This window comes from Pezoporus occidentalis, unplaced genomic scaffold, assembly GCF_034315485.1.
Source record: "Pezoporus occidentalis ecotype Australia unplaced genomic scaffold, CSIRO_AGI_Poc_V1 ctg19, whole genome shotgun sequence".
NCBI lineage: Eukaryota > Metazoa > Chordata > Aves > Psittaciformes > Psittacidae > Pezoporus > Pezoporus occidentalis.
Window position 1 is genome coordinate 3764520 of NW_026913748.1, and position 288358 is coordinate 4052877.

Genomic DNA, 288358 nt, shown 5'->3' on the forward strand with positions numbered 1-288358 from the left:
GTTCATTGTGTGTTAATTTTTCTTTTTGTTCTTCAATTAACCTTTTTTTCTAAATCTACTTTCTGTTCCAAATACTTTTCTTCTTTTGTTTCTGTGTTCAACTGTTAAAATGTTAGAATAATTAATTACTGTGTACAAGCCATTCTATCACTCACTGCCAAAAGAGGGAGATGCTTCACTGTTTACAAGTCCAGGAGATTTATACAGGTTTCCGAAATTGTTTGGAAGAAAGTGAAGTAAAGTATGAAAACCGACAGTGCATTTTTCAAAACACTAATGGACTCCACAACTGAAATCCCATCCTTGGAAAGGATAGCCAAGCACTCATTACTATTGAATTACAAAACAAAAAATTAAATTTCTTTTTAATATGCTACCTAGCAGTTAAGTTGCATTTTCAGATTACTGAGTAATCATAGAATAGTTAGGGTTGGAAAGGACCTTAAGATCATCTATTTCCAACCCCCCTGCCATGGGCAGGGGCACCTCGCACTAAACCATGTCACCCAAGGCTCTGTCCAGCCTGGCCTTGAACAGTGCCAGGGATGGAGGGAGTTTTAAGATGCTCTAGTTCTTCCATGGGAGATATCTGATCTCAGTAAGCCTGAGCTGCTGGAGTCATGCTTAGCTTCCCAAATCTCCATCATGGAGGGTACACAGTCTGATTTCTCTTGTCCTTCCCATCTCTATCCCCAAATACTGTCTAAGCTATAAACAGGACTGGCAAAGAGCTCCATCCCTGGCAGTGTTCAGGGCTAGGTTGGACAGAGCCTTGGGTGACATGGTTTAGTGTGAGGTATTCCTGCCCATGGCAGGGGGGTTGGAACTAGATGATCTTAAGGTCCTTTCCAACCCTAACTATTCTATGATTCTATTCTATTAGGTTGGCTCTTCCCTGGTGGGTTGCCTTCATGGAACAGTTTGTTAGAAGGCCATCTCTGTTTGCATAGCCTCTTTTTGTTATATATGGAGTACATGAATGAAGAGGATTTCATGCGGAAGAGGCCCAAATTCTGCTACCACTCTGTGCTCCAAATTTCTGGGATTAGTGGTTCATTAAGTGGGTCTGTGGATGCAAGGAGGTTGACCAGTGATGAGTGGGACAAGATGTCCATGCAAAAGTAACCAGTAGCAGTGTGAAGGCCACTTTGAGAACTGTAAACTCAATCTATGCATTTCTACAGCTGAAGTTAAAAACCTGTTTGTACTTCCTTATCCCTCTGGGATGCACAGGGTAGAATTATAATTAATACTCAAATACATGATAGTCACACATGCTCACACACAAACACATTCACTTCATCCCTTGCCTTGTAAATGACAGAGCAACGTAATTTTCACTGAGAATAGAGAATTTGCCCAATGAACTGTTCATGTTCAAGATTAAGCATTCCCACAAGGTAATAATACAATTCTTTGCCCATTGTCATCTAATGTGGTGATTTGGGAAGCCACCTACACAGAGATCCCCTCTTGGCTCATCTTACTTAGTCTGTACTGATTGACTGGAGAAAACCATAAGAAAGAAGAAAACCTGTAATCTTATAGTGAAACATAAGTGTTGTAAAATCTTCACTACTTACTGAAAGCATTTCTTAAGAAAGACCATTGACTCATGGTCAAATTAGATTTAAAATTAAAAAGAAATACACATGCACACACACACATGCAAACACATGTGCACACACACAGAGTGTCTGTTAGAGAAAAATACCTCCATTCTTTCATTACCCTGAGTTATAGAAAGCTCCTTTGCTACACAGCCACTGTTGAAAATATTTTCTTCATTGGCAAAGAACTTTTTTTTTTTTTATTTGTATTTATTCAGTCTCTGCTTTCCTAGTTACATTCTAATTCTTTTAATTTGCTGCTTTGCTCCATTTCTGTCCCAGGAACAAAAGATGAAAAGGTTAGTAACTATTTTTAGTCTGTTCAGCAGACGAAACCTCTAAAGACCAGAACACAGGAAAGAATCCTTCTTAAAAAAATAAATTAATAAAAAATATATATAATGCTAAAAGTTTTCATTTGATTGATAGCTATTTAGCAGTTGTTAACTGTTACTGGAGGTTCTGAAGGCAAAGTAAAGAAAAATGTAGTATGTTGGGGATGGAGGAAAGCAAAAGCGCTTTCTATAACACTCATAATTAACTTGCATACTATTGCATTTTGAAATACAAGCTGTTATTTTGTTTTGGTTTTTTATCCCAATACATATCTTCAGAAACCTATTGTTCATAACAAAAGAGTTCTGCACCCAAGGAAGTTTTTTTTTCTGAGATACCTTAGCTTTTTTATTTTTATTAATTATTTTATACATTAATTCTTGTATTTCTACTGTTCATTACATAGTGCTACAGATGCTCATGGGATCTAGATACTCAACCGCTGTCAAATGCAGTTGGTGTCACTGCAGGATGCACAGGGTTCCTCAGTCTGACAAGGTGGCCTCCTGGGGATGTGCTTGATGCAAGTGGAATCTCCAGCTGCAAGAATGGACCAACTTCCACTTTATCCTCAAAGCATTTGTGGTGGAGGTAGTGATCAGAAATGTAACAGAGGGCAGTACTATCCCTGTTGGCCTTTCTCCCTCTCTTTCTTCCTTACTGTCTTTCTTTATTCCTTTCTTCTACTCTATTTGGGCTTAGGCCACATATTGTTGAACCAAAACTTGGGGAGTAAGTGATTGCCTGGGAAGGGATGTGTCCGTGATGTCTGCAATTGCATGGAGTCCCTGTTGTATAGACTCTTCAAACTTCAGTGGAACTGGCAGTTTTGGGAATGAAATGTTGAAGATGAGAGGTGATTTTGGAAGGTGAGAATAGGATCGCTGGTGTAAAGATCAACACAACACAACAAGAAAATAGGTATGCGTGTCACAGAAAGATACAAAAAAGGGCCCAGTCTGAGGTGCTGAAGAGTCCCATCCCCAAAATAGGATTACCTGGGCAGTAGATGGAACTGGCTGCAGAGAAAGCCATTCTTTTGTCTTCTGACAAGATACACTAGAAAAGATTTATGTTCAATTCAGGACCTGTTTTTGAATATATTCTGAATGTGAAGTGGCCTGTTTTCAGCCTGGAGAAACATCTTGAGACTCATCATATAATGTATAAAGATCCTAAAATATATAATATCTCACTCCTGTAACAATTTGCATGAGTGCTGTGCTTTATGCAGTGCAGATAGTCCTACTGATTTAACAGGACAATTCCCAGTGCAAAAACCAGGTTGTGGCAGGACCCGGTCTCCATTTACCCTTATCTGGGAGTAGAGTACAGCATCTGTTCTGTTTGCTGTTGTCCTCTGATGACAGGAGTCCATCCAGCCACCTGCACATCTGAGTGTTGCAAAGACAAAACAGAAATTCCCTGTGATAAAGACTGTTTTGTAAGCAGTTGAATTTGAACTGGGCCTGTGTATCATCACTGCTACTTGCTGTCTTATCTGGAAAGCTCTCTAAATAAGCCACTGCTCTATCTACCAGTATGGGAAGAAAAAGACCAGTGAATTTTCTTTCAGTGCAGTGTGTACCCAAAAAAAGTAAGTGCTCTGCAACCTTAACGTAAGGTCACAGTAAAGTGGCACAATAAAAGAACAACAAGCTTTTGGAGGAAGAAAAAACAATGCAAAAGGCCTCAACCTTCCTACTTCACAGCATTTATGCTACCAGGCCCTGGAGTAGATGGATTTCATCAAGGGAGATGAAAACCGCTCTAATCTTAAACCCAGAAATATGCTTCTTTATTTGCTGTTGTTATTAGTAGCAATGACAACAATTTAACAGCCATTATTGTGCCTTGTACTGTAGTTTAGTAATACACTCTCAGTTAACACCTTTGATTCAAAAACTTTTATGCGGTTTGCCAGTGCTAAGTACCCACCATCCCTGTGGGTGAGGTGGAAGGTTAATCTCAGAGGCTGTCCATAGGCTCCTGCTGTAGTCAATGGAGCATGACAAGTTTATTCAGAAGGTGATTCAGAGAAGAAGGCTAATTTAGCAGATCTGTGCGATGTCATGAAGGGTCTCTCTCCTCACAAGCTGCGTAGGGAGCTTAGGCAAATTAAGTGTATTAGGCTGACCTGAGTTTCACCTGGTAGTTTGCCCTCCCGTTAAGATAGCAACACTGGAGGCCAGAACTTCAAAGGTATTTAGGAATTTGACATATAAGGGGTCTTAATATCTTAGATGACAGTGGCCAAAAAAAGTAAAAGGTAAGTGGACTAAGGCCATGGATTACGGCAGTGAGGGATCAGATCTGAAGTCCCAGTGCAAATCTTTCTTGTCAGAGAGGAGGGAGGAATGCACACATAGCACAGCCCAAATGGGAGAGTGGGAGAGAGGTGAAAGAGGAGAGCTCAGTAGCCTCCTCCTTGGCCCTGACACGGGTATTGAAGCAGAGGGGAGAGAAAGTCCCTGCTTTTGTTCCCTTGTTTGCCTCAGTTGAGGGAGGGAGGAAGGGAGGGAGGCCGGGAGAGGGGCTGTGCCCCCTGCCAGGCTCCAGGGCCTTTGTGCCACACAGCAGGTGTGAGGGGAAGCTCCTCTCCCCGAATGAATGTGCATGTGGATGTGGATGCCCCCACTTCTTTCATGGCCATGCTGGGAACCAGAGCAAAGCCGCATTTCTCAACAGCAGGCCAGTAATTCCTGGAAACAAGCGAGCGCAGGAAGGGGCCGTGCAGTGAGAATGGGGAGGGTTTGGGAATAGCTCTGCAGGACCACTCCTTATCTAGCACTGCCTGTTGACAGATTTAGGGCTTCATTCACAAGGCATTCAGCATCTCCTGAGAGACCTAAAACTGGTATCTGAACTACTTCTCTCTGTGAAAAGCTGATCTGGCCAAAAAATCTCTCTAAATTCTTCAGCTGACAGGGGCTACATAAACTTAAAAAAAAATCACAGTACCACAGTACCCCTCTTATTCACATCCCAGTTCTTTGCTTGCTCTCTGGCACAGGCAAGCTCTAGTCAGCCCAGCGCTCTCCCCCCTCCATCCATATCAGTGGCTGCAATGACAAGAGCTCCAAGCCAAGTGCCTGGCATGCAGGAGCCTCTGCCAGGACAAAACCACATATTTAGATCTGTGCTTTCAGTGCCAGGTGGGAGGTGTGACCGTCAAAGGAAGGAGGCCCGAGGCTGTGGCTGGCAGGCTGTGCTGTTGATCCAGGGGGCCAGCCGCTGTCAGGGACCTTCCAAAAAACAATTAAGCACATGAGTTAGAGCTGATGGGCTGGGGTTCTGGATTTACCACATGCTTCCTGACATGGTGCTGGCTTTGCCTTAAAGCCAAATCATGTCATCTTTGAAAAGAAAGGCTAAACTTGCTTTCAAATTTAAGTTTCTGAGTATGGTTTTAGCAATCTAGGAAAATAAAAAAAACAATTGTCTTTTCTGTAGCAGATACAGTAGGCTGGGCTGTGAAAATTACTGCCTCCAGGGACTGAACCTCCAGCCACTGGAGTTAAAGCATAGCTAAAGCATGTACTGAATTAAGGGACACATCCCCCAGGTGTGTTGTATCACCCAGGACTATTTCCAGATAGCCTTAGCTCTCCCTATGTGCCCAGGAACAGCACTGCTTACTGGCTAAAAATACCTTTGAGGATCTATGCTGAAATTTGGCGAACAATCTGATAGTATGTCCTTCTTTTTTTTTCTGTTATACCTTTAAAGGCAGCTTACTTTGGAATGGGCAATGGTAAAAAGGTTTTAGTTCTCCAGTGTGAATTACTAGTCCTGCTATCATTAATTCTCATGCACTCCTGTAATTTCTGCACGTGAAGCTTTTGCGTTTCTGATACAGCACTTTTACCTGAGGAGAGATCTGAGTGAAATCAGATGAGACCTTCCAGAAATGGTGAAAGTATTCTGCAGGCAAGTGTCTGATTGAAATGTATGCCACGAGAGGTGAGATGGAGAGGTTAAGCCAAAAGGAAATCATAAAGCAAACACACACTGTGTCTTTCACCACAGTAACATGTTTTGGAAACAGCAGCCAATTTCCAGCATATATAAGCTGATCTGGTTCCATCAGTGACGGAAGAAGTTTGTTGGTAAGCGTGGCTGAAGCCTTAAAACTATGATGGAGAGAACCGAGGAAAACAAGATAAACATGTTTCATCCTTAAAGGCGGTAGCAAGAGTGATAGGCATAGAGATTAGTTTGTGAGCAGGAAAGTAGAAATCAAATTGCATACACCAATTTATTCTAGCAATTTTGTCATCACAGTCCAAAGTGTAGAGAATGCACCTGGAACACCGTAGTAACATGGTCATTGGCTTTCAGAACTGCTTTCTTTAAAGATGCCTGAAGATTAGCACACTAAATAAAAGTACTTCTGCAGGGTAACTGCTCCCTTAGTGAGGGACTTCCATCTGTAAAGTAACAACAACAAAAAAGGCTGTTATTAAATTTCCTGTGCTTTATGCCCTGTATAACATTCCTGCAGTCTCTTGTATCCCTGCCACAATTGTCTTGGTGTCATTATTTTTGTTCACAATGCAAGAAAAATGTCATCCACTTTGTTTTTGGCTTACATTCCTCTCAGATATCTGAATCCGAGCCACCTTCTTCTCAGCTGTGCAAAACTGGCCTGGTCTCTGACCTGGGAAATCAACAGGTCCTGTGGCTCTCTTAACAAGACTAGATAGTCCAGATTTTCAGGGAGACAGGGGATGGAGATAGGAAAAAGACAAGACACACAAATTCCTGCCAGAAATGGATACAGCAGAAGATAAAGCTGCCTTTAGGCCTGAAGAGACACTTTGTACATATCCATGGAAAAAAAAAAACAATTGTTTGTCTAAGAATACAAAGTTTTACATTGCCAACCGGCATATAATTTCAGAAGTACTAAACTGACATTACTGGAAGTCACAGCTTTTTATTTGCAAAAAAGACATTGAACCTCAGACGTGTTGTGGTAACAGAGTTAGGCTATTTGTAGTCACCCCAATGACCTCTGTTTGCACCAGAAAGTCAATTTGAATTAGGTGAGGAAAGGACAAAGTGAGAAATTCTGAATACACACTGGATGAGAAAGGTGGCAGATTCACAGTGAAGTGCACAAAGAGCTAAAAGAAAACTGAGCTTTCAGTTTCAAGCTTTTTTAAGCTTTCAGTTTTGAGGACATTTCGCCTAAGAAGCTGCAGAGCTGACAGAATAAGTTTTCTTCCTACATGTGTCTAGTGTTTGCAGTGCACACCCTGGCCTCCTGCCAGACAAAGTGTCTTTTCCTAAGAAGTTTGTTTTCATAGTCTGCCAGGTAGACTCGTGAAACACCACTCCTAAAATTAGACAGACTGCTGCTCAAAACGGTTAAAAGCTCTGCAACAAGATATTTTAATGGGGAAGAGAATGGATTACAGGTACCTTTTTGCTTGGAACAAAAAGGTGAAATAAACTTTGCTTCCTTAGCAGCATTTATCTCTGTAAACGTCCAGCAGGATTTGAGCATGCTAGGCTCATACCATGTCAAGAGCTTAGGGAGTTTAAATCACTTTTCTTTGGTGAGAGACATCTGCTCAGATACTCTGCTCTCTGTATAGCATGTTATGCCTCTTCAAGCTACTTGCTTTCTAGTATTCACCTCATCAGAAGAGGCTGCTACATGATACATATTCAACAGTGATGGAATAGAACGAAAGTAAACTGTTAGGTCTGGGCTGACTTCTAAACTATTTGACTTCTAAAGCTACTTCACAGTACCATCCCAGGCAAGAAAAGACAAAAAATAACAGATAAAAAAGGCGTTCAGGGGCAGTAATCAAAAAGGGAGAAGAGACCGCAGAACATTCTGGCCATGTGGAGGCAGCACACATTGCTTGCAGGACTTGAGCTCCTTCCTGATTATCAGTCCTCATGTTTTCTGTAATGTCGCCAATGTTTACCTGTTAAGCCGCTTACTGCAGCCTTTCTGAAACAAGCTTTCCTTCTGTTTCCCTGCAACAGGAATCTGGTGTCATTGAGTACAGTGAGACAGAGTGCAAGGAGAGCAAAGAGCAGGCAACCCAGAGGGATCTGTGCCCAGATATGCCCAGGGAGCCTGGCAGTGTGTCTTGCTGCTGCAGAGCACAAAGGTGAAGCTCCTGCCACCCTTTCGCATCTTCTGCCTTGCTTTCCTCTGGGTGTGAGGGAGAACCTGAGATGTTGTGCATGAGCCTTGTGTCAGTGTTTTTAAGACATGGTATTTATCCCACATTCACTAATATTTTTAAATGAGCAAATAATTCTCATTTTTTCTTTTGGTTCCACTCTTTTGTACCTCTGTTGTGCCTGAACACCTCTTACATGCTGCTCTGCACAAGAGGGATTAATTGTTGGAAGTTAATTGCAAGCATGTTCCTGCAAGGTTTTGCTCTGTGATATCTTGTCTGTGTTGGTTGATTTTTAGCTGGAAACATGCAGTGTGGCATGGGCTGTGTCTCTATCCGTAAGTGAGCCTGTGAAACTATTAAAATTGCCTTACTGGCAGGAATTATAATATTTTCAGATTCAAAAGTTGTCAAAAAGTAGCTATTTATACCAATATTTTTACCAGCAAACCACACTGCCAGATTCTTTCCAGGAAGCAAACAGGAAAAAAGCATCTGTGCATTCATTTATAATCTGAACTAGTATTAGTTGAAGACATTTTACACTTGATATTGGGAGATTTTTGTTTTATCTGGGAGTTTCCTGACTTTTTGCTTTTGGCTATATTTCTACTGAGATATGTGGGAGCCTAACAGTCAGAAGAATTAAACCATCATGCCCTCATTTTCCTCAGTTATGAAATGCCTTATTTGAATTCTAGTAAGCTGGGAAGTTTCAGTACCAGTTGAGCACCCCTGTACAGTTAATTATTTTGGCAGTGTGAAATTTAAAGTGGAAAGTTGTCCCTCTGCCTAGGGAATGTGCTTTTATTTTCAGTTCCTATAGTGTAGTTAAATTTGAACTTGTGCTGATTTTATAAAGTCGTGTGGCATACACTCTGAATACAAACCAGCCACTGCTGACAGTCGCTGGCATGTACTGTGACCCCATGAGCAAACAATAAAATTTTACTGCTATGTTCATATATTGCTGAAGAGAACATGAGCTTTCTGGATTAAAAGTGGAAAAAGTGCAGGTGGTTCAGTAGGACTAGTAATACCTTAAAGCATTTCTCTTCAGTCATAGCTAAAAAAATATAGTTGGCCTATCATGACATTGAATTTGATTAAAAGACACATTGAATTTGATTAAAAGACACATTCCATCTATTTCTGCCTTGAGTACATCATTGCCGATTTTTTATCCATTGCTCCCATCCTTTACATTGTCATGTAATTTTCAAGACAGAGTGCACTCCATGAATTTATTCCCTCTCATCATAGCTGTGAAAACACTTTTTCAGCATTTAGCCATCTCTGCCGTTGAGATGGTCTCCTCCTACAAGCACACTGACACCAAATCAGTCTGCTGGGATTTGCCAGGCTCCCAGCAGGGAGCCAAGGGGTGACAGGCTCTCCCAGCAAAAAACATTACCACCTCCCCACGAGGAACAATCTAGGAAAACATTATTTGCTTGGTGGATGAGAGAAGATGTTCTGGTGGCAGCCAGGCTGTGCCTGTACTGCAGGCACAAGTCCTTTAATTTTATTTTCCAAAGGGGTCCTGACACATGGTGCAGGGCTTTGCAGGGTCACTCCTCAGAGCAATCTCTGTCTGGAACATCTTCATGCTTGCTTTTCTCCCTTCTGGTCCTCACTGATTAAGCAGGACCAGAACTCTCTCTTGCATTTGCCATCAGGTGATGTTGTCCCTCCCATCCCATTTTTGCAGCTGACACAGTCTTATCACTTCCCATCTTTACTAGGTTGAGACAGTGTTGGGGGAAAACAGTGACTGTAAGTCATTGTATTGTGTTTATACAACCTTAGGTAAGTGAGGGCAAATCTATCTGATGATCTAAGGGAAAAAAAGGCCTTTTTTTTAGTTCAACATACTTTTCACATCCCAGTGTCAATTAATTGTGACGTTTATACCAGACGAATAACAAAAAAAACTTTCTCTGTATGTATTCCTCCATAAGCTAACATCCTGTATGGGCAGTTAAGTTGGAGACCAGACAGGTTGCCCTGGAACACTTAGTAATGTAGAGCATTTACTGACATCAGAACACATTAAAATCAATTACACTTCCATTACACTCATCTACGTTACCCCTTCCTGCATATATGCCTGTTGGATCCATATTTAATTTAGGAGTGGATTAGCTAATGAGGTGGTAAGATCAGTTACTAGGCTGGCAGCAAGGCAATGAAAACCATCCAGCAAACACTTTCCGATTTGTAAGTTTTCTCTGAAAGATAGTAAAGAAAAAATAAGCTAGAGCAGGCCCTCTTTGATAGTCCATCTTCCCTTAGGAATGGTCTGACCACAATTCCCATGTGCTGTGAATTTTTTTCTCTTTGTTCTATCTTATAGTAGTCTGGGGTGATTGAAAGAATAGCTATTGAGCAAAAAACGTTTGTGCAATAACTATTCCAGAACAGAGAAGAGGTTTATACCCACACAAACCAACTCCAAAAAAAGCCCCTCTGGTTAAACAGTAAATATTCTGGGATCAAAGCAATACTCCAGAAATACTCCCAGTGGAATTATTCTGGAATAATTCGAATGCAGTATCTCTGTTTTCAGTTCCGTTCATGTAATTTTTACATGGGGGTAGAAACAGAGCTTGCAGCATTCATAGCCAAACAAGTATGAGTGGCATCAAGCAGATCTGTGTCCCACTTGCTAGAAAAGAGCATGCAATGGCAATTAAAAGTGAAGCTCAGAGGTCCCATGAGTGAGAGGAATGGGGAATTCGTTTGAGAGGAAAGAATACATATTTACGTAATGAGACTCGCCCTTAGAAAGGAAGCAGAGGGTCCTGAGTCATTGTTGGGTGTATTTTATTTTGAGGCAGAGGGCTTATTTTACTGGATTGAAGGATTACTCTGCTACAAGCAGGCCAATGAGATTTAAAGGCAGTGCTACCAGGGAGGGGACAGAAATGAGCCTGGGTCTATCTGGAACAAACAGAGTGGAAGGAGTGGTGGCTTCCATCACAGCAGATGAGCTCTGAAGGCTGTGAGGTGCCTCAGGTATGTGAATGAATGTGGTTTGAAGAGGAGCTCTGTCTGCAGGACCAGCTGTTCCAGAGCTTGCTGCACCACGTTCAGCTTGAGAAGGATAGCAGGGATGTGGAAAGCTGCAGCATGGGCCAGTTCTGTGGTGGTTTATTGTGGCACCACTTCATGAGAGTCAAGAAAACTGAGCAGGCTTGCTGGAGCTGAGCATAGTTGGGTCAGCAAGTACTGTTATAAAGTTCCTATTATAAAGCTGTATGTCATTAAGAAGTGAATTTTGAAAATACATTAAAAGTAACAAAAGTAGGAAATCTGAGTTTTGACAGTAAAGATATGAATTCCATGGACTGAGAGAAGGGAAGAAAGAGGGTGATGTGGGTCCTCTTACCTCAGTAATATTTCATTTGCTGCTTAGTGTTACTCTTAGACACTTCTTTTGCCAGGGTGATGTTGGTGCCTGGCTTTTTGAACAGTGACAACTGTTAGGTAGAGCTGTATCTAAAATGCACACTCAAGAGATTAGTTGATACTCTGTCTATTTAAAAATGACAGCTAATGTTAATAGCTTGTAGATTTCAATCATGAAGGGAAAAGCAAACAAAGCCTTTTCTGCTAATAATGTTTACACAAGTCCTAAGGCAGTCTATTTTATCCCAAGATAAAATAAACCAAAGTAGTCTGTCCAAAGAAGGGAAGAATGAAAGAGGTTTTTCATACAGACTCTTCCCTCCTGTTCTCCACCCCCTATTCTCTACAAGAGAAGAAAAAAAGATTGAATAGTGAAAGACGGCAGACGCAGCATCACAGATTACAAGGAAATGCAGCATGTCTGCTTGCTTTATCAGGAGACAGAACTGCCTCTAGTCACAGCTCCTGCTAGCCCTTTCAAAGACCTGTTAGCAGCAGCCTGGCTGAGCATGGCAGTTTGACAGGGCTAGGTTGATCCTCATTGTTTTGCTATTGCTTTTCGTTCAAGATAACATCATTCTGCTGTTTGGCTGCTTTGAGTAGCAGTGTGCCAGGGACGCATTTTCAACTTGAGGACCTTTTTGTGGTAAAGTTGCAGCTTCATCAGCTTCACAGATGAGGATTTAAATGAGCGGAAGTCACAAAATTAAGAGATTGCAATTACAATCCCAGACCTGTGTGAAGTCGGCCACAAATTCAAAACATGGAAAGAAATGGTGAGAAGAGGAAAAAGAGTCAACTCAGCACAGTTTAGTCCCGTGTATTTTTCATAACATGAGAGCTATATCTTGTTTTATAGATGAATACAACTTACTGAGGGATGAGTATCTTCTGTTTCTGATCTAATGCTGTTAGCTCTTCAACTCTAACATAATACCAAATTTTTGTTTCATTTAAAAGTAAGGAGTATAGGAAAGAATGAATTTATGTGTGTGTGGTGTTCCTTGGTAAACAATGGTATTATTCACTTTGTGCTTTGCAAATATCATATGGATATCAGAAGCAGTTTTAATTATGGTGTCTCATGGACTAGCCACAGAATCATGCAGTTCTTCAGCTCCACTACTGCGTGGATTAATTTACTGTGTGTCTCAGTTTTATAATAACTAGAGTGCTGCCAGTATCTGAGCTAGGGGGCTTAGAGGTCATCTGAGATATGTTATAGCCCATACCAGCAGAGGCAAGCACTAAATGCTGGATGAGTGAATACAATGCAGTATTAGCCAACAAAAGCAATAATAAAATGGTTTGGCAATAGGAATAGAAAACACAATGTGAGTTTGGGATACTGCAAAGATTTGAAAGATGCTGGAGAAACAGCAGATACAGCTATTAGCAACAATCTAAATAGAAGACTGTAAGAGTGAGAAAAGAGAAGACAGCACAGAAGCTTCCACTGTCATTAATCATCATAGAAACAGAGCAGAGAAGACAGGAAATTTGGGTTCGGGTTTTTTAGATTTGAGTGTATGGAGGAACGTGGAGATGTGACAGTCTGGGAGGGCACCTCACACCCAGTGTTCCTTACACTTTGCCCTTCCAAGGTCATATTTAAAACTCTAGTGGATGGATGTACTTGCTGGTAAGCCAATGACATATAAAGGCAGTCTAAAAACATTCAATTTACCCTCAGCCCTGCCTCAGAATGGCTGCTATGCCCAACCCATCACCAAGCAGCTCAGGGGGTACACAGGTCTTTTTAATGCATGACATTTTAGCACAGTCCAAAGATGCTGTCATGACACATGCCAGCAGTGATTCACTGCCTCCCAGCTACCACATGATTGCCCCCACTTCATTCCCTAATTATTATTTTTTTTTGTTTTAAATCATTGTGTTCTCATCTTTTCCCATATAAAACCGTCAAGTTGTCAAAAAGAGAGGAGCTGGAAAAAAATTCCTCTCCTTTTCACCTTGTCTGGCTTCTTTCAAACTGAGCTATGCAAAGCTCTAGTGTAGCCTGACAAGTCCTAACTGCTGAGATTTCACAGATGCTGGGGGAATGGTGGTGGGAGGGGACAAGGGAATTGTTCCTGTAAGGGCGTTGCTGCAAGCTACTGCGTCCTGGAGGGGCTCTCACAGACATCTTACCATTGAAGGAGAGCAAGCAGCTAAAATGAAGCAGAGGGAGTCACATTCAACAGGAAAGCAATGGATGTAGGAGTAGAAAAATATGATTATAAATCTTCTGTTTCAGGGTAAGAAAAGCTGCTGATTTAAACAGCCAGGAAAAGTGGAAACTTATTTCTGTAATGAGACTTACCCTTGGAAAGGAAGCAGAGGGTCTCGAGTCATTATTTGGTATATTTTATTTTGAAGCAGAGGACTTTTTTTGCAGACTGAAACTGGATTGAAGGATTACTGTGCTACAAGTAGGCCATTTGTCCATAACTGCATTAGACATGATAATGTCCTTTTCTTCACAGCTATTAATACCATGGCTCCAGTTGAACTGCTCCTCTGCATTGTCTGCCTGGATCTGCCTGGTGAACAGGCGGTGGAAGCGACTGCTATGTTCCTAAGACAAAAATACTGTTTTGAGTCTAAAAACTCACATTCTAAAGTTAGTGAAGTGAAGGGAGCTTCTTTCTTTTGCCATGCAATATGCAAAGTCCTGGTGGCTGTAAAGTTTGGTAGGTCCATGTTCAGTGGCAGATCTGGACCTCTTTTACGCTAGTAGTGCAATTCTGACATTCACCACATGACAATGGCACTATACCAGGACAGTGCTGTCTTCTTACTTTACGCTTTCATACCATTTAGACAATTCTTAGTGATGAATTTGAAGAGACATTCCTAATTTGTTAATTTCTTGTGCAGTTCTCTAGTTTCCAGCCAGGTGCAATTACAACTGCTGGCATATTTAGGAAGAAAGATGATATTTTACAGGTTAAGTGAGCAGGGAGGGGAGCAGAGATATGGCGAAAAGTGAGATCTGCAGAAAGCAATCTGCTTTTGTAATAGCAAAGTTTCATCTTGTTTGCCTCTTCGGTTATTACACCTTTTGTTTTTTTTACAGAAGGAAGCAAGTTACAAATAGCATTTAATCATCAGAATACACAGGGATGCAAATACTCTGTGATTGTATTGTGACTTTCTTCTGCCACCATCTGGAGCAGTAATTCAGTTTACAGCTGGAAAAACCTCTCTCTGTCTTTTTTCTCAGTTGTTACATTTCCAGATGGCAGATAGGAGCTCAATTTCTCTTCAGTAGTCATCAAGCCCTACTTCTTGAAGCTGTTGCAGAAGCTCCTTTTTCTCCTAAGTTATACCAGATTCACTGTCTTTTAGGAGGCAAGAATTTATTCAGGAACCATCTTGGTCTAGACATCTTTTGCAGTTTTCTGACGAACAGGTACCCAACCTTTACATCACTGGATGAACAGCCGTCAGGGGCATTGGTTACGACTCTTCATCAACTACAGCTCTTCTCTGCTAGATTTGGCTTCTCAGACGGACACCACCTTCCTTTTCATTCAATATCCTTGTCCTCAGGTCCTGAGCTCTTGTTTTAATTTTCCAGAGTTCAGAGCTTCTGAAGCTGCTGGTGGCAGAGCAGGACTTGTGGAAGAAACACTTCCTTCATTAGCTTCCCAGAGCAAAGGACATTTCTCCTGGAATCCACGCAGCTCCTGCAAACTGAAGCTGGAAGCTTCAGAAAGGTCGCAGTTTTAGGTTCTTCAGAAAGCCTTTCCTCTCTTTCCATTTGAACCATTCACCTTTGAATAACAGACCTCTGAGCTGGAAGAGCAACTTGTCATATAGTGATCTGCAGCAGCATTCACCCTTGGTCCCCTTTGCAGACTGTGAGGAGCAGTGGAAGTCTTTGAATACGCTGTACCTCATCCAAAAGGAGGCACTGAAAAGGTTCAAAGGGCTGCTACTCTGGAAGTGCCTATGTTTTCTCTACTGCCTGCAGAGTGAGCCTGACGTGCCTAGCTCATCTCCAGATGTCCACTTTGTGGACAGTTGCAATCAGGTGAGAGAAAATCAGTCTTTCTACTAGTCTAGACACTGGTTTGTCTTGCAAAGGATTGAATATATTATGTCTATAGTATACTCTTCAGTGCTAGCCCTACATTTCATACACCCTTGCTAATCTTTATTCAAGGTCATAATCATAACCTCCTGTGTTAACCTCATAGGTCTGGAGAAATGTAAGCCTATGTTCAGGGAAGATTACCCTAGCTGCTTCTTCATGCTGAGCTGCAGAAAAGTGGATCCCTGATCCTGGTGGCTACCTGGAGGAGCACTGAGCCAAGGCAAAGAGAGCTGAGCGTGGCTGACCAGGGCTGCTGTTTTTCAGGGAAGGAGCCATGTCTTGTTGCGAGGAATGTTTAAAAGAAGCTATCTGGAAGCAACTGCAGGGGTAGGGAGACCAGCTGGTCTTCTGGGGAGTCATTTGGGGCCAGGCACACAGGACTGTGAAGATAGAAGCACCGAGGAAGAGCACAGATGAAATAACTCTAAGTGCCCTTTGTCATCTTGCCCCCCGCTGCCTGGCCATTGTCTTCAATTGATACAGCGTCAGGACTTTAGTTCTTAAACTGTGGGAAGCCCCACAATGCAGGTTGTCTCAATCCAGAGGAAGTGCAGTTACACAATTACAGTGGGTGCAGTGTCATTATAAAAAATTTGAAAGAACATTCCTTGGGCATAATAGCATCATTTTGCCAATATTCTGTAACTCAATAAGCAAGCAGTAGAGCACTGATTCATAGCTAGTGGAAAAAAGAATCGCAATTCTCACTAACAACATTTCTCATTTCTGATTTGACAATAGCTGATGGCAGCTTTTATAGACCCACCTTTGCTGAGCACACACCTGCAAGGAAATGAACCTGTGATTTAATGTATTGTATAGACTTAGGAATAATTTGTACAAATTGATGATGAAAACCAAATCAAATGAAAAAAGCCTGACAACAGCTAGTGAGGGAAGGGCCTGGGGGGGTAGGTGACTTCCCCATGCATTTCAGTCAGAGTCCACAAGATGCCCTGCTCTTCCAGCTGAGCCTAAATTCAAACCAAATGTAAGCCAGCCCTTTGCAACAGCTGCTTTGGTATTGAGTCCTCCCTTGCACATGTAATTCGCAGCTGAGTAAATGTTCTTCACTGAGAGGAAGAATTGAGCATGTTAGCCCCAGGTTGAGGGGGAAGATGAATCAAAATGAAGATACCATAGGTGGGAAAAGCAAGTGGCAGTGTGTTCCTGGGGCCAGAGGAGAGCTTATCAGGGCAGAACATCATCTTGAGGAGAGCTAATTCTTGCTAGGGTTGCTCTGGGTAAAATGCTTTTGCAATTCTCTTTCTGATGGAGGATGTGTAGGCTTTAGGATAGTCAATGCTTTTTACTGAGTTCAGATTTTAATGTAAAAGGCTAAGTTACTGTCATGCCTCAGTTTGCATAAAGCTTCAAATAAAAAGCAGTCCTGATTAATTCATGCTTCTTGTGTCTCCAAAATGTGTCTCAGGTTGGTTTCCACTAATCAACCAAAACCAGTTGTAACAGAAAAAAAGTGCCTTTCTCTGCAAATCTTTGTCAGGCGATTTATAACACTGGTATGTGTGAGCCTAAATCAGCTTTGTTGAGAGCAGAGATTGAATTGTTTTCCTGCATGTGTAAGATCATTTGAATAGAGAAACAGTTTCAAAAAACCTATCTGTAGCTGTTCAACTGTTGTGGATTAACTGTTTATTACTGAAAGGAGGGCTGACTATGCCACTGCTTTGGGCATGCAAATTCAGCATGGATGTTGGTGGCCCCATGCAAACAGTAAAACATGGGAAAAGGTGCAGTGTCGTGTCACCAGAGGAACAGACAGTCCTTCCCCAGCAGACACAGGGGCTAACATATAGTGTGAAGCAAACTGCTTTTCAAGTTGTAAGAGTTTTTAAAGGATGCATGGGAGACTCTGGTAAAACCGTGTAAGAGTACCTTCTGACAGAGTTACTCTGGCTCAGAATAGGCATAGTATAGTCCATAATGGAATGAGGATCATCATGTTCCCTGGAAAAAACTGGTCACTTCACCTAGTTCTCATTCAGGTTTGAGGAATCTGTTTCATAAGGGTTTTGGCTTTTTCTTTTTTTTTCCTCTTTCAGGAGAAAAAAAATGCATGAGTTTCTTTTTGGTGAAGTGTAAATTCTCAATTCCACCAAAAGTGTGTCTTAGGAGGGCAGTTGCCATGGCCAATCAGGACCAAAGATATGGTTGTGATATTGAACACTGAAGCTTTCTTGTCCTGAGGAAAGATGATACGTGAAAGGTAGGGTCAAGCAAAATGGAGATCTCTTCCAACCTAATGAAATTCAATGCCTTGTGCTAAGTGAAAATAGCCTGCTTGATATCTTTTGCAGAGAAGAAAAAGAGTGAATCAGGAAAGTTGCTCTAAGAAAATACTAGTCAGTGCACATCACAAGAGGTGGTTTGCTTTTTTTTTTTCTTCTCTGTGGAGATTGGGCCTGGCTCCTACACTTTTTCCCATATGAATATCATCAGCTCTCACTCACTCTGGAAATATTCTACTGATAAAACAGTAGAGACTGACTGCAAAGTTAGTTTTCAGTTTCTACTTCTGAGGTACCTCAAAGGTGTGTTGTACACTGGGGAGGAAAAATTCACAGTGAAGAGCTCAGCTAGAAAGCAAAAGCTAAGGATAAAATAAAAATGGCAAATTCTGTCCCCTGACAGTTGTCCTCCACATTTTATTAGCCAGTGTACCTACTCTGCTCCTGTTAATTCTTTCTGAGCATGTCTTTTCCTCTCTTCATTTTGCACTCATCCTGAGCACACTGTGCTGCAACAAGCAAGAACTATTCAGCAGATGTTTCTGGTTTGCGGACTCTGGCATTCCATACTTGGTTGTTTCTTGACAACTAGAAATACTGACTGGGACGTTTCATTTTTCTCACACGAGCTTTGGGAGCACCACAGAATAACATCTAATCAGTACTAATTCCTGTAGCTTGTATTAACATTAATTACTCAACTCTGGGGACAGAACGTACCTTAACAAATTTGCAGATGATGCTAAACTGGGGGAATGCTTAACATGCTGAACAGAGCATATTCAGCAGATACATTCCAAAGAAACTGGAATGTTGGGCCAACTGGAACTTCATGAATCTGCACCTGGGGAGGAATAACAGCAGGCATCAGTGCAGGCTGGGAACAGACTGGTTGCAAAGGACCTTGGAGTTACAGTGGATGCCAAGCTGTGAGTTAGCAGTGCACTCTCATTGCAAATTACACAAGCTTCATATGGATTATGTTGGGGACAATGTGGTCAGCAGTCCAAGGCGGGGGCCATAAGTTGACATAGGTCAAATTGTTTGACATAAGTCAAAGCTCTAGTTCAAATATTTTCAATTTCACAGACTCTGCAGCCCAAGAGAGAAGGGGATAGAATAGAGAGGGTTGAGTAGAGGACTAATAGGATGACGAGGGGCCTAGAGCACAGACCTACAGGGAAAGATTGGGTAACTGGGCTAGCTTAGCCTGGTGAAGAGACTTGGTCAAACTAACAGCATCATACAGCTACTTTGTTGGGTGCTACAGAGATGCCTGATACAAGCTTTTCCCAGCAGTGTCAGTCACATGTTGCAGCTTTGAAGGATCAGGTTAGTCATTAGGAAAAACTTCTTCTCTGGAAGAGTGATGCAGCACTAGAACAGGTTACCCAGTCAGGGACTGTCTATACTTCAAAGTTCTCTGGACTCAACTAGGTAAAGCAACAGCTGACCTGATCTAGTCTTGGCAATAGCCCTGCTTTTTTGTGGGGGGCAGGACCAGAGGCATCCTGAGATCCCTCTCAACCAGCACTCCAGTGATTGTATGAATTTGAGGGATGTAGTAAGCCAATCTAAAAGAATCCTAATACAACCAAAATTTAACAGCCTATGGTTATGAAGTGTTGCTGAGAAGTGAACTGTATCTTCATGTACAATGAGGAAACTGGTCTCCCAGATGGTGCTTCGTCTGTTATAATGCTGCAATAGAGTACATAATTCCAAGATGAGTTCAATATAGGGCAACTTTTCTTGCTGGCTTGTGCCTCAGTTCTGGAAGACCAGTAGTACATGCCAATGACTAAATATCAACATTGTTTTAAGCCTTTACATCTATCTGTTGTTTGGTTGAAGTCCAAGAGTATGTGCATAATTCTTTGATGAATCAAAGCATTTGCAAGTCCTTAACTTGCTCCTGGTGGTTCTTCTGTTACTGAGGTACCTCAGCTGTTTCTAACTCTGAAGAATTAAGTCAGACTAACTGAATGTACATTTTACATTGTGCACATCTGTGTTTCATATTTAGGTTACCAGTTCACAAAATAGCATATCTCTCTTCCAAGTGAAACTTCTATAAAACCACAAGCTGCTTCTATGTCCTCATCAGTGCAACTCTTCCCAGAAGGAAAACCCCTCAACATCTGCAGAAGAAATTATCATTGCAGCAAGAGTGTTTGCTGTCCCTTGCAAAGTCCACCTAAACCAGCTGATAGTCACTTTTAAAAGTAAAGTAGAACTTGCAAGAAGTCCTTTAAAACCTTAACATTGTTTAGTACATCATCAGATTCTTGCCTTGTTGCACAAAAGTCAAGAATGTTATCACACTGGTTGACTCATTATTCATAGAACTGATTAATTTGCTGTCACACAGCCACTATCTCATGTCAGTATGAGTGAAAACTGTAGAGCTTGAATTCAAAGTGTGTTTCAGGCCCATGAAAACCTTTGCAAAAGCTCTTTTTTGAGTAACCCTGACAAAGCTCTGGGGAAGGGCATTATATATTGACTCATTCTCATTTGACTGAAGCATTTGGATGACAGGCATATTTATAAGAGTTTATGGCTGTGTGAGTTTAAAACTTGTAAAATCTGAATGCCCACTGAGAAGTTAAATTTAATTTTTCAGAATTGTTTTGTGTTTTTACTTCTTTTTTCACTTTTTTTTTTCATGTAGTTTTCTGGAACTCTTACTCCATGGAGATAGTGGTTATATCTAGTGTAGGATATTCAAGCCCTGTTATACGTCCAGTGCTTTCTGACAGGCTTGAAAGGGTTGCAAGATGTCATCTACAGCGAAGAACAGGTAAGCTAGTGGATTTCCCATTTGGTAAAAGCTTCCTAGCAGTAGAAAGGTAGAACTATAATAAACATTATGTGCATGTAGCATGAAAGGAAGTTATGGGGTCCTGCTGACAGCTCTTGTCTTTCGTCTCCTTTCAAAACTGGTACTTTAAGGTTAAAAGGCTTCCTGATTTGAATTCTAACTTCAGAAATATGTAAAGCTGTATATTTTATTAACCCCAAAACATCCTTCAAATCCATCAGCCAGCATCTTGTTGTCCAGTAATCTGTCTTTGGTTTCAGACATTGATATTTGCTTAGTGTAATTGAGTTTGCATTACTGTAATACAAATTACTTTGTCCAGGAAAGGAAGAATAACAAAGTTCAAGTACTGTGACTTTTTGTTTGATCTTCGCTCATGCTTTAATTTCCATATCAATTATGTATTATAGGAAGCCAGAGAGAGAATTAGTGTCAGGAAAAAAACAGCAAAAGAAAAATTGCTCGAACATGAAAGATTCTCCAGAGTCAGCTTATTCAGCCATTATACTAAATGCATTTGTACAGGGTTCTTTTTGTCTCATCATTTTATCCTGAAGTTGTGATTTAGTCAAACGAATGAATGGAAAAGTACCATATGCTGTAATGGACGTGTGTGCAAAACACTAATTTGTGCCTTTTCTGAAGCTGTTACATTGTCTTGTTTTCAGCCTATTGGACAATGTATAGGCTTGGAGACTGTTCTATACCTCTGCCATCTGCCCTCTGTTCAGTAACACTCATTCCCGCCTCCTCTACTGCTATGACACAAGTGGCCCATCTGTGACAGAAGTAGTATGAAAAGAAATAACATCTGCAACAGTTGTGTGTCTCGGTAGCTACCCTTCAGAAGGACTTATGGCTAGACCCTTCAGAGAGGTTTAGATCAACATTTAAAATAGATGCAGAAACAGCTCCTTTAAGAGAGACATAATATGTGTTTTGAAAAGGAATAATTCATGAAACAGTAAGTAAGCATTTAAAAATACACGTTTGGGCCTATGCTTCCATTGAGTATTGCTGTTAATCTCTGTTGGAGCTGCCAGTTCTTATAAAAGGGTATAATTGAATTAATATAAAGCCATCTGTATGTATAATTAAGAGACTGCTATGTGAAATAGAGTTTTTTGTAAACAATCACTTATTTTTGACATGAATATGTGATGCTAGAGATACCATATTGTGTGTGGCTAAATATAAAACCCATAAGCAAGTACCCACTGTTTGGAAAGGGGCTAACAGCTGTGGAGGTGTAGCACTTCTGGACAACGACCGAGCTCAGAGAATCTATTCATGAAAGTCCTCAGCTTTTGTTCAACGGCTGTTAACTGACCTCTCATATTTGGTGACTTACTAGGTTGTTCTGGCATGTACAGGTCTAAGTGCAAGTACTTATAAGTTTTCTTTGGTCTGGGTAAGTTACAGTGTTCTCTGACATCTCTTGTAAATTCCCTGGGTGTAGACTCCCTTCAGAGAAGCAAGCTCCTGGAATGCAATTATGTTCTACACAGATGTGGACACACAAAGTTCACCAGTTTGCTGTTTCCCAGAGCACAATACCTGTCAGCAGTCTGTTTCAAAGCTGGTTTTCCAGAAACACTGAGTATTAGAAGATCCTTATGTACTGACAAATTTTTCACCTCCAACTATGTGAGAGACTCATGGACCTAGACAAAACAAAGAAACATCTGAGTTTCTACCCTCGCACTGTGTTCTTTGGAATTAGGCCAGGTGTTTCAGGATTTCTGTAATTCCTCCTATGCTTGTCTTCCATACAGTCCATTTTTCTCTTCCCTGAATATTCTCCAGTGTATAAAACCAAATTCCTTGTCAGCTGAAACTGGTGAATTGACTTCTGTGAGATTTTGTTCACATAACACTAGCATTTTATAAGTGGCCTCTGAGAAGACTCTTTATCTGCTGGATACCAAAGTAAATAAGTCTTCAGTCCGGAGCAGTTATGGTAGTCATATTCCTATACAGTTTTTCAGAAGTCTAAGCCTCCTTGTTATTACCTCCTGAACTTTTCAATCTCCTTCTCTCCTGGCATGACCGTGGCATTCCGATATTTGCATAGCTTATTCAAATATCAAATTTGCTTATTCAAACATCAAATTATCAAATATCAGTCAAACTCAAACAGTTAATGAAGAAGACAGCATAGTTACACTGGTGATGAGGCACCAGGTACAATTCAGACTGTCCCTTGTTCCTAATCTATATCTTCCCATTGAAGAATACTGTGTTAAACCTCCAGTTTAGAGAAGCTTTCAGTATTAAACTGATTTCATCAAAGCAGTGGCAATTCACACTAGCTAAAGGCCTGGTTATATTTGGATTTTTAAAAATAGCCCAGTAGACAAGTGGAGTGAATGTAAAGGATTATCAAATAAGCCCTCTTTGTGGTTCATCCTCTTACATATCTCACTGGTGTCTGAAATGCTTGTGTGGCTCTCTGAGAACTCTGCCATTTCAGTTTTGTTTTTTCCATCCTACCTGCTTTGTAATAAGTTTTTTACAGAAAATTACCTTGCTGCTGAAGACCATAGTATCTTGGGTGAAACAGTCAAAGGGCAGAAACTGCAATCTGGACGTTTTCAAGGGGAGATCAAATTACGCAGCTTGTTGTAGAAAGTGCAAAAAAATTTTAGTCTGGTTGGCGCTTATCTATTTTTGCAAGTACATCACTTTGGAAAGATACTTGCTCAGCTAATCTATAGCTGTCATGGAAATGTAATTTTTTCTTCCTCCAAACCAATAACAGGCACCTGGCAAGCTTGCTTGTGCACCCATGCATTCAAGTCTAGCAGTTTCCATGGAAACCCATCAAACTGTCGCACCAGTTTTCTAACATGCTGCCACTTCACAAGCACAGCACAAGCTGTTTTGCACAAAATTCCTGTATAATGCTTTTTTGTTTTCCCTCTGAAGACAATTCAGCAAGACTAAACATTTGCAGACTTCAAGAATTGCTTCTTACTCTGACTAAAATAGCTCATCTGTATTAAAGCATGCAGGCTGAGGCTTTCAATAGCTCACTGAAAAATCCATTTTAGGCTATTGAACTCCCCAGATGAGAAAAATGAAAAGTTCATTTTAAATTATATTTATACTGTGATTCATTAATATACTACCTGTGTCTTTGATTCCCTTCTGGGATGATATATTTCAGTTCCACACTCAAGATATCAGACATAGCTGCCTGTTTTGAGAGACTCCCCTGCTAAGTTTTAAGGTAGTTCAATAAATTTGTTCAAGGAGCTTAAGAACATGGTCTTTGTGAAAACAGGAGATGGGACTCAGAGACCTAAGAGGTCTTGTCCACTTTATCGCTTAAGGACCGTCTAGTGTTTAAAACCCTCACGGGTTTTGTGATTATGAGTAATTCAGATTTCAAGCTGTATCCTAACGTACCCAAGAAGCAAGGTTTCAGAGGAGCTTCAGAGGTACAGAGGGGTCTGATACACTTTTATCAAGACTGTCCAAACACATCAGTTTCAGATATGATCCAACACAGAGTCCTATTAGGTTTTCCATTTGAGTAAAACTCATGGCATGTACTGTGTCCCACCCCATGCAATTCAATTGTAATTTATTATTCACCCAGTGGCAATGTTTTTCCATAAGAAAATATCCTTATCCACTTTCTTATTCACATAGTGCTCACTTTTAAAAACGATTCCTGAATCATAGAAGTTGCCAGATCCTGTAAGTAAGGAGTATGTTACGGGACTGGTTATCTTTAAAAAATACCAAGCCTTTTTCTTAATTTGTTTCTTCCTTATTCAGTACTATTTTATTGATATAAGCAGTTGACCCTCATTTAAATTGGAGAAGAATCAAATGCTCTGAATTCATCCCATGGAATGGCAAAAAATAGTTAATGGTATGTGTGAGATGAAGCTCAAAGAAAAGGTTCAAAGGACAATTAGTTGGCAGGAGCTGTAGAATTAATGGACATCAAAATTTACAAGAATGACTTATCCAGGGAATATTTATAATGGAGATTAGATAGAGCTGGTAGCTAAAGAGGCATAAATGGGATAAATGCTCATTTATCAAAAAACATCTTTCAGCTGAGGAAACCTGAGATTGACTATTGCCTACTGTAAAAGAATGAATATACTTCATGGAAAAAGTTTGTCTATAACATTTAGCATTAATTTAATGCTAATGTGCCCATTAATTAAAATTGATATTAAACAGTTTCTTATTTAATGTTAATTGAAAATCACTGGTATTCCATTCCAGATAGTATTTAATGTCACTTATTTCAACTAGTGACAAAAAAAAAGCATTTTTATTTTTTTTATTTTGACCTGAAAATTTTAAAGGCAACCTAAAATAGATGAAGCACTGATCAATCAGTACAATCAGCAGAACTATAAAATTTAATTTAATTGTATTATCACAAATTGTATTATGTATAGATCCATCCATGGATCCTGAAGGAGCTGGCAGATGAAGTTGATAAGCCACTGTTGATTGTATTTAAAAAATTGTGGCAGTCAGCAAAAGTTCCTGGTGACTGGAAAAAGGGAAATATAACCCTCATTTTCAAGAAAGGGAAAATGGAAGGCCTGGGAAACTACAGTCGCGTCTCACCTCTGTGCCTGGCAGGATCGTGGAGCAGATTCTCTTGGAAACATGCTAAGGCACATGAAAAATGAGATGGTTGGTGACAGCCAGCATGGCTTCACTAAGGGCAAATCATGTCTGACCAATTTGGTGGCCTTCTATGATGGGGCTACAGAACTGATGGATAGGGGCAAAGAAGTTGGTGTTGTCTACATGGACTTTGCAAAGCTTTCGACACTGACCTGCATGGCATCCTTGTCTCTAAACTGGAGAGACATCAGTTTGGTGGATGGACCAGCCAGTGGATAAAGAATTGGCTGGATGGCCGTGTGAAGAGACTTGCAGTCAACAACTTAATATCCAACTGGAGACTGGTAATGAGTGGCTGGAGCACTTCCAGTATGAAGACAGGCTGAGAAATTTGGGAGCATTTAGCCTGGAGAAGAGAAGGCTGCATAGGGACCTCATAGCAGCCTTCCAGTATCTGAAGGGGGCCTACAGGAGTGCTGGAGAGGGACTCTTCATCAGGGACTGTAGTGACAGGACAAGGGCGAATGGGTTTAAACAGGGGAAGTTCAGGTTAGATATAAGGAAAATGTTCTTTACTGTGAGGGTGGTGAGGCACTGGAACAGGTTGACCAGAGAAGTGGTGAATGCTCCATCCCTTGCAGTGCTCAAGGCCAGGCTGGACAGAGCCTTGGGTGACATGGTTTAGTGTGAGGAGTCCCTGCCCATGGCAAGGGAGTTGCAACTGAGTGATCTTATGGTCCTCTCCAACCCTTTCAATGATCCTATGATTCTATGATCATTGAAAAAATATGACCATCAAAGTCATAGGAACATAAATGCCACAAACCACAATGGATTTGCTGATGACACTGTAGTGGCTGTAACCTGAGAATTTGAGTCTTTTTTTTTTTTTAACATTTCTGGTTAGGCGTAGGCTGAAAATGGTTGTAAGGAAAGGGATTCTGGTTTGACCACCTCATTTCCTAGATTAAAGCCTGTACTCTCCTCTTGACTTTCCAGGGCATATGCCACTGGCCTGCCAACAAAAACTTATGGCATAACCCCTTAATCTGAATGCCCTACTTGGCTAGCTCATGAATATACACTCAAAATATGACTTGGATTTTCTAGACTGTCTGTGAACCGTACAAATATCCTCAGCACTTGACAGTGTCTCCATAAGTATCTATGATGCTCAGTGCTCTAGTATCTAAGCTTCTATTTAGATCTAGAGCCTAACTTTTTGGAAATTATATTCTATTTCCACTGCAGGTGTGTTGCTTATATCACATTGACTGTGTATACAGCCTGTTCATAAATTATCTTTGTCCCTTTCCTCATGTACATGGATAGAGTAAAAAGGATATGTAATACCTGAGAGTAGGTTCATAAAGTGAAATATTTTCCTATGCTATGCTAAATACAGTTGCACCATTATTTACAAGTGGCCTGCCAGTCTAGCTGTGTAATCTGCTACTGATGTCAGGGTCTTCTTACTGCCCTCAGTCTTGCTATATTTCTTTGCTACTGTTTTATTCTGCAGGAGTTGTAGCTCCAGTTTGATAGAAGGTATCATGGTTATGTTTTCTGTGCATTGTCTGAAGGGTTTATTTAAAAAGTACAATGAGTCAATTATACTATTGCCTGTTTTCTATGGGCTGAAGGTAAGCTTTAATTGCTCTCTGTCAGCTGACTCAGGCATGGCTATTTCCTAAGTCATTTCTCTTCACACCAGCAGAATAGCCTCCCACTGAGAATACTCCCTCCTTATTGTGTATTTTGATGGGTCATAATTAATAACACTGATGTTATTAATCTTCACTGCATTTTCTAACCCTTAAAGCATAGAAAAGCATAATTTATAATGTTAAGGAATAAAATTATGGGCCACTCCTTCCCTGAGGTGAAATAGGTTTCCTGCACAATTTGCGATTCTTTCCCACAGTGAATATAGCCTGTAGCAACCTTTTAAAAGGAAAGCTAATTGTAGAGGAGGGGAGGCAATATGAATGGCATTGCTTTTCTGTTTGCCTGATTGCTCTTGCACATAGAAAGTGAAGAATGAATTCATGCTTCTGGTAATGTGTATATTTTGGACAGGAGCTAGACACATCTATTGTGAGCACCACTGACAGAGCATCCTGTTTCTGATTCTTCTGACACACAGAAGTATGTGTATCTGAATCAATCTGAGGCAGTGTATGTGCCAAACTGTTGCTCTCCCAGAGCTTGCATTGATAATTCATCCTCTGCACTAAAATTTGACAAGCATAAAATTTTGAAAAGGTCAAGTTTGGGGTCTCTTGAGATTATTTTTTACCTCAGCTTTGACAGCAAATGAAGGAAATCAGTGGCTGAATGCATTTTGTGAGTCCATTAAGCAACTAAGGCCTGGCAAGCTGCTGTTACTTAGCAGGATTAGTGATAGCAACCTTTCCATAGCTAATGGAAACCACTGTTGACATTAGAATCTTGGCAAATGCAGAAAGGCTTGTGTCACTGCTGCATCAGAATAAATACTTGCAGCAATCTGTGGAGGTATTGTGTGAACAAATATGAGCTTTCCAAACTGGAAAGCCTATTGTTTTGAAACCAGGAGACAATATCCTGGTGGGGTTCTTTATCTCTGAAGTATCAGTATTTCAGAAGGAGATACTAAGTTTTTAATGGAGTTTTTTATATGCTGTTCTTCTTCATGGTGACCTAAAATCTCTGAAATCTGAATTGCTGGTCTGATAACTTTGGTATCGTATCCAGATGGAACAAGGAAATAACCCCACCTGAACACGACTTTTCAGGATCAAATTAGAAGGTTCAGGGAAATATTCCAGACTAACTTTCAACTGAGGAACACTACCTCCAAAGAGAACAGTAGGGAAAGAGATGCTCCTCCAGAGGAGAAATCTGCAGGTTCACCCTCCTTACGTTTGCTATTTGCAGAGTGCTGTAATAGCACATCTTTCTTACACCAGCTTTTCTCTGCACAAAATAACCTTTCCCCTCTTTCCAATGTGGTGTCTCTGTCACTCTACCTTCATTAAAAAAAAAATATCTTAACCAAAGGTCTACATTTTACCATTTCTGCCAGCAATAAGTTATACGTGTGGTACTCTTACTCACACTAGCAGGTAATTATTCTGAGAAGAGCCAGTGTCAGTGATGGAGTTACTTATACAGTAAAGGTGTCAGGATCTATTTTTTCACATGCACCAGAATAAGAAAGCCCAATTAATTGAAGCTCAGGAAAAAATTTAAGAGCTGTATGTTAGGAAATGATCATGCCTCGGAGAGTAACCACTCAGAAATTAACCATATAGATGTAGATTGGAGTCCCCTTCCCTAATTTTACCTTTTTGATGTTAACCTTTATGTGATAGTTACAGAAAGAAAAGGAGGAATGACTCTAATAGTAATACCATGAACTTGGTATTAATAAAGAAGGAGCTTCGTCCCCTCAATTCTTCTCAGGGCAAGAGGCAGCAAAGACCACAAAACCAAGGGAGACTGCTTTTTATTAGATAGACGTATTCTAGATTAGCACAAGAGAACAGGTGAAGCTGAGGTGAAAGCTGACTGAGATATTGAAGAAGCATATATATCACAAAATAACATTGCAAAAGATTGCTTTGTTGTTTCATATACGTGTTAACTTTTCCATTTTATTACAACTATGCATTAAGAGACATAATCTTAATGTCATTCAAGTGAAGAGATAAAACAGCAGGAGCTAAAAGTGGTGCAGTCTCACAGGCTGGCCCACTTCTTTTGCCAGAGAGTGAGAGATCTTCCAGCCACATTATCATGACGCCAAAAGTGCTGTGTGTATTTCCCAGCTGTGCTCATTCACCATTCAGCAATGCTGACTCCTCCTGCCTGTGTATCTGGCTCCAGCATAACACTTCCAATACAGAGAAATACCTCACCTGCCTTTTGGCACGTGCTCTTCAGTACAGTTTGGACAGCATTTCCATGCTGTTGCAAGACTAGGGAAAAGTAAGGAGGGAATTCAGTCAGAGAGAACTGAATTCACTTCCAAAAGCGAAAAAATGTGAACTGGTGTCTGTTAGAAAAAGGTAATCTTAAGGCAATTTAGAAATTTGCTGGAATTGCAGATGGTGTGGTCTTATTTTGTTCCCTACTCAATTTCTGTTTTGACTGTATGTATGTCAGTTTATTTTTTATTTATAATTATTTTTAGACTCACAGCCTGCTGAGCTAAATGAGTTCATCCTTAGAAATAAGCTATAATGAATTGTCTGGTGTGCTGTGTAAACTGTTATAGTCTTAGGCATTTATACCTTTCAATATCTTATGGCACACACAGTATAGTGGTAAAACTTTCATGCATTCAAAGTCATATCCTTTTTCTTTATTGTCCTAAAATCCTCTAGATTTAATCAACACTGAAGGTGGCCTATGGTATGAAGGAAGAAAGACAGGAAAGGGCAGAGGTTAACTTTCACAGTAGAAACAGACACGATGCAAAGAAAATACCACATTTAGGGAAGAAAAAGAGGGAATTATATTTACTGATAAAAAAACGATGAAAGAAGCAAACTCCTAGGTGGTGAAATAAAAGTTTAGTCCAGTGTTGAGTTCTACTGTGATTATGTTTACCCTTTGGAGAACTCCTTTAGGTAAGGGTAATCTGATGACATTCAACTGTGCAAGGAGCTTCCACAGTTTACCTAAAGACTATGGAAGAGTATAAGAGTATGGATCAGAAAATGAAGCATGATTTGGGCAACACTGGGCTTCAGCACAGTTAGCATCTGAAGATTTTTATTAGGCCCATTTGGAAACTATCTCAAGAGTATGCTCTATGTTCTCTTAGCATCATGACTTTAACATGATCCTTGGTGAAGCCTTCTAGTGCGTAAGTTTTGTTTTGATCTAAGGCTATTTGTAGTGATTTGCAGTCAACACTCCACCATTTGCTAACATTTTACACTCACTTTACATAAAGGATAACAACAGGAAAATACACCTGTGAGCTTCCTGTTTGACTTAATGGGGATGTGGAGAAATGCCCTGTGCTGTGGCGTTAAGGGTGATATAAATCATGTCAGTGTTATAAAACCATTGTAAGTATATGATGCACCATTGTAGCTCTGAGGGTTTAAAGCGATACAGCATCTGTGATGGACGAGTTCATTGTCATTAACAACTGTCAATGACAGTGGGAGGTGGCAGAGGGAAAGCGTCTATGTGGTATGTGCTGAATTTGCATTACTTGCAAAAACGTCCTACCTATCTGAAGGGTTTCCAGACAATTACTGTATTTTTCATTGGAGAGAACAATTTTTCCTCTTCTGTATAGAAGAGCACAGTGACTGTAACTTGTCTGTGGGCCTTGCACTGAGAGGGGGAAAGTTTCAGAAAGCCATCAGTTGTCATTTTGCTCAAAGGAAGTGAATTGCTCTGGATCATGAATGACACTGACCTGCCCAGCCCAGGCAAAAATCTCAGCACCCTGTTACATTTGAGTTAGAGACACTTTCTCACAGGCTCCTCTGCTGAACCAGACCTCAGCAACAACAACTTAGTTCTCTTATCTTTTTGAAGGTACATGGTGTAAATGTTCTGGAGTTTGTATCACTGGCATAGGACAATTTTCTTAGATGGTGTTGGGAAAGATAAGTCCATTTGGTGCAATTGCCTTGTAAAAGCTAAAGCTATTTAGCATTGTCACAGCCGAAGCTATTTCTTTTGTATTTAAAATACTTACAGAAACTTTATTTTCCACATTTTTTTCATTCTGAAAAAAAACCCAATTTTTTTGTAGCTGGTGAGGAAACATGCCAAAACTTTCCCTTAAATGGACTTCTGAAGACATAAGTCTTAAATTGGAAGAAAAACAACTTGCAATGGAAAAAAAGTATGGTGTTTTCTTCTTAGTTTGGAAAGTAAAATATGAAAATAATATTTTTTTCCTTTGAATTTTATCTGAAGCACATAAAAAGTGTAGTATTTGATTCACATTTTTCAATGAATAAAAAATACTTGTTACAGAATATGTGAATGCAATATATGTAAATATGCTAGTTCCTTCTAAAATAAATGGATAGGTCTGGTGTTGTGTTGTTACATTATCATCTTATCACGTACATAAGGACTGCCAAAGTGTACATCTGTACCAGACAGTAGGATGAAGGACCACACTAAAAATTGAAATCTTAGTTCTTTTTTATTCATAAAGCATAAACCAATTTATCTCTCACTAATTTTGTAGATATTTGCAATTAAATTGAATCTTGCCTCCTCTGAACCCATCTCCTCCTTTGACTGTATTTTCTCTTCTAGTGAGGGAAAATTATGCTGAGCTTGTGACATCCTGAGCAACATATTATCTTGACATCAAATGCAGGGTCAAACAAGGGTAGGTGCCTTATTGCAAGAAGAAGGTTTTACAGGAAGCCTGCCTGGTGAGGTAAATATTTCCATCCCTCCAGGTTCCTTCAGGGGAGTGTTAGCCAGCATACATATGTCATTACTAGTTCAAAGTAAGGCAAAGACAAAAGGAAAATCTAAGGCTCTATATGCTTCTACAATGCACCTCAAAGCGATAGACTGAAGGTCAGGCAGGTGTGTCACTTTGAGAGCTATATTTTTCAAGCATTTTAAAAACAAAACAATAAATAAAGTGTATTCTAGGAAAACAATATGTTCTGTACTGCAGAAAGCTTATTTGCTGTTTTTTTTTTCTGAATTTGAAACCATCTGGTAACCTGAACAATTTTGAATGACATTCCTGAGAGACAATTCCTTAAATTGTGAAACACATTTTAAATTGTGTTTGTAGCTAAGCTTAGAAGAATTTCTACTGAGTTGTGATGGAGTCTCCATTCTTGAAAACTGTGACATTAAAAATGATCATTCCTCTACAGAAGACACACTTGTCCAAGCAGAAATAATTCACTCCTGAAAGTCTCATGACCTACGTTGTGCTGTTGGCCAGACCAGACTGTCACAGTGGTACCCTGGGATTACTTATGGGTGTATCTGTTAGGTACTTTCTGAAGAATCGGTCACTTATATTTGTTCAAGAATTTTTCACTGATTACTGGCTTTAACTCTTGTTTGTTTGTTTTTCTTAGTAGCTGAGCACTAAAAAGAAATTATAATTACCAATTTGTGGGGAAAAAAATGGAAAAATATTTGTCTTCATTTCCTCATGCAGCTGCAAGCCAGAAGAGTGAATAAGAGAGCCAGAAAGCTGTAGGTAGGGGCAGTCAAATCCTGTTAGAAATACTGGACAACAGATGCCTATTGATGCTTACCATGCTGGAAGCCTTGGCAGCTCCCAGCTCCCCTGATAAAATCACAGGCACAGATAACAGAAACATATGTCTTATTTAAAGGATGAGGGAATGCTTGCTACTATTTCAGCTTTAGGGAAGTGCTTCATTCTTCTGGTCACCAGGTAAAGCAACTGTTGAGGGAAGTGATGGCTAGACTGTAAGATGAGCAAGGGCTAGAAAGAAAAATGCAATGTGAAGTAGTTTCAGATTTTCTTCTTGAGACCAGCAACAAACTGAAATGGTGCAAAATCCATAGCATTGGTCCTGCTCCATCACCTGCTGCAGTTTCAAGAGAAAAGCTATTACCATGCAACCAGCTTTTCTTTGCTCTCACTGTGAGGCACACAGTTCTTTTACTGATATATGAATGCTTGTGTAGACCACAGAGAGATTTCTTGCTGTTAAATGACTTCAAAGAGCATCTAGGATGGTCTAAAATTTGGCTTTTTGTGTTTGACAGTTCGGATGGATCCATTAAATCCTTCTGTTCTTTTCTATACCCCGAAGTTTTGCCTGGGCCAGTAATCTTGAATGCTTGGAGTATCTTTCTTTGAGGAATGTTTGCAATGAAAGCATAACTTCTTTGTTAATGGTAATTTATAGGCACTTATGACCAAAGCAAATAAGCTGTTGCTGTTAAAAGCGAATACATACGACAGGAATTTATTTATGCATATTCAGAAAGAGCTTGAGGATGAGCCCAATGAAAAAATAAATACTGGTAGTGTTCTGAAATCTCAAAGTGAAAAATGCTATGATTAAACCAATGATGATGTTCTATACAATGTCTCCTTTAGTGGAAAGAAAGCAAGAGACATATTCGCATAACATTATTTTTGCCTCCCCAGATGGCTTTTCTCAGAGAGCTGGAAAATCTGTTTTTTTTTTCTAGAAACTGTTGCTGTGTTTGTGTTTTGTTTGTTTTTTAAATTTTAAATTTTGTGTAGAAAAACAAAAATACACTGTGAATATTTCCATCTTTGATGTGTTGCATTGGTAAATTAGTGGCCACATATATTCATTCTTTTTTCTCACCTACCTACAAATTTTCCTCCCTCAACAAAGGTGAAAAATTTAAGCTATCAGGAAACTTAAGAGAATATTTTGAGGATTCTATTGAGCAAACTTCTTTTTCAGTGACTGGAACTAGGCTTCAACTAAGGCACAGGAGCAAGAAAGAGCAAGAAGCTTTAAGAGAGAAAGAGAACAAAAACTAGCTATCCATCATCTGTATCAGTCTAGATTTTCTAGACTCTTAATTTAAATTAATCTCTGCATTGACCTCAAGTGTCTGATTTTATGAATTCTCTTAATTAGTTGGTAACAGTTGTTGATTGGGATCTTTTACAAAGCGTTATAGCATATAACTGCAGGGAGTGCACTTAACAGAGTTAGAGGGATGTGTCACAGCGTCTTAGAAGATGCCTGTCTGTCTCTTGTCTTTGGAAATCTACTTTGTGAAACAGCTATATTGCAGCATTGGTGAGGAAATACCGTAACAAATCACAGATGATTCTCAAATGTCATCCTCTTTATGTCCTGATGGAGCGGTACCTGTTGATCCCTAGGTTCCACATTGAAAAAATTCTTCTCTAAATTGATGGGGAGTTGGAGTAATTCAGAGATGATGCAGGGAGTCTCTGAAGGTGAAGATGAATTTTGGGCACATTGTATGATTTTACCTGATGATATTCAAATACTTCTACCCTGTTATTTCTGCTTCTCTCAAGGAAGTCGAAGTTCCCTGCAGCTCTAACAGTAGTAATAATGAATACAGTTCATTTGTCAGCATGTCCATGACCTATTTCAGAATAAACCATAGAGTAGCTACAAGTTCCAGATTTATTTCTCTGGTGAGGCAGTGAAAGTGGGTTTACTGCAGATAAACTGACACTGGAAACAATCTCTCACTTTCTTTTGCAGCATCCTTGTGGGCAGCAAAAATTTACCTTCAAAACAAAACCTCAAACAGGGCCCTGGGAGCCTCTGAAGGACTGTGTGTTAATTAAAGTTTTAGTGCACAGCAAATAAACATATAAACTTTCAGATACCAGCAGATATTCTGTTGGAAAAATAAGCCACAAAGAGAGATGCACACTCACACACACACAGACATTAGCCTGTGTCCAAATATACGCAGGTATACGGAACACATATGGGCATATGTGCATGTACCCCTGGACCAATGTAGGATGAAGCGAAGTTTTTTCTGTTCCATTGTAACCTCAAATGTACAAAAGCCTATTACTTTCTCACCTTCAGAACTTAATACCCACACAGGGAAGAGCAATTAGGCAAGTGTTAGGCTCATATATCTGTCATGTCAGTACTAGGGGGAGCTTACTAACCTTGGAAAAGGATTAAAAAGGGGGTTATTGCATCATATAGCTTGGAAATTCTCTAAAGAGAGAGGAAAAGTAAGGAAAGACTTATATCGTGGTTTAACTCCCAGCCAGCAACTAAGTATCATGCAGCAACATGTTCATTGCCCGCTGCCCCTCAGTGGAATGGGGAGGCTAATCAGAAAAAAGGTTAAAACCCACAAGCCGAGATAAGGACAGTTTAATAATTGAAATAAAGTTAATAGAAATAATAACAGTTTGGGTCAGCTTTCCTGGCTGCTCCCTCTCAGTTTCTTGTGCCCCTTGTCACGGGCAGAACATGGGAAACTGAAAAGTCCTTGATTAGCTTTTGATTAGGGTAAGCACTACTTAGCAACAACTAAAACATCAGTGTGTTATCAACATTATTCTCACTAAATCCAAAACACAGCACTGTACCAGCTATTAGGAAGAAAATTAACTCTATCCCAGTCAAAACCAGGACAATTTAGCAAGCCTCTTCACAGTAGGTTCCTGTAATTTATGATCTCCATAAATGTAGAAGAGAGGTGGGAATGAGCTGGGAATTTTGGATCTCTTTCCTTTCCCCTGTGGCACATATCATCCCCAAGACAAGCGCAGCTGTAGTTATCTCACTTTAGGACCAGGGCTGTTTATCAGGAAAAATCTGTTTCCCATCCTTCCTGCATTTGGTGGGAATAATATACTCCTTCCAGCTTCATGACATGTAACATTCAAAAAAGATCTTTTATTTTCTTTTCAAGTGCCTACTCTTTAGACCCATATAGTCTCTGAGACTATCCACAGAGTAACAGCATGGTGATTTTTTTTTCTGAAATCCTCTTGAAGTTCCGTTATATTTTGTTGGATCCTGTAATGTGCTATGACCAATTCTTTGAGATCAGTGTGAGTATAAATGCATTAATTTTGCTAAACTTTATGTTTCTTTCCTCTGTTGCCTGAGGCTAATATTTTTTGTGTGTGATACCTTTTAAAAGTATTAGAAGACTGTGGGCATACATAGAGGGAGGTGTCTTCACTTAATTAGTGACTCTCTGCATGTAAAGAACAATATTCAATTTCTCCCTGATATCACCTGTAAAGGGAAAAAGAAAGAAAGAAGGTGGTGGTGGCTTCATTTTCCTCATTAAAAACGCAAAGGAATTACGTTGACATCAGTGCAGACAAAATAGATGAGTTAAAGTGTAAGCAGCCAGCCCAGCCTCTCTAACAGTCTCTGGCTTGTACTAGGGCAGCTGAAAATGGAGAGAGCTGAGATGAAGGAATTGTGGAGGGCAGTTTGAGCAACTCACACCTGGATTGGTCTTGGCTCCAGAAAGCCATCTGCTCACAATGCTTTCTTAAGACATCTGTGTGTTTCCAATGGAAAATAGTTCATATTTACAATCTCAATTTTTCAATCTCCATCTCACAGGTTTACAGAGAAAATGCAAGGCAAGGCAAAATCAGGTACCATGCCTGGGATCCAGAACATAAAATTAAACCTTTGAATCCAAGTTTCTATTCCTCCATGTTACAATTAAGCTATTAGACTTGAAAACATAGATATTAGAGACAGTTAATTTTCTTCATAGTAGCTTGTACAATACTATGTTTTGGATTTGTGATGAAGACAGTGTTGAGAACATAGGGACGGCATCAAGGCCTTTTCTGATTCTCATGCTGCTCTGCCAGTGGGTAGGATTCAGGTGCACAAGAAGTTGAGAGGAGACACTGCCAGGAGAGCTCACCCCAACCGACCACAGGGATATTCCATACCATATGATGTTATACTCAACAGTAAGGATCTGGTGGAAGAAGGATGAAGGAGCTGGGGGGGACACGACCCACTCAGAGTTATGGCATTTGTCTTCATGAATAACTTATGCATGATGGAGCCCTGCTTTCCTGGAAGTGGCTAAACAGCTGCCTGCTGATGGGAAGTAGACAATGAATTCCTTTTTTTGTTCTGGTTCTGAACACAACTTTTGCTTTACCTATTAAACTGTTTTATTCTCAACCCATGAGCTTCCTCACTTTTACCCTTCTGATTTTTTCCCCTATCCTGCTCGGGGAGTAAGCAAGCAGCTGTGTGGAGCTGAGCTGCCAACTGGTGTTAGCATAAGCAGTCCTCTTTAATGCCCAAGGTGAGGCATGACACACAGCCCTGGAATTAATCATAGAATCATAATAGTCCCATGCTCTGATGCTAGTAAAATCTGTTTCGTTGGGCTTAATGTTTTCTGTCTTGAAGCATCATCTGTTTACAGCAGTTCAAAAGGGACACAAAAATGACTCTTTTAAGAAATAGCAGTAATTACATAGACTTAAGTGCAAGCTGAGTGTAAAAGAGGTGAACAACTCCTTTTTTTTCAGATAAATGAGTCCTTGTTCTGTGTGATGGAAGCACCTGGAAGTTGGAACCTTCTCTGTCCTTGCACTGAACTAACCGGGGATCTAGCCCATGATAAAGTAAGGGCATGTTCTCTTCAGAGAGGTGACATATGTACTTTGGCAATTCACTATAAGTTCATTAATCAATAAAAAGCTGACTTCTTATGTAAAACTGAGCTTCTGAAATGTTCATGATTCCTTAATGGAAGGGACCAAAGAAAAGCCATCCAAAGCCTGAGGGCTGTTTGGGATTCAAAAGCACATAAATGTCCATTCAGAATTAATGCAGCCATGCACTCTGTATGAAAAACAAATTCACAGGTTGTCCCTGAAATTATTTTTAGATTACTTGGAGGCACCTGATTTTGTTCTTTGATTGTGCACTTAAGTCAATAGAACCCCAGAGGGATCCTAGAAGGGACATATCTTGGATCCTTTGTGCTGACTGATTCCAAGTGAGCTGGCCTAGCTGCTGGACTAGAAGCATTCATGAGGTTAGTAATTTCTTTTAAAGATTTTGTGCTATTTTTTCTGTGTTTTTTTTTCTTTTACTTAAAAATTCAAAGTCTCATAAGCAGAATAAAAAAATGTTCTTTTAACAATTTTCCAATTTCTAGGAATAAATGTTGTTCAAGATAATAATTCCATAACCTTTTTTTTTCCTTTTCTCTCTCTATTTTTTTTTTTTGTAGGTTACTGCACATTTGATGAGGTGACATCAGACTGAATGGACTTCCAGTCAAAGTGCACATGTGCATTAGCAGAGCTATCATTCAATCCTATCTTTTGGTAGATCAAAGTGTAAGAGCTTACATAAGACAATGTAGGAAATAGTACATGGAAACCATTAGGGAGGTAACAAGATAAAAATGGGGATAGAATTTTGCATAAATGGTTAATAATAGAAGCAGCTCATGCCAGTTTAACCTGGGTTAGTATATGAGGAAGTTAGATAACTGGAAATATTTATAGGCACATATCAGGGGAGCTTGGTCTGATCACAAAGCAGCTGATAGACTTATAACTTACTTAGATTAAGGTAAAGCAGTATTGCAATATTTGACCAACTTCTATAAAGTAGGTACTGAGATAACTTAGTGAAAATAATTACAATAAAAGAAAGACCATCATGGAAAAGATGTTCTCCTATTAAGCCTGTGCTCATGTAGAGCTTTCTCTATTGCTATTTTAAAAACACCTCTGTGACCTTAGCTCATGAATTTAGGTAACTTGGGTAAGACTTCTGCCTTAGTAAGTTCTTTTTTAAAAAAAAGTAAACTTTCTGTTTGCTTTGTATGGCAAATATCATATCCTTCATGTCGTACGCACTTTTCAGTATAATTGTTGGCTGCATACACTTAATATCTCTGTGTTATAGGATGTGTATGGAATACTAATTACTTACTTAGTCATTGCTTTTCAGTTTCAAACAAAAATTCTTTTTAGCCCTTAGTTGCTTGGGTTGGGTTACTTGAACTCTCCTGATTCTCAGCTAATGTTAGCATGCGAGGGTGACAGAACTTGTCTAGTTCATGTTCTCTTTTACTCTAAACTTATTTGTTGCACGTGGAGTGAAAGTCCAGCACTGCCAAATGGATAACCCCATGGAGACTGACATTATGTGGGGGGGCTTGTGCTAGGGCTGAAGCAAATTCCAGAGCAACAGGGACCTGAACTTGGGCAGTCTCCATCCTCCACTGATCATAGAGCAAAATCTGATTTCACCTAGTATCTCAGAGAGGTCTGGCCTTTAATCTGGTACAGAAGGAAAACAAGCGGCAAAGCTTCAGGTATTTTCTCAAAATGTAATTCTTGTTTGATATTAATCCAGTCCCGCATATCCTAATGATCAGGAGAGCACTGCTGGAAAAAATGAACTACCGCTAGGCTGGATTCTGCCCCCCTCCTTAGCTCTGTCTGCCCAATAATTTATATAATGCTTGAAAAAAACTGCCACGAGTTGCTTTAAATGGAGGGAGACTTGTTCTCATATTCCTGCTAAAAATCCATCGTATTTCTCCCTAACAGAGAAAAAGCTTTCACAGAAAGAGATTATTTCTGTGAAAGCTTGAAGTAAGCTGTCTGAAATAAACAGGCGTTCTCTGGTTCATCTCAGCTGGAGGTGGAACAAATGCTCTTCCAGAGCTGCTCTCCACAGACATCATAACAATTGCAACATGGTAAGCTAGCAGCTCTATGTGACTGCTTCCGCTGTTCTGTTGCTATCTCGCCTTTAACAGGGTTGCCAGTATTTTACCCATATTTTATGTTTACCCTAACTCATAGACTGTTCTTTTTCTGCACCACCATCAGTACCAGTTTGGGTTTTTTTACATAAAATGTTGCCCAATGGAGTCCAAAAGCAGTACATCAGTAAAAAATAAATTAAAAAAAATCTCAGTTTATATTACCTGATTTAGAAACTGAAAATCAAGGATAAAAGGGACAATAAACTTGAAGGGGACACACACACAATTTGCTTTTACCCAGAATAGTCTTCATGCTATCCTTTGAAGATTTATTTCATTTGGGGATTGTCTCTCTCCCTTCCTCAAGAGCCTAGATCAGAGCTGTTTGCCCTTGAAGGCTGCTTCTGGTTAACAGGAGTTGTCCTCCCACACTCTTGATAACTGCTGCTTGTGAATTAAAAAACCAAAAGCATTGGAAATGTCAGAATTATGCTTTTCCTTGTGTTATTTTAATGAGGTTGCAGCTTATGGTAATCAAGAGATTCCCCACTCTAGAAAAGAAATAGGGTTTATGTTAATCTGCTGTGACACTGATTGTTTTCCTAGTGTGAAATGATGTTGTGCCTGTGTAGCTGTGTGACAGCTGCCGCACTCCGTGCCACCTTGCTGCTAGGCCTGGAGGCTCAGAGGCGGGTGTTTGAAATGTGGGATAGAGAACTGCTCCTGTTTGACACAAGCTGTCTAGGTGTCTTTTACTGGCCCTCCCTTTGACTGCTGCCTCAGAGAAGGTAGAGCCCTCTGTATTTCCATTTTGCACATGCAGTGGCCTGTGAGACCAAGAGCATACTACACCTTTGAAAACATGCAATTACAGTTAATGAGAATCTTCTGTTGAAATATCATTTTACGGGTATGTTAGCTCTCTCACTTAAACACTGCTTTCATAAAAGCTGTCTGCTCTCCCTGGGAATTTTATTGGCTTGTATTTAGAATCTCTAAAACCCAACAGATTGGGCATTCATTATAGTTAAAGTGTGAGAGTGTTGGACTGTTTTGAATAGAATTTTTTTAACTGTGGGATTTTAACAAACTTTTCCCAAAGAAAGACCATCACTTTGAAATCTGGACTGCTCAACTAACCGAGAATGTATTTCAATGAGAAGTGGAACTGATTTACCAGTAGGTACTGGGAGAGCCTGGGTTAACCTGGAGTCATAACACTTCTATATGTTATGTCATGTGAGAGAGAAAATACCTTAAAGTATCATTACAGATTCCTTCACTGCCTCAGCTGCCCACTTAGGGTGTGGATTAATGAGCCTTCACGCTGACAGGTGGCAAGCTGTAACTGAGAAATGCCCCATCCCTGGCAGTGTTCAAGGCCAGAGGAGATGGAGATTTGAGCAACCTGGTCTAGTGGAAGGTGTCCCTGCTCATGGCAGGGGAGTTGGAACTGGATGAGCTTTAAGGTCCCTTCCAACCCAAACCATTCTATGATTCTATGAACACATTGTCTTTTTACTTCCACTGTGCTTTTCCATGCAGGGATATACCCTGCTTATTCAGGCTGTGCTCTGTGGGCCCTCAAAGTCCTTTGGCTTTGGGGAGATGGATGGAAGAAAAACTTTTGGGTGCCTACAAATCAAATAAAAGACACAAAGTTACTGTCTTCTGAAATAGAAGTGTAATTCAGGAGCCTCAACAGCACACTAAAGTCCTCAGGGATCACGTCCTTGAGAACATGGAGTTAGCTGTCCCAGGAAAAATGCTAGGTTGATTGAATCCTTTGCATTCATCCAGAGATAAAGAGGAGAAACAGACACTGATAGGAGGAGTCCATGCAGGCTGATGAATTACAGACAATCTACATTATATGAGTATATTGAAAAGAAAAAGTCCACAAGCAAACTTGCACATATAAGTCATAGTCTTACAAGAGTGCTTGTGCACATCTTTGGAAAGTTACATTTTATAGAGAGAGAGTTGGGAGTAGGGTTTCATAAAGTACAAGGCAAACAGAAGACTCCTTTGTGCGCCCATGTTGCCTGGGACAGTCACTTCACTAGTTCCTACCATTCTTCTGGGAAAGCTGCTCTGTATTAGGAGGCTTGGAACAAGCACTAAAATACACAAGTTGGACAGTCATTAAAAAAACCAATCCACACTCCAAACATTAAAAACCACCCTGCGCTTCAGAAAAAAAACAACCCTGACTCCCATGTGTTCTTGGGCAGGCAACAATTCAGCTGAACAGTACCTTTACTTGGAAGAGCTGTTCAGGACCCAGTTAAATTGCAAAGCTGTGTTCCTTTAAGCACACATTCTTTCTCTCTTTCTCTTTGCTTGAGGCCCAGTAATTATACCTGTATTTTGGGAAAACACAGTCAGACCCTCCCCCCCCCCCCCAATTGGCATATAAAATCTTCCGTCTGGACTGCTTTATATTTCTTACCATAGAGAGAGGGAGAAGGGCATGACTGCCTTTCAAAACTGATTGTCTGTATGAAGGACTGAAGCAGCAGGAGGGAGGGATGGTATTAATGCCAATTTGCAGACTGAGAGGACTCTAGAAGGTGTGGGATGCTCTACATTTTTCAAGGGCCCAGTTTTCCTGGCTGGAAGAGATAGCTGGTATGTGATAAAGAACTTGGTATCTTTTCACTGCAGTTTTTGGAGTTGCCTTTCTATATGCAACTATCTGAAACAAGGGCAAATCTCCCTAGCTTTCCTGTTTTCATCCTTATTGTCTTGATACCTTTCCCTTTGCTCAGTTTTCTCAGTCAGATCTGCCATGGAAATCTTGTCTCCAGCTGGAAGGAGGAGATGTGTGGAAACTTTCCAGAGCTGTATGTTAATGCCAGCAGAGGGATGCTCAGCTGAGAACAATCATATTTTTTTAATACAGCTAAATGCAAGGTTATTCATCTAGGAATGAAAATTGTAGGCCATATTTATATGAGGTGAAGGCTGTGTTTTAAAATGCGTGATTGAGATTAAGGACTGAAGGATCAGAATGAAAAATCACTGCAACATGAGCTCTAAGGATGATGGGGTAGCAAGACAAGACTCTATGCAGTCCTTGATAGTGTAAATAAAGATCAATCAGAAGCAGAGGTACTATTACCACCACATGTAGAGAGACAATATATAGCTTTTGTATTTAAACCAAGATTATCTGAAAAGCAGGAATTCTGTCTTGAAGCGTGTTTCAAGGCATAGCCATTGTTTTCAGGTCTGCAAAATGAAAATGTTTGATTTTTGTTGTGTGAAAACTAGAGAACACTAAAAAAAATCAGATTAGCCCATGACAAGCGGTGGTACTGCTCCCTGGGGCCATTGTGGACTTAAATTCAAGTGGCTGCATTTAGTGCCCCACAGGGTGCCTTGGAGCCTGGGTACATCTTGGCACCTGGAGCATTTAAGCCTCCTTGACAGTCACCTCCTTTCCCTGCCACTGCAGAGCTCCCTGCCTGTGAGACTGCTGCAGCAGGGCCTGGGCATCAGGACTATTTGCCCTTTCGGACAGTCCTTCAGAAGGACATGTGGGATGGTGGTGCTGCCTACCAGGTCATGGCTAAAACTTTGTGGTTGTCTGCTTTGCTGGGTTTGCATCAGGGATTTGAATCCAAGATTTTCATGCCAGCAGTGGTGCCAAGAAAGGTCTTTCTTACTACATTATGAACTACTATCTTCTCAGTTTGGGTCCATCGAATTTCAGTGAGTTACATAAACTGCAGTAACTCCAAGTGGAGACAATCAATGTAGAGCCCTGATGTTTTAGTGAATAGGTCAATCCCTTGTATCAAGGGAGTTAAAGATTCAAGATCCCTGCTTTGAATTGGGATGACATGAACATGTGTCAGCCACATCCCTGGAAAGTATTTTGATTGTTGGTCTAATTCTAAGGAGGTTCAAAAGTCTCCTGTAAATCAATATGTTTCCATGGAAAGCTTCGGTTTTCATTGAGAAAAGGTGTTTCAAATAAAACAGTATTTACAACCAGCTCTATTTCATATTTTATAAAGCATATTAGCAAACAAAGTCTAGAAAAATGCTGCAATAAAAACTGGAGTCCTAGAAAATCTTCTTTGCTACAAAACCTTATGGCATTCAGTCATTTTAGTTTATCTTTAAAGGTAAATGGTGGCTGTTTACAGGGGGTAAATGCCTAAAAGAGGAGCAGATTTACCAGGAGACATTTGAACTTTTTGAAGGCATAAAAAACTACAAAAGGGCTGTCATGACTGGGAGTGGAAGCTACTCAAATTCTGAACAGAAATCAATGGCAAATGTTTAAGGTAAGGATAATCAACCACTGAAGCACCTTTTAGAGAAATGGATTATACCTGCCAGCAACTGCCGTCATTAAACTAAGATAATTTAAAACTGTCTCAAGATTGAGGAGAAAGTTTTCCTACGAAATAAGTTTTAGTTCAAGTGGAATTTCTGAACTTGCTGTAAGAATCATTCAATGGTTTCCCGTGGTCTGTCTTACGCAGGTCACAATAGGTAATCATACTGATTTTTCTAGATAAAGTTTTGCAATTACTTTTTGTGTCATAAGTTACTGTGAACAATAGTAATAAAAAATATTAGGTCAAGGAAAATGAATTCTCACTAGTCATTCTGTCAAAATCTACTTAAATGAAACAAATCTGTTTCCCATGCCTATTACCTATAATTTAGGTGATTTTTTTAAAAAAAATTCTTTCTTTTTACATTTTCATAAAAATATTCAATTATTCATTATAAAACTTTGACTTTCTATTTTCCCCAGAAACTTTAGACAAGTAGCTTTGCTTAACTCAAACATGTATTTTGCATTTCAGAACTGAAAGAGTCTGCATCTTGTCATCTGAGCTCAAATGACAGGATTCAAAGGAAAGATTCTGAACTCACTCTCTCATACTTTTCCCCACACTGAAGAGCACACAGGCCCTGGGATTACACACCAGCTTTCTCCCTTGAAGATCTGCAAAGTAACAGTCTTAGTTCTAGGGAGGTGATAGAAAAAACCTGTAGGTTTTTGTTTATGTAGATGTTCATTAGCTATGTTTAACAAAGAGCAACAAATTGACATGATAAAAGCAGAAAAATAGCTGACAAACACAAATTAATATCAGACCACTTCACTGCTGAATAGGGTTATAGCCGGCTAGAACAGAACACTAATGCTGAATCTCTCCAATATCAGTGATGATACTGATCAGTGATCTGTGATTTGCACAGGAAATAAATTATTCTGATCAATTTCACTCTCTTTTCACTGAGATTCTGTAGGCGACTTCCAAAGGGTATATAGATATGTGCCCGTAAAACTGTCCCTAGAGATGAAAGAGAAAGGTAATGAGAAGATTTTAATCATAAATGTATGATGATTTGTTTTCAAAACATTTCTTCATTTTTTACTAAGCATGCCATGGATAAGGAAAGCTTACAGGAATATGTAGAGATGGTCTACTTAAAACCACAGATGGTGTTCTCAAATGGCATCCCTCATGCTTTCTTACTGTGTGGTGAATCTGTTAAAAATACACTTCTTTTGAACATTCCCCAGGTACTGTAAAATGAGAAGCTTGTAAATGGATTAAGTTTCAAAGAAGGTTCTGTGTATGCTTTGGATTGTCTGAGCCTCTGCCTGAACTGGTTTTTATTTCCAAAATAAGCAGCACCATGTAAAAAAGTCTCATGTGGAAGGCTGTAGTATTCTAGTTATTTTCAAAAATTTGCGTGCTGTGACTTCAGAATCCACTTCCATTTGTTTCAGCATCCCATTTCAAATAGTCCTAAAGATGAACAGGGGTCTCATACCCCCTGAAACTTAGTTTCTCCTAACTTCCTTGAAAAGAGGAAGATTGCTGCCTACAGTAAAGGGAGTTCATGTTCAAATGCAGCCTCTTGCACAGTAAAAGCATTGCCACTGGGATCTCCATGACTCCAGAAGTCTGTGCCCCTCAGCAAAATTGAAGGGTTACCCTAGGTCTTTCCCAGTTGAAAGCTGAGGGATGGGAGAGTACAAAAGAGGAAGGATGGCAGGGCTGTGGAGGGTTGGGTGAGATCAAAAGCTTAGTTTTAGTTCCAAAAATAGTGCTGAGCAATGAAACCTGAATTGATACATTGTCTCATCCACCAGTCCTGTTTCTGTGTGTAATTCCTATTAGCTTACATTGTGTTTGTGGTCACCTGGCATATCAAGCTACAGAGCTGCGTATGAAACATCCCTCTTCTAGGCTGGAGAGAAGAAACCATTCTGGGTCTTGGTTTGAAGAGTCTGAAGCACTGGACAGGTGGTGGAGCATCCTGGGTGGCAGCCTGGGGTCCCCAGCTGTGAGAGCTGCCTGTGAAACTCCTCCATGGGAATGATTTATTATTGCAATGCATTTCCCTCTGATTACACAGCAGGCAGCAATCATCTTCAACTGCAGACGTATCTGTAATGATGAATGTGTCAGGAGGAATACACTGCCTTCTTAGAGCACTGAAAGAAAGTGTTACATTTTTCTAGACTACTGCTGTAGTTATTCTGTTGGGTTTGAGTTGCTGCCAGTATATGTCATGGATAGGAATAGACCTTCAGGGATGTATTCAGATGCAGACCTTCAAAACATTCATCTATCTCATTAATAAACTCAGAGCCACATAAGGAGCTGGGCACTGCAATGTCAGACTTTTTGGCATGCTTCCCTTCAGTGACAGGGCCCTAAAAAGCTTCCTTTGTAAGGAGCTGAGTGCCTTGAAGAGGAAGGTCTGAAAGCTCACTTTCTGGGAAGGAGCTGATTTTTTTGGTTAACTAGAGGCAGGGAGGAAAAAAAAGAGGGCTTAATAAAATGGAACATTTTATTCTACTTTGTATTCCTAGGCACAGCTTTGGCCCAGCTTGCTGCCTTGTGCTTGTCAGACTTGAAGCAATACTTTAGTGGCCCAGGAATACATTGGCCTTGGTTTACATCCCCATCTGTCATGTCCAAGAAGATTCGAGCATCCACCTTCCTTTTGAATCTGTAAGTGCAACTGATCTAGCTAAAACTCTTCTGCTTATCAGGCTAAACAGAGTGACCACTTAACCTTGTGTCTGGAGCACTGACAAAAAATAGGAAAAACTGGTGCTGGTAGTTGGTCCAGCTAACATCTAGGCATGCACAGGTGTCTGCTGCCCCAGCCAGGTATCCAGTAGGGAAGGAGTTGTTTTTTTTTTCCCCAGACTAATTTAAGTAGTTATTGAAAAGTAGGTAAAGTTCAGCCAGTATTTATTAAGAGACACTGCTGACAGCCTGATCTCACTGCCAGTGTGGAGTATGGGTGGGAGACACTGCACTGCATCACTCCAGTGGTATGGTCCGCCATACCATAGCAGACCATACCCCATACTGCCCAAGTGCTGTGGCTGTGGGGGTGGACTGCTAAAGGTGGGTTGTGCTGTCTTGCTGGCAGTGTGGCCAGCAGAGCCCAGATGGAAGGTTTGCTCCAAGAACCCATATACCTTCAGTCCAGACTGGCAGAGGAATATTTGTTTATGAGATTTTGAATCCCATCAGAGCTTGGAGATGAACTGAGAGCCTCCCTGGTCAGCACTCAGCAGGCAGAAGTAGCTCTAGCACTGCAGCTACAAGTATTTGGGCACTAGGGATGTTTCACCAGTCCTATACTTAGTCATCTACATGCAGTCCTGTCACTGCACAGTGAGCCTGTGCCCAATACCTGCAGACTTGAGGTCCCTGATCAGCTACCATGTAAGTTTTTCTTAACTCCTTTAAATAGAATATTTTTCTCTGTCATATTGTATGACTGCTTCTCTGTCCTTATGGCAAAAAGTATGGATATGTTGCATATGTTTTGTTGCCTTACTGTATTATAATTCTTGTTGAAACTTGTGTCACAAGTGTAGACACATGGGAAATGAGACCTATTGGTGCTGCTAACTTCTGCTGAAGATGCTTGCTCACCTTTTCCACTTGCTGTGGACTAGTGACCTGAAGTAAATCACCTTTCCTTTCTGTTTAACCCGTTACAGTCTCTGTATGAGAAATATGATAAAGCCAAGATGGCAGTTGATTTACAATGCAGAAAATAGCTAGAAGTACTTAAAATAACTTGTTTATTACTAAGAAAAACAAGCAGAAAAAGAAACCTTGTCTTGTTTTTTCCTGAACACAAATGTTATCTCTACCTAGCTCCTTTTATTTATTTTTATTTGTTTTTCCCTGGCCTGAAAATCAGATAAATTTGCTGTGTGTTTAGGTACCTTTGTCTTTTTCACATACACCAACAGTAAGCTGCTAAATGAAGCAGTGTAAATGGGATACCACACATTTCCACACAACATTTTTAGGGCTTTCTGGCCAGCAAACAGGGTTTGCTTCTTCCTGGAAGCCAGATGCTTGTACTTTTTTTCTCCCTGTGCTCTGTTCTCCGTGCTCCTTTCAGGCTGTCATAGTTTTTGCTCTTGAAGACCACACAGCCATCAAGGTTGCTAATCAAGGAGGCACCTGGGGAGCCAATGGCTCTGAGCAGGATTGCCGCTCTACACCGACAGTGCCCGCAAGGGGCACTAACCCTGCCGAAAACACCTGATTAAGACACAGCAGCATCTGACATCTAATTGCTTTGTGTGGGAGTTTTCAGTGAAACATCCTGAGAGTTATGACGTGCAATTTATAGCACTTCGTAGAGCCCATCTTGTTATTTAATTGATTCCAGGCTGGTACTTACTAAGAAAAATGCTGTTTGTGGGTGCTTGAGCTGTTTATTAGCCATTAATAACCACGTGGGTGGACAGCTGTGTTGCGCTGATCGATACAGGGAGCTGCGTTCCTGCATCAGAAGGGTGTGGAGAATCTGGCACCCAGGATGTGCAGGGAGGAGAGCCCCCTTCTTGTCTTACAAAGGTCCTTCTTGCCCTTGCTCAGCTGGCATAAACCTTTACAGGAGCTCATAGTTTCCAGCTGTCTGGAGAGGCAGGTTTGCACCAAGCATGAAAGACAGGCTGTGCATTAGTGCTGAGCCACCTCTTGCAACTGAGGAACAGAATAAAACAGGACAGCAAATACCTGTGCTTTAGTCTGGGAAAAGGTGCTGCTTTTCACTGTTTTCCTGAGTTTTAAAATAGCAGATTTCTTTTTCTGTCTGCTCAAACTATGCTTACTACATAGTTACATTGAATGCAAATTTCAGTATAGATCTCAAAATAAATATTTGTACTAAGGAGACAGTAGTCATTTATACTTCAGTTTCAGTGTCTGCATAATTGTATAATGTCTAGCATGTCAACATCTTGGTCTTGAGCTTTTTCAATGAGACTGGAAAACATTTTCACTTGTACCTATGTCTGTGTATATGCATATGGAGAACATACAGATACTAGAGACATTGAAATATTCATGGCAAACTAGGGAATTATTATTTTGTTATGTATAGAAAAAAATTGTTTCTACAGCTTTCTATGAAATGAGAAATCTTGAAAACTGTTTTCAAAATTGCATGTTACGTGGTACATGACATCCATTGATTTCTTATAACACCACATAGAAATATATATAAAAAGCAATGAATAAATGATAGAATTGTGTAAAACAAAATTTTCACTTTTACTGGCTTTTTCATTTCTGGTTTTGAATTGCTTTTCTGATGTGTGTGTCACTACAGGTATGATAGTGAAAAAAATAAAACCAACCTAACCACAGCTTCATCATCATGTAATGTCCTGACAAATATACAGATGGGATGTACTCACAAACTATTACTGGGCTCATATTTGCTCTGAGCTACAGGTTAGTTTTGAATTTGTTTCAGATGAGTTGATGACTTGATGAAAAAACACAGAAGTCAAAGATAAAAATCATAGCCGTCCCTACCTAAGTTCTAGATTTTCATCCAAGTTCTTCCTTTACATGCTTTGCTTTTGGGCAGTAGTAGTCACCATCATTAACATATTTTGTCATCAACAGACTGTGATCAATTTTAGCCACTGAGGAACTAGAGACGATTTGCAGGCATTGACCTAGACATGAGAGATACTTTATCTCATTAGATGATCAGCACTATCTGGGCCCCTGAGGAATTATTGTTTCATGATTAGGCCCATAACCTGTTGGAAAATAAGCCCCTTGGAGGAGGCAGCTTTGAAAAGTCGGCAAAAGGTAATACAGCAGCAGATGAGCTGTGCAATTGAAATGACTTTAATCTAGAGTCTCCTGGCAAACGAACAACCAAGGGTGTATTTTCTTTTTTATTCAGTATATATATTGCTTATCCATCACAGTCACAACCTAAGCGTTCAGCATAACAGAAAGAGCAGTGGCTTAAATGGAATTGAACCCAAATGTGTTATTTTTTTTGTACCTTCTGCATAAAATGTAAAGTAAGAGAGGGAGGGGAAGGATGGAAATGGAAAAAGTGCATGGAAACTACTTCTTTTCCCTTCCTTGCCCTTTGGGGCTTTGTCATTTTAGGCCTTTGCAGACAGATCAGCAGTTTCCTTTGTAAGGCTCTTCTCATTTCAGGTTAGCATTCATATGAAGTAATGTTATTACAAAGTGACTTTCCTGGCACCTGCAGCAAGATGCATGCTAATAGGGAGTGATGGAGAGGAGCTAACATGATGGGGATGTCAGACAAGACTGGCACAGCAGTGTTTTTTCCTGGCCAGCACTGCACCAGGCCAGAGTTCTTTGCCATATTTCCTTGCTCACTTTACATGAAGAGCCTTTGTGGGGAATGAAGAGGGCAGCTCCATGCCAGCCATGACCACCACAATCAAAGCAGGGAAAGAAGACTGTTCTTCTACACCCTCAGGGAACTTATCTCAAAGGTGGCTCTGCTGCATTCAAGGACATGCAAAACTGGACATCACAGCATCAGCAGTAGCTTTTTTAAGAACCAAATGTTCTCCCAGAGGAGACTGGGAGACTAATGACACTCCTGGATGCAGAACAAAGGCATAAGAACCAATTAATTTTGTTTTTTTTTTTTTCTTCCATGCAGTTTGCAACTTTGCATAATGGATTTCTCTCCTCCCATCTCTACTTTTTCTCTCATCCCTAGCACAACCCATATCAAGCGTACATTTGAGATTATGACTCTGACTGTGAGCACAAGCAACTAATTAATAATTAAGCAGCAATTTTTTTTCCAGCATAACACCATTTACAATAATTATTGTTACAGCTGCATCTATAGGATCTCACAAACACCAAAACCCTGGAGCTGTGCACAACTGGGCTGGAAAGAATCTCATTTAACTGTAGCTGCTCAAAAGTCTTCAGAGCTAGTCCTTCTGGCTCTCCCTATCATAAACAGAGGCAGAAATAACTGTATCCAAAGAGGTCTTCAACCCATTTAAATAAGGATCCTGTTCTAGAGAAAATTTTATTTCTATATTGCTCCTAGGAGGGTGCCCTACTTTTGACAGATGAAGCATGACATGCCTCATCTTTTCTTGCTGTGGCTTCAGAGCTCTTTGCAAACATAGAGTCATTTTTCACCTCTTTCTACTCTGAAATGTATCTGCCCAGGGATTAACACATATTTTAACATTCATCTTTTAAAATATATATTCCTCCCTTTCATAAATAGTTCCCATTTTCAGGGTCCAAAGTATTAGACTATCTCTTAATATAAGTGTTCATAAAAATGTAATCATGATGATTGCCTGCTTTGGAGTATGACACAAGCATGACCAGAAAAAAAGCCGTAGTAATTTCTGTTCTCTGTGATGTGCTATGGAAATCTGCTTATGCTTGTTTTAGTATGGTGCATCTCTTTAACATCCTCTGCTCAAGACTGTCCATAAGCCATACATCCTCTCCCTGTCCTGTGCAAATTTACAATGAGGTGTTTGGATAGCAGTGCTCAGCTGGCTTTGTCACCAATATTCATTTGTAGCTCTGTTATATGAAGTTTCTCCAGAGGCTGCCTGAGGAGGACCAATTTCAGTGTACTGCTGTTACGTGTAGCCCTCCCTGACACCCTGTGCTTAGTCACACAAAATATCCACTCAGACAAGCTAGCAACGTGGGAAAACCAAATTTAGGGAGGACTTCAGATCAGTATAGAGACAGATCTGTTGTAAGCATATGCTTTTTGTCTCTTAAGTCATGTTTGATTTTTTCCTAGAACATTTCAAAACCACACAATCCTTTTAAAATCACCCCTTCCCACTCAAAAAAACACAACACAAAAAAAAACCAAAACCAAAACCAAAAACAAAGAGAAAAATCCCCAAAATCCAACAAAACCATCCAAAACCCAAGAGAAAAGTCTAACAAATCAACATTTTATAATGGAAAAATGTTCCCAGTGAACTCCATTATTTTGTAATTGTCTAGCTCATGACTTCTCAGAATGAAGTGAAAACCTCCAAACAGAAGACATTCTCCTCTTTTGTTTTGTTTTTTTTTTCCATACATGTAATGGAAAATATAACAATTAAAACCATGGAAAACTTCTGGTTTCTTTATTTTTTATTTCAGGAAGATAGCATAACAAAATCTGGGATTTGATGTCCATATTTGAATTGTCTCATTTGTATTTTCTCTAGAACATCATTTTAGTAACTAAGCCTGTATACACTTCAGTTCTGCTCTCATCCTTATTTATCTGTTGGCTACAGGCAGAAAAGTTGAAGCTTAATGCTTCTGTTGTAACATATGCAATCACTGGCGGCTGCTTAGCCTTTGTTACCCAAAAAGTCAGCCTGGCCAGATGACCCAGGGGTACCTTCCTTTGTGCCAAAAATTGGGACTTTTATGGAGGGAACTCCTTGCTCCTTTGGGCTACTGGCACTTCTTAGTCTGCCCATTTGTAAGGGGAGCTGAGCTAAATATTCTCTGCTGGAGGGATTTAACTGCTTTGACCTTGCTGCCTATTCTTTTTTACACTGGAGTTTTAGCAGGAGGAATTTTATGATGCCACAGATCCGTTGTGCCCATACTCCCATGAAATGATTAGGTGCAGCTGCCACCAATAATGATTCCATTTGGGAATATTTCTCTTGTGCCTTATGGATCCAATCACCTCTGCTCAGTCCTGCTTCTCAGTGTTTTTCATTTGCAGGCAAAATCATAGTAGTGATTATGGTGGGAGTCAATGAAAGCCTCTGGTCTCTAAACATAAATTAACTCAAGAACTTTTTGAAGCATTCCTCCTTGTCTCCTTTCCTCCTACAATTGCGTCAGATTTTTAAACCAAAGGCTTTGCTTTTGTAGTGATTTATTCAGCACCTTTAGAAAGCTATTAACGAGAGAGTGAAACCTAGAGAGCCAGCTGAGACATTTCAGAGACAGGAGAGGAAGAAAGGGACAGGGGAAGGAGGAAGGAGCAAGAAAGGGAAGGCAGTTGGGGAGATGAAGCAGTGATTGAAGGCAGAAGTAAAGGGGTATTTTTGTCTCTCCATTTCTTTGATACCATTCTTGCTGGCTTTATTATTCTCCCTGGTTCTGTGTGTTGGTAGAAATGAAGTTGGCAAGCTCCATTGAGGAGAGAGCGGCAAAGTCAATTTCCAAGTGCTGCCAACTAGGTTCCCATGTCTAGACTGCATACGATGATTGGCAAAAAGCCAGAAATGGAGTTAATGGATTTGCGAAATAGCAGCATTTTTCTGTATTGATTTTCTCAGGGCATTTCCAGAACTCAGGGAGACGCAGGTAGTTACATTTTAGATTTTTTTTCTGCTAATAAAAGCTCTCACAAGGAGCACTAATAAAGACACTTGTGAGTCTGGGGGACATTGACTAAAGATGTCTCTCCAGAGGGGAGAGGGTGAGTGTTATTAGTTATTACATTAACTGTAGATGTTCTTGGCTGTACGTGGAGGTTGAGGTACAATTTTTGTTGTGTTTGAGCACGATTCTACTCTTTTAAAGAAAAATGTAACGTTTTTCTTATGCCAGTGGTGAAACTATAAATCTAAGAGAATGGCTTAGGCAAGGAGATGGGTAGTCTGGCACATCCATGTCCCTTTCCCTCTGTGTCCCATCAGCTCTGTCAACAAAGTTTTAAAATTATGTGTTGTCAGTGAAGTGTACCTAAACCTCCTTTGGAAAGACGAGCAAAAGTTTAGCTTTAAGTGAACTTACATACATGTACAAGTAAATAAATGTACATGCTAGAAAAAAGGGGTGTTTCGAGCTATGCTTTCCAAAATATGTAGAGCAGGGGATTAGGTCTTGGCCTGCCATGCTGTGTTCCAGATAGGATTGGCACCTCCATGCTTTTGGAAATTAACCCTTATATTTGCAGAAACTTACTTCATCTGTTAAAACTCTCACTGTCAGCATCTTGAGGGCTCCCTGAAGCCATATGTTGTCAATTATAGGATGGTATAGTGTGTGTGAGATAACTACCTGGACTGTAGAAGTATACTGACAGTCTGAGTTACACTATGGTCTGTGACGTGATGACTAGTATAGCACGGCCTGAAACCAGGAACCTGTTCTTTGAAGGGCAGAGACAGGTCAGAAAGAGGTAGACCGTGACTTGGGAAAACAGAACTAAGGTACTGATTTGTATCTCTGTTGTGATCTTGGCAAGTGTCTTTAGAACATCAGGATCTACCTGTAGAAGAGACATTACAGTATTTTCTCACCTTACAGACTGTTTTGAGAAAAAAAGGCATAGTAAAAAAAGTAACTTTTCTTGATTTCATTGTTGAAAGCTGATGGACAGTAAGGCGATGAAATGGTTGAAGGTGGTCTTGGACCAAAGAAACCACGGAGCAAATGGCAGTGGTGGGAAATCTTAGACAGATGGGATAAAGATAGGTGTAAAGTCCTGAAAAGGTGAAGACAATGAAAATCCTTATTAACAAAGGGAAAATTCAGAAAGAAGAATTCAATATAGACTAACTTATTAGAATTATTTCTTTCCATTTTTGAGCTGCTGGGCCGATGTATCCTGATCCTGACAGAGCTGATGCATTGAGATCCACTATCAGTCACGTCAAATTGTTAGACTGACTGTGCACCAGATTTCCATGGGAAAACTGATCCCTAGTCACTCACACTGTCTTCATCTGCTGCATCTGAACCTTGTCTGCTGCTAAAGGGCTAGTGAGACAATATCCTGAGAGCCTGTGGAGCTGAAGATACGCAACCTGTTCCTACTCCCAGATGCTTTCTAGGTATGTCGTACAGCTAGGTTTGCATTCATAAGGCAAAAGGAGCTCAGAATACATTTAGTTGCTAGTGATGTCATCTCCATAATTAACTAAAAATTTCTTTGATATAACAGGATGGCTACAAGAGCCTTACCTATTCCGTGTTAACATTTGAGTGATAGAAAGATATGGAGGAATGTCTTATTGGAGGCCCTCCTCAGCTTGCGAAACAGACCTTACAGTTAAAGTGAAAATCTTCTTAAGGAAGCAGAGCCCCTGGATGAGGTGAACTGAAGGAGGAACAGAGATGGGAACAAGATAAGGATGTCAAGGAAGTGGTATTCCAGACTTCTCTTGAACTTGCCAGGAAGGCTTGGGAACAGAAAGTTAAATTTTTTTTCTTATTTTCTACAGGCATTCTCACAGCCCTGTGGCTGCTGTAGGGCAACTTTTTTTTCTCCTCCTACTATCCCTCTTTCACATTTCACAGGGTAGCTCACTCAGTAAAAATAAATAAAATAAACAGAGATACCACATACAAAAACATTTTTATTATTATCATAATTCACTGTTTAATGCAACGCTTTAACTAGGAATACAACTCAGCAGAAGTACATATACATACACTGCATGTAATTTTAGTTGTGTCTTCAAGATATTTCAAACCCTCATCATCTCAGTCCTTCATCAGTTGTTTTGGTGAAACACATTCTTCCTTCAATCTGCATAACACATTTAAATGTTGCTGAATAACACAGATGTTTTTCTTCCAAATGGATCACATTACATCCATATTCCCAGTTAATATAACTTTATCAAACTTTGCTTTCACTGTATGAATGTTGTGTATAATATGTGCATATCTATACAGCATATATAAATATATATCTATAATGTATATATAATCAAGTGGGTCAGTTTTACACAGCTAACCATAAACTTGTGCTTATCTTATTTATATGTGATCAAATGTATGGCATCAAGAATTTGACTAGTCTCCAACCTGTTAGATCCTCGTTTCCGTTTTGCCATATGATTTTGAATATCACATACAAGTAACGCATTCCCTTCTTTCTTGAAGTATTTTCTTTTCAAGAAAAGAATGCAGTTATTTTTTATATAAATGAATAACAGGTTTTCCATACCCTTAAGATAAAAAAAAGTCTAGGAAGAGATTAAGTTTATCCTCATATACAGAGCTTGAAGAGTAATTGGACATTCATCGTAGATATATTTACATTGTAACCTTATCTGGATAGTATTACACATGATGTATTATTTGTTTATACAGTCAAGTTAATGGTATTGGTCATGTTAAAACACGTTACCTAGAGGTATTTACAAACTGGTAGTCTCTAATTTACCAACCAAGTCTGCAAAGTGGTGCCAGAATTAAGGGATAAGATAGAAGAAGGTATCTTTACCAGCAGCCATGGCACTCTCACCAGTGTCTTTATTATTATTACTACCACTTCTACCCTGATGTGCTTCAGAGGAAGGCTGTCTTTGGGGTAGAGGTGTAGAGACAGATCCTTCAGTGGGGCGAGAAATTCCTCCCTGCTCCCTACAGCCTACCTGAGCTGGAGGAGCAGAAAAGCAATCCAACTGTGAACTGCCTGTCCCTTTGCTAGTTAGGTCATGACAGTCTTGTCCCCCTGTGCTTTCTTCAGTGCTGTCAGGTGAGTCAGTCCAAACACTAAACATCCAGCAAAATCCTTCCTTCCAAAGGCCACTGAAACACAGACTGTAATCATACTGCCTCACTTATCACCCGCAGCCACTTTTCACAGTGTGTCAGAGCTCTTTAGGGAGTCTCAAAGAAAACGTTTTCTGTGTGCTTCTAGACAAATACAGTCAAAAAGAAACAAAAAAGGAAAAAAGAAACTCACTATAGGAAGATGAAAAAAGAGTTGTTACCTAATGGCACTTTTCAGCTTGTGGAGATCTTTGGAAGGCAAAAGGAGACCAGAATTGGTTTCCTTTTATTTTGTTAATACCAGAATGAAGTGTGTATAACAAATCTACACAGTATTCTGAAATATGAGGCCTGGGAGAATTGATAAGCTCGTGTAACCCACTGGTTCCACAGTGTAGCCAAAGAGGCCATAGTAAAAGGAAGGAAGTAAAAATATAGGAGAAATAATTGAACTGGTTGTGGGAAATGTTTCATGTCCAACTCAGCCTTATTATAATTATATTCTTAGGCTTCATTTCTCAGTGAATACTCTGATAGCAAACACAGGAATGAAAAGTGTTCGAGAAAATGGGGGGCTGCGTTATCATTGCACGTGGCATAAAATTAATCCATGCACATTGCAACATGGTATTCCACTACAAGAATATTCAGTCTTTGTCACTATCCACCATTGCTTATTATATGGAAGTCACAACACTGGGAAAGAAGAGAATTGATTTGGCTTTGTTTCACACAAGGGTTGGGGTTTTATTTTACATCCAATTTAAAGCCCATGCAGAAAGGATTTAAGAAACATCTCACTCCACACAGTAGTTTGGGCTTCAGTGAAGAGGGATTTGCATGCTAGGGAGGGCAGAATTATGGTGGGTTAAAGAGTTTGGATACCAGCATTCACAGTGCCTGAAATGGAAGAGAAACTTCACACCATGCAGCTGCATGGCAGACTTCTTAAAGAAGGGCAGGTAGAAAGCTTTTTGTCAATACTGGGACAAAAGAGGAAAGGCAGGCACAGAAAGAAGAAAAGAAACCACAGCAAATTAAGGACCATCCCTCATATTCCTTCAGGGAAAGATTTTTTAAAAATAATAATAAAAAATAAAAAAAATGTAAAAAATGTTTCTTAAAAGTTTGGTGCTTTTCATGATATACAAGAACAATGAAAGCAATAATGCATAGGAATCATACTGCAAGCAGGTGCGTCCAGACATGTTATATGAAACATCTGTAGACCCAGGGTGAAAAAAAGCTTCTTTTTAGCTTCTCAATTTCTACCACCTGCACTACTGCCAACTGAGAGTACAGAGCCATCTAGGAGCGGATCCTTACAAATATCAAAGATACTAGATTCTAAGCCCACTAACTGTCAGCAAACATCCCCCACATGGGACCAGAGTTTCTTTCTCTTCTCTTTGTTTCCTAAAACTGTAGCTTCTCACAAGCAGCACCCTGATTTGTCAAAACCCAAAGATATTTAGGAACCAATGTCAGGAGAGGGAGGGAAAACAAATACTAGCAGCATTCTTCCTTCATCCCCAGCTCCATTATGCCAGTTTTGCAGTATGATGGCTGTGATAATGCTGCGTTTACCTGTGTGGTACTTAAAGGCCAGTACCAGGATGCCTTTTGGTAGCAAAAGTGGCAAGGAGAGGTGCTGCCATTCAAAGTAAAAAATTCTAAGTGGGCCACCTCAACACCACAGGAAAAATCAGGAGCTGCATCTTCAGGCAGCACTGGGGCAATCCATAGGAATGAAGAATGGGGATCAAAAGCAGTCAAACAAAAAATTGCCCATGGCCTCCTGCCTCTTCCCTTCTGGGATATCCAGGGTTTCCTCACCTATGTGTGGGCTGTTCTCACCACGGCCACGTGCACTAAAGGCAACACCTCTTATCAATATGTTTTTCTCCTCCGGAAAAATGTAAAACAAAGAGCTGATAGGTTTAACACTTGCTTTTCTCTTCTTGCTGTGTGGATGCCAAAACCTGTTCCCTGATGTCCATCTGAGCACTCCTGTCCCCATGAGCATTTGTGAGACAAAAAAGAAAGACAAAGCAATCTGACCTATACAGATGTGTTTGTTGCCTTTGGAACATTTTTCATCAGGCAATGTTCAAATACTATGCTATCTCTGAGCAGATCATCATGATTCCTAGTTAATCAAATGAAAATCCCAAGAAGAAAGCGAGGCTGACAATGTTTTCTTAGGTTCTGTCCTTACTGGAAAACAGATTTCTTGACATTAATGCAGCTTTTTCTTTCTTTCATTCTTCCTTTTGTTTTCTGTTTTTTACTGCAGATGTCTTTAATACTCAGAAAAGGTGCCCGTTGGATTGACATATCTTCAGGCTGTTGTTCTCCCCCTGGAGAGTGAAGGTAGGGCTGGCCTGTGACAGCACAAATCACACCCCATGGGCTGCCGACGTGACAGATCCTGCTGCAGCAGGGTTGCTGTCAAGGGCTGGTTGGGCCTTTTCAGTTTTAGCCTGTTTCTGGAAATAATTAAGAGGAAGAAAAGGAGAGGGGCAGAAGTGCTAGCTGCAGTTTGTGGTTTTGTTGTTTTTTTTTTCTCACAAGTCACCTCCAATTTTCTCAATTGCTATGTGAAACAAAAGTGGCAAGGGCAGCACATGGTGTGGACATGCTGCTGCAACCCTCTGGCCAAGCCCAAGGTGAAGAGGTAGCAGCATCAGCAGGGCCACCTGGGGTCTTTGGGGTGTCAGGGCACAGGTGACAGGTGGGGAAGCCAAAGGAGGTATCCAGGGAGTGCTGCTGCTCTTCAAGACCAATATCTAGATCTTGCAGAACTAGCACTCAGAAGGAAAGTGAAACCCAGTGAATGTGGTTTGGGACACAAAGGAGAGACATGAGAATTCAAAAGGCGTTCGGAAGAATAAATTATTTTGTGGCTCTGAAAGATTATTCCACTTTTTGTCTTACTGAGACAAAACTACCTTAGGACCTGATTGATTCCCAGAGACCTCAAGGGAGGCTCTGCCTCCTCTTTGCCTCCTGTAGGAGGTAGACAGTGTCATGAGTTGGCTCTGCACCTCCCACCAGCTGCCAATGAGCACAACACAGACAACATCCCATGGAATATCTTGAATGATAGATGATTATTTTCCGTGTATATAAACCATGCTGGGGTGTGTGTTTTCATGTCAGTGCATACATGTGTAGGTGCATTATGACATCCATTTTTACATCGCTCAACTGTCTGTGAATGTGGATATACCACAGAAACATTCTTTTCCTTGAGCTGGTACAAGGTGGAAACACACAGGATTGTGTGCCCTGCAAACCTTTTAAATATAGCATAACACAAACCAAAACATCTTGTCCTTTAGGATCAAAAGCGGGGTGGTGCTAGGGAAGAGTGTTACGAAGCTTCAAACTGAAGGTTTTTCTCTTTTAATTTTGTTATTGTTGTTTGTTTGTTTGCTTCATGAATGCAGGCCCCAAAATATCTGGTTTTCTGTATAGTATTTTGAATGTCCTCACATCACATGATGAAAAAGTATAATTGTAATCTACATCTTGCACATCTTAACCTATAGAAATGTCTTTAGCTGGTAGAGGAATTAATAATTTATGAACAAGTGACAGCTTCAAATGTCAAAATACAGGATTTTCACGCCTGTTAAAAAACTGAAGTTAAAAGATTAAATAACAATATAAAACCCATTATTTACCAATTTGAGTACCTGTACTATTTATACCCGCAGTACTTGCTGAAAGAAAGAAACAGTTGTGTTTCTTTTATGAGACTTCTCTAAAGGAGTAAGATTTAGAAAATTAACAGATTTCATCGTATCTTTGGTTTTTGTCTGGATTACTTAACACTGTAAGAGAATGAATCATCTAGAAGTGATCATGTAAATTTTTCCCTTGACCTGTCAAGATAAGTCTAGTGAATGTAGTTTTGAAAGATAAGCAACACTCAGTTTTGCAAGGCTTATCACTGAGTTATTCTTTCTTACAAGCAGGAAGATGAAAATAGTGATAGTAAATATGACTCAAGGCAAGTGAGGGTTGTGAAATTAGATCCTTGGCTGCATGGAGACACTTAGATATATTAGGATGAAATCACTAGGGGTATAAAATCAATGAATGCATATTAAGACGCATTAATCCTGAGTTTAATGTAGCCTTAATTTACTGCACTTTAATCCTCCTCATTTTCACTTTCTGCTAGGAACTTGTACTTTGAAACATCAAAATTGTCAGATTGCCAAAGTGCTTTGACACTGTATTCCAATAAGCTTGTCAAATGTAAATTTTAAGTCAGCAAGATTAATTTCCCTGTAATCTTGAAGGCCAGATATTTTGAAGTGCATTTTGGAAGACTCTAATGTGGTAACATGAAACAACAGAATAATTTGTTAGGTGGCTTTCAGTCCAGAAGACAGTCCCTCAGGACACTGTTTGTGCAGCAAGCTACTTTTTGGGATAACAAAATCTGTAGCTGTACCTTCATAGTGTCTTGAAGCTAGGGTTACTAAGAAGGAGTTAACTAGAATATGCGTAACTCAGCCAATTGCTGTTTTCAGCAATCTGATAAACTTTGTCCTGTCCACACAGTGCTCAGTTGTGCTACATTAAATATCAAATATTGAAATAGTAAAATGTTTGCCAGGCAGAAAAAATTGGAATTTGAGCTGAAGTGGAGTAGCAGATAGTATTTGAACTTGATCTTTGCCAGCCCCCCAACCAGACTATTTCAGTATCTGGTTTTGTGTAATCACTGTTTTCCTCTCTGCCTTTTTATTAGCACTATCCCTTGGCTTACAGTCAAAATGTTGCTCCCAGCTGCTGCAAAAGGGGATGTAGCCAAAATCTTTTCCACAAAGTAAACACCTTGTCCAGGATACACCCAGGAAGGACTCTGGGTTCACACTAATGGCTTAGTCAGAGCTTTATCCGTATGGGCACATCAATCCATTTATTCTTTTCCTCAATGAATGAGTGTGAATCCTTTTTTGACTGGTCAAGAGCATGACCATCTAATACTGAGTATTACTTCTGTGGAGCCTCATTACACCTCTCCATCTGCACATCCATCTTTAAAAGGATATAACATCCATTTTTCTAGTAAAGCCCTTGCTTCTCTTCTTCAGCTGAGGCCCTTTGTTTGGCCACTATGGTGGCTGACTGGATGAGATCTTTGAATTTAGGGCTTCTTTTGATATTCGGTTTGTATGCCCTGGACAAGTAAGGTACAAAAAGCAAAAAAAGCTAATGAAAGTAAGAGACAGATCCACTGGTGGATGTTACATGACAAACAAAGTGAACAAAATTGTCTCAAAAGCTTTGGTTTACATAGATGCTGAAATAGTCTTGGGATGTAGCAATCTGGAAAAGACTGACTTTATATTTTTATCTTGAAGGGATGAAGGAATCGAGGAACAAAAACTCCTTAAACTGCGGCAAGAAACAGACTTTGAATAGGTTAAGCAGGTTAAGCAATGATTACACATTGAGCATAAGTACACTTTCAGAACTGATGCAGTTTTGGAAATGGTAGTGCCATAAACAACATAAAATAACTTTCATCAGGATTTACCTAACATAAAAGTTCTTACATGACAATGGCAAAAAAGCTCTAGACAACTTTGAGCTTTAGAAACCTTCTACCATGATTCATTTCAAATACGTAATGATCTTCCAAACTCCCATGCTTCTTCCCCTGTGTCTGTTTAGTATGTTTTCATCTGGGAAAAAAAAAGAAAAAAGAAAAAAGAAAGGAAGAGAAGAACAAGGATTTTGCACAGAAGGACCAAAAATCGTAGACTCTAAAGCCCTTCTGCAGAATAGTTGTAGAAAGCAAGGAACTGTGCCTCCAGTCCATATCCTTGAATAATTCCTCAAACATCTCCATGTCCACAAGATTTGTTTTCAATAATTTAAAAAAATGTTTCTAAATGTAGTTCTCAGGAGTGGAGCTGATGCTCTATGTCAGTATTTCCACTAATATCCTGGATTGCACATTCTGTAGAAGAGCATAAAGTGCTATGGCATTTATCTAGTTGGTTTTTTTTTAATTTAATATGGAACTTTGTCACCCTTTCCATTATTACTTTTATTACTATTTTTACCTTGTAGCTCCTATATTCTTGTAATGACACATAAGAAGGTGCTTAAAGGTCTTCTTGAAGGTAGCATTGCAGAGAGCATAACAAGCAGGGTTGATGGTGCTGTTGATATAACAGAGCCAATAACCTATGGTCCATACAGTACCAGGGATGCAGGATGTGCAGAAGCTGTTGATGAGCACCATCACATTGTATGGGGTCCAGGTGATGATGAAGGCCAGGAGGATGGCCAAAATCGTCCTTGTCACTTTTTTCTCTCTAGAAGGAGGTGGTTTCTTTTTGGCTGGCTGCTTTGTCATCTTGACGATTTTCCGGGCTACACTATTCTGCTTCTCCTCCCCAGTGGTGCCTACAATCTCCACAGTAGTGTTGGTGGGAGCACAGCAATCACCCTTTTGAGACTTGGTGACTATCCTGATGCATGTCAGCTTGGAGTTTCCCACTTTGAGATGGTCTTGGAAGGCAGAAGTCTGGCTGGAATCTTTGGCAGCTTCATCTTCTTTCATGTTGGAAGCGACCACACTGACAGAGGTGGAGTCGTTGGAGCTCTCCTTCTCCTCCCCTTGAACACAGTTCTCCGTCACAGTCTCTCCAGTGGCTTTTCCATTCTGAATTTTGCTGTGTTCCAACCCATCACCACTGGCTGGGATGTTGTTATTGTTTGGTTTCACTGTTTTACTTTGGACAAGGCTGGGGGAAACTGTATCTTGGTTTTGAGCAGTTTCCTTTTTTCCTTTCTTTATTCGACTCTTACTGGCTTGAGAGATTTGCCAGTAAAGGACAGTCATGATGATAACAGGCAAATAGAAGGCTGCAATGGCAGTACCAAAAGTGACAGCAGCATTGGAGAAAAACTGAATGTAACAATCCCCATCTGGGACAGTCCTTCCTCCCACAATGAACTGCCAGAAGAGAATTGCAGGGGCCCACAGGATGAAGGACAGCACCCACGCAGCTGCGATCATCATGCCTGCCATCTTAGTGGTTCGCTTCACAGGGTAGGTCAGAGGCTTGGTGACACAAAAGTATCTGTCAAAGCTGATAATGAGGAGGTTCATTACAGAGGCGTTGCTGACCACATAGTCAAGAGCCAGCCACAGGTCACACACAACAGGCCCCAAAGGCCAGTACCCTATCACAGTGTAGAGGGTGTATAGGTTCATTGAAAAGATGCCGATGATCAAGTCAGCGCAGGCCAAGCTGAACAGGAAATAGTTATTGACAGTCTGTAGGTGCCTGTTGACTTTGATTGACACCATGACCAGGATGTTCCCAATTATGGTGACTAGGCTGAGAGACCCTGCTACCAGGACAATAAAGACCACCTCTACAGTTTTATAGGGGCTCTCCAAAGCCATCACATTTTCAGTGGAAGAGTTTATGTACGTTGAGTTATTCATTTCTGTTCTGCTAACAAGTTACCCAGTTATCACTTAAGCCTGCAGAGGAAAGAAAACAAAACAGATACCATCATGGAATTAGTCCCTCTGCCTTTAGGAAATGGATCCCTGAAAAGCTACCTGGAAAGAGTTTAGAGGTAGAAGATGTGTTCAGAAAGACCAGTCAACTTTGGCTAATGAAAGCAGCTTGCAACATATAATATCCCTTTAGGAACAACATACCAAGAGGGTACCTCTAAATATGTGACAAAGATACAGTATTTGAACACAGGTCTAGATTCTTAAGTTCTCAGCTGCATTTTTCTCTATGTCCTCTTATAAAACTAACATAGACTTGAAAATTTTGGAACCAGACATGTATATTGTTTTCTTTTCTACCTCTTTGACCATTTCAAACCCTATTCCAAGTAAGAAAGTCCAGTCCTGAGGGTGTGCCATGTTTATAACCTGAGGTGAAGATGTGATTTACCAGGAGACATCATGTGAAGGTGACTTACTTTTCCATCTTTCTTTCATGTTCCACCTGAGTATGCTTCTCTGAGGTTGCTAGAACAAGATTGTGTAATGTCTCCCACTCATTTTCTTACAATGTAGTTACTTTTCTTTTTCAACACTTGCAAAGATTTTGGCACTGCATGAAACTAAACTGCCAATGAGCAAGAAAAGGATAGGTCTGTTGAAGTCCATTGAATTAATAAATTCACCTCAGTTGGGCACGTGCCTATTCTTTTTCATGTAAGTGAGATTAAGGTTATTTTTTGCATCTTTTAGACTATTTGTACCTGAAAAAAAGGGTTGTTGTTTGGGTTTTTTTAACATGATGAGTTTGTCTCTTGATGGTTGCTTGCTTGTACTTTTCAATATTTTTTCAAATCACAGTATATTTTAACTGTATCACATAAAGCTACAACAGAAGCTCTGACATAGATAGCATGGTAATGATAAAGAAACAGTTACAAATCAGTTCTGTTTATGCACAGCAATTTTTTTTTGTGCCCTGTATAGCCTACCATCAGGACTCAATGAATAGTGATTAAACTACTAGCAATATATATTTGAAAGAAGACCAAGAAAACAGCACATGCTTTTGCCTTCAGGATACGTGCTATCCTTTTGTGCATCCCCTGGAATTCAATAGAATGTACTGGAATTGTACAGTCAGTCTCTGAGCACTCATTATTTATGAGCTCTGCTCAGGGGATTATTGAGGCATGAAGGCCAGATGTGACAGAGAAGTTAGGTTGTTTCTAATTGGAATGCTCTCTTTTTCCCCCACACATAAGGCATAACTTCTTTGGGACAGAGATTTTTAAAAGTGGTGACACAATCAAAGAAAGAAAAAGTCCATTGTGTTTGGCTCCTCTATATATCAGGGATTAAGGAATCCTCCTCTGGCCCCTGGAACTAACCTGCTGATGCACAGGCATATACAATTCATGTCACTGAAATGGAGCAATGTATTTTCACTGTTATTTCAGCACTGCATATTTTCCTACAGACGAAAAAGGAAGAAGATGATGCAAAATGTCAGCACAACAGCAAATACCCTTCTAACCTCTAAGGAAAAATAAGCAAGTTTGTCTCCACAGGAAACTCAAAATGCTATACCAGGGTAAAGGTTTTCTGTCTGATGCAACTCTGTAATCTTGTATATATATACTTAAATATAAATATACTTAAAGAAATACAACTGGCAGAAAGTGGGGCTCATGCATTTGCCTTTACTTTTAAAACCGGCCAAGATTTGTTTGCTCACAGAAATAAATAAAGGCTAGACTGAATTTTTTTTCCTACTGTCTATTTTCAGGTACATCCTTAAAATCCCTGGGATCACATTCAAAAGAGCAAAACTGCAGGGATGAATGCTTTAATTACATATGTGATTTGTATAGCAAGAAAAGGCTGAATGGTATATAACAGAATTTATACTCCATGAAAAAAAATATACAGGAGAATAGCTCAGGCATCTTTAATATATAGGACTGTCATTTCAGCAATTCATTGCGTGCTTTTGACCTAAAACCTCACAGCTGAGCAGCTGACTACCTGTTTATGTGTAAGATATCAGTTTTTTGGGACAAGTTAAGAACTTTTCCCAAGCACAATTGTTTATGAACACTCCTGACAGAATTCATTCACTGAGATGTACTGATTTCAAAGCAATTTCTTCTGAAAAGTTTGTGATCCAGGGCTCTGCAGCTACCTCTGGTGACAGAGAGTGAGAGGGTAAGCAGGAAAGGAAGAGAGAGGATCAGAGCTGAAAAAATTGCGCTTTATGGTAAGAAGTGTTTCCCTACAATTTTATTTTGACAAAATGTTCAGAGGTTTTGTTTTCATTCCCTTGAAAAACTAAAATGAATTTTAAAACTTTGATACTTGTGAAACCAAATTACTCTCTCCCAGCAAAATTTATTCCTATGTCTTTTCAGCTGATTTTTTTTACCCACTTCCAGTGGAAATATTGGTAATTCAGTATAAATTCCCTTGATTTTATTACCTGAGATGAAAAGAGCTGGATGAAAACTAAAAGTTTATTTTACCTGTTAGGAATAGGTTTTCCCTGTGTGGAACAGTATTTCACTGTCTTCTTTTGAATGGAAGCAAAGCAGAGGAGTCCCTTTCCCAGTGATCTCTCTTTGCACAAAACTTTCCTGCCATGAGAAGGCTGGTAGACTGAGACTGCAAATTACAGTTACAGTTACATCTTTTTTTAAGTATGGAGAAACCTACCTGCTTTCACTTTCTCCATTTGTTTGCATTAATATGATTATAAAGTGAACCATGGTTTGTTGTTTGTTGCTGAGAAGGTATAGGGCTGGAGAAATCTTTGATTTCAGACAACATAGATCATCCCTGCTGACAGTACTACCATTATAGGAGCAGAGACAGGGTTATGATGCTCTCTAACCTAAGATACCCTGAAATCTGCCAGACTCTTTCTTGATGTTTCCAGTAGGGTTTGAATCAGGTCTGTAGTGGGGTCTCTTGTTACTTGCTGTGGCTGCTTGCTCGCTTGATATAGGGCTGTCTGTGGACTACTTTTGCTATTGTCATGCCATGGAGCCCATCTCTCCTACTAGAGAGGCAGTTGTTATTGGAACAGATGGGCAGTTGTCAGATGGGCAATTGTTATGGGAACATCAGGCCGACCTACGGAGTGGAGGCATTTTAAGGTAATATGGCCTCTCGCTATGAGAAGTACCAGATCTTATTCTTGAACAAACAGAACTCTCCTCTGCAAGCCCATGGGTGTTTGCGTGAGTTGCACAATATGGCACTGACTCCTGTGGGCTGCCGTAATTTATCCTTCTATACTAAGTGCTTTTTTGCTAAACAGAGAATACCCAGAAAAGGCAAGAAATTTCTCCTGTGACCTCAAAACCAAACAAGTTCATTTTTTGAAATATATTTTAAAATACACATGACTTTATGGAATGCAAACACAATAATCGCTGTATGAAAAATGGCCAAAGCCAAAAAATCCACATATAACATAATTCATTGTTTGATATTTGATATGTAGTTGGGAAACATTTCCAGTGCTGAAAGTAATTCACCTCCTTTCTCTCAACTAGACATAGGGTTGGGGAAGATGTAAAGTCCTTTTACAGTGAGTGGTAGACAGGTAGAAGCTGGGCATGAGTGGATTAACCTGGACCCCCATTACCACTCATAAGGAGTAACACAGTCCAGGCTGTCACAGGCTGGAATAAACCTTCACAGAGCATGCTGGCAGCCACAGCCTTTTTCCTCATTTACCTCCCTAGCAGTTGCTTGGAACAGCAAAACAGAAGTCTAATGGGTGAAGTCTGTAAGCTGGTTCATTGTAAAAGGGAACCACAGTGAGTATAAAGAAGCAAAATGATGCTGTTGAGTGTATTCCTCTTATTCCATTGCAGACCCTGAGGAGGAGGCCTGCAGAAACAGGAGGGCAAGGAGAAGAGACAGGGGGTACTTAGATATTATATCCTTCTGATTGTGCTTTCCACTTGCCTTGACAAGACTCCATCCCTTTAGTGCAAATGAATCTTGTAACAAGCATTGTAACTTTAAATTTAGGATACACCTCCAACATCTGTCACAAAACAGACTATAAAAATGTTGTGTATATTGAAAAAAATGGCTGATATACTGTGCCTGTCAAAGTTTGTTAGACAAATCCTTCTTCTGTATTGTGCATATTTCCAAGTTAAATATGGTCAGGATTTAATGGCTTCTTTGAATCCTCTGAAACCATATAAAGGTCAGGACATGAAAGAGGTAACAAACGATCTGTACCTGAAAGTAGCATTTGATTTAAATGGAATTACCCAGGAACCTATGTGCATTGCTACTCTGAGCACTTTTCAGCATTCAACTCTCAAAGAAAAGCAAAATATACCTTTTAAACTTCTCCTCTTTGATCCAGTTCCTCTTCAGTCCAAACCTGTGTAAAATGGATTTGATTTTTGCTGTAGCAATAATTTCTCTTCTTTTTTTTTTTTTTTTTTTCTGAACTGATTTTGCTCCTTAACAGCCCTGGCTTTGATTCTAAAATTCCTTCCTGGCACCATTAAGTGGAAAAAAAGAAAACAGAGAGGAACAAAAGCCCTAAGCCCATGACAGATACACAAGGCACATCCGTCAGAATTCATTACAGACTTTAAGAGACATTATAGATCTAGTTCGGGCTTTTGATAAAAAACAAATTTCAGAAAATTCCCTAATGCCACAAGACTAAAATCTTCACCCCAGGAGTTATCTTCTGCATTCCATTTAAAACTGGAAACACCTTTGCAGAGTGTCGCTGCCTTGGTGTTGTCCATTCTTCCTATTTCCATGCATTTTTGTTTTTCTTAATCAACACACGTCCTACAAAGAAAGATATTCTGTGGTCCTGTCTAGATCTACTTTCCTCCATCTCATTGTGAAGGACCTAAAGGCAAAGTAAAAAAACTTCTGCACCTATCTTGACACAGTGGATCAGAGTTGTAGAGCAGTAATAAAAGTTAACTAACACTATGCACTAACAACAATTGAAATCAAGCAAAAATAAAAATATAACCCCAAAAGCAGCAGAGAACTCTACATGAGTAGGTAGCAGCACTGGCATCAGCACTGCTGTCTCAATGCTATTGTTAGGGTCTGAGGATTTGTACAGCTATTAACTACATCTTACTCATGTTCTTGTAGCCTAAAACTGGTAAATATAGTTTCATGAGCCCAACTGGTTTGTATTCAAAGTCACACAAGGAAAAGTATGGGCAGTATAGGAAAAAAACAAAACAAAACAAAACAAAGCAAAACAACCAAACAAACCCTCCTCAGTAATCTCTCTAGTTTTGGGAATAAAAACAAACAAAAAAAAAGAACAATTTTCCCTCAAAGGTATTATGTATTTCTATTATATTGGTACTGTTGTTACTATTATTATTGTTATGCAGATAGTCACCCAGTGGTACTAGGGCGCTTAATTCTCTTTCTGTAAGTGTCGTTTTAGCTGCAGATATGTCTTTGTTTTTCAGGACTTGTGTAATCAAGTAGGAATTTGCATCCTGTCTTTGGGTAGCTGACACTATTTCAAGCTAAATTCTGCATCTTAATGCACTCGGCAAACCTGAAAAATATGCTTACTAGGCATGTTTTTATCTAACTGGTTTTGATCCACCAAAAGGGATTTTTATCTCCTGTATTAGAGGAGATGATAGGTACTTTTGCTCATGTTTCTCCTTACTCTTGCTAGGGTTGCTAGGAATGTATGTGAAGAACCCTTGGTCCCAAAATACCAAGCAAATAGCCAGGTCTTGTGGTGAAGTTATGGCAAGGCTTTTCTCTGCACTCTGGTGGAAGCTTATGATAAGGTCACCCATATGGTAAAAATGACTGAGTGCAATAGTCCATATCATTCCTTCACCTGCAATTATGAGCACCTCAACGCATAGCTGTGTGCGGTGCTTATGTGCTGAAGGGAATTTTCAGAATGGCAATTGAAAAGACAGAGGGTTTTATGACTATGGTTCAGGCAAAGTAAATAGTGCAGGACATTTTTGCTGTGGAAAGCTAGAAAGGAATAGCATTCTTTTTTCCTTTTTTTTTTTTTCCAGGTAAGCTGTGAAGTCAGAGGGGTCTGAGAATCTAGTTACTGAGATCAAAAGAATTTTATAACTGAGAAATCAGAGAACAAACTATTTCTTGGTCTATGAACTATGAAAAGCAAAATGGAGCTCTTATTGAAGCATCACACGGTTGTCTGGAAGGTTGAGTTAAATGTGTAGGATCTCCATCTAGAGGCATAGAAAGGCAGCTACCACAAGCAGTTATTTCCAGCAGTAGTATGGCTTCAATATGTGTTGAAAATTTAGGTACTTTTCTCTCAGGTAGAGGAACCCCACATTTTATTACAATTTACATTTTATTATAATTAAGGAGCAGAGATAAAATTTGATGATATTCTGAAACCATTGCAGTTACAGAATGCATTATTAAACCAATATATTACAGTGTATTTTTAGCAAACAGTCTGAATACTGAGGCATAATTATACTGGGGTAGCCACTGCACAGACACACATGCTCAGGCCTGAGCTTATCTACTGCAACCAGCATTATTTAGTTACCACTTTGGGCATGATACAACTCAAAGTGTTTCTTCAGAGTAGGCTGTAAATGGGTCAGAAGAGTGTCTGGTGCCATTAAAAGGTGGCAAAACTGAGGACTAGCTCCTGCCACATGCACATTCCATCAGCTGACCTATGCCAATTTACATTTGCAGAAGTTATAGGCTAGCTAGAACAGGAAGACCAAAATGATAGATTTCAGTAAGTCACTTCTCCTCTTTGCACTGCACCACCATTGCTGGAAGTTGTCTGAAGCTCCTCACACCAGTCAACCCTAACAAAACAAGTGTTATCTGACTATGTCTTCTTCAGGCACTTTAGATAAAATACTCATATGAGTACTCAGACTAAAATTATACTTATAATCATCCATGAGGAAGGTTGCCTCAGCAGAACCGTTATTTAAGCTTCTCTTACGATTGAATTGAAGATCATTAGGTTCTAGGATATATTCTCTGAAGGAACAGTGCCATGACAGGTAAGCAATCCCTCTGCAGCCAGCACAAGTTGGAGGCACAGTACTTCATTATCCTTGTATCAGATATCATGCCTGTGCTATTAAATAGAAAAATCTCATAAGACCTACTCAAAGTCCCTGGGTGACAAGTGGGAAAGCTAGTGAAAGAGGAGAGGGTTCAGAAGGCTGCCTGAAACCAGTTCACAATTTATTCCGAATACCTGGAGATAATGCATAACAGAAATGCATCTCTTATTTAAAACATGTAGATCTAAAAAAAACCCAGGCAAAACAAACCAAACAAACAAAAAAGTCACTCAACAAAAAAACACATGCTCACTTTTCCTGTTTTTTTTTTTTCTTGGTTTAATTTTTTTCTGTGTTTGCTTTTTCCTTGTGTTTTTTTGGGAGGTTTTGTTTGTTTGTTTTTCGGGGGTTGTTTGTTTTTTTTTGACAAAGCCTGATGGAATATTGGTGATGAAATAATAACAGAGAACTATAATACAGTACAGGTGGGTCTCTCAAAGAACTGCTGATTAAGCCCCTCAACCTGCCAGTATGTCCAGCAAAGATGCTATGACATTTCAGTGAATCTCTGCAAATCCCTCCTAATCATGGAGGTTCTGGATAAACCTCTCACTCTTCATCAGAGATTTTGCAGGCCTCAGTAGTGTCTCTGACAGGAATATTGCCCTGCTGAGGGCTCAAAAGGACTCTTACCAAACTTAAAGAAAATTTTTACTTTTTGCTTGGCTGGAAATAGTGTCTGTACATTGCTTTCATTCTTATTCACTCATGATCTAGCAGACTTACTTGTGATGCCTCCAAACGATCCTTGAACCTGTTTTGGAAAGTACCCAGTTTCTTTACTCAGCAAATGTTTTTAAAATTCTTGTGAAGTCCATCATGGTCACTTTTACATGAGCTTGAATATGTAGTCCATTCTGCTTCTGTGTCCATTAACCTTGGGGTTTTTTACACATCTTCCATCTTACTTAACCACTTACCTAATATGTAGATTAGAAGCACAGAGGAGAAAGCTTAGACATAAAAGGAATGCAAGAATTTAAGCATCTACTGAACTTATTCAAACCTGTTTCTGAGAGGGCAGATAAATCATTTTTTATGTCCGTATTTCTGCAGACTGTATTTAAGGCAGTGATAGTGAAAGATAGTGAAATTACTTCTTTACCTTACTGGAAACAAATGGCAAATTAATTCCCAAAACAGAATTCATATTTCCAAGCCCATTCCACAACTTGAAAGAAGTTTGGGAAAGATGAACAGATGCTAACAATATTTAACAAAATGCTTATAAAATGTTTGAAAATCTCAACTGAAGTACTTGCTAGAGCTAATTATAAGCATGTTGATCACAGCTATGAATGTTTACAGTGAGCCTGTAAGATAATCTTCCCTTTTGTGGACAGAGAACCTTAAATATTACATATTCTTTGCCAAAGGAATGAAATATTTATTTAGCATTTTTTTCTGCAGCATTTATGCTCAGTTACTACATTATTATAGGCTCTCTAAGTCTCCGACTGTGTTATGTTTCACTAAATGACTGCTACCGACTTTAATTATGTAGACTGCAGTTGCAGGCTAATTGCATTTTTAATCCACTGCAGGTTTAAGAAATCCATGGCTAATTCTGGCTCTGATGCATGACTCCAGATATTGGTCTCAGCACACTTAACAAGGTAAAATACCCTACCTTTTACATATGAATAATTTACCATAGCATTAAGAGAAGCCCCTATTCTATGTTAAACAATAATGTAATGTTTAACAAGGTTAACCTAATAGAAACTGGGCAACTTGTCTCTGACCATGTACTTTCTGTTAAAAACACATCCAGCATCACTGGGCCAGGAAGCCAAAATGCATAAGCAAATATTCTCAAGCTCTCTGCTGATTTTGATTTTTAAAGTGACATTGCAAAGGTAGTTCACAGCAAACTTTGACCTCTCTTGCATGCTTGCAAAAGAAAATAATGGGAACATTTGAAATGCAAGATTTCAGAAGTGCTAAATGGGATTATTTGAAGCCAAAACTGTTAAAAGCTTGAAGGGCATTAACCAACACAAGATAGAGAAGAGCAGGCATTTTTTGTATGCATAGATCTGCACTCTGAGGCATGAAAAGGCTACACTGAATGTAGTCCCTGGGTGCAAAGGCTTCAGCTCAGCTTCTTCTTCATGGGAGACAGTTTGCTATGATGACTAAACAAAAAACTTTATGCCCCTGTCACAGCAAATCCTTCTACACTAGTGTGTAAAGAAAATACTGCTATCCCACATAGTGTTTCACAAACTGATCTTGTCACTTTTAGCAATGAAGCCTGTGAGATACAAAACTTTCACAGGACAATGGTGATCAATATACTTGATCTCCCTTGTGTGTTTCATTCTAATTGAAAGATGAGTTTTGTTTTTATTTTGTTTCTTTGTTTTTTTTTGTTTTTTTTTTTTTTTAAAGAGAAGAAAGGCTTTTGAGACAAATAGAGACAGGTAGGCTGACTTTGAAATTCAGGCTTCTGGAGACTATGCTGTTATATTTACTGCATGGGAACCTCTTTCATATCATGGCAGAAGCACCACGTCAGCTTCACCAAGACCATTGCTAGAATTATTTCACTTGCATGAATATACCCATTTCTGGTTTTGAGGGTTTCAAACTGTTTTTTTAATACCCAGAAATTCCATAATCATGTTATAGATTACTCTCTCTCTTCCTTTGCCAGTCTTATCTGTCATTGTCTGTAAGTTTACCATCTCTGTTTCCTCATCTCAGACCACCTTTCCACAGCAAATATATCTGAGGATTAAAAAGACTACTAATGAATTTATTTTGTTTCCTGAGGTTTTACCTTACCCTCATCTTCCGCAGTGCCACTGACATGGTCCAGTTCTCTCCATCTAATCCCATCTTTACTTAGGAGCTTTTTGAATTAGTAAAGAGTTGGTAAAGCAAGGAAGTGAAATACTACCTAGATAAGAACACTGTCTAGTAATGTACCTAGGGAACAATCTCCTCCATTAAACTGCTGAGTCCCTGGGGTGTTCTGTCTGAGATGAAATCTCTCCCACTGTGCCATTCAACAGCAGCAGAATCGCTCAGCAGCGATTGCTGCATTGCGATGTGCCCCCATGCAACACAAACCTACTTAATGGGCACCAGTGCCTGCTGAAGAAAGACATATCAGAGGTGTGGGGCAAGAGAAGAGAGAAAATAATAAATGGGCTGAAGCAAGAGGGACGAAATGGGACAAGGCTGAGAAGTGAATGCAAAGCAAAGTTAATGAGGAGAAAGCAAGAAAGAGTGCAAGAGAAACAGAGTTCTGAAAAAGCATTCACCTGGTGTCTTTGAATTGTCATCCCTTATTACCTGTTTTCAGTAGAAATTCCTCACTGTCCCTAGTTTCAGCACCTGTTTTTATTATCCCACACCAGCCCACAGAGACATTGGTTAGCATTCCTTCATAATTTGCACTTTGAGCAGCATTGTCAAAACACTAAAGTGACTTGCAGATCTGAAATCTCACTTAGAATAGCAATTCAGACATTTCTTAAATCCTGCTGCCATTACTGGGACTTGGCCTCCATACTCTCTTTGGAAATGAGGCTGGAAATTATTTTTTTTCTAAAAGTTACCCTTTTTTCATCTAATTAGGAATTCCAGTGTATTCAGTTTTCCTGTAGAGATTATTTTTTATCCTGGTAGATTGTTTTTGTTGTTTCCTAAGCTATTATCTATGTTGCGGACAGGAACTTATTTCCCCTTGCCTTATTATTCATTTCTTACTCAGTTCTGAAGCAAAACCATGACCTTGGGTCCGAGACCATTAGCAGTCATTCTGTGATGGATCTGTCTCCAAACAGTATGAGATTTAGATAATCAAATGGGATTCATATGTATATCTCTTGGTAAGGCTGGATTTTCTTGAAGGGTTTCTATATTTCTCCCTCTGATCCCTGGGGAAGGTAAAATGGAAAAAAAGTACAAATGGCAAGAAATCGCATAAAGTAAGCAAAACTGTGACTGAACTCTGGGGACTCTAGGTCCTGGTGTCCAGCACACCACGTCCCTGCTGTCTCAGCTCAACTGTCAGAGATGCAGCTCAGGTCTGTGGAACAGTCCCAGCTCTCCGTAAAGTCACGTTGTCATGGTGTCTTTTTTTGCCCCATTCCTGGTTATATTCTTGAGTGCTGCCTCACATCCTTAACAGCGACACTCCTTTCTCAGGTCTTTGCAGAAGCTCTGCTTCAGGGAGAGGCACTATCTGATCTGTAAGAAGTGGGTCTGAGAAGACCCACATCATTTTTCCCATTCATTCCCTTCCCATTTCTCCTTGCTGCCTATTGCAGCACCTTGTTACCCTTCAGCCTCTCTGGTCTTTCTCATCTTGTTCTCCACCTCCCTGTTGTTCAGGTCAGTCTTCTGGCTATCATTTCCACACCTTACACTGTGTTGTTTCTCTCATCTTCTGGTCTAACACTTACTCCTTTTGTTAGCAGTGCTCAGCTCTCTTTCCTCTGAGCACTTTGAACTGCAGAAAGTCAAAAAAGATTCATGCAGTCTCATATAAACCTCCTGGCAGGTCTAGCAGGAAGAAAAGCTATAATGACACGCTGCAGTGCTGCCCTCCCACTTGGATGATTATTGAGTGAGGCTGATCAGTGGCTCTACCAAACAACTTACAGAAATAGTCCTAGCTTTCATCAGATTTTCTTTGACGTCTGTAAAAACCTGATACATCAGTATTGACTGTTCCAAAATCATGAGAACCAGTTTTGCTCCCTGTTTCAGAATTATCAGTGGAGTAGAGTATCCTTTTGTAATACTCTTTATGTAATAGAAGTAATGAAAATGTTTTTGAACTAGAAATGCAGAAGACCCGTGAGTGGATAATCAGCAGCTGTAACCTGAACTTAGATGTTCTGCCAATCTGTGTGTTTGATTAAGAAGTAAATCAGATCCACCTGAACAGGAATTGTTTTAGTAAGCATGAAAAGTGGTGTATTGTGAGGGTAGTTTGAAGGGATGGCCTTACAACAGCAAAGAACTGGCAGTATATGCCTAACAATAGGAAAATGTACAGTGACAAGCAATATCAGGGCTGAACTGAACACAAAATGGAATCTATACCTAATGTATGCATATATAAGAATTATATTATATATAGAATTTATGTGTATGTTCAATTATTTCTTCAGATGCAAATTAAGCTAACACAGTCATTGCATGCGGTAGCAGAGAGCCCCCCCAAAAGTAGGAAGGTGGAATGAGGACAGGAAAATGATTTTTCCTTGCTGAAGTTTTTGGTTCTCTGAAGCTCCCAGAGTTTGAGGCTGAGCAAAGCCTCAATAATGCCATGCTGATTTGCAGATGTCGTGTACCCCAGTCATATATGCCTTGTGATATTCCTTGAGAAGTACGTGGCTCAAAGGTGCATTTCACAGCTCCTTGCTCTCAGTCACTCACACTATAAGCCTGTGACTTCAAAGGGACATCTGAAAGGAAATGTTTGGAGGAAAAAAAGAGAAAAAAAAAAAAAAGAGAAAGATTGTCTGCCTGTCCCTTTTTTTTTTCTGCTTATGATATAACAGGCTTAAGATACTTTGGAATAACTGCTTCTCAGTGGGTTAGTTTTACATCTTACTTTACAAAGACCATAAAAAAAAATTGACAGTAAGAAAACAGCTGCATGATCCCAATCCAGATGGTGTTATCTTAGAGTGGGATTGTCAAACAGCAGGCAAGCAACTTTCCATCTCTAAGCAGGCTCCTTGGGTCAAGCTGGAATGATGTCCAAGATGGTTACTCTCAAACTTTTTCATAACAGGACTTGCAGTTATAGCACAAACAAAAGCAGGCAGTGCTCCTTGCTGCATATCCAGTCATAAAGTAAGAAAAACTCAGGGTTGGCAGTGCCCTTTCGGGCTTTAGGCAACATCACTAAGATAACGATTTCTCTTGTTTTTGAGTGTAAATGAGGTTCAGTTTTAAATTCAGTCCATTTTATGGTTCTAAATGTGTTACCCATAACATCAATGTTCCCACATATGTGAAGTCCTGAATGGCTTTTATGAAGTATCTACAGCGCAACTTTTGGGGGGAAGGGATAAAACACTATGTAAATTAGGATTAAAATTGTTTTTTTTTGTTTTTTTTTTGGGGGGTTACATTTTTAATGAGTTACTATAGATCTTTTTGTTTTAGTATGTGACATGCAATGAACTCACATTCGATGTTTGATATACTGAACGGCACTGAATAGTTAAAGTTCAGACATTCTTGTTTGCAGGAAAACATAATGGAGGGATTTACTGTCAGGTTAATGTTTAACCTCTTAATCTTTCTAATGTTATGCCTGGAAAATGCCCTTTAAATTTAATTATCCACTTCTTTATATTTACAGCTTTGTAAATGAGTATTTAAAAATGTCAGTCATCTCTCTTTGAAGAAATCTGTAACAATTTTATATCAACTCATAGTGATGCTGGTTATCCTAAGCAAATGCCAGCAAACACACCATACCACTGACAGCATCATTTATTCTCTTCTTAACTGTCTGAGATTTGCATATCTCAGACCATGCAATTTAAGGCACAGTGTGCTTTCTCCTTTACTCCACCAGATATTAGAAACATTTCAAATCTGATTAGATTATGGCTCTGCATTTAAATGAAAAGACTTCTGGTAACCCATATAGTAAAAATCTCAGTAACTAATTGGGGATGTGTCACATTCTTCTGAGAAGAGACTAAACTGTGAAGTTTAACCATGCCACGTGACATGTCCTACACCTGGGTCAGAGCAATCCCAGGCGCAACTACAAGTTGGGCAGAGAAGAGATTCAGAGCAGCCCTGCAGAGGAGGACTTGGGGGTGTTGGTCACTGAACATGAGCTGGTTAATGAGAAACTGAACATGAGCCAGCAGCATGCTCTTGCAGCCCAGAAAGCCAACTGTATCCTGGGTGGCATCAAAAGGAGCGTGACCAGCAGGTCGAAGGAGGTGATCCTGCCCCTCTACTCTGCTCCTGTGAGACCTCACCTGGAGTATTGTGTGCAGTTCTGGTGTCCTCAACATAAAAAGGACATGGAACTGCTGGAACAAGTCCAGAGGAGGGCCATGAGGATGATCAGGGGACTGGAGCACCTCCTGTATGAAGACAGGCTGAGAAAGTTGGGGCTGTTCAGCCTGGAGAAGAGAAGGCTGCATGGAGACCTCATAGCAGCCTTCCAGTATCTGAAGGGGGCTATAGGGATGTTGGGGAGGGACTCTTCATTAGGGACTGTAGTGATAGGAAAAGGGGTAACGGGTTCAGACTTAAACAGGGGAAGTTTAGACTGGGTATAAGGAGAAAGTTCTTTACTTTTGAGGGTGGTGAGGCACTGGAATGGGATGCCCAAGGAGGTTGTGAATGCTCCGTCCCTGGCAGTGTTCAAGGTTTGGTGGGACAGAACCTCGGGTGGCATGGTTTAGTATGAGGTGTCCCTGCCCACGACAAGGGGGGTGGAACTAGATGATCTTAAGGTCCTTTCCAACCCTGATTCTTTCAGAACAAGGTCTAAATATTTGTGTTTTGACAAACAGAAAATTAATCTCAGGAATTAATTTAGTATGGATTCTATGTAGGATACAAACTACATCAGTATAGTATCTATACTTCCATATCACTTTCTCAAACATTTGCAAAAGTAGGCACCAAATTTTTTTATTTGTTTCAGGAAGGAACTGTGGGGTTCTGCTGTTTTTAAAAACATTTGCCATTGTGACTGTTACATCGTTATACAGGAGTGAGAGGCTCCATGGGGAGCTGGGAACTCTCTGGTGAGACAGAAAGGAAGGGGAAGAGTGGTACCATCACTGCTTCATTTCCATCAACAATCTTGCTTATGTTTCTAGGACCCAACACAAGGGATGTATCAGTTATCCACACAGGCTGGAAACAGGCAAGGGACAAAAAAATGCAGGACAGCTCCTTACTTACATCTTACACAGAAGTGTATTAATTCTTTCTTCCATTACCTCCAATGTAGGTATTGCAAATTCATCATCCATTTAGATTAAAGATAGCACATTTGAATTGCAAGATTCGTGCAAAATAGATTAAGCATGCAAAAAATTACATTCCCAAATAATACAATTATATCAGATAATAAGACAAATGTCTTTCCTAGCTACTCATGCTACGAGTAGCACCTTCTGATGTACTTAATTCATGCCTCACACTTCAGCACAATCTTTTCGTAATGGAACATAGTTACATAGTTCATGCTTATTTTCAAGTGTCAATTTGATAGAGAAATTGAAAGAACTGAACTCTTACATCTTTTCTGGGACAATGTCTTCTTGCTGCCTTGTAGTCTTTACAGGTGCTTTACATTAACAGACTGGTTTAGAACTCCAGATAGTGAGAAACTTATGCAATTTACCTTGAACTAAGCTGAGCCAATATGCCTTAAACTCCTATGTAAATACACATAGACTTCAAACACAAATAGAAATTTTGAGTTTCAGGCACTCTAGCAAACTTGTCATGAACAAGCTGCACACAGCTTGTGATACCTTCCATTTTTTCAATGCTAGGAAACAGGGTGATGTTAAAGAATTAAGTAAATTGTGATCCAGACTATTCTGATGCAAAGACTTTACTGTATTGGGCTGAGAATAAAAATAATGTAGTAAAAAGAGGGAAAGTTCACAGCTTTCATACTTTCTCTTTTGCAATCTTGCAATGCACATTGTGCTTCTGTAGTCAGAAAATGGTTTGATCTGCCTGTGTTTGCTACAGTCAGTATTAAAATATAGATTGAATCTGGGTAAGTGAGCCAAAAGGTTTTTTTCTGAAAGGCTCTATACAGGAAGGCATGAAAGGTGTTCAATTTTTTCTCTGAGAAGAAAGTTCATTAGAATTTTAATTAGAATTTTATTTTCAAGAGAAAGTTATGTAGAGACTTACAAGCAAACTGACAGTGGTAGTTATTATTAATGGGGAATGCCAAAAAGTTTAATGCTATGGCATTCTTAAGGCTATGAGATCAAGATTGCTCATGAGAATATGACATTTCTTGTTCCTGGAGAACCAAGACACACAGTTTGGAGCTTTCTCTTTAGAGCCCAAGAAAGGGACTGTGGAAAGCCTCTTGGGAAAAAAAGGTAAATGAAAGCTCTCTCTAGCCTCAAAAGAACATCTGAGTAAGAGCTTGCCATGAATAAAGTATGTTTGTCTCTCCTTACACACGCAGGTTGAAACAAGTGTTGAGGCTTACTTAAGAAATGTTTTGAATTCTTGTGATTCTTTTTTTTTTCTAAATACTTCTGTCAGCTAAGAGAGAATCAGCCCACATGATTTTGCCTCACCAACCTGAGTAGTTAATACTGTTCTGACTCTAATGGGATATCTCCTTCAGAGTGAGAAACTGATGACACAAAGCAGCTACTTCTAGCGAAATTTCCAGGGCTGAGCCCTAACAAAGTCTGTCCTTGGCAGGCATGCCGCAGGGGCCTCTGTGACTCAGAAGCCCTCTCCTTGATTTCCATAAAAATCACACTGAAGTGACATCCATCTCCACTACCTCCAGCCCAGGCAGAGCCTCCCATCACCAGCTGAGCTCTGGGGAGAGCTGGGGACTGCAGATACGGAAGTGCTTCACATCTTGTATTTTCTCCTTGTATACTCTAACTCGGAGAGCTGGGAAAGGACCTCACTAACCAAACAGGCTGCTCTGCCCTATCCATTGAGCTTAAAAGCTTGTCTCATCCCCCTTGACATTAGCATGATGGTTGTTTGGGGACATCAGGCATCTTTGTCCATCTTTGGGGACAATGGTCATCTGCTGGCAAACAGCTTCCTTTAGGAACTGTTACCTCTTGATATGCTAATTTGAACTAAGCATAGTATGGTGACCCACCATACAGTTTCACTGGATTTAGGAATGTATTTCAGGTAGGATATTTTCTAGAGCACCTGGGCAGTGTCCAGCACAGAAGATTCCTTAGCCTGTCTGAAGCCTTCAGCTCTAACTAGGGTGTCAATTAGGGAATATTTATGTTCGTAACAGGAAAATCCTAAACACATAGCAAAGGTATATGGAGAGGTATTCTGGTCTCAAGATCAGAACTGAAAACGTACTTCTCCCAAAGTAAGTTTAATTGCAGTTCTTGGAAGCATCCATTACCTGTTTATGCAGTGCTTTTGGCAGAGTAGACCTTTTTGTTTGTACAGTCCTGCTTAGGTTATTACTAACATTGGGCAACAGTTGCTCCCCAAGATTTCCCTCACTTCCTATTTTCACTGTGGCAAATATATTGGCTGGACAGAACAGGCAAATTTAAATAGGCACCTGTGAGGAACTTTCAGTATAATGCAACCAGTACAGCCAGAGAAACAGCACAGCCTTTTTCCTGCTACTTTGAGAACATTCAGAAGATACCTTTGCACTTTTTCTCTCACAGGACACACGTAGAAAGTCTGTGAATATAAAGCTAATGCATGCTAGTGTCAGATATCTCTGACATATGCTCTTTCACACAGCAGGAACGTTGTCTTGCACATTGCATATCCAGTCTTACTCAGCTCAGCTGACACCGTCCTTATTCAGTATTGTTTCCTTCCTTTTAAGGAAGGGACTTGTGTGCTTTCCTTCCTTTCCTCCTTTTACAGCCTGGACCCTAAGGCTTTATCCCTACTGTGTTGTCTCAGTCATCTCCTTTTGCCTTCCTATTTTTATTCAGGGACTTGATATAACACAAACAGTGACAGCAGCTACTCCAGAAAATACAAAATGTGTTAAGGGCTAATCACTATTCATACAATGATTTTTCCCATTTCCTTCAAAAGAATATATCTGCAACAGATAGAAAATCAAAATCCCATAATGCCTGCAGAGCATAATCTCTCTTTCTCTGTGTATGTGTATATGGAATGCATATTTATGTTCTGCTGTAGTTTTATTTCCTGTCATTTTTGTTCTTTATTGATATATTTCTTGATGTAGTTGATCTGCATTGCATTTTCTCCCGTTCATCTGTCTTCTTATCATGGTGTACACAAGGGTTTTGGACAGAACTGTGAGTGTTAGACAAAAGACAGTAAATCCAGAGTAATTCCAATTATATGGGCTAATCAACAATAAGCAGTGTTTCTGTCAGAAAGCACACAACCTTTGAATGTGCAGTATCTCTGATGTCTCTCCCTATATACTGTTTGGTTTTGAGATTCATAGAATTAATCTGAGCTCCCTCCGCAGCTAATAAAGCTACCTACTCATTACAAAAATGCACAGATAATATTTGCTTGTGTAGATTCACTTCATCTGATCTGCAAACTTTCTACTTTTGTGCAGGTTTATATTCTTAAAAATGAATTAAATATCAGGTTGCTCATGAAAACAACCACTGGGAGGATACTGCAGATATTTCATGAAGTGGGTTGTGAATTTTCACACATCGACATTAGCAGTGGAAGCCTGACTTGTAGAACCCTGAAAGCAGAGGTCTACCGTATAAGCCACATTATTCATCCAAACTTGAGCTTCAGAGTCTGAAACCCCATGGTAATTTGCTCTGAAAAAAAAAAAAAGAATAATCAGGAGGTCAAAAGCCCTGTGTGTGGCAAAACTTCTGTTGCTTTTGGTAGGTTCAGGACTTTTCTGCGCAAAAAGGGAAAACCAGGATGGGTGTCTGGGGACTAGTCCAACTTCATTGTTTTATTGGATTTAGAACTATGTTCTTCTGTTCCCTGCTGTAAACTGTCCTGGGATCATGCCTGCTATTCATCACCTGGGAGAAAACTCTTGTCTCCAGTGCACTTTTGTAGTGTTCTGAGTGCCCAGTCGCCCATTTCCTCCTTCTGAAGGACAGCACTTTCCCTTTTGTTAGCACAGGTCATGTGAAACTACCTTTGACTATAGCCAGGCACTTGGCACACATAACTTACTGCAAAACAATTCTGCAAAGTATAACACTGGACTCAGGATTGGTGCCTGGTGTGCTTCTGAGTATCCCAGAGGTGTGGATGCAGTCTTCTTCACATACATTTTTTCCAGATATATTTACTTTGCAATACTTCCCCACTTTTAAGCATCTGCTGCAGTTTGCTCAACACATTGTGTTTATGGCTAAATGGATAAACATTTTAAGTTCATAAAGTAACATTGAATCCTTAACTGATAAAAAACACTTTGTAAATGACAGAGACTAGGAAAAGCACCATACCAAAGATCATCATAATAGTCTCATGACCAGATGCAAGCAGCAAAACAACTAAGGAATAAAATTTCATCTTTGTGATTCACCTGTTCTGTGGAGGAGCTGTGGATAACAGACATTTCATTATAAACTGGAAATTAAAACTGTGGAAATAGCTGCAGTGGGATGGGATGGAGGAGGCCCTGGCAAAGATGAGGTCATCATACTGCAAACAGAAGGAGGGGAAAGAAATAATATGACTGCCATGGGCGAGTGTTTCTCTGAATAAAACAAAAAGGATCCAAATCTTTACCATTTTTATTCGTCTCTTGACACTGAGTGAATAGACAGAAGAATAAATAAATATCAGGAAGCAAATTGAACTCCCCCACATTTGCTCTCCCACCTCCTAAAAAGGAAAAACTGTTCCCTGTAGTAGAAACATGAGCACTAGATTCAGACTTTTCTTTAGCAGCTTTATGCCACTCCTGTGGCGTAAGGTAATGGAAAAGCTTCCAGGCAACTGAGTTTTTCCCCCCTGCTGGAAAAACTCTGGGTGGCTTAGACCCAACATTTAAAAGCACTTAAGAATGTGAATAACTTCAAGATACCACAGGTGGCCACATCTAATGGTTTAACACAAAGGACACTGATTAAAGTCCTCTCCGTGTAAAAGCAAAATGCAACGCTATATATATGTTTCCCCCTCAAGGAAATCAATGGGGGCTACATGAAATTTCTAAGAGAGCTGTTGGATGGAAGATTGGGTCTTTCAGTTCAGTTACTTAAGCCATACAGAGTGGCAGAAATGATGCAGTATTCCCAGGGGCAGCTGGGCTCTGCCTGCAAGACTGGGGATAATGTTTACCATTGGGAATGCTGATTCTCAAATTGTATTCTGCCCTTATTTTCCCAAGTGTTACCACTGTGGTGGCAGTGGCTGTCGTACAATGGACAGGGGCTTTGTATATCTCCTCATTTCACATCAGCCGTGAGACAGAAGGTATGCCCAGGGACGGTTGTGTCTAGCACATCAGAAGCATCTGTAATCTAGCAGAGATTTTGAATTAAAAATGCTTTTGTCCAGTGACTGATCCATCTTGGAAAGTAGTTTGAGAGCAAGCCATATGTTCGATATCAGTCATGGAGGATATATTATTTGATAAACTGAAGTATGTGACCTGTGAGGGAAGTTTGAGGGAAAGGGTCTTTTTTAGCCTGAAGGAGAAATGTCTTTTGGGCTACCTGATAGCAGCCTGCCAATATCTGCCTACAGGGAAGCTACTGAGAAGGTGGAGCCAGTCTCTTTGTAGTGTTGTGTGGTGGGAGGATGAGAGAAACAGACATAAGGTTTTGATGGGATTTAGGGAAAAATTCTTTCACCATGAGGACAGCAAAGCAGTGGACCGGTTGCCCAGAGATAGTGTACAGACCCATCCTTGGAGTTTTTCAAGACACAATGTTTAAAACCATGAGCAACCTGGTCTGAGCTTAATACTGACCCTGCTTTGAGTATGAAGTTTGAGTAGAGACCTCCTGAGGTTCCTTCCATCTGAACTATACCATGCTTCTGTGGTTATATAATTCTAACATATGCCATGAAATTCGCAGGCACTATGGACCAGGGAGGAAGGAACACGTATACCTTTGTTTAATATAGAGTCAGGTGTTATGAAAGCAGCCCACATGATTGTGCAGAAAGCGGTCTGGGAGTCTGCCAAAAGCACACTGGAGAGGAAGAAGAATCACCATAACGCAGACCCTTGGTTTCTTACTCAGAGCTGACACATGCAAGTCAAGGCTCCCACAAGATCTGCATTAGAATTAACTGCCCCAGGGTTTGCCCAGGGGGAGTAACAAGCCTGTACTCTGCAAAGTTGAATATCTGTTGCTTCCCAGGAGCTGAAGCCTAAAGATTCCCTCAGAGAATCTTGCCCCTATTTCCACAGCTTTGACCTGTTGTTTACCACTGCAGCAAACAGTCTGAAAGAAAGGGACACAGGTATGAATGGAAGAGCCCACAGAGAGTAGCTTAAGGAGCACAGATCAGTCTCTTCCAGTTCTGCTCCATTTCTAGACTTTTTCTAGTGCAGGGCACAGTCTGAGCAGGACATTTATGGTGGGAACAAAGCTGTATGCTGGTGAAGATCAGCCCCAAGAGTGACTACTCAAGTACATACCTCAGCTCATATCAAAGTAAAAGGCCTTTAAGCACAGGTGAATCAGGCTCCATGTTTGCCCTTAGCCATTATTTTGTTCCTTTCCCTACCACAGGTTCACATAACCATTGTAATGAAGTGATTGAGAAGATCCCAAGCTCTGTACTGGCTTCCAAGCAAGTGCTAGCTTATGCATAACCTAGAGAAATGACTGTTTTAGCATGCCCTAGCAAACCCATAGAATACTAGTGAACAGGATCACACAGAGGTAAACCTTTCCATCCCTATTACATGGTGTGTATCTTTTCCCTCTCCTCCAAAATGCTTTTACCAGGAACAATGACGGCTGTCCATCTCTGGTCCAAAGCATGCAGGCCTTGAAGGAGCATCTGTTTCTTCTCTGGATTATATTAATTTTCCAGTGTAAAGGCTCATCACAGAAGCATTAAGAAGATTAACCACATACAGTTCAAACAGAAAGTCTTGCTGGAAAGTAGCCAGGCTCACCGTATTATCATTTTGGCTGTTAATATAGTGGTCCTGATATTCATCCAACATTGAAGATGATGAGCGTATACAGGTTGAAGCACAGTCCAAAAGTTATACTGATGTGCAGTGAATAGTTACCTCCATAAATCGTCCAGCTCTAATTAACAATCAGCCAAATCAGCATTCTTATTTTTTGTCTGTCCTGAAAATATCAGAAATATACTTTGCAAAATACTTGAGTATGAAAGAACTGGGAGGATGTGTCAAGGCAGAGCAATTGCACTGTAAGTAATGATGATATTGCACAAGGTGGCACATAGTTTTGAAGAAACAAGAGTTTTGCTATAAAAACAATGACTTAGATTGAACTTCTTTGGAATCATTGTGTGTTCCTGAATAATATGGACACAGCCCATCACCCTAACCTCAAAGGCACCTTAAGTATCCAAATGCTATTCATTATGGCAATCTGTTTCTCCATTTCAGTCTTCTTTCGACCATTTTATCTCTTTCTCATGTTTCAAGTTTATCTTGCAACTCAGAGCTGACAGATCTACAAGGCATGGGTGATCTCACATTTGAGTAATGCCAGGCACAATAGGTCTTCAAGACACTAGAGCTAGTATGTAACTGCAGAGCATGCCATAATTCAAGGTAAAGAAAGGAGCCAGAGTTTTGTTCACCATTTCACTTGTTTGTTTGTTTACAAGAAAGGCATCCAGTAAAATGGGTGAAGACTATCCCTGTGCTTCTGCATTGTTACACAAAGCCTATGCTTGCTTGGAAGTGGTGGGATTTTGAGGCTGATGACAGGCATTTCTACGCACATATACAGAGCTTTTGCTAAGGGAGAGCTAGAAAAACGCACAAAAATAAAGGAGAAGGCAGGGTCAGAGAAAATACTAAGGGAATCTAAAAGGATTCATTTAATGCAATAAAGCTAAAACCTGGATCAAAGCATTGAAATGATACCATGAAGTTGGTGTGAACTTGGCAGAACTGATACAAGTAAGACTGCTAAATAACAAGTGATTCATGCTTATCATTCCCCTTCTTTTTCATCTTTATGTGTGCTGAAAGTAAGCGAGCCCTTATTCCATATTGCTTTATTCAGGGAAAGAGTGAATAAACAAGGGTTGAGCTCCAGCTGTAACTGGAGAGCTGAACTGGCAAGAGCCTGACAGGTTTGCAGTATTTTCCCTAAAAACTGCAAGAAAAAAGCAAGAACCCCATCACCCCCAACCACCATCACTTTCTTTATTTATTAAACTGCTCTGGAAACAGACAATCTCTTCAATTCTCTTATTGCCTCACCTACCTTGAAATGGTAGCCATTGGCACTTCAACAAATAGACTGTAAAGTTGCTGTAGCTTCTCTAACACTCCTTAATCCTCAGCCTATATGTCAGCTTCTTCATGAATCTACAGCAATTTAATTCCCAGTGAATTACTGCAAGGAGATTTCAGCTTCTTGCAAAGAGGGTCACTAGGAGGTGGTGTCTCTTTCCTTCCTTGTCAGGGTGAAATCAGGCCAGTACCACAAAGCATTTGATCAATCTGCTGGAAGATGGAGTCCTAGCAAGTCCTGATTTTGAAGATGAACTTCCATTATGTCCCAGAGCCAGATTCTAGCATCTCTTAGCTTCTCTATGTTTTAGCTGTCTAGCCTGCTTAGGCATTTTGTAAGACTTTTTAAAAGACTACATACATCTTGATGTACATGGACAAATCAGTAATAGCTCTTCCTAAGACTGAAAATAAGCTCAGTGCCATGAAAAGAACAGGACTGCTTGTGAGCAGATCCTTCTTTCAGTTTCCCCTACAGGATTGTATAAGGTACAGTATCTGTACAAACACAAGATGGAAGTGTTCTAGGACACTTTCATTCAGTCAAAAAGTACTGGGGAGTATCAAAAGGAAGATTCTAGAAGGGGTGGGCCCTAAACGAATTTAAAAATACCCTTTCTCTAATCTCATTATAAGTGAGGACTTTACCACAGAGATGTGTTAGTTTAGCTTTCTTTGGATCTTATGTCCAATATTAACATTCAGCTCTTTCTGAATCATGAGAAAAGACTACTTCTGTGTATTTGCAGAAGAAAGGTAGCTAATTATCAAGGTTTCATTTTGAAGAGCTATTTGACTATTACTGTAATGACAAAGGCTCACAAAACCAGAAAAGATTTTTCTCTCTAATGACAGCACATCTCAGGTGCTGTTTTAAGAGGTCAGCTCATGACTCATCCAGAAGATATGTTACCTCATTACTTTGTGCAGGCCCTTCCAATACAGTTTTCATGAGTGCTCCATAAGACAGCTCTTATGAAAATTTGGATTTAAATATTTTTTTCTGGTACTGTATAGTCATAGCTAATTCTGTATGGCATACAAGTGTTCTGAAACACATTTTCTTCTTAGAGCCTTTCCATTGCACTTTCAGCCCTTGTCAAAATTGCTAACACACTTTTAGGTTAATCTTATATTTCACTAAAGAGTTTTGAAATTGTCCAAGATGTTCATATGAAGAGGAAAAAAAAGTACTGAAGCAATGGGTGGATATTGTACAAATGTGACCCATTTGGTTGTTAAAACATTATAACGTGTCACTATTCCAGTACTAAAGAAAGATAAATATCATTTATTCCAGTAAAGCTGCATCCTTCCAAAAGTGGAAAGCAGACCTGAAATGTGGTCTCTTGTCAGCCACAAAGCAAATTAATTGTGTCATACAGTCCCCTGTCCCAGAGGGGACTTACAGGATCCAGACCTCTAAAAATTGCTGTTGTTATTTGCTACAGGGTCTCAGATTTGTCAGATCTCATTTATTATGGAAAGTTCTCTCTCTCTCTCAGGGCACCTACTATGGAAAAAGTAACTTTCTAAAATTTACATTGGTGAATTTCCTTCCTACAGCTCTTTCCTGTTTTGTCTATGTATTTTTTCACTGAATTGTTTGCTCATAAATCATACTTGGTTGTGGTCTGATGTCTACTGGAATCTATTTCTTATCCATCTTTTGGTGAAGTATTTCTGCATTGCTTTCCTGAGGAAATTCTGCTACTATGGATAGTGCATGTGTCAAGCATCAGTTGATGATCAGAGACTGGCATGAAAGATGGACCCAGTTACATGACGGAAGAAATGTGAAGATTGGTTGTGCCTCCACAGGACAGAGAGTATTAGGGATCATTCACTGCCAGATGTGAAACTGCAGTAAGGGGCTTGAATTGTTCAAAGGGGGAAGCATGGGTATGGTTAAGAGGTAAAGAGCAGTAATCTTAGGGTGAAGATGAAAGAAACGTTAAGGAATATGTTAGATAGCAGAAAGACAAAAGTAGGAATATAGTAGAATACAAAGAAATAGAAGAAGAAAAAACTAGGAGGCCAAGGAAAGATACAGTGAACCAGAGCTGAAAGCTGTGTATCTTGTGATAAACAGAAAGAAAGAAGTAGGAAAGAAAATTCAGAGTGAGACAATGTTATAAAGCAGGTTTTTAAACTGTGTTATTTGCTTATAGTTAGTTCATGCAGCATGCAGGGTACATTTCTATTTCTGATTATAGGAAGAGTGGTAGATGGTAGTTGCATAGACTAACAAATTCTTAATTCCCTCCCTTCAAAAAATGAAATTAAAAAACCCTCAAACCTTTACCTTTTCTTATTATTATCAAAATTGCAAACTTAGCTAAATAAATTAAGAATTTCTGGATTCAAGTCTACCTTTGCATCCTTCAGTCAGTCCATATGTAGACAGACACTGGGATATTGTTTTGTGCAGGGTACATATATGTTTATGCTGAGGACCAGAGTAACACTAGGAGATGAATACTTAAGACTGTAAGAACTGGTGCTGGGAAAGCAACCGGCATTCATGCAACAAAACTCTATACCTAGCATGATGCTTGCAAAACATAAATTTTCAACTCTCTTTTCCTTTAAAAAATATCTATTAGTGAATTCAGTTACAGAAAAATTCCCATGAATGTCTATACATTCTGACTCATTAATTCATCCATTTTCATAACTAGTCCTCTGATGCCATTTGAAAGAAAACTGCTGAAAATATTCCAAATACATATGCTTCCCTAAAGATTGTTTGATGCACACCACAGTGTGTTCCATCTTTTGTATCCACTAAGCTGTGCACCGTCTCTCTCTGTTCTGTTGCTTGCTGTCCTCCCTGGAGATTAGCAAAGATAAGTTATTTAGGTTTTGAAGACTCCACAGGGCTGCTTTCAAACTGGCATCTTTTTTTCATAATCATTTTTTCTACTCAGAGGAAATATCTTTCTTTCTGGAACAAGCTTCTAAACCACATTCTGCCTGATATTTGCTTTCCCTGTTAATCTTTGCATCCAATTTTGTAGATATTCAGGAAATAAAAGAGCCAGTTCTGAGACCTGAAGGGCTGTGGTTCTTAGAAGGTGTTTTACAGATCTCTTGTCAAATGATTGGTGTTTTTGGTTTGCAGAGCAAGTCCCCTACATTTGGCTGCTCCTTCTGCAAACATTTGTACAAACCTTCTGAAGACCCTTTGATTTTTTTCACATAAACTGACAGATAAAGGCCAGGATGGACAGAGCCTTGGAGGACATGGTATAGTCTGAGGCGTCCTTGCCCATGGGAGGGGGGTTGGAACTAAGTGATCTTAAGGTCCTTTCCAACCCTAACTATTTTATGCCTAGTAGAAAACTACTCGGTTATTTCCTCCTTCTACCTCTTCTGGCCTTGCAGATACTGTGTGAGCAGCTCTACCATGCCTTGCTCTTCTGCTGTTAACTCAGCAGTCTACCAGCCTCTGCTGAGAGTCTCCCCGCTGCGATCCCTCAACAATTTAATTGTCCAGCATTGTCATTCTCCACTATGTGATATGTCAGAAGCATTTGAAGCAGGTTGCCTCACTGGAGTGCTTTTTACTCTAAACAGTCTATGACTATCACTGATCCTATTATTTCCATGCTTACTCACTTATTTGATGTATTTTCAGGGTCTCAAGAGTTACTCCAGATGACCATCATTTTGAGTTACATAATCTAAAAAAATTGATTGTTGCCTTGAAAACTTGCTGAACTCATGGTCTAAAATCTCCTTTATGACACTTAGATTATATCATTCCTTAAACGCATCATAAATACTTGAAATGTGACTTTAAAGTATACCTTAAATGAAGAAGATCACAGCTTTAAAGAAAGTAACCGTTATGACATTCTTTGCAAGAAATTTTACATTATGGTAACTAATTCAAACCCTGTAAAAGAGATCAAAGTATGGGTGACCAGAGTCTTATAATTTTTTTTAATTATTATTTCCAGGCAGACCTGATAATATTTAATAGGAACATGAGTATCTTTCTGCAATGATGTCACAGTTAATAGTAAGTCTGGTTCTTTCACTACACAAACACTTCTCTGGTTTTCAGAACCTCCTTGTGGGGGGTTCACCAAAGAATGTGAACAAAGATTTGTCTGAAAAGAAGCAGCTGGTCTATCTTCATCCAGGCACTTCTTTAGCAGCCTCATGTCACACAATTTTTTTCAGTGTAGTGGACTTCAGTGTTAATAGGAAAAAAATCATTCTGGGTTGTCCAAGGAAATTGTGATTATCCGTATTCATTACCTGTCTCCAAATAAGCAATTTTTTTCAGCAATGAGGTAATACTTATCTTCAAAAAAATCCAAGGAGTAATAACCCATGTTCATTATCACTGTCAGTGACATGCATTAATTTATGAGACATTTCCAGGATAAAACTGGAAAGAGATTGATAACGGAATAATGTCTAGTAGGTGGGGTGATTTGCATGGCAGCTGACAAGAATCTAAGACTTCTAAACTTTGTTCTAATCTGGTCAGCTCACCTAGTTCTGTTGACTTGCTTTTTTTTTTTTTAATCGGAACTGTGAACAAAGTCTTACAACTTTCAGTTTAAATTATATTCAAATCTCTTTGGAAATATAGAAGAATGTATAAGGCAGGACATTTCAAGTGATACGTGCGGTGTATCTCAGAGGAGATTTAATCTTGTTGGCAAGCAGGAATAACTTCAAGATTTAATGTCACTTCTGCACTGACTGTAACAGTGATGATAACAACCTTTACTGACTTTTTCAATCTTGTGAAGGATGACAAAGGAGCAGTTCCTTCTTCTGATATTTCATGACCCTACTCAGGGTTCTCCACTCCAGAATTATGCAAGTATGTTGTAGGAAGTAAAGAAATAAAGAGTAACAAAATGTGGAATTCAAATGGAATAAAATAAGAAAAAGTCCTTGCCCATGGATAGGAATAAAAGCCATGCAGGTGGAATTGTACTATGACAAAGGTATAAGGGTCTTGTTGCGCTAGTGTACAGTTAGATATCTGACTGCTACGGTTACTGGTTTACTGGTTAATTACTGCTGAACAAAAGGAAGGAGAAGAAAGTTTTCATACCTAGAACAGTTGACGTTTAATTGTCATACCTAAGTTAGCAGCCCATCTTCAGCTCTGCAATGAATGACAATGGAGAGGTTCTTTCACAATAGATTTGGCTCTTCAGAGCTCTGAATTAGCCTCCTGAAGTCTTTCTCTCTACTCTCTCTTAGGCTCCTAACCTAAGCACCTCAGCTGGGTGCCCAGGGATGTGAAGCATGAATCCTCATCATGCCAGAGTGAACTGTGCCATTTAGTCTCTGTCATCCTGTTTAATCTTAGAGACTGTTTCAATCTCTCATCTTTGTCTCATATCCCGTTCATGCTTTACTGTGCAACATCATCTGGAGAAAAATGACAGTTAATCAAGTATGCTATAAATACCTGGAAATGAGTAAACAGCATGGCAATAAAGCTGACCAACCAGCCCCCCTTGTGAGATGATTTTTATTATGTTCAGCTGCAAGTACTGTTTCACTAATGCGTCCATTCATCTTGTGCTGGGTTACAAGTTAAATCTACATGCACTCATGCTCTCTTGGGGATGGAGATATTCATCAGTGGCCATCTTGTGGCAAATAAACTGTGTCATAACACTGCAAGGGTTCCCCCATATTTTTTTCTCCTAGCTTTTTATTTTGTTGCTATGGAGTAGGTGACTGCAACTGGATGTTCCTCAGATGCATAGCCTTGGCATGTCAGGCATCTATGCATTGTTTATTTGAGAGGCCAGAGCAATAGCAGTGGGATTTAGAGTGGCAGAAAAAAGGAAAGCTCTGATGTAGTTAAAGCAGTGCGCAGTGGTACAGTAGTAAAGCAGTGTGCAGTAGCTCAGGGTAGATACAGGATAACAAATATTACCTACTAGTAAACTAATCAGTTCAAATTTGTCAGTGTTCCACTAGCATGATAACATTCACAAAGGAGAGCAAAGGGTATATTTGTGTTTTGTGAAGGGAGGGGAACAAAGAAACGAGAAAAATTCAAGCACATCACTGTAGAAAAAAACAGTGGAAATTTCTATGAAAGCAGTTGCTCAGTTTCTCACCCTGAGTCAAACTGAGGCAAAAGGTCAGTGAATGCAGCAATGGCAACTGTGATGGCAGTTCAGCATTTATTTCAATAAGCATCAAAGTGACTTTGCCCTCTTTAATCTTTTGACATGAAGAAAGAGTGACTTGATTTTTAGCACTTAATGAAACTAAACCATGCCCAGCTCTAGAAAGGTCAATAAACTTTTCTGGTTAATATATTTCAGAAACCCAAATAAAATCATCTATCTAATACCAAATCCTAAAACAGATACTTCTACAAACTCCACAGTATTCATATCTTCTGATACTGGCACTAGAGCGGGCAGAGGTTTTTTTTCCCTTTACTATAGAAAAAGATTTCCCTGCTCTTTGTTTTTTTGTTGAGTCATTAAAAAATTCCCTTCTAGAAAAGATCCAAACATAATTTGCGTGCATCTTTTCATATCCTAGTTCGATTATGTTTCTCATTACCTCAAAAGTCAGCTTAAATGCTCCCTGTTGTCCAACAAGTAAGTATATAAATAAATAAATAAGCAATTAAATTACAGGGGAAAGAAAAGCTTAATTACATCATTTACTACAAAGTACTCTAAGCAACTGTTTCCAAACTGTATAATGGCTACACTGAGTTAAGATAATTCTCTTTGAACATTTCAAATAGAAACATCTTTCACCTCTTCTGTCTCTACGAAGGTTTGTTTAGTTGACCTACTGAGCCATCAGAGATTGTCCCTTGGAGACTTCGACTTGGAGAAAAAAAGGAGGGGATGCAGTGATCACGTGAAACGCACTATAGTTTTTTTTAGTTTTACTAGTAACAACTGCTCATCCTGGTATTTATTTAGGAGCTTCTGATATCTCTGATAAGATTATTTAAAGCACTGTCAAACACTAACAGATGGAGAATTAGAAACTCACTGGTCAAATCCTATGTTGCTACTTTTTGGCTAGCACAGGGCATGCTGAGATCACCCCTGACTATGCGTATCTTTCAGCCTTGGTTAGAACATTAGATATTCCAAAGATGATGCTTTCTTAAGAATGTGTTTTCTTAAAAAACTTTTTCTTAAAACAGGCTCTAGGGAGCTTAGCTTAGTCTTGCTCTGAGGAGGAGGCAGGAAGGCTTGGAGGGGATATCAGTTTTTGTAGTTGAAAGTACTTACAGTAACATAATTGCAATTATTAATAATGGTGAAAGGATGTGCCCAATCTGCAATTTGATGTAATGTTTGGCAACTTGAGCAATATGAATCATGAATCATTCATTAACTGAGCAATGCTTTTAATTAGTTAGAATTAATTTTAAGATTTTCTCTGTTATTTTGTTGTGTAATTTAATGTCACCATCATTATTTTTTTTGTATGTTATAATTACATTTGGGCTTATATGCATTTCCCACCAAATGCAAATGTGTTATTTGCTACAGTTCAAACTCTTTTCATACTTAGAGAAAAACCCTTGAGAATGGTAGTCTTAAAAAATGAAGCTTGTGGTTATCTTTCCTGTTGTATATGAAATGCCATTCCTGTATTACAAGGTCTGAGAGCCATGATGCTGTAAAGAGAAGTTAGTGATATGCCTGCCTGCTTGATGTTTCAGATTCTCTTTGGCAGTAAATAGGCAGAGCTTCATTGAAGCTAGCAAAGTCCTACTAGCTAAAAACCCAAAAGTGATGTTATGGCTTTGAGCAGAGCTCCATTCCCCAGTCACTAGGTTTCCAGACTGCCTACCACTCAGCCAGACATCATTACATTCAAATTAATTAAAATTCTTTTTGGTTGCTCCATCAAAAAATATTAAAGCTTTTGTGACCCCGGGACATGGTACCATTATGTTGTGTCAGGCCAAAATGGAGAGGCTTAGGTGGAAAAGCCCATCTTTCCAGAGATGTAAGGCACCTTTTTTCTGCACTGACTTAGGTTCCATTTTTTTTCCATTGTATGTGAATAAATTAATGAAAATACCCCTTCCCTTCTTCACAGTCTTATAACTCACGTCTTAGTTGAACATGCTTTCTCAGTCTCTGGAGACAGGCATTCCCACACTCCCAGAGGAATGAAGACAAAATTCCATCTTCCCAAGAGAGCACTAAGACATCTTTAACCACATCATAATTGGTGTTTTTATGGAGTTCCAGTTCATTTACTGATATTGAACACTTCAGTGGCTTAATCCTTCCTCACACAATGTGTGGACAAATAATAGCTTGATAGACTTCATCATTCATGAAAGGCACACAGAACAGGCAAGCCAGCATGAAAATATTTTAGTTATACTTTGTCAAAAGTATATCACAGGAGATAAAAGTGCCCTCCCTTCATCAGTTTTATTTGGGGAACTTATCCAAGTCTAAATTTATTTACTATTAAAGAATGCATTTGTGTTCAAAGATTGAATTTCCAGAAGCTAAGAAGAAAGAGAAACAAGATAAAAACCAGTATAAGACTGAAGAGTGGCAGAACACCACAGACCCTGAGGACAGGGTCCTTTCCAGGCTTAGAAAAAAAAAAAAACAAACTTCCTAGAAAACAGTAAGTATTATGGAAAAGAGGATAGGACAGACCTCAGGTTTCACTAACTTTTAGCTTTATGCAAATTTAATATGGGAAAGTACTGCATAGAATCATAGATTCATAGAATCAACTAGATTGGAAAAGACCTTTGGGATCATCAAGTCCAACCATTACCCTAGGACTGACAAGTCACCACCAAACCATGTCACTAAGGGCATCTGCATGATTTTTGAGCACAGGGCATCACTGGACACATATGAACAGGGTCAACTCACTGCAACAAAAATTCCTATTGGTAGGTGTTCTCCAGACTAGTAGATGTTCTCTAGGCATTTGTCCCTAGCTTCCCCAAACTGTATCTATAAAGTATAGGCGTCTAGAAATGCAAATGAGTGGCACCTGGCATTGATAAAGAACACAGAAAAGTGGCTTTCTGATCAAATAAAAAGCTTATGTCAAAAATTAAATTTGTTTCTGGAGATGAATCCAAGCTTACCAATGCCAGAGGGATTTTCTCCACTGTGTTTCAATAGTTTTGGGATTGGTGCCTTTGAAACTATGCAAATTGAAATAGGGCATATTGTAAAATAGGGTTGTTGATCATTATACTGCTCAGCTTCCGCTTCTGTGGGTATTATTTTTACATTCTATAAAACAGCACTTGATAAACGTTGTTTAAATCATTTTGTCTCCAGTGCAAACCTAGTATTGCTTTTATGTATGACTGCTGATCTGTTACTGGTGGCTTATCTTCTAACAGTATGTCATTGTTAGGAGATGTATAAGAATCACAATAACAAAATGGGGTAAACCATATACAATTCTATTTTCTTTCTTGTCAGTTGGTATAACAGACTTCAGAGTCCTCATACTGTTGAGGTGATTGTAGTGTAGGAATAAGGATGAGAATAAACTATTTAGCTGGCCTTTAGAGCATGCTGGTGCATGTTGATGGTTTGTCTGCCAGCTTGGTTGCCATTGAATGTCTCAGGGGGAGAATTAAAGAAGGGATTTCCAAAAAGTAGCTAGAATTTGTATTATTCTGTTACCATTGAAAGTCAATAACAAAGCACTCTTGACACTTACTAGTGGGGTCATAGCAGGACAGGTGCTTGAAATTTTTCTGGTCCTGAAAGCTCTGCACATACTTTGCTAATAATGGGATCAAGCCCCAGGTTTCCAGCCATGTACCTCATTCAGCAGTAATGTATCTTCTGTAATCAACCACTTCTCAAAACATAAGCATGGATCCTCCATGTAATTCATACAGGCACAATCTTTTTAAAAATGTTGCTAAGCTTTTAGCGTCAGTAAAATTTCCCTGCAGTGAGTAGCTTCAATTTAATTAAATGTTGCATGAAACTGTATTCCTTTTCCCTTGTTGTACATTTGCTGCCTATTAATGCATCCTGTATTATTGAACTCAAGGTAAACAGATATCTCCATTTGGCCTTATCTCTGCAATGCATTTATAATTCTATCATGATTGATATAACTCTTTTCAAAGTAGACCATCATGCCTCTTCAATTCCTTCTTTTACTGATACGTCCTCTCAGTGCCTTTAGACCTTAGAATTTCTATCTTTTCTTTCTTAAAGACAACTGTAACTAAAGACAAGAGAGCTGAAACCACTGTGAATGAGACACTTCACGTTCCATTTTACACATTTACTCCCTCTTCAGTGTTTTCTTTCTGATTAACTAGAGGTTCTTAATTGTTTTCTTTCAGTAGAAAGGTTACTTTGATTTCAAAGCTTATCAATGTACATGGACAATTTCAGGTGTGTCTATATTTACCATATTGGTATGTAATGTAATACTTTGGGCGTACTTGGGAAACCTACCTATTCTATTTGTCTAACCTAACTGCCATCAGTCAATTTTTCGAGCTCAACCTTTCCCTTTAGCCTAGTGACTTCTTTAGATTGTTAACAACTGCAACTGCTTAAGAGCAACTAAGTCAGGTAGTAGCCCATTTATCTGTCCGATCTTCTGCTGATGTTTGATGTTACATTATTTCTGTTAGCCTATTACCTCTTTCAGAAAGTTTTTTTCCTTGAGAATGTGGGTTCTGAGGGGAACTGAAGGATGGAGGTGAAGAGTGTTTACACAGAACAGAAACCCAGTCTTAATAGGGTATGAGAGTATTCAGGCACTTCAAAACCTTCATGCTATAAAATACACATTGGTCTGACTAGTTTTTCAGTCACAGAAATGTGGAAAATTAAATTGTCTTCTTGTAGGTAATATTAATAATTTGGTTTTGACCCACACTAATGAAATTTTGACATCTCAACTATTTTCACATAAAAGAAAGTGGAAAACAATCTCAGTTTGGAAATATTGGACTGGAAAATGTCTACATTCTTGATCAAAAGAGAAGGCTATTAATCTCCAAAGGCTGATGTATTTGACACTAAAAATATTTTACAATACTACTGACAATGGAACAGATAAATGTTGGGGGGGGGTTTAGATTTGAAAAAAAAATTTTTTTGAAATGTTCTCCTTGATGTATTCTATAACCTCTATTATAGGGGAAAAAGCTCTGTTTTGTTGAGGGTTTTTTTGTTGTTTTGTTTTTTTTTTTCTTTTTGTTTCTTTGATATTCTAGATTTTTAAGGAAAAGAGTCAAAAAGTTTTAGATTTCTCTCAGCTTTCCTACTCCAGCAGAAAAAAAATAGAAGGAGCATCTTAGAGAGGACTTTCACTTGGTTCACTGAAGATACAGAGAACTTCGATGCTAGCACAACCATGCAAGACCTCTTTATGCAGTGTGCTGGGGAAGAGATGTGCATTTTGAAGAGATATGCATTTTAGAAAGACACCACATCTTTCTGCATGAACTCAGACATTCACTTATTTTTATTTAATATTCTTGGGCCAGGGATTAATGCTGGTCCCCTGGTTTGCACATTTTCTTAACTGTGTCTAGTTTTCATTTTTATTAAAATATTTTTCATAAATTATGATAGTGCCATCTTTATTTGCTGTTGTTAATACTAAAGGAAATAGAGGAGGTGAAATTATTGTTTTGATGTGGAAATGGAGCCTAATAACCTGGCAATAGGAACCAAAATCTTGGGTCTGATTGTAGGCAAACATCTGTAAAACCGGAATATATTTTTTAACAACAACAAAAAGAGTCAGTTGATGAAATTAAGTGCTCCAGTTATGTTGGTTTACTTGGATAAGAGAGTTATGTGGCAACATACACACCACCTCTTGGGTTTCAAGGGCTCTTCATCTCACCTCTGCCACCACAAGCAGGTTGCTCATGGTACACTAACCCTCACTGCAGGCTTGGCTACCTGGGGGCGTGCAGCAGAGGCAAACTGAATCAGTTAATTGTGTGAATTAAAATACATTAAAAATCCTGCAAGTGCTCTCTTTTGACTATTATGAGGCTGTATGTCACTGCAGTTTAATCCTGTGAGGAGGGCTTGTCCCCAGTAAAGTGTTACCATAAGGTATAACTCCAGCACTGGTTCTGGCTCAGCTCCTGCACATACAGTGCAGCCTCTACTTTGAATTAAGCAATGATTTAGACACCTTTGCTGAGTTTCCCATCCATGCTGGTGGATGAACTGAAGTGCCTGGTGTCTTCCTCATCTGGGTGTGGAGGTTTGCTAACAGCTGGCATGCAGTGTGCCATACTGCAACAGGGCTGAATTAGCTGGCTTGTCACACACCCATGCTAAGGGTTGAGTAACTCTTATTTTCAAACCAGCAAGGGGAAATTCAGTCACTTACTGCTAATCCCTGCAAGGAGTGTGTCAACCGGTCTCTCCCCATGGTTTCAATGTTTGCAGTATGACCATGCTTGACAAAGGGAGGCCAGTTCCAGAGGAATCATGATGCCTCTGAGGGTACATGCATATGACTGGAAGCAATTGAATTACTGAGGCTTAACAAGTTACCTCTAATCAGTTGATCAGCTATAACTCAATAAGACACAGAGATTTTATTGCTTTTAATTGCATGTCTCCATCTTTGGTAACCTGAGTTAACCCTGCACTAGAGATGTTTCCTGAGAAACTATAATAACATATGAGCAGAAAGATGTGAATGGGAAGGAGGAGGATTCATTGCTCCCACTTTCAGTGAAATAGCTGGCTTGTTTCTGTAGTCTTCTCTAGAGCCAAAGAAAAGAAGAGCCTCTGTGAGGTGGCTTTGAGTACACAAAATAGATGCTTCCTCAGAGTCTTTCTCTGCAGGAACTTAACTCTCTGCACTGATCACAGAAGTCATTAGGAAGAATAGCTAATTTAGGCACAGATGATCCTTTTGGGTACTGTGCCTACATAAAATGAAAAGTGGGGTTTTGGAAGTCATTACCATATGTGTCTGCTCTGCCAACAAACAATAGATGTTTCCTCTATAAGTCAGTGTCCGATGCCAGCAGAGGCTACCTATGTATGTAGTCACAGGTTTCCCTTCAATTACACCAAATTTTGCATATGACAGAAATTTAATATTTTAATTAAACTTCATTTTATGTCCTCATAATTTTTTTTTTCTCCCTAAATTTGTCCTGCACAAAACTCTGAAGACTTTCATGCTTGTCCTGGAAGTGGCAAGTTTATGCTGATTGTTAGTAGTGGGAATGAATGGCACCAGGTGAGGCACAAAGGTAACCAACAGTGCTACCCTCCAACAGAGCCATCTGAGGCAGTGGAAAGGGATTTTTCTTTTTTTTTGGTGATGAAATATGGGGCCATGAGATCAGGGAAATCAGATCAGATGTGATTGAGGAATTTGGCTACAGAGTAAACTATAATTAGGATATTTTTCTTTCCTCCAGCTGCAGGCTGCAGCTACAGTACTTTCAGACATTGTCAAACTGCACAGTGAAATAACATCAAGAATCTATTTCATTTTCTAAATCAATATTGGCTTTTCATTCACCTTTCTATCCTCTTGAGTTACTCAACTCCATATTAGAAGTTTCATCTGCCTTGCGTCTATTCCTCTTCATTGTTTATATAATTGAAAAGAGTCAGTAAAACTGTTATTTTGTGGCTTAACTTTAGCTGCTCTTACTGACAACTGTGTAGAATATTGTTATATATTATAGTTTAGAAAATCTCTTGTGTACAACAACTTGTCTTAAATACCATTTCTGAACGCTTTTCTACAACTCCATGGGGTAGATGGGTTTAAATTTACACATTTTGCAACCAAGTTAAGGGAGCTAGTGAAGGTCATGGTGACCTAGGGTGGCTTAGAGGAATTTTAACAACAGCAGTGTAAGCACTTTTCTGCAAAGCTCTACCCATGCAAAATGCCTCTGACTTAATGTTTCACAACATGTGCAAAGCCTGATTCCTACTCATCATCTTTCATACCCTGGTTTTGCAAATATGGAGCCCTTTTCAAACAAACTTGACTTCCCAGTGAAAACTGGATGCAATATAAGGTTTCATTTTGATTTTCTGGGATATTTAAATGTTATATTCAAAATTAAATTATTAATAAATAGAGAGAGATCTGTCATAACTTACAATGGAAAACTCATATACCCTCACAGTTGAAGTCCTGGTGCCTCACTTCTTGCTGTTTTTATGTGAAAAGCAAGTTTATCAAGTTTCATAATCATAGATACTTAAGAGAACCGTAATGCCCCTCTGCCCCCAAAATCATATTTGAATTCATAACACTCTCTTATTATGGTTCAAATTCCAACTGAATTCTCCTCTATGGGAATTTGCTTGAGGAAAAACATTGCAAGTTGTCCATCTGCTGGATTAGACAACTGCTTCATTCCCAAACCTCAACCTCCCCCATTGTGTCCTTGTTGCCTGCCTCCTTGCAGTTCCATGCAGCACATTTCAAAGGCTAAAAAAAAAGCAACACTGAAACTTCTTTACCCCAGAAACCCAACAGTATACCCTGAGGAGACAACTTCTTGCTTGAGGGCAAGTCCCTTCAGTTTTAACTACCATGCACTCTTTTTTGTCTTCTCTTCTCCCATAACGGGACTAGATACTGGTGTTCATAGTTTCTCTTCACAGGCTACCCTTGCTCCTTTTAAAACCTCAACTGCTCTTCAGCAGATGTGAAACCCTCAGGCTGTCTTGCCCTCTGAGCCGCAGAGAAGAAATCCTGATTATACAGAACCAGATATGATGTAATTTTAATCAAACTGCTTAGCTCGAATAACTGCTGAAGGAAAACTGCAATAGATGGATAGAGAATAGAATTGATGTCAAGAAACTGAAAAACGGTTTTAAAACCAGAAACACTGGGGGTATCAAAAACAGCTTTGGAGGGAACTGTATTGCATTGACCAACCCTCCCTTGATGGATTTGAGCAATTCAGTTAGAAGTCTTTACAAGTTTAGCGGCTGATTGTTGAAAATATACCTCTATACTGCAATGCTTAATTCTTAATTCTTTTGTCAAGGACCTTACTGGAAATAGCTGTCTGCTGCTCCCACGGTCTGCAGCCTATGATTGCAGTATCACAACATTAGATATGTGGGCTCCTACTTCTACCACTAACTGCTGCTCTGCTACATGTTGTGATACCTGTCAATGCCATGACTGCTGTCATGGGAATCACGGTGCTGAATTCCTTGCAAAAACCAAGGTCTGATATAAGGATATTCAGACTCCAGAGGTCAATACTGCTACTCATGTGACCTTCCTCTCTATCTGCAGCATGCAGCATATAGATGCTTTCTATATTTATCCACTTTTATATTGGCATGCTTACATTAATATATTATATTACAGCAGCATAATGCTGAAACAAAGCAGTGATGAGCCAGGTTTCATACCTTATAACTCAATTTATTCACAGCTGTCCTTCAAGTATGTGTGTGAATACATATGCATCTATACATGTATGTAGTGTGTGTTTGTGTATTTGACTGCACATAAGTATTTATAAAGTTTGAATACTTTATCAGGAAAAAGTTAAAGTTAGGCCAGGCTCATTAAAAAATACACATATTTGTGATTATTCCATGTGTACATTTGTTTGAGCTGGACTCACAGTCCTTCCCCCATTCCGCCACTTCTCCCCATTTCCTCTGTCTTAGGATGAAAGGCATTTTGCTCCTATATGGCAGCTTCAAGGAGCTCTTAAAGTAAGAACTTAGTAAGAGCAGCAGAGGCTGTCAGTAATAATAAAATCCATAGAAAAGAACTCCAGAAAATATTTAACAACACAGTTCAGGTAGGTTTCTTCCAAATTATCCTATGGAATTCACTATTCCTCTGCAAGTGTATGGCAACAATGGGTTCTTGCACACTTGTTACTGGTACTGTCCTTCGTGGAGTTTCATTCAAAGAGACATGACAAGTAGCTTCAGCAATTCCAAGACTTCTCTACTAGCCTGCTGTCCTGCAATCTCAACACTGAATAAGTATCTCACCACTCTGTGTTTTGACAATGACAATTTGAGGTTTTGCACACAAAATTAGAAGCACACAAATGCATATACCAGCTTAATATTGAAAATCATGAAACACGTAAGTGCATTACTAGTGATGGTGCCAGATAGCTAGATTACAGCCTTCCTAATTTTCAGTGCTGCATATCTGAATAAAAGAGGAGAAAATATTCTACTTTTTTTTAAAAGACCAAAGTGATCTTAGGATACTAGCATTAAAAAATACATATAAATTATAGAATCACAGAATGGTTGAGGTTGGAAAGGACCTTTGGAAGTCCTCTGGTCTACCCTCTCATTCAAGTAGGGTCACATAGAGCAGATGACCAGTTTGAACATTTAATCGGCTTCCTTTATTTTGAATATTTGGGGTTGAACTTGCAGTAGATGATTCTTCAAGTGCTTAAATGAATTTAGATAAGCATCCAATAGTTCAGAATTCTGCCTGAAGAGGAATTGACTTTCTCTGAACCTTGGTAAACAAATCCTACTGAAAATCTTGTGAAAAAAACAATTATTTCATCTCAATGAACTAAAATGCAATAGAAATCCCCTTGTTTGCAAGAATCTGAAATGTTGCTGGCCTCAGCAAATATTTCAAAATTCATTGAAATTTTAATCACTTTTTCCCTTGATATTTCTAAAAATTCTTATTTCTTCTGTTCTTTGAACTAGATTGATGAGAACAGTCTTTATTTTTGTCTGCTGGTATTTTCATGTATGGATAAATAATAAAAGGACAAATGCACACATGAACCAAATCTTTTCATAATTGAAAATCAATTTAGCTTGAGTTTTAGGTTAATATTAAGGGAATTTCTCATTTTAGGTAAACAGTGTATCTCTACTAATCAAACACCAATCTTAGCTTCAGCCAAAATCATAACTGAATGTAAGCTTTTTCCTCAATAAGAATAACTTTTCTGTCTGCTTATGGATTGAAAAGGAGCTGCAGTTCATTAGCATTCTCCTGTATTCACAACCACAGCTTTCTCCAAGTTTCAATTACTTCCAAATAACACAGTTCATGGCCAAACCACAATTCTAATAGAGAGATTAATTTAACTCTCCAATGTATATAGACAGTACACTTGTTCCAAAAGTAAAACAGAGCAGGGAAAAGGCAGAGGAACTGACACTGTAAAGTAACTTCATGATTGTCTTGACATTGTTATTAACTTTTCAGAATATAATGGAAAGGAACAAGGTGAGAAGGTACAGGGTGACTGCAGAAGACAGTATTGCACATATCTAAGGCCTGGAGAGAATAGAGATTTCAACACACTACTTGTCTGAACTGATGGAAGTAATTCTTATGTTTCAGGGCAGAACAGATTTCTTCTTCACTTTGGGATCAGAGATCTAACCGGAAACTTTCAAGGCAAAGTCACCAGCTCATATAAATCTATATAACTCCGTTGTGGCTTAAATTCAGTTATACCAGTGACTGAGCATCTTGCCCTTGAATATTCAAAGAAGGAAACTCTTCCCTCTGAATGAGTGCATCAATGAGATAGGTAAGATGGATGAAAGGAAATATTACTGCCTGTAATAAAAATTACTTATTACAGGCAAGTAATTAAGGGATAAAGTCATAGCTACATTTTCTTTTTCACAAAGAAATCTGTGCAGTAGAATTGAGGAAGACGTCAGGAACATGACTGCAGCACACTAATTCATGTGGTCAGTCAGAGACAAGTAGTATCTTGGAAAAGTTATTATGCCTGGTGTCACCTAAAAGGACTTTCCATGGCTGGAAGGATGGTATAAAAGAGATTTGTTGTCTCTTCTTCCTCCTTGAAATGGAGAAGGAAGGTGACAAATGTAAACTGCTATTACAGTTAATTTGTACTCAGAAATCCCCTTTGGGTATAAGCAGCAAGGACGTCAACTTATTTCACAGTTGTGTGAATTAAATTAAAAATAAGAAAATTTTGCTCTGAACTTTTTCCAAAGGAAAGCCTTGAGAGTCAATAACAGAGTACAATTTGGAGCCCAGTTTTGTGGATGTTTTTGACTCTCTTGTCCGTGAAATTGTCCTTCCTTCTTATTTATTATTTCTGTTAGCTTTATTCCTGGTTATGGAAATACCTTGTAATCCAAAACATTTTTTGTGCAAAATAAAAAAAATGCCTGACGACACTTTGTCAATCAAATACAAAGTAACCGGATGTTACAAGAATAAATGGGAACATTTATTCCATTGTGGTACATTTAGAGCTATCTTAGCTAATACTGCATTTGTGTCTTGATATTCTTCAATGCAACTTCAATTTAGATCACAGCAACATAGATTTTAACCTATTACATATTCTCCCTGGCTCTTTGTTTGTTTGTTTATGTCTGTGTATATATAGAAAACTTCATCTCTTCTCTGTGTAAAGTGAATACATTTAAATTTCCTCTTGACTTCTCCTTTTCCCTCTTCTTCTAGTCATTGACCCTGTTAACGAGGTCACTTTCCACACTAATAATTCCATTCTTTAAACCTATCTGAAATACCTTATTAGAACTGTTATATTTTGACAATTTTATTTCCATATGTACTTGGTCCTACCATAGTATCATGTACTTAGGCATATGTAAACCACCCTAAAGGAGATGACACTTTCTGACTTTCAGTTCATTTAAATCCATTTATTGTACACAGGGTCTGTGCCTGTCATGTTATTTCCCATTTCTCAGGAGGAAACCATTCTGTTTGAGGAGCCCTTTAATGGGCTTAATACTGTTTTTTATTCTCTGCTGAAACAGAACTAAGACTCTTCAAACATTCCTACACAAGCAAAACTGTGCCAGACCAGGAAGCCTTTGATTCAGGAAGACTGCTACGTATATTATCTATTTTCCCTTTAAAATCCTAGGTGATGACATTATGGGGCTATTATGTGACCCTGTGGAGTCACTGATAATACATGTAGTAAACCACAAGTAATACTCTTATCAAATATGGACAGGTATGAGAACCCTAACTCTTCTTCACCATCCTACCAACATCACTCACTGCAGTTTTCAAAGAAAATGATGGTAACAACACCTCTGTCAGCACTCCTCCTTATGCGAGAAGATAGTTTTACTTCTTGCTATAAACATAAGTCTTTTGCCTATCAGTAGATTTTAAAAGATTCTGGATATGCTATTGCAAAAATAAGACAGCAATTAAAAGGTAACCTATACTCAGGTGGCAGTGGTTTGAAAGTATCACAGCTGCATGAATGCCCACGTTGTATAAGAAACCCACTTTTCAAATGACTACACCATTTAAAAGAGCAAAGAAGAGGAAGGGAAGAGGAGAATGGGAAGGAAAGCTTCTTTCCCATAGGAAAGTAAATCCAGTTGAGCACAAGGATAAAAGCTACCATGGCCCTGTCAGTTGACCCACAGTTACCGAAAGCTGGATCTGAGCTTAACAGGGTGAGGTAAGTATAATTTTGTGTTCTGCCTCATGGTGACTGTTCCCATTACAGGAATAAGAATGAATGTGCTCATCAAAACGTGCAAGCACCTCATGTAAAAAATGAGGTTTGGAACTGTGGTGTTCTCAGCAACCTGTTATCAGAGATTTGGAAATTGCAACCACGAATGGCTGATGACCCGCATAAGCCAGAGCATCACTCTGTGGCCTCTGCCAGCTCTTAAGCAGTCTTGTTGCTGGGCTTACTGGGGGCTGGACAGGTACACCAGAGGAACCACAGAATGGGGCACAAACTGTGGATGTCTCTGTTCAACCTTCTGCTTCATATTTGCAGGGAAGGGACCAGTTCTACCAGTCTACCAGGTTGGAAGATGAATTCTTCCTGAAAAAGAACATGACACCAGGCTGCAGTGGTTGTCATAAGGGAAAAACCATGTGGTCAGTGAGATAACTCACTGCCTCATTTAACTACCCACATCACTGGAAATGTTTGTTAAACTGCCGTTCCTTGGGGACAAATGAATAACAAAGAAGGATGGTATAATTACCATGTATGTTGAAGAAGTATTATTAGATGAAGTGGGCCAGATGATTTACCTGAAATCTGCTCAGTGAAAATTTTACACTGTGAGACATGGGACAATGCCAAGGTTGATCACCTGCGTGGCTTGTCCATAGCAAACACTCCCTACACAGACATCTATCTGCTCTTTAAATTAAAGAAACTGTAAACTGTAGTCAGGGAGGAAGAATGAAAGATCTGACTCTCTGCATCATATATGCAAGACAACAAGTAATGTTTTAAATTTCCACGTTACTAATGAAACTATGAAGCTAATAGAGTGTGAGAAGAATAGCACATCATCTACTACATGAAGTTTGCATTTTAAAGAACCCTAGGGGATGTCTTTAGATGTAAGAGACTTTGTAGAACCTAACTAAAAGATGTTTCATAAGTCAGAAGTGTTTCTGTACTATTACACTAATATTAAAGATGAAAAAAACTCTTCCAAACTACTGTATTTCTCGAGTCTAATTTGACGTTACAATTTATGTCTAGTTTCATATTTATCAGAGAAAATATGACCAATACTGGCAAAAGTTCCTTGAATTATAAAATCTAGTACAATGACAGACACTGCATCTGATCAAAAAGAGCAAATATATTATTTGATATTGTTAGGGGAACCAAAATTTCAAACAGCCCATTTCATGGAGATATCCATGTTAATTTCACTGTTTACAGCAACTGCGAGATTCAGTTCTTTTATCAAGGTTTAAGCACTTGGCACTAATGAAGTGTCTGTAACTAGTTAACATGTATTTTGCAGATGATCTTGTCTTCAGAAAAATAAATTTTATTAGTCACATTTCTGCATAATTGATATTCATATAAAATAACTGTTATCTTGCAATAAAGGGTTGCCTTCAAAATATTAGTTGGATGTGACTAAGGAACACAAGAATGTAAGAAGGGACAAAAACCTTGGATATAACTATGACAGAATTATCTTAAACATTTATAAACTATTTTGAAGTAATTTTCAGTTAGGAGATATTGAAGGGTTTATTTTAGTGGTTTAGGTGTATATAAGAATTTACAGAACTGTAGTGTAAATTCCCTGTTTAAAAGGGTAAAGAATAGATTTTTGTTTTAAAAGATATTTGGAAAAAAAAAAATTGACCAAACAGAGCAAAACTTTGAAGAAAAATTACCACAGAATTTGATGTAAACTGCAAACCTCTCTGTTTCTGTTTCTTCCAAAATCTTCACCAAAATGCAGAATTTCAGATTTTGATAATGCAAATTATGGTGTTTGTCATGTTAGGCTTGAGTATTTGAAGTCCCTTTCCAGACAATATATGGGTAACAGGGAACTGTGAGAAAACATCATTTTCCCCATGGAAAATGATGTTCCCTGTAGAGGCTGTTTCCAATAGAAACAATTCTCAACTGTCATGTCTTAAACACATATGTGATAGTTGATCAGGGAGAAGCTGCATACTAAAAGCAAGGAAGCACTTGGGAATGATTTGTTCTTTTAGCCTTTTGCTACAGAGAGTGATAAAGGGTGGAAGAATCTGGGGACATTTAACCAACCTCCAAGGTTTAGAGAACCTTGACTATATAATATACAGACTGAGCCGTATCTGAACCCTGTTTAATATACTTCCAGCAGTGGTCCCCCACACTTTTGTGCAGTCCTCAGTTTGTCCCTTAAACATTTGTGAGTGACAGAGTAGGCATACTTCAAAGCAGGTTTCTAGCATAATTTTAACTTTTTTATTCCAGCTGAATCATGCAGAGAGGCTTTACCCAGAGTGTGAAACCTCCCTGCCTGCACACGTGAGGCTGAAGGCCACCTCTGTTCAAAGCCCTGCACATTAGTCCTCAGGTGGTATAACAATTCAACAGGATTCATACCTTATATAAAGTTAGGGAAAGGGTCTTATTAAGATAAGGCTTCATTACAAGCATTCAGTTGGTTCATTTACACCTTTATGTATCCCCAAAATTTATCAAAGCAGATATGGCTGCAGTCAACACCAGCACTAAAGAGGGTGAAGAATTTTCTTTTCAATAAACAGTGACACCTAGAAGATATAGCTCTTACCCGTGCCCTAATAGGGTGTGTGGTACTGCATCATAGCTGAGCTTAGTGTTTCTGATCACAGACACCTTTCTCAGGAAAGTTGTGTGATTCAAGATCTAATTACATTATTTTCTCTATACTTAGTCTGAATGCCCTGACCTGACACTGGAAGTCTAATATGTTTAAGGAAATGAAAGATGCCTGTCCCAGCTTATTTATATTTGTAACACTGTTGTAGATATTCTTCAGAGAAAACATTGCTTCTCTCCTCTTGACAGAGGCAGGTGTGATGTGAATGACAACCTGATTGCTGGTTCTGGGCTAAGAATAAGGTGGGTGAGGCTGAGACCCTACTGCAGAAGCACGGGAGGCAAAATATCTTGGAAGTAATGAGCATGTTTCAAACTATCTGCACCATCAATGCCAACGTTTCAAGGCTACATGAAATTCAAGTGAAAGGTCACAAAGAAGGGTGGATTGTGGAATTTGAATGGTCCTTTTCTGAGAAATTGGATCTCATAATAAGTTCAATTTCTATCTGAGAGATTGTGAGTGAAATGAAACAAGATCTTATAGTTGGCTCTTTTTCTCCTCTCTTCTTGTCTAACAATAAATACAAGGAAATTCTGTTAAATTCCATTATGATTTCCCTCTAGTTGTGGCAGACTGACTCTCTGACGAATTTTCTGTTGGCAAAATTCCACTATGCAACTGGAGAAATTCATTGGTTATATGAGCAGAAAACTTGGCTCATTATCTCCAGTCATAAACAGTTGTAATTGCAATTTCTGAGGGGTGCCCAAGATGATAGAACTTACTGAAGTGCAGTACTAGAAGTAACAATGCTATTTTAGGTAAGAGTTTTAGTATCTTTTGTCTATTCAAACCCAGTAGGAGTAGATGAATACGTAGATAGTTGAAAGTCAAGAGAAAAAATGGGACAATCTTTTTAATTTCATGAAATTCCACAGGACAAGGAAATCTTTCTGGAAAGAGAGGGAGGGAAGTGTCAACTACTGTTCATGGAACAGGAAATCATTGCTCTTAAGAACAGCAATGTGGCATGTTGGAGAAAGAAGTCCTTCCAGAAGGTCCGCACATGTTGAAGTAAAGAAAACTGTATCAATTTAAGCTGAAATTTTTGCAATTTTTATACTCCACTACTAAACAAATGTCTCATTTAGCTGTATGGCTTTTTTCAATATTAAAACTCAATAAAGAATATGTTTGGGATTTGTAAACCTGAGGAGACAATAGAAAGCAAAATGTGTACCAGGTTCTTCTCCTATCCTTTTATTCTGTAATGTTTTCTGAAAGGAGAATGATGTGAATAAGCATTGTATTTTAGCTATGTTTGCAAATGTGGAACCAAGTTTTTATTGTAGGGTATCTGCACTTTTCATTTTGTTCCAAAAGGGATTTGGGTTCCTACATTTCTCCCTAACATATGGAAGTGTGAGGAAACATTACTTATACTAATGTATAGCTATTTTCCTGCAGCTATTTTATTAAAACAATTGTGTTAATTGTATGAAAGGCATCTTTTCTACTTTTTTCTTTTTGCCACTATTTACTTTAAAGGTTTGACTGATATAAACAGCTTCATTGCCATTCATTTTACAGCTTAGTACCCAGTTACAAGTTTCAAAATGACTCAGTATTAGAAAAGAAATAAAAACTTCACAGACAAAGAATGAAAGTATAATGATTTTATAGGCCATCAGACTCTCATCTGTCCCTTTTATTTGCACTAGTATTATGGTGTAGTAAAAAAAATGTAGATTTGGAAAAGAGTACTGAGATACTAAAACCCAGAGGTTGACCAGTGAGTGTAAATAAGAATTTAGGAATCTGGCACTGAAGAAATCATTAATTGGGAATGTGAGGAAGTTGCAAATTAGAAAGAAGAAGCAGAAGAAAAATGGGTGTCTATGCTCTGTGCAATCTCTGTGTCACCTTTACCTGAACATTTCATAACCTCAGTATAAGATGAATTATTTCATCCTACCGTGCTCCTTCAAATTGAGTGATGAAAACTTAAGTAGAGACTAGAAACAAAAAAGCTAGAATAGATAGCATAAGGAACTATCCACTGTATTTTTGGTTTCATGTAGTTTAATTTTGACATTATGGTATGCCCTGAATAAACAGTTGGATAAGCAGGAACTATTAGGAGTGAATTTTGGTTTATTTACACTTGATATTTTTTATTGGTTCTTCTGAATTCAGCCTTATGTGGAAGGACCAGAAATTCCTTCTCTGCTCTCTAGATCTTTGGTTGTTTTGGTTTTTTTCAACTCCCTGCCACTTAATAACTTTTGTATTCCATATTGGGTCTCAACTTCTTAGGGCACGGCTGGAAAACCTTTCATCTTACGAAGGTGATGTGGAGGTGACACTGCTTCTAACGAAAGCATGCAAGGACTGGATGTCCTGGCCTTTCCTCTTGAGACCCACAGCATGGGCACCCTGCTCACACACCAGGCTTATGCCCAAACCTATGACATCTTGATTGCATGGCATGCACAATATTCAGGCAGGAGACAAGAGGGCTCATTTCTGGTCAGGTGATATGGGGAGAGAGTACAGCAAAGGAGAAGCTCCCAGAAATAGTTTAGTTATCTCCCACCTCACTCTACACCAATTTCTGCAGTCTCTTAGGACTAAATTGCAGGCTAAGTTATCTGCTCTAATGGTCATGCTCTGCCTAAAGGCTATGGGGAGACCGTGGGCTGAAGCATATGCAGAACCGTGGCAATAGTTCCTTGCATTAGCTACAATATAACTGAAAGCCATATTATCCTTGACTTTGAGGATTGTCCCTGGATGAGGGTTGATCCGTGCTGGTCATGCAGTGCTGTTAAATATGCAAAATTTTGTTACGCTGACTGTAGCTATGCTATGAGGCAGAGGATTTTGTTTCTCAGAGTTATCAGTCTAATAACTTCCATCAGCAGAGAACAACCTTGAAGAAGTGTAATTTGTTTAGTTTTTTTTTTTTTAAAAAAAACATTGTTACCTTAAGAATGTTAGGAGATGATAAGTATCTGCCTATTGCAATAATCCTTTACAGGAGAAATGACACATCCCAATCAGGCATCCTTTAGGAACACGACCTCGTTTATCAAAACACTTATTAGAGAGAACCAGTGGTCCTAGAGGCTTCATAGTGAATGCAGAACTCCTTGCAACATAAAATCATTCCTGTTGAAAGCCTCCTGCAGCCTCTGATGGTTTTCTCTCCTTCAATAAGAGGAACTTTATTCTGTAACTTCATCTCTGGAAGTTTCTGTGTATATTGATTAAAAAAACCTCACAGCAATCTCCTGAGGTCACTGGTTGTACTTTGCTGGATCCTATAAGGGATACAAACACTGAAGTTACTGGGAGTCTCTGGGGCGTCGGGAACTGAATTGCAATGAGTATCTCCTCAATGATAGCTGAATACTGGCATCTCATTGTGGCAAGCTGGATGTCTCTAAGCTGTTTTGAAATACCTTCTGTGAAAGCATCCTGCATCACAGGACTGAATCTTTCCCATAAAAGAATGAAGGCAATGGGAAGCATATGACAATAAAGGAGTAGAAAGAGGGACAGAGGAAGGAAAACTAGGGATAAAGGGAGAAACAAAGGGAGGATGAAAAGCATGAAAGTGGGGAAACAAAAACTGAAAAGAAGAAAAGTGAGATGTTCTGGAGCTTTTACAGACACACCACAGATTTTCTCTGGAGGATTTGTACAGTGTTGTTGTTGGTTAAACCCCATGTTTAAAGCTTCAGATGTTTCAGTTAGTTTCTGGCTATACAATAGCTGGGAGCAGCCCAAGATTCTCTAAGATCTTATTCTTTTCATGTGTATGAAGAAAGGCTTGAGCCTGTTGATAGAGGGAGACTGATGATATTTTTTCCTTTACATTTTTTTCAAGCTAATAAATACTAAAGACAAAAATTGCTGTTGCAGACACACTGTTAAGTAAAAGAGCTCTGTCACCTATCGCTACCAAGATCAAGTAGATCTTGATAGAGGATACTGATAGGAGACTGAAATGCCATTAAAAACTTGCTTTCTCACTGTGCTTCAGGGTGCTCCTGCTCATTCTAATGCTTTTAAGCACACTTGAGTATAGTACTGTATTAATATCAGATATCTCTTAGCCCCTAGAGCACTTAGTGGTATTGTATTTTCTATCTGTAAGTGATATGAGCCAATATATGACATGAGAACACCACATTATACCATGCCACCGTGACACCATGTTACACCAGCACCACACTGAGATGCAGCCCAATGTTGTTATCATGTTGTTGACCTTAGTCCTGAAAATGAGCTCTTTAAAGGTTATGATTATAAATAGACCTGGTACACTGCCTTATCACCTCTGTGTCTTGAGCTGAGGGGTAGCATCTGGTGCTTGCGATGAAATGAGATTTACTGCATATTCCCAGCCTGCTAGAGCAGATCACAGCAGTGCCACCAGGGCCCTGTGTTTTGCCAGCTGTATGAGAAGTTGAATGTTTCATGTGCTGGAATCTGGGATGGATCCTATCTATACTAGAGAGTGGTATCATTTTAACTAGGTCAGTAAAGATCTAACAAGTGTTTGGTCTCAGTACCCTTAGGCACAGGTCTCATGCTGGGCAGAACCAGCCACTGTGTGCAGTGCCAGATAAGCAGAGCAGATAAGCTCAGGACTTGCTGCCGGCTTTACAAAGGCCATAGCTCTAGAAATCCCTGTTGCTACTGCCAGGAGAAAGAGTAGAAGGCACCTAAAAGCAGATACTGCTGCAGTGATGACTCCTGATGGAAGCAGTAGCTGCTGACTGCTTCCCTGAGTCTTTCACCCTCTGGTTTCCTTTCCTAGTTATGCCTTTTTCCTCTGCCTTGTTCTGGCCCCTAGGCAAGAGATAGCAAGTTTTGGTCTTAACTGGGCAGCTATAACCCAGCATTTAATTATGTGCATCAACAGCATGTAGTTTCACTTAAAGAACACAGCGTGTTTAAGTAGCACCAGAACCCTCAGGTCAGTATCTGCAGGTACTAAAAGATAAATCAGTAATAGATTTTTTCAGTTTTCATCTCCATATTCTCATATAATAATCTAAGAGACAGAATATAAAATATGTTAAAGTATCTAATGTAGACCCTCAGAAACCGCAACTGACTTAAAAAAGAAACACCATGGTGCAGGAACTAAGGAAAAAAATAAAGACTGCAAATAAAGATAACAGCTCTGCAGTATGTCTGATCTGGGAGTGATATCCTCTAATGTGGCTACTGGGAGAGCTGTTTGATTTAATTTTATTTAACATATTCATTAATACAACAACATCAACAGCTTAAAAATGAAACAATGTGAATATATTATGAGAAAAAATAGAGCAGATAGAAAGCTAATAGGAATTGACTTCAGCTGTCATTTGGGAAAACACTTATTAAGGAAAATTCTTAAAATCCCCTGTAAAATTTTAGGAATATACCTCTAGACCTGGTGGTGGCCAGGATATTGATGGGAACATTGCACAGTGACACCTCTTTTTGTCATATATCCTCGTGAGTGCACTTAACCACATGAAAAAGAGAAGGATAGGAGTTATTTTCCACTTGGCTGTGAAATCTGTTGCTGTAATTTTTACTTTAAACTCAGGATTACTGTTAAACGTCTTGTTAAACACTTTTTTTCAGAGGTATATTTTTGTGAGTTGGAGCCAGGACAGGAGAAAAGCTACATCAGCTGTCAAACTTGAAGAAAAATAGTCAGAATACAAATATGCAATGAAAGTGAGAAAAAGAATATATTGAGAGTCCTGAGCAAGAGGTAACATTAATGAGCTAGTATATTGCACTGCAATATAGATACCAAGGAACAGTGTGATTTAACACTTTTCTGAGAAAGGTCATTTACTAAAAAAAAACCTGCAGTTGTGCTTAGATGAAGCCACAATGTGGAGCAGCGTATTTCTTTTAGTGAGTCTGGTGCAGATAAAACAGATACGACTCCACAAAGATAACAATCTCTTCCCCCCAGATCTCTTCCCCAAAATCCCTGGGATATGTTAGTAAGAACTGACCATCCACAAACTATACCGATGTTAGTACATGCGTAAGAATGGTAAGCACCTAGCATAGGGGGCAGAATTTCAAATAATCAAATACACTGAAAAAAAAAAAATAAAAATCATAAACCAAAACTTAACAAGGGCCAGAACAAAATGTTACATAAAAGAAGTGAAAATTAGATGGACAAACATAAGAGGGAGAATAAAGCATTGGAGAAGATATGGATATTAGTAGAAGCCAATATGCATATTGTCAGGTGTCTGGGACAGGAGAACTAAACTGATCAGAGGTTGAGAAACCATGCAATAGAGAGAGTTGAGACAAATGGATTTCTTTTATTCTAGATAAGCTTGAATTTCAGAAAGCTTTTTCAAAGTGTCAGAAACTGTTCTCTATGGTTGTAAACAGTAACACAAGGAATAGTAACTTTGACTTGCAACAAAAGAGATTTTGGTTGCTAATTAGGAAAAGGTTCTAACTAAAAGGAGAGTTAAACACTGGACCAGTGTATCACAAGAATTTTTTAGCACCTCCATCCATGAAGCTCTTTAATACCAGGTTATACAGACATCTACCAAGGATAATCAAAATACTCTTGGCACTGCTTCCAGAGAGGTAAAGCATATATGTGAGTACACTTCTAGTGTCTACTGGTACAATTTCTAAGTCATAACACCATTAAAATGTTTGCAGGAAAACCCTGAAAGAGAAGAGACATACACCAGTAGGTGGTTTAATAGCTCTTTTCCATTTTTACTCCGTGTGATTTTCAACTTTACCTTACTGAACTTGTTTGGTATTGTTAAGGATGACTAGCAAATTCGTACATGATTTTACTACAGTGAATTTCTATAAATGTAAAGAACAATAATGCTGTTCTATATCAGATTGGGCTAAATTATATAAAAAATAGTAATTCTTCAATATGAAGAAGGGGGTTCTGTCGTGTGATATGTGAACATACTGGAAGAAGTAGAGAGATCTCTTCCATAATTTCAGTATAGCCCTGTAATAATATCTGCATATACCTCTATTCCTAGAAAGTCCTGGAATGAATTTAGGAAAGATAAATTGGAGCAATCAGTGGTAGAAGACCTACAGGTTTGGGGTGGAAGGAAAGGCTGTAAAAGTGAGGAGAACAAAACAAAATAATTTTTGGTGTAGCTATGAGCAAGTCATCTATAATGACATAACTACACATCACAGAGACACAGAGAACATTAAGTTAGAAAAGGGGACTAAGATCATTGACAGCAGTATCTTAGTAGGACATTGGTTATTTGCTTATTTCTGAAAAGAATTTATTTGTGGAGCTTTAATGTCCAGGGTATTCAGCTGTCTACCTCTGAGCTAGAACTGATTGTGATTTCAGCATCTAGTACAAGGTAAATTTTCTTGGGAACTTTGAATCCTCCTTTAGTGGCACCATTAATTAAATAGGAATTAGGTATGGTAATTTTGGACATACCTTATTTGTTAGGAAAAAAACCCTCATACACAAATGTAGTTTGTTCTGTGTTTTACAGCTAAGACAGAGTATTAGCAAATACTGTGCTGGGGATTAGGATATGTTCCAGACTCAGCATCTGAGATCATAGACGTTTTCTTTATGAAAAGAAGAGGCTACTAAAATGCTTGCCATGGTGCAAATGTCTTCAGAGGCACACCTTTCCCTGTTGGTAAAACTCCTGCTGAAATCAATGAATTAGCTCCCAGTAATTTCCACATAACTATCTATAGTCTCAGCAAACAGGGTGGTGGGGGAGAAGAACAAGCACAATCTCTTCTTTCAAGTACCCACCAGAATATTTCTGTCTCCTTAACATTATCCTTGTGGAAGCACTCAAACTTACCTGATGACAAAGTATCTCCAGCTGACCATTCTCATTTTCTGCCTAAAAGCCAGTTCCTGCTTAACATCAAAACAGGCAGGACAGCTTTCCTTATGAACCATCTCATCCTCAGAAAGGTTCTGCAAAATGCCGTGACTGGCACTCTAGTCTGTTGGCAGCTAAACTGATATTATTATGCGCTGTCTGTTGGGCTACAACCATCAACAGGTCTTTGTCACTAGGATATTCTGCCTGTCATTCCTTGCTCTTCATACTTCACCATAAGTCTTATATCAAGCATTGGGGGAGCATGCCTCTTTCCAGCTGAAATAAATGTTCACTGGGATTTGGATCTGGAAAGAGACAACATGCAAAATGGAGTTCAGAAGTTATTTTCTTTCTCCTTTTGTTGGATACCGTTTACTTGAATTTAGTGTTCTGAAAACAGGGTCCCCCTGCAGTAAAGCAGAACACTTTAGATAGAAATTAATCCCCTTAGCCCCACTGTAGGATGGAATTAATTGACACCAGTGGATGTTTCTTTACTGTAGAGAAACTCTCAGCCAGACCTTGTAGACTAGAAGCCCAATTTTTATGTAGACTTTGAAACCCAACTGGGAGGAAACCCACCTCCAGTACTAAACTGGAGTACCTCACTGGACTAAGTAGATTTCACTTGTAAAGCCTCCCACTATAAAGATGAGACATCGTCACACCTGTGTTATGAAAGCTTTGGTGCTTACTAAATAGTAAAGGTATTATTCATTTTCTTTGACATTAGCAAAGGCTCTTAAAGCAAATAGATTTCTTTGGCTATTGTTAGGTAAAATGTCAACCCTCTAGCCTTTGATTAGAAAGCTTTCGAGCTAAAGGTATTATTTTCTTCTCTTTATTATGTGTGTGAGACAGAGCTCACAGTTGGCAAAAATTAAATGGAAAAGAGTTCTGGAAACAAAACAGAGTAATAATGGTATTATTTGGCCTTCACTGCAAAGGTCAGTAGTAACCACAAAAGTCATACTGTAAAAGTATTAGGCAGGGTTCTAGTCCATATTCACTGGCTTATATAAATTTCTATGCCATATTTGCTCAGTCCACAAGTAAAAAGTTAATCTGAGTGTCTACAAGCCCTGAAAATCCAGCCTCGTGTCTAAAACCTCCTAAAATAAAAGCGCAGTGACTAAGACGTAGTTGACAATTTTGCTGATGGTGCATACATTAGAACAGAATACAGCTTGTTCTTTCAGATTTCAATAGCTCTGCATTGCTAACAATAGAAAATCTTGGTTTGACCAGTAAACTGAAGTAGGAATCTTCAAGGGCACACGTATAATGTGAACAAGAAGTGCCTTTTTTACACTTTACACTGATACTACATTAATTGTGCAAACATGCGTTTTATTGTTCCTTCAGGGCATTGGTAATGGTATTGCTCCACCAAAGCCTATCAATAGCACCTACTGAGTAGTGCCCATAATGAATATCTTTGATGCAGGGGAGTAAAAGAGCACCTCCTGTATATCTTCAAGAAGGCAGCAAACAGTATGACTGGCCTGATAAGAGGTCAGGCTAGGAATTTAGTGCGGGATCTCTCTTCTCACCTGTCTCTCAAAGAAGCAACCTGCATCCAAATGCTGTAAAAAATGAGAAAGAAGGAACATGCATGATGGTTATGGTTTCTGCTCTCTGAATAGAAAATACAGCAATGAGAAGGCTACATCCTTTGTACAACTAAATAAAGAAAGAGAGAGCAATAATCCAACTTATGAATAGGTTCTGTTCCTATTTAAAACTGGCTTTCATCTTACAGAACTCCTTCAAAAGAGTGTTAATTTCCTCATTCAATAAAGTAATATTGAACAACAAACAGAATTTTAATCTCAGCAGCTCCAGCTGGGGGAAGAAGCCATTACTGAGAATTCGTGCTTATTTATGGGTTTGGTTATTTGCTGTTTGTTGGTTGGTTTGGGGGTGTTTTTTTTCATTTGGTTGGGTTTTTTGGTTCGGGGGGGGGGGGGGGGGGGGCAGGGTGTTTTTTTTTGTTGTTTTTCCTGAAAAAGACAATAATAATTTATAGAGCAAAAATCTGTATAAATAAGATGAAAGAACCAGTACTGCCAGATTCTGTAATTTTAACAAAAATCATGTTTGCTTTTTTTTTTTATTTTCTTCCTTAAAATCCCAGTTCTGTGGATCAGGTAATGATAGCATCTAATATTTTGAAAGAAAGTGAGTTTGCAGTCCTCATTCTATTCTATCAAAATATTCCAGCACCTAGAAGGATTGAGAACAACCACAATGTTTTGTATTAAAAGACATTTGGTGAGATACAATCTTCAGCAAGACTGATCTGGGGAGATTCCTGGTGCTGAGGTGAGTCTGCATCCATATTTGATGTTTGTAGAAAGGAATTACAAATGAGCTATCTAATGCTAGATGAAACCTTAATACCGTGTAAAGGTTTCTGTGTTGCTCTCTAGTGTCCTGTATCTGAAGTGGATTGTGCTTCTAGTGAGGAAAGACAGCAAACCTTCATGTGGTGATGGTGGCATAACTTTAAACCTATATTCTATTAGCTTACATGCTAGAAGATGAGATTTCCTTCACTTACCTCTACTCCTTTTTCTTTCCACATGCTTATGGTGAAAGGAGGGAATGGGGAAATTGAATTCTAACATGTATTAAGCTGCACTATGCTGAATAGATTTAGAAACCACCCCCTTGCCATTAAACCAGATTAATCTGATACATTAGTGTTGCAGTTTATTGTACCTAGTTTTATACAGACCAGTTTCAAGCAGTTGCTATATTGTTTATCCAGCCATTCCAGAATGGAAAGGATGGATTTATAACCCTTATAAAATCAGCAGGTTGAAAAGGGCAACTTGATTATCCAGTTTGGAGTATGCCTTATGCTTTGCAAACTAAACAAACCAGGTGGAACTACTTAGCCTGCTAACAAATACCCAAATGCCATGAAATTTTATAAACAATGAAAATGGTCATCTTTTTTCCTTTTAGTTCAAAATGTGATCTACTTTTTAAGTATGTTTGTACTTCTAAGAGTCTATTGCAATGAGACAGAGAGTGACTGGAGTTAAAGATACGGCTATAACACGTGAATAAACAGCTGTCATGGTGTATTGTAATTCAGCACCAATCACAGGCTAAAAATAAAAGCCGTAAATAATGGGAAAAAGGCTTGAACTTGTAAAAGTTATCACAGAGTTTCTTAAAGGAGCCTGAGGGAGTAGGAGTCTATTTTCTTCAGAAGGCAAGGGAAAAAAGGGAAAATGATTATAGCATACTCTCTCCAGGCTTGTCTATACATATTGGTACAGACAGACCTGAGCCCCTCTGCTTCAGCAAGGTCCCATTCTGCTCCAGGAGTTGTTTGAGGACAATCAAAGATGCATTAATAGATGAATATTATTTTCAAAAACATCAGCGATCTCCTTGAGCACAGCCAGAATTTAACACACTACATCACAAAGCTCTTCTGAACAGGGGGAGGATGCATTTATACCTCATTAAAAATATTTTGCTTAGTAACAATGATCTGCTGACTTGACTGGAATCCAAAGTTTCTTTCGTGGCACTAGGTCACCAACAAGAAAATGACACCCAGTGTGCATTCTTGCTCTCTGTATGCAGGTGGCACTACTGCAGATTGCTTTGGAGAGGGCTGTTACCCCCATGTCAGCCAGCGGTATGCTAATAGGGCATATGAAAGTCAGTAATACACTGCATCTACTTTCCCTGGTTATAGGCTCCCCTCTCCTCCTGTTCATTGCCAACAGCTTTAAGAGCTGAGGTAAAAGAATGAAATAATGACCACTCAGCTGTGGGTCCCATATCAAGTTGTAACTCATGGAATGGCCCTAGCACAACAGATAGCAAGGGAGCTTGTAATTCCATGTAACTCACAGGCTTGTCACAATCAATACTGTATAATACAGATCCATTGTTCAGTCTCGGAAGTCACTTTATCCCATGAAAGATCCTTTCTCTCTCTTTCTCTCTTTTCTTTATTTCCCCCTTTTTTTTTTTTCTTCCTAAAGAAAAGACTAATAGAAAACAAAAGTCTGTGCAAATTCCATTGCTTTTAAATTGCTCATCAGTGGCAGTCCAGATAATTTAAATTATGGTTCGGAGCAGCATGCATAAAAATGCATCCTGCTTTATAGAGTTTTTGCTCACATCTATTCTCTTCCAACCTCCTACTCAACCCTCAACTAGAAATCCTGAATAGTAAATACAAAATGTAAATAGGTCTAGTAGACAATGGCCTAAGCTTTACCACTGAGAATTCCTTAGAGCAAAAGTGTTTTGCAATGGTTCATTGTCTGCCTCCTTGAAAAGCATTAGTGCTCTCAAGTGGCTGTGAGGCAACAGCACCAAGGTCTTTGACCTGAGCAGCTGTCTTCTGCTGTAAGGTAATTCCCTTCTTCCAGTATGCCAAGATTTTCCTTTACCCAGGTGAACAACAGACGGCTCAGTACTGAATTATACCAATGCATATAAATAGTTACTATCATGACGAAGACATGATCCTCTATAGGTATGTCTATGCTTTCAGGTGAAAAGAGGCTCAGAAGTGGATGCAAAGATGCTATTCCCAATGACCTCAAAGGTTTCCATCCACACTTGTATTTATAGCAAAAAATGTCCACACTAAACAGAAAAAGCTGTACTTCACATATCTGGTGATGCTGTAAGAGCATAAGACTCCCTGCCCCACCACAGCCTGGTTTGTCAATATCACTTAAACAAAACTCTGGGTTCACACAGAGGCTGGGAGTGGACTCAAGCTCTCCTTTCTCAGAAAAATCACAGAATAACCTAATCCAGAGCTGTTAAAACCCCTTTAGGTAATCTATGTGGATGGGAGACAGGTATGGGCTTGAGAATTGAATCATACTCATATATTTTGATAGTGTAGGCATACCTTTTCAGAACATGCCTGATTTCTTTGCTTTAGATAGCTATTCACATTGGTTACTGTTTCACAGAGGACATCATATACCCATTCAGCTTCTCCCTTTGACAATGAACGGAAATTTACAGTATTCACAGAAAAGTGTAAGAAAATCCACAGTAAAAGCAAGTACACACAGGTGCATGCACATTCACACATTCAGTAATGACCTGGAAATCACCGTATCTCCTTATCAGTATTGATTGTGGTTTAGTCCCCAGTAGAGACACTTTGCTCCTCTCTTCAGTTGTGGAAGGTTTTTGGTTTTCTCCATGGGTAAAATCCTCCAGTGATAGCAAACAATGCAGTCAGCAGAGCTCCATAGGCAGACAAGGAAAATAACCTGGTAGCTGAGAAGAGGTTTTTGGCTTCCGCTGCTTATGAACAGCTCAACAGCATGGAGTCCTCCAGGTTGGTGTATCTCTATAATCTTGACCCACCTGGAGATCCATGGTGTCGAACCATGAACTTATGAAATCAGCACTGCTTCCAGTGGGTGCTGGAGCTCCTCTTCATCCTCAGTATGTTGAACAGTCCGGGAATTCATGAATCCTTTACCATGTCTTCCATGACAAGGAAGTTCCTTTGTTTCTTTTACTACCCCTTTTCCACCATTGTAAAGTTTAATACACATGGACAAGAGGTGGCACATATCTTTCATTTCAGTATTTGATAAGAGGCAGTCACTTTACACGTTCCATACTCAGTAGCTTCTGTATCAATTAGACTTTCAAAGTCGAAACCTTCAGCAGTAATTACAAAATCGCTGATTCCTTCATGTCCTAAACATCTCTAAATAAGTTTATTGGGTGACTGTTCTCGTCTGCAGGGGTGGTGAAGGAACTGAAAAATTATTACGAAAGGTATTCTTGGTTGGCTAAGGAAGTTTTATAAAAGAAGGAGGTTTCTCAGTATTTCTCAAAGATGATCAGGTCTGGATTTTCTTTCTACTAGCTAAACAAATCTTTCCAACACCAAATCACATGCTTATGTCCAAGGAAGATCAGGTGCTCCAGCAGATCTTCCAAAATAATTTGCTACCATTACCAAACACGCAAATACAATGCCATAAATTGGCTCTATACTTCAGTTTTGTGTCCCCAGTGCGATCTCTTTTTCAACCAAAGCTACTATTTTCAAGCTTTCTGGCTTGCCCATTTCTCTCCTACAGTTTGCTTTTGATGTATAAATAATAAATGGTCAGCATGATGGTTATAGGAGCTTTATGAAAAAGTCTTAAGAAATCTTCTTCCCTGTGAAGGTTTAGATAAATTGATTTCACTTGAAAAGCAAATTTTGTCAGACTGCTTGACATTAGTTAGCTAAGCTTTACAAAACCCCTGCAAAGTATTATATGAATTTTACAACACAGTATGTGTTTTACAGATGGGCATGCTAAGGTCCATGAAACGACTAAATGCCACATTACTATTTTATGCAAACAGATGACCAAAGTTTTCATTAAATTGTGTGGTGGTACAGTCTTGGCACGAGTTGTTAGCTTGTTCTACTGGGGAGGGATAGCAAGACTTTTGAACAAATTTTGGATCTTATCTCCCATACAGATTTGCAGCTTAGGTTTCTTGATTTTTCAGTGACTGTGCAAACGCTATCTGTATAAGCTGGGCTTGTCTTTGGTTGGTTGGTTGGTTTTGTGGTTGTTGGTCAGTTTGTTGGTCTTGGTTTTTTTTAATGAGTGAAAGATAATGTAAAAAAAAAAAAAATAATAAATCACCCAAAGGGCTGATGGCTGGAGACTTTGTCTCTCACAGATACCTTCTCAGGTTATGGTTATATTAGTGGAGAGGCAAACCTTGAGAGGTAAACTTAGGATAAGTTATGCAGCTGTCCAAAACCAGGTCAAATACGCATAGAAAAACAGGCACTAGAAAACCCTGATACCTGTAAGTTTACAGGTAAGTTGGACATTAATTTTCTGTGACCCCAAACACCTTTCTTTTTTTTCTTTTTTGGGGGGAACAAGGTAGTAATTGTTTACTACTGATATATAATGACAACACATGACAGCATTTACTGGCAGATAGAGATTTAGAGACAAGACGACTCATACATTCTCCCCCAACCTGTCACAGGGAGGAAGTACAGGGAATAGGCTCACTGTAAAAGCCTGGAGAACTCAGGAGAAGCTTGAGAGGAAAACTTGCACCCACTTAGTGTCCTGCTCAACAGCATAGTGAAAATGATTTCCTAATCCTCTTTTTCTTTTTTTTTTTTGTAGAGAAAAGATGTGTTATCATTACAAGAAAGCATAATCTAACATTTAATATTGATATATATGATACATATTTCTCAAAATATATAAAGAGTTGCCAGTGACAATTCAGTTTAGAAAACTACACTGTATCAACAATGTACTCCTTAAGACAAATTATTGCTGCATTTTGCAGTGCATCCCTATAATGATGCTCCACATGGATGTCTTTGAAGTATTTGATTTCAAGAAATTTCTGGTTTCTACAACAGCAGTGTGTGGTGTTTATTTTATTCTGCAATGGACTGCAATAAATATTTGTCCAGAGCCAAAATGCATGGGGTAAAGCTGAGAGTTTTTAAGGATGTGTATATATTCTTGCTGCTTACTCTTAATTTGAAATTACAAGGCTCTTTATGCCATTAACTTTAGATGCTTATGATGTCATAGCAGAGGCAAATAATGAATATAAGCATAAAGGATAAATGAACTCTTATTCTTTCCTTTCAGGCACTTGCCAATAGTCATTTCAAGCAAACATATGCACAGTAATTCAAATTATGTTGATTACATGTACTCAGTTTCTATAGCAAATAGTACATTACTTCCTGAGTTTCTGTAAGGAAATGTATAGGATTCCTGCTTACTAAGACATTATTCTTCAAATAGCCTAATTGGAATATATGGAATGTTGCTGAGTAAAATCCACAGAAACTTGTGAGTCTGATGGGAAGAGTAGCTCTCCTCAGAACGAAAAAAATGTGGCAGAATCTAACTGGAAAAAAAAAAGAAAAAAGACATAGTATCTGATGGATCAACGAAAGTACAAGACTGCATTTTTGAATGCTTCCTACAAGGCAACAGCAGCCCTTTGATCATTTTACTGTGTAATGACACTGTAGTTATTGTCCTCTGTTTCATTTCCAAAAAGCATAAATCTGAACAATGCTTTACTAAAATAATTGGCATGAGAAAATCTTTAAAGAATGGAGGTAGGGAGATGCCATCAAGTACTAGGGAAGGTGAAAGACAGTTTAAATTTGTAGTCGCAGCTTCCAATGCTTTTTGCATTTTCACTTACCTCTCCTGCGTATTTCACTGCTCTTCTAGGACTGTAAACCTGTATTTCAAATATGCTGCAATGATGACTAACAGCAAGATACCATAGTACTGTGGAAAGATAATTGATGTTGCATTCTGTTACTCTCCCTTATGATATTATCACTGTAACAGCAAATTCCAGTGTACCAACAGAGAAAGTTCCTTAAGAACTTCCTGACTGTCAACAGCAGAGCAGACTGATAAATGTGCCAATAAAAAGCTTGAAATGTTCTTTCTTGGGAAAGAAAAGATACAGAAAATGTTTAGATTTTGTTTCTGTTTATGTCAAGCCTCGTGGGTGGGGATTTGCTCCAGGCTTTCTTTGACTTGCCTGATTGATTGTGCTTAGTAACTGCTTGCTGACTGATCACTGTCCATTTCCAACATTAAGCAGAATTTGCTGCTATGGAGAAGTGGACAAACATCTTTTGCAAATTTCAAAATATAACCTAGTCTCTGCGATTTCCTCTCTCCTCTAAGAAGGCAAGGAGGAGTTTTAAGTGAATCTAGTCCTTCCAAACCCCATGAATTCTGTTAGTGTGTTTTGGTTTGGAGTAACAAATTCAGGTTAATGGTTATTCTGCTGCAAAATGTTATTGTCCACAAAGTACTAGGTCTCAGCTGTTATCGAAAAACCTATCCGTGAGTGATTGTAAGTTATGTGAAAGGCATTCCTAAAAGAAGATTTTTTAATTTTGTTTTTCTTGTTCTTCACTTATTCCTTTAAACCATTCTGGTTTTCAGTCTTTCTTTTTTAACATTACAATGGCTGGATGTTTTATCCAGAGACCTGCCTCCAGAGACCATTGGTATCACAAGCAGTAAATTACCAGCAATTGTGCTTGACTCAGAAGTCTCTCCTCTCAAATGATAATGAGCTGGATTAAAAGAGATAAAGAACTGCTACCCTAATACAACCTGAGTAATTAAATTTCAGTACCTAAAATTCTACCTAGCATTGCAGTGGGATACCATATTCTATTTCTTATGCTTTGATAACATGCAATTCTACTAAATACTCTAAACCAGCTGGCACGTTTCAGTCCCGAAGTGTATTGAATATGATGCAGTGGGGAGTTTTCAGTCTACTGAAGTCCAATCAATTGGTAACATATTTTATTACTCCCTTAAGAGGATACATAATGTGAAACTGTAAAACATTTCCAGTAGCATCTGACTAAACACAGTGGAGATTTAGTACGATTTATGGAAGTATTGAGCTCTAACAGCTCCAACTGAAAGCAACAGATTCCTAAAATCTCAGAAAATAAGCCTCATAGGTTTCCCTAAAATATTACTGAAATCTTTCCTGTAATTATGGCTAGTAACATAAAGGAATTCCGCACAGCAAGATGAAAGCTCTGGTTAGATAGTTATTTTTATAATTATCACAGAAGTGAAGGTTCCTGGGTGTAAGTTATGCATATAAGATGAAAGCCCTGCCAAGTCAAGGCTTTTCCTGCCTACATCAAGTTACTAGTCAAAGGGATATATCAAAGAAATAGATTAGTATTAGCAGGGTGAAATCTTGGCTGGGTGAGCTTGAGTAAAATATTTTCACTCACTTCTGTGGAGAATTTGATCAAAACAGATACTTGTTTTATAAAGATACAGCTTTCTTTCAAGAGTAAAACAGAAATCCTTATCTATTAAGAGCTCTGGGGGTTCATCTTAATTTGGAGAAAGATGTTGTCTAATACTACCTGTCCTCAAAGGTGTAAGATGAAGTTTTGTAATGACCAGAAGAGAAAGCAGATCTACTTTGGCCTCTATAAGCCAGACAGCTGCTTGTGACTTGAGAGTTCTACCTAATGGGCAAAGCCAGGCAGAACTTATTTGATATGAACTGTATACTCTGTACTATTGGACTAATGAATAGCTGCTGATGGATATTGTATCTAGAGGGCATTTCACTCTGCTGAGTCATACAGTTTTGCAGTATGTCAAAAATGAAATGATTCTTCTAATGGCCAGCATTTTTCTTAAGACAGATGAAGACCAACATGCAGCTAAAATCTTTATAAGGGACAGCACAATCCATCATTTCAGACATGATTTTGACATTATCCAATATCTTAGCAACTGACCATGCAAACTGCCTATCCCCAAATACTGCCACATGCCCTCCTTCATCAAAGAGTTATAACCAATACTGAAATGATGAATGGTTTATTTCAGTTGCTTTAATTGTCTTATAAAGCCAAGTAGCTATCTGGCTACACAGGCAGAAACAGAGAGAAAAGAGAGGTCTGAAATGATTTCACTCACACTGCTATGTGTAATTAAAGACATTGTCATTATGAAAAAATTGCCCAGCAGAGGTATCTGTTAAAGGAGAGAATTTGGGTCCTGAAGAGTTTTATGTTGGGAGGTATTCTAAAATATTTCCAGCCTGTTGGTTATCCACAGAAAAATCAGAGGCTTGAGTCACTAGAGGAATTTGTTTGCAAAATAAGAGACTACCTGTTTGCACCGTAAGAGGCAATCCTACCCCAGTCTGTAGGTGGTCATTTCCTTTAGGGACTTAAATCAGACAACTCTTTGGTAAAAACTCCTACCAGCTGTATCATTATATGTTGAAAACAAATAGCTTGCTGGGAGTTGGCTACAAAAACTTGAATCTTTGATGAATTTAGCTTCTGGTGTGAGACATGGCATGTTTTATCTTGATCAAGTGGGACAAGGAACACCCTGGTGTCCCTGACATTTTCAAGAGAGATTTTAGTTCACATTGATGCTTTAATTCCTTGTCAGCTCACTCCTGTATGTGATAGTCATTTGCTTAATGGCCAACAATGAGCCATCTAGGTACATAAAAATCTCAAGCACAGCACAAGCCATTTTGTACGCTAAAAGGCTGAAGTTCAGATTTGAAATAGTCGCATGGTATTTTAACAAAGAGTGCTCTATCCATTACCCTATCAAAAAACTTTGGCCTGGCAGACATCATATTTCATCATACTGCTGTTATAGAAATACTGTGTTTCATAACTATGTTCTAGGTAGGACATTAGTCCTCGCATGTAGAAGACAATTTTTCACAGTAACAACAATGGCCTCAGGGTCTCTCCTAAAGAGAAAGTGGCTTTAACATTAGGAGTTCAATTGAAGGCTTTGGAATTCAAATTGCAAATTCAAATTCTTATGCTACTTTTGATGTTTGTTTGCTTGCTTGTTTAACTTGTCAGACAGTTACGATGCCCAGTTTGGTGACAGTGAAATTGGCAAAACTGAGAGGAAGGTAAGAGCACATCTCACTCTCTTGTTTCACAGCCTTGTGATTCTGCTGTAATGCCAAGCTCAGGAAATCAGGTTAATTTTCAGGAAGGCATGCTGCTTTGTCAGTGTCTGAAAGCTCCTAATTTCTGCAAGTCTGCTACACATCATTCATGACAGATCACAAAGAGAAAGAAAACTTGTTAAAGCAGAAAGAACAACCTGAGGGACATCACTCCTATTGTATGCTGCTTAGTATAGAATGTATTAAATTAAAAATGTATATATAGAGTATGATGATCTTTTTTCTTGTTAATGATACTGACCAAACTAAACAGAAAATTAGACATTTATCTAAAGGGAAAGTTGCTCTTTCAGAACAGAAATATCTCCAGCAGGCCATTCTCATTTAAAGATAGTCTTGTTTGGAGACTTAATTGGAAAACTAACTTTGGTCTGGTACGTTTTTCTTTAGGTTTCCCTAGTTTGTAATAAATTTGTCTAAAAGCAAAAAGGAAAAATGGGTAGGCAGAGAAATGTCATAGTTAAAGGATAAACTGATTAAAATAGAGAAAACAAAATTACATTAAAAGGCTGTGATGTATTGCAGAACAAAACCAAAAAAATTAACAACAGAACAAACCCTGGAAGATGAGCAGTTTATTACTTTTTGCTTTCAGAAAATGATTGTTCTTCTTATGTATGTTTCCTAGTTGAAATGTTGTCTTAGAAGAACTAATTTTTCCCTGTTAAATGAGTGGAAAGCTGATTTCCTCTCTGACTGCTGAAGCTCCTGAGAAATACAGTATTTTTGGACCAAGCTTCTGTGCATATCAGAGGTAACTGGTTAGAACAGCCTGGTAGGGTACAGGATATGACTGAGAAATTCAGAATACAACTCAGCTCAGTGTGCATCATCACAAAACCAGAGCAGATGTGCATCGAATCTGCCACTGTCATGTTAATTCCTATAAGAACTATATTTTCGAGGGTTAGTTAAGCAGTACCATGAAATATTTTACATCTTCTCAGAAGGCAGATAATGGACAGCAAGCAACCTCTTAGTAATATCCTGGAACAAGAGACCTCTTTAAAGGTATTTTGACTATCCTTGCTCTTGTGGGACTTTTTACTAACCCAGGCTTTAAGTAGTTTTCTATGGGGTTTTCTTTAATAAACAGCAGCATAAAGTCTCACACAGAAGTGTCATTTACCAGCTGTCAGGTAATTTTCCAACATATCACAAAGGTCTTCTCCTTAGTGGAAGACTGTCTGTGAAACTATGTAGGTGTCTACATCACCCATGGACTGCAGTTATCTTGTGAACTATTTTCCGGTCAAAAGACCTACCTCCTAAATAGTTCCAGGGTATACTGGAAGACTTGTTCCCACTGTTCTTGGGGAAAAGGTTACTAGCTGCAAACAGCCATGGATGACTAAAAGGTTTTTATTCAAACATTCACATGAACAAGGAAAAGTCTCTCTTTGAAGAATACTACTGAGTGAAGAGCAAGAAGGGCTTTAAGATTAATCTTTTTACCTCTCATAAACCTTCCAGGAGCTTCTTCATTAAAACTTGAAGAAAATCCATAAACATATGGAGTATTAAAAATGAAAGTGAAAAGCAGAGAGAAAATACTCAAAAAAAACCCAAACAATCTTTGCTGTAGATAACATGAAGATTATAATCAATAAAAACATAAAGAATAAAATTGTGTTCTCTTTTATTTCCAGAGCAGCCTGGGTTTTAAGAATGTCTCTTCCATCTCTGCAGCACCCTACACAAGTACTTATGTTTTATGGTGATATTGATAAAAAGATGATCACCCTGCTAGGCTTTAAACTGTTCCAAAAAATGGAACAAGGGTTGCTTCAAACTCATACATGCTCACTTTGATCAAACACTTGAACAGTCCCACAGAAGCCACAAAGAAGTAGTTCTGTTCAAAGTCAGGCCTGCCAAAGTGTTTTCAGGTTCAGAAAGCGTACTTGTTGCAAATCGATGCTTTCTGTTCTAAGAAATTCTCATATGATCCTATTCACAAAAGAAATCGATAGAATTACCCATTGTATAGGAAATTGCAAGGTGTTCCAAATGGAAATGGGTCCGGCCAAAAAAAATGTTATTCCATTTTACTCAAGAAAAATACCAAGCTTCTGGGTCACAATATTAGTATTTAATATCACAGTAATAACAAATATATATTTTTAATCAAGTTATCATTATCATTTTAAGCATATGTGCCCTCATTCTCTTTGCTTTAACTAATTTGACACGACATTTTATTTTGCTTCTCCACATATACCTTGCACATTGCTGAGCTGGCACTTCTGTCTTTCAAAACAATATTAAGTAAAAATATGTGCAAGGTTTAAATTTTTGTTTGAAAATTAAATAAATTAAAAGCAGTTTCAATGAGCTGCCTGAGGATGGAGAAATCTTTTTTTCTAATTTTTAATAGAGCAATTTGTCTTCTTTTTGTCCCCAGACATTTTCTACTAGAATTTTTAGCTAATAGAAAATCAAATATCTTACTGAGAAGTATTTAATAAGCATATTAAAGTAATTATTTTCTTGAGTTTCTCTAATTTTTTTACATTCATTGTTTTTTAATACAAATAAATTACTGTTATTGGCAGTTTGAGCTGTTTATTTTGTATCTTGCTCTCCTATTAAGTGTTTTCTAGAGCTTATACATAGGAAATTACTATGAAAAGAAATAAAACCTCTCTGCTCTAAAATACTTTATTTTGTTAGAGACACAGTAATTCTATAATACATATATTAATAAGGATGTTTAATGCATAAAGACTATAATGATTGAAAATGAAAGAGGCAGACTATTTTAAAAAAGACTGAGTCTGAAATGGGAAGCTCCTTGCAATTGTGGTGTCAGCTCAGAGTCTTAAAAATTAATTAGGAGTACAAAGAGAGAGGGTCAAAAAAACATAAACTAAAATGTTAATACTGGGTCCTAAACCTGGACATTCAATACAAACAAGCATAGCTGAAACCTTACTCTTCAATTCCATGTAGATAGTGCAAATTCTTCTCAGGCAAGAAACACGAAACAGACACATGAAACAAGCCTGGTGATTTTTTTTTTTTTACTCCAGTTGTTGCCATGAGCTTTCAACTGAGACTGGTTCATGTAGAGCAATTATCCAGTCAATGACATGTTAACATAAAGCAACACTGTGACACTTCATCAAAGTATAAAAATAAGATCGTTTTGGTCTCAAATAACATATGGTAAAATATGGGGTGAGCATTTTGTCTTCCAAGACTAGATATGTGCCAAACCCAATATAATTAATGGGAGCAGAGGACAGAACTCCAGCAGCGAGATGCAGTGACGCCAGTGCATAACTAACCTAACTGGTTTGTTCACTATCAGTTTTTACAGTGAGCTGACACTGAATACTAGCAGATTATCTCATGGTTGTCCATGTACACATACATTCCGCATTTGCTAAAAATAACAATTCCTGTGCCATGTCACTAGCAGACTTCCTGTGAGAGTTACAGCACTCAGGTGGGAAATTGGAGCTGGATCACTCCCTCACTATTTGGAGATAGCCACTGTTCATGCAGAGAGCTCCTCAGTCCCATTTAAGGAGTCCTATTCTGCAGTCTTCACATAAACAAACTACTGTTACTCATGCAAATCTCCTACCTGCTTCTGAGACTTGCTTGTGCGAGTGAGTTTCAAAACTCTGTCAACAGGAGAAAAACACTCTACCTCAGGCTAAGGACGCTGAAGCTGCTTTAAAGACTGCAGCTACTCAAAAAGTATAACCCAAAGCACTTTGCTGTTTGCAGAGCTTAAAAAAAAATAAGCCTTTCCACCAATTCGTGAGCTGTATTGCAAATGTTGCTCAGTTACCAACTCCTAAATAACAAGCTTAGGTATACTGTGCTGGCACAGTAGCAGGTCTAACAATTATAACAACTGTTAATATAAAGATCAGCTATTGGTTTACACATAGGTTTTAAAATTTAAAAAAAAAAAAAAAATTATAATACAGAGATTTTTTTCTCTTTTTTTTTTTGTCCAGGGCAAAATTCAGTATTGACACTTGCTCTCAATGTATCAGAGAAAGAACCAGCAGTCAGGCAGCCACCATCTTTACATCTTTCTGCTTCTGTTATTGTTTTACTGCTGTCTTGAAATCTAGAACTCCTAATGACATGTTGCTGAAACCCTTCTGTTATCAAAACTTGATATTATGGATTTGCCCTGTACAAGTTTGCTGTTTTTTTAACTTCTAAGTTAGAATCATAGAATCATAAAATAGTTACGGTTGGAAAGGACCTTAAGATCATCAAGTTCCGACCCCTCTGCCATGGGCAGTTAATTCATGAAAGATATTTTCAAAAATTCAGTACTGGAATATTTTGAGCACTCATATGATTTATTGTTAGTGTCTGAACCTGACACAGATTAAGGAAGCAGTTTACATTAAGAGTGCACTGCATGGATGTCCCGCGATGGTTTATCCTGGCTTTTGATGTGGCTGAGTTCTTTCCTTTTCAGTCTAGCCTCAGCATGGTCTAGTAAAAGCTGCTATGTAGCTCTCAGCCTCTCTCCTGCTGCTTGACGATAGAGATACCACAAACATAAAATTATATTTTACTTGAAAAATGTGAACACCTGTAAACATTAAATGTGAGTACAGTGAGGAGATTTATAAAGTGGATAGATGGCATTTATTTCAGATCAAGCTCTGCATCAGTCAGGAGCTGGAAAATAAAAACAGCTTGTGACAGGCAATGACCTGTTCCAATGGTTCAACAGCCCTTGTAATGAAGCTGCAATCACTCTTCTGATCTCCCATGTTCTTGCTTCTTTCTTTTCCTTCTTCAGGAGCTGGCACTTCCAATCTATTCTAATTTCCCTGATTCTAGGCTTTGATTTATACTGCTCTGGCTATTGTACATCCTGTCAGAGGAAGGAGTTAAGGATTCAAGGCAGAGGGAGAGGCAGCAGTGACATGAAGTTGAGAAAGAACAGAGAATAATACCAGAGATTAAAGTACTCTGACGGGTGACGTTGTAGCCTGTCTCACTCTATAATTATACATAATATTTTTCCTTCAGTCCTGGCTCATGTGAACAAATATCCCTCACCCAATAAAAGACCTCAAACAAAACAACCAAACAAAAAAACTCAAAACCAAACACCTATATGTAAAATGATGATCCAATATAATAAGAGCATAGTGAATTCAGAGTTGGCACATTAGGACATTTAGGTTCTGGTCCCCTTGACATCAACATGAGACTAGACGGAAAGCATTTATTCTTCCTTCTGCCTTTGTTTACTCTGATGCAGAGAAATGGATTTTCATAAGCTCTGCTTTGCTAACAAAGTGCGCCAAATAAAGAACAGATTCCTTAGAAGTGACATCTTAAATAGAATTTCTCAGCCTTGCTTGCTGAGACACTTCTCTGTGTATTCACAGGTCTCTGGTGCTCTGTCTATGTCTCATACTCTTTTTTTGCTGTTCTTTTATGAGTCTGAGAAATTTTTGAAACATAAGAATCTCCATGTAAGCGTAGATCACTGATGCCCCTACCTGAGAGTACAGTAACTACACATACTGATATGTAGTAAATATTTATTCATGCTTCAAGGGAGCATTATGCACTTTGTTCATCAATCAGAAGTCTTTTCTTAAGTGAAAGGACACCTTTTTGAACTCTGACTTAGCAATCAATGTAAAATCAGGGATGTAAGAACTAATACCACTAGAAATTTTAATCATAGAAGGCATAACAATTAGTATACTTGGAAGTGATACATATTTCCATGTTACTTACCAAGGCTTCTTAAAAACCTACTGTGTTGCTTAGTTCAATAACTGTCACTGAGCAAAATACCCATTGCAAACATTTTCAACTGTTATACCCTTTATTTTCAGCATGTGTGAACAGGTTGTGTGTGTGGGAGAAGAGAAGTTAAGAAATGTGGGTGACAGAAATCATGAAAGACTTTGAACTCTTTCCTCAGACTGGGTACCATTTCATTCTGTCAGTATTTTGTGCCAGACCTGGGGACTGTCACTCACAGTATGTAGCAGTTGATATGGCAAACATTCCTGGGGCATTTCTTCAACAGTGATGTACTACTTGAAGTGAATAAAAGAGCAGTAGCATCTGTCCTACAGTGAGCAGAAGAGACAGCAGGTGGTATAAAAAAATGGCAGTACTAAGTCAGCAGAAATGCCGAAATGTTGTAAGACTGGAATCCCTTTGCTTGCTTTGCAGTTCCCAAGCATTCAAGAAATGGGATGAGGGAGCAGCCAGATGCTGAAATGAAGGAAACTGTGAAACAGAAATTACCTTCCCAGGGAAGCCAGACCTGTCTTGGGATCACACATTTTCCCTTGGGACACACACAGGCAACCAGATTTGTATTTTTGGAGTGGACTGAACCCTGAGCTGCAGCCAGGATGGAGGAGAAGCAGCACAGTTTCTATCCGGTGTGGTAGTAGTCCTGGTGTAAGCAATGAAAATGTCCCCAAAGGTAGTTTCTAGTACTGCTTACCATTTTCTTGAAGATGCCCACAGTGTGGACCTGCACTTGGACTTAATGCCTCTTTAAAAACACTTACCTTTCCCTTTAAAAAGACTAGTGGGCAATGCAAAATAATGTCCTCTTTAGCCTTAAATTGTAACGCATCAGCATTATGGTCAGAGCATTATGGTCCTGTTGCAAACCGTCTTCAAGAACAAGCTGAGATATAGAGTCAGCCAGCAGAGATTTGCAATAATTATCTAATGTGGGAAAAAGGACAATAGATACAGCCCCTGCAGAACAGCCCACCACACTGGTTTTGTCTTTTCTTCGAGATCTCTTTGGTTTTGTATCTGTCCTTTCAGCTATGATGCTCTTGAGCCCTTCTTACAGCAAAAGGGAACAGTTGTTGGCCAGCTTATCTGCCTGTCCTATTATCTGGAGTACTTTCAGCTTCTGCTTATAAATATCAAGTCATTAAATATCTTTAATTAAGGTGGGAAGCTATATCACGTGAGTTAAGCAAACTAAAAAAAAAAAAAATTACTAAATTCTCAATGATGAACATGAAAAACTTAAAAGTATCTCTTCGCCTTGACGTGATCATTGAAACTATTAATCAGGCTGCTAAGCTTAGCCAGCACACTTGCAGATGGACAATTCAAAATATAGGGGGAAAATATCCAGTGGACAAATTAATGACAATTAACAGATTGTTCAGCATATGTCGTTTTATTGTCAGCGGTCTGAAAGCATCAGCTGTCTGATAAGACCAGTGACCAGTCACTTGGGACTGAGAGAATGTCTATTCTCACAAAAGCCCATCTTCAAACAACTTTCTTTGAGGCTATTAGCCAAAAATTTTCTCTCATCTTGCAGGTTAATGACAATCAATTGTATACAGACATTTTCCTGTACAGAAGACTACTAATTATGTCCCCATAATAACCATTTGTGTTGACACTATGCTGCAGTGCACCAGCCTGATCAGATGACTTGCTTGCAAACAAATTTCTTTACCATTACCCCAGAGGGTGGCACAAGATTATAATGACCACATGAGCAAGGCTGAGCAGAGAGAATGACAGTCTGGAATATAAGAGGATTGCATGGTTTTGTCTCACGTCTTATCTATAGATTCATGACTTTTTACCTCCTGCCTTCTCTTCCTTAGACTGAAAGGTCAGAGGTAACAACCAGACAAGCCCCACAGAACAGACAGATTGCACACTGTTCAGAACAGTGATGCTTTCCTGCAGTGAATATGTGATACCAAGCAAAATAGTAACTCTTCATGTGACTGGAGTTTTTTAGGTGATCATCTAACCTATCGAATCAAAGACTTAAACAACAGATGATGTCATTTGATGACTGGGCTGCCTCTTTTCAAAGAGTGTTGAGAAGTTCATGTTAGAAAGGAGAGGTGTATGGAAGACAAAACAATAAGAAAGAAACTGAATGGGAAAGGTCTCTGTGTTCAGTCTACTGGATGTAGATTTAAAAGAGAAATATTTCTCACTCCTCTCCCTATCCTTTGCTCATGTCTCCCATCAGGTCTTGTTACCAGAGTGCTGCTTTTCACAGAATAATTTTTTGCTTGTTTTCAGAAAAACATTTCTCCCTTCAGTTAGATGTTTAATTACAGAATTGATAGATTATGTAAAAAGAAGAAAGTGGAAAAAGTGGAGCAACATTGGCAAAATATATTCTTTGAAGAAACATCAAGAAAGGAATGATTTTATTTTCAGATTATTTCTCCATTAAGCTTTTCATTTCTTACTGTGTGGCAGATAGCATAATCATCTCTGCATAAATAACAGTAAGATCAACTGTATGACATGATCTGCTCTGTTGAGGAGAATGCAGAGGTTTTTTTGCAGATTTTTTTTCTCCGTTTTCCCCCTGAGGGGCTGTAGGTAGTAATTTCAGCAAGCAGCAAGATAAAAAAAATGCATGAAATACAGGTATTGTATCAAATCTCATCTAGTCATGAGCTGAGCTGGCTACAAAGGGTCTGGTCCTGAACCTTCAGCATGCAGGACTGCAGGATTGAGCTTACAGCTAGGATGGCATGCACATAATTACTTATAGAAGCCCAAACATCTATGCCATTATATTGTAAATTCTCTAAAGAAAGACCAGCTCTCATTTTCCTCACTGTGCAATTCACATTGGAGTTCAAGGAACAGAGGGATCGCAGACAACATGCGACCCTCCTCCACACTGGCACTCTCCCCCAGAAAAGGACCAACAGTCAGGTTAAGATACTCACAGCAGCAGCACTGAGAGTTACATGGAAAAACACATTGGCTCCTACCAGAGCAAATAAGAGCATCTGTGAGATGCTACCTTGTTCTAGCACCTCTCCCCCTCTTCTCATGGCTCTCTCCCAAACATCCATCAAGTCCCAGCTTGCCAAGCCCTGATATCAGAAGAAATGTGCCAACTGACAAGGACTGGGTTAGACTCCTTCTGAAGATACACTTTAAGCACCCAGAGAGGTTCACTGTAGAGCAGCAAGAGGTCTGGCACTCAGGATACGTCTTAATCCTTTCAGATCATGGTAGGGAAGCTTGCGCTGAGCAAGGGATAGCAGTCTTTAAAATCCCTGTGCCTGTACACACTAGATGAGGCTGTGGTGCTCTTTTAGCATCCAGGATGCAGCGGAATCAGAACAGGGTGTGCACAGCCTGGGTGCCCCTCTCCAACCCTGTGGCTGATTGTTGCAGCAGAATAGAGCAGGTTAAATAAGGATAGATTTAGCATTATGACTGCAGAAGTCTTCTATGTGGCCTGTGCAATAACTAATCATTACACAGTAAAGGGTAATAATTACTTCTTAATTTGGCAGTGCAGGAATTGGCTTCATGGCAGAGCACGGCAAATTGAAGAGATGGGGTGCTTCTCAGTGCAACAAAAATAAATAAATTGTTGAGATCCCTATCGGAAAGGTCTTTATAGACCTTCAAAATAAGTAAGTGATTCATCTTTATTTAGATATTACCTGCAAAAAATTATTCTCCCTTCCTGGTTGTTGTTGTGCTTGTAGTTTTCTTCCTTGGTTTATGAAGCAATAAACTGCAACAAATTAAATCTTTATTTGGAGCCTTTCTTGTGAAATAAATAAATAAATAAATAAAGAGAGGAAAAAAAAAAGCCACCACAATCCAAACAAAAAAAAACAAAACGGGAGAGCTCTCCTGGGGGTTTCTCCTTGTTCTTACTGTTGTGTTGCATTAAGAGGGCTAGGAAATAAGTTTAACCACAGCCTCCTCATGCCTTGAAGGAAAGGACTGAAGAACCGTTTCTTTATACCACCTACTCAAGCTGGAATAAAAGTTAAATTGAGAGTTTTTCACCTACTAAGACATGCAATCAGGAGTATCTGCTCTTCCCCATTGATTCAAGCTGAATGTTGCATCTAAAGTGTATCAGAAAATGCAGAGAATGCATTTCTCCTCTGCTGTTGTGCTATAGGCATTTGTTTTGCCATCACCCTTAGCGCTGAATCAACACATGTTCAGCTGGTCTCGTGGGGGAAACTGCAGTGGGGAAACTTGATGTTTCAACTGTTACTGAAACAGTGGGGAAAAACAAGGGGTAGGTTCTCATTCAAGTCACAGGCAGAAAGATCCCCTTTGAGAGAGGAAGCAGCCGGACAGTCTGTGCCCTAGATCACACAAGGAAAAGGTGATTCAGACAGTCTCCAGTCAGTGATTCTTAAGAAACTGCACCTTTTACTCAAAGCAGCCATAGCCAATGCCACTCCCTGAACCACAGCACATTTGACTTCTAGGGTGCCACTATGTCAACTAGCCACATCTTCCCATACAAGGAAAATACTGCTTTTGCTGGTTTGTGTGGTTAAAGGCTTTCTCTCTGCAAATCTGCAGCCTGCTTTCCCTCACAGCTCTGCACACTCCTGTTCAGGTTGCTGGGGTGCTGTTTTCAGATGCCCTGGGGCAGTCTTTTCCCCTCACTGTTCCCATGCTGTCATTCTCATGCTGCTATCTTTATAGTCATGCACTTGCACACCCCAACAGTCTTTCTGTGGTGGGTTCTCCTGGGCAGTTATTGCCACCAGTGAGAGACTGAGCTTTTTTTTCCCACTTTTGCTACATTTTGGCTATAGCTTTTGAGTAATGAAGGGAACACAATAATGTTCATATGCACATAAGCAACTGACCATGCAGCCCCTGCCCCTATCAATGCATGCTCTCCCCAATCAATACTAACAGTAAGTAGTAACAAGCTCAGGGTTTCAGCATGTGCTGCTGGAAACTGTATAGTTACTGTAAAAAGAGTGTTAGGGGCAGAACCAGCTTCTCCACATCAGAGGACAGCCAGGAGAGGTCAGGAAATCATTGTTTCTCTTCCCAGCTGAGTGCCATGAGGAAAACTTCCCTTCTCCCTTCTGTTTCTCCTCTTTGTTTTATTTTCCCCTGGCTTATGTTTTCCCCAGTTTTTCACAGTTAGAGTCAATGTAGGCCATCAGCTGTGGACTCCAGTAATAAATCTCCATGCACGTAAACCTGTCTCAACATCGCTTGTGCAAAAAGCTGTAGTGGGAGGGAATTTCTATTACACTAACACATATAACATAGATCATTTATTAATTTATGTTGTTTATTTGGTTTACATATGTATCACCACATATATTGAAGAAATCTCCAAATGACTGAAATGGGCTAGGAAAAGTAAAAATATCAAATCTGGTGATAGATGTAGGAACTGATAACTTAGAGGTGAAAGGTGAAACTATTAAACAACCTAGCCAACCCTGGCAAAGCAAACTTAACTACTTTCCATTGTCCTCTTTTCAGAGTAACCTGGAGAGTGACATTGAAATATTTATTAAGAGAAAAACTAACTCACTGGGGCCTGCCATGCTATATCACCTATCTGCAACGTTGCCCACTGGTTTCCAAAACCTACAAACACTGCCCCAGAAAAAAATGCATTGTTAATTTGTGTGGCATGGGCCTGGCTCTCCTTCACTTCTCATATTTTGCAGCATCTATATGTATATAAAATAGCTTTGAAGTGTAGCCCAAGCAGAGCTGCAGCTTTTTACAAGCATGTGGGTAGCAAGGAAAGGAATTAGGTTCCAGATAGAATGGAACCAAGCACATGTTTTTCTTGAGATTAATTTTGCTTTGCTTGTTGAATATTTTGGCGTACAGATAAAAATATTGTATCTAAACTTGGATTTCTAAAGCCAGAGTCAAGAGCACACACTAACAGCTTGATTTTTTTAAGCAAGCAAGATGGCCAGAAATCGTTTTTACAGATATTCAGTAGAAAATGTGGGAGCCTCAGCTATTATGAGCTTGGAAATTTAATTTTAACACTGCTATTGTGTGGGTTTCTTAATAAACCGAAAGCTTGGTTTCTACTCATTTCAAAGCTTTTCAACTTGCCTTTAAGTTCATGCCTTTGAATTGGCATGTAGTTACAGTACAAAGCAATGCTGCAGAGGTGAAAGAATGATGTTGTGATTCCCATGGGTTCATGGTCATAATATGAAAACTCTGACCTACACAGCTTTCCAATAAGCCCATGTCTCAGAACTAACAGAAATAAAAGATATCAGCAAAACAGAGATCATCTTCAGGAAGTGTCTCCATGATAAATTCACCTTTAGTTTTCTGTTCTGTAATGTTCTTGTTTTCTAGGACTCAGTAGTTAAAAGAGTATTGTGTAAGCCCTGACACAGAACATGATGCAGAGCTTTGAGAAGGCTGTGATTTTGGAGCTTTCAAGTGAAAAGCAAGAAGAGGGAATCATCTCAGCATTTGGAAGGGGCAGGTTTGCTCTAATGAAGTAAGAAATTGTATACATGCAACTGCTGAGGGAGGCTTTCTCTTATCACATTTATAGGAGCACAAAAGTCTCTCTCAATGCCTGTCACATCCTTCCTTATTTTTGGATTGTATAGGTTTTTAGTTCCAGTTTACTTGCTGAAAACAGAAGACTGAATGAGAAGAGTTGAAAGAACAACTCTCCATAAGCCAGATCACTTGCTGTCCTGTCTCAAAAGCAGCCAGTAAAAAAGAGCAAAGGCAATGGGCAAACAGTGATTCTACACCAGCATACATTTCATAGGCTAAAACAGTTAGTGGTGTAGGGAACTCCCTGTGACTTTATTCACATCGAAAACTTCAGGTAAGTTTGTTTGGTTTTGCTCGATTGTTTCATGTGGGGGTTTTGTTTGGGTTTGGGTTTTGGTTTTTTTTTCTGTATTCTGTCTAATTTGATCATTTTTACTCATTACAATTTGGAATCAAAAACACATCCTGGGACACTGAGTGCCACAGCTCAACTGTGCAGTGTTTCTTTAAAAAGTTCTGTCTGTTATTATCCACCTGAGAGCTCTGGGTCTGTGGTTGTGGAAAAACACAAACAAACCCTGTTCACCTTCTCTGTCTCTTCAAGGTTGCTTAGACCACATGTATTCCTCATTAGTCATATCATTTCTGGGATTATGTGTCCTAGTCTATTGAGGTCTGCTCTCTGGAAGGCAGGTAATTCTCACCATCTTTGTCACCTTCTTGCGTAACTTTCTAGGTTCCTCTCTTCCCTTGCAGTGCTAGCATGGATGGGTAGAACTGCTGAGGGTTTAAGGAGATCTCTCATAGACCTGCTCCAGAGAGATGCTGCTGAGAGATATCCCATGTATAGCTGTCTGTATCAGCAACACCCAGGGGTGAAAGAGAAATATCAGGTCCATGCTATAAGCTAATTTTCATATGGAACAAAAAGCAACCAAATGTTTGAAAGATACGTCATTCATTTCTTTCTATGGATGTCCAAAATTTAGTTAAACTTCCTCTGTGCAGGCTGTTACAGAAGTGTTCGCAAACACTTTAAAATCTACAGAGGAAGGGCAGGCAAATCATGTGAGAATGCACATGTTATCTTATACATTTTCCATGTTAAGAGCTGAGGTACAGGAGTTTACTGAGTTTGTCCGAGGCCATTTCAGCAACCTGTTTTGAAACCAGGAATACAGCCCTTGTCACTATTTTCCAAAAAAGTAAAAAGAAAATTACTCCTCATCTTTTTAGTTATGTGTCATTTCCACACCCCACTTTGATTTTTAACAGGCATTAAAAATAATAATGTAGAACATTGTCAGATTTGTCATTTGAAAGAATGGCAATACTTGAGTTATCTGGGGTTTTTTAAACCAGGTATTTTGCATTCCCCTATACTTCAAAGTAGGAGATATAGTCTCACTTTTTTTGCTAAGGAGAGGGAGAGAGATAGTTACAACCTCTTCTCAGACAAAATGGACAAAATTGTTTTCTTCACCTTCTTTCTCTTTCCTTACTTATTTCCAGTAGTATACTCTTGGGTTTTTTCCCTTTACTGAATCACATCACAAAATGATTAATAACAGTAGGATATTCCTTGCAGGGAACTGCTTCTGGTGTCAAAACCTTTCAGTAAAGATCCCTATGTTCACTCCCAGTGGAGAAGATTGTGAAAATGACTTGCAAACATCAAACAGACATTTTTAATGAGAATTTAACAGTGACCCCCTTCATGTATTCTTTCCTTCTAGTGGTTGGTTAGTGTGCTGGCTATCACAAATGTCAAAAGCAGAAGGGCAATTTGTATTACCTTCCTTATTCTCTGCTTTTCCTTATATTTAAGAACCTTCTATGTTTGGCTAAAGGTAGAAACTTTACAACCAATTTGCCCTGCTTATACCCTCACTGCTAGGGCTCAAGGTCAGACCTGAGAAGGCATGACATTGCCAGGTTAAATATAGCATCTTGTTTGGCGATAGTAGCCTCTCCTTTCATGTCACTCATGTTCTGACAGCTTTCATCAGCTGAGAATACACTGCTAGAAAAGTGAAATTAGTGCGGGTGAAAGATGCCAGTAGTGGATCATATCAATTTGCAGCTTAGCCTCGTCATGGAAAAGCAACAGCAGAGAAGACAACCCTCTGGCTAGTTTTCCTTCCCTAAAAGCCAGTCTTCCCCCAACATTCATGTTGAGCAACAGTTCTAAAGTTCAGTGAGGAAAAAATTGTCTGTATACTTTTCCATATTAAGTCCTTCACGAAGTTTCCCACAACTAGCCCTCATCTGCCTTAATTTTCCACACATATATTAATTTGCTGCCATGCAATATTAACGTATGAAATGGAGTGAACTGAATTTCCCACCATGGCAGAATGCTGCTGGACACATAGGAAAGTAAGTCTCAGAGACAACCATTTTTAATACATCATCTGGCTTGGTATCAATTGATGTGTAAAGTACTACACTTATCTACCATAATAGCAACAATGCATACATAGACATGTAATAGTCCTCAAGACTAGTAATAATAATAGTCTTCAAGAACACTAGGTAGTGGTGGAGGAAAAAAGTGTACCCTCTCTGTCCACACACGGACATTGCTCCATCCATGTGCTCTGCTCTCAAATTCCACTGAATCTGTTTTAGATGAGAAATTAGTACTGGAGCAGCAGGGAGCTGGAACATAAGCAAGTCCTTATAATTTTTGAAAATAGTTCTGATGAAGTGTATGATCTGAGCAACGTCATGGCATTGTGAACCCTATTTTGGTAAGTTTACCTCTGCTTAACATTGGCAAGTTTACTTCTGCTTAACATTGGCTAAGCTGAAAACACACAGAACTGAGTAAAGGCCCAGACGTAGATCCAGTCATTAAACATTAGCTTTAGTTTATTTCTCTCTCTTTTCACTTTTTCAAATATTCCTGATTATGAGATCTGCTTTATTACATGTAAAACTGGCCTTGTTGACCATTTATTTTCTCTTATTCCTCACCAGGATCTGGAGCAGTTAGGAGCTTCAGTTTGGGTTTTTTTTGAGAGATGGTGAACATTTTAGTTTACCCTCAGTTCTGAACAGAAACTTTCCTGATAATCAGCTCCTAAAGACTCCATTTTCCAACACCCCAGTGCAAAGAAAGTCCCTGTGGATGGAGTTTGTCTGGTCCTGTTTTCACATGGCAACACCACAGCTGAACCTCAATACTGGACAAAATGCAGCCAATGAATCCTCACAAAACTGTCATGAAATGAGGGAGAGTTACACTCTCCACCTCAGGCTGCCAAACCTGAGCATACCTGGAGGGTAACAAGAGTTTGTCTCTGACCTCACCAGGCTTTGTGTCAGGCTGCAGGAATGAGTCAAAGATCAGGCAGAAGGTTGGTGGCATGGTCAGGAGCTTATCTGTGATCATCTTGGTCTTGGTCCAGTGTGCTAGGTATAAAAATATCCTTCTTTGATTAAATCCTAATGCTTGCACAAAGCATTATCATGCTTAGTCCTGGAAATGTCTGGGATATTCAATGTGTTCTACGGAGAGAGATCAAAGAGGCATTTAAGCCTAATAAAATGGTAATCATGGATGACTTCACCCACCTGTACCTTGGTAAGTTGACTGGTACATGCGGACTAAAAAAAGTGATTTCTAGAACAACTGGAGGATGGAACAGTATGTGTTCTTAACTTGGTCTTAAGTAACTGAAGAAATCATACAGACAAACCACTGAATAGTAATGAACTTATTACTATGTTAAGAGTGTGAGATTAATAACTGATAACAGTTATTGAACTGCTTTAAAAGTAGTGGAGGTAGAAAAAAAAAGAAAAAAGAAAAGAAAAGCAAAGAATAAAAAAAAAGAAAAAGAAAGTAAAATCCATAGATTCAAAACAACAGTTTCTGGTTCAGTGAAGTCATGCAGAAAGCAAACTGAAAAACAAGGTAGGAAAAAAAAAGATATTCTGAAATGTTAAGGTCCAAGGGGCTGTTTGAGCCAAGCAACCAGCTTTCAGGAAATGACACTTCAGCTCTAGTGAAGGCCCTAGCTAAGAGAGTGAAATTAGAATAAAACACAAGCAAAATGTCAACCATACATAAAGAGGGCCAAGGATGAGTTAAGTGACTTTGGGGGCGGGGGACAGAAAAGGTAGCTGCAGGACTTTTCTGAAAGGCCTTAATTTCACTCAGTTTAGGAGGGAACCAATGGGATCTGCTGCATATCCAAGGGGATAATGGGAATAATTAATGAGCAAAAGGAATTTGCAGAGGTTTAAAATCATTCATTTGGATAAATCTTCCCTGCAAATGATGCTGTGCCAATGTCTATGCTACACCTATTCTTTTCAAGACAAGAAAGGACATGAGCTATCGGAATGTGAAACATTGGAAGTGGAAACACTGGAACAAACAGATAAACTAAGCAGCAGCATATCACAAGGACCTTATGGTTATATATGCAAGGGTTTGGAAAGCATTTGAAAATGAAGTGGCTGCACTGATAGCAAAAATACGCAAGCTGTTGTTGAAGTCAGATACACTACAGAAGGACTGCAGGGGAACAGCAAGCATACCTATCTTTAGGACAGGCACTAGACTGATCTTAGGTGTTATATATTGAAAAGTTTTATTTCACTTCCACGTAAATTGATTGAAACTAACAAAAAATAGAACTACATACAGTAGGGAAAAAATAATCAGTTTCCTTAAAAAAAAAAAATTGTCTCTTCTATAATTTCTTTGAAGCATCAAGCTAATAGACCAAGAAAAACAATCTGATAAGTGTGTGTATATGTACAATTATTTATGTGTCTTCTTAAATTGTTTGACAAATTTCCTCTGAAAAATATAAATCTTTGTAAAATAAGTACCTTATTATTACAAGTTGGAAACACTTTAGGAGAAAGAAAGCAGGAACTACACATGAATGACCATTTTTCACTGTAAAAGTTTAACAGTTGTGTTGCCTAAGATTCTATACCATGTATAACTTCTTTACTGAAATTATTGCTGTTAGAAAAGAGGAATAAGAATTGAAGTATTTCATCGTATAAGTAAGCTGGGTGAACCTAGCATTCAAATGGCAAATGGAAGTAAGTGTTGGCTGATGCAGAATCATCACAGGTGGAGTGAAACTATTGGAAACCTTCCTGAATTCTAAGCCAGCTGTGACCACTCAAGGAAGGATATTTGCATCATCGTGGACAACTCAGCTCAGTTACAGCAATGGTCAAAAAAACCCACGCAAACCCAACAGACAAAACAAAATTTCCATTAATGGATAGAAGGAGTACACGGCGTTAAAATGAAAACAGTTTTATTGTATAAACCAGTACAAGCCAATAGTCCCCACCTGGAAAGCATTGGTCAATACATCATCGAAAAAGGCGATAGCAGGATTAGCAGATTTTAAGTCATGCAAAGTGAGTGGCAACCCTGGGATCCTAACTGAGAAAAGTAAATGAGTTGAGCAAATGAATGGCACCTATATAACGAACTGGGTGTTCCTGTTAGCCTTTTCACACCATATAACAGAGAGGTAGCAATAACATTGAAAGACAACTAATTTAAATAGATCAAAGGTTGACTGGAGTGCGATTTTCCCAAGAAAATATGTAATTAACCTACTGAACTCACTGCTGTCACTAAGGTAGTGAATTTACTAGGAGTCAAAACCAGATCAGTTGCTTATCTGGACAGTGAGTACATCTGCAGTTTGTCTAGAATTGCCAGAGGTTTCCATTTGGTGAGGAAGGCAGATATCTGTTTTCATTTGAAATGGTCTCTGGGCAGTGAGAAAACACAGGCCAGTGGGTATTAAAACATTTTTCTTGAGGGCAGTGCATATATCTAGGGCAGCATTCCCAACACCTGCCTCTGAAGTGTGTGGTAAGGGACATTGATAGAGATGCTATATTGGACAAGACAAAACACCTGCCTAGTCCAATGTTGCTATCATTATCTTTTAATGTATTTTAACTGGATGACTGATGTCTTTTGAATAGGAAAATAATGAATAATGATAACAAATAACAAAATTTTTATTAATTATTCATGCTAACGTTCATGAAACTCTAGAGATGTATGAATATTTTCATTAATAAATCATCGGCCACCAGCTTGCAATAAATGACCTTAGAAATCATAGTGGAATGAGCTTGTTTCCATTATTCATGAAAAAATGTGTGAATAATTTTCGATATATGACCACCACTCTGCTTTCTAATTGACTAAATATGAGATAAATAAGCATAAAATAGGCATCAGTAATTCATTGCAATGCCAGGAGAAAGCAGGAACTTCTGAAAATCCTGTGGGCTGTACCAAAAACTTACTGTCTTCCATGGACAGATTTTGCTATTTTTTATTTCTCACATGCTGGAATAGATTATAAAAATGAAGGGTCTAATCTCCAAAGTTTAAGGATCATCCTATTTCCACTGAAATTAAAAGAGCTTACATATTCAGACTACCTGAAGATTCTGATCCAGAGAAATTACTAAGCAAGAGAATTCATTTATATTACTAGGTTTATTTTATCTCCTTGGTTCCCAACACAAATTTTCACAATGACTCAGAAGAAAGATCTATGAAGATATTTTTTGTCTCATTTCATTTCTTTCTCAAAAAAAAAAAAAGAACAAAAACCTAAAAAGAACCCAACGCCTTCCACAGTTTACTCAGAGCTTGAGGAAAACCCTAAGAGATGTTGGTTTACAGAATTTCTCACCTATTTGTGCTGTGGCAGTTTATAGAGATCTTTATTTTCACCACTGTGAGAGGTGCCCCATACTATTCCCAATGCCAATCATCACATTGCTTTTCCCTTTCAGCAGAGACTGGTGAAACAGAGCTGTTCCATGAATGGTTGTCAAAACACTGGCGTATTCTAATTACAACATTTAATATGTTTTTGTGAAAGTGAAATTCTGAGCTCAATAAACCAGAATACGAGAATAAACCAGAAGTAATTAAAATCAACAGAGTCACTCCTGATTTTAAAGAATGTAATTAAGATCAGAATCCAGCCCATGAGAGTCAAAAGAGATACTGGAAAGACAGAAATCAGAGAATCATTTTATCCAAAAGAAAACAGACAGAAGGCTCTCAGTAAAGCAGCTGGCCCTAAATTACTGTCTGTTTCATTTTATCCTTATCATATTCTTAAAAATGAATACATGAAGGCAATAGACTACTGAAATCCCATTGTATATCTTACTCCCATTTGCAAGCATTCTTTAGGAAGTGCTCAATGAAAACAAGATGAAATTTATTTCACCCTGTTCCATCCTCCTGGGACTTAAACTTACATTATATGAGAGATGTCTTTTTGGAACACCTGCTGATATGTGTCCTTTTCTGCAGGGAACAGATGGTATTAAATATAGGAAATAATACAACTTTAGGGGTAGGACAGATAGCTCAAAATGCCTGGCAGCTCCACAGCCTAAAACGTTTTTACATAGAAACAAGCTCAAGGCCCATAGGAAAGGGATGCAGTGCCTTAATACAGCTACAGAGATGGCCTTATCTTTTAATTCTGCCCACTTGCATTAGGGAGATGTGGGAAGGCAGTGGGATAAGTCAACAAGAGATCCCTACTCAACCTGGTGTGGAGGGCTAGACAATACAATCTGCTAGGCACAGGCAGCTGGTGTTCAGCTGGTGGGACGAGGATATGAAGTAGGCAAGTCTGCATCTTTAGGGCATCTCTGACCCAAGAAAAGCTGTGGAGACCCTGGCAAACATAAAGCTATCTTTTCCAAACTATAAGAACTGGAAAAGATGGCTAGGGTGGTGTGTGGGATGTGCTAATTGTCTCATTTAGTTACAGCCGTTCTCAGTGCTTGAGCCTTTGTGCAGCCTGGTTCTTTGAGATGGGAAACCAGGCTCAAATTTAACAGGGCTTGAAAAGCTATTATACAATTTAAGTTTTTTAAGGTTTAAGGCTACAAGCATTTGTGAAAAAGTTATCCCTGTCATTCATATGAGCTGGATCTAAGCCCTCTCAGTTTTTCTTACCCTGATTGCCATTGTCTGTGCACCCAAAGGGCCCACAGAAGGTCAGGGCAGTGGTTCCACAAGTGAGTAATCCTCTTCCATGCCTTCAAATCTGAGAATTACCTGTTGGTTGCTGCAAGCTGTGAAGCTCAAAGCTAGAGAGATCCAAAATTTGTGAATAAATGGCTAGATAAAGATTGGGCTTCCCAGCTCTTATTTCTTCTTACCGCTTTCTCCACAATTTAACCCACCCCAGCATTAATCTCTGGGTGACCAAACCAGGACCAGTTGAGTCCCATCTGCCTTTTATGTTTTGCAGCTTGGGATTTAGAAGAAGGAAGATCTGGCTGGAAACAGACACTGGAAGGAATGTCCTTAACTCACACCACTTGTTCCTCTCCTTCCCCCATAATGTGCTAGGAAGCCTCACAACTCCTGTGCTTGGGGATGCTTTCCTTCACCCTCCCTCTAGCACTAGAGGGCTCAGAGAATTGGGCTTTGGACTGGAAATCCATCTCTCTGTGCATCCTCACCTTCCCCTAAACTGAACTCAACTTTCAAAGAGGTCTTGATTTCACAGAAAGAGAATTGGCTTCATGAGTACTGGTTTGTCTTTGTTTCCCCATGCTCCACTGCTATGGAAACGGAACCAGAAAATAACTCTTTTGCACATGGGCCGTGATATTAATGGAGAAGTCTGGGTGAACAGGTGAGTGGGTTACAGGAGTAAAGTAGGGCAGAGTAACTGCCTGGGACTGTATCAACAACAGTGGGAGATTTCATAATAGATGTCCTCAAAAGATTATTGAATTAGACACCCAACAGGCTGAAACATCTAAGCACTTAGTGCAACTGAGAGCCATGAAACACACAAAGGGAGTCAGCCCAGAGATGACAACCAGAATGATAGTGGGGCATGAGACTGAACATGCAGGCAAAAAAAAAATAAAAGAAACAACAAAAAAACAACAAAAACAAACCAAAACAAACCATGCTTTTGTTCACAGATGCTATATTTCATTGATGTCCTCGGTTTTCCCTCTGTCTTGGTCTCTCTCTTGGGTGATGGCACAGCTCGGCACAGCTGCCACTCCTTCCACCTCCTCAGGACACTCCTGATCACACAAGGTCCCAATCTCCCCAAGTTCTGCCCAGATGCAGAGTTACAAACTTTTGAGTAGAGAGTATTACTTAAAATCTTAATATTTAATGGGAGAAGAACATGACCTCTCCTTTTTATTATTTTGTCCGTGATCCAAAGCAACTTGGGGATTTCCTAGACCTCTCTTCTCAAGTATTAAGCCCCTTTCCTGAGCGGACTGCAATGCAGAGATCACGGAGTGCTGCAGGAAGGGACAGAGAGGGCAGCTTAGTGGGGCACATACTCATCAGGTGAATGAGCTGATAGAACTTCTCACTCTCCTGATGCAAAAGCGAACAGCACTGCTTTTGCAGCCCCAGGGTCCTTCAGAAGGGAAGTTTGACAAAAGTTATAAAGAGCCTGAAGGAGAGAGGGAGCGTACTCTGTGTAGCTTAACGCAGTTTATAGATGAGTCACCAAGAGCGGCTGGTGTCGTAAACTGTATGATCGAGGCTGGTATGTATTTAGACAGAGGCTGTGATTGCAGGCAATGCAATACCATAAAAGCAGGCAGTGAGCCTACTTCTGATCTCCTGTATTATTATCCTGTATTACCTTCCTCATTATCAGCCTTTTTTCTTTTTTTTTTTTTTGAGGGAGGGAGGTTTTTTAGGGTTTTTTTTGGGTGTTTCCCAGCCCCCCCCCCCCCCCCCAAACTGAAGGAGCAGGCTGTCAAGCATAGGTTGGCTCTTCTTCTGGTTTTTGCCCTTGACTTTTTCCCTTTTGCCAAAAGAAGATATTCCTTAAGGGATAGGGACAAGCCAATGTGTGCAACCACACTAGCTGACACGTAAAAATGGGGAGAGATAGATACTATTCTGGCTAGATTTGCACTGAGAATTATCCTATCCCCAGAGTCCCCTTCTAGTTGAAAAGGAAGCTGCCTCTTCTTGCCCTAAGGGAACTTTGGGACATGAAAATAGAAAGAAAAAGCAATCTTACAGGGGATGGAGGAAGTTTATCTTGTCCTTTCCCCAGTGAAAGGGTAAAGACTCACCCCTAGGCCAGAGGGAACGAGTTGCAAGTCCCGACAGCCTCTCCCCAAAGCTGGCATGGGAACCACTCTGGGAAGGCAAAGCCTCCCCACGGCAGCACCAGCTGCCGGCAGAGGGACGTGTGAAGGGGAGAAGCCGTGAAAGCCTTGCCGCTTCCAGCCTGCCAGCTCTCCCATCACCCTGGCATCTGGCCAGCTGAGAGGAATGGACGAGCCCGGCGGCGGGTGCACACCGATGGAGGAGAGTGAAAGCAAGAGTGGCTCTAGCCGGACAAATGGCCGGGCGCTACTTTTACACAAGAATAAGCACCCCGGAAAGACCCTTGCCCCTCCAAAGCCTCCGAAATGTCTGGGCTCTGGGGAGCACCAGCACCTCCATGCCCCAGAGCTGTTTCTGGGAGGCAGCTTTCTCCCACAGCATACAGCAGCTCGCTCCCTCTGGCCGCAAGCACCCCGTGGCGGCAGCACGAGAGAAAAGAAAAGGTGCCCGGAGTCACGGCAGGGATCGGCTCAGCCTTGCCGAGGGCTCACTCGGGGCGAGCCGGACCCGGCCCTGGAGCACCTTACCCCTCCGCACCCGGCTCCCTGGACGCGCAGGGGACCGGACCCCAGGCGTAAGGAAGCGGGTCGGAAATGGGCCAGGGAAACCCCATCCCTTCCCCGCCTCCTGCAGCGCTCCCCCTCCGCGAGGTAGGACATGGGACCTGAGGCAGCGGAGAAGAGCACTGACCCCGGACAGGTGCATGCTTCACAAGAGGGATGCTGAGGGGCGAGGGACCGCACTGGCACATCGGAAGCCTCCTCCCCTTATACCCCGGTCCCCCTGCTCCGCGGGCAGAATCCGATCCCCGGGGACAGTTGTGCTCACCGCTCCCGATGACATTTTGCAGGAGTCATCAACAAACGTGTCACAGCGGGATTAAAAAAGGATAGTCCGGGAGATGTCCCTGTGCCGGAACGCAGCATTTATATAAAAAACATGTGGACAGCGCTTAGAATATGTGAGGATTTCTCTAATTCGAGCTACTGCTTCTCTCCTTCTCTGCTGTACCATGCTAGACTAGATTCTGGGATGAATATCGCAGTTGTAATTCAACAGAGAAAGGCTGGGGACAATCCCTTTGCCTTCTCTCTTCTCGCTGCCTTTCCTCGGTGACCTGCACCTCCATGGACTCTTTCAGGAAAAGTTTCCCTATGTTTTGTCCTGCTCCTTCTAGCAGGAAGTAAAACGTAAGCTCGTTTCTTGGACATGATTTTCTTGGCGGGAGCTTTCCTATGACAGCAGCGGATGAAATCCTATGTGAAGCAAGGAAGGGGCGGAGGGTAGAGGACGAGAAAGAAAAGCGGCGGGGGGGGGGGGGGGGAGTGTGTGGGTAAGACAAAAATAAAAAAGGCAGAAAAAGGAAATTCAAAACAGGAGAGAAAAAGTCAGTAAAAGCCAAAGCTTTCCTACCTGCGATCCAGTTAGCAGAAGTTGCATCCCATCCCGCTGCGAGCGGCTGCTGCGAGCGGCGGCTGCAGCTTCGCGCCGGCTCTGGTGGCAGAGGCGGGCGGGCTGCGCGCATCAGAGCCCCGGGGCGGCCGCTTTATCTTTCTCTTCCATATCTTCCGAGAGGAGGGAGGGGGGTTGGGGTGGGGGGAAAGACAGATTACTTGGTACCGTGATAATGGGGGGAAACAGTTTGGAAGCTTTAAATGAGAGGCAACATTGCCTCGGCTGACGGAGTTTTTGTCTCTCCTTTGCTCTCTCACTCCCTCCCACATGCACCGGCACACACACACGCACACACACTCATACCCTGATCGGCCCTGGGGAGTCCCTGCTTCGGCTCAGCCAAGCTGAGGTTTCAAAAAGAAATCAATAAATAACGCAGAGCAATAGAACTGTCAAACCTGGCTTAACGGTTTGCACAGGACTGGAGAAAACAAACCCAAAACCAACCATAAGCTGGAACTCGTTAAGAGAGCTGCTAATAATTCATACTTCCCCCAGCGCAAGGAGGGCAAGCTGCCACTTTCAGGGAGGAGGGAAGGGTCTGGGGAACAGGAAGCCTAGGTCGGCATCTCAGGTGAATGCCTTCGCTGGGGTGCTGTGGCTGTGGGTCTCCTTGCTGCCCACCGGTGGGGCTGGGAGTAAGAGGTGCGTGGGGGTGTGCGAGTGCGAAGTGGGCTCGATTAGCTGCAATGGGAGGGCAATTTCTGCGGAGAATATTTACAATTTTCTTTCAATATGACAGGATTAGTTGCTGTTGAAGGTTCTCCTCCAATGAGATCAGCACTGCCTTCTGATTTGGTGGCTTTGCTGAATAGAAATTACTGGTTCTTGTTATCTCTCAAAACACTCTCCCCACTTCTTCATTAGACACTCCTTTCTTCCTCATCAGAAGTCTTTATCTACAATTTGCACATCAGAACCGATTATTTTTTTTTTTCAATTACCTCTTCCCCATCTTTCCCCACACCACTCTCCTCTATTTCTGGTTACTTCTCACAATTCCATGATAGCTGTAAGTCTAAAGCAATGTACAGGAGGAGGAGAAGAAGAGAAAAAGATCTTGCTTTCAGATTATTGCAAGCATTGGAGTCTCCACACACTGAAAAAGATATTGTTGCACGAATCCAGTTTAGGTTTTTTAACTGATTATTGTGCTGAAATATTCACAGAAAGCTGCTTCCCTGACACAATGACAGACAAATTAGTGGAGGCATATACATTTTGAGAACAAGAGTTAATCCTCCTTGGGTGTAAAGCAGTCCCCTTTAATTATTAGTCTCTAGGCTGAGAAGTACTTACTTTGCTTGAAGGAATTTACCAGTTCAATGGGAATAATCTAGATATAAACATCTTTAGGTTTGCTTTGTCTTTGCCTCTCTCCTGGACCAGAATTGATTTGTAAACTGGAATGATGCGTTTCCCTTGGTAGAGAGGCTGTCGGGGTGGGAAACAGGAAAGAGGAACCCATCTCATCTATTGTCCAAAGAATATTAGGGGAGGAAGTGACAAGTGAAGAGACAGGAGAGGTGCACCTATGAAGGTGACTCCTGCTTCTGGCTGCTGCCTGCCCTGCCTCCCCTGACCCACCTTTCTTCTTGAAGGGCTGATGGGGTAGCAACCCAACCAGTCCTTTCCTCTCCACTCCAAAAACTCCCTTCACTTTGCAGAAAGTATTTCTTGGCCTGGGCTTGCCCAGGCAGAGGAGCTGCCTTCACTACTCACATATATTTAGCTACTACTCCTGGAAGGATCTCAGTAGTGGATTTATCCCCAAGAGGGTGATGTACCTTCAGGGTAGCAGAAGCCTGGGATTACTCTTCCCTGGGATGGGTACTTCCCCTGCCTTGGGTGGCAGAGTTAATCTGGGTGTGGGGAGCTCTCAGTTCTGGAGGTACTCATGCTTCAGCCTTATGCAGATAAATTTTCAGGTACCTTTCTCTGCCTGAAAGCAGGTTTACAGGATTTGAGGGTTAGGTCATTTTGAGAGCATCAAGGCAGCTGAGACCTGACATCTGCCCCTTGATTTCTTTGCCTTCATAAAATTTTGCCTGGACTTCATAGTAGAGTTAGAAGAGAGCTCTCTGGGCAGCTCAGATGAGATTTGTCACCTCGAGGTTGGAAGCAGCATATTTTAACATTCATTAATCAAGATGATCCTCAAAAGGAACAATGCCTGCCTCCTCTTTGCCTCCTCTTGCCCTTATTATTATTGCTATTGTGATCCCCCCCCCCCCCCCCCCCCCCCCCCGAGACGTCGCGAGTGTTTGATTGTGAACGTTGATTTCTGGAGATTTAGTTAGAGTTCAAGCACCGGGAGCACTGCGAGTCAGCTCTTCCTAAAGTGAGGAGCAGTTAGAGGTGTCGGCCCTACCCCGGGCCGACCCCGGCAGCACGCGGCAGCCTTCGGGACGCTTCCTCCCTCCCTCCATTCATCGCAGGAAGGGGACGGAGGTGTCGGGGCAGTTGGCTGCTCCCCACGGCTGGAGGGGAGGTAGAAGGCTCCCCCGAGCTGGGGCTGGGGCTCGGCGCAGCTCTACCCAGCTGCAGGGGGCTCCCCAGTGCCGCGCTCCCCGTCTAGTGGCCTCTCGGCTTCAGAGCTCGGGCCGCTGGAGGGGCACCCTCAGCCGTGAGAACCTCACACAAGCCACCAAGCACCTCCATTCCCCGGCCCATATACCCCCGTTTCCCCCCCCCCCCCCCCCCGCCCCGTTCCCTCTCCCGTGATTTTCCATGGAAATAAAAGGCCAGTGTTGAACCCCTGTGTGACCCCCACTTCCACCTTGCCTTGTTTGCAGTCCGCCAGGGGGGAGCGGACAATCTCCCCCCTCCCCCCGAAAGGTATGTGAGCAGCGGTGCCTTCCTGAACCCGCGGAGCTCTGCTCTTCATCAGTCTCAGCAGATACATCTCGATGGCACCCAGTTACTCCGTTGTAAGCAGCGCCTTTTAAGTTTGACAAAGCATCTGTTATTACCGGCTTCTCTCTTTTGAGCGCTACTTGCTAGACACACCTCCTGAGGGGAAAAAAAAAAGCTGCTCCTGAGTCTAAAACATTTGAAATGCATCCCCCGCCTCTGGCTCATGCAAGAGAAGGGAGGGCGGGGGAGCCGAGTCATTTGCAGTGTGCTAAACTGCTGTAGAGAGTAAATTCATCGTAAAATCACAGAATAAAGTGCTCAGCCTTTCGAAGGCAGAAAAAAAAAAAGGAAGTGCATGAGGAAGCGAATATTTGCTAAGAAGGATCTCCGCTTCTTAGGGAGGGACTGAGGGGCTCATCCAGGAAGGTAAAGATAGCAACTTTCAGCCAGGAGATTTTCAAAACAAATGACATTCATACCCATCCTTACCCAGTAGTGCCAAGTGATCTCTAGGGAGACTTCATTGTGGGCCATGTCCTGTCCCCAAGGTTTTGTAGCCCGAGTGGGAGAGGGACAAAAAGGGAGGAGAGGTATCCCTGGCACCACTTCCAAGGTGATATCTTCTGTTAAACTCAGGGGGTGCAGTCCCCCTCCTATTCAGCCTTCACTCACTCCGGGGGCCCACAGAAATGTGTGGAGAGACTCATGGTCCCCTCAAGGGTGAGGGAGGAAGCAGACGATGTGGGGACAAAAATATCCTGGTTGGGTCATCCTTGCAATTCGACAGCATCTACTTCCCCCTTCTCAATGCCCAGTCTCAGTGTCATGTCTGCTTCACCCCCTTGCAACAGGCCTGGGATTATAGGTGGTATGAGAAAATAGCAGATCCCAGGCAAAATCGCTGGTTTCCCTCTCATTCCCAGACACTCGTGTCCACATGGACCCGGGGCAGACAAAAGCTTCATTCCTATTAGCTTCTTTCTATCCCTATACGAACAAGAATGGCCAAGGAAAGTCTTATGGATGTGTTTGCATGTTGTTTCTCACTTGACAAGTTACCTCAGAGGAGGGAAGGTGCACCCTTACACATGTGGATGCCTAGCAAAGGGGATCTGGATGGTTTGGCTTCCTTCCAGCTTGTTTGCATTGTCTTAGGTGACCAGATTCCCGGCCAGTAGATGGCTTTCTTGAAGGACTGTGAGAGGAAGTCCAGGAGACAGCCAGCTCTGCAAACCGAAATGTTTGATTTCCCTTCAGAGGTCTGGTCCCCAGTGTGGTCCCTGTTGGTGGACACGTCACCTCCCAGGAGAGAGAAATAGCTCTGAGAGCCACGGAGCATCTCTTCCTTTGGAGTTTTTGCCACCAGTTTTAGGCTAACAGGACACGGAAGAGCAGGGGGAAGACCTAACCTCTCTGTGAAGAAGAGACATCTGCAAACAGCCATTTGACCCAAGCAGCACAAGGCGGTTAGTGTGTAAAGTGAAAGAAGGAGGCTACTGGGTTCACCTCACTGAGCTGTACACCTCACTCCTGGCAGGGACCAGGGCAGGTTCTAGGTGTTTGACAGACATTGAGAAAATGCTGGTGAGAATAGGGCAATGGAACATCAAATCATCCTGATGGTGTGGACTGCAGAGAATAAAAAAAGAAAGGAAGGAGCAAATCCAAACCAAGACAACTATGAGCCAGACTCCATGCAAATAAATTGCTTATAGACATTTACCAGTGGAAATTAAATGAGTTAAATCAACTGATGGTCAAACCTTTAACAGAAAAGGACATGTAATCACTTAGCTGTGTCCAGAGCAGTGCATCCACAAGAACATTATAAAACACACTTAGATCTGCCAGGGGAAGGAACTGAAATACTGACACATTGCAGGCAGGAACTTGCTAATGCTAGAGAACTGAGAGCATATCAGTTTCTTCTTCCCAGTTGAAATCTTTAAGCTCTACAGCTCAGCTAGCAAGGAAGTGTGTTGTTTTCACCCCTCAGCAACAGTGATTGTCAAGCTTTTCTTTCACTTTCCCCCTGTACCAAAACAGCATTCTTTTGGCCTCTTTAAGTCTCAAAGCCTGACATACTAGGAATTATGCAAAAAAGACCACACCAATGAAATGGAAATTCCCAGCAAGTTTAGATGGGTCTCAGGATCTAATTTTCAAAGCCAAACTGATCCTTTCTTGCAGAGCAGCTAGGTGGCGAGCTGGAAAATAAAATCTACAGTTTTATTAAGGAGAAACACAGTATCTAGAAGAGCATCCTACTAGTCAGTGTAAGCTAAAGGGGCAATTTTAAATGTATACATGCAAGTAGTTTACCTATCCATAAAGCCCTATAAATTGCAGGTTTTTGTGTATGATGTGACATTTTTGTGTAATTGATAGGAATAATTGCTCTTTGTAAATATTGCGGTGCCTCAGGTGAGTAATTGAATATGCAAGTGGGCAGATGTGAAAACAGTTACAGAACAATCTGCAAATATATTTCCTGAGAACCAATGTAATTTCTATCCAGACTTGGAAAGGCAGCTGTTGAAAAGGATGGTATAGCATATGTTCAAGTCCGTCAGACACTTCTGAATACAGACAGAAAAGTGATTTTCAGGAAAAAGAAAACAAAAAGGAAGTATATGCCTTCAATTTATGTAATATGTGAGTTTAAAACGAACCCTACATTATCAAGGGGGCAAATAGTCATACAATTGTGATTATAATAGGATTTTTTTTACAGCTGTGGCACAAAGCTCTTGAAAGGCCAAGAGTTAAATAAAATCCTCTCTAAATTGTGTGCCAGTGGAGTGGGTTATGCGCAGCTTAAAAGCTCTACTTGACGTTGACCATAGAAGCACAGACCCTCCTTGACCTGAAACTCCGTGATTTATAGTCTGAAGTGTCTCTTATCGGGAGGAAACAGGAAAATCCTGCACCGGGCAGAGCTGCGGGAGCCGCCGGAGGAGAGCGGGGCAGCAGCCTGCAGCACCATGGAGAGCGGTCTTCCCGCCGCTGGTGAAGTGTCTGTCCCTGTGTCCGGGTGTCCGTGTGTTCGGCGGCCTGTCTGCCCTGGTGTTCGGGTGTGCACGCACACACGCATCCCTCTGAACATACGGCCGTTGCTCGTATGTGTATTGGCAAGTGTTTAAGCAAATGCAAGCCAGTAATGAGTTGCGCATCTGGTGTGATGTGCTTTGAGGTCACATCTGTTGTTTTAAATGTGTTTTAAATGTGTTCCTCGGAAGATGAGTCCCTGCAGCAAGCTGGAGAAGGTTGCTTCTGTGCATTGAATGTACCCATTAGCTGGAGTCAGTGGCTAGAAATGAGGAAGATTTCACTGTGTCTTTTAAAATTTCAGAGAAGATCTAAGGTACATTGAAGAACATAGTAACCTGAAGCTCAGGACTATGAATATCTCCTTCCAGTAATACTCCCTAAGTAAATAGTTGTGTTATTGCAGAAGTGTTGGTGGAACTTTTCTTCAGGGAGCCTTTGTCACTGGAAACCTGCTCACTTCACTTGCGTTGCACTCGGGGATTGTGTGTGGGCATAGGAAGGCAGATGACAGTCAAGCCATGCATTTTGTTTTATCTTAATTAGCTGGTGAAAGATCAAGAGGTATTTCAAATGGAATACCTCTTTTCTCGGGGCAGCTAAACTCTTGGCAGCTTTATGTGCAAAGCTCTAGTGACTCCAGAGGGGTGCTGAGGACCATTGGTTTGGTGAAGAAATTTAAAGAGGGTCACCATTCTGTGGGAAATATTTTCCCCAAAACATTACTTTACAAGCAGACTCAAGAATTCATCTTCACCAGGAATGAAGTCAAAGGCTCCGGCTGCAGTTCAAGCCCAGGAACCAAGCTCTCTGGTAGCATAACTCTACAGGCCCTTCTCCTTTGTACTTGTCATTCTGCCACAGGGCTTCTACAAAATCTCTCTGGTACTGGTACTACTCACCGAAACACACATAGAGTGGATGGTTGTTTGAAGCCCATCCAAACCACATAACTCCAGAAACAGAACCATTAACAAGAGTTCCTGGACACTTTTTTAGCAAGATACTTCTGCAGGCAGTTGAGATCCGTCCTAAGAGAAGATACAAACAGGAAAATTGATGCAGTTCCTTTGGGGTAGGGAGAATTGGAATCCATACCTCTTAGGTTTGCAGCGTGCATTTTCCAGTGGGATATTTGTTTTCTCTTGCTTTCTCCTGAAAGTGTTGCATTTTGTGCCTATTGTCACTTAAGGGAGCAGTGACACTTGCAGGAGAAGAACATTGCCTGTTAAAATGGCTTAACCTTATGGTGGTCACACATATACTCAGATAGGATGAGAATTCAAACAATAATAGCAGCAAGTAATCAACAATAAGAAAAAGTTTGCTTAAAACCAAGCATTAGCAATAACCTTTCATTAACTATGCTCAATAACACCTCCTCCTTAATGCCCAGTGAGTTGCTGATTTGAATCAGACTAGAAATAGTTCTATTTATCCTGTGTGCTGTGCAGACATCGCTCATCATAGGCAGGAGCAATATCACACTCTTTTATCCTTTCCCTTTCATCCACTGGTAGGGCCACAAGTGACACACTCACCAAGGCTTTGCACGGCACAGGGCCAGGAGTCCTGAGCCATGAGAGACAGAGGTGCTCCTGCAATTAAGCATGTACATTTTCACGTTAGCTCTGTTTTCAGTACCTGATCTGGTATCTCCTGAGTCATTACAATGTACTGTATGCTTTGCCAGCTCTCTAATGTCTAGCTTGGTAGTTTCTGCATTACACTCTACAGTCCTCCATTGATATGGCCTTAGAAATACATCTTCTGTTTGTTTACCTTACTCTTCTGGGTTCAGCATTCATTATCAATACATTTTTCATGTCCTTTCTTTCACAGTTGGAATTTCTTTGAATTTTTTTGTGTCTGACTCACAGCATGAGGAAAGTAAAGAATTCCCAGTGTGTAGGCTTGCAAATTTAGCAGCCCTCCTCCAGCAAAGGCCAGAATCCAGTATTTCTGTAGAAAGAGCAAAACAGTTTCTGCCCTAGACATGCGATAATCTATTTCTTCTAAGAAGTGTCCTCCTGTTCACCGAGAATCACGGCTGTATAAATTCTCCTTTTTTTTTTTATGTTATCTCTTCTGCTGTTTGTCTTAGCATTAGATATTGTAACTTAACACATTGCTAATCTGTCTGGATTTATACCCATGTCACTAGGATGTTTAACTGAAAAACCTCAGCAAAATACATCAGCATATATTTTTTCTTCTTTGGAATTTACGGCTTTGTATTTATCAACGCTGGTCTTCATTCATTGCGCTGTTGTTCGGTCACCAAACTTGTTAAATGTATTCAACTTTCTTTACTTTTCCTACTGCTTCCAGTCCAGCACAAATCCCTTGCTCAATTCACTGCACGCTTTTGAACAACTACTAGAGTCCCTTTGTCAGAACTAATTTGCAAACCGTTTTATTGCTAATAGTTGAGTACTAAATTCTAACTCCTAATTACTTTATTATAACAATTCTCTCTTGTCTGCTTATTTTTTTTTTTTTTTAAAGTCCACAAAATGGAGTTGTTTAGACTTCCCCTCTATCCTATTTCTAGAGTTTCAATGATGTTGTACTGACTTATACTAGATGGGTACCTGCAGATTCTCAATCTTCAGTTTATGAATCAAGATAAGATTAGTAACAGTTAATATCACATATTCCATAACTCATCTTGTTTAATCTTAAATATTTTTTTCCTGTGCAGTTTTTAACTGTAGTCATTTATATCTTTCTATAAAAGCTAAAAATCCTGCTATGTTTTTTTCCTTCCTTATTTTCATTATCATCACAAAAAGAACTTAAATATTCTCCTAAGCATCCTGGATAATTTACTTACATCCTCTGTTGAAAACTGTGCCTTATGCACCAATACACCTTTCTAGGTGCATTTCACCTAGAAAGGTTGAAATACATTTGTAAATATGACAGTAAGAAGCCATTCTTTGCTTCCTTCTATTATTTTATTTTCTTTTCCTCTCAATAGGATATATTTAACAAAGATAATATTAATAAAAACAACAACAAAATTTTCTGCTGCAGCTTAACTTAGCAGACATAGAATGTAGAATATATGGGTTCTCTGACTGTATTTACATATTGTACATCTTAAATTTGCCTGTTTTCACATTCTTATGCAGTAGCTCATTGGGTGAATTGCTTTGCATGGAAAGGAACAGAATCTCTTGAGGAGCCATGACAACAGTTTTGTAGCTCAAGCTGGTATTAAATCAAGTATAAGCAGCCTTTCTAATAAGCCTTTAAATTGGAAAGAGAGCAGTCTCAGATTAAGTTCCACATTGCTGCAATGATTATTAAGAACAATGAATCACATGTGGTCAAGCTCAGCCAGCAAACCAAATGAGCTCCAGAGCTCTTCAGCAGTGTGTCTTGCAGGAACACTTTTAATAATGTTTGGTGATCCAACAAGGCTATAGATCGCAAAATGTGGTAATCATACACAGAAAGAGACCTGGATCCATTGGTATATGATTTCCGTATGAAATTTTAGAATGAGAAACAGCTAAAATCTACTTCTTTTCATATGTTCTTTCGCCTTCAAAGTTATCAGTGTAGCCTTCTGCTAGGTCAAAACACAGCCTTTTCATCAAACCATCTTTTCTACCACCAATAAGAAATTACTATAATTTCTGTTCTTTCTCACTGTACCATACACACATCAACACCTGAATAGCCTTTGCTAAGAGCAATTCTTTCTTGCATTACTTGTAGAGCCAGCAGATGATGCAGTGAAACTTTGCATAAACCTTCTAGAAAGAAAAAAGTATGTTTTTTTCTCCAGAGTAGATATATAGACCCTTTTTTGCATTAATGACAAACATGCTGAAGTAAATTTGGTCGCATTTAATTATGAGCCACTTGGAATATTCACGTCAAAGTTTTTCAGAACTTTTAGAAAAAAGTTACTTAATAAAATACTGAGACTTAAAATTTTGCTCTTGATTTGTTTCTTCAGAGAACAACTGTACCTGACTACTTAAACTGGTGAGTCCAGTGCATTATCTTTTGAAATATTATAGGTACCATTAAAGCTACTTTCATAAACCATGAGGGAGAGCTTTTTCATTCCTATTTCCCTTTAAAGACAAACCTAAGGTCTGTGTTTATTGATAACTTTTGTAACACCTGTGGGATATTCTATGGTGAGTCCTAATAGTGTAATAAGAACATGAGTTCTTATTACATGAGAACATGAGTTCTTATTACACTCATGTGAGTGTTCAATGCTCAGCACAAAAGTGTTAGTTTAAAGGTTCACCGATCTTTGGCTGCTCTTCTGAATAAGGATGTTATGCTCTTAACCTCAGGGATAAAGAACAAGTTCAGGAATCAAGATTATTGCTTTAATTAATAACTTAAGTGACAGATTTAAAACAGTTCCTTCAAGTATGTGCATTCTACACCTGTGCTCCAAACACTGGGCTGCTCTGGCTGAACTGCTGAATGTTTAATGTGTGCGCAGCTGTTGTGCAGAGGAGCTATTGGTGGGAATCAAAAATTTAACATTGCAGGCTAGTGGTTAAAAACTGAAGCACTTAGCAGAAACATAGGGTACAATCTGCCTTGTCTTCCTTTTCTAATCTGCAAAATCACTACAGTGATTATCTCCTTCAAAGGAGTGTTATGAGACATTACTAATTAAAGTGTTTCAAGTATCATGTGGAAAGATACATGTGGAAAAGGTGCTATAGCACAAATTATTAAGACAGTAGTAACCAGGCATGTATCTATTTAATTTAATGAATGGGTTATTTGTTCCTCCTACTCACATCCCTGCTTCAACAAAGTTAAGATTTATGTGCCTAAATACTCATGAAATAGGGTTAGAATTAAGCACATGATTAATATTATGTCTCTGTACTGGTGTGTCATTGAATTAGGGCCCACCCACTGTATCAGTAACTAGAAACATTGATAATGTGGTTTGGAATGTTCTTTAAAATCAAAGAAAAATCCATCAGAAAATGTTCATTTTTATTTATTTATTTTTTTATCTGTGTACTATGTTAGTTTGTTTTGGGAGGGGTTTTGTTTTGGTTTCCCACCAAAAGGGTCCGATTGGAGGAAAAACCCTAGTGCCAGACCCTGTTTCAGTTTGTGATCCCAAGAGTGAAATTAAGGCACAAAAGAGGTCAAGTACCGCAATTAGACAATTTGTTTATTACAAATTGCAAAAAGACAATTATTGTGAAAAAAGGGGGAAATTATTGGATAAATGGGATAACAACAGGACAGGTTGGAAAAAAAGGTAGAAAATGAAGCAAGAATTCAGGGTGCAGAGAGAGATAGTCACCACCTAGTGATGATAGATAGTGGATCCAGTGGTGTCCTGAGGATCCGTTATCGTCATCTTCAGTGGTGGGAGTTCTCCAGGGTTTGTAGTTGGCATCAGAACAGAGTATCCCCCAAGAACCAGTTGGGGGTGGGTGTTCTCATGGAGGTGACCTTCTGGAGTCCCTTTGAAGGTACCCAATGGACTGTGTCTCAGGGAGTCGCCCTTATGATAGTGTCTCATGGTGGGTGTCCCTCCGGGTAGTCATTGGTGGAGAGTGTTTTCACGGCGGTATCCTCTGGAGTCATACTCATGGTAATGGCTCCCTGGAGATGTGTCTCTTGGTGATGTGTGTATATGGTGATTACCTTACCCCTTTTGTAAAGAGCTGGGGGAAGTACCTCTGCTCTTCATGTCAAGTATTACACGTTCCTCGTGGACCAGTTTCCCTGGTCTTGCAGCCAGCTCTTCAACTGCACATCTGCACACACACACACATACATGCGCGCACACACACACAGACACAGACACACACAGTGTCTGCAGCAATTCTTGGGATAATGGACAGCAATTCCTCACACCAGTCCTGAAGGTAAGGGACTGAAGAGTCTTATCAACTCTTTTTCATTCATCCCTCAGGCAATGGATGGTGGAGTCCCATTTCAATTCCTCACACCAATCCTTGAGGCAACAGAAGGGTCTTATCTCAGCTCCTCCCACCCTTCTCCCAGACAATGGATGGAAGAGTCTTATCTCAACTTCCACCAATCTTTGAGACAAGGGATAGTGAAGTCTGTGTTGCAGAATGACTCTGAGAGCAGGACCATAGAGTTCTGGAGGACTGTGCAAGCAAGGCAGGGGGTGGTCCCCACAGGTGGCCGGAGACCGGACCTGGGAGGAGAATGTGGAGGAAGCTGTGGGGGCTAACCAATACTGTTATGCCAAGAAGGAGTGGCTGAATACCACTCCTATATATGTGTGAACTGCGTCACAAATAAACTAGAAGTTGCTTATCACCCATATTGGGTTGGCCTGTCTGCTTCTCCTCGCCGCTTACAGTCTGTTTTCAAATCAGTCTCTCACACCACCCTGATTTTTCCCTATATTAATGTATTCGTGAATATCAGCACATTTTACAGACTTCATGTTATTCTCTAATAGTTCTTCCTGAAAGAGATTTCCACTTCTGGTTTAGATTGAGCATGGTTTTATGGAAAGAAAATATCAGTACCTGGAAAAACATTCCTTTAATCAATTTCAGGTTTTTGTACAAACTGCTGTCTGAAACGAGCCTAAACAAAACATGGAAAACAAAGACAAAAATCTTCACTTCCAGGCAACAATATTAAGCAGGGAAACATATACAGAACAGAAACCCCTTTTTCATCGTCCCAAGCCATCCTCTGGGGCCTTTGAAAGACAGAGTTAGGTCTAGTCCTGCAAAATGGCCTAGTTTGTACCACATTAATCTGTAGACTACACAGCCTTGGTCTTCCTGGAGAGGTTTAAGACTTAAGATTCATAAAAGATTGCTCAGTCAGCAGGCAGCTGTATGAATTGACTAATAAGAATTCAGACAAAGAATGACTCTTTGTGCTCAATGTTTCTAACTATGTGTATATCACCAGATTAAGTTTCAGCCTCTGTGTGTGTCTACGGGCAAGGAGACTTGGGGCTTTTAGCTGTTTAGTTCCTGTACACACTGCTGGTAGCTATGTACACTGGTTTCGCCTGGGGGTTAATTTTCTTCATAGTAGCTTGCTATGGTATGTTTTGGATTTATGATGACACCGGTGTTGATAACACACGGATATTTCAGCTATTGCTGCAGTGCTTACACAGCATCAAGACCTCCCCTACTTTTCTTTTCATCAAGAAGCTGGGAACGAACACAGCTGTGAAAGCTGATCCCAACTGATCAAAGGGATATTTCATACCATGGATATGCTCAGTAAGAGATACAGTGGCAGGAGAAGTTTGCCAGGGCTGTTATTGCTTGGAGGTGGGCTGGAAATCTCTTGTCTGGTGGAGAACAATTGGGGTTTTTTTTTTGCATTACTTTTTTTATTGTTGATTTTGTTGTTTTTTGTTTGTCTGTTTGTTTTTACTCATTAATCTGTTTTTAACTCAACCCATGGGTTTTTTCATTTAGATTTTTCTGATTTTCCTTGCCATCCCACTGCTGAGGGGAGCGAAAGGATGGCTGTGTGATGCTTTGTTGCCTGCCAGGGTTATACCACAACACAAGCCAGCCATAGTTCCCACACTGTGATGAGGAACTTCTGAGTTCTAAATGTCTGTTGATGTGCTCTAAACCTCTGGGCTCAAGTTGTCCAGACTTTGTGTAAGACATCTGATTATTTATATTTTTTTCAGTAGAAGTGACCATGGGCAGGAAAGTGGCCAGATTCATTAATTGCTGTTTGTTTATTGCTGGTTTTAGCAGAAATTGATTGCTAACATTTTAAAATCTGGAAAAAAACTAAGGTGATGAGGCTGTGTTGCTTGTTAAGGGTTTCTGAAAGGAAAAATAATCTGGACTCTAGGTTGTCTTTTTCTTGGACAAATTTACAAAATAGTAAATAACACTGAAGCCATTTGAGGACACATTAACCGTATGTGGCAGCTCACGGAATAATGCCTACATAGAGGTTCACAGTTAGATGAATTCACAAGGGACTAAGCAAGCAGCTAGTTAGCCTACAGTAGAAATTAGAGCTGGCTGGAAAGGCCAATTTCATTTGGTGACACCCATCAGTGTTTCACCATTTCTTTTTGTTCTGCACTGTAAAGATGAGAACACTGAAAAAAAGCTTTTTATTCTTAGAGAGAGCTGTGTCAAAACATCATTTTGTGAATCTAAGAAGCCAGCCTTTCAGAAGGAGAAGGGAGGAAGGGTCTTTATCCCTAATTAATAGTAACCGGAAAGATTTGTGTCCCCAAAACAATCTGCCTTGAAAACACCTTGAAAACAAATAAATATGTACTTCAGTAAAATAGAAAAAAATACATTCAGCACACAGTACTTCTACTGGATCTAAATGGTAGACTCTGGCCACTAAAAATAAGGAGAGCAAAAACAAGGAGTAAAGAACTAAAGAGCTGTAATAATTCTTATAATTATCTATCCTCAAACAGATAACAAAAAAAAAAAAAAGATTTATTAGCACTCCATACTTTGACAGGTAAGAAAGTACAGCTAAGAGCTGGAACTCTGGTTCTGCAACAGGTAAAATGATAGATTGGGAAACAGATCTCAGATGTGATTTGTGTAATGAGTGTATGATCCGCTTAGCCACAACACCTCTATGGAAGATAAATGTTCGTCTTCACTAAATCACAAATAACTGCTTGTTGCATGGTCCCCTGTGTGGTATAATCAGAGTCATTGCCACAAAATGAAAATATGTCATCTTTGTTCATGACTTCTAGGATATAGGTAATTAATATCCAACACACATATATGCACAAGAAGAAAAAAAAAAAGAAAAAAGTATGAAGAACAGTTGCTATTTTGTTGTTGTTTTTTTTTTTTTTCCGGGAGAAAGAAAATACTCATTAGCTTCAGCTAAATGTGAAGTGTGTTCATCCTCTTTGTTTTTACAATGATCAGCTAACTGACATCTTCTGAGCTACCTTTGTTAGGAAGTCACAGAGCAGGTTCAACTCCTCTTATACTGTATGATGAGCATGGATATGGGATATTTTATATCTGACCTATTTTTTGTGGCCTGAACAATAATTTCCTTTTTTGTCTGTTACAAGATTTATTCCACCTTTTCTTTCAATGCAGAGAATTTGGAAGACCTCTTTGATAAGTAGTATTTTTATCTGTGCATTCTTTATTTAAGCTGCCATCCAGGACCCAAGGCCCTCTCAGATTAACCAGGTTAGTTTTGGGAAGTCACTAATGGCACCATTATTCTAGAGCTCCTCATGGCTCTCTGGATCCACGAAGGACCAGGATCCCTTTGGTTTTGCGATAAGGATTCTCAACAGTAAGCAGGTTCAAGCATGGTTTCAAAGAAGTGTGTTAATATGAATTAATTTATTCTGCCTGAATTCAGTAATGGACAACTAGTATTGGCATCTCCACTGTACAAGGCAGGGAAACGAGGTGATATTTGCTCATTATTTTAAGCCTTTAGGCCACACAGCCTCTCAAAATAGCAAAGCACAGAATTGCATTTGCTCCGGGGAGTATGGCTAACAAGTAAATTGTTGCCAGTGTTAACAACTGTATTTTTTCCATGCCCTTCCTAGCAGGCCATGCAAATTTTAGGCAGCATCTGTAAGGCAACTCAACATCAAGATATCCAACTACTGGTGTACTGAGCAAGGAGATGGTTCCTACAGACATTGCTCAAAGAAAATGGTAATTCTGGGATTAAGAACACAGCACAGGTCACCGACCACTTGCAGTCGTAAAGTATTCTGTGCTTTCATGTAAGTATTTGTGGGGCAGAGGCAGAACTCACCACTGCTTTCCAACAGAGACAACCTATTTGTGAACATGTTCAAACCTACCCAGTGTGTTCTTCCTGTTGCATAACTACTGTTTACCTCACTGAGTTACATCCTCTTTAATAGGCAGTATCATTGCAATGGCTCCCTCTCATCTACAGTGAAAGACAGTATAAACAATCACCTGTTGTTTTTATCAGAATCAGCTCAGCTCTGAGAGAGCAGCAGCAGAGCTATTGTTATGTTCTCTGCCAGATCTATTTATATACTGGCATATGGAACATTTTCCCTGCATTGATATTTTCCTGCTAAACTATTATGGTTTGCTTTTTAGGTTATTAATAACAATAGCAACAACAATAACAGCAACAATAATAATAATGCCATCCATGTCAACATCTGCAACTTTAGTAAAAATCCCACTCTTACAGATGAGGAAAAGAACATCCACCACCCTGAAGCTCCTAGGAATTTATGTGTTTGGTCTTATGTCTTAGGGGACAGGGGAATCTATTAACTAAGTGGGTAAATAGGACTGATTCAAGAATGCAACTGTTTTTTAAAAAGAGCAAAACCCTACCTAAAATCAATGGTCTACTTCATCACAGCACAATCTAACCTTATTAAAAAGTCACTGCTTTAAAAAAGAAAGAATAAGCCATGCATATTTCTTTATGAGATAAAACACAACCCCTTTAACATGATTGCTGAGATGTCCATTTTTAATGTGATAAATTAATGGATCTTACTCCCTCCAGCGGCATCCTTTTCACCCCAGTTCCCTTGTTACTTGTCCTTCTTCCATGTACTGCCAAGTGCCTGATGTCTAGACTGTAAGATCCTAGAGCAGAAGATTTCAAGCTTTTGTGGTTTATATATCCTAAAAAAAATTCCTAATGGAGCTGTAAATACACTACTAGTGAGAACAGATTTGTTTTTCTTAGCTATGCTTCCTGCCTTCCCTAGAAATAGCCGAAGTATCTCCAGGGGGTTGTGGATGAGCAACTGGAAAGCAGAGGCATAAAAGATGAGTTTTCTGTACCTTGAGACTAAGCCAAGAAAAATTTTGGGTATTATCTGAGCAGTAGACCTTTTGGGTTTGAGAAGGCTCCTCTGACAGTATGTATACAAGGATGTGGTAGCAAGACACATCTTGTGGAAGAGAGTTGATGCAGTCTGACATGTAACAGAGAGAGAAACAGGTTTTTTGTACTAAGGAGCATAACAGGGCTTTTTTTTTTTTAAGCTGGCAGGAGCATATCTCAGTGTCTCAAGGTAGGCAGTGTGCAATAACATTGAAAGCTGTTCTTTACTGAAAGAGTGAGAGGTGCCTTATGGGACTTGGCTGTTCAGCAAAAGTGCATTGTCCACTATGACTCATCCTTCAGAAAAATGCAGTGGAAATTGCACATAGGTGTGTATGGTGTTTTAACTGGTTGCAGGGCTAGCACTTGTTGATTAATGTAGTATCTAATATTTTTTTTTCATTTACTTAGTCTAGATTTATATTTCTCAATCGGATATCCGTGACAATATGAGCTGATAAATAATTCAGTGATAATGTCACCCTCAGAAGTGGCTTTTTGCTGTAGTGAAATAGATTTATGGAAAAGACAGTGTTTGTTATTCCTATTTCAGCATATGTCTGAATATAAAAAAAAAACTTGCATTTGTTTTCCAGAAAGACTTCACACTTCAAAATTAAAAATGACAGTTCAATAGAAATAAAAACCAAGATTTACAGATTCAATTAGTGTTCATATTTGAAAATAAAAAATAAATAATTCCATGTTTATTGAATAATGGCTTCAGAAGGGCAAATGTATGCATTGAGGGTTCATTAGCTATAATCATTATGAGATATTTCTCTCTATGTACACAATGTATAACTTTCCTTGTCTGCATGAGGAGACATTTAACTTTTGATAATAAATGTATTTTATGGCCTAAGGTCTGCTATGTTTTTCTGAGTTCTGAATTGCCCCAGAAGTTTCAGCAGATGTTTCTGGGGTTGGACTTTGTCTGAAGTTCCCTTATGAATTTCATAAAAAAATCAAAAATGTCCATAGGAAAGCAATGCACACAATGTGAACTTTCTCTTGAAGGCGAAAGGTAAAAGTAGTGATGAAGTGACTGGGCTGTTGTTGCAGCTGTAGCAGGGCACTTGCACTCTGACTCTCATGAATCAGTGAACCAGTTGCTCACCCTGTCTGTAAATGCTACTAGGTGTGCTAGATTTTTCTAGATTTTTTTTTTTTTTTTTGGTGCTATATTCAGTCCTCCTAAAAACCTACTGCTTTACACTTCAGATATTGTAATAGCTTGGTAAGTGAAGGAGAAAAATGAAAATCTATTCTTAACAGTACTGCTTCTTTGTCTGCAGCAGGTTCCTCCCTACTGACCTTATTAGTCAGCTCAGGAAGCCCCAGGGAAGCTCATGCTTATCTAGTAGAACAATCCCACTCATCAGAACAGCTATGGATTTGGATTGCATTAGATTACCTATTGCTCATCTTTCACGGACTGCACAGAGTAACAATAAAAAACAAAAGAACAACCAACCAACCAAAAAAAAAAAAATCTACAGAGCACTCATTCTAGAGTGTCTAGACTAAAATAGTGCTTAATTGTATGTAGTAAGCATTAGTCCTTTTCTTGCTTCTGGCTAAATCCAAAGGCTATAGCCTTTCACAGTCAGTGAAAAATCTGAGCATTGGGTTACTAAAGAGGAAAGTGGTTTCCACATCTGAAGTATCATCTTTGCTTTCATTTCTCTCCCCATGGTAAAGCTGAAAGTACACCATTAAACAGAGCTTTGCAACCTACTGCCTTTTCCCTGCAGGTGATTTAAAATCCTGAAGTATAAACAGTTATGTATTAGGTCCAGAAATCAGCAGTCATTAAAGAAATACTTCAACCAGCCTCAAATTCTGCTGGAAAAGTGCAGCTCCCAGCAGCATATCCTCGGCAGACAAGCTGCCACAGGCAAGGGTGAGTGGGTACAAACCGTCCAAGGGAAGGTGCTACGGCCCAGAGCAAGTCCAGGTTGTAGAACAGGTATGATAGCTTCAGTTGGGAAATATTCTCCAGCTAGGATATAACTGAAATCTGTACTGCAAAGCCTTTCTTTGGCAGTACTTGAAATAATAGTATCAACACCCATCATTTGTGTGATTGATCCTCACCATACCAGCAAACTTTGCCTTTGCATATGAAGACCAGAATCATTCAGGAGATTTTTAGGAACTCAGAAATTGCAGTCATGACCAGGTCTAGAAAAACTTTTGTTTCTTCCCTAGGAAAAATGTGCTTTGATTTCAGGGAACTGGAGGAGTCTTAAGTAATCTCCACTCTACTTAATTAGATGTTCTAACAGAAACTTCCATGTCACTTCCTGAGGAAACAGTGGGAGGGAATTTGAAAAGGTTCTGTTGGTTAAAAGGAGTACAGATTTTGTAAGATACCTCTTGTGCCTGCCTAATTACTCATGATAGGAAGACACACAGCTGTGTCCAAGATGCACCAGAACAAACTGTTCTATAAATTTACAGCAGTTTCTTGTGAATACCAGAAAACATATCAAACCTGCTCAAAACACAAAGCATCAGTTGCACCTAGGCAACTTTGTTGAGTAAACTTAGACAAATAGACAATAAAACCATTCACTTAAAAAAGTTTTAATTCCTTCTAAGATGCTGGATACTTATCTCCCAGGGGATTAATTTGTTTGGGCAGACACTGAATGTTCCCAAGCTTTCATTGATAATTCTCTGCTGAATGAGTGTTAAGCTTCTAAAGCTTGTACCAAAGTGGAGATCAATTTAAGAAGCTTGTAGCTGTGTGTCTGAGAAAACATATTGGGTCATTTTCTTCTTGCTTTGAAAGCAGAAGAGAAAATTAAAAGAAGATCAAGCAATTTTATCATCAAGGAATGAACATAAATCTACGAAGCTTGATTTTTCTTCCAACTACACTGGTTTTGCACCAGGCAGCTCTATAGATTTTAAGGTAATTATTCTCAGTGAGTGCTGATATAAATGAAAGAAGAATTATAGCCTTTGGTCTAAGAGGAGAAGATTGTAATAAGCACTGGATACTTGCTATAGAAAATATTTTATGTAAGTTCAAAGGAATTCCTAAGATATATTTAGTTCTGTTTTAGATTATTCTTAGTGTATTCACTGTTACTTCAATTTGCAAGAACATTTTAGCTAAACTCAAACATCTTATGAAGGCTTATGAAAATAATAACTAACATGCAGGCTTGTACAATGAGACTACATCTACCCTTTAGAAACTTCTTTCACTTTGCATCTTCATAAAAGTTCAATACATTTATACACACAGACATCACTGTACATTTGAAGTGACCACAAAGCATAAATAAAGATGTTCAAAGATGTAATAGAAAAAAAGAAAATTGATGCACTGCTGAAAGATTAGTGCATTCTGTTAAGTAAGGATTATTCTGTGTGTTGGTACCAGGGAACAGAAGACAAGCTTTCTTGTACTTGTTACTATGTCATTGCTTTCTATATATAGAGAGAAACAGGATCCACAGTGCAGAAAGTCATTTGCAAGAGAGACTATTCCTGCCCAGATGATTCAAAACATACCCCAAAATGAAACTGAAGGGAGGGAGTATGCTGTTCAGAGAAAGAAAGAGGGGAAAAGAAAAGGGTTGGTTTGTTAAAAAATAATTTGAAATAATATGATTCCTCTCATTTTTTTCTGTTTGGTTGGTTGGTTGTTTTTTGCTGGTAAGCAGAAGATTTACTATACAGCACTAATATGACAAACTTTTAACAACCTTTCTTTGTGGTCAGAGGGTCAAGTCCTGGCTCTGTTAATACGAATTGCAAAAGTGTCATTGATTTATACAGGGTCAGGTTCTCATCCATAATCATGGAAAACACAATTGTTTGGGTTTTTTTAGTTTTCCAGCAAAGGATTACTTTGCTTTCAGTTCTGTTTCCAAACACAGGGAATAGTTGTCTTTTAAAACCATGATGAGCTCACTCCCATTCTTCTTAATTTGTTTTGCATAGATATACTTTGGAACATAACAAAACCAACTTCTTTATTTATATAATCCCACAGAGTGTTGTTCATACTGGGAGGACTTAAAATTTATACAACCTTTTCAGCATGTATCACCATGTTTAGTCTTCTTTGTTAGGAATACTGTTGCTAATTTTTTACGGAATTTGATTCACATTTTCAGAGCAATAAAGCCACCAAGAAAACTAGTTAAATACACTATTTTGGAAAAAAATAGCAACATGCCAATTTTTTTTTCAATTTATTCATTTTTTTTTTTACTTTAAGTGCTACTGGAGATTTCTAAAGAAACCTTCCATATAAAATACTATTGTAGACCCAGGTATACTTTGAGAAAACCTGGTCAAAGTATTCATTCTACAGATGTTACCCCTGGGTCTGGCTGGGAAGCAAACTGGAAGTGCGTGTTAGTTACAGCCTTCATCAAGTAGTTTCTAGCAGTAAATTTCAGCATATGGCAGCTCCACATGTAGTTGGTTTTACTTACATATTGCTTGTTGCTCACAGGGGGTGAATAGTTAAGTCACATGACAAGGTTTCTTCTCCCTGGTGGAATGAGTGAACAATTTACAATACAGAGGAAATGAGAGACTGAACACCTGTTTGAACTGAAAGGTCCTAGTTTTCATGTTCGAATGAGTATTTAAGGGTGCACAGTTATGCTTCAAGCATCCATGTGAAATGCATGAAAGACAAGAGAAGGCAAACATGACTGATCTGAAGCCTTTAATAAATAGAGTAATTTGAATGCTGTTTATACAGCCTGTAACCACTTCCAATACAAAGCCATGCAGACTAACAAGGCAGAGGTAAGACCCTTAGAAAGACCTTATCTCCTTGTACCTGCTGAAGCACAACTTGTACCAAAGCACATCTTTTTCACAAGTGTCAAAGCTTTCTCTGTGAACACATGACCATTGCCACTAATGGTGGGGAACAGAAACACATGGCTATTTTAATGAAGTACAGCTTAAAAGGTAGTCCTTTGAGAAAGGCCAGAACAATGCTGTGGAAAAGCATAACACTGAATAATGCCCACACTGCTGAAGTGATGGGAAATTCCCTGTGGGTTCTGGGTTGGAGAAGTCACATGTGAGAATGGGTCTAGGGCGCTGAGACAATGCTATTGCTATCTTCTCATAATTTTGAATCTCAGTTAAGATATAAGAGGGAATAATATTTCATGTCGGCGTCTGAGTCAAACCCCAAGATCTACACATCTGCCAGCCTAAGGTAAATTTGATTGTAGTCAAATGTTGCTGCCCGGGCTCAGTGCCAGTGATCTAGTGTAGTGACTCATTAGTAGTATGTCCAGGGTAAATGGAGTCTCTTTAGAGGTGTGAGCACGTTGACTAAAAGCCCTGTAGTACCCTTGGAAAGACTGTCTCTCAAGAGTTTTAAATTAGGCTGTTAAAACTGGATTCCTGGGGATATTATTAAAACTCCATCATATATCTTGGGCCCCTGCAGAAATGTAGCCATCTGTCTACTTGATAAAGCACAGAGATTTCTGATAGAAATATCTAATCTTATAGCGACCCTGCCAATTTTTATCTATTTTAAGTTCCAGTAGCCAGTTACAATTCAATATGGTATAAACTGAGCTATATTCTTGAAGGTATCTTATACATGTCAGTGATGCTGTAATGCTTTTTGCTCATACTTTGCATTCCTTTATTTAAAAAGACACATTAAAACCTACTTCTGTTATTAGAGGTTGAAGCAAGCATCCGTAGCATCAGGAAGGCAGGAAGCACTTGCAGAAAGAGCAGCAACTTTGCTATTGCTACTTGGTATTCAAAAGACACATCCATATCACCATTGTCTTCTAACAAGTGAATAACTCAACAGAAAAAATGTTAACAATAAATTTCATGCCTCAGAGTCCTCAGCTTCCAGATATAGGTACAATGGCACTAGAAGTTGAGTTTTGAGAAGCAAATAATTAAATATGAAAATTATTATATTAAAAATTGAAAAATAAAAGCTCCAGCATCAGCAAAACATACGAAAAGCAGTAGTTGCCTCTGCTTTGAAGTCTACGCATCTTTGCTGGAAAGGCTGCAAATAGCACAGAATACTTTGAAGGATCCATTTACTGTTGGAATGATGCTAGGTCATTTGATGAAGTTTATAAATCAAGTGCAACATATGTAAATGTGAAACAGAATGTTAATGTATGTACAAATTATAGAAATGCAGGAGATGAAGGTGAGAGAAGGAATGAAGAAGCACACAAGTCTATGAGTTCCGAGTTGTTTGAATATTTAGTCTGATTGAAAGGATTACACTTATGTAAGCCTAAGGAATATGCCTTGGCCCATGTTTCTATGGAAAGAAAAGTATGAAGGAAATGGAAACAATTTTTAATCAGATGCTGTACTTGCATTATGCAATGGCTATAGCTTTTTGCCCAGATTTCCTTCCTTAAAAAAACAGTCACTCTGCACATCAGTTCTTCAGCAAATACAAATATATACTATTACTATAGTAATAGTAGCTTGTTACTAGACACCAAATTTGGACATTTCTGAGTAAGTCTGGTATTTCTTGGAAAATATGAGAAATATAGAAAAGTAGGTTTTCATGGTTTCTTGGTTCTGATAAATGTCTCAATTTGGAAGGGAAAAAAGGCATTTTTTTCTAAATATATATGTGAAGAACATATCTTTCTAGAGTTAACGATTTTCTTTTTTCTTTTATTGCTCTTGTTCATTTTCAGATTACTACTGTTAATATAAAAGGCAATTTGAAATAAAATCTTTGTAGAAATGGAATATTTGATTCCTCTGTGATCAAAACCAAATCTCTATTGCACCTATCAATATATTCTATCTGAAATTTATTTACTAAAAGAAAGTATTTACTAAAAAGAGATAAGTGTGAAATATTATCAACTTTTTAATCAAAGAATCATATTAAAGTTCAGGCCTTGATACTTTTATAAAAATACGCATCTTGTTTTCTAAAACATTTGAAAGGTTACTGATAAACACTAACATAGTAATAACTAATTTAAATAAAATACCTTAGAACCACATTCTTGAATTGTGAGGTATGCATTAGCAATAATAATAAGTAAGTCATTGACTTATATGACTTTGTAATGATTTATTACCCTTTAATAAATTGTTAATAGTTTATTAACAACACTGTAACAGAATGCGACCCTAATGGAAAAATGCAACCAGTAAACTATTCAGACTACAAATTAAATGCGAGCACAAAATAAGACAAATCCTCAAACGGTATGAATTAGTCAGGAGAAGTGGACCAGTTAATGCCAGCTGATTATGTAGCTTCACAAACTTAAGTCCGCTGTTCTCTCATTAATGGTGAAGCAGCGAGTGATCTTAATGAACTGAATGGTACTAAGCCTTTGCTTATTTAAAATCACATTATTCTTCTGGTATCAGAAGTGGAATTTGGAGGTGTGAAGAGGTTAAGTGATTTGCAAAGGTCATAGAACAGATAAGTGGCAGAGCCAGGAATAGATATGGTATGTCATGACTTCTGTGCAGTAACCACAGAACCATCTGGCTTGTCACAATAAATTCACATTTAATTATGTGATGTTCTAAGGGCAAACAAAAATGTCAGCATAGGTTAAATGTCACCTAATAATTTGTCCTCACAGCAGTTCATCTGTAACAAGGCATTGTGTAGCCCTATTTCTTATCTGTTGCATCACAAATTCTGTTACATGATTGTTAAAAAAATCCTTCATCTTTGTCCTCAAATGCAAATTCAGAAGATGTAGTGCTGATTAGGCTGTGCTTTGTCTGGAGGTATAAACAAGGACCTTTTTTTTGATTTATTCCAAGCAACACTGAATGCAAATACCAGATCATTTGCCCTTACTGCTCTTTCATTCGTTAAATGTATTACCAAGCTGGGAAAGAAAACCTGCCTGATTTTATTGAAGGCAATTCTAAACTGAAATTCAGTTGAGCTGCTGCTGTAGCAGCAGTCAAGCACTGACTGGAGTGAGGAGTCCTGCATCTATTGCCAATGGGGCAGCTCAGCAAGATCTAGATCCAGTATTGGCCAAGACACTGGGATGTCTCTCACTTATCTTGGCTGAGTTTGTATTTGACTTACAAATCCTAAGCTCCTCAATGCCAGACTTCTTTTTCCCTCTGCTACTTCCATTCCCTTCTGCTTCCTTACCTGCTGCCTCCTGTCATGCTGACTCTAGCAGCCACTTGGTAGAGCTAGTGGTGCTGTTATATCCACTCCTTGGCTGTGGACACAATTTTAATATCAGGTTAACTCTCAACCTTCTTTACATTAAGCCAATAAATCTCTCAGCATTTTTTGCTCAGATATTCTCTTTGGTTGCAATTTGGCCTTTTTACCCTTTACTCCTGCACTCTCCTCTCTATAGAGATTACCTTGATGAGAGGTTTTTATTTATTTATTTATTTTAGTTTCCCTAAGCATCTCAGAACATGTCATTTACCTGCAGAATATAAAAGTGCCCATAAAATATTCTGCAATATTAACAGTGCAGAAAAGACAGTACATAAAAATAAGGGAGAAAAGTTTCAGACATTGTAACTCATTTACAGCAAACCAAAATTACAATTACTTGCCCCAGGTGAGGACCTGACTTACAATCTACAATAATAACTGGCCTCTAGGTTGAAGTGACCTTGCTCCCGTTTCATAGTGAAGCTTTGAGGAAAGCTCTACATCATTTCTCAGGGAAGGAAAAGAACTGCAGGCTTTTATGCTGAGACTACCCATTGTTAACTATGCCAATCACATCCTGCTCCAGCGATAATTACCACAGACTGAGAATGTACCTGTAATCATAAAGCAAATTAAACATATAAATAAGTTTCATGCAAGTAATTGCAAGCAAAATGAAAAAAAGATAGAGCCACAAAGAGAAACAGAAAGGCACAATGAAAATGAAGACTTAAAATGAGAATTTGATTAAAGACTTTTAAGATCTTCTACCCTAATTGATGACTTATATTCATATTTATGCAATTTGTGAAGAAAGAATTGAAAGGGAAATTAAAGGAATAAATTTAAGATGTAATTTTAAATTATTCTGTCTGACTGTTTTTGCTGTTGCTTCATAATTATCCAGTCCCCCCAGCTGACCAGAAGGACATGATTCATTCCCACCTGGCACCTTGTCCCTTTCTGTAAGACCCCATGCCAGCTTATTAAATGCCTGGCACTGCTGTGGGCAACAGCGTGACTGAGGTTTTCGGCCAGTACTCTGGACATGTAATCTGCCAGGTGACTATTGTGCTCTGGAGACCAGCATCTCCAACATAGAATCATAGAATACTTAGGGTTGGAAAGGACCTTAAGATCATCAACATGGTACCAAGGATGACCTTCAAGAAGGAAGAAGAGATTTGTAATCCTCATCCTTCCTTAGTGCTTATTCGTGCAGCCTAACCTGCTAGCTCATTCACATTAGCTCTGTGGTCTGGCATATCTGCAAGCTAACAAATCTTACTGTTAAAGCCTCTGTTGCTTCCTTCTTTCTCTGTGCCCAGGAGTGCGACTATGCACTTTGATTCTCTAAGGCCATAAAACCCTGAGAATTACATTAAATTATTTTTTTCATTTTCTTTTGATGAACTTTGTTTGAAAGTTTCATCCTTTCTTTAAGGTGGCCTGCACAGGATTGCTTTCGGACTCCACCAATCACACGTGTGTTAACTATGTGAAGTCATCACTGTTCAGAGAATAGGAGGTGAATACTCAGGACTTGGATTAAACATATATGTGGGGCACATGGTGAACTCTAGCAGTCCAAAGGGTAGAGGAGCAATAGGGGAGGAAGAACCAACTAAGTTTTCTTTACTAGAATTGCAAAATCATAGAGTCAGATTCATAGAATTGTTTGGGTTAAAAAGGACCCTTAAAGTTCATCTAGACCAACACCATGCAGTAAACAGGGACATCTTCAACTAGATCAGGTTGTTCAACCAACCTGACCTTGAATGTTTCCATCTACCACATCTCTGGGCAACCTGTTCTACTGTTTCATGACCCCCATCATAAAAAATTTCTTCCCTTAAATCCAATCTGTATTTACCCTCTCTGAATTTAAAACCAATACCCCTTGTCTTATCACAAAAAGCCTTATTAAAAATTCTGTCCTGATCTTTCTTATAAGCCCCCTTTAAGTATTAAAAGGCCATGATAAGGTCTCGTCAGAGCCTTCCCTTCTTCAGGCTGAACAACCCAAACTCCCTCAGCCTTCCCCATAGAAGAGATGTTCCATTCCTCTGGTCATTATTGTGGCCCTCCTCTGGACCCGCTCCAACAGGTTCACATCTTTTTTGTGCTGAAGGCTGCAGAGCTGGACACAGTATTGCAGGTGGGTCTCACCACTGAAGAGCAGAGAGGTGGAATCACCTACCTCAACCTGCTGGCTTTTTGATGCAGCTCAAGATATATTTGGCTTTCTGAGCCATGAGCACACATTGCTGGCTTATGTCCAGATTTTCAGCCACCAGTACCTCCAAGTCCTTTTCCAGAAATCTTTTTTCAATCTCTCCATCCCTCAGTCTGTATTAATACCAGGTGTTGCCCTGACCCAGGTGCAGGACCTTGCACTTGGCCTTGCTGAACCTCATGAGGTTTGCAGAGGCCCACTTAAGGATCTTCAGAACCTGAATATGAACAAGTCCATCCACCCTATGAAATCCATCCACAGGTCATGAAGGAGCTTGCAAATTAAGTTGTTAAGCCACTGAACATCATTTTTGAAAAAAGTTCCTGACGACTAGGAAAAGGGAAATATAATGCCCATTTTCAAGGAAGGGAAAATGGAAGACCTGGGAAACTACAGACCAGTCTCACTTCTGTGCCTAGCAGGATCATGGAGCAGATTCTCTTGGAAACCATGCTAAGGCACAGGAAAAATGAGATGGTTGGTGACAGCCAATATGACTTCACAGAGGGCAAATCATGTCTGACCAATTTGGTGGGCTTCTATGACGGGGCTACTGAACTGATGGATAGGGGCAAAGCAGTTGATGCTGTCTACCTGGACTTGTGTAAAGCGTTCAAAACTGTCCCGCATGGCATCCTTGTCTCTAAACTGGAGAGACATGGATTTGTTGGAAAGGTAAATTTGATACCTGGAAGGTAAAGAATTGGCTGGATGGCCTCACACAGAGGGTTGCAACTCAATATCCAACTGGAGACGGGTAACAAGTGGTGTCCTTCAGGGGTCGGTGTTGGGAAGAGAAGGGAAGGGAAAAGAAAAGGCTATAGAGGAGGCTCAGTTTAACAGTCTATCAATAATGCAGTGCAACTGTATTTTTCATAGCTCCTTTCATGTGAACTGTATCCTAAAATCCTTTACAAGTTTAAATAATACAAGACCATGGATATTATGTTGTATAAATTACAGACAAACAGTGGCAGAAAGATGCTGCCTGTAGAATATATTAAAGAAAGATAAAGGCCAATAAGGGAGAAAAGAGAGTGAAAGAAATTAAGAGGTGGAGGCAGGTGAATGAAGAGATGTTTAGATGAGATCTGAAAAGAGATGGAGAGTTGATGAGGCAGAGAGATACTGCAAGGCTGTTCCAGATGGCAAGAGATTATGCAGAGGGACAGAGAGGAAGCTGGTGTTAAATGAAGGAGGGAGGAAGCGGGGGAGACAAACGTAAGGTCTGGAAGTGCTCTAACAAAGCAGGCATTTTGCAGGTAGTGCCTGAGATGAATGGGAGGCTTAGGAATTTCTCTAGAAAGATGGGGTATGAACTGATTTTTTTGGTGTGACAAGTACAAGACAGTGGACAGCACTTTGCTTGCTGCCAAGAAGCAGAAAAGCCTGGGGGAGGCTCTGCAGTTAAATCAAAGAAACCTGTTGAACATACTTGTGCACATGGGACTTGCACCCACAAATATTGATGATACCCTCAGGCTGATTTGTTCAATGCTTACTTCTGCTCACAAAACCCAGGGGATGTTAGAAGTAGTGCAGATTCATTTTCCAGCATATGAACCTCACTAATCATGATCTATAAACTTTTTTTTTTGTCTTCTAGCTCTAACTGTTGCACATTTTATTTGACCTTAGTTCTGTCCTGATTGGGTTATATCTGAACAGTGAAGAATATTTTAGTCTGTGATCAGAGGGTTACCATATGGTGTACCATTGATCCTGAGGCCTCATGAGATTTTATTTTTCCAGGAGCAGTGAAAAGCAAATATTCCTTCATCAATTCCTCCATTCCAGCCTTACTTCCAAATTCATCACAAGGTCATTTCTGTGCAAGAGCACAACTTAAGAAAAGTTTAAAAGTACATTTATTTATGTAAGCAAATTCTTACAGAAAATGAATGGCTTCTCCAGCAGCTGTCTGGTGGCTACTCTGGGGCTCATTAAGCCTATAAAAGTTATTGCTATGAAACCAACAGGCTTTAAATTAAGCCCTTGATTTTGATCAAAAGATAAAAATTCTACAAAGACTTAGGAAATTGTTAATAATGTACTCCCTTGAACTTCCCAAATTTTCAGACAGCAAAACAAAACAAGGCTAACCAACCAACATATTTGTTTTGCTCCAGAGGTTTAACATCACTCATCTATTCTTCTTTACAGACTGATGTAAATGTAAGACAAGGAATCATGCCAAAATGTGCTGCAAGTGGATGCAAGTGAACAAAAGGAACTGGATTCCACCTGATCTGTCGACCACTCCCATGATATTAGGTACATATAATCTGCACAAAAATGCTTTTTGTTTTGTCAGAGAGTTTCAGGTGAAGTCATGAGACTTCAGCTATAATGCTAAAGAGTAATTACTGGGCCATGTATTTGTCAAGTGATTTTGCTAAAAAGTACAGTCGTACTCTGGTAAAATTAATTTCCAAAGCAACAGCCAAAGTGTAGTATTCACTTGAAGATCTGTCTCCTTATTTTCTTTCCTCCTCTGCTCCTGCTGCAGTTGTCCATTTCATGAACGATTAGTTTTGTTTCCCCACAATGTGTAACAGTTACATGCAACATGTTACTAACCAACTTGTAATGTAATGAAGACAGTACTGATACCACAATGGTACTTATTTAAAAAACAGAAAGAATATCAGTGTAACAGCTTAGGTAATTTCTCCAGTATTTTTTAAAGCCAGCTGGATAGAGTGGGCACCTTATGCAAGACTCATGACTGTACAAGGAGACATTTTGGGTAATATACAGTTGCAAATGTATTCACCAGACAGATGTCAGGGAATGTTTGCCTACAACCACATTTGAATTGCTGTTCTTTTAAATCACCTGAATGTTCATCTCAGGATATACATGTTTTTTAACTACACTGTTCATATGCAATAACAAAACAAAACAAACCCCCAAAACCAACTAGCTCCAATTCTCATACCTGCAGTCAGCAATCTGGAAAGAGTTATAAGTTTTGCAATATTTATTAAATACTGTTTGGCTTGGATTCTGGCAGCCAATGAGAAGAATAAACAGAAAAAATTACAGAATCGAATCACAGAATCACAGAATGGTCAGGGCTGGAAAAGACCTCAAGATCACCTAGTTCCAAGCCCCCACATTAGACCATGTCACCCAAGGCTCTGTGCAACCTAATGTTGAACACTGCCAAGGATGGAGCATTTACTATTTCTTTGGGCAGCTTGTTCCAGTGCCTCACCAGAAGATGTTTGGCTAGCATCACTGAGGTCTTAGACCAACAACATCCCTGTTCAAGTTATGGCAGCTTTCTGATTACCAGTTCCAACATAAGTGGCATCAACACCTTAAATTAATCTAAAATTAATTAAGCATTTATCTCTGAATAAAGTAAATCCCCATTTTCAGGAAAGAAAGTTGTTATGGTTCTGATCGGTAACTTGATTTGGCACACATAAACTAGCTAACCTGTGTACCTGGTACTGCAGTAAAAGGTTTTCAAGCGTTGTCCTGTGTAGAGAGCAGAATAGTCTGAGCCTTTGGACATCTGATTTTCACTAAGTAGTGGAATTAGGGTTAATAGTGTGCCAATCAAGGCCATACTCAGAGGACATACAGAATTGCCTTGTTCTGATTTTTCTAGCCTGATCACACTAAGTTTAGGAAGAATACAGACCTTATTTCCTTGTGAATCTTACCACACAATGACAGCCCAGAATGACAAAGAATGGCTTAAAGTTCACTTAGTCTCTTAAAGTACGATATAAACAAGACTTAAGCAATGCATATGATATTTCTTAGGGATTACTATTTTCTAGAAGTACAAATTAAATATTCTGGGGTCAGCCGTTTCAGAACTACTTCCAGAAAAGGAGACAAGAGTATGACTGTGGTTAAAATGCATGGGACTGCTGCTAAGCAGAACAGCTTGGTACACTGGAGAAGGATTCAGAGGATATACAGAATGTTGAGCAAATCATAATATTGCTTTCAGCATTCCCTTTGAGTGTCTATATCCCATAGGGCTAATGAAACTGCTCTTTGGAAAGCACTGTCCAAAAACTCAATTAAAAAAAGTGAATGTTATCACAAATGGTGAAGGATGCATTTGGGGAAAAAGTGCTGCAGACTTTGAATATATGAAATGAAAGTTTCTTGGCAAGTATTTTCAGTACTTTCAGTTAAGCTTTTCAAACACACCTATGCAAGGAATTGGTTTAGTTGCAAGAAAATTGTCAGAAATGAGATTGCCACAAATTCTCAAGGAGATATCCAATATCTCTGGGCCAAAGTATGCTGCTGCCAAAAAAAAAGAAGATTCTACTCCAACCTCTGCAATGTACGGACTCTTTCCTCCATTCTTTACCTCATGCGAGCTTGGCACTTGTTGGTCCTCTTTATGAGCAACCTTAAATCGTTAGCTGAATTTTCTTCTAATTTTCATTAGAAGAAAAAAAAACCCTTGAAAACTAACAAACAAGCAAAACCCTGGAGCCTAGAAAATTTTCCACAGGATTAGTGGATTGAATTGGTTCAAAAAAGGTCTAAAAAAGATGCAAAGGCAGAGCTATCACCATATATTCAAGAGTATGGGTGGGTCAGAAATAGTTAGTTTCCATTTTTACAGAGAATGAATTTTATTTCAGTTCTTTATCATGTGGCTTGACTCCCATTCACATACCACACTGAAAAAAACTAGCCTTGGTAGTCATGTAGCTGCAGTTTTGAAAATCCTTTACAGACACAAGCAGAAGGATTACTGCTAGCACATCGTAAAATCTTCTTGGATTCAATATGCAATGAAGTTCTTATGACCATCTATCAGACATATTGTCGTGGTTTAAACCCAGTCAGGTAACTCGTTCACTCACTCCCCCCCTTCTTTCCCTCCCCCTACTTCCGGAGGGACGGAGAGGAGAATCGAAAAGAATGCAACTCCCACGGGTTGAGATAAGAACAGTTTAGTAACTAAGGTATAACACAAATCACTACTGCTACTGCTGAAACCAGGACACATATGACTACATTTTTCCTGATAAATCGATCCTCTCTGGGTCATTCAAAGCAGACCATACAGATCTAAAAAGGAAGAACAGGGGGTAAACCTTCCTTGCAAGAAGATGGAAGAAGTACATCTATTTCATCTGTAGTCTTCATGGGAGTGGGCTGACTCGGAATTGACACATTTTTGGCTGAAGAATAGAATGGTGGGGATATTACAAACATCAAACTAAGGTTAATCCAAGCCAGTCCATGTTACCACCCCTAGCTGAACAGGATACAAGCTATGAGGAACCTGGCTGACTGGACCATTATCAGGAACAGGAGCTTTCACAATGCTTCAGGGCAATAATAAGACTGTGGAAAGAACAGCTTAGAATCATAGAATAGTTAGGGTTGGAAAGGACCTTAAGATCATCTAGTTCCAACCCCCCCTGCCATGGGCAGGGACACCTCATACTAAGCCATGTCACCCAAGGCTCTGTCCAACCTGGCCTTGAACACTGTCAGGGATGGAGAATTCACAGCTTCGATGGGCAACCTGTTCCAGTGCCTCACCTCCCTCACAGTAAAGAACTTCTTTATATCTAAACTAAACTCCTGTTTAAGTTTGAACTCATTACCCCTTGTCCTATCACTACAGTCCCTAATGAAGAGTCCCCACAGCTAGAGGGGGCAGAAGGAATTTTGTCCCTATTCCTGCATTCATGTCCATTAAAAGTGCAATGTCCTTAATTCATGTCCTTAAAAATGCAAATGATGATAGGAAAGGAGACAAAACAAAAGCAGTAACATAAACAGCTTCCCATAAGCCTTTATAGCTCTCTGGAGTGATTACATCCTATTTACTTCCACTTCTTGAAGCTCTGTTATTGTATTCTGCCACAGGAAAAAGAGAGAAAAAGAGAGAAGGAAGGAAGGAAGGAAGGGAAGAAAGGAAGGAAGGAAGGAAGGGAGGTAGGGAGGAAGGAAAGAGGAAGAAAGGAAGAAAGAAAGAGAAGGAAGGAAGGAAGGAAGGAAGGAAGGAAGGAAGGAAGGAAGGAAGGAAGGAAGGAAGGAAGGAAGGAAGGAAGGAAGGAATAAGAAAGAAAGAAAGGAAGAAAGAAAGGAGGAAAGAAAGAAAGAAAGCAAGGAGGAAAGAAAGGAGGGAATAAAAGAAAGAACCTCTCTAATTATCCTTCCATGCTTTTTGCCAGCCAGGCCTTGTGTCCTGGATTGAAATCAATGTTAATGGCTTTTGAGACTCCAGTATAAATATATTTTTTAATTGATGTCTCCTCTTCCTCCTGCTGACCTAATTCTCTTTTTTATTACATTCAAAAAACACAGTGATGATCCACTCAGATCTGATCAATTATTTTAGCTCCTTTCTGCAATAACAAAATTTAGTAGTGCTTTGCTGGCACAATTTAATTACTGGCACAAACATCTGAAATTTGTGAACAGCAGCTGAGCTGCAGTGACAGAAAGCAGGTGGTCTGGTGACTGCAAGGATCCAAATGGCAAGCCAACTGCGACAATGCAGGCTACTGGATGGACTCATTACTAAAATTTTACTGTTTGAATGTCTTCCTTATCCAACAGCTGTAATTTTTATTCCATCTTACAGAGTGATGGCAATAACAGCTTTTCCCTGTGTGACTATTTATAGTTATGGAGAAGGCACATATTTTTAAAAATGTCAGGCGAGGAAAGAGGGAAGGGAGCAAAAGTAGAAGAGGTGTTTAGAATGACAGTAAAATTATTTGGGATGTTAAGTGTATGGAAGAAAAATGTATGAGGAATTCCCTGTAAACAGACGGTGAAACAAGCACTTCAAGGGTCATTGCAACTGAATTTCTATTACACTGTGTTTTGCAATTGTTTTTTCTGATACCCAGTGAAGCTGGAGCCTATTCTGTGATGTTTCCCTTCACTGGTACCCCTTCTATAACACCTCTAATTTTTATAGTATCCTAATAACATGACTTTGTGTCTTCTTTTTTTCTTCACCAAATTTGGTTGAAATAATGCTCTGAAACAGCAGGGTTTCTTTTGCCTTTGGTCCTCCCTGTTGTGGGAGAGAGGCAGGAAATTCTACAGCTCAAAGAGAATAGTAGGCAGCTAAAGTTGGCAGAGTGAAGGAAGCAAAGTACACCAGATATTTCTGTGTTATTTCACAGTATCACAGTAACACAGTATGCTAGAGATTGGAAGGGACCTCAAAAGATGATCTAGTCCAATCCCCCTGCCGGAGCAGGAACACCTAGATAAGGTTACACAGGAATGTGTCCAGGCGAGTTTTGAATGTCTCCAGAGAAGGAGACTCCACAACCTCCCTGGGCAGCCTGTTCCAGTGTTCTGTCACCCTCACTGAGAAGAAGTTTCTTCTCAAGTGGAACCTCTTGTGTTCCAGTTTGTACCCATTACCCCTTGTCCTATCATTGTTTGCCACTGAGTAGAGCCTGGCTCCATCCTTGTGACACTCCCCCTTTATATATTTATAGACACTAATAAGGTCACCCCTCAGTCTCCTCTTCTCCAAACTATAGAGACCCAGCTCCCTCAGTCTTTCCTCATAAGGGAGATGCTCCACGCCCTTCATCATCTTCGTTGCCCTGCGCTGGACTCTCTCCAGCAGCTCCCTGTCCTTCTTGAACTGAGGGGCCCAGAACTGGACACAATATTCCAGATGGGGTCTCACCAGGGCAGAGTACAGGGGAAGGAGGACCTCTCTCGACCTACTAACCACCCCCCTTCTAATACACCCCAGGATGCCATTGGCCTTCTTGGCCACAAGGGCACAGTGTCGGCTCATGGTCATCCTGTCATCCACTAGGACCCGCAGGTCCCTCTCCCCTACACTGCTCTCTAACAGGTCGTTCCCCAACTTATACTGGAACCTGGGGCTGTTCCTGCCCAGATGCAGGACTCTACACTTTCCCTTGTTATATTTCATCAAGTTATTCCCTGCCCAACTCTCCAGCCTGTCCAGGTCTCGCTGGATGGCAACACAGCCTTCTGGCGTGTCAGACACTCCTCCCAGCTTAGTGTCATCAGCAAACTTGCTCATAGTACATTCAATTCCCTCATCTAAATCGTTGATGAATATATTAAATAATACCGGTCCCAGTACTGACCCTTGAGGTACTCCACTGGTTACAGGCCTCCAACTAGACTCCGCCCCATAGACTACAACTCTCTGGCTTCTCTCCTTCAGGCAGTTCACAGTCCACCTCACTACCTGATCATCCAGTCCACACTTCCTCAATTTAGCTGTGAGGATGCTGTGGGAGACTGTGTCAAATGCTTTGCTGAAGTCAAGGTAGACCACATCCACCGCTCTGCCATCATCCATCCACCGTGTTATTTCCTCATAAAAGGCTATGAGATTGGTCAAGCAATCTTGACTTCCCCTTGGTGAAGCCATGTTGACTGCCCCTCATAACCCTCTTATCCTTGATATGCCTTAAGATGGCACCAAGGATAAGGTGTTCCATCACTTTCCCAGGGATGGAGGTAAGGCTGACCGGTCTATAGTTACCCGGGTCCTCCTTCTTGCCCTTTTTGAAGACTGGAGTGACATTTGCTTTCCTCCAGTCCTCAGGCACCTCTCCCGTTTCCCAAGACTTGGTAAAGATGATGGAGAGTGGTCTAGCAATGACTTCCGCCAGTTCCCTCAGCACCCGCGGGTGCATCCCATCTGGACCCATGGATTTATGGATGTCCAGATTGCTCAACTGGTCTCTAACCCATTCCTCATCGACTAAGGCAAACCGCTCCGTTGACCTGACTTCATCTGAGGTCTCAGGGGTACAGGGCTCTTCAGGACTGCCTGCAGCAGAGTAGACAGAGACAAAGAAGGCATTCAGTAACTCTGCCATCTCTGTATCTTCTGTCACCAGGGCACCCATCCCGTTCATCAGTGGGCCTACATTGCCTCTGGTGTTAGTTTTATCTGCCATGTATTTGAAAAAGCTCTTTCTGCTGTCCTTGACCCCTCTCGCCAGATTTAATTCTAAGGAGACCTTAGTCATCCTAGCTGCCTTCCTACATCCTCTAGCAGCAGCCTTATATTCCTCCCAAGTGGCCAGCCCCTCCTTCCATGACCTGTAAACTCTCCTCTTCCACTTGAGCATACCCAGCAATTCCCTATTTAGCCACGCAGGTCTCCTGGCCCTCTTCCTTGACTTCCTACATGTCGGGATGCTCTGATCTTGAGCTCCGAAAAAGCAATCCTTGAATGCCAACCAACTATCTTGGGCCCCTTTTCCTTCAAGCAGCCTTGCCCATGGGATTTCCCCTAGCAATTGCTTGAAAAGGCCAAAGTTTGCCCTGCTAAAGTCCAGGGTTGCAATTCTACTTGCTATTCTACTGGTCCTACTGCACAAGATCCTGAATTCCACCATCTCGTGGTCACTGCAACCAAGGCAGCCCTCAACCCTTACTGCTTCGACCAGACCCTCCTTGTTAGTGAGGATGAGATCCATCAGCGCTCCTCTCCTGGGCGGCTCATCCACCATTTGCATGAGGAAGTTATCCATACACTGGAGGAACCTCCTGGACTGCGGCTGGGTTGCTGAGTGGTCCTTCCAGCAAACATCAGGGAAGTTAAAATCCCCCACGACGACCACGGCCTGTGACTGTGAGGCCGCTCTCAGCTGCCTGTAGAAGGCCACGTCAACTTCCTCACCCTGATCTGGTGGTCTGTAACAGACACCCACAACAGTATCGCCCCTGCCAGCCTGCCCCTTAATTCTCACCCGCAGACTCTCAACTCGCTCGTCATCTGTCCCTGGACAGAACTCGGTGCATTGAAGTTGCTCCCGTACATAGAGCAACCCCAGCACCCCTCCTGGCTGGCCTGTCTTTCCTGAAAAGGACATAGCCCTCCATGACTATATTCCAGTCATGTGAGCTGTCCCACCACGTCTCTGTAATTGCCACCAGATCATAGTCTCCTGACTTAACACAGGTTTCCAACTCCTCCTGTTTATTTCCCGTGCTGCGCGCATTGGTGTACAGACATTTCAGGGAGCGAGCTGAGCACACCAATTTCACCCTAGGATTATAGGAGGCCTCCCAGTCTTCATTAATTCTGGAGTGCTGCCCCACTGGGGCAAGCCCAGCTACAACCCCATCCCCCTTCGAATCTAGTTTAAAGCTCTTCAAATGAGCCCTTCTAATTCGTGCCCCAGCATCCTTTTGCCTCTGTGAGATAAACCTTTCCCACTTGTCATTGTCCAGACTGGTGCCCTATAAAACCAGCTGTTATCAAAGAATCCAAAGCCCTGCCTGTAGGACCAGTCTCGAAGCCAATCACTTATGGACTGAATTTTCCCATTCCGTCCCACATCATCAGTGGAAGATGGAAGGAGTGAGGAGAAGATCACTTGAGCCTCAGACTCTTTCACCATCCGCCCCAGGGCCCTGTAGTCTTTCTTCATCCCCCTCAGACTGTGGGAAGCAGCTTCCCCCTCACCTGTCTGGAAGATCAGCAGCGGGTAGTAGTCTGTCGGGTGCACCAGGTTGGGGAGCGCCCTGGTGATATCCCTGATCCAGGCTCCAGGCAGACTACACACTTCCCTATGATGAGGGTCAACTCTGCATATCGGGCCCTCTGTTCCTCTCAGAAGGGAATCCCCTACTACAATGACCCTTCTTTCTTTCTTATCAGAGGCAGTCTTGAGGTGCAAAGTCGACCGCCTTTTCCTATGTGGCCTTGTAGGCTGGCTTGCAGGCTGGCCTTGCCCCACATCCTCACCTACCTCTCCTTCAAGATCCAGGGCCTCGAACCTATTACGGAGGGACACCTGGGGAAGCAGGGCAGGAAGGAGGGAGGGTTTCCCACGACGCCAAACTGGAACTCGCTTCCAACCCTTGCTGTCTTTTTGGTCCCCTCCCTCTGCGCAACAGCTACAGGGCAGGGGGTGTCTCGGGCCATCCCCCTCTGTGTGAGAAGGCAGGGGGTCCTTCCCCTTTTGGGGGGTATCTCCCTGGAACCGTTCCGACTGGCACGCCAGGGAGTTACTCCACCAGTCGATCTGCCTTTCACACTCCCTGATGGTCCTCAGCGTCTCAACCTCCTCAAGTTTTGCCACCAGGCTCAGCAGATCTTCTACCTGCTCCCACCTCATGCAGGTGGAATGCTGTCCTCCCTCCCCCGGCAGCAGCAGGCTCTGGCACTCCCTGCACCCAGAGACCTGAACAGCCACGGTTTGGGATGGGGTCTCTGTCTGGGTTGTTACAGTCTTCCTACTGCAAGCTCTCTTTCTGGAGGTGACCATATCGGTCAGCAGTCTGGGACACCAGCAACAGGGTTGTTTGATACGGTTTTTGTTCTTATCAGGAGTGGATTTACCAGGATGATATCCCATGTGTAAGCACTGTTTCATGTAGTGAATACTATTTCATGCAAAGTGGTGGGTAATGTACTGTCTCCATAGCCTTGCTTCTATGAACACTGCCTGCATGTAGCCGAGTTCACAGCTAGCTCAGTGTCCACAAGCCATTGGGTTTTTTTGGTGTGCCAGGCAGGAGGGCAAGCTGTCTGTGGCAAGTTAACTGAGCTGATCTGTTGCCTTGGTACTGCCAGGCCCAAGACCTCCTGAACATTCATAGTTCTTCACCTGTTTTTTCCTGAATAACACTGCAGTGAATCATGTCCCTCAAGAACAGAAATATCCAAACACAAATCCTGTAGAAGTCTTATGAAACAGCTTACTTGCCATGTCAGGCAAAGAAGCAAGAACACTCAGTCACTCAGAGACTTTCTGATGAAATTTGTCTACTTTAACAGGAATTTATTCCACCAGAGGAGAAAACTAGCTCAGTAAAAGAACTTTTAGAGAAAACTTCATTGTTCATGTTATCATTGGATTTGCAGTTATGACTTGGCATTAATTTTTACTAAATACAGGACAAAGCCACCTGTTCTCTAAGCTTTTCAGCAAGAAACAACAGGTGAATTCAAGCAGACAAGGAAACACAAGGAAAACATTCAACAGCCCTATATCCCAAAAGTGGAAATAACAGTAGTCTTAATATACCAGAGTCAGCCTGATTTTTGCTGTTGCTCACTTGAGAGATAATAGACAATTGTAGGGGAGCTTTGCAGATGTTTCTGGGTAAGTCTGTCTAAGCACAGTGGATTGTATAGGTGGAGAGTTTTGTCTGATGAATTAAAGAAATCATGCTGCTCCTAGATAAGCTTCTGCTATTTGTTGTTCATTACTTAAGATTGTTGTTTCACATCTGGATTATTCTGACTAAAAAAGCCCACACTTCACAGCCTATTGAAACTGGTTCATGCATTGCAGCTGGAGAGGGCAGAAACCTGATAAATTTGTTTGGTTTTTTTTTCTCATTCTGGAAGCTGGTTATCACTAACTTTCTTTGCTGACACAAATCCCCAGTTAAGGGCACAACATAGGCATACAGTGGTGGCTACTAGATGGATGGAATGACCATCAGAAAAAAACCCTTGATGTTCTTAAAATGAAATTCAGAGACCTGAGTGAATCTTGCCACAAATTTTGTGCATCTGAAAAAGCTGATGGCATATTTCCAATTATTTGTGTACCATTCAGCATTGCTGTTGGAGAGGAAATGCCCTTGCTTGAAGAGATTTTATACATCAAATTTATGTTTCAAACCAGTGAAGATGAAGAGGTAATCAAGGGTGCTAATCATCACAGTGAGGTGTGATAAATCTGGACAAAAGTAGTGGTTGTGGGCAATAAATCCAACACCTTGCTGGGCCCGGCAGAGAGCCACTTGAGACAGGTTGATTGCCAGTAGTTCTGAAGGAGTGTAAAATGAAGCATTCTCTAAGTTAATAACACAAAATTAATATACTCTTTTATTAGAGCATGAGGTCTATGACCAATGCAAAATTAGTCTGTCTGAGTGCATGTACACGTGGGTTCAGATAGAGACCTTGAGAGACGCAAACACGATGATGAATGCACCTGCAAGTTGTAACTTTTCTTCACTTTAGGTTTTCTAGTCCATATTTGGCAGCTGTATTCTCAGAAGGCTGTTTAGTCTTGAAACTGTGGTGTCTGATCGTAAGATTATACAGTTCTACTGAGTTGGAGGTAAGTGGAATCTCGCCATATTAGGATCAGATACTAGGACATGCTTGGGAGGGTATATCCTATGGGTAGTTTGGATGTCAGTGGTACAAAATCAATTATTACTGTCTGGGCTGAAGACAATAATGCCTACAATCATCACTGTGGGTTTCTAATTCTAAGGTGAATTTGGGAAATCGTTAAAGTTGTCATTTGTTTTCCAGGATGGAGGACTCCTTCCTGATCATCAGTGACTACTGGCCACAATACAACCTGTACAGTCTTCTTCTCTCAACACCCTGTTCTGCCAGAAGATCAGGCATTCCTGAGGGCCCTTCAATAACTCCTTAAAGTTTGCATGTCTTAAGAGGCTGAGCAATCTTGGAAGGCTTGTACAGGTCATGATAGGAGAGACATAGTTTATCCTTAGTTCCTGAAGCAACTTGCTGATGCTGGTCAGAGGAAGAATAGAAGGAGGACAACTTAGGGGAAGTTCAGTCCTGAAGCCTTGTAGTCAAGAACTCTTTTGTAGGATAGCAGGGCCATAATGCTGAACAGTAATCTGTTGTGGTGGGGCTAGAGGCCTGATAGAACTATAGGCTGATCTCAGCTCTGCTGATAGTATAACTATTGCTGTGCCAGTGCTAAGAGGCCAGCAGTCACACAGGTGTGTAAGATGCCTCACTTTTCTCCTCTCCAAAGACAGCCTATGATGACGCTCATGGTGCCACATGAGCACAGTTCTTTTGACGATCTCTTCAGGTACTTCATATTCTGGGCAGCAGTGGCTTCCTGTCCCCAAATGGCAGGAAGAAATGGAAGTGGTCATTTTGTCATGGACCTTCTTTCATTTTTGTTTGTTAATAATTTTGATTCTGCACTAGTGTTTATATGGAGACAGGTGGAAAACACTTTCTTCATTCAGATACCTCTTTTGGAAAGATTGATGTTTTTGTTTCATACATATGATGTTGTGGATTGGTCCTCTTTTTAGATTCAGAGTGCACAATGTGACCACCTGCTGGAGAATGTGTTAAGTACCATGATAATATAAATGAGAAAGGGCATATCCTACATGTGTTGAGGAATCTGTGACCAGGGAATTGTACAGGAAGATGCAGAAATGATGGTGCATGGCAAGAAAGTACTGTGTTCACAGCCTTGTGAGGCATGCAGAGATTGCCTGGGACACTGTTCCCAATGAAAATTTTTCCTGTATTGAGTGTGAAGGCAATGTAGCAGACTCTGTGTGGAGCAGATACTGCTGCAGTTCTGCCCATGGTTTTTCATTGTGACTTTATTCACAATATCCTGGAGGGCTCTGTCAAAGGTGTTTGAGTGATCAGAGCAGTTGGATTTTATGATACTTCTGTGAAGACCTGAATTATGGCAGTACTGGCACAATGACTGCGACAGATGTTCCTACAATGTTCTAGGAAGAGGAATGCAATTGAATAGGACTTCTGGACTAATGACATGAGGATTATGCTGCAGCACCGTATCAGAGAGTTATTTACCTGTCTCTGCTGTCACTTCATATCCATTCATTAGTCCCACATCTCCTGGAACTGCCCCCAAAAGCTACAGCTCCCTGCAGATTCAGAGATGTTGGAAGATTTTCAAAAGGGGGTGATCTTGCACCCTGATAGTCTCAGAAATTTACTTTGCAGTTCTTGATGTCCCAAGTCTCAGTTATCATATATTTCTATCTTTGTGGATAACATATTACACCATTAAACTGCAAAATGCCTTCAGGAGGCAAATAGGATTTGTGAGGTATTATTAAAGCACTACAGATGCAAAGAGCTTCTCTGTGACAAAAGTTTTTGATCCATTGGAAATCATTACTGTAGTGATAGATCTGCCAATGCACAGGGTGATTTGTAGGTAAATGAAGATTACATACATATCTCTGGCAGCTTTATTCTCCCTCACTTAGCTGTGGTAGTGTAAACCATCAGGCTAATGGGATTACAGTAATATAAATGAAGGAGAATGTGACCTGGGATTTCCAGCATAGGAATGCCAGACGTCTGACTTAACATCAAAGGATAAGGATCTTCTAATTAAAACTTATTTTTAAGAGTAGGTCAAAACACACTGCATATTTTTAAACAGCAGCTTGTTGGCATTATGGTAGTATAGGTCTGGCAATATAATGAGTAGCTGTAATGGGCAGATAAAAATGGTCAAATTACTTCAAATTTTCAACTGGGCTTTTGAATCAGAGAAAGAGATACATTGATCCACAGGCTTCTGAGGATACTGCAATTAAAATCAATGGAAATGAGTAAAAAGTTTTAATGATGGCATTTTTAATGATTCCCAGATACAACAGTTACAACAGAAAGTGGAAAAAGATACACATTAGCAGACCAATTAACATGTTTTTGGGGTTTAACCACGTCAGTATCCTTGTCAGTTATGGACTTTTTTGTTTGCACCTCCACTAAGTGACTTTCTACTCTTAGTATCTCCCCATTAAGTTAGCAAATGTGATGCCCATCTACTAGAAGGTTCAGAAGGAGGACCCAGGGAACTACAGGCATGTCAGTCTGACAAGTTACAGAGCAGATCATCTTGAGTGCCATCATGTGGCACATACAGTACAATCAGTGATCAGGCCCAGTCAGCATGGGTTTATGAAAGGCAGGTTCTGTTTGAACAACCTCATCTCCTTCAAAGACAAAGTGACCCCCTTAGTGGATGGGTGAAAGACTGTGGATGTTGTCTACCCAGATTTTAGTAAAACCTTTGACAGTGGTTCCCACATCATTCAACTGGAGAAACTGGCTGCTCATGGTTTGTATGCGATGCACTTTAAGAAGCTGGGTAAAAACTGGTTGGAGGGCTGAGCCCAAAGGATGGTGGTGAATGGAGTGAGATCCAGCTGTCAACTGGTCACAGGCGGTATTCCCAGGGCTTAGTATTTGGGCCATTTCTGATAATATCTTTATCAATGATCTGGATGAGGGGATTGAGTGCACTCTCAGTAAGTTTGCAGACAACACCAAATTGGGTGGGAGTATTGATCTGCTGGAGGGTTGGAAGGCTCTACAGAGGTATCTTGACAGGATGGATAGATGGGCTCTGGCCAGTGGTATGAGTTTCAAGGCTCAGTGCTAGGTGCTGCACTGGGCCCACAACAGACCCATGCAATGCTACAGGCCGGGGGAAGAGTGGCTGGAAAGCTGCTCAGCAGAAAATGACCTAGGGGTGCTGACTGATGGAGCTGAACATGAGCAGCTTGTGCCCAGCAGCCAAGAAAGCCAACAGCATCCTTGCCTGTATCAGAAATAGTGTAGCCAACAGGACCAGGGCTGTGATCATCCCCGTGTACTCAGCACTAGAGAGACATTGAGGTGCTGGAGCAGGTCCAGAGAAGGGGAGCAAAACTGGTGAAGGGCCTGGAGCACAAGTGTGAGAAGGAATGGCTGAGGGAACTGAGGTTGTTTAGCCTGGAGTGAAGGAGGCTGAGGGGAGGCCCTATCACTTTCTGCAATCACCTGAAAAGAGGCTGTAGTGAGATGGGCGTTGGCCTCTTTTCCTAAGTAACAAGTGATAGGCCTGAAGGAAACAGCCTCAAGCTGAGCCAGGGGAGGTTTAGATTGAATATTAGGAAAAAAATTCTCTACCAAAATAGTTGTCAAGCACTGGAACACGCTTCCCAGAGAAGTGTTTGAGTCACTGTTCCTGGAGGTATTGAAAAGACATGTAGTTGTGGCACTTAGACATGGTTTAGTGGTGGACTTGGCAGTGTTATGTTAATGGTTGGGCTCAACGATCTTCAAGATCTTTTCCAGCATAAATGACTCTATGTTTCCATGAGTGATATTCTCTTTTCTCTTTTCTCTTTTCTCTTTTCTCTTTTCTCTTTTCTCTTTTCTCTTTTCTCTTTTCTCTTCTTCTCTTCTCTTCTCTTCTCTTCTCTTCTCTTCTCTTCTCTTCTCTTCTCTTCTCTTCTCTTCTCTTCTCTTCTCTCTCTCTCTTCTCTCTCCTCTCCTCTCCTCTCCTCTCCTCTCCTCTCCTCTCCTCTCCTCTCCTCTCCTCTCCTCTCCTCTCCTCTCCTCTCCTCTCCTCTCCTCTCCTCTCCTCTCCTCTTCTCTTCTCTTCTGGAAGCGTACTGGCAGCAAAGGAAACCCCAACAGTTTATATTGGAGGGCTGGTTGAGCATACTGTCCTTACTCAGTCCTGCCTCAGACTGAGCTCTCTGCTGGTAGTGGTAGATGAGGAATAGCATGAGGGCTGAACAGCCTTTGAGATCACAGGACCAAGTAACTCCTCCTGAAACTATTGTTTAGTATCTCTTCAGATAGACTGATGTTTCCTTAATGCTCTGGTCCCAGCAGACCAGAAGCTGCTTGCTCACTCCCCCAGTTCTTTCTCTCACCACTCCCAGAGGGGTGTGGAGGAGAATCGAAAGAATGTAACTCCCACAGGTTAAGAACAGTCCAGTAACTAAGGTATAACACAAACCACTATTGCGGCCACCAATAATAATAATGATAAGAGGAATAAGGGAAGAGAATACAACCACTCACCACCCGCTGACTGATACCCAGCCTGACCAGAGCAGTGATCTTGCCCTCTCGTGTAACTGCCCCCAGTTTATATAGTGGACATGACGTGCTGTGGTGTGGAATACCCCTTTGGCTGGTTTGGGTCAGGTGCCCTCTCTCTGCTTCCTCCCAGCTTCCCATGCTCTTCCTCACAGCAGAGCATGAGACTGAAAAGTCCTTGATCAAAGTAAGCATTACTTAGCAACAACTAAAAACATTGGTGTTATCAGTGCTGCTCCCAGGCTGAAAGTCAAAAGCACAACGCTGCACCAGCTAGTAAGAACGAGAAAAATGACTGCTACTGCTGGACCCCGGGGGAGGGGGGGGAGCTTTTTTCCAAGAAAGGAGTCAGAAAATGATACCTGTGTCTTGGAATAACAAGGGACCATAACATGGGTGTCTAAGTATGTCTTTGTGGCTTCTAAATCTTGTTTCTGAAAAATAAAAACAGTTTGCTGCAAGAAGGAAGTTTCCAGCATTTGGTTATCAACATACTTGGTGATAACTGTTTGTTTGTTTTCTTCCACCACTCACATACATTGATTCCTCCAACAGAACCAGTACTTAGGAAGCTGAACTAGATGCCAGATGGAGTAAATCCCTTGGGAAGCAATATTTTGTCAATTCATAATAGAAGGTTGTTTTTAGCCATTTATTTGACCTGTCTTTCTTCTTTTCTTTTTTTTCTCCTTTTTTCTTATGTACAGGACAGGTTTCATGTTTTTAATATCTCCAATTGGAACTAGGAGGGCTGCTTTAGGAGCCTCATTAGCATTCACTTTCTTAGCATACAATAGGATCTTGCAGCTGCCCTTTCTCTGCAGTATTTACCAAGGCAGATTCAGGAGCTGTTATCTGAATGCTAATAAAGCAGAGAGCTTCCACACCCAGCAGTCTGAAAGGCAACTTTCAAAGCGCATGATGTGTCTTGCAAGTCTCACTGTTTCCAAATTAACATCACTGTACCCTACCGTACTTCTGTATTTTGCTTTATTCTATGTGGCATTTGTATACTTCCATTAATTTTAACCAGTCACTCTGTGTCTAGCACTACTTAGCCTTCTATTTTTCAGTTTGCTTAGTAGATGGAGAGATCTGGCTCCATGCATAAGATATTTTACTATGTGGAAAGCCTAATATGCTAGGTAGTATCAGTTCTGCAATAGAAATCATGGGTAAGACTAACCAGGTATTTTTAATGAATATTTCTTTTCCCTGCTGGAAAAATACTTGTTTATTTAAACAGAACATTTTCTTGGGCAAGAAATTATCTGTTCTGGGAGAATTATCCTCATAAAAGTTTTGCAGATTTAGAGCATACTGTCGATCAGACCAAGTTCAGGTTCAAGCCCTGGCTCAGCAAGCTGTAGAGTACAGTATCTCCCAGTCTTCTTTACCTCAGGAGTATGCTCTGGCTGTTAGGGTGCAGACACAAGTGTTCTGGCAGAAGAGTATTGAGTTGTGGAAGAGCCCCTGAGAGTGATGGTCCTGGATGGGAAGATGCTCAGTACACTTACCAAAAAGTTGCAGAGATGTGACTTCCAGTCTTCTCTCTATCATGAAATACGGTTCTTGTGAGGTTTCTTTCTCTCCCTCCATTTTGTAGTTTGTTTTCTTTTCCTCCTAAGAAAACACAAAGACTCAAGTAGCTTTCATAGTCTTAGTTTTTTTTTTTTCCCAGGAAAGAAGAACTTTAAAATGTTAATGGGTGAAAAATAATTTGCTACTCAATTCTCAGTATCAGACTCAAATGACCTAAGATGACAGAGCAGATTGAAGGTCAGTTTCCTTCTCCTTCAGTTTATCAGCTATGTTAAACAGAAGTTGTTTCAAGAGCTGCAAAACTACAAAGTTTAAATCCATAGAGTCAAGAATTCCTTTTTCTCCTTTTTCTGCTGAACCCTGTCCTGGGTTCAGCAGTAGCAGTCATTTTCTTCCTTCTTGGTAGCTGGTGCAGTGCTGTGTTTTGACTTTCGGCCTGGGAACAGTGCTGGTAACATCAATGTTTTGGTTTGGCCAAGGACTTTGTGAGCCTCATGCTCTGCCAGGGAGGAGGGGAAGCCGAGAGGAAGCAGAGACAGGACACCTGACCCAAACTGACCAAAGAGGTATTCCATACCACAGCACGTCATGCCCAGGATGTAACTGGGAGTTAGCCGGAAGGGCTGGGACTGCAGGGTTGGAGGAGGTATCGGTCAGAGCTTGGTCGGGCGGGGGGGGGGGGGGCCGAGTTATCGGTTGGCCGGTGGTGAGGTGTTGTATTCTCTTCCCTTGTTATTTCCTTTATCATTGTTATTATTGGTGGTAGCAGTAGTGATTTGTGTTATACCTTAGTTACTAAACTGTTCTTATCTCAGCCCCTGGGAGTTGCATTCTTTTTGATTCTCCTCTCCATCCCTCCAGGAGTAGGGGGAGGGCAAGAAGGGAGGGGAGTGAGTGAACGAGCTGCCTGGCTGGGTTTAAACCACTACAATGTACACAAACCATTGTAGTGTGGGACTCTATGACTGAAGCCTACAGGCACTACCACAACAGAGAGAAAAAATGTTTAAATGAGACAGAGAAGATGTTTTAGTCAAAGAGAAATTATCTGAAAAGTAGAATGCAGGAATAAATATTTGGTGTAGCCACTATATAAATGCAAGTGTGAAGATAGGCAACACCACTTTCAGCAAGGTTTAATAACCCAAAACCTGCGTTTAGAATTTCACAAAGTAAATCAGCAGAATGCATTCAGCTGAATGAGAAGAAATATGGACTTGGAGCTTATCTTCCTGGGAACAGAGTGAGGGTTTCCTTCCGATTCGACCCCTCCCTGCCTCCGCTCCCCACAAGGAAGGTCGAGCTTTGTAAGCTAACAGGTCAGCCAAACTTCAGTCCCTTCTTGTGGGGAAGCCACAGCAAGTAATATACAAGATATTATGTGCTCTCAGCAACTCTCCTGCTATGAGTGCATCTCTTAAATGCCATCATGATGGGTCTTAGTGTCTAGTAGTCAATTCTGTGGTAACACTTCTAGCATTTAGTTTCAATGCATTTTCCATATTCAGCTTTTTTCCATTTCCAATAGATTATTTTTCATACTATTCATGTTCACTCTCAGATCAGTTAAGATATCTGGGAGAGATTTATCAGACATGGTGTCTTCAAAAAGTATGGAAAAGTTAAAAGTTCAGCAATAAGAGTTGTTCTGCTTGCAAGTACTACTTAAATACTTGTTCTATTTAAAAGTACTTGAAGGAGTATATGTCTGAAGAAGCTTTACTGAAGTCATTGGAGACAGAGTAAAGTGGAAAAGGAGAAAAGAATTAGCTGCCTAGGGAAAATATATGGCACATCTAGATGTAAACCCTCTTTCTTGGAACATTCATTTTTTGTTTACTAGCCAGTTTTCCAAGATTACAATTGCTACCAAGAGAAAAATAAAGTGACATTTCACCTGTATTATGCTATATGTGAACTATGGATTTCAAAAAATGCTTCAGCATTTTTATCATCCTAAATCAGATTTTAGCCTTCCATCACAACTGGTATTCACTTCAGAAAAAATACTTTTTAAAAAGTGGCAAATTTTTAGGTTCATATGTTGGAGATGAATCTCTTTTGGGAAGAACTTCTTAGAATTTAGATATTCATATCTTTCAGTAAAAGCTTACCTGTCTCAAAAGAAGATTTTATAAGAAACTGAGTCACTTGTTTCAAATACTCTTCTGAATTTGGGCTATGACTTCTGCGTAGCGTTTGGGTTGACTTCTACAAACAGTTAAGGAAAACCACAGGACTAATCCAGATATTACTGATCTTGCTGTCAGGGTCCAATCGGAGAAAAACCCCAGTGGCAGACCCAAGATTAGTGATCCCAAAAGTGAAATTAAGACACAAACAAGGTCAAGTACTGTAATTGGACAGTTTGCTTACTACAAATTACAAAAAGACAGTTATTATAAAAAGGGGAAATTATTGTAATAATGCGGGTAGTGATAGGACAGATTGGAAAAAAAATAGAAAATAAAGCAAGAATTTGGGGTGCAGAGAGAGAGACGGATAGTCACCACCATGGATCTAGAGGTGTCCCAGGGATCCGTTGTTATCATCTCTGGTGGTGGGAGTTCTTCAGGGTTCGTAATCTCGCAGTATCAGAGCAGAGTGTGCCTCGAGATTTCGTCGGCAGTGGGAGTCCTTGTGGAGGTGTCCTTCCAGAGTCCCCTTGAAAGTACCTCATGGAGTCTGTCTCATGGAGTTGCCCTCATAGCCACGTCTCATGGAGGGTGTCCCTTAGTGTCTGTAGTAGCCATCAGTGAAGAGAGTGTCCGCACGGAGGTGACCTTCTGGAGTCATCCTCATGGCAATGGCTCCCTGGTGATGCATCTATTGATGATGTGTCTCTTGATGATGTGTCTCTTGATGATTACCTTTTCCCCCTTTGTAAAGAGCTGGGGGGAGTACCTCTGCTCTTCATGTCACATTCCTGGTGGAACAGTTTCCCTGGTCTTGCAGTCAGCTCTTCAGCTGCACACACATGTGTCTGCAGCAATTCTTGGGATAATACCTCACACTAATAGTCAAGGTAATGGACTGAAGAGTCTTATCAACTCTTTTTCATTCATCCCTCAGGCAATGGATGGTGAAGTCCCAGTTCAGGTCTTCATTCCCTTCTCCCTGGAAATGGATGGAAGAGTCTTATCTCAACTCCTCCCACCCATCTCTGAGACAATGGTTGGTGGAGTCCCATTTCAGTTCCTCAGACCAGTCTTTGAGGCAGTGGACAGCGGAGTCTGATTTCAGATTAGTCTCTCACACTTGCAAACAAAGTGACAGTGGGAAGACAAAGATATGACTTCCAATGTAATGTCCACTACATGAGGGGCTTCAAGAAATCATTTTACTAAGGTAGTTGGAAACAAACTACACATGCACGTCCACATAAATACACGCTCACACACACACACACATAAAAAAAGGAAAAAAAATCTGTGTAGTCTGTATAGCAAAAATATACATTGATTTCATATCAGATTAAGGATGGACTAGTAGCTAAATGTGTGTCAGAGACCAAACTTTTACATGTTTATAGCTCTTATATGAATAGATTAGATCCATCCTCTAATGTGTATCTAAAATATCTTCCTCTTTAATCCATTTTTACACTTGCATAGTTTAGCATGTCAATTAAATCTTCTGAATTGAACCAAATTGAGGAATGAATAATTGGTTGCAAGCCATCTCCTAGTATGCAGGTGTCCACTTCAAATAAAGTGTCGTATAATATTTTGGCATCATATTGTGTTTTTCTTGTGTGAGTATAACTTGCCAACAGAAGCCAGCTTATTCCTTAAGGATTTTTTTTTCTTCAGTCACAGGGAAACTAAGGTAAAGAAAAACAAAATCAACCTGCCTTAAGGCATCAAAGTGTTATTTGTTTCAACTTGATCTAACTCAAATCCTACTGAAACCAATGTGGGGGGTTCTGTTGTCTTCTGTTCAGTTTATTGTGTCCATTCTTAGACAGAAACACCCCACAATCTAGTAATGCAAACTTTTCAGGGAGCTTATCACCTGAAAATCCATACGGGCAGAGTGAGGACACCTGAAATGGCTATAGGGGGTGAGTTCTGATAAAGTCATTCATGGACACGGATCCTTTAAAGAAGAAAAATTCTCCATGCACTCCAAGATGTGGTCTGACCTTCCCACCTGGATGAATGTAACATTAGACATAGACGAAAAGCTTACAGAGTGACTGCCAAGAATGTTTCATGGGACTTCATAGATGAACAGCATGTTTACTATTCAGTGCAACTGGCCACCATTCTACCAGTGACAAATTTAATTGAGTGAAAAAAAGTCTTTTTTTATAAGTATAAAACTGTCTTTGGACCCTCTGTTTTCCAGAAGAAAATTCAACTACTCAGTTTATAATCTCTAATCTGCTTTGTAAATCAAAGTAATTCTAAAATCAACATTGAACTAAGGTAACCTGAAAGAACAGACTGAAGTTCTAATTAACATTTCAATTATAAAAAATAACTAAAACAAAATTATTATAAAATGCTTTCAAGGACTTTAATACAACATAACAATGGGGTTTGGATTTACAGAAAATAAATAAAAAAAGAATTTCAAGAACTTGTAGTTGCTGTCATTTCTGAAGCAGATATGGGAAGATTTTTAAGTTGATACCATATAGAAAATTCTATGTGGAGACTTCTGAGGACCAACAGTACCTATAGCTAAATGTATTTGGAAGTGGACAACCAGTCATCAGTAGGAGCCACAGCGGTTAGCACCAAATTCACCAACTACCAACTCAGCTACAAATGGCCCTGCTTGAGCTAAATCCTTTTCCACTCAGCTGTCATTCACTATCAAGCATTCCTGTTGCCTTCAGAGAGTACTCAGCAGTTATGCTGGTTGAGCATAGAATTAGAACTTGTCTGTTTTTGAAGGAAAGGCCCAATTCCACCATCCCTAGACATAATACAGCTGTAGTGATCCTATGAGAAGACCTGACTTCCACTGTTGTATGGAAACAGTGAGGAACAACCTCGTAATGAATCTGCTAACAACCATCTCTATACTGCCATCAGTGTCTTCAGTTCTGACATACCCAGACATTTTCTCTTCAAGATAACATCATAAACTTTGGTTATCTTCATTCAAAATAAAACATAATAAGTAGTAACCCTGTTGTGTTTACTAAGTCATCTTCATGGGTCTAATAAAAATTCGGGTTTGTAGGAGGTTAGATGTATTTGCCACAGCCAGTGTTTCAGGTATCTGACTTGATTCCAAATCATCAGTAAAAGGAAGCCAACCATTGTGTGTACGAAAGTGAAATTCGGAGGTTTTAATTATGTCCCCATGTTTGAAAAGATGGCTTTTCATAAGGGCACAACTCTGAAGGGGTACCAGAAATGGGGTCTGCGAAGATGCAAAGAAGACATATTGCCCTCTGAAAAATTGCTGGAGATACGCAAGAGTGTCCATTTCCAGTGGAGATATGCACTGGAGAGCTGCTGCTCTTGCATTCCTTAGAACTGTCAGGGATCAAGTCAAAATACCCACTCCTATTCACCTCAAACTCTTTTTATTTAATAAGCAGCAAACAGGAATTTACATGTTGTCTGCCTGATCTCAGGACTTGCTCAGGAACAGTTCCTATCTGTAAGGGCAATAACACTTTAAAGTCGCTCTAAATAGTACTTTTATCCCACTTACTTTAACAGCCTCAAAGCATCCTCAGTTTCTGCCACTGGAGTCAGAGTTGCTTCAGTCTCTGCTGAAATTCAGGTCCATCATCTTCTTTCATCCTCTCTCATTTTTTCTGCTACAATAAAGCTTCAGTAATTCTGTATGCTTCACACTTGCAGAGACTAGTTGGCAGATGCTGGTGGGGAAAAAAAAATAATATTTGAAATATTTTTTTATTCGTCTCAAAAGAAGTTCAGGACTGCCCTAATTGAAGAAAGAGAACAGAGGTTTTCTGAAATACCTGAAGAAATAGTGTGATAACTCTTCTAATCTCTGAAGAATTGTTTTAATCCTAGAACCTCTTTGTAAAGAAACATGAAGAAAAATTCATATTGTCAACTCAATCTATAACCAAAATGTTTTCAAAATGTTCTTGTTTTTGAAAAAGCCTTTTTAAGCCTCAGAAGAACTAGAGGAAGCTCGTGAAAAACAAGGATTTGCACCTTTTAGTCTGAGATTTTATGAAGAGGGTGGAAAGATGAACAGCAACGCTTGAACCTTTCTTCTAAATCTCCTGGCAGAGGAGAACTACTTTGACCTGCTTCATCCTTCTGCATATTTTTTTTTCCTGCAATCTAATAAAACTGATTTGATTCAGAAATACTGAGACTGCACCCAGGTTATTTTTATTTTTTTTAATGCTTGTTGAAGTCTGCTACCAAAAGTCAATTATCCAGATTGTTTGTGTAATGTAACTTTCAATATTTTCAAAATTTACAACAGCTGGTTAGGATGGGTCCTGATAGTTTGATACCAGCCTCTTTCACATTTGGTAGGTAAGAAGATGAAATAACCTCCCAGATAAACTCAACAGTAAGAGAAATGCAAGAAGCTAAATTTTGCAATTTGTTTAGCTTATTTAGAGATGTGACTAAATAAATGTGAGAACAACCAAGGACTTCAAGTTTTAGCCTAGCACGTTTTGTTTTCTGCTGCATCATTTTCCATTTGGACTCAGCAAGAGCACAATTACTTATTGATTAGTAGATATGCACTACAGAGAATTCAATAGGTGCTTTTGCATATGCTGAGTCCTAAATGCAGAAAACTGAGCTAAAAGAAATTAACACTGACTTTCCCTGCAGAGCCTTGCACATCTTTCTCCAGAGAAATGACTGTCCACATTGTACTTCTTTGAATTCCGTTAGGAAAGAAAAAAAGGTGTGTAGTAAGTTATCCCAAATTATTAACAAAAGTGCTGTGATAGTTCTTTGTCTTGCAACACCTTTTAGTGACACCAGCTAGTACCAGGCATCTTTGGGCTAAGCAATATTTAAAAAAAATAAAGAGAGAATTCTGGCCTTGAAATATTTTCGACTAAAATAGACAAGACAGGAAAAAAGGTGAATAAAAAAAGTCTTACCAGCATCCAAAGACAAGGGGCTGAAAGGGAGGGCTAGAGTAACCTGGTTTAGATTAGAGGGAAAATAAATGGAAATGAATAAACTAAACCAAAACTTTAATACTGAATCTCAAAGGAGGTGTGTTTTTTTGTTTGTTTTTTTGTTTTTTCATTTCCATTGCAAAATAAATATCAAGAAATGCAGAGAAGAAAGGAGAAAGGTATTTCAGACATCTCCTTAAAGATCAAAAATAATATTAAGTGAATAAATTTAAACGAATAACATTTGTAGTGATTGTATTTAGTGAACACTGTTACTCTCCAGTTCACAAATATTCTGTAATATTTCTGAGCTGCATAATAATACAAGTATTCTTGAAAAACTTGCCATGAATATCTGTTGATCAAGTGTCATTTTGTGAAAAGGACTGTGAGGATATGATATCTGAGAAATTAATCCATTAATTTTGTTCAGATCTGTGGTTTAATTGTAGTTTTAACTTCCCCCAACTGTGACATGAGCCATACTTTGTGAATGCTGTCATTTCTGTGTAAAACTATGTAAGTGCTAGCTGCTTAAAATATCAACCATGATTCAAATCCTTCATAATTTGGTAGAGAAACACAAAGCTATATGTGCTTAAATTACCCCTTCCATAAAGAAGTAAGACACATCTTCAGAAGGCCATTATTTGTGTAACTGCTCTTTGTCTTTTTCTTTTTTTTAATTTGTTCCAGGTATTTTATCACACAAGAAAATAATTCTTTGTGTTTTACTCTCATACAACAGTACAAGTGGACATTTCCAGTTTAGTCACCTGCTAGACTAGATGAAATACAAACATGGGCTATCTACGTGGGAGAAAGAAAATCCTAGCCACATTCACTAGCTCCTTCCATAGGCTTCACAGATCTTTCATCTATAAATAACAAAGGCATTAAGTTTGCTGCTGGTCATGGTGTAGGATACCATGGAGAACTTCAGAAACTATGAAAAAAATTCATCTCAGGGAAACAGGGTGAAATTTATACTTTATGCAAAAGACAAAATGAGAGGAAAATGGGCATGAGTTGGGAAATGGGCAGGAGAGAAAAGAAGAAAGGCAGACAAGTGAGAAGTAAGGGAAAAAAAACCTATAGCTTATCCCTGGCAAGTAAGAAAACACAGAGAGAAAGCAGATGGAAAAGTCTGCATTTTTAGTAGTTCAGACCCCAGATTTCTATGGCATGTTTGTGCCTCTACTTTTGTGTCTCCCAAATGATGGCTAAAAACCTGTATATTTAAAAAACTGATGTTTCAAGGCATTCTTAGTTTACAATGTGTGGGCCCACACACCGATTATTCGCTTTATGGTTTGGGGAGAGACTATAACATCATTACTACTGCATTCAGCTCTATAGACGGGCTGTCTAGCATACTGTTTGTCTTTGCTGTTGTCAGGGCTGTACATCAGCAAAGGAAATCCCTGAAGATAGTCTTGGAAAATAGGTTGGAGTTTTCAGTGAGATAGGTGTTACTGGCTCAGTATAAACTCTCCACATTTCATTTTGCATGGTTATTATTTACAAATCTGATAGGCCTTTGAAGCAGCCACCATTGAACTTCGTTTGATGACAGTGCTTAATAATTCTTGATCAGCAGGAGTACACAGGCAGAGCTGGAATCACAGCAAATTGCTCTTTCAGCATAGTATGAAGTGAAAATAGCCCTCTGCATTTGCTGAGTCATACAAAGTTGTTTAATGAGAACTGGGAAAAAATGCTCAGTAGTCTATGAGGAGACTACTGGTACAGCTTGGCAAGATGATAAGCATAAACCAATTGGTTTCAATTAATGAAGAATCTCATTCAGCTATATTAATTTCTTTTCACATCATTGCACCCCTGGAACTTCAGCGTATGGAAATTTGTCTCTCTTGTAGGCAATAAGATGTTTATAAAACAGAGAGTGTATTATTGTTAACCTTGTAATGGAGATAGATGCTTTATTTTAATGCTTCACTGTGTCTACAGGTGTCAGTAATGTCTCAGAACAAAAAAAAAAAAAGTTAAGCATTTCATAACCTGTCTGTGCCTACTCTTGATAGGAATGAATGCATTGGGAGAGCTGTTATCGTGACGCTAACATGAAACTGTAGTCTTTGCACAAGGGAAAGGTAGATATTATAGTTCAAGTCTTCAGACAGTAAATTGCTTTACAGCTCTTCAGGTCAGCTGAAAGATCTTAATTTTTTTTTTTTTTTTGAAAATTACAGGTGTATCTTTTCCTTCCATAATTTCATTTTTAGGATTTTAAATATAGTGGACTTATCCATTGCATGGAGTGCAACCTCTCAAAGTCATTGAAAATAGTTGTTAGCCACACAGATTTCCTGGAAATCACTGACTTTCTCATTTCCTACTTTTCTAAGTAAGTCTTATTCCTAGCCCATGACCTTCTGTTGCTTCTATAGTTTATCTCCAAAATGTAGACAGGAGACGGTAACCTCAGTAGAAAGCAAGGTATCAACATATCATGGCCTTTATTGTTCTCAAAAATTCAAAAATGTAATCAGTTAAAATTTCTTTGTGTTTGTTGGGCAAAACTGACACAGTCTTCAAATGTTTGATGGGGCTTTCATCTTGCAAACTGAGCTGCTCCAGTCAACCCGCAGTGGAAACCTTATGTGCACTGAGATAAGCAACAAAATAAAGTGGGGAAAGACAACAGCTACTGAGGGTGACACACTACAAAAGCACAGGGAATTTATCAATTTGTTAATTAGTAGACAGTGTCTTGGAATTACACTTCCTCTAGAAGGCTTCTAAATTCCAGCCTTAGTGTTTCCTTGCAAGGTGTGACAAGAACATGGAGAGCATATATTTCATTTAGTGATAACAGAGGTCTTAACAAACTTTAGGGAGATGGAAATGACAATGGCATCCTGACTCCACAGAGAGGAGGCAGGAAGAGCACAGTGTTAATTAAGCAGAAGAAATTCTCTCGTAAAAACCCCAGGGAGCTGTGAACAGAAGGAGATAAAGTGTATTTCTGAACTCAGAACTGCCTGTGTGTTGGAGCTTTGAGTCAGACTTGTGTTCTCTACTGCTAGACTCAATATTCATTCCCAGAAAACCATTGTAGTGAACATACACTTCTAATGAACTCACTACTAGTGAAGCCACAGTTACAGGTTGGGTGAAGAAGTGATTCAGAGCAGTCTTGTGGAGAAGGTTTTGGGGCTGTTACTCAATGAGAAACTGAACATGAACTGGCAGTGTGTGCTTGCAGCCCAGAAACCAACCGTATGCTGGGATGCATCAAAAGAAGCAAGGGGCAGTTCAGGTTAGATATTAGAAAGAAGTTCTTTCCTGTGAGGGTGGTGAGGCACTAGAATGGGTTGACCAAAGAAGTGGCAAATGCTCCATCCTTGGCAGTGTTCAAGTCCAGGTTGGATATGACCTTGGGCAACATGGTCTAGTGTGAGGTATCACTGTCCCATGGCAGGGAGGGGTGGAACTAGATGATCTTAAGGTCCTTTTCAACACAAACTATTCCATGATTCTATGAATACCCTGGTTATGAATGCACTAGAAAATGTGCCCAGTTAGTACACAGTCCACCCTGGAAAAAAAAAAAACTGAGAAAGAAGAGATATGGCATCATAGAATCATAGAATGCATCTGTTATTTATATTTCTTGTAATGTTTTGAAGAATGTTTGGATCTAATCCCACTTTGTGTAATAAATCTGAAGACTCATCTAGAAAATGTTAGTTGTGCTAAGACTAGTATAAATGACAGTGAATAGATATTTAGCTAGTTGTGAGATTCTCACTCAAGTTAAAAAGGGTTTTTCAGTTTGAAAATGCAAAGGTCTGTATCATCACCACATGAATTGCTTAAAACTGGACAGCTAATGTTACACGTTTATGTGTTAATATCCAGAAACAATTTCTACTTCAAACAAGCAAACTGAAATTGTACTGAAAAATGCATATGACTTGTGTTGCACAATGGACTTTGGGGACCACCTTTCTAATAATCATATTTCTTTGTTTTTGAGGGGTAATAATTCAAATGTTCATGCCTTGCTTCTAGTGGTCAAACCTGTTTCCTTTTGTCTGTGGGATTTCTTATCTTTTGTTTTGTTTCTCTGAGTAGTCCATGTATACATTGACTGATACCGCGCATCTTTATAAGGTAGGATGTCCAGATCCACAGCATTACTATAAAAAGGTGTGGAGACATGAAGGACTGGTTCTGTACTAGAGCATCTTATTTTCCTGTGGAAATAGGTAAAAGAAAGAAGAGACATGTTTTAAACTTTGAAAAACACTCATGGATACTTTTAATTCCTTTGTTGTCAGCATATTGTCCCCCAGACCTGAAGCTTTTTTTCCTTCAAGATAGCTGTATTGCAATGATTAGAGTAATAAGGGCTAATATTTTTCCTTGGGTTTGTTTTTGGTTGTTTTTTTTGTTGTTTTTTTTTTTTACTCAGATTCTGGATGAACTTTGGCAATTGACTCTGTTTCCTCATTTCTTAGTTTTTATATCTGCAGAATGACCCTGACTTACTGCATAAAGTGCTCTGAGTTATATGCAAGAAAAACAGTCTGCAAGAGCTGGCTGTCGTGATTGCTGAACTCCAAATAGAATTGCTTTCAGAGCTGTGACTTATAATTAAGTAAGAAGGGCTCAAGGGCACTTCTTCATGGGTGCTAATCCAACTTCTAAATAGAAAAGTTGACAAAGCCAAATACTTTGTGTCCAAGAAAAAAAACGATCATTGCCCTCTGCAACACTAGAACATTATTATTAGTTCTACGATACAATTTTCTTTGACACTGTTGTTTGTATGCATTGTATAAGAGAAACCATAGAAGAAGTGCATTGGGGCAAAAGACAGCAAGCTGTACTGTCCTGTAAGAACCATGAAATAATGCCAGCACTTTGCAGACTGGTAACCTACGTGGGACTGAAGAGTGGAGAGAAATGAATGGAGGAAGAGCAACTGGTAAAATAAACAGCTCAGTCTACCAAATGTTAATACAAGTTAAAAAGTTCCAGAGAACATTTTGAATTACGAAATTGCTTTTGCCCAGGATGTTTACTGATATTCTTCCTGATAGTAAAATAATCCTTCCATATCGTTTACAGGATCTGTGGGATCTCCGACACTGTTTACATGGTCTGAGGGTTCAGATGAGCGAAGTAAGTGTCCTCATGGCCTTTTATTTTTTACTCATTAGCACAACATGGTATACAAGAACAGGCTGTCCAGTACTAGCGTATTTTGTGTGCTTGTTTTTTTTTTAAGATTACTTGTGAATGCTGGACTGCTGCCTTTGAGCATGGTGAGATTATTCAGTAGTTTAAAAGGTATAAGTTTGGAGGTTTTTTTAAACAAGCTAATTGAACTGACACACAGACACATTCTTTGGTGATAAATGAAGGAGAAGATATTGATAGTAGAACTGAAGAAGTAGGTAATCAGACCAGACTTTATTTACAGGGATGGAAGAGGAATTCCTTCACTTCCTGTTTGGAAGAATTTTTTATTGTTAGTATTTATTCAAAAAAAGAAACAATACTCTTTAAAATGACTTCCCTACAATAGCTGAAGATTATAAGAGAATTCCTTCTGAGGGGTGGCATGGAAATTGTTTGAAAAAATTGCAAGAGGATTTCCTCAGAAAGATTGCTCTTCCTTTGTGTTCAACCACAGTCATCCTCCACGGTCCGCACAATTCTATCCTCTTTGAATAAAGCCAGTGTCAGCTTTGGGGATGCTTGTCTCTTTAAGACCTGTTAATATTAAGTCATGCTAACAAGAGTTATTGATTATTCCATCCATTTCCTAGGGAACAGAACCTGTCAATCAAAAGTGTCTTGTAAGGACCACAGCTGATTTAAGCTGATGCAGCACCATTGACACTACTTGAGCTACACTGACTTACATTTGCTAAAGTTCTCCCACGATAACCTTTTCACTGAAATGCACAGACCACTGCAGCAAAGAGGCTAGAGTGAAACTTTGGGGAAAATATCACAGTGCCTTCGTAAAACAAGTTTTATTTCAGTTGGAAAATACCATATCAAAAGGGCACAAAATTAGACCAGCCAGGAGTGACCTGGGCCAGCTTCAGGGCGTGCCTATCTTCCCATGTCCCAGCCTCCTTCCCAGCCATGAGTACTTCATGGAGGCCAAGGGTTTACAATGAAGATTGTAAGCATATGATAGCATTTCTCTGTGGCATTGCTGCAAAATCCCTTTTTCTGGGACCAAATTAAAATAGTGCAGGATCACTTTGAGGGCTGCTTCTTATCCAACCTTGCTTGTAAGAAAGTTTCCACAGGAAGAAAAAGAAGCCTTCTTAAGGTAATATATGAGAAAGAAGTTGGGTCCATTACTGACAACAAAATATGAACAAGTACTTGCGTTCATCGGGATAGGACATTTTCAAAAGCCTGCCCTAGGAAGTACATACATAATGAACAGATACCAGGGACTTACAGCCACAGAATTTCATTTCAATATGGAAAAGGCCCTAAGCCACTGCACAAAAGACTCTGAAAGACATAAATAGCATAAAGCCTGTGAGAAGATTTGCCCAGGGAAGTAATTGCCCCATTCCTGGACTGTTTGTTCTCTGGTTAATATTTTCTGTTGCTATACAACTGGATAGTGTGGAGCTGAATTCCTGGTCTTCTTTGGGACCTTCTGATATTGTAAGAAAACATCAAAATGTCATCATGCTGAGTCAAACTGCACAAATAGCTTACAGACTTGTCTGGGACTCCCACAAATACTCAGTGTTAATCAGAAAAAACAGTGACAGCAGATTCAAGTTCAAGTGAGGCTACAGTGGGGATGGCCAGTGTAAAAAAAAAGATCATCTGACAAGGAAAGAAGACTTTGCTGAATTTACCCAATCAGACCTGTCAGCATCCCAGTCTGAAAGAGGAAAGGTGGTTTATAAGGAAAAGTAGAATCCAGGAATGAAGCAGGTAACTAGAAACAGCTAGGAAACATTGTGCTGTCAGCTTTGTTTTTTTCAACGAATACCAAATGTCAAACTTTAGGGAAACTTAATCTGCCACTTCATTTGCAAAGGGGAAGATAGAATTAATAACAGGTTAAAAATGTGATAAATTTAAAGATCATATATAAAAATATAATGAATGTTTTTCCAATTTGATTGCCCTGATAACAGTCCTTGAGTAGTGCTGTTTGTCATGTACCATTCACATTTATGCCATCATATGGTTATACTCAGAGGTACACAGGGCAGAGCAAAAAGGCAAGGATAAAGCTTTCTAGTCTTCATACACAAATGATGTAGTATGACAGTACAGCACTGTCAAATTCAACTAGGATATTTAGCTCATTGGCTAATCATATCTTGTTGATGAATTAGGGGCTCCTGCTCTAGTGGGGTTGACACTAGGACAACCAACAAGCAAGGCAGATTTGCTGTGCTTTGTTGACCTTTTTCCTATCAGCACTGCACCACTGGAAGCAGTGAGTGTGTACAAACAAGGGAAGCTAGGCAGAAAACAGATATTTTCCACACAATCGGTTCACAAATAATGAGACTGTTTCTGTGCATGTTGCTAGCTCTCCTCTACTTGCTATTGTCAGCAAAATACAATGGGAGGGAGACAATAAAGAAAACACAAATGAACAACTATTCTGTTTATGTAAAAGTGGGAAAAATTTCACTCCACAGGAAGGAAGTCTTTAAACCTATGGGGTTATTTCTACAGATTCAGAAAAAATGTCACCATCCAAAGGGACAGGATGCATCAAAGGAATATAATAGCACGTAAAATATTTTATTCAAACCTGTCACATAATGACCATAACTATACCAGATCTTTGTTTATATGAAGAACTGTTGGTAAGCTGCAGATAGATAGACAATTATTGAGCAAATGAGTGCCTTCAATCCATTCCCCTCCTTCTCCTCAGCTGGAGTTTCAGAACAAATTTTTACATTCATAATTTGTCCAGAATGAGGCACATCAGCAGTGCTACAAGCTGAGGTTACATAAAAATAAGGAATGCTTGTTGCAAGTCTGGAAATCTCTCCCATTTACCTAAAGTTAATGATAATGTTAATTTCAATTTAAATTTAAAGCAGTTCAGTTTTTGTGAGATATTACTTAATTAGATTCAAGATAAAGAAAGATAAATGGAATTTTTAAATCTAAAACATCTCATCTTAAATACAGTGAGGCTATAAACGACCAAAATGACCCTTCACTGGTGTGATTTCCTGCTGAAGCCTCTGGTACAGTTCACCATAGCACAGCAGACTACTCGGATACATAATTTTTCTTCTATCTGAATGCAAAAAAGAACAGTTGCCAGGGAAAAGTAATTATACAGATTCCAGGACCAGACTGAATTTTCTTCATCTGGTAATCAAAGTAGTAGAAAAGCTTCTGTCACCAATGACTCATTTTCACTTACATTCATCTGGTCATCAGGAAGATGACAATAGCAATGCCTGCACTGATGAATGGTAGACACATAAGAAAAAAGGAGGAGAATTATATCTGTGAAGTACAAGACTTGGATAAGCATGAAGGTTGAGCTCTTAGCAGATCCTTGGTGATTTTTGATCACTACTTGTGAATTGGCAGATAATTTAACAGGAAGCAGGAAAAATTTACTAAGATAGTGTATCATCAAATTTCCTTCATAGTCGGTTCACAGTCACGTATCAGTAAAAGCTTAAATATCTGGGTTTCAAAAATGCACCCCCGCAAAAAAAAAAAAAAAAATCAAAGCTTACAGTGCATTCTATTGGTATAAAATCATGATCACACTAAATATACTCTGTAAAGTTATTTCCAAAATATAGTACACGCTTTCTCTTTCTTTTGTTAAAATAAATTGAGTTTTACCACTGGGATCTGCAGGTTGCTTTTGAGGGTAGGTGATGTTAGCTGCTGTGACAGAGAAAGTTCTTTGCTGTTGCAGATCTACAGAGTGGTGGCCTGGGAAGTGGTCTTAACAATACCTTGTGTTTTAATTCTTGGATGTGCTATGATTTCATATCTCCACCTCTTGCCCATGAGCTATTTCACTTTGAGAATAATCATTTTGCTGAAGCCAGCTACACTTCTACTTTCTCACTTTCATATTCTTTAGTCAATGCATAATTTGCCACTAATTATCAGAAGAGTTTTCAAAGAAGCCCTTTGAAAGAATAGCATTTTTTCTGAGACTGAAGATAGTGAGAAGTGAGGGTATACCTGATGTTGACTGAATTTAGCGATTCACTTCTCGAGAGCTTGATACACTGGCATAAATTGCAGAAGAACTGTCACTGCTTAAGAGCTGCCATTTAGCTGTCTTTGAGTGGCAATGTATTGAATCAGCAAGGTCTTAAGGCTATTCCTGGAAGATGATAATCAAGACACTTGATGCCCTGCATTTGCAGAATGTGCAAAAGAAAACTATAAATTCTGATTCATTTTGCTGGAGTATTAGTGGAGAAAGGGTCTGGCTGGGAGTGGACTAACTGCATTCAATTTCTTTCAGTGTTGGAAGGACTGGTAGAATGTATTCTGGTACCCATATCTGACAAATCAGGGATTGTAATTTTGTTGTACTTATACATTGTCTGAATGTGTGATGGATTCACAGTCTTTTCTGAATGATCAGATAGATTCAGTTAAAAGTCTGGAACAAAGCTGCTGCAGAAAATATATGGACCCAGTCAGAAATCAATATGATCAGACAAAAGCCATTTATTACAAAGCCTTAACTCCTTATATACTATTTCTTACGGGCACTTACAGTGATTTGGCATATTATGATTGGATAATGTCTTGAAGACCCTTAGTGACTAACATATAATTGGTTAAGCACAGGTGTGAGAACTTGCCAACAGTCCACAGTTCTCATTAACTCGGTGAATTCCAGCTTCTTCTTATCTTGCTTGCTTAAGCTTCCTCAGGCCTCTCATGGCCTTGCTGTATCTTTCAGGATTATTCAGAGTTTATGTACCAATTATCCATTCTCCTGTAAGAACACTGCCTCCACAGAAAGCACAAACTTTTCCTTTAGAGGAGGAACCTAGACTCATTTTTGCATGATTTTGCATCTGGAAATTGTATTCATTTCATGATATCTATGGCCAATATAGCACTGATACTGGAATACATGACAAGGGTGATTATTAAAATATTCCTACTGGGAATTGTTTGGATTAACAAGGAATTATCCTATTGGAATAGAAGGTGTTAGTGATACAGACTTAGATTGAAATTTCATTACCAGTAATGTCATTTTTCTCTCTCAGAAAATGTGGTCACACCTGATGCTCAGGAAACATTTTCCCCTAGGGCTGTCTTTCTGCAGTGGTGGAGACTTTCAAGACAGCTTTCAGTTCTGGAGGTTTTAATTTTAGAAAAGCAAAATATAGAAGAAAGATACTGACCCCCTTTCAGGTTTAAAGCAAAATTAGTGTGTTAACCATTCTCCAGGTTGGTGAATTGATCTAGACTTTTAAATCCTGGGACAAAAACAATGTCTTTGCAGTTAGATATTTCCTTTTGGGTGTAATGAAGCAGGAAGAGCACAGGGAAGTACAGATTTTTGTGTAAATTTGCTGTCTTCATAACATAAATTCATGCCAAGAGTGGGTGCTTCTGTTTTTCCTCAAACGTGAAACAGAAGAAGCATGAATAAAATGAGAATCCAGCTATCCAGCTACAGGTGACAGCAAAATGTTTCATAATCCCTCCAGAATTTCCATTTACTAAGAATTGGATTTTTTTAAAAATAACAGTTTTTATTTGAATCATAGGTTGGAAGGGACCTCAAAGATCATCTGATCCAACCTTTCTAGACAAAGTATGACCTAGGCCAGATGGCTTAGCACCCTGTCCAGCCGAATCTTTGAAGTGCCCAGTGGTGGGGAGTCCACCACTTTCCTGCAGAGATTATTACAATGGTGATTGTTCTAATTGTAAAAATCGTGATTTTGTGTCACAGAAATGCAATTATAAAAACTACAGTTTGGTAATAGTTAAATGTAAGAGAGTCTTATGAGTGTATCAGTTCTGCAAGGCTTCAGGGCTACCTCTACTAGCAGGTCAGTTTTCCTTACAGTGAGTCCTCATGCATATTTATTTTTGAAAAATACAGTTCTTTCTTCACTGAGATTTGGTTAGCTGACATCATGTGTTGCTTAATAATAGAATTTGGGTATGGTTCCAGCTTTCTCATGTTTGCTGCTGACACAGTTAAAGGCACCATCCAAGCAGCAAGCTTCAGATGCCAAACACTGCTAAAACACAGAGGCCTTGAAACAGGAACAGCTCATTAGTAAAACTTTGCTCTTTGATTACTCATGAAGTCAAAATGCAGCAATTTATGCTCATAAGCAGACCAAGCACAAACATGCAATAGTACTTGAATGAGACAGTAATGGGGTTGTGGGTCTCAGCTGCGGGACAGAAAGCCACACTCCTCCAATGTGGCAGCCACCAACTGTGCACGCATACTTGTGACTGTTTTCAGGAACAAAACCAGTATTCATTTTCGTATTCTGGATGAGCATTGCTGGCTCTGTCTTGTTTCTGGCACCATGCTAAAATGCTCTCATTTCATTGTGGAAAGAGCAGTGTTCTCTCTAAAGAAGGAATATGTTTTATATATACAGCACCAAAGCTGTGATGTGATTCTTTGCCATCTAAACTGACTCAAATTAAGACTGCTATGAAATGCTATACTTAAACAATATTTTTGACGTCAGAAAACAGCTTTGTCAGCTTGAATGTGTTTCTGTTTAAAAAATAACATGGTTTTAGTTGAACTTTTCATCAGAGAAAGATAGGGAAAACATTTGGTTTCCAGTTCCTGATGGGATGCATCATGAATAAAACATAGTGCATGAAGGAGCAAGAGGGCAGAAAATGAGCACAAGAGTCTTAAACAAATGGTGCTGAAGGAGTGCAGCTTTTCAGCTGGATTAATGTAAGTCTGCAAGTAAATGCAACATCGTCGGTGTTTCTGTGTTCTGATACACTTTTTTTTTTTGCTTTTGCTGTGATTTGCAAAATAATAAAAGTCAATGCCAACATGCTGTAATTTTCTGCAGTATTAATAAGTGTACAGATTCTCAGAAGAAAAATAAGTAATACCACATGTTTTGTCTTCAGGCTGCCTCTAAAAGTACTTTATCCCCAAGATCTCATTTCTCCAGGTACATACATCTAAAGGATCTGTAGAGGACAAAGAAATAACAACATAAAGGAAGCACCCTTCTACTTTCTTCGTGTCCTAGAGAGAAATATTGTCTCTGTTGCTAAAGAAAACATCTTGGTTCTACAGTGCTACATCATTCTCTTGCCTATCAAAAATGTCACTGGATTTTCTTCCTTTTTCCAGGAGGCTTGTTTGTGAATTTGTATTAGTTCTAGTGAATTTGCCAGTGTCAGAGGTACTCAGTGGCCAGAAATGTTAATCACTGCAATGTCTCTGTAGCATCCACCTCTGAGATCCTCCTAAGCAGTGATTCATTTCAGAGTTCACTTTGCTTTAGATATAGAGGTAATGAAGGGTGAATCAGTCAGTCAATCTTACCATGTCCACTTTGAATGAGAAAAGACAGGGCTCAGGTGTCAGAAACAAACAAGAGACGATTGATGCTGCTGGACAAACAGTACTGCTGACTTTCTCTGTTTCTCCAATGTGCCAGAGGAGGAACAGAGTTTATGTTACAGTTGTCACCCATACTCTAAGTCCTGAATCAGTTGCAGATGAATGGATTTCTGACTTCGCTGCAGACTCCTAGTCCTCTCTCCTTCATCTTTCAGATTAGCTTGCCAGCCTCTGTACCAACAATGTTAGTTATTTGGATGATCATATGTTATATGAACATCTGTCTACTGGTTAATATTACAAAATCTGAGAAGAACCAGGAGCTAATGACTTTGGTGACTATCTAAGTGTTCACTCAGAGTAGAAGGCAGAAACTGTGAAAAAAAAAAAATCCTTTTATCTCATTTTTAATGCTCTGAAAAACCTCAGTGCTTAGCACCTTAGTCTTTAGGTAAGTGACCACCCTTTTTGCTGCCCTGTGAGCTTTGCAGTCATGCAGAAGTATGTAATTTACTTTCATATATGTTCTTAGAGATTGTGTGCTGAACAAACTAGGAAATAATCACGGCTGAATAACTAGGAAACAAGCACTGCTGTTCTTTGTAAATAGTGTAAAGCATTACTAGAGTGTACAGAGCTGGTAGGCATGATTATTTGGAGCTTAACTACACTTCTTTTACTTATTTTTCAATAGTGATTCTAAGAGAAAGAGTTGGAGTGTACTTTCTGGAAACATTCTGACTGTCACATTGGAAGCTATCAATATTGTTAAGGTTTGGCATATTGCAAGAAGTAATGTTTAACCTTATTAACAGAAATAGGGTGAAATGATAACACTGTAACATGAAAAGCCATATGCAAAAAGGGCTAATACGAGGAACTTACACTATAAGCTGGGTCTTACCTATTGGAACCACGAGAAGAGAAAAAAAAATTGGGTGCTTTGGTTGATGAAGGGCTGACTGTAAGCCACCAATGTGATGTGATGTAGCACTGAAGAGAGCAAATGCTGCCTGTGAGCACCAAAGATGCAAATACTTAGCAAAGAAGTGTGTCACTTGGGAAAGCGCTGGTGGGACTATGCTATATGAGTTTGGTCACCTGCCTGGAAAGGTTCAGTATGAGCTCAGCTGAAATAAATGGGGCTTGTGGGATGAGCAAAAGAAAGGAGAGTTTCAGAAGAAACTTGTAGAGCTGGGATTTTAAGTTGACCAGACTGAAAGGTGATAGAAGATATAATTGTTTATTCTACAGTCATTTAAATGTTTTTAGCATACATGCTAAAAACAAAGAAAAAAGGCCATCATTTGAGCTAAAGAATTTTGTTAGCATCATTCATAAGTACATCCAGGTTATTTTTAAAGCATTGTTAAACACAGGAGGTGAGCTTCAGGAGCAATGTTCAGGGGCAGGACAGTAGAACCCTTTATTCCTTCAGAAGTAGAGAGAAGAAATGCAGCCCCAGCTGCCTGGGACAGGAGGGACTGGACTTCTAGACCCAATGTAAAACTATCTATCTTTGGCCCTATTCATGAAGTGCAGTACACAAAAAAGCATTTTACTGAAGTGGGGTGGTATGTATGTGTCTCTCTGACTTTAGTGGATGGCAGGCCACTCATGGCAGACTGCTTACTGGTGATGTCCTTTGCTTGTCCAGTGTTCAACCTGTTTTCACAAGAAATGACTGTGGTTTCACTTTGGCTCCCTGCTCTTCCACGTCAAACACTACACAGGATCTGTAGCAGTGATGGTGGCTCTGGGTTCACAGAACTGAACATCTGATCAGCCACTGCAGGAACTTTTTTACCAGTAAAAACTTAATCCAAATAAATGTGTGCATTTGACTGAATTTCTGTCATATGCAGGAACACACAATACAAAGTTTATACTGACGTTTTGCTTTGTCTCAGCTGTGGAAGAAGCTGCAGTACTTGCTAGAGCATAATATTTGAATGTCATAGCATGTACCAGGTCTGGCATCATAATCATAGATACAGAGTTAACAATCAAATTTCAGATATTGGTGTTAATTTACAGCGCTAGAATGCTATGTGCCTTTATCAGCTTTCATTCAACACCACAAGGGGCCCTAAACCAGCATTTACTGCATTCCTGAACCGTGGTCTGTTACCTTTTCCATCTGTAAACTGTCTGGTCACTGCTGTAAACTAAGCAAGTAGTAAGCAGGTAAATATTCAGGTGTGTTTACTTTATACTTTCTGGTGCTGTCGATTCTAATTCAGGATAGCAACTGGAGGTAGTTCTGCCTGAAAAAATAGTAATTACAAATAGTTAATGATTGTATGAAAGAGCAATAACAACACGTAGGATCTTACATTCCCTAAGCAGGTTTCTATTGACAATTTGGTATTTTGGTAAATGTAATGAACTGTAATGAAATGTAATGTTGTGGTTTAAGCCCAGACAAAAACTCAGAATCATTCAACTGCTCTTTCACTCTCCCCCTCTTTTTCCCTCTCCTGCTACCAGAGGGATGGGCAGGAGAACCAAAAGAATGTAAATCCCACGGATTGAGATAAGAACAGTCCAGTAACTAAGGTATAACACAGATCACTACTGCTACCACCAATAATAATAATGATGAGGGAAATAACAAGGGGAGAGAATACAACCACTCACCATCTGCTGACTGATACCCAGCCTGACCTGAGCAGTGATCTAGCCCTTCCGGGTAACTGCCTCCAGTTTATATAGTGGACATGACGTGCTGTGGTATGGAATAACTCTTTGGCTAGTTTGGGTTGGATGCCCTCTCTCTGCTTCCTCCTGGCTTCCCATGCTCCTCCTCACAGACAGAGCATGAGACTGAAAAGTCCTTGATTGGAGTAAACATAACTTAGAAACAACTCGAAACAATCATTGTGTTCTCAGTGTTGTCAGACTAAAGTTGAAAACACAGCACTGCACCAGCTAGTAAGAAGGAGAAAAATGACTGCTACAGCTGACCCCAGTATATGAACAAATGTAATGAACAGAAATATTTATTGTAGTACGAATAATTGAATGTTGATCAATGTTAAGGACTAGGTTTTTATGACAGCTTGACCCCAAAATAGTACACTTTCTTGAGTGAGGAGATATAGGGATGCATGAAGCATTTCCATTTGAAGCAAAATCACAAGAAAGAATAATGTAAGTATAAAAAGGCCCCTTCATAAACCTTTACTTCTGATCATGCATAACATCTTTGCCCTATTTAAATCAATATCAAGATTTCTGATTTGCTTATACAGCACAATTACTGTTAGTGATCTTTTATACTTGGATGATGTCCAAGTTGTTTATTCACAGTATGACATTTATTTAGGGATAGAATTGGATAAAAAATAGTAATATCTAGTGTGTTTGTCTTGGAATGCCAACCGCACTTTTTAAAAATTACCTGAAAATTATATTCTAATCCTTTAAATACTGTGCTTTGTAATGCAAAACTGTGAATTCAGATGGTCTGCTACTATTTCTTCAGTGACAAGCAAAAAGCCACTGACATTCAGACAATGCTGTTTTGCAGATAAATCCAAGGAAAGAAAATAAGAGAAGAATAATCCCCTAAGATTTTCCTTCCAAAGTCAGCCCTAAACACATTATCATAAATGGAGATGCAAAACTATACTGTGTTGTACAACATTTTGTGGCTAGCATTCTTCAAGGAATGCAGCTTCTTTATTTTTCTTATGATGTTCTACTGCAAAATATCAAGCCTATGAGCCATAGACCGTTACTAGGATCATGCAGACTTTCTCACACCTATTAAGACTTTTGTGCTTTTACACTTCACAACTTCTGTATGGCTTTGTGCTTCCTGAAGATGATGATCATCCATTTTGTTGTTTTCTCTAGTTTCTCAGCATGTTAAATTCTTGTTCCAGTCTCTAATTCTGACTAGTTATTGTTCAGAGAGCCTTTCGGCTTTCTTCAAAGGTAACTTCACTCTCCAAGTAAATGTAACTTCACTCTCCAAGGAATTCAGTGCCATCAAGTTACCTTTTATTTCTATATAAATACAGCAACAGTTAAGCACAGATACAAACTGTTACTTAAAGTGTTATTATAACAAGCAGAAGGACTGCAGAAGCAAGTACCATCATAGTCAATGAATTGCCTCCCTTTGTGTTTCTTCGAATTGAATTTGGGTCTTTTTTTTTAGTGATAGCTAATGATGATTCTACAACTGTTAACATTGCAGAGCCAACACAGCCATGAAAGGTTGATCTGGATTCAGTTTTGCTTCACACATCATTAATAAATCTGTCAGCTGAGCTCTGACTGCAGGAATTCTATTTCTGATGATGAAAAAAGGATGCGTTTCAATTTTCCACTCTAGTTTGGGTTTGCAGCACTGGCAGTTAGAAACATTACATTTTGATTTGTGAAATCAGCAATATTGACATAGAAGCCTTTGAGAAAAGAAGAACTTGTGAAGAATACTTTTCAATTCCTTGTGTCCTGTTTAATTAGTTTAAAATGTTTTCTAATAATGTCTTTATATAGGTTGGATCACTATTTTTTAGGAGGGAACTGTGACAGATATGCTAAAGCAGGGAGATAGAGAGACTCCAGCTGCCAAATTTTTTGTGTAATTTCTAGCTTGTTGTGTGGCACCCATGGGAAGCACACAGTTTTGGCATTACACACCACTGTTAGGTCTGTCAGATACATTATTTTACTGGTGTTCTTTTATTAATAGGTACATGAAAGGTTACTGTGAAGCAAGTAAGAAGGTTTATGTTGTATCTTGCTTTGGCTAAGGGACAGAAGGTGAATGGTGGGGAAAAATGAAAGGTAAATTACTTCAGAATTTGTAAGAATTTAGAAAAATGTAGATTTGTGATCACAGTGCAACTTATATCCAAACAGAAATAGATAGAGGTATAAACACATCAGCAACCCTCTATTTAACATGAATTCTCACCTAAATATGAGAACATTTCTGTAGCAGCTTCTTGACACCAAACAGCACCACATGGCATAAAAGTCATTACACACAGAATTCCTGCATATTGCAAAAAAAAGGGAGTTACTGAGACATACATCAAATCTTTCAGTCAGTAAACATTCTTCATACATAGCCCCATTGAGACTTCGTTCATGTTTGCTGATGGCTTTGATGAAACAAGTGTCCAAACAATGAGCAAGACTTACGGGGGAAGACCCTGAGGAAGTTCCGACCTGGCTGGGCTATGTCTTCTAGCCTTTGGACTGAGAAGTTAACTGAGGGAGGAATCCTTACCTCTCAAGTAAGAGTGCATTGAAGTTATTAACAACATGTTTTATGGTTTTATCTCTATCTTCATCATCTAGTAAATGCTGTAAAGAGGTGCTTAACTCCCACCTGATCTACTGATCTTATTCATACCTGGATGAGAATCTAACTTAGGCAAATCTATGTGTCCCTGTGCAGGTCAGACTGATGTCCCAGGAACTTGGGCTTCTGGTGTCTCAGGAAGCGAGAGCAGAAATAGGAGAATACCGTGCTTTTCCTTGCAGGAGCCAGAGATGACACGGCAGTGCTACTGATCACCCTGCACACCACCTACACTGGCAGGCAATGGTCAGTTCCTCTGGCAAGCAGTATACTGGAGCTGAAAACCGTCAATGGCACAGGGGGAATGCTAGTTTTGCTATAGGAAGCAGAAAGCAAAGGGAGATTTCAGGAGACATTTTGGTGGGGAATTAACCACTCATATTCCAGAACCACTCTCTAATAACTGCCAACTGTCTCTCATCCCTTCTTTTATGCCCACAGACTCCATTTCTTTCTGTTAATCACCTTTCCAATGGCAATGACATTAGATGGTAACAAATTAAAGCAGCTACAGCGCAGAGAAAATCTGAAGATAATACAAACTGCATTGAGCTTCATTTTAAGCCAGGCAGCAGGAAGATTATTGTATCCTTGTATGCTTGTACAACAGAGCAGTACAAGCTTCCGTTAAAAGGTTTAAATTAAGCTGCTGCCAGATTTGCAACTTGTAGTGATAAAAAGACAAAGAATGCAGATTCCAGATGGGGAACTAATGTCATGTTTGTCAGAGAAAGACTGAGTCTCTGACATAATTTATATAGTTAAAATATTAAACTGAAGACAAGCTGGAATCCAGCCACTGTTAATTTGGTATCAGTTTCAGTGCTCTGAAAGTCACAGAAATCTCAAATTATCATGTCAAGAAAAGTTAGGAGTGTACTGATGAATACAGCTTTATACTAGGCTCTACTGTAATGAAGGGAAATAAACCACAACATTCCAGGTCAATTCTTGAGGTTACTAATGATGTATTTCCCAATAGCCTGGGTCCTAACGATGAAGTGCAAAACAATAATAGCAGCAAATCATTGGAACTGCAGCATGGAAAATTCCAGGTATCCCACTGCAGTTTTGCACAAGATGTGCTTAGTCCCTGAATTGGTTGCTTTAGTAATTCACTATTATCTGGTTTCACCTTGACTTTAAGAACTTCTGCAGTTATTATTGATATTTCCAAAAGACAAAATTATATATTTGTCGTCTCTGAGTTGAACCCCTAGGGGCTGAGGAAGTGAAGACTCACCAATTAAAGGCTTTTAACAGCTGGATGCTTCCTAGCTGTGTAGCAGAAACATTAACTACTTTTTGCTTAAAAAAAGAAAAAAAAAAATCCTCACCAATCTGAAGAGAGCCAAACCTCTCAAAAGCAATGGATGAGAAACTTGTTGAAAGCAAAGGAAAATAAACAGTTTAAATTATACATTGCTCTCCCTTCAGAGAGACAGAGCAATTACCTTTTTATGGCAAAATGCATGGTCCCATTTTCCCCAGTGCTAATTATTCCTGGGGGGCAATAGAGAGACTGCATGTTCATGGGTCATCTTACTCCATTTACACTGATCTTCTACACAGGATGCTGTCCAACATATAGAAGTCATTAGCTGGTGGCCTGGAGAAATAATATTCACATTGTCTCTTATGTGCTGCTGTGTAATAGATGTGTCCATCCAGAGAAAGACAAGGGCAACACCTGCTTTTTTCCTGTTGCTCCCAGCATATGGTCACCTGGGGCAATTACCATCCAGATGAGTTTGTGGTATTTTGCAAGGTGTCTCAAACAAACAACTCTGTTCTTGACGTGTTCTTTATTGCTGAGTTCTACATCTATCCAGTGCTATGCTCAAGAGTGCAGATTATATTATCTATCACATGGGATTTGCGCGTTCTCTTACCCTCTATTTGAATAAGAGAAGATAGTTGCTTTTTTAGTGTTTTGCTTTTATGTGTGCTTGCTAGCCAAGAGATTGAAGAGGCTGCTTGTCCCTTTTAACAGGAATTAGTACAATTTTTCTTGGGATTGTTTATGGGCAGTTTTTCCAGAATGAGATATAATTACGTCTCTTTTCTTCTGGAATAAGGGAAGAGGGCTAAAGCTGTGTGATTTACCATGGCTCATATCCAAGAGCTTCAGACAAACTTATCCAGACAGATTGGTATCTAAGGTGTTTCTTCACTGAAGACTTTATGAATGCCTTTCATTTCCTAGAAAGACAAACTAAAGACAGGCCAATCTTACCCCTGTGCCTGGCAAGATTGTGGAGTTTCCTGGAAATTATGATAAGGCATATGGAAAATAAGGAGGTGATTTGTGACAGTCAGCCTGGCTTCACAAAGGGCATATTGTTCCTGGAAAATGTGGTGGCTTTCTATGATGGACTTACAGCATTGATGGATAAGGGAAAAGTGACTGATGCCATCTATCTGGACTTGTGCAAAGCATTTGGAAGTGTCCTGCACAACATCCCTGTCTCTAAGTTGGAGAGATATGGTTTCGAAGGATGGACCACTCAGTGGATAAGGAGCTGGCTGCATGGTTGCACTCAAAAGAGTTGTGGCCAGTGGCTCAATGTCCAAGTGAGAATCAGTAATGAATGGTGTTCCTCAGGGACTGGTGTTGGGACTAATCTTGTTCAATATCTTTGTCAGTGACATGGACAGTGGGATTGAGTGCACCCTCAGCAAGTTTGCTTAAACAAAGCTATGCGGTGTGATCAACACACTGGAGGGAAAGGATGCCATCCTTAGGTACCTTGACACGCTTGAGAGGTGGGCCAGTGCAAACCTCATGAAGTACAATAATGCAAAGTACAAGGTTCTACACCTGGTTTGGAGCAATCCTAAGCACAAATATGGGATTCTGAGCAGCATTGAGAAGAAGAACCTAAAGATGTTGGTTGACAAGAAGCTCAACATGAGCCAGCAGTCTGTGCTTGCAGCCCAAAAAATCAGCCGTATCCTGGGTTGTATCAAAAGGAGCAGGACCAGCTGATTGAGGGAGACGATTCTGCCCCCAAATCTGTGTTTAACGTACTACTTCTGGTCCTTTAGGCAAGCTAAAAGGGTGTGTTCAAGCAGAAGTTTATGATAGATGGAGACTTGTGGGCCAGTCAAAAACTGAATAGACATGAATCTTGCCTTAACATCAGAAAAATGTACTTGCCTATCCCATTTCCATTGCTGAAGAGGAGGAGGATTTGGCACCATAAAAATTAGTTAGCTGTGAAACTGATGTATTTGCAGCCTGAATGACATTGGGGAATATAGTCTGGCTAATCTCTGTTTAACTATTCTGTCTGCATCCTTTCTGGTCTGATAATAATAATAATCTCTTCCCTGATTAATATTCTAACCTCTTAAATATGTAAAAGCTACCTAATTTTCTGCTGCTGCATACCTAAACAGATATGGTATGCTAATCAAAGGATTTGTCATCAACTAACATTTATGATGTTTTCCCCCAAAATACACTTGCAAGTGCATGTTATGTGGGGTTTGATTTAATTTTTTCTTCTCTCTTCTATTTGAGATAAATATTTTAGACTATTCCCAGTTTGCTTTTCTAGTAGCACACTCTGATCTCTGTGATCAAAGTTAAAGAATTAGATGAAAACTCCAAGATTTCTTCATGGTTCCCCTCAAGTTGGTTAGTTTGCCATTGTCCTTGCTCTGATCTTTGAAATAGTATTTCCATTTTACTGTAAGCATAAATATCATCATAGAATCAGGTTGCATGAATGTGGCTAAGGATCTAATGTTGTGCACCACAGCTTGCAATAAAGTGAATTAATGCACAGAGAATGCAACTTTTTATCTGATGTTACAAGCACTTGATATTGATTACATGAAAGAGTAAAGTGTTCCTTACTTTGCGTCTGTTTCTTGACAAATTATCTTGCAATAGACTTAATTTTAAAGAATTTTGAGCATTTAGATGCTTACTTACTGTAATGTTTAAAAGGGTGATATTACACAAAAAAAGCAAGAAACCCAAAGAAAAAAACCCTGACCAACAATACACAAGTCCTCAATGTCACTGAGTAACACTGTCAATCTTAGTGCAATTATATACAAGTAACTTATTTATCCATTAAATGTCAGTACCAGAAGAAAAAAAAAAAAAAAAAAGAAAAGAAAAAGGGTGAGAGAAATGTGGAAAGGTAGGTTTCTAATGGTCTGGCATTTACTGCCAGCAATACTTAAAGCCTTCAGGTTACTTTGGTTAATTGAAAAGTCAGAAAGTATTCATCTCAGGTGGAAGAAACTGCTTTGTGTAGGGATATGTGCTATTTCCATACAATAAATGAAATAAAAATTGAAACAAAGGCGATTGCAAAGAGAATAACTGAAATAATTTGCCTCACAAAAGTCAAAAGGAAATGCTTTGAATTGAAAGCCTTGAAATGCTTGGCTTGGGAAATATCAGATGGAAAATTAATGTTTTTTCTCATTTGTCTTTGTCCTGCATTTTAACTGAATTAGTACATTTGATATGAATAAAAAGGATTTGTCAGTGCTTTTTGGTAGGCTTTTATTTTCCTTTCAGATCTACCTCTGTAGGCTGAAGAACTTGAAAACATGCTATAACTTTGAAGAATCTGATGTGCTTCTGCAGGTACTGCCATAAGTTTGTTTTCAAAATTTATAGCTCTGGAAAGGCACATGGATGCAATTTTCAGTTCCAATACTTTGCTATCACCAGCTTTTGTAGTGCTTTCCTTGGCTTTAATTTTTCTTGTTGTCTTATTCCATGCTCAGGACACGGTGCAAGAGATTGTCAAGTATTTTTTGCAGGAGCAAAGCTGTTCTACTTTTGCTTTTCTTGTCTTTTCAGCTTCAGCAGGAGGATATGCTAGGTTGTGGCATCTTCATATTGGAGATATTCAAAAGCTGTCTGAGCATGGTCCTGGGAAACTGGCTCTAGGTGGTCATTGAGCATCATGGACAGGCAACATGACCTACAGAGGTCCCTTCCAGCTTCAACTATTCTGTGATGCCTAATAACACTCAGCCTACAAAGACCTCTGAAATGTAACTTGTCTAAGAGTGAACGATTAGGACAAATTCTGCATTCCCTTTTCCTCCTGTTTTCAGCTGAGCAGACTTCTCATTGTGACTTTAAGAACTAGAAAGATACATTGAGAAATAGTAATATGGTAGGAAAGGCTGGGGGAAATGGGTTTTTAGGAAGATGGTGTGAGAGAATTGAGAAGGATAAGAAGAGACAAGTGAAGAAGTGAAGAAGCAGCACAGGAAGAGTGGTTGCAGCAATGAAAGAGAGCAGAGTTTTACCTGGTTTCTTTTTGAATTAGAGCAGTAGCTTTCTTTTCATCTCGCTTTGCACTTTTGAGATCTTTCTTACAAGAAAGACAAAAATCAACAAGCAACAAATATTTAGGAACCTTGTATTCAAACTTTGAAACTTGAAGGGAAAAAACATGTGCCTTCTTCCCAGTTCAAACCTGGTTTCCCAAATAAAATTACTTCTTTATGTGTCTTATTTGGACTTGAAATGTAGTTTTAATCTCCATTGTGTGATGACTCCATCATTCATATGGCCCATGACAAACATGTTGCTGGCACACAGTAAAAATAAAATAACATCAGTCACAAGTTACTCTGCCAGATTTTGAGATCTGGGAAGAGCTTTGTTTCAAAGAAACTTTATTTATGTATTTATTTATTTATTTATTTATTTTTATTTTTATTTTTATTTTTGGATTTAGCCTAAGTAAGTTCCCAATCATCTGTATTCGTTAAGGAGAGTGACAAGAAGAATCATACATGACCTTTCTAAGGGGCAATTTAAAAACAAACAAGCAAACAAACAACAACAACAAAAAAAAACAAACAAAACAAAACACACAAAAAAACCCCAACCAACCATATACCTGTGTAATAATAAACTACCTAATAACAAAAAAAACCCAACCAACCATATACCTGTGTAATAATAAACTACCTAATAACAAGAACCATATGCAATAGAATGAAAACATGCTTATTAGGGGATCACTCAACAACAAAAAGGATCTGTATCTTAATACCAAGAATACAAATGGGAAAGAATTTGATATATTTTGTTGGCCCCACTTCAGATGAGAGAGAGGAATGGAAAAATACAGTAGCAAAAAGGAGCAACTGAATACTAAATTTTGCTTCCACTCATTCACTTTCAATAAGAAAGTTTAATATTCCTTTCATATTGCCCTTTGCTTTAGACATTGCACTTGCAGGACACCTTGGGACCTCTAGGTCTAGGGAGTCCTACAGATGCCCACATTCAGGTTAGATATAAGGAAGATGTTCTTTACTGTGAGGGTGGTGAGGCACTGAAACAGGTTGTCCAGATAAGTGGTAAATTCTCCACCCCTGTCAGTGTTCAAGCCCAGGCTGGACAGAGCCTTGGGTGACATGGTTTAGTAGGAGGTGTCCCTGCCCATGGCATGGGGGTTGGAACTAGATGATTTTAAGGTCCTTTTCAGCCCTAACTATTCTATGATTCTATGACATGGTCTAATGTGAGGTGTTCCTGCCCACGGCAGGGGGGTTGGAATTGTATGATCTTAAGGTCCTTTCCAACCCTAACCATTCTATAATTCTATTATTTAGCTGGTGGATAAAGGAATGTCTAGGAACTGACCATGTAATGACCAAAAGTAACAGCAGCTGAGATAACAGATTTTTATATCAGCGTGATTTGGAGGATTGCATATAACCTAAGAGAGTTTTCTCGCATTTATTTTTTTGTTTCATTTGGTCTTCAAATGTACTTCTTTTCAAAAAAGAAACACTGACCTAGGTTCCATGGGGTTGTTTTCTACTACTAACTCCCATAACAACTTGTCCAGCTGCAAAGAAAAAGATAAAAAAAAAAATATATATTTTTAACCATTGGTTCTACAAACAACCTGTGGTTTAAAAGCCCATCTACTTTTTGTCTAGCTGCTTTGTCATCACCAGTAATGAAGATTCTGTGTGCCATAAGACCTGTGTAATCCTGGACTGCCTGTTTGTGATTGAAGGCAGACTCTACCCTCATCACTCAAAATTAATTAACGACTCACTTGAAAGCAGGTTTGTCAGGAGAAAAATTCAGGCTGCCTTTCCTCCTATCTGGGCTGTGTTAACAGTGTTTGATGGAGTGATAACTTTTGTCACTAAAATAAAGGCAGCTATAAAGGCCTTGGGTGACACAGTCTAGTGTATAGTGTCCCTGCCCATGGCAGGAGGGTTGGAACTAGATGATCTTAAGATCCTTTCCAACCCTAACTATTCTATGATTCTATGATTCTATGAATAAACACAAACAATAGACTTGCAAATCAAGAAAGCATAACTTTGTCATTTTGCAGAGCTGAACCATGGTCTTAAGATAAAAGCTATATTGTAGTGAGATGATATTGTCTTTTGCAATAGCATTATACTGCTTTTGTGGGATTTTTTAGTAGTTCTTCATATCTAGTAGTAGTCTTAATAATACCCATATAAACAGCAGCTTGGAAAATGAAGTATCATGTCCTGTCAAGCTGTTTTCCAGCATAAATCCATTATTATTCCATTTATAACTAATGACATATGCCAGAAATAGAAACCTGGTCATTAATTATGTGCATTATCTTTCTGGCCATGCACCTGCACATGGTTACTGTCAGGGTACTCAAGAAGTCCTATTGTGCTTTTGATACTAAATTATATGTCTCAGCAATGATTCCAGTTTTCAGGGTTCATGGACGTAAGGCATCTCCTAATTCAAAAGGAAAACAGATGGCTGAGAACTGGTGCTCTGCTGCACATAACATGGACCCCCCAATAAGGTAGGCACCATTAACAAAGGAATTTTAAATCTCTGCACTCCCACGTGGCAAAGCTTGTCCTAGAAAACTGCACTAGGAGGCATACAGGAGCAGTAGTACTAGGGCTGTACACAGATGTTAATTAAGGGAGAGTTGTCAAGGGAAGGGAAGGGAAAGGATAAAAACCAGACTATTCAAACTGAAACTCAGTGCATCTCTGTCAGTGTTCTCCTTTCTGTGCATTTTATCTACCTTTCTGTAGCTTTAAAAAATCTTAGAAAAGAATCAGAAAGTAAGATTGTAGGTCTCCTGTAGCATTTATCTGGAAAGTCTGAAGTGCTTGAAGTAAAATACCGTAAATTCTCCACAACATGAACCAGTAAATGCTGGGATGGAAAAGTTCACTTTGAGCCTTTGTAGCAAGACCAAAGTTCTGGTTTTGGAAAATCTGCAAATGTGCCTGACTGCAGTATGTTTTCGTACTTACTATTAAAGAACAACAGACAGACTGAAACCAATGGTCTATTTAGCCCTACAAAATGTCTCCAGCTATGTCTAGCCATGGATACTAAAGGAAAACCCTAATACCAGGCCAAGCATACAATGTTTCTTCTTTACCTACAGGCCTAGATCCAACAATAAGCATTTCAAAACCCTACTAAGACAGAGGTGCTGTTTCTGGGTTTAATAACACTTTGTCAATTGAAAAGTGGGGAAAAAAATAAAATCATGCAATTTAGGTGGAACTTGACATCTGATAGTTTCAATTGATGGCCTCTCTTTTGTGTCTTATCAAAACCAGTGAATAATGGTTCCTCATTTGTCATCTCCTTGCCACCGATAATTTCACAGCCCCATATTCTACCCTGTTTAATTATCTTTTTTCATGCAGATGAGCACTAGTCTATTTAATCTCCCTCAAATGGAAGACATTCATGCCTTTGATCATTCTTATCATCACCCTCTGCACCTTTTCCAGTTCTGCTGCATCAATTGTCCAAGATGCTGCAACCAGAAATGCTTCTGCTCTTTGTGATTTGGTCATACTGTGGATTTTTATTGTGATACAACGCTTTCTACTTTATTTTCCATTTCTTTCCTTTTTCTTTCCTGGTAATTTCTTTTCTTTACTCACAACTGAGTAATAAACTGACATTTTCATAAAATTATCTGCTATAACTCCAAGAAGCTTTTTTTGATAGACAGTTTGGAGTCCATAAGTGTGTATTTAGGACAGGCTTTCTCTGTCTGCACTACTCTACTTCTACCAACACCAAATTTCTTCTGCCATTTCATTGCCCTATCATTTAGTACTGTAAGGTGGTTCTGCTACTCTATGTAGTAATTTCATCGCATTGCTTAACTTGGTGTCTTCGGCTTTTACCACTTCACTCTACACTCTCTTTGCCAGATAACTCCACGAGCAAGATACAGTGTGGGTTTCAGCAGAGGTTCCTCAGGGGTTCCTCTGGCAATGTCCACCCTTTGTGAACACTCACAAAAGAGCTCACTAGTCCATTTCTTTCCCAGTCTGTAATCAGTTATTAAATCATAGAGATTATTTCCCTCTTTTATTGAGGTTTTACTTTCTTCAGTAACTTTTAATTAGGAAGCTATTGGAAAAATCCCACTGTACACTATCAGAAAGGTCACATTTGTTCACAGGACTTTGTGGACAAAGCTCATTGATTTGTGAGGCCCGAGTCATTGCTGTGAAAAACTGGTTGAATGTCCCCATTATTATAGGAATGTTGAAATGCTTCACTTATCTGGAGCCTGTCTCCTACAAAGGTCTGAAACCTTACATTTCCTTTAAAGGTGGAGCCACTGTGCCCTTGTGTGTGTCCCCTGCAAAAGGCTTGACCAGCCATAAGGGTACCTATCACTGATGTAACTTTGCTCTCACTAGTGTTGCATATCTCAGTTAGGACAGAATTGGACTTGTCACAAGGACTTCTCTAGTGCATCTGAAGAGAAGCTGAAGTTTTTCTCTGCGGTAAGTGAAGGATGGGATATATATGACTAATCTAAAAATCTCCTCAATTAGCTAAACTGAGGATTCAAGTTGACTAGCTGTAGCTTATTATCATGTTTCATATTTGCATCATAATTTTTCTAAACAGTGTTAATTTGCTGCCTAATGAGTCTGTGGGTATTTTTTTTTCTTGCTGATGATGTAAGAAGCAGGTTTTTTTGTTTACTTCCTCTTTGAAAATTTTGCTATTGTGCTGCCCATGTAAAATGTAGTAATGATCAGAAAGGACTGAATAATTTCTGCAGAAAATCTGACCTCTAACAATGCTTAGATGGCCCATAAGCATTCTTTGCATGTGTTCAGTACTGGACTGAGTGAGATCATTTTACTCCTTAGGTATAAATATTATTTATGTCATGCTCAGCATTTGACAGAGTAACTTGGCTAGCTGAGACTGCCCTTCCAAGTGATGGTCACTTCTGCACTATATTTGTTTTCTGTTGTGAGCCCTCATCTAATAAATTACATTCAGAGAAGTGTTCGAAGAGAGCTAGAATCAGTCAGCTGCTTCATTGTACCCAAAGGATCTGTTGCAGACCATAGCAGAGACATGTAGGTTTAAGACAGCAGGGCCACAGCCGGTATCTTGTTTCCAACCATCTATTGAAGTGTCTAAAGTTAAAATTTCTTAGAAGCAGCAGTTCAGAAGAAAAATTTTTTTTAGTACTTGTTTTTAATAGGATGATAGAATTAATTTTCATGCAGCAGGTGGAATTTCCTGTCTTTACCAGTTCTTCCATCACAAACATGTAACTACTTAGTAGGAAATGCAAAACAAACAACTTTTAGGTAGTTTCAAATATTTTGAATATTTTCCTTTTTTTGGTCAAAAGATCTTGACAGGTGCATCAGTTTTTAGAAGTAATTTTGGTATGTGCCATGTTTTTGGTTGACACATTCACATATAATAGCTCTGCAATACACATGAGCGTAAGGCAGTGGCTATCAAGGACCTGTGCGCATTGCTTAACTGCTTTTATGTCCTACCTCTGATGAAGTCTTTGAGGAATCTTTGCTACTTTTGTGTCATATCAAATAATGACTTCATAATGTAAACCTGGCTGTGCAAACATACTCCAGGCTTTTCTTTATACTTCTGTGAGGATTAAAATACATACCTGTGTGACAAATGCAGTTATTCTGCCTTCGTCAAAAACTCTCTTCAGCAACAATTGGATTAAATATTTTTTTTCAGCCTGAATCAGCTCTCACTTTTTGCTATTTGAAATGACAGAGTCCAAAGATGGTTGCAGAGAATGAAGTAATATTATTTTTCTTGGCAGGATTTAGTTGACATAAAATGATGTTAATATTTCTAATAATTACCTCTATTGTGGTAACAGCTAAACACCACAAATGAGATCCTTAACCATTTTCTAAGGTTCTATAGAGCCAAACACAGTCTCTGAAGCAAAACAAATAATTCTGCAGTCAAAACAAAAAAAAAAAGGGGGTAAAAAGCAAGATAGATTAACAATATATGCTAAAGGGTTGTTAACCTACTGATGCTTCTTATTACATGCGTAGATATTTAGCTACATACAGGCGTATACAGTAATTTATTTAAAAGACAGTATGAGATGATGTTTTCTGAACATTTTAGTTGGTTGTTCAGTTTAAAACCACTCCTTCCCACCAAAATCCACCCTCCCCCACCAAAAAAAAAAACACCAAAAAAACAAGCAACACCAAAACCAAATCAACCAGCTTGATTCACTGACTGAGAGTGAGGACGCATGGAAATCAACACTATCCTGCTATCCTGAACAGGAGAAGAAAGTTTAGGGAAGACTTAGGAGTCGCCTTCTGCCTAAGAGGAGGTTACTAAGAAGAGGAAGCCAGGTCCTACCTTCCCCTCCATAGGGTGCATAGTAGAAGGGTGAAAACCAGGGCTCCCAAATTGAACCAGGATAGTCTGTCACTGGGTATTAGGCAAGTTTTTCATTGTGAGGGTAATTAACTTGGGAAATACTGAAGACAGAGTTTGCAGAATCTCCATCCTTGGATGTTTGAGACCCAGCTTAATCAAGCCATGAACAAACTGCTCTAAGCATTAAGTTCAATAAAGACATCCCAGGTCCCTTCCCACCTGAGCTGTCTGATGAAAAGCTACACAAGTGATTCAAACTATGCAGTTGCTCAGATAATGCCATCTGACTTAGGTTCTCATAACAGAAGTTTGCAGAAATAGTTAGATGTTATTCTGTTCTATATGGTTAAGAGTTCCATCCTTAACATACTAAAACCAAGCAAATAAATCCCCACCAAAATCTAAACAAAACAGATGTTGAAATACAATTCTCAGAACTGGCATAGACATTTAGGGTCCTTTGTATCATCTGCAAATATTTAGCCCAGTGCAACAAGAGATGGTTGCAACTGCACTTTTTAATTGTATCATAGGGACTCTAAGAGAAAAGTATGCAGAAATAAACAGCTATCAGTTACTGCTGTTGGAAATGTTTTTTGTTTTTTTATATTGACATTAAAATGTTTCCAAGCTGACGAAGAGAGCAGGGATGGCTACTTGATTTAAGAATATGTCTTCTGTGAAAATAGACCCCACTTCTGTGTTGTCTAGTTACAAGTGATTTGGCAATCCTTTCAATTTTCTCAACAACAAGGAACATCTTTACTTGGCCTTCTCCTCATACATTAGATCTTTCTGACATATATTATCATCCTCCTAATTTATTTCTATTTAATTAAATAATAGCTTGAAACTTTCTTAAATTGCTTACAGGGGAAGTATCTTATTTCTTGGGAAGTGGTAAAAACCCCTTGACATCAGTAGTAACTGCTTAAAATGAACTCCTTCCAAATTTAGTGATGCAGACCATTCAAGGTAATAGCCTTGGCACAAACTCTGTTCAACAAAACCAGCTGACTGTGTCTCCCTTCTCTCTCTCCAGCATGAGTTGTTTATAAGCTATTTAAAAAGGTAGTTGTAAGGAAAACACACCAGACATTAAATGCAGCAACCCAAATCTTCAGAAGGTGTCCACATCACTTTGCTGAACTTATTAGATTTACCCTGATTTATATCAGTTGAAAATGTATTTCAGCCCCTGTGAGCTCTTTCTAGCTTAGGTTAATACCATCCACACTGAACTGCTTATTGTTACTGTTTTTAAGGTAACACAGAGGTAAGATTTGGAAATAGTCATGGTTGTTTATTGCCTCTTACTTTGCAGCTGGTTAATAAGTTTATAGGGTTTTTCATGGTTTTGGGATGGGGAGAAGTGAAGGTAAATTAATCTAACAGTGATCTTTTAACTAGGAAAATTAACTAAATAATAAACCAAAGCATCTAATATTTTGCAATCTCAGTGACCAGTAAGAAATAGCAGCTGCTATTTTGTAAGGACATTAAAATTTCATCAGGGTTATCAAACTGTCAGTAAGGTTATGCATTGGCAGAAACCCAGGTGTATATACACATGCATACACATATATCACTTCAAACTTCAGGGGCAGAGGGCAGAAGCTATAGCTGAAAAGAGAGGAACAACCAAGCCCTCAGGCACACATGATGCTGTCTGAAACTCAGATGTGGCAAATGAAGTCAGAGTCAATCACTAATAGAAAGCAGCTTGGCCGTTGTCTGAGCAAGAGAGTGAGATGGCCAGGACTTGAGGCTCTGAATTTACTAGAAAATTCATTCAGTTTTTAAGAAGCATTCTCTGAGCAAGTTTTCTCCAAGAGGCAACGCCACGGATATGATGTTCAGATGTACTCTTAAGATTCCTGCTGTTACCAGCAGACTGGAGTCCAACTCAGACCTCTGCCTAACCTTCTCTGAATTAATTTCTCAGTGGACAGTGAGCAAATGCCCTCCACCACACCTTCCCATGACCCGTTGTATCTCTATGTGCTTTTCTAGTACACCTCATGATTTCACAAGCATTTAGACTAAAAATGTTAGTCTCACATAAGGAGCATGGAAATTAGAGAAAAGCAAAGAAAATGTTGAAAAAAAAAGAATTAAAATTTGCAGAGTAGAAATGTTACTGTATGGATGGGTATAAGACTTTTTTTTTTTGTTCTTAGAGATCAGTCAGGAATTTATAATACCTGCTATTGTGATATTACTGTAGACAGGTGACACATGCATTGTCATCTAATCAGCCTCTTATACGTGAAGGAGGCTCAAGACTGGGGTTTTTTTTAGAAACATGAATGGGTTATCATTTGAAATCTAACAGGGAGTATGAGAGATAAAAAATGATTGTGTGACCAAAAATTCAGGAAGTAGTATCTCTCATTCTACACAGGCTGGACACAGGTAAAAACAAACAGCCCAAAAGTCCAAAACCAATGTGTGTGATCAGCCCCTTTAGCATGTTTTTTAGCTCTGAGTGCGAGTAATCAGGTGAGACTCATTAGCTAATGGCTTGAAAGTGGGCACATCCATCCAAATGTTCAGCTTTGCTTAAACGAAAGCTACAAATCCCAGGAATGCTCTCAATCAGCAAAAAAATTCTTATTTGCAGTCAAGTGAAAATGTATATGTGAAGTTTCTTCCCTCTCCTCTTTAATGCTGTGTCAATTTTTCCTTATAGATATGATTATCATTCTAAGAGCATGTACTTACTGCAGACTGTAGGCTGCTGGCTTTGCCCGAGTATTCTTGCCCACTTTATTGAATGGCAATTGAACTTTTCTTTGTCTTTGCAAATAGAGAACCTGGCTGAGGTTTATGGGAGCAGAATTGCTGCTTTTTCATCAGATTTGTAGAGTGAAACACTTCTAAGAGTCCAACAGGATGGAAATATGCTGACTTCACACCCCATCAGACTGGACTCTCACTGTAATAACTTTACCTCCACACCTTGGTACCATCTCCCACACAGCTGAGCAGCAGCCAGATAACTCAGGGAGAGTCACACATAGTTTAGTGAACATAAGCTCTAGAAAGTTAAAGGCTACAGATCTGTATTTGTTATTTTAAGACAAGATTCTTTCAGTGTTGCATGGCACTAGGAGCTGCAAACTTAAACAGGAGGCTACCATTTCTGTCCAGCTCTGCTTGCACAAAGCCTGAAATTAGAATGAGATTTGCACAGAATTAAAATAAATAGCAGTGAGGTGGCTTATTTTTCTGCTGGTGTCAGTTTTCTTTCACGATTGTGAATTCTAAGTTTAAAGTGAGGCCTAATTTTATAAAAGCAAACAAACTTCCTCTTCAGAGAAGATGGCCTGAACAGGCAGATGTGGCTTTTGTTAATAATATTGCAAGATAGGGTACCAAAACAGTTGGGAGTGATCTTGTAGATAACAGCTTCTTTTTCCAAGTGTAAGAATGTTTCACTATTGAAAAAGTACATTCACTAAATGAAAGAGTGCATTTTAAGGCTATGTGCTATTTTCCTATTTATGTCATGAGGACATTCTATTTCTTTCTTTGTTGCCCTCAACTGTGACCACATCAAGGATGTGTATTTAGAATTCAATTACTGCATATGCTGGAAAGTTACCAAGAAAACTCAGTTGTATCTCCAGTTGTCATAAATTTAGTGTGACAGACAAAAAAGGAGTGTTTTAAAGAACAAGTGCACTTGAGCAGTGCCCTTAATGAGGTGTAAACTGCTACTATCTAAATAAAACATATGCATTCACTTGTCCACATTTTCTGGCTGTACATATCAAAACAATGTTTTTTCATTTTGCTGTTCAATCAGCTTGGATAATTTCTTTTCCATGTAGGAAATAAACAGACATTTCTGACTGCTGATAGGAAGCAGTCAGAAACGACTAGACAGAAGCAGACAGAGAAGGATCCACCTGAAAGTTATATTTATCCAGGCTCCAGTTATCGCCAAGCTAAGAGTGCAGGTATATCCTGAAGAAAGCACGTCCCATCTATCACAGGCACTAATTGAAGACAGTGAATGTTCCATGACTCTTGTCTCCCTCCATTGGTCATAGACAGAATTAAGCTACCTCATCTAACTTTCAGATGTCTAAAAACAAGTGAGATGAAACCCCATCCCAGTTATGCTTCAGATCCCTTAGTCGCTTTCCAATGATGCTTCCCGGTATGCACGAGTCCTCTTTTTTTTTTTTTTTTTTTTTTTGTTTTCTTCTCATCCTGTTATCCTGAAAAAATAATTTTCCTTATGGGATAAGGAAATTATCCTTATAGGATAACCATTCTAGGGGGAAGAGAAGACTGGAATTACCCTTAACTCAAAACCCAAGATAATGTTTCTGGAGAAAGCTTGAGGAAACCACTGAAAGCAGGATCACTAGCTTACTCACACATACATATGTAGGCACCCACACATATGCGCGCATGCGGGCACACACACAAAAGTCTTCAGGAACAAAAAGTTATTCTCTTTTGAGAAATTTAAGGCCATTTTTCATTTCAACAAGATTTTTTCATAACCTTTACTTGGAGGCTTTCTCTGTGAACGTTATTAAGAAATTGAGTCAAATGATTATGGACTTTTTTTCCCTCCTGCTAATAATTTTCAATAATCATTTTAAGAATCTTTAAATTTTAATGGTGCAATGCTTTTCATAAGGCATGAAAAATAATACCAATAAAAATGTTTTGCTAAATATTTAATTGGAAAAATACAGCACGTGTTTCAAGATAAAGGCTCTTTGTTCCAAAGATCAAGTCATCTCTAATAAATTATTTTTTTTTTAAATTTTATGTCTGGACCACTTAGAATAAATGAGATATCTTCCTGTGTTTTTAATAAAGGAGATGGAATTATTCTTATTCATTTAGAGATTTTATTAAGAAGCAGATGAACTTTCTTAACTTGAAAGTTATGGGGAAAATGGGCTTTCAGGAAAACTAAGAGATAAATACTTTCCTAAATATATAATGATTTTTTTACTCCATCCCTCCCCCCTTCACCATACTAGCTGGATTACCTCAGTGTTGCTCCTGCAACCATTTTCTATGTTAAAAATATAGTTGATAAGCAAATGACATTGCTTCTGAACACAGTTCTGTCTCTATAGGGACCCTAAAGATTCTGTAGGGTTAGATTAAGTTTTATCTTTTGGCTTCTTGCGTAGAAAGACTCAATGGGTTTTTTTTTTTTGTCATTTTTTTCTCATTCATGTTCAAGAAATTTAAGTGCTTTGAGCTGAATTTAAAAAAGTTGGGTTTTTGTTTTGTTTTTTTTCTATCTAAAGACAATAGCTCTGAAACTACAGTTCAGACATGCATAAAAGTACTATTGTGTGTCTGTTAACACTGTGGTCCTGAGATGTGAGTTTCTTAAGCTTCCAGTCTGAAGGTCCCGTCAGAATTTTTTCTTTTTTTTTAATCTGCAGATTTGTAAATTACTGAGGTATTAATTGTACCTTTAAGATCTCATTTCTAAAGTGGGGATAACATTTTCCACGTTATCCATACACTACAGAGTGCTCGAAGCAGGGATGGTCTGTCACTGGACAGGGGTGAGATGCAGTGCTCATGGACTATCTTTTGTGGTTTTCTGCTGTCGCTGGTGATAACAGCAGCTGTAATTAATATTAACAAAACCAACAGCACATAACTGTAATGTAAGAAGCCCAGACAGCTTGTTTTTTTTCTTGTGTTGCTGTTAATATAGAAATATTTAGACAGATTTGCTTTAGAAACATGGATTTAAGTTCCTCAGTCCAACCAAAGTTGTCTGGAACTTGTGTGGGGAGAACATGATGTACTGGACCACATTGGAAGCAAGAAAACAAGCAGTCTCTTGCTGCTCTGCCACAAGGCATATTTATTATTTATTCTTCTTCTCTGCCCAGTTTATTTTTCAATACCAATTAAAGGCTTATACCTGCCTCTGATTCCAAAATACCTTGGGCTTCAGCCATCCTGGGTATTCATTGTATTTTGTCTGTCTCTTTGATCTGCAAAGAAGACATCATCCCAGTCCAATCACTGTAAATACTGAATCAAGACACCAAAGGGTTATTTTTTTCCAAATGTTTACTATTTTTGAGGAGGGTAATAAAGACAGTCAGCATTAAAAACAGGGAGGCCTTTATACCTAATAAAATAGGTCTCTATATATTAAGCAAAGTGAAATGAAGTCAGTGCAGAGTCAATTCTCTGGTTCACTAAGTTGGTCCAATAATTTTTTTAATACACTGTCCTATAATTCTATTTTAGATGGAAAGTTGTGACTGGTTTTCTTTTCCCAGCCACTGTTAATTCGGCTCGGCACTGGTAATTTTTATCTTCTTGCGGGTATCAGTTTGGCTTCTGAAGTCAGCTTGCCCCTAGAAAACATGAAGAAAAGAAAAGGGAAAGGAAAGAGGAAAGGGAAGGGAAGGGAAGGGAAGGGAAGGGAAGGGAAGGAAAGGAAAGGAAAGGAAAGGAAAGGAAAGGAAAGGAAAGGAAAGGAAAGGAAAGGAAAGGAAAGGAAAGGAAAGGAAAGGAAAGGAAAGGAAAGGAAAGGAAAGGAAAGGAAAGGAAAGGAAAGGAAGGAAAGGAAAGGAAAGGAAAGGAAAGGAAAGGAAAGGAAAGGAAAGGAAAGGAAAGGAAAGGAAAGGAAAGGAAAGGAAAGGAAAGGAAAGGAAAGGAAAGGAAAGGAAAGGAAAGGAAAGGAAAGGAAAGGAAAGGAAAGGAAAGGAAAGGAAAGGAAACCTGGATGAAGAACAACTGATATTCCCAAAGACCGAAATCAGCCCACGGACTATATTATGAAGAAAGAAGTTCCACAGCTGGATTGCCAGAGAGCAAAAAGCTCGGCACAGCATCCTGCAGAAGTATAACAGCTCCCATGTTCACTATAAGATTACAATTAATGATTAATACTCATCCAGGCCCAGCTGCTTCTTCCACAACTGCTGTAGGATTGTTCTCACTGGAGCTTCTGGCACAGCAGCCCTTTTGATGCCAAGGGGAGTTCCTTGTTTAAATAAAGCAGAAAGGAAAGATTCCCACTGAGAATGGAGCAAGGAAACCTAACAGAAGATTTTATTTCTCCGTCAATCACAGCACGCCAGAAGCTGTTTGTTTGTGTGACTGCTACTGATCAACCAGATGCTGGCAGAAGGTACCAAATGAACCTGTGGGGAAAAAAAAAGGATCTATGTGTGTCCCTGGAAGGCTACCTGCAGTTTTCTAGGGGAGCTGTTCTGGATCTGAGATACTGGGTGACACTTCAGTCAGGTTTCCTTTCTCCAAGGACAAGACAGGAATTTGGTTTTGGCCATTAACCACCACACTTCCCTTCAGCTGCCCAGTTTGCACGGCCTCAGCTACTCCAGCCTGTAACCTCAGGTTTACCCACATCCTTCTGGAAGGCAACATGTCCAAAGCATGTTCCAAGTCAGGGATAGCTCAGAGTAAGAGGTCCAAATCTCCATTGCTACATTCTTTTTCTAACTTTTAACTTTCAATTTTGTGCTTAAGTGCTAGAACCCCATAATTGATATGGTATTTCTCTCTGACAGTTTAATTTGGGGATAATGGAGTGGAATTGACTTTAAAAAGCAGCAGAGGGTATAGGGAATGCAAACATTTACCAAATTCTCTAAGGAACAGCAAAACATTAAAACAACAAAGAGGGAGGGGGTCCATATAGACATGATTATAAGTTGAAGATTATATTTAGTTTCTAGCACTCTGTAAGAAAAGAATGTCAAATGCCTCTTGGTTTAATTCCTGTGGGCTGAGAGGGTATGTAGAATGGAAAAAGATTTATCGTGGGTCCTTTAAGTTCTCAGTTTTCTGCCTAGCAGTTATGTAGCATCCATTCATAGCCTTTTCTGCACCTTTTAAACTTTGAAATAATTGAGTATGAGATTGGCAGGAGATCAGTGCTATGAAAAGGGCAAGAGGATACAGTAAGTGGATAAAGTCTAAAGTTAGAATTGCTTTGTGAGCTATTACCTTTTGGGACCTTCCCTGATCTCGGGACAGATGTTTATTAATAAATTCTTAACAAGGGTTGTAGCAAGATATAGATTTCTAAACTGGCCGCAATGGAAACAAGCTGCTCATTAAGCCACCCTGGCAAACTGCTATACCCTATTTACATTGTTAGTGCTGAGGATGACAGTGTGTGTATATTCAGACTTTCCTTCAGTCAGGTTTGAGTGTCTTTTAGGGTATGAGTTTGCCATTTGAGATTACAAAGAACCACTTTTTCTTTCTTCACTCCCTTTCAACCAGCATTTGGGCAGCTGAAATGAAATGCCCAGGAGCCACCAAAATACTGAGAATAAAAGGCACCAGGAAAACTGGAAAGTGATGTGACAAGACCCCAGGTAAAATCGAAGACTAATTAAACAGACATAAAGGCTTTTTTTAAAAAAGCAAACTCAAACCCTATGATTACCTATATTTGGCTGTAAAAACCTGTAAGACACAAAAACCTGATTGGTTTGTATATTGTCAACAAGGACATAACTTTTGACTCATGCACAGAAGTTGTAAGGGAAAGTTGAGGTACAAATTCTTGTGATCCTCAAAGAAAATTACCCACACTTGCAGTGGGGGTGCTATTAGTACTTGGTCTCTATTTCAGGATCTTTAAATAAACAGGATACCCGGAAAGTCTTGCCATTCTCTCTTTAATTTACTGCTATGCTTGTTCTTAGATGTCAGAGGACTACAGTGTTTTGTATGGCTTTGCCTACACTCACAGTCTGGTACTGGTGGCCAATATAGGGAGGTAACATATGGATTATTGCTGCAGCTTTAGGAGAGCTAACCCAGATGTGCCAGCAATCTGGCAGCAGCTCCAAGAACCCTGAACTTTTTTAGCCTGGGCTTGTCTACCCTCACTGCTAGTGCAGACCTACTGTAGGCACATCGATCAAAAGCCAGCCCAGGAGGATCAATACCCATCATGAAACCTCATTGTCACACTAAAGAAGAACTATGTCTCATTTTCATTGCAAAATCTGACTGCTTTTACTGATGCACTGGTGTAGAATGGTTTTGTGTTTTAACAGCAGTGCCTCCGCTTCCTTCCTTGCTAGAAAGAGTTAGCCAATATCATCATGCCTGGCAGTGTCCCCATTAAAATGCTCTGCCCTGTAATTGCAGTGAATTCTCTAGGCGCACACAGAACAATTGGAACCTATAAGCCAGCAAAGCCATCAGGCACAGGTCAGGAACACAGCTTGTCACTGGGGAGTTTCCTCACAGGTTTGTGTTTGCTACTGTCTTAAGGTAAATCTCTGTAAAAGCTCTTCAGTGCCAAAGCAAACTGGATAAAAGGTCAAGAAGGGATTTTATTCTACCACCCTCTGCCTTCAAGTTTGCCTTCCCTCACAACCTTGATTAATCTGTCATTATATATCTTTTTCCATATCTTTATTTCCCTTGAAAAAACCCTTAAGTATCCCTACTCAAGGTCTTTACATGGCTGATCTATGAGCTCTGAATTAGAGATCCCTACACTATTTCCAAGCAGCCTGGTGTATACATACAGAGGAAAAGCCTCTGTTCTAGACTTAATTTAACTGGTTAAACCCAGGGGTTGCTGCACAGCTCTCCATTGCGTCCTGCTGTTTTTAATCCTACCCCTTAACACACTCTTCTCCAGTGCTTAGGTTTCAGGAACTTTACAGGGACCTACTTGTCTTGTCCACTGCATTTATCCTCTCCTCCTAGCTAAACTGGGGCCACTGTCTCTCTCTCTCCCATGCAGATGCTATGGTAAAAGAGAAGATGCCTAGACTGTTCACAGGTTTGTGTTGCCACAGCCCCATAGATTTTAGGAAAGCTTAAATTATTTCTATGAGTCCAAGTAATTCTGATGATTAAACAAGGCCACTTTGGCATCTGCCACCTAAAAAAGTGATTTAATACCAAAACCAGCCTTTGCTAGCATCCAGTGGTGACTGAAGCAAATAACTTGAATTTAAAGCCAAATAGATATTGGAGGACTAGGTCAGCAACTGGGCCATAGAAATAGTAACAGAAGAGATCACTTATGCAGTTCATGTCATCAGGCCAAAGTAAGTATGTTGTCTGTGCATGAAGATAATCAGGGTTTATAGTACAGAAGTGAGTTTGTGTGGGATTGGGTTTGGAATATTTAATCAATTATATAGCTGTAAGCTATAATAAAAAATAATAATACTTTGCACTTGCATAGTGCTTTCATACTCAAATCTCATCTCAAAGCACTTCATAAACATTAATTAAGCCTCCTGTCCCTGTGAAATACATATTATTATACATTATTATTGTTGTTATTATTTCAGTTTTTTAAATGGAAAAAAGAAACTGAGTGACTCAACCAAGGTCACCTCCATCATGTTCAAGATGGCTGTCAGCTGACAGTCATCTGAAATGCAGTCTTCAAGCTGAAGGAAAGGATGGGGTGATCTAGGGAGGATAAAGTGGTATTGCTGCTGCCTTTTGACATTCAGCTGTACTGGAGAGGAAAATGCTGCCTCTTTGCAAGGTACCTATTGCTAGCTATACATGGGTAGAAAAAATTTTGTAAACAACAGAATTAAAGAAACCTTATTTCCTTCAGATGTTTATCTCATGCGTATGCTACATTTCGCTGCTCCATTTTTTTCTTAAGACTGGTGCATCCATGTTGTGGTGTAGATTATTTAATGCTTAATTTGTGTGGAGATCACTCTTCAACCTTCCTCTCAGCTAAGGATATTTACTTGCATCCTTTTATTTTCTGAAACCTACAGAAACTGTATTATCTGTGAAGCCTTTGCACTGCTGTCAAATTTTCTTTTAAATTGGTCAGTGTACTCAGACATCACTAGGAAGGAGTAAACAGACTCACAATGCAACCACAGGCTTGATTCCCTATATCTCTTGTGCTTTTGTCCCTTTTGACCTAAGGGGGACAGGTTACAAGAGTCGGCACTGGCACAAGCAGTAACAGAGGACAGAACTGTGACTAAAGACAAATATTAGGAGATCGGCTCCCATTTAGGCGTAAAAATAGATTAATAGTAACTTGTTATTAATTTTCTCACTCAGCTTATTTTGTTCTTTTTCAGGTCTTGGCTGTAACCACTGAGATGGAGTGCTGATCTCAAAGTAACACAGAAAGGAGGAAGTTTTGCTCTCCTCATCTTAGAATGTGTGGAGAATGGGAAAGCCAAGACAGAGCAGTGAGGAGAGTTGCCTTTCACTGCATAGGAGTAGGGTCCACACGCACCAAGCTGTGCAGCAAGAAATTGGGTATTCTACTGTAAAAATGAGTCCTGCAGTGTGCTTATGAACTTGCTAGAACCTGTGAATGTATCTTTCAAAAGACATATTTGAAGGGACTCTTACATTGCATCAGAATAGAAGTGAATGAGAACGATACCATTTTAGTAAAGCATATATCTGATTTTTATTCTCTCTCTCATGCCTCAACCCAAGAAAAAAAACACTTTCAGCTCCCCATTTTGGAGATGTAATGCTCTGTGATATGTGGCCGACTCTTCTGGGAGAGCTCATCTATGGGTTTCACCCATAGGAGATTTGAAACCCTGAAGATCCTATAGGGTTTATGATCTCTCTACTGTGCCTCTGAAGGAGGGATGGTATCAATATGTTTTCAAAAAGGAAATAGTTTCCTAAGTGGCTAAGGCATACATAGAAGTATTGGATACATATATACTGACTGCATTTCTCTCTGTCTGATTGACTTGTCAGAAAAAGAGACCCGTGTTAGGACTGCACTAGGAGTTTAGAAACTGAAAATAAGGCCTTGCATAAGTGAAAACAGCTCTAAATATTGTATAATTCCTGATGGATTCCTAAGGATGCTGGGCACCTGCTCTGCAACTCAAAGTGATTTACAGTCTCCTGAGAGAGACACAGGACAAAGACAACTTCTCCCTCTCCTGCAGGAGAATGGCAAGTATGGCAAAACAGAGCAAAACTAGTGAAATAGTCCCTTGGCCACTTCAGCAGGCTTGGAATGTGGGTCTGGGCCGACTCCAGACCGGGAAGGGGTGCACTTCTCTTATCATCCAGACTCATTTACTCAAGAGTCATTCAAGAAGCTGGAGGGAGAACAGCCAGGAAAACTGACACATACTGACCACAGGGATATTCCATGCAAGATGATGTCATGCTCAGCATATAAAATGGGGGGGGGGGGGGTTACCAGGAAGGGCCTGATCGCCACTTGGGTCAGGTTGGGTGTCTATCAGAGAGTGGTAAGCAATTGTATTGTGCATCACTCGTGTTTTTTTCTTAAGTTTTATTCCTGCTTCTCTTTCTGTTATCTAAATTTTCATTACAACTATTATCATTATTAATAATATGCTTTATTTTATTTCCATTTATTTCCAAGGTTTTACCCTTTCCTGATTCTCTGTCTCATCTCACCTGAGGTGGGGGAGCAGGTGAGCAGCTGCATGATACTTAGGTGCCTCTGGGATTAAACCACTCTGTCTGTCTTTCCTTGCCATAGACCCACTAAGTCTCAGTTTCCAGTCCTGCCACCTGGAGAAAGAATAAGAATCCCTAATTAGTTTCCTCAGTACTTTTAAAGCTGTTAGTCCACAGCATAACAGGAAAAGATAAACAAGCTCACTGTCACAAACTGACTGATATGAGACTTTCAATGGCCTACACAGAGGAGATTTAAGGCCTAATTTAAAGTCCTTTGAATGCTATTTGAAGTTTCCTATCAATGCCACTGGCGGTTTTGGATTAGTTCTCTGACAAGTGGGATAGGCATAGGGTTTTACAAAAAGAGGGCTGGTTCTTTTCTTCAGATTGAGAAAGCTGTTGTTTGCTTCTTGGCAATACAAAATATCTGTTAGGTACTCATATGTTTGTGCCCAACCATCTTCTTTGGTTGACCTTAGTGACTACTGTTTGTACAGATGTGCCTGAAGCAATGCACATCCTTAATGAACTTATAACTACGATGAGTACCTGCTTAAAGAAAAGAGATTAAATATTTTTGTTAAATGTAGAGAGTACTTTAGCATGCCAAAATTAATTATGCGTCAAAAATGTAGTGTTTGAAATTGCAAGATAATAGATGTAAGACATTGTTAATAAACTAAAAGCTCTTGCGCTTCGAACTCTCTACCTGTGCAATAAAAGGCAGAGAATTTAGCTTCAAAGCTACATAGCCAAAAACCTATTCACAAAAAACACTTTGCATGAAATACAGAGAGAGTTTTCTGATTTCTTGGATGCAGTAAATACCATTATACATGCATGCATTTTACAAAAGTTTGAAATACAGGATAGAGTCCAAGAGTTTCTGGACTAGACATGTTGGAGTCTCCTGAGACCTCTCTGACGTACATGAAACTGCTACTCAGTCCTTTCTCTGACTCCCAAATGCTTTGCAACTGACTCAATCTGCATTCATGGCAAAGGAATTCCTATATATAAAGCATTTGGGATCTAGAAGATGAAATAACCACTGATAAAATTTATTTTATTATTCTCTTACTACCAAAAGCCAGTTCTAGTCATTTTAGGTGACAATAGCTAAGATACACAGCCCTTGCTGAGCTCCCTACATGTCCACTGTTTGCAGTTAGAGACTTTTGCTTCAGACTGGATTTAGTCTGATTCCCCAGGCAAAAAGTCATCACTGAAGAAATTGTTTGCCCAAAGGACTAGGTCCTGCTTTGGACCCTCCCTGTCCTCATGGAGGCTGGCAGCATTTGATGAACTCTTGAAGTATGTAGTTCATTCAGATCAGGCAGTTTGCACCAAAACTGCTCTACTACTCTAAAGAACAGTAATAGATGAAGCTGTGATGGATTATTTGAAAATTAGGAGAGAGAACTGCTTTTGAAAACAGATGATTAAAACTCCCTAAGCTACAAGGAAATCAATCTGGCATGCAGTTAAATGTCCTTCCTCAGTTAGAGAGAGTCTTCTATTAAATGTCCTTCCTCAGTTAGAGTCTTCTAATCAGGTGCCTTTATGCCTCAATTCCCAACCTGTTGTACTTACCTTCTTTATCTCACTTTGATAGAAATATGAGCTGGAATTCCCCATTGGGTTTAAATAAAAAGATGACACAAGCTACTGAATGGCTGCAGGATAAGGAAGCTAAGTCTTAGAAATTCCAGCTGGGACTGAAAGCATCTTGGTGAAGGTATTCTTTCTCATCTTGCGTTAGCACAGTGCTTGCCATACAGAGAACACATCCCCAAACCTTGTATTAGGCATTTTCTTAAATTCAATTGAACAAAAAATGCTGCAGAAATAGGACAAATTAATCAAAACAATATTTGCAGAATATAAAAAAATGGCTTTTTTTATAATCTAAGATTTGAAATCCTGCACTGTTTTTCTATCTGAAATCTATCAGCTCCTTTTTTTTTTCATCAAAAAGTTGTCATTGTCAGCTGCAGAGTGATGAATTCCAAGGAATTTCAGTTCTATTGCTTAATATAAATTAAAAAATAATGAGAATAATTCACCAGGAATAGAGTCTGTCTGCAAGTTATTATTATTCTGTAGTCTTCCTTAGACAGGCAGACAAGCTGACAGTTATTAAACAGTGACCTAATATTCTGCTTTCACTTCTGCTGCAAAGCTAGAATTCTTTCTGCTGTTTTACCAGGAAACAATAATAAGGAATCTTAAGGTACATGCTTAACAATTCATGCCACTATTGTTAACAGTTCTCTGCCTTTTTTTGAGATGCCTGCTAACACAAAGCAATGTATTTAATTTCAAATATTCTTGTAGAAATGTTAGTATTTCTAAAGTGTTTATTTGTTATAAAGCACTTGGATATGTTATTACTAGTGAGTGCATGAGTTCATGGGTGTGTGTATATGTACCTGTGCTTGTATGCACACATCTTCTTATCCATGTGCCTGTTCATGCATGCATATGTAAGTACACATATCAGAATCATATGCATGCAATTAGAGTTTCTGGACAGTTATAATTATCATAAAAGTAAACTAAGGATGTCTTGGAAGAGGTTTCACATTTCATTATGGTGGGAGACCTCTCTCTAAATATTAAAGAAAATAAAAAAAGTCCTGTAACATCAGGCAAAGTTATCAAAAAAACCTGGGTGATTTGATGAGAAACATGGCTGCTAATTCTTACTACTAAATTACTTCTTCATGTCTCACGAATTGCTATGAGACTCAAATATGCATGTCATATTCTTATTTATAAGTATGAAACTTTTTTATGTTACCTCAAAAGTAATCTGAATTTCATTAAATATATATTATTATCTAGGTCTCAGATAAAACCAATATGAAATTCACCAATTCTGAACCTGTTCTTATGTCCTTAAACCTAGGGCAATATCTTCAGCTTTTATTTAGTTATTGCAAGAAAACCTCAAAGCATCTTCCCTCTCCTCTGACAAAAATCTGCTATCTTTATAACTCATCTCATGGCCTGCATAGAATTAATCCAGTCTAGTTCCAGTAAGCCTTTGTATATATATTTATATAGAATCATAGAATCATAGAATAGTTAGGGTTGGAAAGGACCTTAAGATCACCTAGTTCCAACCCCCTTGCCATGGGCAGGGACACCTCACACTAAACAATGGCACCCAAGGCTCTGTCCAACCTGGCCTTGAACACCGCCAGGGATGGAGCATTCACAACTTCCCTGGGCAACCCATTCCAGTGCCTCACCACCCTCACAGTAAAGAACTTCTTCCTTATATCCAATCTAAACTTCCCCTGTTTAAGTCTTAACCCCTTACCCCTTGTCCTATCACTACAGTCACTAATGAAGAGTCCCTTCCTGTTATCCTTAACATCCCTAGCTAGGTTTAATTCTAACTGGGCCTTAGCTTTCTTACTGGGCCTTAGTTTTCCTAAATCATACCTATAACCATACCTACTTTTTTCAGACATCAGTGAACTGCTTGTGGAATTAATTCACTGGCAGACTTTACCGTGGGGTATAATCTTAAATTGTTTACTAGTCTACAGTGTGATTTTCATCTACCAGAGTCTCAAAACCAGTGATTCCATCAGTTACAGAAATGCAACACTGCTATGCTAGAAAAACTGCATATTGATCTTACCTGTACTCAGCATTCTGTTTCCAAATCTTCCAAGCTCTCTAATAAGCACATAAGTGAAAATTGTGGCTTTAAGATATAAGGGAAAATTTAAAAAAAAAAAAAAAAGAAAAAAAAGAAACTTCTCTCGGATGAATTATAATAATATTTTTATGATATCCATTGGTAATTCTTGAACCAGAATATAAAGTGGTACACAAGTGTATTGGGCTGCTTGTCCAGAATCTAGCTGTTAACAAGCACTTTCATGAGATAATGACTACAAATCCACCTTTACACACATCCTTTATGACTGTCTCATATCTTTTGGTATTAAAGTTACTAAAGGAATTACACTGATTTTGGGCACTCAATTTTAGTGGTTATTGTAATGCATATTTGGGCACTCAATTTTAGTGGTTATTGTAATGCATATTATTTGCCATTTTCATCCACTGAATAGACAGGGAATAGAAATAGTTCCAGAGAATAAAAATTGAAGCAAAAAATAATTTATAAATGGGAAAAAAAAAATTAACTACCAAATGATACATTAGCTCAGTGCTTTGTTGGGTAACACCAAGCTAAAAAACAAACCAAAACACACACACACACACACACACACAAATACCTTCTTTTATTAGGAAAGGGAATGGTTTTCACAGGGCTTACTTCTAATTCCCTGTTGTGATCCAGGTTATCTTTGGTGGAGAAGAGGGACTTTCCTGTTATCTTTGGCATCTCTGGCCAGACAATACTAGCTGGACCTTAGCTTTCTTGACCTGATCCCTAGCTTCCCAGACAATGTCCCTGTGTTCTTCCCAGGCTGCCTGTCCTTGCTTCCACGCTCTATAAGCTTCTTTTTTAATTCTGAGTTTTCTCAGCAGCTCCTTATTCATCCATGGAGTGAATGAAGTATTGGTGTGTCAAAGTTTTGGTGTTCCAGAAAGCAAGCTGATACAGTACCTACAGTTTGAGAAGAGACAAAAATTGACTGAGGAGAGATACAAAGAGCTTGTTCGGACAGCAGAAACTGGGAGAGAGTAGTTTCCCCACAGTATTAATGATGATTTCTGTGTGCTGGATGGTAGCAGGGCACGAAGCAACAAGGAGATGTTGCATCAAAGAGGCCATAAATCCGAGAAGGTGACTGTGAATCCTGTCTGGCAATGTGAATGCAAGTCTATTTAATGGTCTGCCCTGGCTGGTCCAAACTCTAGTGTCAGATGCTGGTATGGGACGTGTCCAGAGCATGAAGGACAGGAAAGTCTTGACAACTGCCTGGGTGCATGCACAAAAATTGGTCCTAGCGTCTGGGCTTGTGTGTATTTCACTATTCATAGAATCATAGAATAGAATTATAGAGTAGTTAGGGTTGGAAAGGACCTTAAGATCACCTAGTTCGAACCCCCCTGCCATGGGCACGGACACCTCACACTAAACCATGGCACCCAAGGCTCTGTCCAACCTGGTCTTGAACACTGCCAGGGATGGAGCATTCACAGCTTCCTTGGGCATCCCGTTGCAGTGCCTCACCACCCTAACAGTAAAGAATTGCTTCCTTATATCCAGTCAAAACTTCCCATTTAAGTTTGAGCCCATTGCCCCTTATCCTGTCACTATAGTCCCTAGTGAAGAGTCCCTCTCCAGCATCACTGTAGGTCCCCTTCAAATACTGGAAGGCAGCTATGGGGTCTCCACACAGCCTTCTCTTCTCCAGGCTGAACAGCACCAACTTTCTCAGCCTATCTTCATACGGGAGGTGCTCCAGTCCCCTGATCATCCTCATGGCCCTTCTCTGGACTTGTTCCAACAGTTCCATGTCCTTTTTATGTTGAGGACACCAGAACTGCACACAATACTCCAAGTGAGGTCTCACAAGAGCAGAGTAGAGGGGCAGGATCACCTCCTTCGACCTGCTGGTCACGCTCCTTTTGATGCAGCCCAGGGTACGGTTGGCTTTCTGGGCTGTGAGAGCACACTGCTGGCTCATGTTTAGTTTCTCATCAACCAGTACCCCAAGTCCTTCTCCACAGGACAAGTCACCTTCAGCCCTGTGAGTATAACAGGCTATATCAGAAATCACTGCAGGCTGACTTCAGCCCACAGCCTGGGCCACCAAGGTCTAAAACATTTCTTTCTCACTGAGCTACTAAGCGCAGTGCAATTGATAATGCTCACTGGGACAGATCCAAACCAGGAAGAAGGTGCCAAGCAGGACTGAGTTACCTTGGCAGAGCTACCTGGTAGTGAACTTGGAAAAGTAATTAGTGCAATATTTAATTTTACTCAAAGTGAATGCCATGCAGGTGAGTACTTAACCAATACTCACTAGGTGGAAAAACTTTTAGAGTCAGACTTTACATAGGTGTCTGTATTCCTGACCTTTGACCAAGATTTTTTTCTGTGTCCCTTTACTCCTTCTTGCAGATATATGAAGAATGCAAGTCTTGGTCACTCATTTTTAATGTTTTTTCCAAAAAAAAAGCACCAACTGCATCACTCTTTTCTGATTCTGGAGTATGTTCCTGCTCACATCCCTCCAGGCGTCAGATATAACCTGGACTGAATCATCTGCAGAGGATAAAACATGACGTCTTTGGAATAAAAATTGCACTTCATGAATACCTTAGTAGCCTGTTGTGAAGTGTTGAACTGCAATAGTTTGGAAACATTTGTGATTTTCTACAGCTTTTAATATAATCAAATAAATATCTGAAGTGTATAAATCTCTTGTCTGTAAAACCTGACCTGAAATCTCACCAATCTGCTTGAAGCTGCCTGGCAGTTCTGTTTTTGATCCCAGCTGGAAGTACCAAGATAATTGTTCTTGTGAGAAGCTTATGAGTTGGTGAGTATGCATATGCGAATGAATACATGTACATATGCATACCTACATAAAAATGTGGATCTTTTTAGAAAAGCTCAGTTACATGTGTAACTAACAGTGAATAAAAATTTTAGGAAGGAGTCCAGGTTTATACAAAACAGTTCAGCAGTGCTTCATTTAAAGCCATTTTAAGCTTTACCATGGAGACATTCATAGGTAACAGGTTCTCAGCTAATCAGATCCAAACTATTGTATTAAATTAACTCAAAATTAATAACCAGAAAGCCCCAGAAGTGAACCAAAAGGAGTGAAGTGTTAAGAACACTGAAATAAAGGGAAGATGAGCAGAATTAAGGGTTAAGAGTATCAAGAATAAAGAGCAGATAAGTATTTGGTACTTTTTATGCAAAGCTCACAGAAATCTCTAACTTGTGGTTTAAGGCTGAAATCAATTTATGTTTATTTGGACATGTCCCACAGTGTTGACAGGAGCCAGGAGTACAGGGAATCTAAAAACGGTTGCACAATAATTAACAACAGCCTTGCTAGCACGACTCAGCCAGCCCTGGTGCAGCATTCATGCTGGCCATCACAGCAAGCCCTGAGACAAATTCGAGTCAATAGAGACAACAAACCATGTGACACCTGTGAGCTTGCTTTGTGCAGAGCTGCAACCTTTTCCTTCTGAACCGTGCAGTGTCCCAAGCAAATTGTTGTGCTGCTGTAGAAAACAAATGAGGTCATACCAGGAAATCGGGTAGTGACCAAAGGAAGAGTTTTGAACAAGCAAATAAAGAAGTCGCATAATTAAAAACATACATTTGAAGAATTACAGCATTGCTGTCATGAGCTGCATAATCAAGAGGTGTGAACTGGCACAACTGTTGATTTCTGTTCAAATTAAACATGTGGCTAAACATCTCTGAGGGTCATTGAAAGTCAAAAGACCAGTAGCCGAGACTGTGGTGGGATAATCCCTGATTTAACAGGGTACTGCGTAAACTTGAGTGTAATACGGCAAACATTGGGAAATGCAAGTTGATGTATCCATTAATGTTTCAAGTTGGTTGTAAGCTTTTTTTTTTATTTTTCTATGACAGCCTGATGTTGAATTCTTTTTTACTGCCTCTGAGAATCAGATCCGTTTAGTGCTATATAAAAGTTATTTTCTTTGTGTAGCTTGGTAGTTTGGATTATTAAAGACCAAGAAAACCTCCAAGAAATAAATTTGTCCCATCCTAGGGAAAGCATTTACAAAGACAAAGTTAGCTGAGGTAAAACACACTTTCAGGAAAGCCTGTGGGGACATGTTTTCACCCCACTGACACCAGCAGGTTTTAAGCTCATGTTGAAAGTTAAGTATATGCTTAAACATTGCAAAAAAGACGCTTTCTAGGATCGTGGACTTTGGTGGCTGAGTGACTACTTGTTTAAGTAACAGAAGGTCAACATACGGCTTTCTTGGCCCAGTTATGTGATAGAAAAGTCTTACATTCTTCTCTATATGGTACGGAAATATAACTGTGCATAGTAACATCACCAGAATTCATGCAGTTGATAAGGAGGAAAAAAATTAAAATATTTCAAGCCACAGCTCCTTCTTTAGGAGGGATACAAGTAACTCACTGCTTCTTCAAACAGCATTTGACTGTCAACTCTCATTGCCTTAGAAGGTACAAATGGCACAGGCAAAACTAACACAGGTAAACCTTACTTCTGAGCACTTGATATGGATTAGTTAAAAGAGCTGTTCTTCAGTAACTTGGTCATTCCTTTTGGTATCCAGTTAGGAGCACAAATACAGGGCTTTTTCTGTGAGGTAAAATTTTTTCTTAGGCTAAGTTTCAAACTCTTATCTGATGATAAGCCTCTTTTCTACAGTTTTTGCTTTTTGAAGAATAGATCCTTATTTTCCAAATGGATAATTTGAAATTTGCAGCAGACAAAATTCCAATTAGTATGTTAAATTGTAAGCTCCATCATTTCTTGTTCTGGAGGAGATATCCATGATACATTCTGTCATATTTGATTATTTATTTTTTTTTAGGCAAATGGTTTGAAAATCCCAACATGTAGCTTATTAAAAAAATCTTTAAATTTTTGAATGTATTTTGAAGAAAGGCTCCTAGATGTATCTTTTTATATAGAATCATAGAATAGCTAGGGCTAGAAAGCACCTTAAGATCATAAAGTTCCAACCCCCTTGTCATGGGCAGGGACACCTCACACTAAACCATGTCACCCAAGGCTCTGTCCAACCTGGCCTCAAACACTGCCAGGGATGCAGCATTCACAGCCTCCCTGGGCAACCCATTCCGATGCCTCACCACCCTTACAGTAAAGAATTTCTTCCTTATATCCAACCTAAACTTCCCCTGTTTAAGTTTTAACCCGTTACCCCTTGTCCTATCACTATAGTCCCGAATGAAGAGTCCCTCCCTGTAGGCCCCCTTCAGATACTGGAAGGCTGCTATGGGGTGTCCGCACAGCCTTCTCTTCTCCAGGCTGAACACTAGAACTGTACAAAATACTCCGAGTAGAGGAGAGGAGAGCAGAGTAGAGGGGCAGGATCACCTCCTTGACGGAGGGGTGATATGTGAGACAGAGGAGTATTTGACCCATTTATTAGAAAAAAACCTTCTTAAAAGTGCTTAGCTTCGCGAAATTCTTCAAGTACTGTTCTATTAAAACAAGGATATGGAACCATACACTCAAGGGGATTAGGATTTTAGGTTAAAATGACTATCCTCAGAATATTATCAGTGAAATAAAAAACTCATATACTACTGCCACTAAAAAATAACAGCAACAAAAGAAGATTGAAATGTAGCAATGAAAATCAGTTGTGTTTGGTGACATGTAAATAATGAGTCAAAAATGGAACAGAGCTGTTAACTCCAGTGATAATATCTGTCCCTCCAGTCTGTGAAATATATTTTGTGGAAATGCATGTACTTATTTCATGCTTGGAAAGATACATAAAATCTCATAAAATTTCTATGGGGGATAAATAACCAAAAAGGTGTTGTGACAGGAAGTCTGCAGGTAAATGATTAACCAAGCAAGATATTTGCTTGAGTAGCAAAGGGAAGGATACTAAGGCTTTTTTTGTTCAAGGGTTATGTTGAGAAAGCAAGGATGGAAAAGGAGCTTATGAAGAGGAAAAATCACTGGCAGGCAAAAAAGGGAAAGCAAATGAGCAAGGAGTGTTATTCCTGATGCTGCACCTCCAAAGAGCAGTTTGGGAAATGGTATTCTCACACACAGTGAATTTCAGGCATTCTTGTTGGAGGGGGGAAGAGAAAACAATATAGCTAGACAAAAACTAAGTTCTGGTGGTCTTTTACAGTAGCTTTCTTTAGCACAAAGATGCTTCACGATTCAGTTATGTAAATGAGGTTTGTATAGAAATGATGTGTAATATAATTGCTTTGGATCCATAAGCATCCATTTTGCATTACAGAAAATCACTGCTCAGTGCTGTCAGGTTCTACTTTGCTTGCCATGATCATCACAGATGGAGATAATCTATTCAGTACCACTTAAAAAAAAAAAAAAGAAAAGGACAGCTGGAAAGGTTATGGGCTGTTTTCCTTAATGTCAGAAACCATAACATTGTTCTTTCAAGTGCAGAAATGCATGTCACTGTCCTCAGTGTGGACTGGGGGGTGAGCGCTTTTTGACAACGGCATGTTGAAAAGAGGATCACAGAGTCCATAAGACACTTAAAATACCAGTTCTAGTTTGGATTTTTAATCCCTGACCTCTAGAGTCAAATAAGACCTGGAGAGAGGGCAAAGCCCACTTCTTATCTATCTGCTTCAGCACCAAAGCTTACTACCGAGGCTGAGAGATGCTTCTGTCATACTCCTCCAGCTCCTGAGGGAATCCACAGTCAAGGAACATTACCTTAGCCCTTGTGAAGCTCATATAGCTCATTTGATCTATAAAGAGCTTTACAGTCATAACTCAATCAGAAGTTGTAAAGGAAATACAATCTCTTCTGTACTACCCACAAACAAAATTGACGTGCTAAGTTTAGTGATGATATCTAGGTCTGCTCTGAAAATCTGCATTAAAACTGAGACTTAAATGATCTAAAGCTGCAACAATCTGGTGAGAGATCTAACTTCTACTGCATTTAAAATAGCAATAGGAAAATATCAAAATTCATATTTCAATCACATTTTCCCATCTCTAGAAGTCCCTGCCATCAAGCTAACTTGCTCTGAAAGCTGGATAGATGTACACAGGCATAATTTGGTCGGAGAAACTGCACACATACATCTGGAAAAAAAGAACAATTAACAACAAAAATCAGCTTTAATAATACTGAGAAAAACTGTGTCAGTCACAGATTATCCCAGGGGTACTTAAGACTGATTTCTAAGATACAATTTTAATATGCCAGCTTTATCATCTTTGTCCCTTATTTCTCTTAGCCCCAGTACATTACAGTCTAACAGTTAACCGTGCTAAAAATGTGCTATACCTGTGGAGATGTGATTTCTTCCTTTTTCTGTAGTGGACTAATAAAATACATATGAAGACTATGTAGGACCCCTGAGGTATCATGGATGTAGGTAACTCAGGTAACAAAGCCGTGGGGATGCATCTGCCATCCAGAAACATCGAAGCTCCACACAGGAAACATGGGTCAGTTTTTGCTTTCCAATTTCAGAAGTTTCAAGACCAGCTCCCAACTATTTAATACATATCTGTCTCATGGTGGAACAGTATGACACAGAGCAGGTGACTCAATTAAATTCAAAATGCTCTTATATGTCTGCAAGGTGCAAACAGAGGTTTAGTCAGTTGAAGAGCTCAATAGGCTCTGAAGTCATAGCTCCTATTCACACAGCCTGGGAGAGTGGGTATTTCATTATTGCCCTGCACCAGGAGAATGTTGTATGTTGCATTTGAGTATAGCCAGTCTCTCTCTTTTTTAGACACAATCCTGAAGTAGAATCTCCGTTTCCATTTACAAACATACATACATTTTTTTCAGATTCTCAGACTCCATGAACATGGGAAGCTTTTTCAAAGTTACTGTTTGAAAATAATATTTACCCTCATTATTATTTCAAATACTGTGGTCAAAGCTCTGATGTCAGAAGACAGGAAGGAATAAGACACAGCATTCCGTTATTCCTTCCTTCAGGAGTTTATTACACGCATGATATTATTTCCCTACAATACATCATCTGTTTTTATTCTGACTCATCTCTGTCTCCTTTTGTACTGTTATACTGATCATGTCATTAAACCCTCAGATCTTTCACAACAAGGTGTATGCTCATGTTCTCACTAAAGCCAATGGTAGAATATCTGTTTACGTTAAATTTGCAGTTCTCTCCTTACACGCCAGACCCTTCTAACTGTCTTTTCTAAATTATGGTATCATTTCCCCCTATTCTGTTGCTCATGAACATGTTGCTCATGTTCTGTTGGACATGTCTGCCATCATGTTAAATACTGGGGATTTTATAGAGAGAGTGACTACTGGGATTCCATACCAGGAAAGATTTGACAGTGAGAATGTAAATATACAATGCAGAATAATTGTTCCCAAGGTAACTGTAAATCTGGGTCAGGGAACATGGTTTTGAAAGCTACTGCTGACATTTGTAGAATAGCTGCTGAAAATTATCATAGTCCCTTTCACTTCAGAAAAGCTATGGCATTTCATGCCAGCTGTAGAAGTACCCCTGAATTTATGAAGAAAATGTAATACCTGTTCTTCAGCACATTTCAAGAAACAAGACAGCTATCACATTTAGGTAGAAGTGCAATTCAGAAACCAATGTTAAAAGACAAATATCTAATATCTTTAAACAGGCACAGCTGTATGTATTTGAATATTAATCATTCTCCTAGGATCTCATAAACAATTACCATGTACTTCAAATGTATTTAAATGTAATTTAAATTTAATATTCAAAATTTCAAGGAGAGGTTAATCTGGACTGTATACATCCCCACTTTTCTGGAGGGAAAACACAGAAACTTTTAAAAATGGGGTCCAGATTTTGTTTGGTCTGCTCTTCAGTGTCTCTGCTGGTCTTCAACCTACTTAATTCCACTAGTTTTAATAAACATCTCTCAGTTCACGGGAGCAGCATGGGAAAATTGGCAGGTTAGCCTTGAATTGATATGGTGAACCAAATAGATCTGCCAGGCTTTTTCCTCCTCTTTTGCTGCTGAATGTCCAACTCAACTCTGAAACAGGCACACACATACAGCGTAGGCTGTGGTGTGCTGTGGGATGCGGAGCCCTGAAGCATGAAAATGTTGATTGGAATGAAAGCTGTGATAATCACACTTTCATCTAAACATCTTAGCAGGGCTTCACAGGAAGGATGGCTGTGTGCAGAAGGTCAAGAGTGGCTAATATTAGGACAGACTAAATGACACCTCTCAAGGAACTGCTGTTGTGTTTCAGAAAGCAGTGCTCCAGATGTGTTAATGGTGGCAGGCACACAAAGTTTATATTGGGTATCAGAAATTTAACACTGTAGGAAGTGAATAAAGACAAATGATATCAAACAGAGTGAAGCCTTGGAAGCCATACTCAGTCTCAAAAATCTTCCTACAGTTATTCAGGAAAACAACCTAGTAGAGATTATAAGGTACATGCTCATTTCATTTAAGTTAACAAATTTTGTCCTCCATAAAGATGGAAGCATCATGCTTATGACTTGAAAGAAAGGCCGAAAGTGGTTGAATCCTGGATCAAGTTTATATGACATTTATCATGAGAGTTTTCTGATCGCTCCAAGCTTTGTTTCGATTTTCTTCAGATTTTCCCAGACAGCTTGTCCTCATCATTATGTCCACTTCAAACATGATATATTAAAATATGGTAAATTTGGGGTTATTGATGGGAAAAGTATTATGTGCATATGTGATGGCAAACTGCATAGTTTTTATTGGCTTGTTAACCCAAAAGCAACCAATCTGTTTTAACAAATACAGCAGAAAAAGAGTGAAAATATTCAGCACCTTTTGTTTGATACGAACAAAGGAAATGCCAGGCTAATGGATTAGCCTTTTCCAGAAATTTATAAACATCTGAAAAGAAGGATTTATAATGAATGTGTTTCTTCAACCAGAACAAGCACACTAGGACTGCAAAGCTATCGTAATACAACATACCGTACCAGTGGGAAACAAACGCACATCAAGAAATCTTATTATTTCTATGACTATGCTACAACATGAGTAATTTTAATGAGTATAACAGCAACTGCCTCCCTACAGTTACTCTGCAGGCATTCTTTTCATACAGAGTACAGTGGAATCCAAGGTTTGTCAAACTTTGGTCCCAGAATATATTTAAAGGGGGAAAGTCCCCTGAAATTTGTTTTCTCAGCTTACAACAGCACAGGTCACTTCTGCCATGTCCCTTCAGCCATTCTATTAAATGTACATGGAGCTACAACACTAACAAAGCATTTATTTGCTGAGAAAGGTTGGACCAGATGATCTTTGAGGTCCCTTCCAACCTGTTATTCTATGATTCTGTGATTTATTTCTCTGCGATACAATTTGTGTTTTGTGTAAAGAGTACTGCTTTCTTCTCATTTATTTCCTTGGATGCTGCCAGTGACTTCAACTCCCCGTTCAGCAGTGGGGAGTCATTTAGGTTATGATTGATGGTTTCAATCCTAAAATATCCCAATATATCTTTCTGGTTCAGTGCAATAGTTAAACACTTTCATGTCATTTCTTGCTTGATGGGAACTATTTACACAATCCTGAAGACACACAGTTATTCCTAGGGATCCTCTGGCTGCATCTTTCAGACAAGAAACTTCCACAAAATGTCAAACTCATAAAACCGTACACAGGTACAACCTATCATTTAATTTTGTTTCATAAGTTATACTTAGCTCACTTCAGAAAGTATTAGGAACAGATTGTCAGTTGTAGTAAATAATTATAGCTCAGTTAGAGCCATAGAAGGTTTTCTCATTTATGTTCAAAAAGATCTGACTTAGAGAAGAGTACAGCCGTTATCTATCTCTCCATCCTGAATAAGAAGTTTTATCTCCATGTAGTAACTTGCTTCCCTGATCCTCATGACTTTTTTATTAAGTCTTCTCACTTTAATATTTTCTTCGATTTAATTAACTTTTATGGATATTTTCATTAATTCCTATGCTTTTCTGTTATAAAAACTGTCAAGTACTTTAATGTTGTGTAATTTAGCATAGCTACATATTCCTCTGTAGGTTAAAATTCAAGGAGTGTGTGGTAAAACCAAAACTTGTCCCAAAGTTCAAGAGCTATCTCCATATAGATATAGACAGAGAAAAAGATAATTGACATTCCAAATGCACAATAGATTCCTACTTAAAAGTAACCCACAAAAACAGTTAAAGTGGACTTTATGAGGATCAGAGTTCAGGATCCTTCACAGTCTGCTCTGCCATTTGTTTCCCCAGACAACCCTGTCTTTCAACCTGTGTCCTGAGGCAGTTAACATCCTGCCTTTATGCTTTGATGCATGCACCAGAGAGTGCAAGTGTGCTGCCAAATTTTGTCTCGATGCAGGTTTTATTTAGCAGTTTGAGTTGCTCTTTCATGTAACTTTTATATACACTATATACACCCAGTACAAAATCTTAGACTGTGAAAGTGAGGTATACTGATAGTCTGGAAATAGTTCTCGGATAAGAATGTCAGCTTTACAGAAAAGAAAAAGAAGAAGAACGTAAAAGTGGTAGACAAAATTAATGAAGAGTTTCCAGCTTTCCTGCCCCAGAAAGCTGGAGTTGAATGAGAAATAAAGAACTTATTTTCTTAAAATGGAGGGTCAAGATCATCTTATTTCACTTATGAGACTTTAACCTCCCTTGGGTAAGTGCCCTGAAGTAAAATCAATAAGAAATTAAGCCAAACAATAGCTGTCTGGCTTGTACTCAGCACCTGCAATTGAAACTAGACATAAGTGGCTGCGGAATACCTGCCACCACTTCATCTGCGGGAGACCGTTTGGAATAAGACAGTTCTGAGAGTGCAGCTTTGATTATGGAAGATATCACTTCTTTCAAATCGCAAACACAGAAAGATAAATGAATCCAGTATGTCTGCAAAACTATTGGTTCAAGCAGAGGACTCCTCTGTGCTCCAGAGAGACTTTGAATTGGCTCTGCTAGCATACCCAGGGCTCCTGTCTGATCAGAAAGAAGTTAAGCAAAACAAAGTGACTGAACTGAGACATTGTGTAACCTACACAGTTCCAGGTAGCAAAAATAGAAAAAATGGATGGATTAGTGCATTTCATACACTTTGCAAGTATTCGGAAGCACTTCATAAAGTAATGAGTTTGATGCTTGAATAGTCCAGTGGCTCTGAAAGCGAATCATTGTTTGGTTTCTCTTCCACTCTTTTTAAAACTTGCCATGGGATCTTGTAATTTCCACATGGGCAACCAAACAAATCTTTAATTTAATATGCCCTCTGAACAGCTTTTCTTCTTATAGTTCAGCAGCTACTCCTACCACCCCAAGCACTGCACTGCACTAGCAGCACTAGGCATAGGCACAGGCACCTTCATCCAGATCAAATGTGGTATCAATTGTGAATAAAAGCAATGGCAACACTGGAAATTGCAAGGTGTACTGGTCTAGTGCTATTCTGATTTCATCTCCAATATGTCAGCACTAACAGAAGTTACTGCTCTTTGCACACTTTCAGTTCAAAAAGAACTGCAAATTAAAATATTTGCTCTCAAATTGTTGGTAGTGACAGCTCAGAAAAGCTTCATAGCCATCATCTGGGAGCTAATGGTCTTAAGATCTTCCTCAGTATTCAATACAACCTTTTGATTCATCTTACATCTAGAAATTCCTGGATCCATTTTAACTGAGACATACTAATATTTTTGGTTATATGTATTCAGCAGTTATTTGAATTTATTATATAAAAGAGACAATTTGTAATTCTAGTAATGGGAAATAAAGGGGTTCTAATTTGATCTGAGAGCTCATCAAATGATAGGAGAGCTGAAAATGCATTTGCACTATATCCCCGTATACCCCTTCAGAGAACCAAGACACTGTTTCATGTACTATTTTGGGTAGGGTCTAGAGTAAAATTCTTAATGTTCAGGGGATCCATAAGAATTTGAAAAGTTTCTCAGTTTCAGAAAATTTTGCTCAGAAGAAGCACAATAGAGAAACATTTTTTTTCAGAGGTAATTAGGCAGCACAAGGAAAGTAAGCATCTAAAAATCTTTATATTTTGCCTCATATATCGCTGCAAAAAAAAAAAAAAATCTGCCCTTTTTTCACTGTCATTTAGCTCTGTAACCTCACAAATAGGTTTGGTCTGTCACACACAGGAAGTCTCCAGCACTTGGCAAAACCCAGATTTGTCAGTGTTTTCCTGTGATTCCACCTCAGGGGTTCTTACCAGTGAAGCACCATGAGGACTGACTTAAGAGGCTTATGTCTGAGGTCAACCTTACCCTGCCTCATCTAGTTATTCAATGTACACAAGTTACACAAGGACCCTGTGACTATTGGGGAGTTTGGTCTTCAACAGAAGTTCAAGCCTAATGCTAACAACAAAGGCAGTACAAGTACTAATATTACCTTTCTCCATGATTTCTCTACACCTTCTTGCTAAAGCCATTTACATTTCTACTGGATATCTGCTAATACTGCATGATGCTTATGACCTTAGCATAAGGTTCTCCTAGCATCACATCTTCCTTTCATTTGCTATGCACCACCTAGAGTTCAAAATAGCTGTACATGATGAGATATGACAAAAAAAAAAAAAAAAAGGAATTCTTGCAAAATGCCAGATACCTCTTGGGGCAATTAAGAAGTAAATAAGAAGCATGATGAAGAATGACAGTTGTAGTGGTAACAGTAATAATGTGTCAGAAAGAAATAAAAGAGCCAATCTTAACTGAAGATGAATCTGTGTGACTGACAACTAGTTTTCTTCTTTTTTTTTTTTTTTGTTAAATTTGTTTATTCCCTCTCAAATTTGCTTTTAGAACTAAAGAGAGACAATAAACACAGAGCGCTTGTAGTGTTACAGGCCAGAGTCACACTTTCAACCAATCAACTCTAGATGTGAAAAGTAATATACATATGAATAGAAAATGTTGAAAAATTAAATTATTATTTCCCTTTTCCCTTTTGGGTAGCAATTGTGCTTCTACTGACAAAAGATCATGAATGTTCCTTAAGTAGAATTTTACTCTTTTACCTAATTTTACCAGTTATATATTTGGTGAAGTCCAAAGAGCCTGTTGTGCAGTGTGGGCAGAGTCAGAGAATTCCCAGTCCTCCTTCCAAGATTTTCTGCTAATTGTTGAAAGCATGTGAGTTAGCCCTAGAAGGTGAAACTTAAATCTTTTAAGATCTTTACTCATGATACCATCACTCCAGTCAACTAGAATCGCAATGTAATTTAGACACTGATCATTCTTATACACCCTTTTTCTCATGCCCTGTGCCTGCAGCTGAATACAGTGATACAAATGATGCCTTCTGAGCACCAAAAGAACAAGGAACATCTCAGATGGGTTGCAGCAGATACTTTATTTTTTACATATTTTCCTACAGTGCTTGCCCTTTTTGCAACATTGCCAGCTGTCATTAAGGTTGTGTTCCTTTCCATATTTCAGCTTAACAAAAAACTACTTTCCAGCCACTCTTCATTTTGGCAGATAATTACTCTTCAGTGCAATGACTGTATTTGTCCCTAATGATTAATTTTTTTTTTTTCTCTAATTAGTCGAAAACATTCTGAATTTTGCCCCCTTTCTCTGATGTACTCACAGCTCTCCTTAATTTGCCATCCTCCTCCAATTTATATGCTCTGTGCCATCACTCTGCATGGGAAAGTAGGGATCAGTAATAAGTTCAGGATAGATTTCTGCAGAAACCTAAATGGTAATTACTCTGCAAGCATGTTCATGAACTTTCAAACTTACCTACAGTCTAGACTGTCTGAAACTCCTACCAGGCTCAAAGGTATCTTTTATTTCTCTTTTAAACAAAAATCTTTACCTTGTCATAGTAAGTTATGGTTCATTTTCTCTGCACCGCTTGCTCTTGACAGACACACGTGGCCTATTAGCCTTGTCTCTTATTAACAAAATGCTTATGAATCCAAGAGTACATTGATCCAAATCACTTCCCCAAGGTCACAGGGGAAGTCAATGTCATCACTGGGGTTAAACCCAGGAAAGCCCAGGTGTTAAACTTGCTCTCAGACTACAGCTTTCTCAATGCCTGATTAAAATGAAAGTTTGCAGGAGTTATATAAGGGATTGAAGACTGCTTGTTAGGTGGTGCTAGGCTGAACGCTGGGTGATAATGAGCAAAGAAAAAGAACAGATTTTCTGAGCTTGAACATTTAGCCCCACACTGAAGGGTTGAAGTCTAAATTTTTTCTTTTTTTCTTTTTCGTTATATCCAGGATGAATCAAAACAAAAAAAAAAAATTGCATCTGGAAGCAAGGCTTTGTCTTGCAGGATCAGGGCATAGAAGTGACAAGGAAAGGTTTACACAAGCCAAACAGTAAATCCAGAGAGACCTTTCACAGGAAACTATCTGAGGCCAAGTTTGAAATGAAAATTCTATAGGTCAAGAACAAATGTCAGAAAAACATCAGGACATATTGAGTGAGCAACTGTGGAGAACATTAAAGATGGTGAAGAAAAAAATTAAACATCACAACCCATTCCCTGGAGGGACCAGTAGTGACAGTTGGTGTCTAGACACCTTGAGAACAATTCTGGTGCCTAGACAGAGGTGTCTCATGCCATCTTGGACATTCCATGCTGTCTGAGACATGTCCACAAGACTTAGAGACATGACACAAAACCTATGCGAGACTGTCCTTTCTAGGGTGGTAGCTGAAGCCCAGAAGTCTTACCCAGGTACCTAGATTCCATTCTTCACTTCAGAAGTGATTGTAACCTGAATTGCAAGAAGACGTGGATGGTTGGTTCTGAGTAATGCTGAAAAATTTGGGGCTGCTTACCCAAACCTTACAAATAGGCAAAACTTCATAAAGTTCAAAGAAAATAGGATAATTACAAAATTTTGATTAAACTAAAATGGTTTCATTTATTGCCTCTTCAGATAGATTTAAAAAATATTTTTATTTCTTCATTGGGAATCACAAACATGGAGGAAAACAACCAGCAGCAAAAGTTTAAAGAAGGACTAGTCTTATCACACACACTCAAACATTTTTTGTTAGTCAAAAAATACTTGGGAAGAATTTATTTCTGGTCAGGTATAACAAAATTGAAATCTTACATATTTTAGATACCCTCAGCATCACAATTTGGATTTGAGTTATGACTTAGAAGCCAGCCCATTATCTATTTTTTCCAAGGCAGTTTTTCCATCTGCAAAAAAAGGGGCAGATGTTTGCACTCTAGCTTTGGCTTTACTGTAGCTATAACAATCTAGAAGTACAGCTTTCAGAGCGACTGCAAGTCCAGAATATATCTTCCCTTTTTTTTGTAAAATAGAGGAGAAATAAAAATAAAAGGAAGGATATATTTATACACTGAGACCGATGTGAAAAATAAATTTCAACAATAGTAAATCATACCTTATGGCGATAATGCTGGTTTCTTTTTAGTTGGGCCATATTTTCACCCAGGATGAAAGTGGCCTCACTCCAACATTTGACCCTTTGGGATGAATGAGATATTTCTTCCACAGCTTCTTTATTGGATCTCCATGCAGTCTGTGTTGAAGATGTACATGTAAGAAAGGTGGAAGAAGTGGCAGCAGTTTGTTAATCAAAAGTTGCTTACAGAGCAGTTTCTTATTTACTGCAGAGACCTGTTAAGAAATTGCCTTTTATTCCAAGTTTCCTGGGCTAACATGAGTAAAAACAAAGTATTGCATGAAACAGTGATCTGAATTATGCCATCAGCAAGCATTTGCTCTCATGTTGTACAAAATAACATAGTTACTGCCTTAGAGAAAATATAAAGTTGAATTTTTACTCTGAAATGGGACTCACATCAGAAAGCATAAAAAAAAAACTGAACTATCATTTTTTATTATAAACTGTTATCAACTGTGTGTATTTTTCTTTTAGTGCAATGAGAAATACAAACAAATGGTTATGATTTGTGGATTTGTGGGATTTCACCTATTAAAAGACCTTCAGTGCATCAGTACTCATTTGAGGACCTGGCACATCTATTACAACAGAAGCTGTTTATACACTTAAAGAATGACAGCTAGGAACATGTGTGTGCTCCTATAAGCTATAATGCTTTTTTTATTGTAGATTCATCTTTACATTATAAAGAGTGAACCCATATAAAAAGGAATAAAGCCCACCCCACATAAGAAATATCTTTTCTAATCGCCCTTGCTCATACATTCCTTACTCCCTGGTGCTAATTATTAGCTTTAATATCAAGACAGGATTGCGGTTGTACCTGTGAATTAATATCAGAAGGCAGCAGTTAATTAGAAAGCATAACGGTATGTCTATGTATACACAGTTACTGTGGCTGGACAGTAGGCAGTGATGGGAGAAGGAAACACAAACCCATAAATCAAGCCTAGTTTCTGTAAAAATGGTCAGAATTTTATGTGAATAGTTACTAAAATGTAAAGATAAGATTCTCAGCTGGTGGAAGTCAGTGGAATTACTGCAATTTACACTAGTCAAGTCTGTGGGTCTATATATACAGTTAAATACACCTTTCCTGAATAACAATAGTAATTTCCCTGCAAACTCTGCAGAGTCTAGCAATTAGAGCAAGAGACCATGACTCAGATCTCCTGAGATCTATTCTGAGCTGAGCTGGTATGCAATCCTTGGCCTATGCATGTATGCGGATGGATTTCAGAAACACTGAACATCCATAATCCACACTGAAGTCAAAAGGAATTGAAGATTGCCTGTGGGAAAATCAGGTCTTTAGTTCCCTACAATTTGCTGCTGTCTGTAATTGCTATTCCCACTGTTCTCTGCCTTGTGGGGTTCACAGGTTTTTTGGGCATTTTCCATGTAATTCATTCAGATCTAATGGTTTATTCTAAGAAAACAACAGAAAAAAAAAAACATGAAGAGGATGCATCGGAATTATTTTCTACAAGAACAGTAATAGCTATAAATTAAAAAGTAAGAGTAGATTTCACTATAGTAAGAGATCACAGAACCATAAAATGGCTTGGGTTGGAAGGGTCCTTAAAGATCATCTTGTTCCAAAGCCCTGCCATGGGCAGGGACACCTTCCACTAGACCAGGTTGCTCAGAGCTCTGTCCAAACTGACCTCGAGCACTTCCATGGGTGAGGAACCCACAGCTTCTCTAGACAACCTGTGCCAGTGTCTCACCACCTTCACACTAAAGAACTTCTTAAAATCTAATTCAGATCTGTCCTTTTTCAGTTTCAAGCCATTACCCCTTTCCCTGTCACTATGGTTTTGTAAAAAGTCCCTTTCCATTTGTTTTTAGGCCTCCTTTAGGTACTCCTGTAACAGAATATAACTATTATGTTCTTGCAAAGTGCAGTGAGGCCTTAACAAAGGCACATAGATTATTTTTTTTTCCCAGATCTTCAAGACTAAATGCTGTTCCAAAAATGCCAGACAACATTGTCTTTCTTAGGATTGGTTTTGAGAGAGTCATTTTCCCTAGAAAGGGGCCCATCAAAGCACTTCTGAGAAAACACATAGATGGATCAGTTGGAAAATCACTACACCTTGCTGGTGAGATTCCATGTTGATATTTAACAGGGCTTAAGTCTGTAGCTGTACTTCATTCAGCAAGCCGTAGATAGTGAGCACCGAATTACTTGGATAGTTATTATACATTTTTCAAATAGTTGCAAAATGAAGTGGTTCAGAAACAGTTTTCCTTGTCTACCTTTGGGGGTCTGTGGTGCTGCATCTGGGTCATGAGCTGCTGAGTATCTGCTAGAGGGAAGAAAATAAGGTGCCTACGATATTCAAGAATCTGCTGCAGAAATAACCAAAAAATTCTCTACACATATTCCCTCACAAAATTTCCTCTCTGAGCTGCTCCCTAACATCCTTCTAATATCCTTCTCCACATGAACTGCTTTGTTTGCATTGCCAGCTGACAAATACAGTGCAAATGAAACAAATTCCACAGACAGCTTCAATGGACACATTTTTGTAGTAAGAGAATATGTAGTGAGAATGAGGAAGGGGCACACCAAGACTTCACTGATTTCTATCCTAAGCTTTGCAGAAAATATATTTTCTGTTTGGCTCAGGACACTTCTGTGCTCACCTTATCCAGCTTCTAAAGGGAAAATCCAAAGTGTTCATGGTCTCAGAGATACTTTCTGGGGCTTAGTGAATGTCAGTAAAATTTAAAGATACTGATATAGTGTAAAGAAAGGTCTTGCAGTTTGTCGATGATGCACTTGAAAGCAGGACCTGGGCACTGGCCCAGTGCAGGAAGAAGCCAACACGCCAACACATTTTCTTTTGTTTCTTTTTTTAAATCATGTTAAAGGCAAAGGTACAAGAAGAAGTCTTTGCTGCACAGAAGTTTGGGAAAATCACCTTTCATTTGCTGTAGAAATACCAAGGGTATTTTCCTGTCACAGATGCTAGGGAAGGGGTGAAGCCAGAGTCAGTGTTCCCCTTTCCCTTCCATCTGCTTGAAGACATTGTAACTACGATACCCCTCCCAGTCAAAAAAAAAAAAAAAAAAAGAAAAAAAAGATAGAAATACAAAGATTCTATTTAACATGCTTTTTACTTTATGGACAGTCAAGCTGTAGCGACTTCGCAGCCCTTAGATCAGAGCAAGCACTCGGTAAAAGTAAATATGACTCAGTGATGGGTCCAGAGCAGAATTACGTGGTATTTGACCTTTCAGTGACATCTTTGTAAAACACTGCCTGGTAAAATCTATTGGGGAACAATCTTCCGGGTTAGCTGGTTTAACTCAGAGCTTCAAATACACCTATAAAATATGTTTCAGACAATGTAAGCAGTAGTTAGAATGATATTCTGTGCATTGTACTCACTGTTCTCAGTTTAAAGAGGAAAAAAAAAAAAAGCAATTCCACATCAGGCAATCAGAATAAGAAGGCCTGAAAAGGTGCTGTACATGCAGCCTTAATTCCTATATATAAAGCAAGTGACTAAGTAGTTTCCACTACCAATACCATTTCTAAAAGATGAAACAAGTTCCTGCATGTCTGTATGGTAGATAGGTCAATGCCAGTATTTGTTTCAGTAGTTCTATTTATGGGTGTATGGTTAGGCATCCACAGTACAGGGCCTGTTCAGTCCCTTTGCTGTATCAAGCTGTACCTGTCTCACCACCCAGTTTAGAGACTAGATTTCTGACAGAAACATATTTTTTGCTACTTAAACAAGTTCTTTAGTTTCTATTTAAGGGAAGAATAAAAAGAACTTTGCCTTATCCATAGAGCTTGCACACTGTGAACAGCTCTGCAGTAATAGCTCCCACACTTCCACTTGTTTCTGGATGCGAGAGTTGCGAGTTACATTTAGCAGTGCTTATAGGAATACATAGGTATGGATACGGTCAGTGATTGCAGAAGGGAAGTTGCAAAATAGGTGCATGGTAGTAGATCTTCACACAAGGGAGTATGTATCATTCCTTTGTAAAATTTTTAACAGCTATAAACCACTTAATGCGTCCTCAACTGATGCTCTGAACATTAGCAATATCCAAAGCAGTGCTCACAAGTGAAGTCATGAGCTCTGCCTCTTTTTAGAGACATCTTTCCCTTATTGGCCTGCAAGTTTTAACACTCAAAAGATAACCAAGATCTCTAGGCATCAGAAGTAGCACTTTTCCATCCAGTGTGGCTAATCTCGGCTTTCTTCATTTCCCTGCATTCCCTGACCTGCACAAGCAGGCAGCATTAATAAACCAGTCAATTTTCTGAGTGACCATACCTGTCTCCAAATCTTACCAGCAATTGCCTCTTGGAACTGAAGAACAGCAGCTGGCAGAGGGGAAAAATCTCCTGAGCTAGCCATGATGTAAAGGACAGAGCTGAACGATGAAAGGAACAAAGTCATTGAAGGGATTTGCACCATGCGGTTGTTATGCAGTTCAGCTACTGTTCATTGTATTGGAAACAGCTGTCATAATATTATGTTCTCCTCAAAAGTTCATAATGATTAAAACATTTTTTGTAATTAGCAGATTCAGCTAAAGGCAGTCAACCAGGTGATCTGCACTGCAGTTAGGACTGAAAAAGGTATTGCTCTCCTTTACTTCCTTTTCTGTGAAACAATGGTCAGAAATTACTCTGTCCTTTTGTTTCACTACTAAACAGATTGTAAAATAAAATTACCTACTAGGGTAGGTGAGTGCTGGACCTAGCAAGGAGAGAAGAAGTAGGCCAGAGCATCCTTAACAAGTTTAAGTCAGAGGTTTTATTTTGCTGAAAGCAATAAAACATTACCAATATTCCCCAGCTAAAGTTTTGTCTCAGTGGATGCAAGCAGAAAGTGAAATGTTGCTGCATTAGAACAGGCACATAGGGTGTCTTTGCAAAGATGCAGATGACTGCACAAGGTGATGAGCAGTGAAGAATAAACCCTTAGACTAAGGGCTGTTTGAAAATACTGCTTTAATATGGCTTAACTCTGTCCATCCAGGCAGATTAAACAGAGGGAAAATAATTTACCTGTAGCTATGTTTTTTAATGGTCTTAAATACAGCTGTGTGCTGGTTTTGGCTGGGATAGAGTTAATTTTCTTCTTATTAGCTCATATGGGACTATGTTTTGGATTTGTGCTGAAAACAGTGTGGATAATTCAGGATTGTTATAGTGCTTGCACAGAGTCAAGGCTTTTTCTGCCTCTCGCACCACCCCATCAGTGAGCAGGCTGGGAGTTGGGAGGGGGGACAGCCGTGACAAATGACCCCAGTAGACCAGAGGGACATCCCGCACTATATGGTGTCATGTTCAGCATGTAAACTAGGGGGAAGAAGAAGGAAGGGGTTGATGTTCAGGCTGATGATGTTTGTCTTTCCAAGCAACCGCTGCACATGAGGCAGCCCTGCTTTCCTGGGGATAGATGAACATCTGCCTGCCAATGGCTAGTGGTGAATTAACTCCTTGTTTTGATTTGCTCTTGTGTACGGCTTTTACTTTACTTGTTAAACTGTCTTTATCTCAACCCACAAGTTTTCTGACTTTTCCAATTCTCTCCTCCACTCAAACACAGGGGTAGTGAATGAGCAGCTGTGTGGTGCTTAGTTACACTGGGGTTAAATCATCACAAGATGTAAACAAAATTTTGAAACTGACCAACAATAAGATTTAACTTAAAGTCTCTTCCAAATCCCAATTTTTAAACCCCTTGATCTCAGACTGACAGGAGTATTACTGATAATAAAAGTTGTAAAAGATGTTTCCTTTAAACTTAAGTTGAATTACAAACTCTCCCTAGAAATTAAGCTTAAAGAAAAAATCATATATGTGTTCGATAATGAAAAATACTTAATAGAAGAATGTTTTACATTCTATATTTACATGTAGAAGTCATGGTTTATTTTGTTGGGTTTTTTTTGTTTTGCTTTTTTTTTTTAAGGCTCAAAATACTGTCTTTATTGCAATATTTTAGAGAATATGTTCCCAAAGACATGACTATAACGTCTTACCAAATGGACAGAGACCAGTGTGAAGTTATCAGTATCAGAGTTATCAGGTGCTTTACAACCAAACTGGGTAGACTTGGTACCTGGGAGTTGAAAGGACATATTTTAGTCTGAATTCCATATTTTTATTAAGTTACATAACAAAGCAGAGAGCATGCTTATAAAGTTGGCCTTGAATGACATGCTGCAAGAAGTTGTTAACACCTCTGAGGATTGAATTCAAATTCAAACTTAGCTTGAGATATTCATTTAAACTTAGCACAGAAGCTCAACAAATAAATATGTTCAATATTCAAGTAATAATGCACAAATAGAAATGGAGAAAGCCTGTTTGGACAGAAAAAAAAAGAATGCAGGATTTATAACGAATCCTGAACTGGAGTCAAGAAAATGGTCCTGTGGTAGAGAAGGAAACCATCATTCCGAGATGAACAAATAAAAACTAGTTAATTACTCTTGTCAGTACTGCAGAGGCCTCAGATAGACCGTGATGTCCTCTTTGGGGCATCATTATTATGAAAGCTGTAGACAAACTGGAGGGATTCTTGAAGAGACTGACAATGCTCATAAGCAGTTCAGCAGCCATAGCCTGTGAGAAAAAACAGAAAAGTTCAGACGCATTTGACTCAGGAAACGGAATTCTGAGGCTGGAGGGAAAGAAAAGTTTCTTTAAATCCGTAAAGGCTGCTATAAAGGTGTCTATCATTGATTTGTACCCTGTGTCCACATGAAAATGTGTTATGGAGAAGAAAACATGGGAGCAAACCCTTGCTGACTACTGATTCTTCTTTCATTTGAATATTTATATGCCAGAAAACCTGAGTTAGAGCTGTTTAGGAAGCAGAGAAACATTCTTAATGTTTTTAATTTACTTTTTTCTTATTCCTACATATATTCCTGTGAGGATTTTCACTAAAAAAATGAAAACATGAAATAAAAAATTAACCTCCTCAAACCTTTCTATCTCTATTAGCTCTATAGAACTATATGAAGTCAGAATAAAATCTTTTAGGCGTTCTTTTAATGCCTGCAAAACTAAAAAGAATATCCAGAAGGCAAATTTTGATAGATAAAAAGAATTCACAGTTTTGTCCTGCACACTAAAAACTATAATTCCCCTCCAGTCTCATTGAAGCAGATAAAAACAGAAAGTGTGGGTGTAGGAAGAACATAAGGGAATCCAACTTTTGCATCTAGGTTTTGAAAAACAAGCTAGTGAAGTAGCTCATTTCTATTATTAGCCACTCAAAGCAGCCAAAGGCAAACTTTTAGTGAACTTTGTATCAGTGGAAAATCCATTTATAACTTACTTTGATTTCTGCTCCATTTCCACACTAGGACAAGAAAATGATACGCTATAGCTACATCATCAAATAAAAATGTTGGAGGAATACCTGTGACAAATCACCACATATTTGGTCATACGCTGTTTTTCTCACTTGGGCTTTTCAGCCTTTCAAATTCATTTACTATGTAATAAATAGAAAACAATTTCTCAAGCCCATTCTTCAAATATCTCAAGTCACACACAGATTTGGGGAATGCAAACTTTAATCTTCCATCCCATTTACTCAAGCAATTGAGGCTTTCCTCTGGCACTTTCCCCACACTGGGCAGTTGTGAGGCTTGTTTGTGTAACTGCTTCAGATGAGGGTGGCTATGGGTGTGATGCTGGATTGAATCTCCCTTTTTTTCCTCACAGAGGGAGGGGACCATGTTCTTCTGTTTTGTTATATCCTTTAGAAGAAAGAGAATAGCTTCCCAGGGAAGACGTTTCTCTCAACAGAAGCATATTTTCCAATGAAAACGGCTTTGGTGCAGATGTTTCAACACACTCTAATAAGAACATTTAGGCTGTAAATAGCACAAATTTATCAAAACACTGCATAAACCTCAGCTAATTAACCTTACCACAGGTCTTTAAGACAGGCAAGTACTGTCAGCTCTATCTAATAGCTCAGCAAAATCATTTAATACACGGCTTTGCTGAAACCTACACAGTGAAATAGGGGAAGAATTTGGGTTACAAAGATTTCATCATCCTTTAACCTTTGATTAATTCACTAAGAAGCAGAGCTTCAAGATGAGACGTCATATTTAGCCCTAGTGGTAGCATTTAGACTCAATATTCAGTAGAGTATTTTGCAATACTCTATTGTTTAAATACAATAGAATATTGCATTTAAATTAAATTATGCTGGGATTGATGAGAAGTATAAGGCTCCTTGGCCTGGAAAAAAAAACAGGACTTAGGAGCAGAGAGTCTGCCATAGAAAAAGCATGGACAATTCCAGCATTTCATCATTCAGGTTTAAGCAAACCAAGTGACAATTCCTGAGAGCACTCCCCAGGCACTGAACGATTGGTGCATTGTGTGAGAAATCATTGCTACGCAGGTGGTATAAAGAAGCTTTCCCCTATTCTATTGTGCACAGATGATGTGTCAATGTTTGAACAAATTATTTATAGACTATATGATAAACCCAGCTTCTGGGCTGAATTGCAGTTTTGCTGTGACAGTTAAGAATTATCTCCAATAGCCCCTGAATCACAATGAAAGCAGGGATCAGTGGATACATGCAAGAAATACCCCCTATACAGTATCTACTGTAAGTTTCAGCTGTGCACAAGAGCCTATATAGGTGAGGACAAATGCTGAGCAGAAATTTCCCCTTTTTGATGTTCATTTAAAGTAACACTGCTGTGTGCTCAAGAGCAAAGGTACATTAAACAGCGTCTTTACCAATAATTTGCACAACATCACCAGCACTGTGAAGACCTTGATGGTTTTTCACAGGTTTTATGAAAACTGTCATTTCAGTCCTGTAGCAAATTCTGAAATGTGACTTTTACACAGGACAGAAACGTCATGCTTAGCTGAGGAGCCTAGCCATTTATTCTGTCAGGACCAGACACAGTGCTGGAAGGCCAGTGACTTCAGAACAGCTCCCTAGAAAGATTTCTGAAGAGCATATATTTATATTTATAGAAGCTCTCTGACTCCCAGCTGCTCAGATATGAAGGAACAAAATAACAGAATCCTAAGGAAAAAAGTAAAATTAGCACACTTACAAAGAATAGGTGACTTTAGCAGTTTTCCAGACAAATCTAGTAGATTTTTAATGTTACTTTGTATTTATTTGGTTTGCTGATCAGTTGTTTCTTTAGTAAAAAATACTTTCCAGCGCACTATAATGGAGTTGTGGGGTCCTTTTTGAAAATAGGCTTTATAGGTTTCTTTAAAGCTAGCAGGATTCTGGATTCACCTGATTTCCACTAGAAGTTTATTTTCTAATCAGTTTGTCTTGACAAAAAAGGGTTTAATCTCAACTAGAAAATAAATAGTATTAGCAGGAGTACTTTATATTGGTTCCTCACTGACAGAAGGCAGGAAGCTCTGCAGAGCGGTGCTACCTTTCAGGGTCAGGAACTTGCAAACCTCTCTTTAGCCCTAGTTGCAAAGTCACTAAAGTTCTGAAGGTTTTCCCCAGGTCTCAAAAGTAAAAATTTGGAACCAGTGATGCAAAGTATCATTACTTATATCATATAAATACTTTTCCTATTTTTCTCCCTGCAGCATAAGTGTGGATGCTAAACCTTTAAGAGGTATTTGTTGCTTGAAATTTTAAATGCATGTTGGTCTTACCCTAAATTTTGAGTTGATGTGGAAGCTCTAATAAAGTGGAATCCAGTATTCAAGATACTCTGACAGATACATGGATAATTGGAGCCTGTCTGTGCAAGAGCTCAGCACAGCTTCCCTAAAACTGGTCCTGAATGTCAACACTTTGTTACTACTCCAGGTCTTATAAATATCTCTACCTTGAAACTTTCTTTTTCTTTTCGCGTTTTAAAATGTCTTGACAGCTTCAAGGACAAGGAGATTGTGCTTCTTTTTTTATTATTTACTGTTCTATCAGATTCCTACTGCATATCCTAAATCCATAGAGCTATACTTGTGTTACACAGATCAGACCTATATCATCTGACTTCTTTTAGCAGAGAGGCATTGACGGCAATGTCAAGTTTTTCCAGAGTATGTGCTTATATGGGTTTAATAGATGTCAGCACCAGGAAAGCACATCACAGTCTGCAAGTCTGACCTCCTCCTAACACAGGCCATTGGATTGCCCTTTATTAATTCCTACTTCACATCCAGAGGATGTCCTTGAGCTGGAATATCACTTTGAGGAAAAAATCAAATATGCCTATATACATTTTCAATGATGCAGAATGTTTTACCTGCCTGGATACATTGCTACAGTGACTGAATGCTTCTGTTGTTAAAAATACTATTTTTATTCTTCTCTGTTACACTGAAGAAAAAGAAAATGTTCCCTGCTTCTGGATGAAACATAAGGAAAAAAGTTAATAGGAAACCCAAATTGCTACTAATTTTGATCTCTTCTCCAAGTATATAAACTGTAAATGATTCAGTCATAACTGGGTTTTGGTAATCTAAATAGATTAAACTCTAACTCATCAAGTTTTCTTTATATTCAAAATTGCCATTTTAAAGAAAGAGTGAAAACAAAATGCGGTACTCCGGTAGCAGCCACTTCAGTGTTAGTTGCGGGAGAGAATGTAAATTCTCCTGTTCAGTACTCTCTCAGTTGCACATTTAAAGGTTATAGTAAACATTTTGACAACTCTTGTTATATTAGGAATTATAATTCTCCATCATAAATCTCAAGTCCTTATCAGTGTTTCCTACAATAAGATCTGTTCCACAATTATGTCTTGTATCCTTCTTTTATGAGAGGTATAGAATCATAGAATAGTTAAGGTTGGAAAGGACCTTAAGATCATCTAATTCCAAACCCCGGGAGGGACATCTTACACTAAACCATGCCACCCAAGGCCTCGTCCAACCCGGCCTTGAACACCACCAGGGATGGAGCATTCACAGCCTCCCTGGTCATCCCATTCCAGTGCCTCACCACCCTAACAGGAAAGAATTTCTTCCTTATATCCAATCTAAACTTCCCCTGTTTGGGTTTTAACCCGTAGCCCCTTGTCCTATCACTACAGTCCCTAATGAAGAGTCCCTCCCCAGCATCCCTATAGCCCGCCTTCAGTTACTGGAAGGCTGCTATGAGGTCTCCACGCAGCCTTCTCTTCTCCAGGCTGAACAGCCCCAACTTTCTCAGCCTACCTTCATACGGGAAGTGCTCCAGTCCCCTGATCAGTTCCAACAGTTCCATGTCCTTTTTATGTTGAGGACACCAGAACTGCACACAATACTCCAGGTGAGGTCTCACAAGAGCAGAGTAGAGGGGCAGGATCACCTCCTTCGACCTGCTGGTCACGCTCCTTTTGATGCAGCCCAGGATACGGTTGGCTTTCTGGGCTGCGAGCACACACTGAAGCTGGCTCATGTTCATTTTCTCATCGACCAACACCCCCAAGTCCTTCTCCACAGGGCTGCTCTGAATCTCTTCTCTGCCCAGCCTGTAGCTGTGCCTGGGATTGCTCTGACCCAGGTGTAGGACCTTGCACTTGGCATGGTTAATCTATCTAGCTAAACTGGTTAAACTATTTAGCTAAACTGGTTAAACTATTTATCTGGTATCTAGCTAAATGTTTTCTTTCTTCTTTAGGGTGTTACATCAACATTTTTGCTAGTGCTAAGTTTATAGCACTGTCAAAACATATTGTCAGTTTGATGATTTTTTTTAAATTTCATTATCAATCAGAATCCCTTACTAGTCATTCCACTGATTTGTCAATGATTTCTGTCAGTATAAGCAGATCTATAATTGGTCAGGTCTTGTGATTTCTTTTCAAACAATTGCACAGTGATATCCCACTGTGAGACCATTGAAACCACCTCTGTGCCATAAAGCTTGCTGAAAACCTGTGATAATTTTTGACCTTCTGATGTTTATGATTTGAAAGGGACCTTAAAGATAATCTAATTCCAACTCCACTGCCACTACACCAGTCACTCAAAAGTCCAGCCAACCTCACCTTGAACAATTACAGGGATGGGGCATCCTCAGCTAAATCAACCTTTTTCAGCTTAAAGCTATTACCCTTTCTTCAAACATTACCTCCCCTTTTCAAATAGTCCTTCTAGTCTCAACTTGGATATCAGGCTGTTGCCCACAACTCTTTGAGTGCAACCATCCAGCCAATTCTTTAACCACTGAGTGGTCCATCTGTGAAAATCATGCCTCTCCAACTTAGAGACAAGGATGTTGTGTGGAACAGTGTCAAGTGCTTTGCACAAACCCAGGTACTTATTTTTTCAGATAAGAAGAAACTTGCTGTCTGAATTTTTTTGTAAAACAAGTTGAACTTAAATCTTTTTGAATTGTCAATGTTGTAATTCCTTTTCATTAGCTGTTTAAATAATTTAGGTATAAACTATTGACTTTATTGATTTAATGATTTGATTTCATTTGCAATATAAAGGTGGTTATTATAGTGCTTCATCTTTAATTAGCCTAATGAAATGCAGAAATTAGGTCTAGGAATATCATGCATTGAGTCTATGTTCATTCCTTATGATAAAATAATTAAAAGATGGACAGACTGTCTTCATCCCATCAAACTGCAGCAAGATTCATGTATAATGAATCACAAGTAATGTTGAGTAAGTAATCTCCAGCTCAAGTGAGGATTCTTACAGTCTTGGGTAAGTAATCTATGAGTCACATAGGTCTCTTTGCAGATGAATTCCCACAAGAGATAGTATGAGCAAATCACCTAATACTGAGGTCATGGCTGCAAGGGCAACAGCAAGTATTTGGTACAGCCCAGTGAAATACTCCTTTTTCCAGACCCTGCTCATATTCACTTTGATGCTAGTAATGTTCTTGCTGCTAAAATTGACCTGTCAAGTAATTTGAAAGGGTGAAAAATCCAGCCAACCAGAGTCATTAACCTTCTGTAAAATCACTCAGACTTGTTTCCTGTATACTTGAGGGTGCTTAGATCTGGTGTCATCCCTTCCACTCTGCTTGTGGCATCAAAAAGCCATAACATTGTCATTGTACAATCACAGAACGAGTAGCAGACAAATAAGCATATACTCTGTTTTCTGTTATTGCTTATGTACAGCAGCTCTGATGGTGAAATGGGAAAAAAGAGCTATTTGCTCCACTGTCTAATCAGGAAACTGCTCTTTTAATGAATGTATTGTTCAGCTCAGAGTACTTCTATTGAAATGAATTTGTTAGCCCCAGTAACAATGTCGCTCATCATGCAAATCAAATGGTTTTTTCCTTAGCTTCTGCCAGTTATAAAATATCAGTGCTTGTCAAAGGCAAAGGCAAATTATCTTGCCTTGCCTCTGGTCTTACCTATAGAACAAGGGAGCAAGTTACTGTAGCCCAGAGGACTACCAGCTCTGTGTTGCACACCAGTGTCATTTCTCTATATTGTAGGTTAAACTAGATGTTTAGGTGGAAATTATTTAAAATACCAATTTGATTTAAAATTCTCAAAAATGAGATTTCAGCTGAATATTCCATGTAAATAAATGTTTGGGGCACCTGGAGAGACAGGAATCTCTAATGGCTGGGAGATTCCCAGCCTAATTTTGGTGTTTAGAGAACAAGAAATCATTTTCTGAAGCTGCGTCTATCCACCTGCTGTAAACAAGCTTTAGATAACTTGAGCACTAAACAACATCTTTCAATGCAGCAGAGGTTAGGCGGGGCAACTAATTCAACAGGATTTTATCTTTCACAGTTCTTTTGAATACATGTGCAATGCAGACATACACTCTCATGGTTGCTACCCTACTCCATCACATACTCAAGAAAGAGATGCAGATGTTGATGTGAAAGAACAGAATTTCAGCAGCCAGAGCACTAAGATTTTGTTTTAAGGAAATACTCTCCATTATAACAAAAAAAAATTATAATTCAAAGTCTTCAATGGTGTTTTTCATACATCAAATAAACAATATGAACTCCTTCCAATATTGTGGAAATATGGATTTCCACAATTTCCTTTACAGTATTAAGAACTTGCCATTCTGAATAAGGCAAATATAATTTAAATTGACATCTAACAAGATAAAAAATATGTATCATCCTTCTTATGTTTGTAGGTTGTGGCTTTCTTGAAGCAGGGACAACTCTCTTTAAAAAATTAACAAGCTCTTGAAATGCATAATGTGATGCTGAAAATTAATATTGTCTTGAAACCCCTTTCCTATGAAACAGGAGACCTACCAGGAATGCAGAAAACATTGAAAGGACACACAGCAAAGCATTACTCCATCAAAGACAGCTCACTTATGGCCAAAAATAGAAACCAGCATAGGAACTGCAGCCTCCAGTTTCAAAACCAACACAAAATAAGATATGTGCAAAAAGGGTAAAATGTGTGAGAGCTTTAAATTGCAGTTCTTGGGTGCTTGAAGGCAAGGTGGATGAAAACAAATCAGTCTATGTGTCATGCAGCTACGAAAATGTGAGATAAGGCTGGTGTGTGATGAAGAGCTTTCAGGTCATTGAACAACTGCTTGTGCTTAAACTCCTGCCATGGGAAATAATCTGGCAAGAATTATATAATTGCATACTTTAGTAGCCTGGTTGGCTTCTGCAGAATGGGTAAAACCAGCTGGTGGAATGTTTATTTTGGCCTGGCCTCATGATAATGTTTTAGATGTAGGTTGATTCTTCATTTGAGGAGATTTGACAAAGCCATTTCCTTTCCCACTGTGGGCTGACAGAACCCTTACATGCCATTGGTTCCCTTTACTCATATGGAAAAATGTCAGTGAGTGACTAAATGCCATCACCATTCCCTGGACTTACTCCTACATCTTTTTTCAGCTACTGTCCTTGCCCAGTAACATTCCGTGATGGAGAGATGCAGCCTTCATGCTCCTGCATCACAGATGAATGGCAAAGCAAGAGATTACAGAGGCAGTCTGTAGCAATCAGATGCCATGGATGAGCACTTTGAAGCATACTGAAACAACTCTGTGAAGAGATAATGGGAGCAAACGATGGCCTGAAGGACCCCTTGCATGGGGTAGAAGTACAGTGCAAGGCAGAGATCAGGATAACAGTCTGTTATCTCCAGTGTGAATGCCTGATATATTTTCCTTTTATGAATTTTCTAGTCTTCAGTCCACTTTACAGCCCTTGAGCAGTGAAACTTTCTGACTGAAAATGTTGTTGGAACTGGTAGGTTCCAAAGAAAAATTCCTGCTTTGTGAAAGTCTATGAGGATTAGGATTTCAGGGACAAATAGAAGCGGAGTCTGCATTTGGTCATGGTGTCATGCAAAACTCCAGTTACATGACTGATGGAAATGTTGAAATGGAATGAATGAAGCTCTAAAATGTAGAAGTACTCTGCAAGAAAATGGAAGAAAATGACAAAGATAAGAACACAGAAGATAGTGTTGTTCTCTGCAAGAATGACCACCAGAAAAGCCAGGAACAGCAAGTGGTTTGAAACTGAATGTTGAGGATCAACACCTTGCTTTATTCTGCCACCCCTAAATTAGGTGTCAGGGTTACTCAGCTATCTGGAGATGATGTTTTGTAAATATTATGTCTACAGCTGCCCTGTGTGTGTTGTCAGGGAAGCCAATAACACAGGCTAGCAGTCAGAGCTTCCAGCTATTGCACACTAGAGCCTTCAAATCTTTTGTCTTTGCATATTGCCCTGACATTAAGTATCTATTAGAAGTACCTAAAAGCAAAAACACCCCGAAATCTTAAAAATGGTAATTTTCCTCTCTCTAAATTTGAATCTGGAGCTGATAGCTTTATGGAACCTGCATTTGCGTTTAGGGCAGTTATGCTGCTTAAGGTCAGGAGTGGCTGATGTCCAGCTTTGCTTCCTTCAGTGGAATTTCATATAGGGAATTCTTACAATTGCTGAAGGCCAGATAATTGTAGAAATTTCTTCTAAATTAGATTGATACCTTTCAAAAGTGAGTTGTATTGAATTGAAAATTGAAGAAGGGAGAATGTAGAAAGGGAGAAAAGGCAGTTAGCAAATGACAATGACGTATACCTGTATCATAGAATCTATCATGAGCTAGATCATCCATTACGTGGGTTATATGACTCCAAGCTTACTCAGAGTACTTTTACTGACAGTGGAAAATACAGAGTGTTTTTAAAATACTGCCCAACTTCCAGTTTCAAAACAGCTACTGATGGCAACTATTCATCAGAAACTCATTAGGTAGCTACAGGAATTCATCTCATCACCATGTGCATTTATTGTCTAACTTCTTCTCTCACATTTTACTGTTTTATTTCTTGTTTTATTATGGTTGGTAATGTGAAGTGGGATCCAAAGGGGCTGTGGGAGAGAACAAGGACAGTTTGGATCACTCCAAAGGAATGCACAAATTTCAGAGTACTTCAGGATATAGATAAGTTTCAGGAAGGAGACAGTAATCACTCCACTGCTCCTTTAGCTTCAGTAAATCTTACAGTACCAGCTGTGAGGTTCCCTTGCATGGTAGCAGTGCTTTAAAGACATGAATACTTTTCATAAAACTTGTGGGTCATTCCATCAGCAGGGTGGTGACAAGTCATATCGCCCCCTTACACACACACAGACATCTACACACACATACAGAATTGGCATTCTTTGGACACCTTACCAGCTTCCGTGAAAAACAAACACTGGAATAAGAAGATGCATAGTATTGCCAACATATCTAGAGCCAGCAGCTTTATCAATGCCAAGGAATGGTCTCTGTCCCAGCTATCACGATTAAAATGTCTCTGGCTACAGAAGGAAAAAAAGCAGCGCAGCCTGTTACTATACCTGTCTCTACCACTCATTCTGTCTTTGGCTTAGACATTGCTCTTTCTCACCTCCTTTCCAACAGGGACTTAACTTGGAGGAGTTAGATATACTGTTCATCAACTTCATGTAAGTGTTGGATTTGGGAAGAGGGAGAAAAGTCTTTTTCTCTGTCCTATCACCTAGCCCACTGAAGTCTCTTCAGTGGTATGCAGGATTCAGACCATCACACAAATGTCAGACAAGTATTGCATGGTTTTCCAGATGGATGCTTCCTGGTGCATGCACTCTAGTTTGAAACTAAGGTTGTTTTGTTTGTTTTTTTTTCCTTTTGTGTCTGTGGTTCATTCACTGAGCTGAAAAATCAGTAATTCACGTGTTTCTAATAAAATGCAAAAGAGTACCTATGCCTAACGTCTTGAAGAACATGTGTGGAGATAAGCTCCTAAATCATAAACCATGGGCATGATTCAAAAGTTTATTTTTATCCAGAAGACTTTCAGGCATTGATCTGAGTTAAGCTACATTTATTGCTATGATGGCTATGTCTTTCATAATAACCCTTCTGAAAAAAGAAAATAAAATCATAATCCCTGTGACTAAACCATATCCCAGAATGGTGCTTGTGAGAGTAATGAGATCACTGCTTTCCTGACTCATCTCAGATAAATGGGCTGCTGGAGAGAAGAGTTTGTGCTGCATTCCAACCAGTCAAGCGTCATCTGTAGTGGTTGCAGTGATTCAGAATTCAGATAATTAGCTTGGTGTAATTATTTCAGGAATCCCCACACTGGGACTGCTAAAGACGACAAGTTAACTACATGAGCTTGGCAGGCAGGATTACCATAAACTGCAATCCTCCAACAGCATAGGTAACTGTCTGAAGGGAGCTCTGCTACAGAGCACTCAACACTAGGCTGGGATGGGAGCACCCCCACTGGCTCTCTCCATTATCCTGCCCTGGAATTTTTGAGCATTTGCCTTGGTCAGTATGAAAAGAAAAGGTTTAAAACATTTTCCCCAGGCCAATAGTTTAGCCTGTAGCAGGGCTCAAGTCATGGGGAGGTCAGTGTTGGGTCTCATGATCTTCCAAGGACCCTTAACAAGACTTCAAAAATATATTTTCTGAGTCTCCTCAATGTAACTAACATCAGCTTGTGAGGAAAGGACTCTGGAAGGAGACAAGAACTCTGTGCTGTCCACTGTCAGACTGCTTACATCTCATGATACTAACATCAACTGTTTCAAGACAGATCACAAACCTCCAAAGGGTCAGGGTCCTTTGAAATGGTGTGAAACCACAAATCGTCTTTGAAAATTCTTTACACTCTGAAATCCTAAATGTTCTGTCTGAATTTAAGTAAAAAAAAAAACATCACCTTTCACCTTTTTTTTTGTCTGAGTTTATTCATAGAAAAAAAAAAAGGAGAAATAATTCTTATATTTTCCCAAGAACCAGAAAAATTTACGAAGGCATAAAAGCTGCAAAGAAAGCAAGGCCATTGAGAGTTAAGCTCCTAGAGCTTATAGGAATTATGTATCTGATAGCATTAGGCTGATGTTTTTCAAGCATATCAGTATTTTCTGAATGGAAATGCTATGCAGTGTTAAATGGTAATTTACTTTCTTCTCCTTTGTGATTGATGTTTTCTGTTTACTAAACTGTCATGGAAACAGAGCATCTGTGATTTTGAAAACAGCTAACTGTTGCTGTGAGTTGTCTTATTAGCAGGAATCCCACAACCTAGAATTCAGATGAGCTTTGGAGAGATATGGTGAATTATAGCCTCCATAGGCTTTGGGCTGGCAAAAGGGGTTTTGTGTAGATTTAAAGAATAATACTAAAGGTATACAAGAAATGTAAAAATAAAGGCTCTGTGTGAGATTAGAAAGATAAAATCTAAAGATCTCCTCCAAGTGATCAGAGAAAGACATCAAATGATCTTTGTCTTACACAGACAGAAACCTGATAAACAGAAACACATGTAATATGCATTTAAAGAGAAGTCAGGGGCCCCTCAGATAAAATATTATGAGAGGCTCCTTGTACAGTCAAAGTCAAATGGAAGGTACAATTTTCAAGCCTGAGGTGTGCTCATCTGATGCAAGACTAGAAGATTAGCTTTCTGCAAATTTTGTTCGTATTTACTGGGGATAAGATACTACAATTTTCATGATGTAGCTGAACAAAGATTCTCTAAAGTGGGATAGATCTGAGGAACACTTGGTGACACAACTGCTTGAAATTAGGTGTTTTACTGAATCCATGTGTGGCTCTGTTCACTCACATAGAATCATAGAATAGTTAGGGTTGGAAAGGACCTTAAGATCTAGTTCCAACCCCCCTGCCATGGGCAGGGACACCTCACACTAAGCCATGTCACCCAAGGCTCTGTTCAACCTGGACTTGAACGCCGCCAGGGATGGAGCATTCACAGTTTCCTTGGGCAACCCATTCCATGGCAGGTGCAGAACTCTTTGGAGATGAGTTCCTGCAATACACATCTTGACTATAATACCAGTAGCTGCTCACTGACAGCTGAAGCAGGATTAACAGGGGGCTGAGGAGTGAAGCAAAGGCATGGAGAAATACCTCTCTGGCTGTTGAGGGTAAGAGGATAATAATTAATGTCTTAGTACTGTTCCAAGGAAAAAGACATTAGGTTTCTTTAAGGTTGGTATGGTAAGGGGGCTAAAGAATAGCTGAGGTACTCACTTAAGCTCCTACAGGCATGTTGTAGGAGAACATCTGATTTTCTACCTCTGACTCCATTGAGATCCAATACCAGTACATCCAGACAGCCTTTATAGAAAAACAAATTACTATCTAGACAAGGAGACCCTATTGGAAATGAGAGCTTTCCAGTGTGCCTGAAGTGAAAAAAGCATTCCAACCTGGATCATGAGAAGATGAAAGGATGTGAAAGGATGGCAGTACAGGGTTCAGGCTGTGGACAAAGTCCTTCAGCCTAAATATTCATATAGAACTGCTCTTGATATCTTCTAGAGTCTTTAGGAAACAGCTTCAGGAAGTGATATTTTACCAACAGAAGACAGGGTTATTTAATATGTTTTTTCCAGACTGACTTTTATCCTGGACATTTCTCCTGAACCTTCTACAGGCAATTATGGGAAAAAAGAAAAAATATCTGACTATAAATATGCATCAGTCTCTTATCAGCTTAATATTCTTACAGTCTTCATGGAGTACTTAGAGGAGGACAGCAACTGTGCTGGAGTGTTTTTTAAAAGGGAAATTTTGAAGCTGAGGAATGTGAGTAATGCCATGACATTTCTGTGGCTAAATAATTAATCTGGAGAGAGTGTGTTTTTCTGCTCAGATATTTAAAATGAACTACTCTTAAATGAACTTTTCACTACAAAGTGTTTACCAAAATCTGTGAAAAAAATACAAATATTATGTGTTTGAGTACTTTGTAGGTGGGGGGGGAAAATTGCAAAATCTAATTTCATTAACTATTATAAATTATTCCTTCTTCTCTTGCTAGTGGGCTGCTTCTCCACTAGCTGTTTTTATGCCAAATAGTCACACTCTAATTCAAGACTATAACGAAGAAATGCTGCAGACAAAAATATATTTCTTGGAGAAACTTCAAGATACAACCTTCTAGAATCAAAGCAAGAGTAAGAAAGAACAGGTATAATTCAGCTTTCAATACTGCAGAAAATGTTCTTGGAGAGGTAGGATAAGTTTGCAACAAGAACAGACTGAAATTATTTTTTCTG

The 288358-nt window shown here is 39.4% G+C and overlaps 1 protein-coding gene across 8 annotated transcripts; it reads right to left on the reverse strand.

The window, feature by feature from the left end:
* Positions 1–6047: 6047 nt before the first annotated feature.
* On the reverse strand, positions 6048–152886 carry CHRM2 (cholinergic receptor muscarinic 2). Of its 8 annotated transcripts, none has more exons than XR_009964364.1 (3): positions 152351–152653; positions 125197–125285; positions 6048–6376 (listed from the first exon to the last, which is right to left on the reverse strand). XR_009964364.1 is itself a non-coding variant. In XM_062616472.1 (3 exons), the coding sequence occupies exon 3, from the start codon at positions 63765–63767 to the stop codon at positions 62367–62369; it is 1401 nt and encodes a 466-aa protein (XP_062472456.1). In that variant the 5' UTR covers positions 63768–63806; positions 152351–152502; positions 152791–152886; the 3' UTR covers positions 62016–62366. The 8 variants fall into 8 exon arrangements, 4 of the variants coding, with proteins under 4 accessions (XP_062472456.1, XP_062472457.1, XP_062472459.1 ...); XM_062616472.1 differs by lacking the exons at positions 6048–6376; positions 125197–125285 and adding exons at positions 62016–63806; positions 152791–152886 and having other exon boundaries at positions 152351–152502; XR_009964363.1 differs by lacking the exon at positions 6048–6376 and adding an exon at positions 71259–71826.
* Between the last annotated feature and the right edge of the window lie 135472 nt (positions 152887–288358).

Bases quoted from the DNA above. Each gene is read 5' to 3' on its own strand.
- CHRM2 (XM_062616472.1), bottom strand. From the start codon at position 63,767: ATGAATAACTCAACGTACATAAACTCTTCCACTGAAAATGTGATGGCT.